The 250,033-nt window shown below is 36.7% G+C and overlaps 1 protein-coding gene and 2 long non-coding RNA genes across 8 annotated transcripts; all 3 read right to left on the bottom strand.

The window, feature by feature from the left end:
- Window positions 1–10,409: 10,409 nt before the first annotated feature.
- LOC125691322 (uncharacterized) lies at window positions 10,410–20,714 on the bottom strand. Of its 2 annotated transcripts, none has more exons than XR_007376088.1 (3): window positions 20,614–20,714; window positions 13,841–14,043; window positions 10,410–10,753 (listed from the first exon to the last, which is right to left on the bottom strand). It is a non-coding gene; the product is annotated as an uncharacterized LOC125691322 (long non-coding RNA). The 2 variants fall into 2 exon arrangements; XR_007376087.1 differs by lacking the exon at window positions 10,410–10,753 and adding an exon at window positions 11,817–12,366.
- Window positions 20,715–29,634: 8,920 nt separating this feature from the next.
- LOC125691327 (uncharacterized) lies at window positions 29,635–43,026 on the bottom strand. The gene is made up of 4 exons (XR_007376093.1): window positions 42,997–43,026; window positions 36,841–37,047; window positions 34,560–34,906; window positions 29,635–29,717 (listed from the first exon to the last, which is right to left on the bottom strand). It is a non-coding gene; the product is annotated as an uncharacterized LOC125691327 (long non-coding RNA).
- Window positions 43,027–58,864: 15,838 nt separating this feature from the next.
- ST18 (ST18 C2H2C-type zinc finger transcription factor) lies at window positions 58,865–236,240 on the bottom strand. Of its 5 annotated transcripts, none has more exons than XM_048940560.1 (23): window positions 236,054–236,240; window positions 235,636–235,771; window positions 135,099–135,202; window positions 129,063–129,117; window positions 127,137–127,167; window positions 107,871–108,058; window positions 103,363–104,160; window positions 100,405–100,539; window positions 98,958–99,048; window positions 97,422–97,526; window positions 95,818–96,023; window positions 92,442–92,653; window positions 83,528–83,770; window positions 78,405–78,520; window positions 75,518–75,580; window positions 74,687–74,755; window positions 69,975–70,037; window positions 69,802–69,882; window positions 68,695–68,916; window positions 65,910–65,998; window positions 64,381–64,484; window positions 62,155–62,298; window positions 58,865–61,349 (listed from the first exon to the last, which is right to left on the bottom strand). In XM_048940560.1, the coding sequence occupies exons 1-23, from the start codon at window positions 236,090–236,092 to the stop codon at window positions 61,209–61,211; spliced, it is 3,435 nt and encodes a 1,144-aa protein (XP_048796517.1). In that variant the 5' UTR covers window positions 236,093–236,240; the 3' UTR covers window positions 58,865–61,208. The 5 variants fall into 5 exon arrangements, with proteins under 5 accessions (XP_048796517.1, XP_048796522.1, XP_048796518.1 ...); XM_048940565.1 differs by lacking the exons at window positions 235,636–235,771; window positions 236,054–236,240 and adding exons at window positions 130,470–130,594; window positions 160,697–160,807; XM_048940561.1 differs by lacking the exons at window positions 235,636–235,771; window positions 236,054–236,240 and adding exons at window positions 153,315–153,372; window positions 155,740–155,838.
- Between the last annotated feature and the right edge of the window lie 13,793 nt (window positions 236,241–250,033).

The following is a 250,033-nucleotide window of genomic DNA, read 5'->3' as shown; positions in this document are numbered from 1 at the left end:
TAGCTATTTTGTTACTGCTGTAACTGATCGGCTCTTGCCTACTGTGCATGAAGGTTTCCTGCTTTTCATTCCTTCTCTTTTCATCATCTTCCTAGATCTCCTTGTGTATAACCGATATCTTACTTGTCAAAGTGCACTTAATATTCATTCAGGACAGAAGTTATGGTTATGTTTTGTTCATTTGATTTTAAAGATTTTTTCTGATAACTTTTTTTCTCTCAAACTATCGTGGCATGAACTGATATTGTTTTCTTTCCATTTACAGTGGGCATAAACATTGAATTAGGAAGGTCATTCTGCCCTTTCAAAGCTCAAAAAAAAAGATTCAGTATTCAAGCCTAACAATATTCTACTCGAGCACATACGATTCTACTAACTCCTGTCACCCATCTTCAAAACAGAAGTAAGGCACATATTTTCTGTTGCAGTATATAGCTTGAATCTGGATGCAAATTGTATTTATTGCCACATCATTTTCATTTTGACACATGCATAAACTGGATATCCTTTCTTTTCATTTGACTGTAAGTTAACATTCCTAAAAACATATGTCAGCTTAAGTATTATGTGACAGACTCTGCCAAAGTTCTGTGCAAATTAACTGAGTTCAAAACCCATGTAAAGCACTTCTTAATTTAAGAATATCCCTTCACCTTTATTTAAAAAACAGGTTGTTTAAGCTAACATGCCCCTCAAACTTCAATAATCATTGGAAGTGGATTGGGCTGGGTTTTTGTGTGTTTATTTGTTGTTTTTACTTTTTCAAATTCAAGCATTCCTTATTCTTTCAGAATTTGAAATTCTGTTATTTTTTTGTGATCATACAAATAAAATATGAACTAGGTGAATGAATCTAGTTTGTCTTCATTCAGTGCTGCTGGCAAAGGTTAAAGCATTTTCATGTCTAATAGAAATACATGTACTTTAGACTTCCATTTTTACAGATAAATTTGAAATTTGCCACGAGTAATCATTAAGGTTAAATACAGAAATGTAGCTGCTACTACATTGAAATGAAAATCAGATATACACAGCAATTCAGAGTCCATTCCAAATAAGGATTGCCATATGTATTGAGTAGTTATGTATACTGAATACCACATTTCCACAGGAAAAAAACTTTCTCTTTTACATGCTGGCCTTCGTAAAAATGAAAACAGCTTAAAAATAGAGTGATGCAAATAGCATCCCTTGAATGTAATGCTGTTGGCATGAAAGTAACAAATAATGTGTAGTTCACAATGCTTTTATTTTTGTGCACATTTCAAGTCATAAAAACCATTTATGTATCATTACATGTAATGTGGCTTGCCTTGAGTCAGGTTCAACTTTATGTTCCATGGTTCTGCATAATTGTTTTTAAATACTTTCATATGCCTCAGGAAGTATATAAAAATGAGTATTTTGTCTTGAAATGTTATTTTCAGGGATATTCGATAACAAAAATGGCCTATAAAGCTTGGCTTTGTAAAAATATTCAAAATATTTTTGATGTTCTGCAATACATTCAAATTTCAATAAGGTTAAAACATTATAATGTTCTGTTGCATTTCTTACGTAATATCCATACTAATTAAGGATTTCTTTTTTCCCTTGCTTAGCTATGGAAAGGCTATATAAGGAGAAGGATATTAAAAAAAAAAAAAAAAACCTATATCTAAGCTATGTTTCCGTTCATTTTTGTCACATTATTATGCATGTATGCATTTTTAGACAATGTTGAAAGCTTACAAATCATTATCATTTTGAAAGAGTGATTTTTCATTCTAGCTTTTACATTTACATTTGCTTTTAGAATCATGGAATCCTCAAAATTGGAAGGCACCTCTGAAAGCCATCTAGTGCAACTCCCCTGCAATGAACAGGAACACCACAACTAGATCTGGTTGCCCCCAGGGCCTGATCCAGCCTTGCCTTGAAAGTTTCCAGGATCAGAGGGCATCAACCACAGCACTAGGTTACCTATTCCAGTGCCTCACCACCCCCACTCCAAAAATTTATTCCTTTATCTATCCTAAATCTACTGCTTTTCTTCTAGATGAGTGAAAAAGACATAGAGTACAAAAATAGAAACAAATCCCAGAACGATTTTAATTATGGATATTTACTGTTGGAAGAAGTAATTGATTTTGGCCTTGAAAACTAAACAATTAAAATCTCTTTCTAATGAAAAGTTACTTGTGCCTGAGATTTCAACTAATACTTCATGAAGGGCATAGGCTTAAATATGAAAAGTAAAACAGGATGTAGTTACTATTGGGTTGTCATGTGTTCTGAAAAACACACATAAGAAGTATCCCCAAAAAAGTAAGAAGTGATAATAAAGTGATAAAGTAATAAGTAATGAGTGAACATAGAATATGAGTTTCATTTAAGATACTATGGATATGTAGCCAGATAACCTGTTCTATAGAGCTGTATTTCTGTTTAAAGCTTTATCCCTGGGTATCCTCTATGTATTTAGATGAACTGACTTGAGTGACATGATTTTATATTGTTTATAAACGTATTTTATAAACAATGTAATTTAAACAAAAAAAAAAGACAAAAATTGAAAGTTATTTTTAAACAAGGGAAATGTTAAGATTTTGTATTCCATCAAATAGCTTCAATTGTTAGTGGTCAATCGAGTGAAATAATTATGAAAGATTCAGCATTACCCGCTCTTGAAAATCGAATGTTTTTGTTTCTTTTGTCTTTTATCTGATTGAAAACATCCATTATGTGCTATTATATCAGTGAAGCTGGAAAAAAAAAAGTGATGGCAGGACTACCGGTTTTCACTTAATGGTAGTTGCAGTCTCTATTTCTTGTGTCATGCTAATGTAGCACACCCATTAGAAACTGAAAACGTTGCAGCTGAGGAACTCTGAACAAATAGCTTCACCAACAGCAGCAAGTAGGATAAGAAGAGTTCATTTATTTCTGACTTCACACTTAGTGGAACATTTAGATTCATTTGAAGATCAGAAGTTGCTGCTTTACTTCTAGTCCACAAAATAAAGTGTCTTTATACCATGAACTACACTGAAAGCTGTTATATTTTTTATGCTTAAATCTTTTAACTTTGTGTAACTTTATGAAGTGCAACATCCTGTTTCTTATTTGTTTTACATGTAACTAATTTTTTTCAAGTTTCCCCAACCTTGCTAGACTTCCTTCCTTCAATCTAATCTTACTCTGTTTTTTGTTTCAGCTTTAATTATCAAGCATTTTAAAACTACAGTTGCTCTCTTTTCATATGCCTTATCCTAGATAAAAGACTATGTGCACTGAGCTCTTACTTTTTCCCCTATTATTTTATTTCATTGCCTTCTTTTATTTTTGTGGATTTTCATTCTTGACAAGCCTTGATTGATCATTTTACAGTGTGGAGCACACAGAGCATGTGCTGTATAAGTAGCAATTACACTTTTCAGATATTGTCCTCTGTTCTCTATAGCATGTATTATTTCTGGGAAGAAGATACAGTGAGCACATACCTCAGACAGTATCATGTGTAGTCACTGGCATAGCCCGTTTCAGGAAGAGTGCTCTGAAATGCAGAAGACCTGTAGTGTTTTTCTCCTGTCTCAAACATTTGGTCTTCCTGTTGCCAGACAAACCTCGACCCAAACAAAACTCCTTGAAACAAATGTGGGTAGTAAGAAGCAGGCATTCTTAAATAAGGCCCCGGATGCCCAGAGAATATTTCCTTTTTAATGTGCACACCCAACAGAACAAAGGTACATTCCTTATATAAGTTTTGAGTACATTATGCCTAAGTGCTTGGAGTGAGGTCTACAGTTGTTGTGAGGTCTCTGTCCACCTCTCTCATTCATGTGTGGTTAGTTAACGATGGGGTAATCTCTCTTTTAGCAGTTTAGATAGATATGCTAATTTTTAAGGTGCTCCTAAAAGAAAAGCTTAGCTAGACTGACAGTATTCCCACATTAATATAGTGTCTCTAAACTAAAAATACTGCACTCGAGAAAATTACAAAGAGGAATTACAGAAGGAAAAGTAATGAAATCACTTCTGAAAAATAGTTCATTTTACCTTAAATGTTTGGCCTGCTCATTGTACTTTTAACATGTATCAGGTGTTAATTCTTTTCTCCTAGATATTGCAGCCTCTCTTCTGTTTTTCCGTTGCTCTCTTATATATCCCAACAACTACCATGCTGTTTCCAGTGATTTATAGTAGGTAGTGCTCCAGTTCCCAGGAAGCTTCCACAAAGTGCCAAAGCCAAGTTGAGTCTGTTCAGCTGTGTAAGCAGCACCAACCCGCTGACAGTAAGGCTATAATGGAGTTGTCTGACTGCCTAGTTGTATGTCAATATTGTAACCTCCAGTTACACACCTAGGAAAAGATCAGGTTGGCTCTGTAGGCTGTTGATGAGGTTCTCTGAAGCAGGAATGCAGCTACACTGCTTTCTTGTGTGACCTGGCTCTGGAAGTGGTTTAGTCACATTTGTAGGGTGCCACATTTACAGATGAAACTTGATAGATATTACCTGTAAGACTGATGAGATATAATTTTGCAAGCTGTAGTGTCTCTTCATCTTTGGCCTGCTGCAGTTTGGATACACAAACCCAGGATAAGTCTTAGATACAAGTGGTTGTATGTTGATCATATTTAAGATCAGAATAATGTGTCCCAAAGGTATGTATTTTTTTTTTTAACTGAAATTATCATGGCTGTAGATTCTGAAATACTCTCTTCTCAGACATAAATTGCATTAAGCTTTTGAACACTTACACATTCTGTGGATTGTGATTGTGCTCCTCTAAAGCAAATAGAATCAGTTCCAAATAAAATGTGCTGGGTCTTTAGTCACATACATTTATTTGGGATGTCTGAAATCTACCATGCATCCCAAATCTCATACTTCATGTAAGCCATCACAACTATCACCTGTCCTATTCGAGAAGGAAACATGATAGCAGAAACTTAGAAACTCTTTTTTTTTTTTCCTTTTCTTTTTTCTTTTAACAGCCCTGAGTAAGCAGGAATAGCAGTGATATTTAGCCAAAATGATACATCTGGATGGGAGAGTGCAAGATGTTTTCTTCACTTGTCATGGAGTCCTCTGCTAGGCTGGTGTTAGTATTCTCAGGTTCTGGAGCAGTCATGTTGGGAGTGCTACTGGGTGTTGGCAAAGAATGACTCATAGCCAGGGGTATGAAATAATTTCAGCTGCCAGAACATAAGTTATTCTCAGCTTATATTTTTAAACATTGAAAGCACGTGCTAGAAATACGCATAGTTTTTAACTGAAATATAAAAATGTCTGAAATGAATTGGAATCTGTTGCCATTGGCCTCAAGATATCTCTCTTACGATCTATTTACTATATGAACTTACTTCAGGTTACTTTTCCAATTTACTGCCCAGGCCTTCATCTTCTTCTGTTAGGAGCAAATTTGAGAACATCATAATGGAAGGGTTCCAGTGGCTTGGAATCTCTGATAATTATATAACCAAATTTTTTTCATAAACATAGCACATTGATACAGAGAATGGTTGACACGCTATAACATCCAGTTACACAATCGAATGTTAAAAAATAAAAGTAAAAAAAATTGTTACCAAGACTAGTGTTCGTCCTGTATCTCATCAGTAGATATTTTACAAATGGGGATCTTTTAGCCATTTAAGAAAAGAATTATGAACACCTGCTTCAATTACATTTTTTTTTTCCATGACTCTAATGGGAAAAGATGCATCTTCCTTCAGCATTCCTTTAGCATTTTGTAACTTGTCTCAGAAGTATATTAGTACAACACAATATGAATATTTCAGCAGAAAGTGTCACCTCTGTCCTATTCATGGATTGTAAACTGCAAGCCCAAGACATTCTCCAAGAAATTGTATTGATTTTAATCTAGCTGTAAGTGACAGTGAGTCAACAACAGACTTTTTTGTTATTCTTTGCTTAAATCAAGAGGGTGTTATGCTAAATTTATGATGCTATTTTTTTACAAGCAACACAACCCTTAAACTGAGAAAATTATAACTCATCATGACTAATACTTTGAAGCCAAATAGTCTATGAGCTTCACTTAAATGAGTCAGTTAGAAGGAAGTTACTATATTTTGCATCTTAACTAATAGCTGAATTTTATTCTGAAATTAACAGATGCTGGGAGCTTTCCTGTATTTTTGCCTGATTTTATTAAATGTGGAACAATACATAATTCCATGGATAATCAACCAACCTACATGCAATAATTTAAGAGTCTTTCAAGTAATACCATTCACTTAAGAGTATCCATTAGGTATCTGTTTCTTATATTCTACTTTTAAGTGGGAAAGATGAGAAAAGCTGTCTGCATATTGTTAATGTGTCAAAAAATCCACATCTCTAGTTTCATTTCTAACACTACTATAAGCAACCCAGCAATCACAAGAAAAAAGCAAAGCAAGAAGCCAGAGCCAAGGTGAAGCCAGGGAATCCAAACAGTACAGAGATGGAGGTAGTAGTGTAGAGCAACCTGAGTTTAAGTAGATCTCCTGGCACCATGGACAGAACTGGGAGTGGAGGTCCCCGATGCGGCTCATCAGGCCTGCCAAGGCCAATTGGTGCACTCAGCCCTGATATTATGCTTTTCAAAGTATCAAGCCCAAATAGAACTCTTCCACATTTTCATTTGGCAGGCAACACTTTTCAGTAAATATGTTAGTGCAGTGTATATTAACAAGATTAACATTGTACTGCTTAGTCATATTAAAGGTCCATCAAACAAAAATCTGATTGTTTCATATGATCTGCTGTGGTAACAAGTAAATTTGTGATTTTTTTTCTCATTTGTTTCATTTGGCCTAACACATGGATCTTAATGTTCAAGACAAGGTCAAGTAAGCAAACCTGTGTTTGTGCCAAGTCTTGAGTTAAGCTGTATGCAATAAGGGAAAGATGCTAGCTAGTGAAAGATCCTGTCGAAGCCAATTCATTCTTACATGTAATAACAGGAATGAACATTTTGTACTCTAGAAGGTCTGAATAAGCATGTTAAGTCTCCACCCTTTAAATCATGTTCCATCCTGATTCCTGACAGTTCTCAATTTTCTACCAAAGGAGTTAAAAACTAAATAATCAAATATTTGGGAATAAAACAATTATACGCCTTCATAAGGATTGAAGGTCCTTAAATCCCTCTTTAACTTTTCATACAATTACATGAAAAGAAAAACTTCACTGAAAAAAACACAGGTCTGAGAGAGGAAGATTTGTTTGATTGTCTTTTTGGATAATGTGAAAATTCATCTGCTAAAGGCTGGAACTTCTCATCAAATAAAACAGCAGCCTGGAATAAATGGGACTACATCTTAGACTAAGTTTATGCCTACGTAATACTTCTAATTCTGTGTGTTGAGCCTTTCAGTTGCAAGAAAGTCTTCAGTATAGCTTGAGAACAGTATAAAAGTATTCCATTAGTATTAGGCTACACATAATAGCAATTGCAGAATCTGATCCTGAAACAATTGAAATTTCAATATGCTAAAAATATAATTATACATTTTATGTGCCAAGTTAACTTCTCTATCACTTACTTCTCCACTATTGAAGCAAGAAAAAAGGCAAGGAAAAAAGGCCTCTTTTTTCTTCCCTAAGAAATGCACTTTTAAAAACTCTGTTGCTGTATTTTTTTTTGCTTTTTCTAAGATATACTCAGTCAGAATCTACATTTGTGTAAAAATATTTTATAAGGCATAGGCAACAAGAAGTTGATATTAGAGAAAACCCACTAATTATTTCTGTTGTCTCTTCCTTTTTTAAGGTCTGTATATAGCTATTTTTTGAGGTGCTTTAGTGCTTCACATATCACATATTGAAAAAACAGACCTAAAAGCATACTGTAGATTACAAAGAAATCTAGCTGTGGCAATAAACACAAAAACTTAAATTGTATCAGAATTGACTTAACTGTAGTCAATGAATGATGTTTGTCTTGATTGCCCAGAGAGGTTGTGGATGGATGCCCCGTCCCTGGAGGTGTTCAAGGCCAGAGTGGATGGGTCCCTGGGCAGCCTGGTCTAGTATTAGATATGGAGGTTAGTGGCCCTGCATGTGGCAGGGGGGTTGGAAATTCATGATCCTTGAGGTCCCTTCCAACCCAAGCCATTCTATATAGAATCATATGATTCTATGATTAAAAGTGAAACTATATGCATGTATAAAAAAACAGCTGAACAAAATTAATGAAAGAACAAAGCCAACCATTCCCCCAGAAACCCACATAACTAAGGCTATTTAATTACACGCTGCTTTGTTCAAACACATCTTCTAACATCAAAATATATTTATTTGAAGGCTACTGTCTTCATATATTTTATGATAGTCTTCTACCTTCCAAAACGTCACCAGTTTCTTTAAAGGATGATTTAAGAATACTTTTTATTACAAATAAATAAATGAAAGGACTTGAGGAATTGCAGTTATTTCCTGAACCTCAGCTGTGTAGAGGAAATGGTAGAAGTATCTTATTTTGTAGAAACAGATTTTAGTAATTCACAATGAAAGATGTATCGTAAAGATCTAAAAGCAATTCTGAACAATTTTTATGCTTTTTTTTTAATTCCAGCTTACATTTTATTCTTTTCTGTTATTGCACAGAAGCAACTTTAGAGCTCAATTCATCTTTATCCCAGATCTTTAACAATTTCTGTGAAGTTTCCTATATAGAACTTCTGGGCCCTCTAGAGCTTGACTGTCAGGGTGGCTTCAATTCCTTGCATTTTACCAGTGTGTTGCTGTTACATGATCACCTAGCTACGTGACCCCAAGGCTTTTTGTGGCTTTTCCTTTCCTACTATCTTTATTATCATTGACATTAATAAAGTCAATGCATTACCTTCTTTTATTCTGACTTTCTAGCCTGTAGCCAGGAAGAATCATCAGAGAAAATAGCAGTAGCTCTTCCTTCTCCTGGTGATTAAGATGTAAGAACAATCTAACAGAACCTCTGTTTAAATCATTTACTGATTCCCTTCAAGCATTAGAATCCATTTCTTTTATCACAGGTTAATCATTTTTTTCTGCAATAGAAACCAAGTACATGGTTGTAGTGTTTGTATGGCTTTGCTTAACTAGCTCAGCTGTTTCAGAGGAGCAAAACCATACATCTCAGAATCTAGATTTCAAAACAGAATCATACTGAGAACCCAGGCTTTAATAAGCACGTGGATTTGTGACTGAGCCGCAGGGATTGTAATGTTACATAAATGAAGCACACTCCTCATTCAACATGGAAAGGTGAAGACCCAGCAATCGAGTAATGCTAATTGCCTTCCTAGGAAGGCATACTATTTACTTTCCAAGGATGCTATGATAAAATTTGACTTATTAGCAGGTTGAAATTCAGAAATTTTAAACCAGCTTACTCAACATCACTGCATTTGAAGACATCAAAACCTATAAATATACATGAAAATGAACTCTGGTAAACATTTTTCGTTATGGCTAATATGTAATGATATTTAAAGGATTCTTCTTACACACAATTTATTTCTGTTAAAGTAGAAGCCAGTAACACCCAAAGGTGGTGATATTGCAAAGGTCAGTAACACTTCAATTCTTGAAGTCAGGGACATCATTATATATTTTTATTATTGCATCTCACCCATGTATCTCAGCTATCAGTGTTGTCTTTTAACAGATCAAATGGCTTCTGACCTTCTGATGTCTGTGGTAATCTTCATGCTGACATGTCTTCTGATTTTATGAGAATTGCTTTGAGAAACATGGTCTTTAGCATAAAGAAGGGAGGAGATATGTCACATGAGTCATAATTGTTACTAATTTTCAGTGAAATCTTGGATAGATCTTAAAATTGACTCATAATAAACAAACACAAAACTACCTTTGAAATATTTATGTCAGCACAATAGTAAGGAAAGTTTATTAAAATCTTGCAGAGAGATCTGTGTTTAGTTGGCACCCTACTGCTGTTATTCTTCCAACTGGGACATTAATGCTAGGGGAACTGATTCTTTTAGCCTATTTTTAGATGACTTCTCTTCACAGTGCAAATACCAGAGCAGCACCATAATGCTCGCAAAGACCAAAAGCTCCCAGAACTGTCTGGGAAGAATGTAAACTCAAAAGGTTATATGAATTTGGTAGAGATTCTTCCTCTATTCAACAGAAGATATGGTCTACATTTCTAAAAGGTCCTAGATCTGCCAGTCATCTCACATATGCAAACACCTACATCCATAGAGAAAATAACGGACCATGGCATTCATTACTTCTATCCACTTCTGTTACGTTTAATGCCAAAGATTCTAACAGAAGTTGAAGGATAATTTTAATACAATTAAATAAGAGAGAAGTAATGATACTTCTCATTCCCACAGCTTTTCAATGTAAAAATAATTATCTTCCCAGGTCTCTGTAGAATAGGCATGTATCATTATCCATACTTTAAAGAGAGTACGGTGAGGATTGGCAAGGTTAAACAAATTTCTCAGAATTAGACAAAATGCAGGAAACCAAGAATAGCATTCTAATTTCTTGTCACCTTGTTCAGTTCTGTTTTCACAAGATCAGCCTTCATTAAGTTGTCATCTGAAGCAGCTTTTAACTGATTATACCATGAAGAAATTAAATGACAGGCATCCAAAGTTCATTTAGGAGACAGAGTATATGAAAATCATTGCACTGAAAGTGAGTTTTGTCAGATATGACAGCCTGAACTCCCTGCTTCGTTCGATGCTGCTTCATTCGATGAAAATTGCCTGTGAACTTTCTCTGAAACTGGTGCACTCACTGAAACAAATACAAAAGTTTGTTTATATAGCAGAAATGACCAGATTGTACCATGTCTAGATCTCCTCTTAGCACAGAGTTTTCTGCTACTCTAGAGAGCCCTAAATATTGTTGATTTCCTCTAACAGTTTCTGTATCGTGAGCCTTCATTGTTACCAATGATGGTAGAGAATGATCTGTAGCTCATGACAGTAAAGAGTAAAGCCCTTAGCTTTACTCTTGACGCTCTTTTACCTGTTTCAGGGGAATTGGGCTAAACAGGCATATCTGCCATTTTTGTCCATTCTTGCCAGATTTTGGAGAAGACTTCAACTTGAAAACACTAAAACCAAAACTGTCTCCTGATAAAGTCACATGACAGCTATCCTGTTCAGGCAATTTTAAAACCTCAAACATCAATACAAACTGGGTGATGGAAGGATTGAGAGCTGCTTTGCAGAGGCAAAGGTGGAAAAAAGCTGGATACAAACCAGCAGTTTGTTTGTGCAGCCCAGAAGGCCAAATATATCCCGAGCTGCATCAGAAAAGGGGTGGCCAGCAGGGAAGGGTAATTGTCCATCCTTGCTCTGCACTTGTGAGGTGCATCTTGAACAATGCATCCAGATCAGGGTCCTCCAGCACAGAAAGGGCATTGGAGCTGTTGGAATGGGTCCAGAGTAGGGCCACAAAGATGATCAAAGGGGTGGAGCATCTCTCCAAAAAAGACAGGCTAACGGACCTGGGTTGTTTTGCTTGGAGAAGAGAAAGCTCTGAGATCTCCCTGTGGCCTTCCAGTATCTAAAGGGAGCTTGCGGAAAAGTTGAACAGAGAAGTATTGTGATAGGACAAGGGGGAATGGTTTCAAACTAAAACACAGTAGATTTAGATTATACATTAGGAAGACATTTTTTACTCAGAGGATGGTGAGGAACTGATGCAGGTTGCTGAGCGAAGCTTTGGATGTCTCATTACTGAAGGTGTTCAAAGTCAGTTTGGACGGAGCCATAAGCAACCCTATAGAATGGAAGGTGTCCCTGCCCACAACACATAGACGTTCTTTAAGATCCCTTCTAACCCAAACTATTTTATGATTCCATGAAAGGTAAAAATCAGAGGCAACAGTTAAAGTCATGTTCTTTTTCTGTGAAAAGAAGATTTAATTTACTATTTATTTTATTTATAAGTTTATTTTACTATTAAACTGTAAGGAGTGTACACTGAACACAGTGCCTGAAGTAAATAAAAAAATTATAATCCTGACATTTCTGTTTAGACTTGTCTTTAGGGGATGAGTTCAAAAACTGTTTTCATGAGTTTTTACAAATTTCATCTACAGCAAAAATTTAACTGCTTTCACTAAGCATCACTGCCAGGAAAGCGTCAGAATTCTTCTCAGTAAATCTGCTTCTACAAATTTGTCCCAGGTAGAAAAAAGAATATGTTTTGCAAAGAATATGAGTCTTCTGGCAAAAAAAAAAAAAAAAAAAAGTCAGTACATTTTCTTCTCCCATCATGACAATGATTGTGCAAAATGGGTTATTCCTTCAAGACCCTGATGAGGCATACTGCTGACATGCAGACCCCAGTCTACTCAGGTATACACGAGAGCTGCAGTGGGAACTCTAAGGAGCAGCCTGCAAAAAAACATTAGAGCAATATTGATAGGACCTGAGAATCTTACTGCAGCTCTAAGCTTTGCTTGTTTTTGTTTTTTGTCTGAGGGGCTCTATTAGGGTACTTCAATTTTAGGGCACAAAGAAGTGCTTTGCTGACAGTACTGACTCCAGATACATTACTGACAGCATACCTCATTTGCCAGAGGTCTAAACCCTCTAATGATAGTATGTCTGGTACTGTAAGGACTACTCAGTGCTTCCTCAGTAAACACACAGACCATGCTTGAAAGATTTCCAAGATGCATTCAGGGGATTCAAAGCAAATGCTACTCTCTAAATACATAAAGGAATTGCAAAACTGGGTTTCTCTCACCTTCCCCCCCACCTTTTTTTTTTTTATTAAACTCAGGTAGATGCTTATTTCAGAAAAAAGCTTTTTTTTTTTTTTTGTAGAGACATGAGAATTTTTTTTTTTTTTTTTAGAAGAAGAAGATAATAATTGCAAGCTTGTTTGTTGCTTGGAAAACATTCATTCTGTAAGAACACATTAAGACAAAAAAAAAAAGCCTGGCTTTTTTTTTTTTTAAAAAAAAAACTAATTGGTCATATCTAAATCTAATGTAACAGACCTCAGTCCAGAGCATATTGCAAAATGTCCAATGCTGAAATGGCTTCTATCCAAACCTACAAGTGTTTTTTTTTTTTTTTTTTTTTTTTTTTTCCCCTCCAAATTTATATAGTTCCCTAGTGTTTGACCATTTGCAATAAGTACAGTAGAGTAGATCAACCTTCTAAGTCTAAAGCTTCAGGCTTTTAGCTGATGTGATTCAGAGTTATTAGGTCTACTGGAATGATTTGTATTACAGATGGGAAGGAGAAATGCATAGACGTTTCTGCTCCTTTAGAAAAGGATTGTGTCTATAAAATAATGCCATTAGTTTTCCTCCTCAGATATGTTCTAAGAGAAATGTCAGGCAAAACCCTAAGGGAAGGATTTGGGTATGATTTTTTTTTTATATTTAAAGACAATGTTCAGGAGAGGAGGATCACTTGTTAGGTAGGTGTTTTATTTTGAAGTGAAAAAAAGTGGAAGGCATTCCGTAAGGGACTTGAAAACAAATTCATCACTTCACACATTAGGTTATCTAGAGATGAGATTTTCGGCACAGCTTTGAGGACAAATGCCTATGATCAAAGAAGTTTTTGCAGATTAGCTGCATATTAAACATGTAAATACACTCACCTCTAATGAGCATGTAATGGACAAAAATGATTAAAGTATCCTTTTGAATCGCTGGCTAGATTCTAGGTATATACTTTATAGTGTTAAGAATAGCACTTCCCCCTCCTCCCCCCCCCTTTTTTTTTTTTTTTTTTTAAAAAAAAAAAAAAAAACATCCTCCTCCTCTGAAAAAAAACAAAACAATTACACTGCTAAATAAAACTTATTTTGAAAGACAGAAAGAGGAACATTTTGTTGTGGAATACCAACCCTTTGGAAGCTGGAGACAATGTTGACTGTGGCGAAGCTCTCTCCATCACTCAGGAGTCTGACATCCTTGGCAACAAGCTGGCCAAACTGCACGAATCTGATGTTTGTATTGCTTACATCCCTGTGCTAGCAGCTGTTATCATGCTATTAGCCTTCTGTAGTCCTCATGTAACCTCTTGAAACTTATATAGCTCTGAGTCTACCTGCCAAATATTTAAAAAAGAATAATCATTATCTCTCACTTTCTTTTCATTTTCCACCTGGGGGTGAAAATAGCTTGATTAGTTTGGGCAATGACAGGAAGCTGGAAGTAGTCCAATCATGATTTTTCAATCTGAAGGATTTATTTCCTTTCATTTCATTTATTTCCATTCAGCTGGAGGTAATGAGGTTATGCAGGTCCGATTTCAAAGGACACAATTTTGAAATGATGGCTTTTTCCTAGGTACATTATAGCTTTAAAATGGTGATTTTGATGAAGTTGCATAAACTAGACTATAATCCACTTTCTTCCCCTAGAGACAGGGTGGCTCAGCAGTGAAGATATAGTGATGTTTTTTTTTCTCTCCACTAAAGCACACAAGAACAGATCTGCTGAGTAGGAAGTGCTATTTTTACATAATCACTTTTCAACTTAGAGCCTCACTCCAGGCATTTTGAAGAGACCAAACTGAGCATGCTGGTAGTCGCTTCTCTGGCTGCAGAACTGTGCAGTGTAAATCACTTATTAATTTAATAGCATCCTCTTTAGCCATTCTGCTCTCAACTAATTCAAGTCCTTCCCTATAATTGCTCTTAACATTTCTGGGGCTTTTCATCTACAAGTTCTCTCTGTAAGAGAATTCATAGCTATTGAAAAGAAATTTTTATATCATTACTGTCTAAAAAAAAAATAATGGAATACTGTTTGTTTTCAAAATTCTTTTTGATCTAGGATTAAACTAGGATGCATTGCTATAGTATCTGAACATCTAATTTATTCTCACAGTCAGCACGCTGAGGAAAAAAAATGCTATTATCCTTATCCTCATTAGTCATGGGAGAAGTTTTTTTACTGCAAGTTATCTAGTACCCACTTAAAGGAGCTAAAGCCAACTTTCATATCTTGATAGAGTACCTTAGGAATAGTTCAAATGTTAATAAAGTGGCAAACTTCATTAAAGGAGTTCATTCCAAGTGATGCAGAGGCAGATCTCTGCAGATCAAACTTAGAGTCCTTTCTCTTCATCTCCTAGACTCCCTCCAGCTGCTGCCATAGACTCGGCAGTTCTTTCTATTGTCAGTAGCTCTGGTATTAGTGTAGTTCTCTCTATGTGGATTATGCTCAACATTTCTTTTGTCCAGGCCTTACTATAGTCTGGGCTGGCTTCTAGCAACTCTCCTGTACCTATTGCCTATCACAAAGAAACAGAGGTGTGAAAAAAGCACTTCCCACCAAGAAAAACACTCATAAATCATAGACTTGTGAATGATGGAGTAACAATAACTACTCAAAGCTTTTGTGGAAGGTCAACCTTTGGCTACAGGGCATAGTTTTTCCACTGTGTTTCTTACCAGTTAGAATATAGATGCAAATTTATTTCATACATATTTGTTCATATGTATAATTGATGCAGAAGTTTTCACTTAAGAAGCGTGAGGCTAATTAACTTTTTTGAATGCCAATTGGGCTACAAGGTATTTGTGATATGTAGTTGACTCCCAGAAAAAAAGGAAAGAGGTGTCATAAAGGTAATCAGAGATATAAAGTATTTTTAAGGCCTCCCATCATTTCTTCCTTGCAAGACGAAGCACAAGCTTCGCTTGTTTTCAGACCTCAGTTTAAATATCCACAGAAGCTTTTACATCAAGTCAGTGTGCAACTGCAGAGGGCCCATATCTGTAGGTGGGCTTTGAGTAGAGCTCTCAGTTACTGACGGTGCATAGAAGTCACTAAACATTAGTCAGCTTAAACTCAAAGTACGTTTTCATTTGTCTCAGTGCTGAAAGTTAATATCATTTTAGGTTTAGTTGGACAAGGACTTTTCTCATTTAAATGTTTCACTGAGTTCTGAAGCAAGCAGAAGGAATGAAAAGGTAAATTATGAGCATCACCTATATGCATATATCTGGGCACTTATCTTGTTATTGGAAAGATATTTTTCATATGGTCCTTTCAACCAAAAGTAAGAAACAAAATAGTTTTAGGACTGAAATTAAATGTGAACTTCCAAATGTGAGATAGATTCCCAAGATACACTTCACAGTAAACTATTGACTTGCTATGGAATTATTCACTTAAGGAAGCAAGGCCACATTGGATGAACAGACAAGTGAAAACACCTTTCTCAATAATGGCATTTTGGAATCACCTTGAAAAATCACCTATATGAATTGCAATACCCAAGCAATAGATTTAATCACTGCACATACTGATCTTACAAACAAGCAAATAAGTATTGTGCTATGTTCATTTTGAGATTTAATGTCATGTACACATCAACAAGCTTAAAGAGCTAGAATCCTTTATGTAATAAACAGATAAATGACTGCAGTATTCTTTACATCCTTGTGTAAATAATGCAGTCCACTGAATAAGTATTTTTAGTTCTCACTGTTCAGTGACTCATCTGTATGTTAACTTCAGTAAGGCAAGAAAGAAGCTGATGAAACAGTTTTTAAGTGACAGTTGAGTATTTTCCCAGGAAGAAATGTATTATATCATGCAGTTCATTTGGCAAGCTTTAACACATTTCTGAAATATAGGTGTTCTATTTTTTTCCTGCAAAGTTGAACTGAAAATACGGTTTTACTTCATGTATGTTTTTAAAAAGAATGTTTCACATAAATTAATGTTGCATTTAAATGTATATTAGATTTGGTAATACAGAATTATGCATTAATATATTAGTGTTTGGACTCTCCTCTTGTGCTGCTTTCTCCGAGAACCTGAAAACTCTCCAGGAGAGAAATGTCAACATACTAAGAAATGCAAGATATTATTTGGCAGAAAAGCATTAGTAAGAGAACTTCTTTCCAAGTGTAAAGATGAAAAGACAAGATGACATCATTTCTTCCGCCCATGAGAATGTTGCTTTCATGTTTGAAGTGAAGGGATTATTAGAAGTGTTATTAAAAACCTTAGTAAAAAAAAAAAAAAAAAAAAAAAATTAAATTCCAAGATTGATCCAATCGCAGTCTACCTGCTAAGGTCTTAGAAATGAGTAATATTAATAGTAATAATAATATTGAAGGTTCTTGTAAGAGACTGCATACCTGTAAAACGAAAGCAAGAAATATTAATTTCTCTATGGCACTTTTTTTTCCCCCCCCCCAGTGGCAGATATTCTCCCTTTTCTGCCCAATCTTTTTGATTAATGTAGTTCAAAGGCTGCCACCTCAACTGCTGGAAATCAGTGCTGTTTCGTGCTTACAAACCAAAATCCATATAGACACAGGGAGAATATGGTTCACTAAAGGGAGTATCAGCTAAGAGTAGGAGAAATGAAAACAAAAACTGTCCAATGAATAGGTTAAAAAGAATAGCTTTTGTTCATCTGCTCAAAAATGAAAACACAATTTCAGTTCTAATAGCAGAGTTTTCCCTCATTATTTACAGACAAAAAACAATTCATTTACTGTTTTTCCCTGTGCAGGAGCTACAGAGATGAGGAAGTGCTTGTAAATATGTCAGATCCTGTGATTGGGAAGTTTCAGCTTGTATTAAGCTTCTGCTTAATTTCCTAAAATTTGCAATGCCGTAAGAAGGTCAGAAGAATTTTCCCTTCTCTCGAGACTGCTTTTGCAGCCTGCGTTTCCCCGATGCGCACAATGCCCTCTGCTGGTGAACAGCTCGCATATCAGACCGGATCGCAAGACGCACAACAGCTGGAAAATATAGGGACGTAAATTTTATTTATTTAATGTTATTAGTGCTTCGAATTCCTGGTACGTTTACATAAACAGAGATGCTATGAATCTTTCTTCATCTTTATTTGGAATGTTTGTAGAAAAAAAAAAACCAAAAAACAAACAAACAAACAACAAAAAAACAGTTGAAACATTGCATTTTATCCCAACATATAAACGCATGGGAAGATTTTGCCTAGATAGTGCTCTGGTAAAGGTTTCCACTTTCACAGAAACAAGGATTAAAAAAAAATAATTGAAAATAATTGAATGAAAAATGGAAATTGACAACTTGCCTTCCTTAATCCCATCTCCCTGATCATAGAATGGCTTGGGTTGAGAAGGACCTCAAAGATCATCTAGTTTCAATCCTTACGCCATGAGCAGGGTTACTAACCACTCAACCAGGCTGCCCAGAGCTACATCCTGCCTGGCCTTGAATGCCTTCAGGGATGGGGCATCCACAACCTCTGATTCCTTTATTTGAGAACTGGGAAGAAGGAGAGGCTCACAGAAAAGGAAAGAACGAGCATATAAAGTAGTGACTGGAAAAGAACTTCAAGCTGTAAGTAAGGATGCTGTCTGTGGCCATTTTATTCCTGTGATGTTCCAAAAGACAAGGATTTGTACTCTCATCAACAGCAACAGGACAATAGAGATATACTTGATAGATAAATTACTAAGCTTCCTTGACGCAAGTTTTTTTAAGCTCAGTATTTATGTGTAGTTTTACAACTTTTTAACATGGCCACTTTCCTATGTCAAAGGCTATCAGTCTTAAAACATACTAACCTTTATACTCAAGAGAAGGCAAAATTTTAAGCAAGACATGCGAAAAAAAGAAGTGCAAATGTCACACTTATTAATTATAAGATTCTAGGAAGAAAGAAAGAATAACAGATGCACAATGCTTCTTTAAAATTCAGACACACTATTTTGTTCTTCTTCAGCTGTATTTAAATACTACTGCTGCTGAAAGGTGTTGAGATTATCCAGTATAAACCGATTTAGACATTAAAGAATTTTCTTGCCTTCAGTCAGATTGCTAGTGACAGTGTTGTGGGTTGCAAAGGGCTGATTGTGAAATCGGGTGAAAAAACAATAATTCAGAACATTCGTTTGAACATGACAGAGCTGACTGGAGGCTCATCATAAAAACCAGCTCCATTTAAATAAACACAGGGGGAACTGATTTCAGTTAGTTTTATTCCTGGGGGAAGCAGGCACGCATAGTAAAAATTAATAAAAATAAATAACAATTCTTGCTTAAAGGTCAAATGTGCTTCTTCCCACAAACAATTTGTACTGAAAGTTACTGGAAAAAAACAAAACAAAAAACAAAAAACCCCACCCAACAACACTCCAGTTGTATCAGCTTTTACATCCCTTTGACTGAAAAGCACTCTATGTTTAAACAAACATCTTAGTTCAGGTCATGGCCGCTTTATTATTATGAAATGTTCTCATGCCTTCAAGATCTTTCAAAGAAATTTCTGTTGAAGCTCAGTTTTGGCAGTGAACAAGAGATGTGCTAATTAGATAAGAAAGCTAACTCCATTTCTATGTGCCTGCCTGTACTTAAGTCCTAAGGCAGCTCTTTTCCAGAATGATCCAGGCAGATAATTTTCCTCACAAAACACTTGTTCAGTTATGAGTATCACTTGCCTTATTTTTGTCTGTTTGGTTGTTTTCTGTGGGGAGACAAGTTCATTCTGACTACTCTGAACGTAGTCACATTGCCACGAAGGGAAGGCTGAGACAATGAACCATTTCAGAACCAGTACCAGCAAGCCCTCAGCACCCTCAAAGTGCCACACAGACCCAACACATGGCCATTGGATAGTTATTTCTCTTGTTGAAGGCTAGCACAGTAACACTGGACTACACTTTCTTCCTACTAGAAACATTTGGTGTTTATGTAAGTGTAGATATAAAGTAGGATATAATGAATGATCCATTCAGGGTGGTCTAAAAAAAAAAAAAAAAAAAAAAAAAAAAAAAAAAAAAAAAAAAAAATCAGGAACACTAATTATTTATGTGAACAAGGAAGAAGGATCTTGAACTTCCTATCTGCAAACATCAGCAGAAGCTTCCGAGAGATGTATTTGAAAGCACTCTTGCTATCTACTACACATGTGAGGCCCCAGAAATTGAAGGCATGTCCTACAGAGTGACACAGCTACCATTTGGCATAGCAAATCTTAACAGGATCTGAAAAACCAATAGGCTATTTTTGTGGAAGAGCAGAACAATGTTAACTTTATAGAAAATCCAATAGTCAATATCATTCCTAATTAATACTGATGACTTAAAGAACTGATGACTTGGGGAAAACAAATTCATGCCACACATTACAATTCTAGTGAGGAATTGCTTTCTACATGATATTTTGCGGCTTACCAACTTCTGGGGAACAGGTAGTTTATTTTTCAGAGGTGCTCCTTGCATTTATCTAAAATCTTGTCCCTGAGTAATTTTACTGACAACAGATATCATGGTTAAACCTACAGTTGCTCAGTGTTGACATTTCACTTTTTGTTGTATGCTTCTTAGAACCCAAATCACTCAAAGTGCATTTGGGAGTGAACTGGCTTTCAGAGATCAGACTGTATCTTAGAACAGGTTAAGGTCAACCAGGTTGAAAATAATCTCAAAGGATAATGGGACAAAACAGAACTATATACTATATTAAACACAGTGAACTGTTTTTCAGTCACAAAATCTGAAGCTTAGGAAAACATTGTTCCTTTCGTCAATTTAATACATTTATTACTACCTGTCCTCCCTACGAAGCAGCAAAACAGCTTCTGACAAGATCTTTATAATACCAGGCAAAGCATTTCTGAGAATACCAACAGCCATATACAGAGAAAAGGCTGACTCACCCAGCTGGTGATGAGGATCCCAAGTTGTGGAACACTCCTTCTTAGGAAGGAATCTTCATCCAAAGGACATTCTGTCTCCCCAATATAGCCCTTAAATAAGGCTAGGGGGAGTGTGGACCCAGAATCTACCCCTTCTGGTCAGATGGGAAGCATAGGTAAATTTTTTGCACCTGTGCTTCCTGGGCTATCCATACCCTTTCACCAGGTGCTCAATCATCAGTTCAGGCTATAGCTGAACAGTTTCCCTACACTACTCAAGTGTTATCCCTTGCCCAACCCCTGTTTTCTCTTCTGCAACTGACTGATAAGGGAAGTGATAGCCTATGGTTAATGGGCTCTCAGCTCACTTTGACAGATATGGAAAATACCAGTAGCTTAACTGAGAACCAGTGATTTGCAAAGGAATGTATTTTGGCTAGGGTCAAGCTTCAGGATTTTGCAGTCCCTAAAACAATTCCTCACTCACGTCACCTTAAAGTACCACAGTGAATGTGCAGTCCTTGGTCCTCAGCTTCTCCCTGGGCTGATGTTTCCTCTTCAGCCACTAATTACACTGAATCCCAACAGGTGACAGTGGAGGAGGAAGATGAATCATTTGGATTCTACTGCTGTGGACTGACTTATCTCTGAAACAACTGGTGAGTTCACCAAGAGATATAGCCTGCAGCCCCCGCTCCAGGCCTCCACTTCTTGTGAGCATCATCTTTGTCAGCACACAGCCCACTGAATCCCAAGCAGGGTACTGGTAAGATGATTGAAAATGCATTAATCACTAAAAATTTTGCCTGTTGCAGTTCATTATGTTGAAATACTTTTTTGGTCTGTTATAATAGCTTCTGAGCAGACTTACATGACAAATCACAAAAGTAGAACTGCAAAACTTATTGTTCAACTTATGTTCCTTGATGTTTCCTATCTGCATGGCTCTGTTTAAACAGCACATGCAGATGAACATATGGTTCAAGCAGGGTGAGACTGGAAGGTGGGAGAATACCCAAGAGAGTAAAGGGCTTCTTACACTAGAGGTGGCTGAGCCTTGGGAAGAGAAAAATCCTAAGTATTCACTCATTTACTGACTCCAAGAAAACCTTTTATTTCCTTTTACATCAAAACACTTGCCTTTTATTTTTATTTTTATTCTAGTTAAAAGACAAAAAATAACTTGAAATAGAGATAATATGTAATTGGCTTTTACCCAACAGCATTTTTTATCATAAATTGAGACTGGCTGGCTGCCCTGGAGATTCTCCTTTTATTAAATTGTCCATGCCCTGCACAATCTTCCCCAACATCCCCAAAATTCCAACAGTGATGTCTTGAGTTGGCTCGGGAATTATGTACAGCCATCCCTTCACATTGTTAATGCTATGGAGAAGAGAACAGTGAGCAACAATACCGAGGCTCGGGCAGAAGAAAATGTATATAGGTGTTTTCTCATGCAGAGCAGCGTGCCATAGATAATACATTTGAAGACCACTAGGTGGCAATTTAGCTGCCCTGTTTTAAATGTTTAATATATTCCATCTTTATTTATTGTGTTACACTCTAACTTGATGCACAGCAAATAGAACAAAGTTCTGGAAGATCTATACTCTCTGTTCCTGCCAAATTTATTGAAGTCTCTGCTTACTTTACTACTCCTGGATGTTCATTAAATTCAGTGAGCACCTCTGAACACATTAGTGAACATCTCTGGCCTGGTAGCAGGGCAAGGAATTTTTCATTGTCACAGAAAATAAGAGTTCTTCTAACTCGTAATGGATATTTTGTGGTGTAGGCTATATATGACTTGCAATTCTCTATCCTGTCAAGAGGCTGACTCTGTCTGCAGCCATAGCTATGTGGTTGTGAGATAGCTACCTGGTTACACTGAATGTGAATTTGTACAGCAGCACAGCTAAGGTGGCAGGGGAGCTGCTGTGGCCTTTATCTATACTTACTAGATGAGTCTATGGTGATAGCACACACCTCCTATCTTCTACTAACTGAATACACAGAAATACAGTATGAATCATTTTCCTAGAAATTCCAAACAATGCACCTTGCAAATGAACAACTATTTTACATTTGTCTGAGAGAACTGCATTGCTGCAGAAAGGCCTTCACATCTGGAAGATTTATGACTGGCATGTAAAAAGAGAAAGACAGAGGAATTGAGCCATTCAAGTACATGTGTATGCAAAAGTACAGTTTTCTACATTAAAAATGGTATATAATTTATACTAAAAATGCTCAGTCTATATAAAAAAGCATTGACAGACTGCATAGAAGAATTATGCTTTAGTTGCATAACGCTTCACCTTTGGGTTAATGCTCATCTTTAGTTCCTCACTTCAGTATATAAGATTTTTTAAATGACTGATCCCAGAACTTCTGTGAAAAGTATTTTTAGTAGTGCCCATGGTTTATGATTCAGTAAGGAGAAATACAAAATATTCTTTTTAGTGATCTCAAGTGACACACACTAAAAGCAATGAGCTTTTGATGTGCTAACATTTGTTCCCATTAAAAAAAAAAAGGGAGAAAAGTAGCATATTGTAAAATTTCACCCTTCAGATGCTAAAAATAAGAGAAAAAGGAAGACAAGAATTGCTTGAAGTCAGAAAGCAACAACACAATATGTAGTGCTTCTGTAGCTTCAAAGCAGGCTGACTCAGAAGCTAATGTTTTGGTAGAAAAGGTCAAGAAAAAAAGGCTTATGATTCTCAGTGATCTTTATATAAAGTGACTCTTTGGTCTCCAGTTACATAGCTGCTACTTGATGCAAAAAGTTCAACCAGTCTGCAAATAGAAAGCAAATACTGCAAACACACACGGCTTACAATTGCAGAGGGTGAGGAGGGGGAGAGATAAGAAATAAAATGTAAGGAAAGCAATGAAGGCTTTTGTGGAGACTGCCTCAATCCAGAAGAAAAACAGAGCAGGATAACAGAGTAAGAGAAACCAAATTTATCAATAACTAGCAGTATGAATAATAGAGAGATGGATACCACCATAGCATTTTTTTCTTCTGTGTCCTCTTTCAATTGTGTATTTCATTTTTAAAGAAAACCTGATGGGGATTCTCAATTAAGGTAAGAATAAAGTGGGTACAGGGCAAAGAGGGAAAGGTAGCTGTTTCCAAACAAGCCTGTAATAAAGGAAAATTTATTTGTTCTTTCATCTGTAGTTTGAGAACTGCACTTCTTTTTGTTCATCCTAATGAATATGAATATAAAGGTATCAGTGGGGAAAAATAAGATTTATTAGTAGTAAGAGGGTTAGAATAGATGTGAAACTGTGAGAATTTAAGATTCCCAGGTCCCAGTTTTGAACATCTCAAGATTCTCCTACTGCAAATGAAGATCAGGTTTGTGACCACCTGAAGAACCTGAACATTCGCAAGTCTACAGGTCCTGAGGAGAAACATCCTAGAGTCCTGAGGGAATTGGCTGATGTAGTTGCCAAGCCACTATCAATGATACTTGGAAAGTCTTGGCAGTCAGGCAAAATCCTTGGTGATTGGAAAAGAGGCAACATCACACCCATTTTTAGGAAGGATAAAAAAGGATGTCCCTGGGAACTACCAACCTATCAGTCTCACCTCTGTGCTGCGGAAGATGATGGAGCAGATCCTCCTGGAAGTTACGCTAAGGCACATGGAAGACAAGGAGTTGATACAAGAGAACCAGCATGGCTTCACCAGGGGCAGATCCTGCTTGACCAACTTAGTGGCCTTCTATGATGGTGTAAATACATCAAGGGACAAGGGAAGAGCCACTGATGTCATCCATCTGTCTGGACTTCAGTTAGGCTTTTGATACAGTACCCCACAAAACCCTTCTCTCTAAATTCGATAGATATGGATTTTATGGGTGATGGATGAAGAACTGATTGCAGGATCAAATCCAGAGAGTGGTGGTCAATGGCTCCATGTCTGGATGGAGATCATTGACAAGTGGTGTCCCCCAGGCATCAGCATTGGGACCAATATTCTTTAATATCTTCATCAATGACACCAAAACTGGGGTTGAGTGCATACTTAGCTAGTTTTCTGATGACACCAAGCTGTGGGGTGCGGTCCACGTGCCTGAGGGATGAGATGCCATCTGGAGAGACCTAGACAGGCTCAAGCAGTGGGCCCAGGAGTGCATCATGAGGTTCAAAAAAGCAAAATGCAAGATTTTGCACCAGGGTTATGACAACCCCCACTACCAGCACAGAAGAGAAATAGAACTGTTGGAGTGCGTCCAGAGGAGGACTACACAAATGATTCAAGGGATGGAACATCTCTCCTATGAGGACAAGCTGAGAGAGCTGGAGCTGTTCAACCTGGAGAATAGAAGGCTCCAAGATGACCTGATAATGGCCTTTCAGTCTCTAAAGGGGAGCTAAAGAAGGAAGGGGAAGCTCTAAAGAAGGAAGGGAACAGACTCTTTAGTGGGGTCTGTTGTGATAAGACAAGCGGACAATGGTTTAAACTGAAATGGGAGATTTAGGCTGGATATAAGGAGGAAATTTTTCACATTAAGGCTGGCAAGGCACTGGAACAGGTTGCCCAGGGATGCAGTGGAAGCCCTGTCTCTGGAGACGGTCAAAGTGAGGGTGGATGGGGTCCTGAGCAACCTGATCTAGCTATGGATGTCCCTGTTCATTGCAGGGGAGTTGGACTGGATGAATTTAGTGGTCTCTTCCAACTCTAAGGATTCAATATTCTAGCTTTTATTCTTCGTGCTTTGAAGCTTAGATATTCCCTATAATTTGATATTGTTAAAAATCCTTCCCTGACCCTGTGCTTTTTACAGCTAAGGAGAAAAAAATCACACAAATTACCACCCAGGGTTTTGTTGCACAGTAGGTACAGGGTACCTGAACTGAAGCCCTGCAGCTCTCTAACAAAGAAAGAGCTTCCTTGGGAGACTCTGCTTCTTCAAGTTAAGCAGTTGCAACTTGCTCATATTGACATAAAAAGTAGTTTTAGTTGTTTATTTCCCACTTGCAAGTTGTGAATCTTCATGTTCAGCTAGTAACCAGTAGAAGTAGGAATCTGTTTTCCACAAAAGATGTCTTAAAGAAAAGCCTTTATCCTAGAAGTATTTGCAAAATTAACAATTACTTTACTTTCAGGAAACAGTATTCTATATGATTGTTGGTTTTCTTTTTAATCAAATAAAAAACAAACAAACAAACAAAAAACAAAAAAAAACCAAATCACATCAGATATTTTCTTTAACAGAAGTTTGAACAGTTTTATAACATTTTAATTTTTACAAAGTGATCATTTTCCAAATAGTCTTTTGTCCCCTTAAGCCAAGTCAAGTTATTACATATGGGTATTTCAACATATATGGCTTTACAATTCTTATTTTTAACTAATCTTTAGAGCAATTGCTGTGTTACTTGTTCTTTATTATTTGCTCTATTATTTGATGCTGTATTATTTCTTTTCTTTAAGTCAAAAAGAGTTACCCAACCAATAATCTCTTCCATTCCCTATCTGAAACTCTCAACAAAAATCTCTCAATTGCACAAAAATCTAATAATGTACTTAAGACCTAAACTATGAAAAGAAATTAAAGGCTATAGAGAACTGATATTTTTGTCTTTTTTTTCCCCCCAAAATTATACCAGTTGTCTTCCTACTTTATAGCTGTCTTTTATCTTCCAGCAGTGGCACCCACCATCTGACTTATGATCTCTCTGCGGGAAGTCATTGAGTGGCACAATAGAGTTAATGAATTGGTCTTTCACCTCCAAAAACCTGATCTAAATGCTAGTCTGAGATAATGAGCATGATGGAGTTTAGTAATGTCAGCAGAGTATTAACTTCTGTTTAAAGGAAGAACGAGCACTGGCAGGAAAATGGATTTTAAGAGATATTTGGAGCAATTGCACCTGCATGCATTATGGCAACTCTAGCCTTCCTTCATTAGAGTCATATTCACATTATCTCTTTGCTGTTTGAATAGAATTTGGCAGGGGTTTATCTGCAGAGCATATCATTTAGCAGGGATCTTTCTAGATATTTAAGTTCCCTACCACTGCAACATCTAAGCAGCACATTTATGCTACCTAGCAGTTCAATCCAGGATATCTCTATCAGAATCAGAAAGGAACACTTAACCAATCAACAGTAATATTTCTTATCACATGCATACGTAACGGCAATATATTCTGGAAAAGATACTGTCATTGAGTTAACTATAGAAGCTTGCAGAACTGACAGAATGTTCCCCGTCTCAGTGCAAAAAAGCCAAATACAGTGTATTTTACTAAGAATCCTTGCCCTTGCTGAAGGTAGATTGCAGGGATGCAGCAGATGCCTTTAGCAGCTACAAGGGTCTCATGCTTTTTCAGAGAGACAAGTAAGAGGTCAGAAATACCTTTCCCACCACTTCATTAATGCAAAGGGTTTATGTATCAGTATGTCCATATGTCGTAGCTGAAGCAACTGCAGAGCACATGATCTTGTACAGCTTCTCCTATCCAAGTAGAATAAATTCTGATCAGGATCAAATAAAAATACGTCATGAATTTCCAAGTTCCATAACTAATTAAATAAATAAAATTTTTCATCACCTAAAAAAAACAAGAATATGCAATCCAAGAAGGATACTAGCTCCTAGAATCACAAACACTACAGACTGTCGAACCATCTGGACAAATTAAAAAAATATATACAAGTTTATTGGCATACTTGTATCATCTTTCCAGTTTCTCCTCTTCATTTTTTAGAGCAGATCACTCCTGCACTCTCATGGGTCATTTTTTTCAGTCAAAAATATAAATCACCTAACATTCTTTTCCCAAATTCATGTCAAGATGATAACCATGCTGGTCTGTTGGTATAGATAATCTTCTTAAGGCTACTTCAAAAAATACTGACATAAAAAGATCCCACTTACAAACTTCCACACACTTGCCAAAACAATGATGGACTAGCTGTCACTCAGTATTTCTCTGAAAAGCAGCACAATGATAGATAGCAGTGTCTGTCTGTTTTTTCTCAATCTTCTGACTTTGCTTCTAGAAACAACTTAGGAAAGAGCAGATGGCTTGAAACGAGCAACAGGGAAGGCTGCCTCTCTCTAGCTGGAGCTACATCAAGAAGTCAAACAAAATAAGAAAAAACTAAACTATAAGCCCCAGAACCCATCACCACCACCACCAAAAATAGGCTCCAGACAAGAAAATCCCTAAAGGAACAGCAAGATAAATCCCTTTCTTACTTTTATCCCTGCTGAATTTCTTTCCCTGTGTGCTTCATCTGTCTTCAGGGATGGTAACCTTCTGAATGCTTCACAAAGCTGTACAACAGACCCAGCTTGTCAGAACTGTTAGGGTGGCTGTCCTGTTGCCCTTGATCCAATTTCTTTCCATTATACAAAATTCAAGCTTTCACTTCAAAAAAATAAAAACAGAAAATCGGGTGTTTACAAACGAACCACTGAAACTTCTCAAGGCAATGAAACCTTGAATAAACTAAGGGAAACAGAATATTGAAATAGTTTGTATCATCCTGTGCACACACAAAAAAAGCCAAGTCTTCACCTCTTAACCAAAAAAGCTTTGCTTTTTTTCTGAGATGACAGTATCTGAGCAACTCCTTCCTTGAAGTCATTGATACTTTACACTCATCTACAGACTAATACTGTTGATACATTTTGTGTCTCTCTAACTTTAGTTCTATTAAAATATGTATATCAAAAAGAGCATGCAGACCGCCAACAGTTTACAGGTTGGTCTACTGTCAACTTTAACTTTTTTTGTTTTCTCTATGCTTTTCCTGCGTAGGACTGTCCTATGACATTTAGTGCTGCCTCTTAGGGCCTACCTGTACCAGGAATAGAATCATTAAGTCTGTAAAAAACCACTGAGATCACCTAGTCCAGCCGCCAGCACATCACCACTATGCCCACTAGCCATGTCCCTCAGTGCTGCATTTCCATGGCTCCTGAACACCTCCAGTGATGGTGACTATCACTTTCCTGGATATCGTGTTCCAATGTCTCACCACTCTTTCTGAGAATAAATTTTTCCTAATATCCAACCTGAATCTCCGCTGGAACAACTTAAAGCCATTAAGTCTTGTCCTAAAAGGAATGATCAGTCCAAGCCCACTTCTATACTGGGGCAGGTACATGGCTTTCTTTCCTGGATGGCTTTGCTGTAGTCAAGGCATAGATAGAAAAAATGTCCAGTCCCAAAGTTTACTTTGAAGATTTTAATGGACCTGATCCAAGTTAAATTAACCAGTTCAAACATAACTTTTATACAGATGAGATGGAGGACTGCTGTTAGTTCTTAAGACCATGTCCTAATTCTCAGAAAAGCTGAGGTGGTTTCTGACAGGTTTGAAAATTTCTTGGTTTGGGTTGAAGTTATGAGCGCTCCGTTTTGGTGTTTTGCGTCTCTGGTGTAATCCAGGACCTGCTCACAGACTTCATGAATGGAAAATCAAAATACTGAGCAGGCACCACCAAAATGCTGAATGTGGCACACACCTTGTTGTCTTCAGGGTGTGTTGCATAGGCCCTTTTGTGACCCACGTGCTTGTGAGTGGACAGCTTAAAAGACCTACAGGTCCTGGCATACGCACAGCCCAGGAATCACCTCTTTAGAGCACATGTCTGATGCTTGGGTAGGAGTTATCGTTTGCTTTTACAGCCTGCCTCACAGTGCTTATAAGTCTGCTTGTCCTCCACTACAGTTGAGAAGGAAGCTCTGATGTGTGCTAGTGTGTACTGCAACGGTACAGCTGGTCAACTACATTATGCATTAGTGTATTTCTGTATGTCAGAAGAGAAAGGAAGTCTTTTGGCCTGCCTACAGCACACCAAATTCTTTTCTTCTTGGGGATAACATCTTTGTCAGAAGCCCCAGGGCACACCCTCCTCAGAGGGAGGATATCTAAGTGAAAGAAAGGGCAGACAAAAAGGAAGACAGAACATCTGGAGCCAGCATAGGAAATATGGGTGAGGAGCAGATATTGGTGTCCGAGCAGAGCAGGTCAGAAACACAGCTGAAACTGATGACAAGGAGAAAAAAAACACCCACTCCAACAGTCTAAGGGAGGTCTGATATAAAAGTAAGTTCTTCTCATTTCTGTTCTGAGAAAAATAAGCCTGAAAAAAAAAAAAAGTTCTTAGATTCTTTGAGATTATTACCTCCAGAAAAGAAACTTATGCAGACCTACTTCAACATTACAGCTCATTCAGAGTGAGCATCCAAAGAGCTCCAAAATGCACCCTTAGACCTTAATGGCTGGTACTGCAGCACTTGACTGTATTAAAATTACTTGATTTTTTTTTTTTTTTTGCTTTTTGGTTTTTTTCTTCCAGATGAGTATTTTCTGTTCATAATTGTAATTCAAAATGTACTTACTCAGGGTGTATCATGTCTGGATGTGCTCAGAGCATAAGAAATAGAGTCACAATTTACATGGAGCTGTGGTCAGGTTAATAAACCTTGCAAGATTTCTTGTTGTTCTAGTGCAAGACTGTGCACCCCAAGCAGAATGTCATCTTAAATATCATTATGTAACTTCTGCAGCTTTGAAGATTTCTGTCCATTCAGCTGAAAATACGGAGTGACAACACTCATTTCCGTCTGTGGAATACCAAATAATTTACCCTAAAACCAGCTCTGTATTTGTGCCAAAAGTGTGTATACAGAAACTGATGATATTTCAAAGGTTTAGATTTGTTTTTTAAGGAAGTCAACAAAAAACTTTTTACGTTAAAATCAGCAATCTTTTCCAGCGTAGTACAACAGTAACATGTTAAAGTAGCCTTATGTGAATATCTTATCTTCCATACAGGGGATGAGGCTTCACGCAGAGATAAGAGATCACAAGTGCTGAAACACATAATGCCATTCAACATGCAGTTAATAGAAAATAATGGTAACATTTATTTCTTCCGCACTTGCTTCATGAATACCTGAAAAGCAATGCTTATGTGAGGCCCATGCTGCCGATCTCTGCACTTCACACCCCCAGTGCATGCCAGCTCTGCTGCCTGAGCACTTTTCCAGCTCTTCAGTGATAATGAAAACGTGTCTTGTGTACATAATCTTACTTGTACAAAAGACTAGCAGGCTTCTGTTTTTTCTGTGATCATACACATGGTGGAAAACTGACCAGATTAATACTCACCTGACAAGCTGAGATCTCAGATACACTGATAGGTGTATTAAAGTACAGTGTAAATACTGCTTTTGCTTTAATTAACAGTAAAGTGGCTCTGAGCCTGCAAAAGGGATGAAATATAGGCAGTATTTCTGTAGAATGATTAAAAAAAAAAATAAAAAAATAAGGGCAAGGCAAGCAGTACTTATAAAGCATTGCCAGAATGTTTCATATACCCAAAATGAGCCACAAAACCCTGGAAAATGTATTTTTGTTTTTGTTATTGTTACCTAATTTTAGTATTGCCATACTGCAACTACATGTACTTTGGGGATTGCACTATTTTAAGACATTCAGCATCCAGATTCCAAAATTTTTAGGCTGTTCTGTAATGTGTATTTTTAAATAGGAAGAAAACCAGTTGTATGATCAAGATGAAATCTCTGTTGGGTATGGAAATGGAAAGAAAAAAATTGTATTTTATACAATACAGTACCTTCTCCTAGAAATAAATACATCTTCAGATTATAAGCACATTGAGAAAAGATGCTAAAAACTGTAATATCTTAATTATTCTAGATGTTCTACTGGCAAGAATAATTTCAAAGGAGAGAAAGTTTTCAATTCTTTCTACTTTTGGGAAGAAATCTGAAAGTACTCATAATTCTGCAATCTAGCTTTTGATCTTTATAATCATGTAGCTTTAATTTAATTCATGTTCAGGTAACTTGGATTCCATTTTGTGGATTAAAAACAGAATACATATTACGGTTTTAAAAATGTCTTCAAAGGGAAGTTTGACTCATGCAACCATTAATGCTTGTTCTGTTGCTCAAAATGTTTGAAGTTGCTAACTAGATTAACATAAAACAATTTCTTAAAACCCAATCCTTATAGCAGCTATAAGAAACCAGAGGAAACACATATAATGAGTGAAGAAAACAAAAAACTACAGAACTTGTTTCTAGGAAAAATGGGATAGAGAGATAGATTCCACTGTTTTTACCTTAACTTCCCTCTCCTTCCCCCTGCTGCTACCCTCCCTCCCCCTTCCCCATTTTTTTTTTGAATGGAGGAATCATTGTAGTCCAAGAAAAAAATCCTGTTTGTACATCAGAATTTATAATTAATAAGGAGAAAAAAATACGGATGATTTAAGAATTTGGAGAAAATAAGGCTTATTCTTGAAAATAAACAAAAGCTGCTGGCTGTGTTGTATAAGGTAGAACTGAAAGAGACTTAGTGAACAAGAGCAATGTAGCATGATAATTGTACATTATGTTAGTACTGTTCCCTTGTTTGAGTGCTTGTGGCCCAGGGGCATCTCAGCCCAGGAAGAGACAGTGTCATTCACTGCAAAATAAATGACACTGGTAACATTCTGTTCTTGTTCTTCTATATAAAATTGTGCTTAAACCTGAATATTCAACTTCTTACTTTTTTTACATGGAAAAACATATTTCTCCAGTCACTGCATTTTATTGTTTTTTGTTGTTGTTTTCTTTTTCCCAGTACTGGCAAAAAAAAAAAAAAAAAAAAAAAAAAAAATCAAAGGCCCTGTCTTGAATGGAAATTACACTATATCATATCCTTCAGTAGTTAAAGAGAAGCAGGGATTATATTTACTTATATAATATGTGATTTAACAAAGAAAACAGCAATTTAACAAGATTCACAATGGCTGAATACACTTGATTATTTACAGCATAGAGGATAGGATTAAATAGACACACAAAGGAGGCCCTTCTGTTGAGTAATGAGGTTCAGCACTGACCCCTTTGCTATCTAAACTCCTTGAACCACAGAAGTAAGGAGCCTCAGTGGGGTTGAATTCACTTCTAGTCCCAGACTTGATCAATCATTTATGTCTGAAGGATTAGTTGCGCACAGTCAATCTAAGATATTACCTTAGCAAAGCTTAAAATGAATAGTTGTTTACTGAGGATCAGTATAGGCAAGGCAACCTGACATCAAGGTGCAAGAGCTCTCTGCACAGGTGTAACTGTGGGAGGCATCCTTACTCAAGAGGAAATCCTGTTGTGCAACCTGCTGCCATGCAAGAGTGCTCAAGGGACTCGAGCTGCTCACTATTTTTGGGGTAATGTGATTGACTCACAATCATAATATTTAGCGCATGATCAACTGTCACTGTTGAACCAGGTATCAGCTACCATTTCTTTAAATGCTCAGTTTGAAACTGTGCTGTAGTCATTATCTATCTCAGAGAAACATTGATTGTCATCAGTGGTGGTTGGACTCGATCTCTGGAGGTCCCTTCCAACCCCTACAATTCTGTGATCAGTCCTGAGCAGTCTCTGGCACCTCACTGTCCGCACGAGCAAGGCCTTGGGAATAACTGGCAGTCTGAAAGAAGATGTCGAGGCAGGAGGGGAACACAGTATCATGGACCCTGACTGAATTTAAAACTTTGCTACCTTCACAACAGGCTTCTCAATAAAAAGAACATCTTAATATCTATGTATCTTCACCCACAACATATTAGAAAAAAATTAAGAATGATGTTTCTAAGTCTGAATCTAGAAACCACATTCAGAGGTTTTTGTTCTTCGAAACAATCGGTAAGCAAAACTAGCTAAACTAAGCTAGTTTTCATAGCAAACCACAAAGACAGCTTGCTTCACATTGCTCACAGAGTAAGTAAAACTGCTGAACTGATGAGGGAAAGAAAACAGACAGGAAATAGCAGACAAACCCAAACGAGAAATAGGGCATGAGAAAGCCAATGACAGAGACCTAGACAGGCTCAAACAGTGAGCACAGGAGAACCTCAAAAGGTTCTGCAAAGCCAAGTGCAAGGTCTTGCACTGGGGTCATGACAGCCTCCACTGCCAGTACAAGATGAGAGATGTAAGGACAGAGCACAGCCCTGCTGAAAAGGACTTGGGGGATGGCAAGATGGACACGAGCAGTGGATGGAAAGCTGGACATAAGCCAGTCATATGCTCTCACAGCCCTGAAAGCAAACCATGTCCTGAGCTGCAGCAAAAGAAGCAAAGCCAGCAGGTCTGCTCTGCACTGGTGAGACCTCATCAGGTGTACTGCATCCAGATGTGGAGTCCTCAATACAGGAGAGACATGGACATGTTTGTGGGCATCCAGAGGAGGGCCACAAAATGATCCAAAGGATGGAACACTTCTCCTATGAGAACAATCTGAAAGAGCTGGGGCTGTTCAGCCTAGAGAAGAGAAGGTTCTGGGGAGAGCTGAGAGCAGCTTTTCAGTATTTAAAGGGGGTCTATAAGAAAGAAGGGGACAGAATCTTTAGCAGGGTCTGCTGTGATAGAAAAAGTAGTTTCAAACTAAAAGAAGGGAGATTTGGACTGGACATAAGAAAGAAGTTTTTTATAATAAGGGTGGCAAGGCACTGGAACAGGTTGCCCAGAGGTGGTGGATGCCTCTTCCCTGGAGAGGCTCGATGTCAGGCTGGATGGGGCTCTGAGCAACCTGATGTAGCTGCAGGTCCCTGTTCATTGCAGGGTGGTTGGACTAGATAATAAATCACAGAATAACAGAATCATGGAGTCATAGAATCACAGAATGGCAGGGGTTGAAAAGGACCTCAAAGATCATCTAGTTTCAATCCTGCCATGGACAGGGCCACCAACCACTAGACCAAGCTCTGCCCAGAGCCAGATTCAGCCTGGCCTTGAATGCTTCCAGGGACGGGGCATCCACAACCACGCTGGGTAACCTGTTCCAGTGCATCACCACGCTCTGAGTGAAAAATAAAAATAGATGACCTCTCAGGGTCCCTTCCAACTCAAACAGTTATATGATTCTATGATTCAAACAGGTTTCAGGGAGCTCTTTGTCTTACATGTATCATCTGAAGGAATCTTCGTGAGAGCACTGGCGTAGCTCACTCTGTTTGCTGATTCAGGCGGTGTTCTGTGGTCCCAGCAGGAGAGGAGCATTTCCAGCCAAAGCCTGAGTATCCAGCAGCATCTTGCTGCTGCCACAAAGCAGCTACATCGTGGCTGTCCCGTCATTTCCCAATAGAAACTTCTAAAGGATTGCAGTCCTCATCCACACTTGAACGTCACCTCCTCCTCAGGGCTGGAGGATATATGTCCCACATCTACCCATAGTGAAACTGGGCAGTGTCCATCAGTCAGTTAAGGAAGGCCCTCTTGGAGCTTTGGTTTGTTATGATGAGGAATGCTCCTGGAAATTAAGAAATTAGAAATGAGAATTCTGGAAGTGGCAAAGACTTTGTGCATAGAGTCAGAGCATGCATTTGTTTCCCTGCATGTTCCTCACCATCAGACTCTCTCATAGTGTTGGCAAGTACCTGTCTGTGCTGGGGAATGAAGTGAAACAGGCAAGGGTGCTACCTTAAATGTCTGTCACATATCAGAATGGTGACAGAGGGGAAAAAAAATAAGAGCAAGCTGAGGAGAAGTGGCTTGTTCCAGCACCATTTTATAGGTGTAGCAAAATGCTTGATTATGTGATCCAGAGGCAAGAATCCTCCAGCTGTCAGGTGCTGTATTTCATAGACACGACTAAAAACTAGCAGAGTCATTGTGATCAAATACCTAGGCAAATTAAAAAAAAAGAAAAAGAAAAAAAAGAGATGAATATTTGTACAGAGCCATACACGCATTCTATTTACTAAGCTTTCTTTTTTTCCTCTTCACGCCATATGGACATTTGAGTGCTTCCTGCTAACGGTATATATGTGCTGTCTGTGATCATTACTCTGGAACAGGAAAATTGGAACTTAGGAAGGATTTTGTTAATAAGCCTTTTCTAAACGACACTTTTACAGTCCACCTCTCAAAGGAGTACAGTGCCAACTTTGTTGTGAGGCAGATGGTAGTGAAAAAGGTGGATGTGACTCTGATCATTTAACAGGGAAATTAATTTATGTGATACTAACCAGTCTCCAAATTGGGTTTATTGGCTCATTACAGTTTCTCCAAAATGCCAAAGCTTTATGTTTTAAAGAAGTTGAAGGTTATTTTCAGGATATTTTTAAGAGAGAGAGATTGAGGATCTGTATTAAAGGTAAGAAGGCAACCTCTATACAACTTCTGTTGATGGACTTTGCAGATCAGAGCAAATTCTGCTGTCTGGTGGTATAATGTCTTTATCCATCCTTGGCTACTCAAAAAATGAATGCTTTTAGCGTATTAGCACTGTACTTCTAAAGTGAAGACACCTTTCATTGATCAAAATAAACTAAATATACCATCGCATAGAACTACAGCTTATAGATATTTCATAATTTCTTTTTATAAACATTTGAATCCCTTTATCACGGAATAATTCTGTGCCTATTTAGTTTATTAAAGACAGGAGAATCAGGAGGAAATCTGGAGAGAAAAAGGAGATTCTGATGTCTTATTCTAGATGAGTAATTCTTACATCCTACTTACAAAGTTCATTTCTGGCTACAGAGAACACTAAAAAGAACAAACAAGCTGACATCTTTGGACATAACTTAAAGCTTTAATTTTTTAAATTTCTCTTTGTGACTTCTTCCAGTGACATGTTAGCATTTATTCCCCAAGCATAAAATTACAGTTCATCGTCACAAGTTTGCATATTTTATCTCTACATGTAGTATATGGTATGCTGTTATCTTAATGATAATTAGAAGCTCTTAGTTTCTTTAGCAGGAAGCACTCATTTTTTTTTTGCCTGAGAAAATAATTGTATTCTTAGATGTGCTGCATTAAACTTCATTGCTTCGCTTCCTTCAGAGTAGTTATTTGTGCTTATAAATCATCTCAGTTGGAGACGATTTCATGTTAAGTATTATAATACACAATCTGATGAAATCTGTAAAGATTCTGTAAAATTCACTCCTGATTTATTATTAGGCAGCTGTATTCAACTGTTATCCTTAATAATTGTTAGACATTGCATGAAACATGCACACAAAAATAAAACACTACTCTGGAATTCTAGATCTCTTTCCTTATTTATACTAGTAGTGTGAAAGTTAATTCCTAGTAGTCTTTTTTTCTTCTTTTTCAAGAACACATAGTATTTTAGGCTTTCTGGTTTTTTTCCACAATATTTTTTTTCTAACTTGGTGGAGTGGAGACTTGTAAAAACAGTACCAGTTTGGATCTCCTTTGCAGGCATACCTGTGAAGAAGCACCAAGTGTGATGTGGGTAATATCACAGATTAGGCTAACATCTTCATTTCCATTGGATGGGCTTTTTGTAGATCCTATGCTGCAGTCTGGAGGTTTCAGGACATGCCTGATTGCTCTAATCACTTGAAGTAGAGGCGTTCTTATGTTTGCCTTGTTTTCATTCAGCGAGCTAATATTTATTAGCAGAAAAAAAACCTTTAGAAAAAAAAAAAGAGACAAGATGCTGACTGCCAGAAGCTGTATTTCTGTGGATTTTGAAAGTCATTGGGTGACTTCAGGTTTCTTTTAAAATAATGAGACCAAATTTATGATATAGAAAGGGGCATATTTCACAGACACTCAGATGTGACTTCTACTACATTTCAGTCCTGCACTAATACTCATTTTTTCCAAAACAGATTGTCTGTAATTAGTTGAAATAAATATCTGCTGTGGGGTTTAGGAAATCCTCCAGAAGGACTTGGTTAGAATTCAAGGTTCCCAAATCCCAAATTGATACCTAAAACAGTCCTCTCTAATCCTGGAGATATTTATGACAGATAGCTGCAAACCTGTTTGACTAGGAAGTTTTCAAGGCAAGTCCTGCTCTGCTTCTACTGCCAAGCAACACTTCTACCTGTGCAGTTCAGTGGCTGTTTCCTGTCTAGATTATTATTAAGATCCAAACAATAAGCTTGATTCCACTTCACCCTAACTAGTTTGGGTTTTTGAGAAAAAAGTCTTGCATACAAGATGTTCCCCCACAACCTACAAAAACCCAAGCAAACAGTAAAACATACCGATGTGGGAATATAGGAGGAAGCGGCAAAAGCAGTGCCAAAGCTCAGAGGTCAGAGCACGCAGGTGGTTCCACATACCTCCTTTATAAAGAACCACCGGCACTGCATGCTCAGGGCAAAACTTTTTCCTCCATTCTTGCTGCAGGTATTGTATATCAAAGTACCAGCTGAATGACATTGGGCTAATAAGAACAACAATTTCCTCCCTTTTGGTTAGACTTTTCTTTAAATTACTTCCTAATTCTCTTATAATTTATGTTGAAGACTCTAGTGGGTACAGTTGCCTGACAAAAATTAGTATTGTTATAAAAGTTTAAATGGCAATTAAAGACAGAAGAATTCTTTATGAAGCTTGTTTCAGTGAAATGGAGCAATCAATAGAAGGGCTGTTTATGGAATAGTTTTTAGTAGTGCCATTAGATTGTGGAGTACTTCCCTAAGAAGAACAGTAGTAGTCCAATTGTATGAATAATACGCTGGTGTTGTAATCAAGGGCTGCATGTGTCCATCTGGCAATATAAATTAACCTTGAAAAAGAGATGTATGAAATATTAGGGCTTAAAGAGAAGTAACACTCTCTAGCATGACCCAAGAAATGCTAGAAGTGGTAAATGGAAATATACATTGTTTATGGTTACGCTCACAGATTAATACAAAACTTTATAAGATACTCTTAAGTCTTCTCCCTTATAGTATTTGGCTATCAAACTAGAAGGTTCTAAGGCTGAATTTAAGGTATATCTATACAATTATAAGGGAAAAAGTATTTTAATAATCTAGGTTGGTGGTTCCCACATATTTTCCTTTTGTAGTCCTACCTTTGATTACTGGTCCTGTTTCCTGTCAGGCTAGCATAGGTGGTTGAGAAAGAAGTGCTGCAGTTTTCTTTAAGGTTGCATCCTCCAGATTGAGAAGAGCATGTGGTGTTACTGGCAGCTCAGTTTTCTGTGGCCTTCTATTTTATTATTTTTTTAAATCAATGCAGTAATATTTCCAGGGGTATGAGGAGAGATGTGAATGTTTTTGTTTTCAAGATAGAAATCTTATGGGCCAGTTATCTGAGACCAGAGCTATCCAAAAGTCCTATCAACACAAAACATGCTGAGTACTAACAAAACCACGTAAGTGCCATCTACACCAGCTCACCAAACAGCAACACTATTCATCTTTCCTCAGATCAAAATCTTTTGATTCTTCCTCTAGCCAAAAGCATGCAGGATGAGGCTTTAAAAAAAAAAAAAATCACTTCTTATTCCAAAATAAAAAATTACCAAAAATCAGAAAATGGAATTTTCAGTGCAGGTCAGACAACTTCTCTCTTCACAGAATCACAAAGTTGGAAATGACCTGCAAGATCATCTAGTCCAAGCACCCTCCCATTCCTATTAGTACCACAAGCACTAAACCATCTCTCGCAGCTCCTCATCCAGACACCTCTTGAACACTGCCAGGGACGGCGATTCCAACACCTCCCTGGGCAGCCATTCCAGTGCCTGACCACTCTCTGAGAGAAGAAGTTTCTCCTAATGTCCAACCTAAACCTCCTCTGGTATAACTTCTGGCCGTTTCCTCTGGTCCTACTATTTGCCTGGGAGAAGGGGCCAGACCCTTTTACACCACAACCTCCCTTCAGGAAGTTGTAGAGTGCAATGAGGTCTCCCCTGAGCCTCCTCTTCTCCAGACTAAACAATCCCAGCTCCCTCAGTCGCTCCTCATAAGGTTTGTGCTCCAGACAAGTTAAAAGGTAATGAAGGGCTGATTCTGAATGCTAGGATCCAGCACTCAAAGCATGGCAGATAATAACTTACACTAGGGTAAAAAAAAAGGGGCCTTGTTCTATGAAATCCTGCCAGCTTTCTTCTCCTCCTATCTCTATGTCCATTTTAAGTAAGCGTTCAGTGCCTAGGAAAGCTGAGTGGATCTATGATTGCATACCCAGAGATCCCATAAGAACATGCTTTAGGACAGACATTTAGTACTGACAGTGAACCCTTTCTAGAAGCCTTCAGGACTGACAAATCTGTGCCCCTTCCAGATATAATTTCTTTCCTATTCAACTGCTAATCTCCACTAGCAGTACTGTATTCTTATCTACAAAAAAAAATTATCAAGTACTTCCTTGAAAAATCCTACACACTATTTTGTGGGTCATTTCAACAGATTATATATTAGTTTAAAGGGCTATGGACTTTATGAAAGTCCAGACAACTCTTTTCAGTTACCTAGTAGCCACTGCTACCCACTTGTTTTAAGTGACTATTTAAGGCAGACTTCCATAAAAATCACAAGTTTTAATCTAAGAATTCAGATCTGTTTAAAAATTGATAGTTTTTTTGAACCCCAGAACATTTGCAGTGATGTTCCTGACACATTCATATAAAAAGCAGCACACTGACAAGGTGTTCTTACCATTTCACACATTTCACATTTAAAGACATGGTCAATCCAGGTTTACTATCTGTGTCTGCAGTAGACCTATACTGATAACTCACAGAACTAATGTTTCTCCATGTGCTTTACAGCCTAGATGATCTGGGGAAGTGAACATCCAAGGAAGACATACAGAGCCTGTTGGAGCTATAGAAAGCCACATGCAGATACCAGAGGTCACAGAGCAAGTTGTGTGAGGTGATCCAAACTGCCTAACTCCCACAAGCCTGAACAGCCTTTCATTCACATTAGCACCACAGTCCATCATGATACATGTTCTGTGAGGTCAAGTTCAGGGAAGTACATGATTGCTCCTTGTGCAGGTGCTGTGCTTCAGCAACACCTGTCAGCCTTCTTCTGCACATAAAGCACTGGCTGCTACAGGAGCCATGTGCCAAAGTGGCTCTGCAGGGCCCCTCTGATGTTCTGAACCCTGGCAGCAAGCCAGAGCTAAAGAGCCCAGCTGGCACCATGCAGCTTTTTTTTTTTGCAGAAATTCTTGGGCACCTTTACCATTCCTCCTATTCTGCTATGACAGTACTACTCTAGTAGTCTACTATTCCTAGCGCTTTTTTCCAAATCCATAATAATTCTTCTCCCTTCCCTGTTATCGATTGTGCCCTAGTCTGTAATCACCAAACTGGCAATAGTGGCTTTGAAGTTCATTTTGGTATTTAAACTCCAAGAAAGAACATTAGCCATTTTTGTTTCATTGTCAGGAGCATATACTATCAAAGACCCTAAACGTGATTTTATAATTTACCTTGGTACAGAAAACTGATAGTTTGATAATGCTGAGAAAGACAGGGAAGTCAATTTGCTCCTGATTTTTTTTTCATATGCATCCTGGCTGTGTTAAATGGGCTAAAGCCAACTGAATTCTTGACTGTCAATCATCCATTCTCTTGTTTCATTACACAACCCATTTCTTAAGGTTTGTCACAGCAGGAATTGTTTTCATTTTTGTTCTGCTAATGGAACCTGATTTGGAAAAACTCAATAGCAGTCATTTAAGGAGCCTTAGCTTCAAATGAAAAATATGAAACAATTTAGTTCCCAGTGGGGAAAAATGTGGGTTGGAGAAATAAAAAAGCAGTGAAAGAAAGAAATGCAGATAGATATAGAATCACAGCTCAGTTTAGAGTCTCAGAGCCCAAAACACTACAGGAGTAATCCATGCAATGAACCAACTGTGTGAGAAAACCACAGGGAGTTTCCAAAACATTTTCCCTCTGAAGGAGATAAAAATAATTTCCATAAGAATTATAGTCAGGGGCTTGTAACCCACACAAAGACAGCATACTAGGTTTCTAGCCAACTGTTTCTCTGCTGTGGCTACATAGAAGTTTGCAAAGCTTCCTCCTGTTCCCAGATAAAAGACTTCATTCTACAGCTCGCACAGTAGAAATGTCCTTATTTCAAGTCCTGCTGACACCTCTCTTACAGAGGTTGCTAGCTATATCTCTGGATAACTTTACACACGTATATATGCGGGTGATATAATATCACTGCACAATTTTTGTTTGGTCAGAGTTCAGTCTGGCAAAATTTTCATGGCACATTTAATATTTTAATTAATCATTTTCTCTCTTCATGAATTTCACAGAAACAAAATAGGTTTTTTTCTTGCTTTTTTTTTTTTCAAATACACTTTAGCATATGTGTAGCAACAGAATCAGAACATTCACTATTTGCAACTCACTTTCTCTAGCTCTAAACACCTTTTGGTTTTACATTCACAGATACTCAGCACCACATTCTAAAAACTTTTTACATGAACAAATTTTTACTTTCAAGAACTAATTGTCAGGAAAAGTCAGTCAATCACAGAATCACAGAATCACAAGGTTGGAAAGGACCTGCAAGATCATCTAGTTCAACCACCCTCCCATTCCTATCAGTGCCACAAGCTACTAAACCATCTCTCGTAGCTCCTCATCCAGGCGCCTCTTGAACACTACCAGGGACGGCGACTCCACCACCTCCTTGGGCAGCCATTCCAGTGCCTGATCACCCTCTGAGAGAAAAAGTTTCTCCTAATATCCAACCTAAACCTCCTCTGGTATAACTTCTTGCCATTTCCTCGGGTCCTACTATTTGCCTGGGAGAAGAGGCCAGACCCTTTTGCACCACAACCTCCCTTCAGGAAGTTGTAGAGTGCAATGAGGTCTCCCCTGAGCCTCCTCTTCTCCAGACTGAACAATCCCAGCTCCTTCAGCCTCTCCTCATAAGACTTGTGCTCCAGACTCCTCACCAGTTTCGTTGCCCTTCTCTGGACACGCTCCAGGGCCTCAATGTCTTTCTTGTAGTGAGGGGCCCAAAACTGAACACAGTACTCAAGGTGCAGCCTCACCAGTGCTGAGTACAGGGGGATGATCACCTCCCTGCTCCTGCTGGCCACACTATTTCTAATGCAGGCCAGGATGCCATTGGCCCACCAAGGAGTATATGGTACTGTGGTATTTAACTATGGTTAAATGCACCTGTTGCATTATCACCACTGGAAAGAAAGTAAAGGAAGTAGCCTACTTAGATCACCAAAAGTTTTATCCAAGTTTCTTATGAATTCTGTGAATTACTTTTTTTTTTTTAATGGTAGTAGCACTGGAAACAGCATGTAACATAGCAAAACCTCAAAGACTAAGCAGGTAGGTCAGCCAAAGCTGGTATTAAAAGAAAAGCAGTGAACATAATGATATTTGAATCCTTCTCTCAGGATGGCATTAAGAAAAAGTTTGAAGAAAACCTGAGCAGCCAAACTCTACACGCTGCTTTCTGATCAACCTATTAGAAGTTAAAGTCTTCCACATACACACACAAAAGAGAATTTCTCCATGCATAACCAATGGATATCAAGATGTTACAATCACAAAATAAACAAGAGAGTTAGGCAAAGTAGATTATGATAACAAAAGAGAATAAATGGAAGGCTTACCCTTATGTTGGGCTCACCACAAAACACCAGAAGGAGGGATCTCCAGACAAGAACTGTCCCTACTGGTAGCCAGCTCTTAAATAGGTCTAGGAGAGGTGGAGCCAGGCTCCACCCCTTCTGGCAGCACAGGTGAATTGCCTTCACCTGTGCTCCTCTGGCTGACTCAGTGCTCGCCTCAGGTGATCAATCAGAGGTTCAGGCCGTGACTCAGCAGTTCCCATACACTCCATGTCCAGCTCCACCAATGAATCAAATGGTGAACTTCCACTCATAGCTTTGGTACAAGATAACTGACTTGGGCAAGATAACTGACATGCCCTTGGATCATGTCTGTCCTGGTTTCAGCTGGGATGGAGTTGATTTTCTTCATAGTTGTTGGTATGATGCTTTGTTTTGGCTTTGGGAGAAAAATGATGTTGATAACATACCGATGTTTTGGATGTTGCTGAGAGGTGCTATACAGAGCTGAGGATGTTTCAGCTTCTTGTACTGTCTTGCCAGTGAGAGAGGCTGGAGGTGGGCACAAGGAGCTTATTATTACTATTATTGTTTTCATTTTCTTTTCCTTTTCTGTCATAGTAAATAGTTTTTCTCTCAAACCACAAGTTCTACTTCATTGTTTTTTGTTTTTTTTTTCCAGTTCTTGAGTGAACAACTGTGCGGCACTGAGCTGCCTGCGGGTGAAACCTCAACAATATCATTGCCACTAAACTCCCAACCATTACATTTCTGCACTCAGCAAAACCCACATGGATTCATATGTTGTCAACATGAAATAATTAACCTTGAAATCTATCTCCATTCTCTTACCTCGAGGTCCTATATTCCCAAGTGTAAGAAAGTATAGGCAGAAATACTGCTTACGACACATGCAAATACTGTTCATATGTAATACAACCAAGGTCATTCACTCTGGAGTACCTGCCATAACTATGGAATGGAAATGTTGCCTAAAGGTTTGAACTGAAGGGGGAAGAGTTTTGAAAACTCTGTTATAATGGTATTAATAGAGTAGAACCAGATGGTGCAGTCATCAATAATCTGAAAATATCCCTGGTGCATAGTCAAAAGTAAAGTAGCATGAAAATTAAAGTAAGAAAAATTGCACTCACCATTAAGGTCCTAAAAAACCTTTAATGGCAGCTCACCCTATTTGTGCCGAAAGGTCACACACACATATAACAAAAGCCTTTTGCAAAGGGTTGTATTCAGAAATGCAAATTTTTCATATGAGAAGTCACTGAAAGAAAATCTTACCATTACCTGTGTCATTTTAATGTTGTGTTCTCATGCAACTGAGTTAGAATAAAAAAACTTCATGTGGTAGCTATAAGTGACACCAAATTTTTATTTACGTGGCCCACTAATGAGTCAAAAATTCATCTGATAAGCCTGATTCATCATTCTCGTGTGGGTTTTGGTATTGGTCATACATTCAAAGACAAAAGGGCTAAGATTTTTTCAGGCTGTTCAGGTCCTACTTGTGCAGCTGTTTACAGTTACTATGCTACAATTGATACAATTGATAATTTTATTTATCTCTGTAGTTATATATGTATGCATTTTTATAAATCAAGGAAAGAAATTTATATACATGTATACATATATATGTGTATAACATATATACAATTGTTGCTCAAATAGTATATGCACATGCATATATATTTGCAAGCAGAGATCCATCCTGCTATCTGCACAAAAAGTAGTACTAATCCTCAGCTGCTACATTTTGCTTTATGAACCTCTCCATCTAAGTCTGCAGTTGATAGCGGAATGAAAGAGAATAAAATAAGTACCACAGCAAACTGTTATTTCAGTGTTCACCAGAACTAAGAAGATTTTTATTATTTTCATAGGCACTTATGAGTCTACACAGGCACTAGCAATTACTTAATGCAAGCTTTAAATTTAGTCCATTAACTAGAAAAAAACCCACCACACATACACATATTCATTTGTGTTTTAGAACCTTTACATGGATAGAATCTGGAGTTTTGTTTTTTTTTCCTCTGGGCTCAAGGGAGGGAACAGTATCAAAAATAAAGATTTCTCTTTGCTAATCCCTAAAGAAAAATAAAAAACAAACAAACAAACAAAAAACACCATGACACATCACACTTCTTTGTACACATAAGATATTTCTCAGTAACTCAGGCAATTTTGCAGTGCATGTCAAAAGGCAAATAGGATTTTTTTTTTTTCTCTCACAGGTATTCCCTAACAAGAAATCTGGAAGCCTTTGTTCTGTGCAAAATCAAACATCTACTTCATGCCTTCAGAAGGCGGCTCAGGCTTTGTAAAACAAAGGTTACACATAGTTTCTCAGGGCATGTCAGCTTTTATGAAACTGAGCATCTCTTTAGCAATAAGAGAAGCAAATGGAACAAAACATGGCAGGAGATTATACTTGTCAAGAGGGAAAGAGGACAACTGCCAGTAATAAAACCACCCCAGCCCCACAATTACCTGTTTATACTGAAGAGAAAACTTAGACCAATATTCTTAGAGGTGATGTACAGGGAAGAAGAAGTAAATTTTCAGACCAGGAGAATACCTAAATTTTTTTTCTATTGTTTTCTTTCTACTGGTTCACACTTCCTCCTGCTTTGTACTACCAACCTTTCCACAGATTCCCCTGACAAGAAGCAGCTCTGGTTGGCATTAATGAGACATGTGGACTACAGAGAGCATGGCTTTGGCTGTGACAGCTTTTCTAAAGCATCAAAAAGAGATATTGTCAAGGGGTATAGGCACCATAAAACTGGGAAGAGAGGTATAAGTTTGGATGGAGAGTTTGGGGCATGCTAGAGATGACAATGCACATAGGATACTCACATAGACATACAAAGAGCGAAAAATTTTAAGAAAGCACCCAGTTTTTAAGCATTTGAGAACTGCTTAGAAGAAAGGAATTCAAAGGAGGTGTATAAACATGGAAAGGTTGCTTTTGCTCAAGAGAGCAAGCAAATAAGCAATAGTAAGGCAAAGTGTTTTGCTCAGCCTCCAACCCTGCTGCAGCTGCATGTTATAAATGAAGTAACTTCAACTGCATGATACTTGACCTTTCAGGGATGTAGCCAATGCCTGAATCTAACCCAAACATATCCAATTGTGTCAATGATCTTCAACAAGTACTTCTGGAAAGGATATTCTCTTCTTTTTTAGAAAGCTATTCACTCCATCAATCATCTCAGAGTAGGAAGGATAGGAAGGAACACCCATAACAAAAATGTAAGGGCCAGAAAATTCTCATTATACATTTAGAAAATCTGTAGTTTTTATACGCTCAAAAATATTGAAAAGAACATACTACTTGTGTGTTTTTGTTTTTGTTTCTGTTTCTCTTTTTTCTTAATAAATCCAATGAAGACCTATTCATTTGAACATGATTCATGGGAAAAGCCCAAACAGAAATATGATTGTGGTCCTGGTTTTTGCCTCTTATTTATTTAGACAGATGGTAATACCCTTCTTTCTGTGAATAATTTCTATTTATGCACACTTCAGAAATAATTTCCCAAAGTTAGCAGTATTTCTTTGGAAGAAAATCCTTTTCCAGCAACCCCCTTTTTAAGAGCAAGGGGAAAATATTTCAAGGATACATCGGTGTCTTAGGATCCCACATCATTTTCAAAAGTGATTTAAGCCCCCCAAGCCTAGTCTCATTGCATCCAACAAGATTTAGGATTTGAAGGGATTTACAGGGATGGTTTTCAGCTCTGCTTGGCAGAGGATTGCAGTACAACCTGGAATTCCAGCACCAACTTGCCTGAGCACAGCTTGGGATCCCTGGACAGGAGTTTTAAGCTCATAAGAAAGAGATTTTCAGCTTTTTAAAGCAAACAGCTGAGCAGGGACCTGCCTCAATTAGCCAACAGTATGAGACTGAAGAATGGGGCTTATGTGTCCAAGCAACTGATGTTATGCCAGTTGAGGTGGCTCCCCTCACTCCAGCTCCTTGGCTGCAAGCTCTGCTGGATGCAGACACGGCAGCTAAGACAGCTCTTTAGGCAGCCCATGCCCCAGTTGTCAAAACCTCTGTCTGACTTAAAGGCCATCTCTGCTGAGCTTTTTCTTCAGCTCCCTCAGCCATCATATAGCCTGGTATTGGGCTTTCCTTCCATCCAGCAGCAATGGAATTTCTTTTCTAATTTATTTTTCTAGGAATCAGCATGCTTCAAGCATACTGAGGGCACTACTGGATAGGTAAGCCACAGATGAAAGGGATCTTTTGGTACTCAGTTCAGTACCCCAGCATCAGGGCTTGCAGGACCTTCATTTAAGGCAGGATTTAGAACCTTTACTGCGCTGTTGAAGCAGTGACTAAAAATAGTTTGAAAGCCTCAAATATCAGTATGTAGGAAAATATTGTTGCTGAATTGTACTGATGTTTTCGCTGTGATGTGGTTTTAGAACTCTCAGTGAAGCCTCTTCAGGTGCTTAATGTGGCCTTATGATCTTGCTTGAAGGAAACAAATTGTTTTTGAAAAACGGAATTTATTATCATAACCTACTCACATTGAAAATCCTAAACGTGATTAGCATCATGTCAGCATAAGCAGGTTAAAAAATAGGTTTCTAAGTATTTCCAGGAATGTGACTCTTGCAAGCTTTAGAAGACACGGGTGGTTATCTGCAGCCTCAGAATCCAAAAATTCTTTACAAACGGCCCCTAACTCCCATGAAACTTCATTTCATTTGGTTGGTATTTATTTTCTGTGAGCATCTGAACTGCAGTTCGCAGACTGAATATCGAGTAGTTATAAACACGTTCAAAAACCCTGAAAAAGAACTTGTCTTCCTTCTGAGTTAACTCTTCATCGTGGCTTATGCTGTTGAGGCAGATGCACATTGCATGTCAGGCTCTGTTGAGACGCACCATCGTATCGCTGTCTGTTTGCTTTGGAGTCCTGCCACCTATTGGTCTATGGAAGCAGTAACTGCATGGCTGTAACCCATGGGAAACCACAAAGGAAAATACATCCTACAACGCCGAAATCCTAAACAGCAAGAAAGCTAACAGTGTCACCAGAAGTTGCTTAGCCTCTTTGCAATTGCCAGATAATTTTCTGATGGTTTATTAACACCCTATCAGGACTAGACAGTAGCTAAACTTCAGTTTCTGCCCTTCAAAATCAAAACATTGCAGCTCTAATGTTACTCAAAGGATTCACAGACTTCCCTAGAAAAAATGTTCATATGTTTATTGATGAAAAATAGATTTAAATATACAGTAAGCATGCACTACATTTACTTATTTCCATTCAAGTTGCACATAAATAGCTCATTCTGCAGCTGAAAACAGATCAGTTACTTTGTCTTTATTGGCAAATGCATTATTCTTTACCACCAACACATTGCTCTGTGGAGATATTGTAGAATTCTTATTTAACTCATGTTATCCTGGTAATGTATGACTTTTAAGGGCCTGACTGCACTCTCAAAACCCATCTGCACTGTCAAGAGCATTTGGAGAATGGCAGCAGAGCACAGGCAGAAGCCCAGAGGTGTGTGTGGTGCAGAAAGAAAAGCCTAAGCAGTAATAGCAACAGTGTGGAAGCAGAATTGGATACTGCATGAAAAACTGTTAATTTCTATGACTTCTGGTACTGAAATTTTTGAAGGAACAATGAGGATTTTCCAGACATGGTCTAACCTGCTTTTAACTTTTCTTAAAAGCCTACTTTCTTCAAGAGGTGTTTCACTTTCAGATAACCATCTTTGTCACACAGATCCTGCTCCACGTACCCCAGGGCATAGCTCCCCGAGGAAAGGAGCTTTACATCCCAGGAGGGCCAGGCAGCCTTCTGCTGTCTCTGCTGTGCAACGCAGTCAGCAGCGAGAATTGCACAGAGGAAGCAGGAATCAACGTCACAGCTGTAGCATGGGGTTTGGAAAATGAGGCAGTGTTGTCAGCATAGCTTGCCCCAACAGCTCAAGTGAGTTGTGTTGTGACTGTTGATGCGAAAGGGGCTGGATGGATAAGACAAAATATTTTAAGAAAAGGGCTTGAAAAATATATCACCAACAAGAAATTTCCAATCTGTTAGTGATTCTTTGAATATTGGGAACGTGAGACTGCTTAATTCACAGGCCTTGCTGTCTTCTGTTCATTATTTTGTGTACCCAAAAGAATTCACTAAAGTGCACTCCACACGATGACAGTATGACAAGGGCCAATTTGTGAATAACTTGTCAACAGCTTGAATGAAACTCTAGAAATCCATAACAGGTGCTCGATAGCTTTAATCGAGTGACAGATGGATTAGATACATGAAACGACAACAAACTGACTGAATGGGAGAGGGAGAGAGAGTGAGGGTGAGAGTGGGGGAGGTTCATTAACTATAGAAGAGAGCAAAAATACATGAATTATTAAAGAAGTGGATGCACCAATTTGTGTGGATGCTTCCTGCTCATCTTCATTGGGCCTGGGAAGAGGAGCTGTGATGCCAGCTACTGCACAGAGCAGCAGTGCTCTTGTATCGCAACTTCAGAAAGCACCACACCAGAGCTCAGCACTGGCCTTGCTTGCAGAGGTCACAGTTGCATTTTGGTACAGGCACAGGAGCTGAGTTGGCAATGGTCTCCAGAGCAGCTCCCATAGGGTCATCAGCATGACCATGCTCGGCTCCCACCAGCACAGAAAGCTACACAATGTGCCAAATTGGAAGGAACCCACAAGGATCATCAAGTCCAAATCTTGGCTCTACATAGGACCACCCAAAATCAAACCCTATGTTTGAAAGTGTTTCCCAAGCACACTTGAACTCTGTGGCAGCTTGGGCCTAGGACCACTACTCTGAGGAACCTGTTCCAGGACCTGACCTCTCTCTGGTGCAGACCCTTTCCCTAACCTCCAGCTGCCCCTTCCCTGATGCAGCTCCATGCCGTTCCCTCTGGTCCTGTCGCCATCACAGAGAGCAGAGCTCAGCACTGCCCCTCCGCTCCCTGTAAGGAGCTGCAGCCACCATGAGGACTCTCCTCAGCTCCTTTGCTCTGTTCTGGACAAACTTCAGCTGCTTCTCATACACCTTGCCCTCCAGATCCTTCACCACCTTTGCTGGTGTTTTGCCAAGTGCTTACATAGCCTACAAGCTGGGTGTTATCAGCTGTGTTAAACCTGGACAGTGAAGTTCTGTCTGTCTCCCAGTGGAGGGAGAGGGGACAAGTATTGTCAGTGGTGCCTGCTGCTTGTGTGCCCCTGTACTGGTTATGTCAGAAATTTGTGTTTAAGTTCAGTAAGAACCAGTTCTCCAGAGTCCACACCCAGCCCATTCCCCCTATCTGTCCATTACCACTCTGCAGATCCAACTTCCCTTTCGTCCAATGAGTTTTCCTTTAAGGTACTTCTTCCTTTAAATTAAATCTGCCTTTCCCTAATTTTCCTCTGGTGCACATAGTGCCATGCCACAACCCCACATTTGCAATCATTCTATCCAAACAATGCTTTCCTACAGCTACCCTATTAAGGGAACAAGCAAAACCTTGACAGCTGGTTTGTTTCCATAGAGTGACCTATCATTTTTTTCTTTCCTGACAAATCTTGCTGTGCCTTGTATCTTCCCTAGGAGAAAAATTTGTAAAATTTTGGAATCTGTGTACATAATGAACAAGATGCAGTTACTGAATAATTCAGTTGCAAAAACAAGACCTGCAGTGGGTAAATCTCTGTTCTCTCTGCCACTAATGCCATATAAGTACACAAGCAGAACTACTGCTTAGGAAAAAAATAATATTGTTTGATGTTTTTGTTGTGTTGTAACTTCTGTACCAGAAACCCTAGTGATAACAGAGTATAGCCCTCTTAGAATAAGGGCCCACCACAGTCCAGGCTGCTGGGTTTCCCTATGGTGGGGCTGTGTTCCCTGGCTGTGTGGACAGAGTGTGGCCCCTAAAATGTCACTCCAGCCCACTCCAATTCCAAAACTAGACCTTTAAACCACAAGTCTAATGTGTCAGAATTAACACAAGGAAGACACTATTTTCACACGCAAGTGCCTTTCAGCTCCTAACAATTAAGAAGTTGAGTTCATAGATACAGAGTGTAGGGAAAAGACAGTCCTGTACAAACATGCAAGGCTAATGCATTAATTAAATACGTTATTATCTCATTTAAGCTCCACTTCACAGTCTTTCTGTTATGCATGGTTGCTTGCCTTGGGTGAGAGAAAAATGTTACTGTAAGATTTCTTTTTTCCCTGTCTGATATTTATATAAAATGTATAATTTATATAAAATGTATGATCAGGAGGCTGAAAAAGAATAATATAAGAGATCACAAGCTCTGATGAAGGGGCTCAACTCACCACTAACTCAACAGTAAGGAAAGATAATGTAATGGTTAGTGCTTCCTAGACAGCACAGGCACATGCAACAAGCAACAAAAACATATTAAAGCAAATTGCAGATCTGTATAGATCAATCATATTTCAGTCTCTGGAAGAGTTTGAACGCCTGGAGTAGCTCTTTATTGCAGCAGAAACAAAAATGAGACTGGAAAAAATGACCTTAGAAAAAGTTTCCTTCTCAGGAAGTCATTTTTCCAGTCTTGTTCAGATCTGACTAAATGTTTCTCTATTTTGGCTGAGAAACCATTTTGGATCTAGTAGGGTCGCCGTGCTCCAGAGTTTAAAAAAAAAAAAAAGGGGGGGGGGGGGGGGGGGAAGGGAAAGGCTGATTGCATGCTCTTGTGACTATGCCTCCTTTGTAATGCACACTGTAATTATCACCATGTAGAGAATTTTGCCTGTCTACTCCACAGCTGCTTGTGGGTGAAACAGCAACTATAAGTGAGTGGGTTCACAGATGTTCAGCTATTGAACTACTTCTTTGCAATCCAGGCCTGACAATAATTTGGATGTCAGGGATCTTCAAGCATCTCAACCAATGTTGGCTTTCCTATTCTGAGAAATCAAATCAAACTTTGGCCTTGTTGATTTAAAAGACTGAATCTCTATGAAAATTGTGTGGATCTGCTTTGCCTAACATTTTGGAGGAGTCATTAACACTAAGAAGGCCATTAGCACTTTGACTAGAATGAAGGTTGACAGAACAAGCCCCGGACAATAAATTTTGTTTTGCTTTGTTGCTGACAGGCCAGGCATAAAAGCCCTGTCTAAATGCCCTAACACCTTGTTAATGGTTTTGTCACCAATTTACACTTAGTATCTCACTTAGGGCATCCCAATGGCCAGTGCACATCTTGGTCAAGCTTAATGCTGACAGAAAGATGAAAGGAACACTGCTAGTCCTCTAATTTCAAAAGTGGAAGGTGAGAGGGATGAAGCACCAGCACCTTTGTAGTTGTGGATTCATGCACTTATGTGACCAAATGGTAGGCAGATGTCTGCCTATATCTTTCACTTCTTCATGAATAGGAGTGAGAATTTGCACTATTTGCACATAATAAACTGTTTGAAATGTAAATGGTGTTTAAACCGTGCAGATTTGCTTTCAGACTTCCCCCAAATCTGTAGTTTGCAGATGCTAGAGCTGCAAGAATAGTGCTTTTTCCCAGTTGTCCTGACACTATCTGTTGAAAGAGAAAGTTTTCACTTGGTTGGATACTATAAACAAGAAGCAGACATAATCCGAAATGCTTCAAACTATAACTGTAACAAAATAAAATCCACTTACATAGGTCATCAGTGATTTGCCACAAATATCCCAGATGAGCAAGGGAGGACTTAAAGAAAGCCATTACATCGGTTTAAGTAACTTATTACTTTAGTTGGTCTGACCTGCAGACACCTATTTGTCCACAGTTCAATTTAGGTTAGTGCTTTCAGCTTGAATCAATGGGTAAAAGGAATAGATATTTCCTATAGAGGTTATGCCTCCTGGATATCATAAAACCTTTCATTAAGCCATTCATTCTTCATTATTATCATGTATCACTGATGTAGGGATTCACATTTTGTAAAGACATGGTCTAGGTTCTGAATTTACTAAAGATGTTTTTGGAAGACCATGAAAACAAACATACTAAGTGTGACCAGACCTCCATTGAAATCTGAAACTGAAGGCTCTCCTTATGAAAAAATTCCACATGTAAACTGTAATTTCTATGTCAATTTGAGACCTGGAATAGCAATACTTTGCAGGATCCTGTATTTCAGAGTTAGGACTATTTCTATCACTGACATACATGAGAGTGTTTTAGGAGAGGTGATGCACAAATGTCCTGTTAATTTTCAGATTTTCTACATCTTCCTGAAATACCTTTGTAGTATACATGTAGTACCAACTACAACTTACTCTGAAGAGAACACAAAATGCAAAGGATGAAAGAACGGAATTGCACTACAAATAAAAGTATTCAGTCCACAGGGGAAAGAGAGAGATAGTATTTAAATTTTGGAGGCTACATTTGCCCCAGGCCAATGCTGTATATTCAGCAGTAGGCTTTCACATCCTAATTGCTAGGACTCCTTTGTGAATCAACATCTCCAAGAAGCCAATTCTCCACGATGCTTCTTTAATATACATCTTCTAATTTGCCCCACGTATATTTCAGTTTGCCATCTGATAATTGGAATTGTGTGGGTAGCAGCCGGTACCATCTGGCTTGTTAATAAGTAGAGGATAAAAATGTCTAATGCCTTGCTCTACATAAATACAAGAATTACCCTACAAATAAACAGCTCTCTGAAACCCCAACCGGTGAGAACAAAAGAAAATAATGTGGTTGTAGCTCATTAAAAAACACTGAAGACAGAGTGAGAGAGAAGTGGCAAAGCCTCATCACTCCTTGTCTGAAGTTTTAGTGTAACTAAAACATATGGGAAAAATAATACAAAATTAAACGTGATAATGCACTTTTCACACCAAAACATATTGGGCCACTATACAAATGATGCAATTAAAACTGCTGCCTTCAGAAGCCAAAACCCAAGCTGAATAAGTACAGTACAATTAAAGTTTTTGATTTAAAACCAGCAAAAGATTTATCATAATGAACCTTGGAACTGAGATAATATGACTTGGGGGCATCAAAGCTAAGCTATAGAAAGCCACATGTCCTACAATGTAGAGTTAGAATTGGAAGACTGATATCAGCAGATTTTAGGGCACAGAAAGGCTTACAAGTTCATTTGCATGTGAATGGCCAAGACCATGCAAAATCTTGCGTGTAAACAGTGAGGTATTGTAATCAATACTTTAATTAACAGGAAGGCAGTGCAAAGCTGCCTGCATTGGGGAAATAAACTCTGATCCCACAGGCTAGACGCGAAAGCCACGCTGTTGTGTTTGGATGCTGCTGGAGCTCATACAGAGCCTTATCTGTGAGGCCTCATATGCACTGCGACAATGTCCTCTAATCTGGGTATAGAAAGGGCATCACAAGTGCTCCCAAGATGGGGAATGGAGATTTAAGCCTCTTGCAGAGGAAGGGCTGCCTGGCCAAGGCCAAGACTAGGTCCGGGTTGGAAAGTGTGACTGCAGCCTGCTGCATGTGGGTGCTCACAGGGTGGGGAGGAGGCTCGTAGCAATTGCCTGAATTCCTCCCCACCACCAGTCCTACCAGTAACCCAACCCAGGAAGGAGATCATGCTGGCAGAGCTAGTATCACACTCCTGCTCTCTCTCTATGCTGTGACACAACAGCAAGACCAAAAATGTGTGTGTATACGTGTATATATATATATATATATACTTATATATTTTACAGAACAGGAAAAGACTCATGTATGGAAGCCAAAGTGGCTCTGTACTGAGCAGAGGTGTTGCAGCCTGGCACCCTTAGGTGTCATTGTTTTAGGAAGTTGTTGGAGTGCGTCCAGAGGAGAGCCACAAAAATTATCCAAAGGATGGAACACCTCTCCTACATGGACAGGCTGAGAGAGCTGAGGCTGTTCAGTCTAGAGAAGAGAAGGGTCCAGGGAGACCTGAGAGTGGCCTTTCAGTTTCTAAAGGGGGGTTATAAGAAAGAAGGGGACTCTTGTGATAGATAGAACAAGGTGACATTGGTTCAGCCTGAAAGAGAGGAGATTTAGACTGGATATAAGGAACAAATTTCTCACATTAAGGTTGGTGAGGCACTGGCACAGGTTGCTCAGAGGAGTGGAGGCTCCATCCCTGGAAGCATTCAAGGTCAGGGTGAATAGACATAAGGAAGAACTTTTTCTCTCAGAGAGTGGTCAGGCACTGGAATAGCCTGCCCAGAGAGGTGGTGGAGTCGCCGTCCCTGGCAGTGTTCAAGAGGTGTCTGGATGATGTGCTGTGTGATATGGTTTAGTGCTTGTGGTGGCAATGGTGATGAGGAGATGGTTGGACTGGATGATCTTGTAAGTTGTTTGCAACCTTGTGATTCTATGATTCTATGATTCTATGAATGGGACTCTGAGCAACCTGATCTAGGTGTAAGTGCCCCTGTTCACTGCAGCAGAGTTGGACTAGATGACCTTTGAGTCCCTTCTAACTCAAAGGATTCTATGATTCTATGATGTCTGTTCTGTGCCCTGTCTGTGTTTCTGTCACAATGATTGCAAAAGCAAGAATCCCTGATTGCCTGCCTAGTTCAAATATTTACATTCATGTGTAAGACTTGTAGTGCTCACATTCTTTGACACCACACCAGGCATGAGAAGTGCACCTTTCTGTCTGAGCTTGCATAGGCTGCTGCTGACAGGCTAGGCTGTGATTCATGTCCTTGCCAATCAGAGCATGGAGCAGCTGAGCTTCCCTCCGCTCCCTCTTACAGTGAATCATTTTACTCTTGTAGCAATCAGCTGATTTCATACTAAATCCATATGAGATGCATTATCTCAAATAAAAATGCTTATGCTTTTATAGTCCTTACTTTAGTTGTTTTGAAACTTGATTTCTCTATTTTGAAAATGTAGTTGCAGCCTGAACAGCAGTGCTGGCTGGAAGATATATTCAAGTATACCAATCGTAGGAATAAAATGTAGACCCTGTTAATGCCTTAGGAGAAAAAGAATAAAAAGAGAAAAACATAGATGATGCGCTGCGTGTAAATAGTGATTAACTGGAGTTTTAAATCAAATGTGGGGATTTGTTCTGAGCCTGCAGAGTACAATGCTGAGCCACTTCTGATGGGCACAGGAACTTACCTGGATGCAGTAGATTTGAATGACTTCAGTGGTACCATTCAGTGTCCTGAAAAACCACCAGATTAGTAATTTATAATGACTGCAATCAAGACATTTGATATACAGTGTGGTGTTGCAGATATCTTTCATCTAACACAGCCCATATTACTCAAAAGGCTGAGCCTGAGGGATATCTTCCCAAACTGCCGTTTCCTCATTGGACTGCTGAATGCACAGGACTTTCACTCGCAGCAGTCAGCACTGAAATCCCGCATGCAGTACTTCTGTGCAAAGAGCTGGGCTCTTCAGCCTGAGGAGACAGTGCTGTGCTTTTCTCTGAAGGAAGTTGATTTATACACATTTTTACAGTAGGTTTTCATGAGCTTTTTAAAACCTTTTTTCCTTCCTTAACATGCATAAACAGATACCAGGATGAAAAAAGCCCAAAACTTTCCCAGTTCTGGGCAATTAAGTCCTGAAGTAACTAAATTCTTCCTGCTTCTAAAGGATCACACGAATTTCATTCCAACAAATTTGAAATCAATGTAGAATCTGATCAATGTAGAATCAGATTTTGACTACTGTGTCAGAAATAATCAGGGACTGCACAGTGATTGTACATATGATTGTAATTAGAGAAGATTGCATGCCATGGACTCTAAGCCGTAGTTCCAGCTTCAGTAACAACTGACAGGGAACTGTCTGGACAGATGCTATCTTCAGTTAAATAAGGAATGAGATTTGGTCCTTCGTTTTTTCTTATTGCTTTCCTTCAGAATTTTAAAGATATTATGTACGGACACTGAAAGAGGAGCTTGGTAGGAATTAGAATTAGGATTGGTGTAACATAGAAGATGTTTTACTCTTCAATACTAGGGATGGGTACAAAAACCTGCTGAGAATTTTTGGATGCTGTGTAATCTGAATTGGCCATAAGAAGGGAATTTGGAAAAGTCCCTGCTTAGCAAAAATAGCTGAGCCTCCAGCTTCTAAAAATGTGGCCCCTTCAAAGAGATCTGAAGCTGGGCAACAAAATCACTGATCTAGTTTGAAAAAATCTCATGCAGCAATACTTTCAGAGGGAAAAAATAGCAATTTAAATAGCAAGTGTTATCCCATAGCTGAAAATTCCTGAGAAATTTTTGGACAATATCTGTGGGAACATTTGTTATGAACAAAAATGCAATTGAAGCAATTTGTACCATGAAGTCAGACAGGAAATCAGGCTAATCCTTTATGAAATTATGTGTGAGCTAGGCTGTCTAAAACTCACTAGAGCAAAAGAGAAGAAAACCAAGCCAGAATGAGATACTGAAAGGTAGTGAAACTGGGTCACTGTCCTACATTACACAGTAGCTACATGGAGCTTTATCTATCATCCCACAGCAACCCAAGCGACATGAACAAAGGACTTTGTCAGCTGCAGATCTCCGAGAAACATCCAAGAAATGCAGCTGCACAAATCATAATGCAAACTTTATGAGATAAATGCTGAGGAAGTTAGAATAAATTGCCCAAGAAGAGAGGAAGGATGTGCCTTTTGTCCTGACTCTGCATCATTGCAAGATCACAAATTCCAATCAAGGAAATCTGAAACTCATTAAAAAAAAAAAAAAAAAAAAAAAAAAAAAAAGGTACAATATGAATAGGATGAAGGATCTCTGAGTGGAAAAGCCATGAAGTAACTAGATAGATATGATAAGCCAGCAGGAAAGAAGAGGTGCTTAATTAGTAAATGGAAATATGATTGCAGTAGAAAACAGAATCTGATTTTGACACTATAGTCTCAAAAACTTTTGCTATGAGCAATTAAGAGACAGGATACAGACCTCTGGAGCTGATAGGACAAGCATATATTGACTGAACTTACTCCTCTTCCTTCTCCTGGATATTTGGAGCTTCAATTCCATTCCAATTAGTTCAACCAATGGCATTTATATATTTTTACTGAAGTAAGCACATGCCTGCGTCTTATAGGCATAGTTATAGAACAATTATTCTTGATCTGGTGTATTTGAATGCTGACCACGTCATTTTTTCTAGAGTCCATTTCAATTTATCTCGCAACATCTACTCAAATACATAATGACCAGCTACTTTATCAGCTTTAAATTTGCCATATTTTCTGAAGAAAATTATTCTCGATTTATCAGTGGAATCTGAGACAAGAAATGTTCCTGAAGCCATCAGCATGAATTCTAAATGAAAATAGCTTGTTTTCAGTACAACTAGCAGTGCAAAAAAAAGAAAGTCCATTAGATACTGGAAGTATCATCTTTCTAAAAGCAGTAGATTTTTATTTCTGTAATGTATGAACACTGCACATCTCGGGGAAAATTGCACTGGAACCGTGGGTGGTTCCAAACTGCTGGAAACTTTACAATGGCTTTTATGTTTAAACATAATTTAGCAGCTGTTAAAGGTCAGCACAAATCCTGTACTTTATCAGTGTAAATGATGTCTACAACTGCCAAGAAAAGAATGCAATAAATAATGCAGTGATTATTTTCATTTTTTTTTTTCTTTTTTTCCTTCAAAAATGAAAAGGATCTCTTAAGCAGTTTGCTTTTCTCCTTACTTGAAATTGACAAAGTAAAACACTAATTAAATTCCTGATACCAGAAATTTACTTACAGGGATGACACGTTTTGTACACAAAGCAAGTAAAACATCTGACACACTGTATAGTGCCAGGTGCAGTTAAGAATGTGTAATACAAGTCTGCATCTAGAGGCTAAAATAACCAACAAACTTGCTGCAATGTTTCATTATCAATTTTATTTCCTACCATACACCAAATGTACAGCACAGAACACAATTTCGTTGCTTTGATGTAAGAAATATTAATTGTATGAAGAAACAGTATACAAACTACTCCAAATTAAAAAATGCATACATCATTGCTCTTTACAAAAGATCTAATTTACAGTGTAGCTCATAAATGCATTTAAGCACAAAAAAAAAAAAGAAAAATGAAAAGAAAAAAAAATCAGTGCACATTACAAAACACATCAAGTACAAGGGAGGCAAATAAATACAAACATACTTCACAGAACATCCTGAGCAAACAACCAAACACAGATAAATTAACCTGAAGCCAGAGTAAATCATAATAATAAATACATAGGTAAGAGATTTTTTTTTTTACTTAAATAAAATATATAACAAATTTGTTAAAATATTTAGTAAATTAAATTTTAGTCTTTGTAATGAGTGAACTCATTTTGTATGCATTTAACAAGTATAACAAATGTTCGCTTTTTGATTTTTTTTCAGCGAGTACAGTAACTTTAATAGCAAATTTTTGTTTGGTGTCTTCCTATTTATATTAGACAGCACGTATGGTAGCTTTTGAAAAACTGATTTAAAAATAAACACAGCTCCTAAGAACATACATTTCCCCCTGTCTAAACTAGGATTGGAGAGTTGAATCAACTCTCAAACAAAAAAGCAAGCTCCACCTAATGCAGAACAGTGACCACAGTGCATGAGAGTTTACTCACTTCTGAATAGTTCTTTTGTGCAGGAACAGTAATAATATAATTGTATATGTCAAGCCTGTGAATGCCATCATATTCAATCTAAATATAAATGAGGCTAATAAAAATAAACACTTTCATTATAGCACGGAAAAATTAAACGCACGCTAGATCCATGTATACATTTACACTGAGGCACATATGCACATGAGGTGTGTGTGCATACAAAAAAGGCAGTTTAGCTGGTTGTTTATACCTTTTTCTTAAAAAAAATAAATATAAAAAAAACTTCTGAAACAATGCTTAATTACTTACAATCCCTGAAATAGACATTGCCTCGGTTATAGCAACCGCTAATTTCTGACGGATTCAGAAACTCCAAGCCCAGGCTAACCAGCGAGGGGGGCACACATGAGCTGCTCTGAACAGCTGCATGTCCCCTCCCCTGTGCCTGGACGTCCTGTAGTGCCTGGTACCCTACTGAAGGACTGGCAACCGACCCAGTATCAGACTAGTCTTGATGAATAAGGATGGGAGAAACCAATCACTGTGTTGCTACCGTTCGTTCAGTGAGAAGGGCAACACCACTGAGCTGGAGTAATATTCCCCTCCAGACTGCTGCCTTCTTCACTGCTGTTAAGTTCAAACCAGTATTGAATGCCATTTCAGGGGAGATGTGTTTGATTCATTATGTACAAATTCTTGTGTGCTTGGGATGTGTTTGCATTTTTCGGTTCCAAATCCATAGCAATACTGGTCACTTTATTAAAATCTCAACGTATCGTACTAAAAGAGTACCAGTCCTATCAAATTATCGTTCTTGTTTAGAGATAATTGTCATTTCCCTCTGTAAGCTAACTCTGAAAAAAACTGCAGTGGTAAAATAAATCTGAAGTTCTCTTGAAACATTTTAAATAATCATTCGCATAGGCTAAATCACACAGCCAAGTCAAGTGCTTTGCTGATTGCTATATTTCATTATTGCTAACGTATTCTTTAACACACTGTTTTCCAGCATACTGTGCTTTTAAGAGCCCGAGTTCCCCACTAGTGGGCACCATTTATCTTCTCAGTCCATGCATCTTCACATCTCATGTTACTGCAAACCCATTTTTGATAAAAAGCCATTATAAAAAAGCAGGATGTGAGGAAAATAAAACTAGAACCACAGTTCCGTCATTTGTTACTCATAGCTTTTTTTCTTCCTGTACAAACCCAGCAAGTTATTTAATTTACAGTATAACTTTCAGTCTATTTAAAATCCCATTGGAAAATAAATTAATAAACACATTTGTAAAAATATGGCAGGCCGCAAAAATGCTGTTAAAAGATAAAAAAAAAAAAAACAAATTCTTTGATTAGAAATAAATAAAAAATATAAAAAATAGTCACACACACTTTTTACATTCACTTTACAAAAACTGAGTGCAAAAGAAGAAAAAAAAAGAATTGTACTGAAATAAATATAATATACTAACAGAGTGCATTGCTGTTAATACAAATAGTCTGTTGTGTTTTTATTCTTTTTTATGTCAGCTGGGAAAAAATTAGTGCAATGTTGCAATTGTAAATGCAGCATGGCAACCTACACCCCTTAGCAGTACATGAACTCCTAACAGATCCATCTGGAGTTTACTGCTGTTAAGTAATTTCTGTTGCCCAGCAGCTTTCACATCCTACACATGGATGCCCTTCACTGCCTGTTTGATACTTTCCAGCAGAGCTTTGCATTCGGGGGAATAGTCCCGTTCCAGATTGCTGTACATGTCTGTGAGTGTATTTACATATGCTTCGAAATTCTGCTCACTGATTGGCCCCTAAATGAAGACAAAACAGAGTATAATTGTAGCAGATAAAATGAAGGCCAAAGGAATACAAACACCCAACTCCAAAGCATAGAAAAGCATTGACATGGCAACTGGGGAGAAGTCATAAACACAGCAGTCATCCAAGATAATAGAGGGACTGTAGAAATTGAGGGATTTTCATGTGTTGGGGCATCCAAGCACATTCGAGGCAAGAAAATGTTCTGAGATATTATCTTCAGTATAAATTGCTTTTCTATTGAGACCTTATCTATCGAGGCTCTGGGATTATGGTTGACATCCCTGTAATTGTCCTTACCTAATTTACCAGTGCCCTTCTTGAGACTGGGAAAGGAGACTGTATTTCTGCAGACCTAACTACCTAACTACCTTGGTGAATTTGGCCTGTGTTTGGATGACATATAGGACATGGAGATTTTCAGAGGCAGAGTTTTGTCGGCCTTAAAAGGATCACAGCACTGAGCTCAGTGAAAGAGGTCAATATTCTGATCTAAGAGTAAAAACAGATTCTCAGTGTGAAATTTTCACACCTTGTGCAGGGGGACACTGAGCTGGGGAGGGGTGGAGTAAAAGCTTGTGCAGGGCAGAAACACCATTGTTGGCTCAGTCCTGGAAGCAGCTGAGCCTGATATCAAGCAGAGTCCAACATCCAGCATCTCCGCGGAGTAAATTAGGCTAAGCAGAGCTCTGCTAATGCAGCTATAGTGCTCCCATCGGTCCCTGAGCAATCTCATCTGCTTCAGGTGCTGGCAATACAATCTCAAAGAAGGTGCGAAGCCACTGGCTGTGGTCTTACCATCTGTGGAAGCTGAATGTCAGCAAGGCTGGAGATGAGGGCTTGGCTTAAACCAGCTAGCTCCTTCAACAGGCTCTCATTGTTCTGCTCTATGAGTTTGTTCTCTTCTTCTATTGTTTTCAGGTTGGTCTCCATAGACGTGATCTGTAAAATACAGACATCTACAATCAAACAGAACTGTGGCAGTGCTGAGCCCAAACTGGCAGTCACATTGTCACACTGTGGGTCTGAAACTCAGGCACTTTTTAAAGGATGGATATAACCTCTCCATAGAATAATCACAGCAAGTTGTGTTCAGTCTGAATCAATGGATTTTGCTGTGGGTTCACAGAGAAACCCTGTGTCAGTGAGGCACCGGAGAGCACTTTGAGCAGGGAAATGAGGTCAGAGGGGAAAGGGGATACACTGGGATGGAGAGTGTGGCCTCAGGGATGGTGGAAGGTAGAAGAAAGGAGGCTGATGTTTGCATTGCTGACTTGCTCTTAAAGTATTCCCTGCTGATTGCCCACAATGGTCATGACACAGCTTTTAGTTGTTATGCAAACTCCCTGCCTCACTGCTTAGCGGAGGGTAGAGCTGCGAGCTGCCTGGTTAGCAAGAAAAAAAAAAATCAGTGGAATGGATGGAATGGAATGTGATGGAATCAGTGGGAGAAAAATTGAGCAGGAAGGAAATTGAGAGGCTGAGCGTGTGATTGCTGAGATCTCTGAGGAACAAAATGGAAACACCAGGTGTTTAAAAACAGCATAAAAATATTCCTGAGGTAGTGAAATGGTATAATTTCTGCATGAGAGCAGAAGGCACATACTGAGCTGTGAAAGTTCACGTCAAAAGTTGTGCTGAAAAACTGAAGGACGCAATGGCAGGGGCTGGTGCTTCACCCAATGCAGCCACTGCAAAGGCTGCCCATGGCCCTGGAAGGCACAGTGCAACGGCACAGCTGCAAGTGTTAGGCCCACTCTCTCCTTGTTAGGACGACACCTCTCTGCACTGCTTAAATCTCTCCTTGTTTTGCTCAGTTTAGTCTCCTTTGTCACACACCCAGACTGCCCTCAGGAAGAGGAGCCCTGTTTGTCTACACCCCTGATGCCTGTCCTATGGAGTGTGCTCCAGGCAGCCAAGCACCTGATCTGGGGAGATTAAAAGGGGATAGAGCAAAGCCCTGTAGCAAACACACTGCTGCAGATGTAGTTCAGGCTTTGCTAATCAGACTGTCTTCAATCTTGAGTAATTCAGAGGAGAAAGCTAGCTGCATAAATTAGGCCATCTCTGTTCAAACAGAGAGAACTGAAAGCAGCGTCCAGAAACACTGAAAAAAACCTCACTGCTATTTGGTTTGGGATGGACACAAGCACTGCAGTATGGTTGCGTTTATACTCAGTGCAGGTGGTATAAACTTTGCCTGTGTTTAGACTATACACTCTCTGGATATTATAAAAACAGCATGAATCAGCACTGAGAGCATTCTGCAAATGAGGGCTGTGGCTACACTCTGCTCTGGATCAGTTTGGACTTGCATTCTGTTACCAGATCTGTTCTTATTTAGGAATTATTCTCTAAAAATCTTATTGTTCCTAAAATAATGAGCTCTTATTTCAACCTGATTTACCTGGGTGAACACTCAGGTGCATGCAGAAGTCCCTTTGTGGAGGAACATTCTCCATAGAACCACAGTCGGCACCAGGAGGCTAATGCCATTTTGCCAGTTTACAAAAGAATGACAGTGAATGCCGTTTCCACAGATCCCCTTCAACTAATCTGCCCTACCAGTTAAAAAGAGGCATCCATTCTTTACCAGCTGCTGCCTGGGGGCAAAATTCGAACTATTTGAGTAACTGTCAGTTTTTTAAGTACAAAACAAAACTAACATGTATTAAAAGTCAGAGCAGGCTCCTGATGCCTTCCCTAGCCCGGGTTCTTACCACAGTCATGGGATTCTCTGCAGTGTGTTTAACAGAGGTTTGGTCAACAAAGGAAAACGAAAGTTTTGTTTGGTAAATATGGTTTCTCTGGTAGCCAAGATTAGCTCTAAACTGCCATCAACGTATCACTCAGTAGATCTTCATAATAATTCTCAGGAACCTGCTACTTACTTACAGAAAACAGATAAAAAACAACTTGACAAAAAGGCATTTGGGATTTTTGCAATTTTAAATGCTACAGAGTGAAGAGTATGCTTTTAACCATAGCACAAGAAAAACGAAAACTTCGGCTTTGATGTCATACCTGGGTTTGAAGTTTCATCATGTCAGCTTCAATTTTAAGATTGGATTCATTCAGTTCTTTTATTTCTTCATCCAAATGTCTGATTTCTTCATCACTCTCAATACCTGCAGATAGTTGAAAATATCAATATCAGATGTAAAGTGTTCATATCTAAATGGACGTATGAGTAACAAACAGTGCTACCTGTTGCTGAACAAGAGGGAGATAACAGGCTTTTGATCAAATTATTGATGTTTAATTTGCCTCTTACTTTGCTTTTATTGACAAAATTGTTTTCTAGTTGTAAAACTTTTATATGAGCTGAAACATCTAAGGGAAAATTATTGCTCTCTCAGTTTTTGTATTTGACAGTTCTTTTTTCCAGCTTAACATGCAACCAGAAACTAGCCAGAGAAAGGAAAAACTTGCACAAATACTTGGGAGGAGGAAAGTATATCATTAAATACGAGGGAGCATTTGCAATTTATTTATTTATTTATTTATTTATTTATTTTATTACCTGTTTCTGATCTTTCAGGAAAATATGTGGGGGCAAAATTCTATGTGGAATAATTTAGTGCATCACAGCCTTAGGTATGTGTGAAATGTGAATGATACCAAAAGCTAAAAAACATTGTAGAAAAAAAAGAAGAAAGGAGGACTTTCACATCCCACAAATTAGGCAGGGAAGAAAATTATCTTTGGACCTTCAGTAAAGTTGTGTTCTAAAAAATATTGAGCAGCTACAGCAGCTGGCAATACATATCTGTCTTTCTGCTCACTATCATTCTGAAACCAATTCCACCTTGAAAAAAGTACCAGGACTGTTTCTTTTTTAAAATCTACAGCCCTGAACTGAGTCTGCTGGGGAATCAACTTGGGAAATCTGTCAGTAGCAATTCCTCCCCCACAGATAATGTGGACAGAGATGCACATGAAAGCAAAATCATTTGCCCAATGTAACACAACTGTTTTGCTCAGCTATTGGAAGCATAAAGGCAAGTTCCTTTCATCCTGGCTCAATGCCCAGGTTTCTAAAGCATGTTTTATAAGAAAGTAATATTATATTGTATCTATTTGGTAGTTGCTCCTTTACTCTTACTATACGGATTAGCAAAATTTTCAAAGCACTGCACAGAAACATGTAGTATTAAAGTTAAGAAGAGGAGTCAAAGAGGAGTCAACTTCCACATGCAATTTATCTCCCTTCTACGTTAGCCTAACCATTAGCCAACATCAGCTAGCTATTCTGATCTGTAACTAATAATTTATTACTAATTACAATAGCAAGAGCACCTCCAAATTCATAATAATAATAATATTCTGAGATAAAAGATCATACTCCCAAATTTTGAATTATCATGCTGTAAATGAGTTGAATTTTATAATCTTTCATGCAAAGATTTTTGTTATTCAAGTTTAGTTATTGCTAGAGACAACTGAAAGGGGTGACAGTTAATGCCAGAATGGTATCAAGGAGCCTGAGTATAAATGGGAGACCAGGCCCTTCTATCTGAATAAATGTCATCGTCTTTTACAGATCTCCTTACCACCACTTGCTTTAAGCTTGATAGTCATTAACTCTTCCGAAATTTTGCCCTTTTTTATGGCTTGTGCATTCAGAGGACAACCAGATAGACTGAAACAGATAGGAAAAAAAACATTAGCACCCACTTGAAAGTGGCAACAATCCTTTCAGGCAATATTATCATGCACTTGGACAGACCTCTGTATCTAAGGTCACATCAGTATCTCCATTATAGCATAGCTTCAGGGAATGACATAACTCATAAGAGCTATTTAACTGCATATTCCAGCCTGAAAATTGGAACAGATATCTCAACCAATAAGTAAACAACATTTAAGCATATTTCAGAATAATCAAGAGAATTGGGAGCTATTGTAAAGTTACATGGAAATGCATTTACAGAATTCTTGAAGTTCCAGCACTTATAAACAAATAAAAACTCTATTGTTTCTATTGAGTGATTATGCTTCAGAGGAGAGTGGCAGATGGTCCTTTAAAATGGCAAGTTTACCATTCTTAAAAAAATAAATTGTTAATGGGTTGATTTCCACAGCACACATTTATTGCATTATTTTGTTGATATATAATAATGATCAATACAATAATAACTCTGGGTATACCCTATAGACCATAATAGCTTTTTTGAATGGTTCTATTATATAATCAGTTTGCTTTTTAACCACTGTTCACATTAAATTATATTTTGCTATTTCAGTGCTTACAATTTCATCAGCTGGTAATTATCTGAGGCAATTTTTATTGCCTACTAAAGGGCTAAGATGAATTGCACTGTCTTAAAAATAACAAAGAAGAAATACCACATGCTGAAGAACTGGCAAAAGGCTTTGTATTTAGATGTAGCCAAGTAATGAACGAAGGCAAAACTTTTCCTAGTACTATTTTTATTTATTTTTATTTTATTATTACTATTATTTGGTGGAAAAGGAATCCTATTCAACATGGTGTTTCTACAAAGGAAATGAATAAGTCAATAAATAAATAAGAAAAAGCTTTGGAAGGTTTAAGTTTGCTTCCTGCCTGCTTAGCTAAATGTGCTAGTTTTCCATTTCTGGTATCGGTCTGGAGCTCAGCCCAGAGCTGTCATTGTCTCAAAGTCATTGGGTGGTTTGTTGGGTTTCAAGTGTGTTAGGTAAGGATATAACATCATAAACCTATACTAATTATATGATCTTAAGAGTGATCCAGCCTCTAGTAGGACAGAAGTAATCTAAGAGACCAATTTTTTATTCTGTTGGTTTGAAGGTGTCATATTGCATAGTATGAGTTAATTAGCCCCAATTTTTAATAGTATTGTAATGTAAACACTTTACCATGCTCATAAATTTAGGATAACAATGGACAAATCTACTGCTTTGGAGGTTTCTTCTCTGCTACAAATAAATTTGCATATGAACAGTTCACAACTCTTTAAGGAATTTATCTCTCAGCATTCCCATCATGGTCTGATTCCACTACATCTGCCATACAGATGAGGCATTGGCATTAAAAGTTAATGCTCATGTGTAGGCTGCCTAAAATTTCAGTGAAGGATTTGTGATATACTTTTCCATCCTGGGTGGTTGTTTCTGAGGACTGGCAGTCTCCCAGTATCAAACTCTACATAATGAGAAATGGGTGCAGAGCAAACAGTTTGACTCTTGAGCCAGTGAATCCACCACAACCACAAAACTTTGCTGCAGACAGAACTGGGAATAGGTCACTCAAACAACAGGACATTGTACTAGCAGCTGAGCTAAGAGTTCTGTGTAACTGTATTACAACCAAATAAGGAAAAACAAAGTCTTGTGCTGAGTTGGGAGTGGGCTGGGGCAGAGCCACAGGCTTGAGGCTGAGATAGAGAAAAGTGTTAGGAAAAGGATTGGCTCACCAGAATGAACCTAAGGGTTGAAAGGAAAGGGAAAAGTAAGAGCAATGGAGCTTGCTGGGGAACCTTTAAACAACCACTTTCAGAGGCTGTGAAATTTGAGCACACAGTTCTGCTGAATCATACTGCACTTCCTCCGACTGAATTGGTTCAGATTATATTGGACATTCTTGTATTAGAGAACTTGATTCAGAATATTAAAAAGAAAGCAAAGTAGATGTAAAATAGACATTTAATTCCCTCTATACACAGAAAATCAAACTTTACAAAGTAGTATTTCTGATTCTGTAGACGGATTCTTTGAGTAATATTGACTGAACATGTTCAAATGATATTAATGCTTTCATCTTAATATATAAAAATCTGATATTTATTGAACACTGGCTATATGTGTGATTCCTACTTTGTAAAGATAGTTTTGTTTGTAAAATTGAAACAGCAAACTTGTGTGATCCATGAGTTCTGTGTGTTTAATTTTTTGTGCAGTTCTAGTGATTTAAATACAAAGTTTATGAAAACAAGTTTGCCACTGGTAAAAAGATTAAATAAATGCAGATATTGCTCTTGCTTAATCCCTTTTGTTGACATTTCAATGACATTTGAATTTTCTATAAAAGGTACACAGATCCAACTCCATATTTGCCTAGGACAGAACTCTTATTAAATTTTAAATCATATAGAAACTGTTAATCTGAATAAAAAGACCTTGGGAAGTCACATTGCTAGGGGAACATAAAATAAGAGTTAAAAGTTGATCCAAGCTGTCTCAAGCTTGTTCTGATCCATATTACTTCAGTTTCAATGTAAACTATCTTGTTATTTAAATAACCTCTGCACAATTTATTCAGACTGTAACCTCATTTGTTGCCAATTCAACAGGGGAACTTTAAGGAAAAAGGAAAAAGAAAACGCAAAGTTATACCTTCTGTGGGTGACAAAAACATTATTAACATGACCCAGCCCGTTGCAGCCTGGCAAAGGACAGTGTGGCAGCTCTTGTTTGTTCAGTTTCCAGGATAGTGAAGACCCATTGACGGGACTCTCCTTCTGTCTCTTGGCAGCCAAAGGACAACCAGAAGCAGTGCGATGAGAAGTGTATTTACCTGATATGTGACCTTGGCCATCACAGCCTATCACTGGGCATCTACAGAAACACAGCAAAAGAACCCTGGTTTTTATTAGAGACATCTGGTGAAAGCAGTCTCAAGGAAGTCTGAGAAAATATGTTCAGCTACTTATGTCACTTTGCATCGGTATATTAACGCTTGGTCCCCAAAGATGCACTATACCTGAGCATTCAATTCATGTCAAGCTGAGTTATGGAGGTTCACCTAATTTTAAGATTAGGCAATGTAAAGTGAAGTTGAACAGCCTAAGAAATGAAACCATTCGTTCAGACAGTATTTTACCAGAAAAGAAATTTGAAATTCTATCACAGACTATAAATCACAACCTGTAGGTATATGAAACATTAGCATTCTCTCTTCTCTGTGTTTTTGACATGAAGTGGAGGCTGGGTTCAAACATTCTGATCCATGTTACTGGAAAACTCTTGGAAACATACGCAAAGAAAGGAAGAAAGGAAGGTTTAGGATTTTTATTTTTATTTTCATTTTAGTTGCTCGGCCACTATTATGCAGTCTCTCATATATCATTAGCAAGCAGTAAGAAAATTAATGAGTGCAACTAAATCTTCATGTCTGTATTCTGGAAGTTATCGCTTACTGATTTTAATGGAATTTGCATTCAAGTAAGAAAGCAGTAAATACTCACTGAATTTTCAGTTTTCACTTCAAGTGAAATTCTATCAGTTAAATGAGTAGGAATGATACAAGAAAATACAAGTCTTCCTCGCTGTTCAAGCTCCAATGTGATGGACTCCATCAGCTTCACTAAAAACTGAAGCAGTTGGTTTGGCTTCAGCTATTGGGCTTATTGTCAGATGGGTTGGGTAATTCCTATGATGTTTCATCCCTTCAGCTCTTACTGTTTTTTCCCCCTTCACAACGACTTACACATTTGTACTCACTTAAGTTCAGGGTCTTCTTTTTCATCCTTGGAAGGAGTCACTTTGATACCACCTTTTCTGGCACGGGGACAACCAGATAAGCTGCAAGGACACAGAACAAAATCCGCCTCTTTAGGATGCTGCTTGCCAATAACCCCGAGTGCTGCAGTCTCAATTCAAGGGACAGTGCTTACCTTCTGTGTGATGCATAGTTCCCAGTCACGTGGCCAGAACCATCACAACCAGGTGTTGGGCACCTATAGAATAATATACTTACATGACTTTGAAGATAGCAGTAAATAACATGTATTTGGTGCTTCTTGTCTAGAGTGAGAGAAAGCTTCCACCACATAGCTTCTGTTGAGTAATTAAAGCTAATTCTTGTTGATTTTTTTTTTAAATGTGCAAAATACTTTTTTTTTTTTTTATAATAAAATTGGATTTTAGTAAGGAACATTAAACGTACTGCATAAGATATATGGAATTAAGCAATTCATACCACTGTTTGCACCAAACATTTTTCCTTGCACAGAGCCAAACAAACAAGCAAAAAGCCGATTGATATAGATCTATTTGTAAATTTACTGTATGTATTTGTTTGTTATCCTTCTGATATTCACAGGTACGGATGCAAATAAGCACTTTGCCAGTATTTACAAAAGGGAAAATGGAAGCAGAGATGCAGTTTTACTTTTGTACATCAATAGAGTTAGTGTGATAGGCAGAATTTGAATTTAGTAGTTTGTAAATTCCTAGCACTGTAATTATACAACAGGATATCTATCTATTTAACTCTAGATGCAACTGGATATTCAGCTTGGGAATTGGATTATGTTTACATCTCATAGTTAAGGGGTTTTGTGTGTGTGTGCGTGTGCGCAAAAAATAGAAGCCTTTCAAGAATGAATATTTAGTACTAAATCATCCATACAATGAAAATAAACAAATTTGCCTGTTAATGTATCATTGCTGGTAGTCTGGGACTAGTACTACATGAAAAGTGGGCTCCCAAAGCCTACTGCAGTCAATAGGTCTTTCCACTGACTTCTGGGGGTTTGGGAACAGGACCCTACTGACATCACTTTCTACTGGTGAAGCAGTCATTCAAACTAATTTTTTTTTGGTCATTTGTTGTCATTTTTTTCATTGAATTTGTATATGTGTGGGTTTTTTTTAGAGAAACATGCCTCAATACAGGAAGGAGCATAAGGAAAATATTTACCTTTAGAAGTAGTGCCAGCCATTTCCACATTTCTGTGCTCTACAGCACCAGGTTGTTATGTTAACCATCCCTAAAGGCCTCTTAAATACTATGATTTTTACAGAGTTTCAGAATGACAGAAGTTTTGCCAAACAATCTTGACTGAACCATTAAGGAATCTTGTATGGATCTTGGTTGTTACTGAATCTTGGCTGAGATGACAAGATGGGTGATTTGATCAGTTGTTTGTACACTGTCACAGAAAACTTCTACATGTATAACTGTAGTATCATGTCTACGTGTGCACTTGTATCTTTGAATATTTGAAAATGCTTTTCTTTTGGACATGACCAGATTTACTCAGTGATTCAAGTAGAACTCAGCAAATAATTTCAAGTGAAGAAAGTGAAAACTGTTTATTTTTGTATGTTTGTTTGTTTTAAATAACAATTTCAAAACATTTCATGATGATATTTTCTGAACAAAAGTATTTGGGCAGAATAATATGCTTCACAATGACAATAAAGGTAGAGGTGTGGGTTGCAGAGTGCCAGATATGCTTGACTGTTCAGCTAAATGCTGACCTCTCTGAGCATAGGACAAGAACTGGGCACAATGTTATGTGAAGCAGGCAGTTAGGGCAGATGTCTGGAGGGTGTGAATGCTCACCAGTAAAGCCAGAATACCTGCCAAATACTATGGGTATTAATTTGGGCTACTTGTTTTATCAGATGATCACAGATGGAAGAGTTGTCTGTATAGACTGCACCCAGATTTTAATCTACCAAGAGCTCTTTATGGAATATATTCACATCATGAGTCTGAGAGTTATGGACATAAAAGTACAGTGAGACAATTTTGAATCTCCCCATCTGCACTTGCTTCCCCAGGTAGCAGTTAGACTTTACAACTAGATTGGAATTCAAAGCATTCTTGAGAGTGTTAAAGATATGAAGGTAAGATATTAATTATATTGTGATATTTCACAGCACAAGATATACCAACAATGCATTGCCTTTCAGTCAGTAGTAATGTGGATCTTGATCAGCTTTAAACTGGCTGATGAGTTTGAACTGATGCCCCAGCTTAGGGAGTTACTGTGGAGAGCCAAGAAAATCACATTTGTGTTGGAGAGCCAGAGGTCACAGGATCTCAAGTTAAATGATGTCAGCTCTTGAATGGGTGTAGGTTACAGATTCTTTTACATTTCATCAAGTTTGTTTTCTAAGAACAAATCTCACAGTGATTTCACACAGCAATTTTTGTAACCATGCATCAAGTACCTGCCATTTTGTGCCCCTTTTCAGTGTTCTATCTTTAGGTAGACAAACTACAACTTCACATAAAATTGATACACTCAGCTGAGAATCTAGGAGCACTTCTGATACTTCTACTGATGGTAAAGCTCTAAGAAATTGTTGGATAGGAACTTTACCTAAGGCAAACCCACACAAGTCACTTAAAAAGGGTAATGATTAGAACATGTCCTGCTGTTGATGGAATATGGATAACTTATCAACTTGGTATGTGGAATCTACCTATTTCCTAATGTTTCTGAACTCTAATTAGATATTCTTGTATAGTATACTTTTAAACTTGTTTAAGGTTTGATAAGCAGCTCTTTGGTGAAATGAAAGTGAATTAAATCACAACTCTCCGTAATAGCTTAAAAATCCTTCATCAACATTAGTGTATTTTAATTCAACCATCTTAAACTGTGCAGTGCAATGAGAATTTCTCAGATATTAAATTTCCTGAATTTGACTGAAAGATTTACTTTCTGAGCAGATATTCCTTATTTCTCAACTGCAGATCACATGGAAGCCTTGTATCTTTGCTGGCTTAGAGATTCACAGTTAAAGCCAAAATCGTATCTTGATTCTGGCAAATTAAACACGAATAACATTTGGAAAAAATACACAGCTTTTTCTTCTTCACGCCTAACTACATGAGGGTACGTTGGTGGCCTGATTCTATGAGCATTATGCCCTTTACTCTCATCTCTGTGAAGTAAAACTATTGATATCACTATACTATACTAAAAGCAAAAGATTTCATTTAGTTGTTATCAAAAGCAGAATTTTGTTTAAAATTTCACCTGAATTACATTTGCAGGAAGCTAAAATAAGTTGGTACATTTGTGGAAAGTGATTTTATTTCGCCCTTTTCCCTTTTGCAAATTGTCTGTGAACAGATTTTGATTTTTGCTCTTTTCTAGCTAATTGAAATTAAATGCTAAGTGCATTATGCAACATATTTCTGTCTGTGAAACGTTCATGAACTTTGACTTTGTCTTTCACAACTCACTTATAATACATGGCGTACAATGTGCAGTTTGTCATTTAAGTCATATGCTGTTGCTCCTCTTTCCTTATGGCATGACCAAAACTCTAGAAGCTTTAGTGGAAAAATAACCATATTGGTATGCAAATTTCTTTATTCACACATGAATATGGGGGGGAGGGGCTGCATGAAGAGCAACTATTCAAAATATTTGTGTGAGTGTCTATGTATGGCAGAAAGCCAGAAAAAGCAGGGACAAATACATATGACTCAGCAAATGATTTCAAATTTGTCAGCATTTTCACAAGTCAGTTCCCTGCTTCTTGTGCTGCTCTTTTAAAAAAATACTAAAATTAAATTTTATACATTTGAGACTCAATGAAATACTGTGCCAGTATGTTAGTTTCCCTAATAAATTTCAGAACTGCTTCAAGCAATTGCCCATATAAATGGACCTTTTTTGCCATTTTGATGCATCTCTAGCAGGTTCACATCCATAGCTACCATCAGTTCATTCTTTTTTTTTAATTCATGTTATTGGACTAAAGAATGAGACCACTAGTATTTGATCTATGTAAGCTAACTTGTGACTAAGCACTGAGCCAAATCTATGTGTAATCAGTACAGCCATAAACATCATCTTATCAGCATAACTGTGCCATAGTTGGACACTATTTTCTTCTGTCTGGATTAGGGATGAATGTAAAGGACAGAAAGGACAGTCACGGGATTCTTCTCTTTTTACATGCATCCATGAGATTTCCAAGCCATCTATTACAGGATCCAATTTACAAGATGCAGAGAGAAAGCTATGAAAGAACTCTAATTATCCTTTCCTCTTCCCCATGTCCTTATTGACAAAGGCAATTCAATAACTAGATGACTGGTTGCCAGTGCCTCTCTTGACTACAGATTTTTGAAATATTCATATGTCCCTATACATCTGTCTATATAGCAGAGCCTGCACAGTCCTTTTGTAAGTGACATTTCATGGTGAAAATTATGCCAGCACAAAATCATGTGACTTGATGTCTGCTTCAATGACATTAAACACATAGTATATGGTACTGAATGATAAAAAATGATATGCAGGAGTTCTGGTCTAGTTTTTTGATTTATTCTATCTTCCCTAATCAGTGGTATGTTTTCAATATTTTTCTCTTTCTTCCTGAATGAAAAATACTGTTACTCTTAGTGTTTTCAGTATTTTTTCTTCATGTCCTGGCTAATTCATGAAAATGAAGGGACACTAAACAAGAAAGGCAAATTGAGAGAAATAAACTCTGTTTTAATAAGTGAACTTCACTGAAATATTTTATACTTCGCTGCACAGAGTAATTAAAATGAACAACTCAATTACTATAGGGAACATGTTGATCAAAGATAAATAAGAATTACATTTTTACTATTATTAATACTCACTTAAGCTCCTGAGAGTTAGCAGCCATAAGGGATTTTAATGTCTTGTCAGCTAGTGGGCACCCAGAAACACTGAAAAATACAAGGTGGAATGTTTCACTGAAACAAAATGTATATATTCTTTTCTTAAAACAATCTTTATAAAATCTGTGACTAAAAATGGGAAAAAAAACAGACCCTCAACTGTTTCCTGTTGACAAAGGAAGAACAATCTATGCCAGACTCTTGAATTACTGAAAACATATATGGTTAGGGCTAGAGCTTTCTAAGTCCCTGTAAAGCATTAAACGGCAATGTGGTGTTATGCAGAGCCCTTTCTACATAAATGGCAGGTACAGCATCTGGTCCATGTGGCTGCTTCCATCTTGTTCTCAAAAGGAAACAGAAAAAAATATTGTTTCAACCCCCAGGTAGACAGTAGGCTATTCTAATGAAATAATTTGCAGCTACAGAATGTATTGCAAGTTCTGTTAATTTCAAAGCCACTTGCAGAAAAAGTTTCTACGGAAACCTTATTTAAAATCCCATCCAATATCTCATCTGTATAGAGAGTGCTTGTTCACTTAGGGAAATGGAACCTTTACTGAATGACTTATCTACATGTCTTGGCTAAGCCATCTTGAGTAATAACCATATGCTGCCTAAATCCATCAGACTATTGAGTCCAGACCTTCTACAAAATATAAAACAGGAAAAAAGAGACCCTTTTCTGTATGGATTATTTTCTGTAAATTACTTTTGAATACTTATCCATGGTTAGTATATAAAAAAAGTTAAATGATAGCAGGTAAAAGCAGCACTATTTCCTGCTTTGGTTTTCCTGTTGTTTCTTACCTGCGGTGTGAGGCATAGTTTCCTGTTACGTGACCGCTACCATCACATCCTGGAGTTGGACAGCTATGCAAAGATGCAGTGAGAGGTTAGAGCATGCACAAGACATCACATAGCTTACCCTGCAATTAAGTACATAATGATATGTAGGACAATCATATTCATTATAACCCATCTCAATATCATCATGACACCACAAAAACTAACAGAATCTACATAACAGTTCTAGTTTTCAATTAGTACTTGAAGCACAGAAGGAAAAAAATTCCTACTTCCACCATGCAAATCAGTCAAAACCTTACTTCTTTGATCTATGCAAGTGTGAAACCACCTTGCTTTGCATAGCTTTTTCAGTTACAACTCGGATTCTTGAAAAGAAACTTCACTATTGCTACCAATATTTAACTGCAGTTCATAAATACTAGAGGTAAAGTTTCCTATCCGATCTTGTGTGTAACACAGGCCTGAGAACAATAATATCCCAAATCATTCCTTTAGCTTCTGACTAAAATAATGCACCTTTTTTTAGAAATGCATTCAGGATCTTTATTTGCTGTGAGAAATAAGTGAGAAATAGATGCTATGGTTTCTTGCAGAACAGAAAATGTATCAGCTAAAGTTCAGAATAAGTGTGTTTTCATGGGATTTTTCACAGCTGAAATGAGAAGTGGCATAAAAGTGTACATTTAGCATTTATGTAAATGTAAATGTATATTTACATTTACATGTGGTGTACATTTAGCACAGTGTATTTTTTTCCTTTATGCCAAGAGATGGAGGCATGTTTGACCGGGAGAAAATGTCATTTTTTTCCTCAACTCAACTTTAGTCATAACTCTGAGATCATTTATCAGATTGATCCCCATTGATCCTCTGCAAGAGTGCAGAAATTGCAAGAAATGCAATCTGTGGGTGGATGAGGAGGAGTGAGTTAAGTATACCCTTCTACAATACTTTAAAACCTCTAACAGCAGCCCTCCATTCACCTTATAAATGGCTGTGTTTCACTGGACGCCAGTGTTTCACTGGGCAATCAGAATCTGTACAGAAACATTTAGCTAGTGCTCCATGAGTAAACCTCAGATCCTCACCTGCCTATTTTCTCTGAAGTGGCAGAATGCTAGGAACTTTTCGAATCTGTAAAAAAGCCTTAGCAAGATATCACAGCCCACTTCAACCTGAGCAGTGTAGTTTTGGTAAAGAGAATCAGCATGGAAAAATAAGAGGCACATGCAGTAAGATGATTTTCATACGGTAGTTCACTGCAAATGAGATAATGGGGTCAATTTTTTTTTTTCTCTGCAAGTGCTTATGTCATTTTAAAAACTTCCTCATGATGGAGCCACCTGTATTGGATTGTTCTGTATGAGTTTTGAGGCTTAGTGGGATCACAGAAATGCAGTCTGACTCCTGTAATTGCACCAAGATTCTGCTGATATATTAAAGCTATTTCTTATTTAATTTTTAGAACAGTTACATCTTAGGTGCCTCTTTCTACTCGGCATGTGAAAAAAATACAGTAAAACCAATGTCAGATTATCACCGTTTTTTGTAAATACTGTGGAGAATTATTATTTAGGAGATTAGAAAAATGTTTCACAGCCATCTCAAAACAGGTCAGTATCGCAAAGGAATAAATAATACAAAGGAAAAGCCATTAGAGTCTTCAGCAAATAAACTCTGAGTATTTTTGTCCGCAGTTGTTTTAGAGGAGGCAAAACAAACATGACCTCTTTCAATTTAGGTCGTGAACTACAAGTACAGATACAATGTGGTGAGTAGGCAACATGCAGGCTGCACGGCATGAGGTGAAAGAATCACTCTTCACAGAAGCTTGCCCCAGGGATATGTTATTTCTAAAGACAGAGTCATATCTAACTGATTCAGTGCCACTGAGTCTGGGGAGCAGTACACAAGGTGATGGGATGCAACTCATTTATTTATGGAGGAGCCTGCAGTGATACATTATAGACTATCATCACTAAGTAATTCTACGTTCCACTTGTCTAGAGAGACCTACTTTGTACTGAGGACAAAAAGAAAAGTGGAATAAATGATCACTCATTCCCATATGGCAAAAAACCCACTCTATTGATAGCAATGTTGACGTGAATCCAGTAGGCTTTTGTGAAGAGCCTAACTGGGATTTTAAAAGGTGACCAGTGTTATGAGCTGGTTGTTACAATTTTACTGAAACTGTTCTGAACCAAAACAAACTGTTATGTGCAAAAAGATTAAAAAAAAAAAAAACAACCTGATTTCTTTGCAGTTTTTGACAGTAAAGTTTTGGAGTTTAAAACTAAGCAAATGAGACTCTTTTCTTGGGAAAAGAGAGCATCAGCCTATTCTCCCAGAGTATGAATTTGTGAGTCCACTGGATTTTCAGTAGGACAGAATGACAGAATGCTTTGAAGGAGGCAAATTAAGAACTTAAACCCTATTTCCTAGGGTTGGAAAACCCTGGGGCAGTTCCTCACTACCCACTATCCATTTTATCCTTTGAACTTTGTATGTTTAATGTCTGCAAAATTTGCTGCACTTCTCCACAAATTCTTGGAAGTGAAACTGTAACAAAGACTTTCCAAATAAAGTTTATTCAATTACACAAACATTAACACAGCCTACTTGTAAATGTGGCCCATTCGTTACCTACCTACATGAAGAATAAAAACTGATAGAGAGCAGAATATAAGTCTTGAATCTGTCCAGACTCTCAGACCCATCTCTGCCTTGTCTCAGCTCCATGCTGACCTACAGTGGGAACTACCTGCAGTGATCATGAAGGTCTCCCTACTTGGCTACCTCGAATGCACTTCAATTCAGCACTCAGACAAACAATTTACTCAGTCTTTAGAAGGGTAGAGGAACATGGCACTTTTTTGTGACTCACGTGATGAGTTCCTTTTTGAGATCTCTTGAATGGAGCTTGGGTTTAGGACTTGGTATGGAGACTTCTCCTGGATACTTTTTTTCTTCCATGTTTTCTGGAGAACTCACTGGGTCTTTCTGAAATATTAGATGAAAGTGTGACAAATGGTTTCTCTCATCAAGAGAATTCTACATGTTCAACAAATAACTTGAACGTCTTTTAAAACATTTTAAAAAGTACCATAAGAAAGAAGTACCATTAAGAAAGTTTAATGCGTTGTAATTCAAAGCACTGGCAGGTAGACTTTTTAAAATGTTGAACTGTATATTATGAAATTATTTCTGAAGGTAAATGCTGTTTTAGTATGTACATAGGGACAATCAGGCTTACATTTATATAGCAATGATGAAGATCACAGAAAAACACACAGAAAACTAAGGCAATTGTTGAATGTAGAGCCAAACAAGACTTCAGAAAGTATATACTTGCTTTTTCTTTGCAAGTACTTTGTTGTGTTTTATACATAGTTGAAGTGAGAACCATTGTACCATATCGTGAATTAAAAAATTATAACCATAAATTAAAAACTATTCTATGTAAAAATATGTAAATACAACACTTTCTAGGTTGGTAGAAAGCTATGATCTGATGTCTTATGCAAAGACAAGATTCTTGATAAAACAAAAATCATGAGAAGAAAAACACAGATTTCCTTAGCATCTGGCTGGTAAAGGTAATTATTGATTTCTACTACTTGTAGATTAAAATCACTGCTACAAGCCTGCTTGATAGATAGTATGCACTATGAACATTCACTCTCCTGGGGAGACAATTTGGAAATCCAGAGCTCTGGAGAATATAACATTTTCATTTTCTGAAAAAAAAAAAAAAAAAAAAGCAAACTTTGATCATTTCAGATATCTTCATTTTTACTGTTTTGAGGATTAATGTCTTCAATTATTACTATTTTTATGAAGGTTAAGTTTTTCCTTTCTGGAGTAATGCTCTGTGGATATTTCATCATTCAAGAAATCTCCAAAGCCCTTAGCATCAATTATTAAATCTCTATAAATCCTTGCTGGGAACTCACGTTGGATTTGCCTGATTCTCAAGCAGGTAGCACCCTGAGATTACTACATGTAGGAGCAGAAACTGCTGCCTGCAGTTAAGGGGAGGACCTCTCAGCTTCTGCTAAACTCTCGGGGTTGATGCTGTAGATTTCTGGGCTTGTGCAGCTGATGAATGTGCCAGGACAGAGGGGCAGGGATGTCTGCAGAACTGTTAAGCACATAGTGGAGGGCTGAGAAGAATCTGGACTGAAAATGGAGATTCTGCCTACTGGGACTTGTAAGCTCTGCGGGGGTGTTTCTTCTGATAAAGCTTCCATATGGTCGTCAATTCTGGCAGCTCATCTTTGCCTGTTTGGAGACTGGATCTTCAATATGACTTCGTTTTGCTTTCTGGTACTGGCTACCTACTGCCTACTGTAACTCGCGCTATACATATACATAGAAATTCATGTCATATTATTGATATATCAATTACTACTGATTTTTGGAGTTACATTTGTGGAGTTTGTTTGGGAATAATCTCATCTCATCTCATGCACAAAAATGCATGTCTTTTCTAAACACTCTTTCATAGTAATTGACAAGTCATATTTTAAGATATAAAAGTAAACATATATTTCAGGCTCTTGGAATTTTATTTCTAAAGGAAAATTTCACATAAAGAGTAATAGAAGAGTAATAGATCAGCATTGCTAAAACATTCATATAGAAATACTAAATATTTGAAAGTCATCCAAACATGGAAGCCAGGAAGATAAAAATTGAAAAAAGAAAAAGGAACTCCAGCTTTGTTCCAGATTCAAGCAACCTGAGAGACTGTTTTTCCAGCATTAAGTTAAATCCTGATTCTAGTCGCTTATGTGGATGTTTTTCCTCTTAAAGCTACAGGAAGAGAGTTTTATTTAATTACTATGTCTTTCCACATGTTCTGTCCTGACTTTCTTTCATACATGTAAATTAAAGCTACTGCAGGGATTATCACTATTGTAAGTCTCCATAAAATCAAAAGCCCTAAAAGAACAACAAATTGGTGATCTTCTCCTGACAGCTGCAGGGTTCAGATATCAAGATAACTTCAGAAGCCCTACATAGATTGGTTTCCATTTAACATAATGGATGTTGAAGAAGGTTGATTTATGAGTTTTGTGCGTTTTTTTTTACCAGCTAATCCAACAGGCTACATCTGTATTACTGAACTGGGAGATAGTGCTTTTTCTAAAGATTTAGTGCATATATGGGATGAATCTTAGAAATGTATAAAGACCAGGCACACATCAGCCTGCTCACACTGCAGTTTTTTAATATCTTCAGTTACAGCTTGTGTTCTTTAACTCAAATGGAAGATATCTCTTTATCAATTGTTGGACAAGAAACCTCTGTGTGAGATATTTGTCAAGTCACTGACTGACACGTATTGCACAGAGAGGACTGGTTATTAATTCTACATACTGGGACTTGACAAAATGCAGCAGCATTGAGATTGATATACACAATTTCATTCAAGTATCTACAGAATAATTAAAAAAATAAAATGGGAAGATAAAGGTTCACGTAAATATATCTATGTGCATATTTTTAATGTACAAGATATCCATATTTATTTTTTTTTCCAAAATTTAATTCTGGATTTATAGAATCAGCTTTTCCAGACTAAGATTTTTAAATCTTTAAACCAACAGCTATACATGCACAGACACGCAGAAAAACCTACAAGAACTTCATAGATGGGCTCTGTTGAAAAAAGAAAAATTCTCCCAAGGTCTAGAAGAGTACCCAAACTTTGCCTTTCTTGGCCCTAGAGTCAATACATGCAGCCCACAAGGGACCACATCTGTCTCCAGAGTTTTAGCTTTAGATGGCAAAATAAACCCTTGTGAAAAAAAACACCTTCAGTGCTTCCTACTTCTTGGTCTTTTAAATGATGATGATGACAGCTAAGTGTATGTATAATTTTTGCTTTTCTATTTGATGGGATTTATAATTAAATGCTATTAAAATTCTGAAGAATACCAGACTAAAAGGAAAACCAGACCAATCCATCCAAACACTACTTTCTGCAGAGCTTTCAACACACTATTTTCTGCAGAGCATGTGTGTATTCACGCATGCACACTCGAGAAAGCAAGCAAGCAATGAAACTCCATTAATGTACAGATGGAAGTTTATATTGATTTCAGCAAAGACCAGAACATAATGGTAACATGAATAACAGATAATAGCATCTGGCACTTTTAACATTTTTAAGCCCTGAAATCTTTGGAGAACTGACAGTTGAACTAACTGACAGCTCTAGTTATTTCTCAGTGCTTTCCTTTTGGAGTGATTTTGAGCTTTTTCCAAATTCAGATTTTTTTTTTTTTAAGGGGGCATCTGGACAGGCTATTTCACTGAGAGAGAGAGAGACAATATTTTCTGGAAATTACCACCAAAATTAAGCAACTGTTGTGCATATGAACCAGATAACAATGAATTAGAAATAGATATAATCAGTCATTTTCTTTGCATAAGGATAACTGCCAGTCTTCGATTTACAAAACAGAGTTCCTGGCCCTGAGATCACTGGACACACCGAGATGGCAAAAGCTCACAGCAGAGGTCTGGGTCCAGATCCTCAATTAGGAACAAGCCATACAGAGTCAAAGCACAGAGTGTTAGGGGCAAGAGTGCCTGAGCAGTGATCTTTGTCATTTTGTGTAGTGTACTGATGCATCCAGTTCCCTGTTCTGGTGCCGAGTGAAGCAGGCAGCCACATGTCTTGGCAATCTGAAATCCCATAAAGAGTGGGGTGCTTCTGCTACAGCTCCTTCTCTGATCCTCAGTTGCTGCAGGGAGGAGGAGCAACAGAATAGGCCCTTGCCAAGTCTGTGGCATCAACTGATCTCCTGCAGCAAGGCAGTTTTCTCAAAGCTGGGGCCCTCAGCCTACTGTGTTGTGTGAAATTCACTCCAGAACACTGATACAGGCTCTCAGAGCTTTGTGGCTGAGGCAAAGAGCACAGTCAGCCCCACAGAGGTGCTAGCAGTGTGCTCTTCAAGACAACCCTGCCTCTGATAAATGATCCACCATAGCACAAATTGTCTCATTATGGCAGATCTTTACCCAATCCTGACAGATTTTTATGTGTTCAACTGAATTATCTTCTATTTCTGGATATTTTTTGGAATTGTAAATGTGAATCCCCTAATCTCAGCTCTAAACAGCTTTACCATTCTGTATGCCTTCTTGAAGTATCAGTTTTGATATTTGAAGAAAAGATAATTTTGTAATAATTGAACTGTTCAAATATTTTAATAATGTAAAAACAACAAATAGGAAGTAAATGTATTTGAAGCCAAATAAAAAAGTTCAAATCAAAACATTCTACTTCAAAGGTTATCATTAAGGCTTGTTTATGTTAATTAGCAAGATTTTGTCTAATTAGACTTAAAATGACTTATGATTTTTTCCTTATTTAAGAAAAATTCAAGTAATCCATATTCTGATGACCAGACTCAAGAAAAAGAAAAATAACGGAACAAAAATAACTGAAAGCCAAAGCTTGTCAAATAGAAGGAGAGAAAAACAATAGAAGACTCTGCTGCCATGTTGCCAACATGGGATAAATCTCTATGACAAGTAAACAAAACCAATATTATGATCAAGTTGGGAGGGGGAGACAGGAAGAATAGCCATGAAAGGTGCAAAATTAGTAAGTAAAAGCATTTACTGAAATTTTAGTTGTCCATTTCACTTTTTTTTCTATGTTTTTAAGTTTGACTTATTACATTCCCTAGGATAGGTTGAATAGGCAAAGCATTTGTATGTACTATTACATTTTTCCCTGGTGTTTTCTTACGGAATAAAAGTCATCACTATTGATGGAAATCGCATACATACACTTTTGTGCTACTTGTAACAAAAGCCTTCAGGAATTTCAAATAATTTTTTATTTCTGATCTTATGCTCTCAGATGGGATTCTGAACCAATAGACTTACATGTGAGATCCAAGGCTCACTGGCAGAGATTTATTGAAATACCATTATCTGACCACTCGCCCATTGGAAAAAAATCACTCAGAAACTGAAAAAAAATACCTCCTTTTCTTCTTTCCTGCCATGTGTCTTGCTGTAGTTGATTGGTGTGTCCCAGCCTTCTTGCTCACAAAGAGCCTGGTAGAAGGCTGCATTTACCAAGATGCTGCTTGTTTTGAAAGGAGAAGAGGAAGGAGTGGGAAGTACTGTACTGGAAGAAGTGAGAGGCGTAACTTTGTCTTGGCTTCGGTTCTTTTTCATGCTCAAATCCAGAGTGCCATTTTCATCCACTTCTATCTCAGTTCCCTGACATGCAACAGGAAACAGAGACATGCTTAAATACGGACATGGTGAAGCTGCAACATAAACATGTGGTGCTTTTAAAGGATAAGTATAAATGCATGCTTTTATTTAAATTTATCTGAATCTAAAACCAGCTTTTCGATTTATATCAGTTAATGTCCAACTCTTAGGCAGACTTAAGGGTAGCTTCAGTAATGGTGTCCTTGCATCTCAGCTTAAACACTGTAAGTAGAATTTAAAAAAAATGCCTCTAAATCATAGCCTACACTATAAATCTAGTTTTATTTAAAAAAAGTTTAGCTTTAAATCTTCTTGATCTTTTCACTCTTACAGAAAACTATGACCCCAATTCACAGTTAATAGCATTAGTGCATTGTTTAGGTCATCACCAGCATTATTATTACATATGCTCCCTCCCCCCCACGCCTCACAAATATTAAATCTACATCACGGAGCAGAGAAGGAGGGTTAAGAAATATTCCTAAAAGAAACACAGGAGGAGAATTTTTCACATATTATTATCTTAATCATAGTCTGAGTTGGAAATAATCTTTTAAAGTTTTGCCACAAAACAAGGCCTATGTAGAGAGCAATAGACTGAGAGCCACAGAAGAATCTTTGGAAGAATCTCCTTGATGAAGACCTCCAATATGAGTAAAAAGAGCCTTTGCTACTCTGGGAAGTACAGCAAGCAGCAGCCTTTGACTGCAGAGGAGCATGCGGTTTGGCAAGAGACCCAACTTCTCTTTCCAGGCAGGGAGAATCTCTCAGGTCAGTTTCTGCTCATATGAAGAAGCAAGTGCTGCTTAGCTGTATGAGGAGAACCAAGGAAGAAAAGCTTACTGTTCTGCCTTCCACAGTAAAAACTCTTCTTGAAATGACAAAAAACTCCTGAAAGTACAGCTTAGTGATAGCTGCAACAAAAAATTTCACCTCATGCTCATGTTGTGAGGGCTAACCCCGAGCCCTTTCTGCACTGAGAAAACAGCCTTTTTGCTTCTGGACATATGCCTAAGCAGGCTTTTGCATGTCCACATCATCCTTTAAGAAGATGAAAAACTTCTTGCTTTCACTCACTGATGAGATACTGCTCCCTTGTCCTATCCTCATGGACAGATAAATAGTGACCTGATGGTGATTTTACCACTGCAAACTTCTTCGTGACCATTGCAATTCCTGTCCACAGATAATTGCTCAAGGTGTCCTTTTTATAGCTGGGATTTCTTGTACCTTTGCTCTTACTGTTTAAAATGCAGGGATATTGTCTGAAATTAATATGTATGCCTTAAACAGGGAGCAACACTGCATATTGGCATAGTGTTCAGATATGGGTAAGACTGGTCCTCACTATTGACAGCAGTTATTAAATCAAGTAGCAAAAGAGGTGAAAAAGGTGCCTTCTGAAAGAACACTTGGTAGCTTAGTTGTACGTGTTAACCTGAACAAGTTGGCAAATATACAGAGACTACAGAGATAAATGACAAGGTCATGTGAAGTAGTACTCATGTTGAATGCTATATTTAATGTGGATGAGTTCTCCTGTTGTACTATTTTCTATTTCCATCACCACAAAGCTCAGAAGCCACTTGGGAATTTGAGGCTAGATGTATTAGGTGCTGGCTAACTTCAGAGACAGTCATATTAGCCCACATCAAGCTTTCTTACTCTGAAAGAGTAAGAAAAAAAAGTAAACCTGTACCATAATAGAATCACTTAGATCCTTTGTTGAAAAGAGAAGAGACAGATAAGCCCAGGGAGCAAGTTTTTCCATTTTACTTTCATCTCTTTCTTAGGAAAAGATGAGACACTGACAGAATAAATCTCCTCTTTTTTTTCCCATTAACTATTGCTGGAGATTAGTCTGTCATTGATTGCTTAAAGATAGGGCAACCAAATTTATGCTTACTTGTGGATCTTAAAAACAGTTACAATGAAGTGGAGAATTCTTCCTCTGTACTGAAAATGTGACATGACAAAGTCAGTTGGCTGAAGGCACAAGCTTCATTCATGCAGCTTGTAGGTAGGTCTTCTACCACTGTCAGTGGTGACTCACTTAAAGGTGAAGTGCAGCTGATGAAATACTTTTGATCACAAGGAAAATTTTGGTAGAAGATGAAAATTTCAGGGCCAGTGATCTCTCCTGACTTGGGGATCCTGGTTCCATTTTGTATCCATGGGCCTGTGATAGATGCACACCTAGACTGAAGCATACCAAGCCATCTGCTTGTCCCCAGTTCAGAAACTCAGACACTTCTTACATTTGCTTCGTCTGCATGACAAACTTCACATTTTCAATCATACAGCTTAAAGAGATGTTTTATTATATTTATGGGAAGTAAATACACTTCTAATATGTTCATACTAAGACGCTTTGGTTATATCTTTCTGCCCCTTTTTAGTAAATAGTTTAATCTCCTGTGATAGTTTTAAGCCCTGAATTTGACAGTGCAGCTTATCCTGGATAATAACTTAGTATCCACCACATCTTATGCCATCTGTATAATATCAAATACATTTTTTTATACCAGCATTAATAAACCTTAGTTACAAAAATCCAAGATATTAACTATATCAGTGCCAAGTTCACACTCCAGGATCTGACAATACAGCTCTGCCATGATCGCCCCAGTGTTTTTTGGCTTCAGAGTTGATATGTAACTATAGCCATGAAACAGAGCTACAGTAATCAAGTTTAATGACCAATGTAAAGTAAAATGCTAAATATTGTAGTTGCTGACATTTTCGTAATAAAAAAACTTGGGTTAAGTCTGCACAACCAACATTCACATAAAATTCCAGACCTCTGTGACAGATGGCTTAGAAAAGGAAGCCATGTGACTGGGCTGCAGTAGTTTTATAGTGCAAAACCCATAAATAGTGCAGATTCTCTGTCACTAACAAAATATCAGCTACTCAGAAGGCAACAATGGCAACAAAAGGGACCAAAAGCATTCAAGATTCCCTGCTTGATTAAACTGTACACAGGAGAATACTGGGAAACGTATAGCCCCTGGGAAACAGCTACCATTAACCTAAACAAGAGCTTTGAGTTACAAGGAGAATATTTTACTAACACAGATAGATATCAGCACTTTCCTGAAATTCGTGCAGAAGCTGTGTTGTCCAACGCACCTAATTCTGATCAGGAAAGGCTGGGTTGTGTGTTTGTGAAGTAGAGTACAGATGGGGTTTAAGTGAGCTCACAGATGCACACAGCAATTAAATATAGTCATGGAAAAATATCCCCTTTTGCCCATCACAGGATGGATCACACGTTTACAGCACGGATTTTTATTCAGAACAGTATAAAATAGCTATCACTTTGCTACATTCACAGCAAACTCCAAATGGCAGAGAGATGATGGTCAGAACTACAGCTCCAGTTTTCATTCCTATTCTCATCCCACCCTCCTCTCAATATGTCTACTTTGCTTGTTTTACCACATTTATTTTTATATTACTTTTAAAATGGAACTAAAAAGACAAAAATGGCAAAAATGCTAAAGAATGCTGGCATGCTGACAGAAAATGGCACTTACTATGCTTATCTTAGGCTTGTACAGGTTGTGTTCTCCTCAGTGAAGGCAAGATCTGTCAACTCTAGTCTAGACAGGAACTGTCCCATATTTATCCATTTTTAATTACATATTTAATAGTACCTACAGAAAACTATGTATATTTTCTGTCTTTCCCTTAAAATTTAAGTAAAATAAAGATGCAAATGTATCTTATTATTTCCTAACATTATAGTTTGTTAGCTGAGTGAATCTTTGGTATCTGATTTTGATCTTATTTACATTTACACTGATGTAAACCAGGAAAAAATCTACTGAAGCAATGAAAAAAAAAAATCAATAAGTGTGAAAGGAGACCTACAGTAATTAAATTCAGGTTACTTCTTGTCTGTTTCCACGTCACTGACAGTGTAATCATTCCCACAGGAGGTGGAAAAAGGAGTTCAGAATGAAAAATGAGAGAAAAAAGACAAAAGTATATTTTCTGCATTCCATAATGTATGCAGAGAAAAAGATAAAGTACAGTTAGTATTCTGTGAAGAATATCCATCTAAAATGAAAACTAGCACAAATTAGATGAAGAAATGGTCTCTATCTTCTTCAAGTGCTTTATAATTTAAAGTCAGGCTTTTTCACTTCACTTCATTTTATGGCATAATTATTACGAAGTATTATCTAGTACATTATTTAATCTTGTCTTGGAACTCAAGCATATCAGCCAAGATAATAAAAGGGAGGAGGGTTTGTTTGTTTGTTTTTCATAAATTATTGCTGCATTATTTCATATGTTTTTGGTTCATTTGGTAGCTCAAAACTAATACACTGCAATTTGTCTCAAGTAATGATTACAAGTTAAGCTTTATCTCATAGATGAATCAGAAAGAGTGAATTATTGTGTCTGTATGAACTATTTCTATTTCAAACCTGTGACCTAAGGGAGATTGTGTCATTATATATAAGAGTTTTATGTACTCTTTGGTTGGCATCAGTCATAGTTCTTAATACTAAGTAAGTCCCAAGAAACAACATTATCAAAGATTTTGTCTTCCAACTAGCAGTTCAGTCTGGTCTAGAAAGCTCAAAAGGGCTTTTCAGTTCTAGCATTAGAAATAACTTTGGAACTAATATCTTTCTTGCCATGTGTGTGAATGCTATTCTTAGTTTGACTCCATCTGAAAGGCTACTTTTTTTTCTATTCACGATCAATAAGAATAAATGCATGCATACCTCAGACGTAAATTTAAACAATTGAGTTACCCTGTAGTAAGCTGAAAGACAGAGGCAAAACAGGAAAACTTGTAGCTGCCCAGTGATATTTGAGAAACAAATGAAGTCACAGTTTCAGCCCAGAGCAATTCACAAATTAAATAAAGGCAGCCAAGCACTTACTCAAGGAGCAACATGCACAGCAGTATAACAGGATGGAACCTAGTGATATTCTTGGCTGATTTTCACTCTGTATTTAGGTTTTAAGGTATTTGGAATAAAAGAATGCCTGACAAATGTGTCAAGTGACAACACTGACTACATTGTTGAAATAATTGATGTAGTTATCACCATCAATATCCAAGAATATAGAGATGACATAATTTTGTTCAAAAACAGAATTTGAACTTTAAATATTTTTAGCAAGTGTCATTTTTTTGTTTTCTTTCAAGGCATAGCATGCATATGCCATTTTGTCTAAGCAGGTGGGAAAAACACCAAAACATTCAACAAAATGTTTGGCAAGCAGTAGTGATGGGGATACAGTTAAATTGCATTGCTTGCAACTACCTCTGTGAGATGTGAATGTGGTGAGAGCTGTAAACAGTGGATGGATGCTATGATAATGTAGAGTCTTGCGCTGTGCTGAAAACTGCAGGCTAATTGTTCAAGGGAAGTCCTTCTGTTTACTTCAGTAGGAGTTGAAAGTAGTGACATGAGCTGGAAATCAAATGGAGATGAGTGTACTGGTTTGGTGTACAGACCACATGAGAATTGGCTGATCAATATAAGCAGGGGAACAGCTTACTGGTGAACCTGTGCACCTGTGAAATGGAATAACTTAGATACTGTAAAGTTAATGTGGTATTACTTATTTTAAACATGGTATAATCAAGAGTCTGATTATCTTAGTAAGTATCACACAGCTAATAGAGACTTACGGGGACAGCTTAGGATCAATTTTTATGCCCATTTTAGAATAAAGGTATTCTTTAAATAGTTTAATTTATAAATTAAGAATTTTTATATAGGAATATACGTCAGATAACTTTCTTATGTTGGTTTGTTGGTTCTCTCTTTAAAATTCTTTTTACCAACAGCAGTGCTAAAATTAATGTGTAATCAGATTTCTCTACCCTTGCTACACTTTTTTTTTTTTCCCCTTGGAGTCTCCCTTTTGAACTGATATGTGGAGAATGAGATCATTTCCTGAAAATCCACTGAATTAATAACAATTGAAACTTTGCAGTGAAAAAAAGTCTCTTTTTCATTTAAGTATTATATATCCATATTTGCAGAAAAGTAGTGAGCATTCAAGTTAAAATGTCCAGCTCTTACTAAAAAAAAAAAAAAAAAAAAAGACAAGCCCTTGGAGGTCAATAAATAAAATCTGGGACAATGCACCTTGAGAGAAAACAAGAAAATGACAATTGCTTAAAATGATTGAAGTTCTTTTAAAACGTAGAAACACGGTATTTTACAGATCTGACTATTATAGATATACTTGGAAAAGATTTCCTACCATATCCTCCATGGTCCCATTGGCCCTTTTTCTACCACTCTGACTCTCAAGTGTTGTGGCTTGCATTGGTGGGAGCCTTCATGGTGCCCATGTAATAGAAAAGACCTTTAGAAATCAGGGGCTTTGATCCACTAAAGTAAGAATGATGTTAATCAGGTTTTCTTTGGCAAGGAACAAAAGGAATGTGGCAAGATCAGGGCTCAGAGATCTGACACTGAGCTCTAAACGCAGCCACCCTTCACAACTGTTTTCAGACCTGGTGAATGTGTGTACTATCACTAACAGGAAAAATAAATCATTAAATCTGTAGTCATCAGCTCATGGTGAATTATTTGAGTTCCAAACACTGAAAAGGTCCTCATGAGATGTTTTTGATTATCTAAAAATATATGACACTCTATCATTAAAAAAATCTACCTTGGTGACCAATACTAGCCATAAATGAATTCAAGAATACTGACAAATAGATGGTGGTATCTTTTAGATATAGCCTTATACATGTTTCATATTTTAACAAAAAATATATATATCTACACTGAAGAGAGTTTTTTACAGACTTATTTCTGCTTTAGTTCTTAAAGTAATAAATAGCCAAATCCAAATAAAAACAGTTTTGTTTGGTTTTGGCCACCAAATCTGTTTGGGGCTCACTTGCCTGTGTTTTAGCCAGAAGCTAATTCTGATTCTTCTGTCAGATGTTTTGTATCAGTACGCTCTCCAGAAAGTCTGGCAAAAGTAGATGCAGGCAGATAGCAAGGTATGCAGGTGATTTTCTTTTAAGTTGGATTCCTAGCTGTGAAAAAGGAGTAAGCTATGTGCCCCAAGTGTTCTTCTGTATTGTTATTATTATATTCATTCCTATTCAAACCTTCCTCATCATTTGGCAACTGTGAAGCAGGTATGGAGGAGAAAATCTTTGGTTTATGTCTGGTCCCTTTACTGCTCTTCTCTGGCAAGAAAGTTGTATTGCTGAGGTCAGCCAAAGGCTGCGGCAGCAATGTAATCCAGCCATTGGCATCAGTTTCCATTTTCATGCTAGAAGTCTCTATAGAAGATCAGTGGAAGGACCTCTCTGCAGCAGCTGTCAGGTTTCATGAGAAAGGTTTCATGTGCAATATTTGGGATAGATAATATCTAAATTATGGAGAATGCATATAAATACACTAAAATGTATACCCTGTGGCACCTCCCAGTGCTGGTTTCAAGATTCAAGACCCCACAAACAGAAATAAAAGTTAGAAAAGTAAGAGATACTACTATGCAAAGGAGAATGGATTGTATTGCCTGACAAGGAGCCATGTTTGTAGTAAAACAAGTGGCTCCCCTCAAAGGATAACAGGTAGTCTCTTAGTAGTAGTGGACAGAGGCCCAACGAAATTTGTAAACCAACAGCTGCAGAAGCCACCTCTAGCCACCCTGAGGCTTGCAGTGTAACAATCACTGGTCATTTGGAATACATATCAAGACTTTGAGTCCCATAACAGAAACACGCTTGATAATTTGTGTCTCGATAAATACACCTCTTTTCACCCCCCAGTGATTTCTTCTCAAGTTCTTGTAAGGGCAAATCCTCATCTACACAGAGCTTTCAAAAGTTTTGTTGGTTCGTATGGGAGCACATGGAACTTTAATGCAAATAACAAACAACAGTGCTCCCACACGCACAGCCATCGGAAGAAAATCTTGTCTGTTTTCATCAGCATTATAATACCATGTAATGGCACAGAAAATAAGGCTCATAGCTCACACAGTACCATTTGTAAATCATAAAGATCTGTGAGGAAATGCAGAGCAAAACCAAAACATGAAAGCCACACAAACATCTACGAGATTAGGCAGCATTCCATTACGACAGACTTGCCCAAATTATCTATCTCCAAATACTGTGGGTCTGATTCTCCTCTCTCACCAGCAGAAACAAGCATTTTATCCAAGTCAGTTGTTATTTATCTCTCTACACCATTTCAAACTATCATATGTGCTCAGAATACAGCAGACTCAATAGATTTAGTCCTGTTTAATTGCAAGCAAAATATCACCTTGATTAATACCTTTTTTTTTAATGCACAGCCTCCAAAATGATTGTTTATGGCAGGTTTCAGAGAGAGGAAAATTCCTTCTTTAAACATATCTAACTCATTATCCAACACGAATTGTTGCTGGATTTCACATATCCATCTTTATTATTCCCACAGAATTCCCTCCTTGTATGTAGGGCTCAATTATGAAAAGAGTAACAACATAACTCCTGCTATTTATTTATTTTTATAAATAAATGGTCACTACATTACTGATTTTTTTCTTTCTCTTCAAAAGAGCATGCAAACAGAAGCCTTCTTTTTGGGGATTTAATGCAGTCACTAACATGAAAGACAGTTTATTCGCACAGTTCAGTAGCTAGCACACCCTCCAGGTTCTTGGACTACCCTACCTTGGCAGACAGACTCTGTGGTTTGTTGGAGAGGATCTCTGCTGCTTCCCTGCAGCGGGTGGAAAGGTTCAGGATAGCAGCAGCTGCTGCTATGTGGGTGTCTTCACTACATTGACCGTAGCTATAAGAGTTGGCATGGCAAGGGCTCTGTGTGTGGGCGCTAGCACTAGGCAGTCGATTAGAAAATTTCACTGGATTTGAAAAATGCTTTGCTGTTGAAGAGAGATTTGATTAGCAATTTTAAATACGCAATTTCTTTCCATAAAATAGTCTTGTTTCTCAGACTACAATTTCATATAATAAAATATTCAGAGAATACATTTAAAACAATGAATTTCTTACTGACTCTAAAGGTTTACTGTAAAAGTGGCTTCAGAAATATGAATACTTAGTTTTTTTTACCAGAAAAATAAGTATACACATCCATACACGCATCTTTTAACAAAGCATCTGAGACATTTACTCAGAATTTTCTCATTCCTTAGTCAGGCATGGAACACAATGATGTCTAAGGAAAGACTGAACAAGGATTAATGCATTATCAAATTTGATCTGATGACACTGGTAAGAAAATGAACTTGCAAATATATCCTTCTGAAGGCTTCCCCTTGGAGCTCTACTGTGTAAGAAGACAGAACTGACTTGTCCAGTCTTAGCTAAAACAACACTGCTTACCTTACTTAAATGAATAACTGTTATTTATATCGCTTTGTTTGTATGAGTAAAGAGAACAAGATCTGTCTCTTGAATAAACTGTTTTTCTGGAAACTTTCTGTAATTTGAGTCTACCCTTTAGAGAATTAAAAAAAAAAACAAAAAACAAAAAACAAACAAACAAAAAAACAACCCCAAAAATAACCCCAAACCGAAATATCCCCTTCCCTACAACAAAATAGCAAGGAAAAAAAAAAAAAAAAAAAAAAAAAGAAAACCACACAAAAAGAACAAACAATGAATATTCAGAATAAAAGTGGTCTTAGCTGATATCTTCATGCTAGCTGTCATTTGGAATAAGATTCAGTAGACACAAAGAGGTCACTTAAGAACAAAGAGTCAGCAGGTGAACAGAAAAGCACTTTCGTGGACAAAAGTGGCATTTATCATTTTTTGTTTTCTCTTCCATCACCAATACTTAATCCAAAACAGGCAGAAAGAACTGTACTCTCTTTTCTGTATTTTGGAGTTTGAGAAGTCACTAACTGTGGCTGGGAAAAGACAGCATCATGATCTCAGTTCTTAATAAACAATCGTCATCTCTGTAGCTCAGTGTCCCACAAAGTATGCAAAATCCACCTTCTCTGCCTACACCCAGATACACAAGAACATTGCTGCATGTAACAAACAGCTTGCTGCATAAAGATTTCAGCCCCAAGGCTGTGGACGTAGAGCTTTGGCTGACTGTATTTCAATGATAAGACCTACACAAGATATTCAAGACATCTTTCCTCAGTCTCAGAATGCTGTAGAAGAAATAGTTGCTTATGTGCACTGACTGTAGTTGAATGCCATGTTTGGTTTTTCTAAATACTGAGGGCATCTCAATAAAGCAAAACATAAGAGCTTCATGATCCAGCTCTCCTTTTCTCCAGTACAAATGAAACTACCCCTCTGTGAAACTACAGAACAAGAGGGTCTTTTAGCACTTACTATTGCTAATTTCATATTATTTTTAACAAGTAAAAAGGTGCTTTATCTATTAACCACCATAACAGGAAAAAAAAAAAAAAAAAAAAGCAGGCTCTGATGGATACACATTTTGTCAGCAAATCAAGTTTATAAAAGCAGAATCCACAGACTACTAATGATGTGGTTCTGGCTAGCTTCATATTTACATAGGACGTTGAACCAGACTGTAAATCACAGCTTCTTACTGCCAACTTTTATGCATCTGCTCAGCTAAAACACTCACCTGCTCTTTTACTTTCACCTTTCCATTAAAATAATAGCTGTACACTGCAATCTTTGTAAGAACAACAGGCCATAAACTTCAGTCCTGATATACATTATACAGAAATTGCATATGTATGGATTTCATTTGTATAAAAACATTTCAATCATTTTTTCCTTGAGATGAGCCTGTGAAATAGACATGCATCTGTGCAAAGAGACAGCTAATAGGGTGTATTCAATTTTACAAACAAAATTGGAAAACCTGCCACCCAAAAAATTGGCAATGCACATATTTGCTTACATCTGAACAAGCCTATTTTCCAGTCCGTATAAATATCTGCTTTCCATTTGTCATTTTAAATGAGGTATTTATATATATATACGCACACTTATATGCAAAAATGCATGTGTCTACATATACATTATATATGTACATATGTTCAGATACTTGAACAAATAAGCATATTTTATAAATATATAAAAATATTTATAATATATTCTTAGAAGTATTATGTCGTATATATGCATTTTAAACAATTCTGCTTTTATGCTCACCTTACTACAAATGTTCTCCTTCCTTTCTTTAAGTTAGATGAATTTTCCTTTTTTTGTTTTCTTTTACTACTCTTTTTGTCATGCACAATCGGTACTTTAGATCTATTTTCTTCTGCACCCATATATGGTACAATTAAACCGTTTTTTTTTCTCATTTTCCTTGTGGAAAATGAATTGTGTGTTTCTTGAAACTAAGAAGTATTTTATAATGGCCAATTATACAGCACAATCTTGCTGAAGTTTCCCATGCAGGTTGTGAAAATGTGTCTGCAATAAGCAATCACTGTTCACACTGCAGCATCTCATTTCTACAGTGTTACTTCAGCAAATCTGCAAGTGATGTAAGCACTTGATAATGATTTGATGCATTCGATATGTCTGCACTGTGAATATGGTGTAGTACAGAAATATAAGAAATCAAAATGAATTAAATTCAGTCCTGAAAGTAATGCAGCTGAAGCACATGGTCTAGGAGGAGGAGTATGTGTGTGGATGCAGGTAAAAAGTATCTCAAGTTTCTTTTAAAACCTAACTTGAAATTTTATTATGCTGTATGCAATTCATAGCATTCTGTGTTGACATTCTGTGGGACTTCTCATGGTAGCGTACTATCGCAAGAATATAAAAATTTAGCCAAGGAGGAAGCCAACAGATAAGATAAAAATCATTCATTTTTTTAACTTTCCTTCTGACAATTGCTTTTCAAAGACACATCAAAAAAGTAAACCTTATAGTGATCACATTCAGCAATCTAGCAGTCTACATTTAGCAAATAGTGAATATATTTAGCATTTTAGCCATAAGTAGCTTAAGATGTTTCCTATAAAGACTTTTTGAATTCTATAAATTTGAAAGCAGGGGGGGGGGGGGGGGGGGGGGGAAGAAAAAAAAAAAGCCCATTTCCCAAAATATAGTAGAATTTCAAACTTACATTCAAGGAACTGTGGTGTTTTTCGCCCTTGCACTGCAGGTGCTATTGTGCGTTTGCCAAAGACTTGTGCATCAAAGCTGGCATAATCAAAGGGTACTTTCCCAAACTTCTCCTTTTCTTTTGTGAGGGTGGTTCTGGAGGAAGTGACAGGTTGTGAAGTTCTGTAATTGTACTGAGCTACTTCAAGCTGCTTAGTCAAATTTGTGCTGCAGAGAAAAGGAGGAAAAGCATGAGAAAGACAAGAATAGCAAAGCAAGAATATCTTTAAATAATATTTTACTGAAAAGTAGCAGACAGTTGCAACCCAGTATCAGAAAGTGCATTGTTTTCACATGTAACATCTACTGGTAGATACGTACAAGAAAGAAATCCAATTCTGGTGGCTGACCAAGAAGTCAAAGAGTACTTTGTCTTCATATAAGTTCAAAGCTGTATGTGTAAAAATACCTAGTATTCTATAGCAATGCTGCAGGCAATTTACAAAGAGGATACCAATTTACTTCTGTACCACTGGTACCACTGTATTTCCTTTTTTTTTGGATGTAAATTTTTTCTGGATTTTTGTAAGTCACAAATGACTTGTATTCATATGGATCACTATTCTCACTTTACTGTGAATGATTACGGTATAAATTTAATACGAATGATCCAAAATAATTGCTTCTGCTATTTGGGAAGAATGATTTATAGTGTGTTATTCCATGTTATTCCATTTAGTTACCGTTCAGTAAGTACTTGTCTTTAGTAATTTCCTAAGGACTTTTCATATGTAGAGTTAAGGCACGTGCAGTTGGCAGACACATGGACATAATATTCTATAATGGCTCTGAAGGAACCATTAGAGCTGATCATGTCAATAATCCACAAATTAAAGTGTCCCCAAATAGACCTGAATATAATAGGTTGTAACGGTCGTGGTGCCAATGATGTGCAAATTATGCATGTCTGTAGGGTCCATATAACTCTGAACAAAATACAATCACAATAAAAAATGTTTTCTCTTTTTGATGCCATTGTACAAAAAATAAATTAAACTAATTAAATCAATGAACTTAAAGAAACTCATAACATGAATTAATCAACAGTGAGGAAACTGAAAAAGCTCTCAATCCTTTCACATAAGTGGATCAACAAGACAACTTCTTGGGGTCACTGAAAGATACCTCTGAAAAGAATCACAACAAAGTAGCCCCATGCTGCTAGAAGTGCAGAAAGTTCAAAAAGATCTTTAAAAATGTTTCAGTGGACAAAGCGTTGTAACAAAGGAACAGTTCCAGAAAATCATTACCAACATTTCAGCAAAGATAGCAGATTTTGTTTACAGAAGGAAGACATTTGAGAATCGTCCATTAAGATACTTGTGTTGAAGTAAGGTTTAGTAAAAGAAAATGAATTGCTTTTTGAAACATATGTCCGTTGTCTTTAGCGTCAGCCACACTCACAATGACCAGCAGAATGCCACTTGATACAGTCAAGTTATTTACCTTCACAGAGCTTCATTTTGCAAAACTGAAATACCTCTTTAGCAAAAGGGTGAAGGACCTGAGGACTGATAGAGTTTGTACGGAATACTTTGAGCAGACTAGACCATGGTAGGCTCCTACCTGTGAGTTTGATCATGGCACTGCCCTGCTTTTGGAGACTCGAGCTGGTTTTTTTCCTGGGACATTGCCAACTTTTCAGCTGCAGCAATTGGACAACCAGAAAGGCTGTTTAAAAACAAGATGAAGGAAAGAAACAAAAAGAAAGAAATCTTAAAATGAAATTTTAAGTAATAGAAATGTGCTATGGAAACCAATGGCTTCAAACTTCTCTGGGACCCTATGGCAATAGGAGCTGCCCTTTAAAGTCAGATTCGTTTGTTTTTCATCCCTTAGTGCAAAACTGTGAAATCTGCATATTAAAGATATAAATGGAAACTGAATCATGTAGGAATTTTCCAGCATTGAGCTTTAATGTTTTGTGGCTGGCAAGTCACAACAAGATTTTTATTATTTTTATTTTTTTAAATGAACTATTTCTTGGGTATAAACCTCCTAATGATTAGAATGTTAGAAAGTGGATTTGTGGAAAAAAATAGCTGTATGATACATCACATGATACATGTGATGTGCTGCTAAGAAAACCAAGGATTTAAAACAGCTAAACACTGAAAAAAATATTTAATGGTTCCTTATATATTACGTTAGACAATCTAGTGATCACTCTAATTAAGACTTCATGCTATCTTTTTACATCAGAGATAGTGACATAGTATGTTAATCCTTGAGTTTGGTGCCCTTTTACCATAGCCAATTAACCAAAATCAATCATGCAAAAAAAAAAAAAAAAAAAAAAAAAAAAAAAAAAAAAATCCCACAAAAATTCAATTCAGCCAAGATTTTTTTGACTTTTTTTGCGACAAGTTTGATCATTAGATGGACAATATATTCTTCCAGAGGAATGGCGCTCCATAAGAACTACAGTGGCATATTTTGGCTTGCTGCCTGCCAGGAGACATCAGTGCTCATAGGAGCCATGCTGACAACAGTGGCTTCAGCTCTCTGCCTCACCTGCAGCCCAGCTGTGATTCCCCAGCTGCCTGTCTGGAAGGCTTTCCTTAGTTTTACTTTCTCCCTGCAGGCAGAAAGTTAAACAGAGAAGGGTGTTCCAAGCAGGAAGATGAGATTCCTGAAACTAATTAATGGAGTTTGCTTCTACAGAGATTCTAAAGTTTTGCCTGTAAAATTTCATGTTTTGCTGAAGCAGAACATAGTTAATTCCTGCCAAGGACTACTATGTATATAGTACAAAACAAAAAGGCTTTTTTTTTCCCTGGGGGATTTCTAGCTGTAGCATTTATAATATATTTGTTCATTCCAACTTTTTTTTATATGATGGTGTTTCATCATTAGTGCTACAGTGATACCACATTTTGAAAACTCATCTGTGAGGAAGACTAGTGAAATCAACTATCTACAGTGCTGAAGCCATTTTTATATAATTAAATTAAAAACAATTGTTATAAATAATACAGACTAATCTTGCTGTTCATAGGCATTTTGCAGTAGAGTAAATAGCACCCAATTCCAAGGCATGACCACCAGTTTATTCATTAGTACATGTCAGATTTTAAGCAGGCAGCAAATGTTCTGAACTACCTTCTGTGTGTGTTGCGATTGCTGTTGACGTGTCCTCTTCCAGTGCATCCTGGAGTGGGGCACTTTAAAACATTTTCATGCATGGCAAGAACTAAGGAAGAAAAACAATTGGTAACATACATTACTGAATAATATAGATGTTAAAGAACAAGAATATTTCTTTTTTAGACTCAGAAGATTCTCAGTTCTGTCATATTGTGACCTCAAAAGAAGAGAAGCAGCAATGAAGCCAGACCAGTGTCTCTGAGACAGACCATTTGACTGCTACTTAGTTGTAGTGTGTCTATCAACACACAGAACGTTTTTTCCTAGGGACTTCAGAAGGACAAAGGTGGAATTTAGCAGGGATGTTAAGTCATGAAGCCTGTAGCTCTCTGGTTCACACCACTAACACAGTAAATGAAAAAGTGAGGCTATAGAGAACTCCTAAGAACCACAGTTGGCATACTTGTAGCTGAATCCCTTTCTGGCTCAGGAAGGCTTTCCATACCTTCCACCATGTAAAATGATCTGTTCTGAGTATGTCCTTTTGAATCCTGATATCTTCTGATTATCTGCTCTGTTCTGAATCTACTTTTGATCAATTGGTCATCCCCAAGCAGCAATTTACACTCTCAACAGGGATTACAACCTGTTGCATGCACATTTCTTATGTGCTGTGATGTCTACCATCTTTACTAAGAGCAAGACATAAGTCTGTGTCAAACAGGAGGCATCTTCATATATCTTTTCTCATATCTTCATTATCCCTTTAGGAGTACAGTGCATTCAGTCAAATGATTTGTTCTATCAGGTATCCTTTTAATTTACTGTCTTGCATGCTGCTGCAGAAAGCAATCTTACTATCTAGGATGTTTAAACAAATTTTCACATTATATTTTCTGTTATTATGCAACACTTCATTGCATCTCATTGCAGGATTACATACATACACACATACCAGTGTAACAAGATCAGTAAAATTAGAAATAAAGAGAGAAATTCAGGCTAGACTAGCCACACAAAGATTAGCATGATACAGCCTTAGGAGAGGGACTTGCTGTGGACCACTACTGGGATGCATGGACGGAAGTAATCTCATTGAGCTCAGTGGAAGGAAGGGTGCTGGAAACATCTCCGGAAAGTCATGCCCTGGACTCAAAGTTAGTATCAGTGTGAAAACAGCAGCCATGGTGGGTGGTTACAGGAAATGAAATCAAGTTAAAGCTCTGAAGTGGACAGGTAATCTCTGTGCTGTATGCCTTTTGGAAAGGCATGGACAAGCAAGATTCTCAAGATTCATTGCTACTGTATGCAAGTAGGAATGACCAAGAGCTGGATAGCAGCTCCCAGACCTTTTCTGCAATCTCACACAGAAAAAGTGGGTTTCCTTTCCAGCAAGAACACATGCTACCGACAGTAGTAGTCCAGATCCAGTTACTCTGGACTTCAGGGTGATGATACTCACTTTCTAGTGGCACTCTAACTTTGTGAGGACAGCCTGAGAGACTGCGGTGGTGGGGGTACAGCCCAGTCACATGCCCTGTGCCATCACATCCTGGGATGGGACATTTGGTTTCTCTCTTTTCAGGCCTGGGTAAGTCTGCAAAAAAGTCAGATAAGGATTTTGATTGGTTTTTGACTATCTGCACTCAGCTGAGTGCAGGATGATAAAATCTCTCTTGTACTTCAGACACAGTTCCTACACAAAGTTTTATCACAGGTTTAAGTAGTTCCAGCATCTCTTTATGTTATTACACACTATATCCTTAAAGCAGAGGCTCCTCACTCCTGGTAAGCCATTTATTTGGTAAACTATATAGCTTTAGGATTGCAGTGTCATTTATTCCATTCAGAGCTTCAAATAGGACAGAAGCCACAATCCAGTAAGCCAGAGAACTGGCAGCATCAGCCAACTGCAAGATCTATAAAGGAATAAATAAATTAAAAAACAAAAACAAAAAGCACCAAACAGAAACAATCTTTTACTCTGCTAATGTCAGACTGCAGGAAGCTGGGACAACCAAATAAAAGATGAGGTGTGAAACAAACAAACAAAAACAAAAAAGCATTTCAACCAGAAGCCATTCCTTAAATATCGCAGATCTCTAGGCTGTAGGTTCTTTGTTAGGAAACTGAATATGTGCCACTTTACATTTGAGAGGCAAGGCAAGCAGCTCCCTCTGGTACACATGGCAATGCTGCTTTGTGGAATAGCCCACAATGACAGTGAAAGCATGGAGCAGCTGATACCCTTTCAAAGAGGAGGTCTCAGCTCAGCCCCAGAGCTACCGCTCTGCAATAGCCACAGTGCAATCCCAATTTTTGTTTCAAGCACCTAGAACTGTGCAAGAAGCTCTGGTCAAAAAGCCTTTATTTGATTTCCAATGCAGGATCAGAAGTCTGGGCGAGAAAGGAATGTATTCTGGTCCAGAAAATCTCTTGTGAGAAATCTGCAGGAAGTGGCCGCATAAATTGCTGAGGATGGTTTTAGCTCAATCTGTGATTGGCTGCCAACAGCATTCAGCGCTGGGGGAGAAAACAGCTGCAGCCAGCACAGGGAGCAGCCTTCTTCAAGCTGATTTTGTTGGACCGTGAGGTAGGATGTGCTCAGCGGCAGGATTGCGAGACAGCTGAGGGTTAAACTTCCTGGCAAGACTTTAGGTAAAAGACAAAAAATTAAAAACTGGGGAGAAAAGTAAATCGAATGAGCATCAACAGGAGACCACATGCTTTTCAGAATAACTGCAAATGGAAAAAACTGCAGTAGCGGACAGAGAATAAAGAGAGACCCTAAAATATGATTTAATTTTTTCCTTCAGTAATTGGAAAGGTTTATCATTAAAAAGATGGAAAAATGTAAATGTAAGACATGTTCTTCTGATGTGGCATCCAAGAAAGAAAATTAAGAGCTGATGGATTTGATGGTGGATTTTCATCACTAGAAATAAAAACCAGTTATTTATGTGAAAAAAAAAAATAAAAATCTGTGCCTGATGATATATTGACTAAAATCATGCAGTGTTTATACAGCCTGAAGATGGTCTTATTTGTTCCTGTATGAACATAGCCCCTAAGTCCACCTGAAAACTACTAGTAATGACAATATGAGGTAAATCAGAAAGTGCAAAATTTTACCATGCTTACCAGCACTCCTCCTTTCTTTATGTTGCGAGAAACTCACATTGACTCCAATGTGAACCCAAGTGAACAAACTTGGTCTCGGGATAAAAAAAATGTACCTCCAGAATTTCTACATTTATCATAGTCATCTGGACAAATAAAGGTTAATGTAGTTTTGCAAGGAGGTAGACCAACACCTAGCACATACAGCTTATGACATGTTAATGGGAAGACAGAATGAGATGCATGACATGTATTTCCAGCCTGAAAATAATACAGAATACAGCATAGTTGCAAATAGTGAAAAAATATAAGTTATCTTATACACTGAATGTTTTAGTTAACTAAATAACTATAATATCTGCAAATGCCACAACATCATCTACACGGACTCTAAAGTGCCACTCTGAAGAGTTACCCTAAAGTAACTCCAGAAACACAAAATCCATCTGTTTAACAAAAGCAGAAAATGCAGCTATGCTAGGGTGGCTTCACCATATTTGGAAGCCAAAAAGGAAAGATCAAAGGACAGACTAATGTAGAGTTACTTACTACAGCAGAAAATGTGCTTAGAAAATGACATCTTTCAATGTTCTGTGATTACCATTAGTCAAGGATCTTCATGCCAGCCAACCCAGTATACAAATCAAACCTGAATCTTTTAAATCTCCAATTCTAGAAGCCTGATTAGATATAGAATATGGAACAATGGTCCTGCAGTTTTGTAGGATGTCATACAGCACCAGAAACAATAAAGATTTTGGAACTTACTGGTAATTCCACTGATGGTGAATGAGGCAGAAGAGCACACTTGTGCTTTCCTGGCTCAAAAATGCTGGCTATAGTAAAATGTAATGTAGATACGTGAAGTAGGCAGAGCTCAGAAAGCACATGGCTTAGGAATTAGGTGATATGTTTGGAAGAAGCCAATTTTTCACTCTAACCTATCCTTAAGCACTGTTTTAACACCTTCTTTTTGGCTGCTGAAATTCAGGAGGTATGTATTTACACTCTTTGGAGGAGGAGGCAGAGGAGGAGGAGGAGGAGAAGGAGTGTCAGTGCCAGCTACACAGCCCTTTTAGTAGCCATTACTGAACATTTCACATAGCAGTTTGGCAGGAAGCCAAGTACCCAGTGTTTAACCTGGTCAGATGTAAGGCACTAGAGTGAAGGTACATAATTAGCAAAATTACCAGCTAAATTCCAGATTCTTTACTGTTTCTATAAAACCTAGCTCAGAGTTCTCTATCAGTCACAGGATAAATACTTAAGCCAGCAAGAACAGCCAAGAATACTTCCTTACGTTTGTTGCTAAATAGCTGTCTCCCACCAACATCAATAACTTTGGTTTGTCTTCTCTCCCCCGCTAGATGCTCCAGGAGAAACCTATCCAGTTCCTTGTAGGTGCTGTGAAACACATGCCCTTGCTCTGCCTGCAGAGCTATTGCTTCTTCTAGCAAACTCAAGTTCCCTTTTGCTTTGTCCAGTTCAACTGACATTTCTGTGGTTTCTGACAGGCACTCGTTGTCATCTTCTTCACTTTCAGGGAACACATTCTGCATTCTCTTCTCAAAAGAATCTGGGTGAGACTCCTGGGGTGCTCTTAGCTCTGCTTCTGAATCACAAAGTGTTTCACAAGGCTCAAATTCTACCTCCTCCTTCTTAATTTCAGGGACTTCCAAGATGCTAGGTTGATTACACTCTGCAATATATTTCTGAGTTACATGGGGCTTTTCACTAGTTTCTTCTGAAAAATTTGAGGAGCTGTCCCACTCGTTTTCCATCATTTCAGAGTTGCTTTCATTTTCCTCAGATGAACAATATTTTGGGTCAGAAGTAACAGTCTTTTCTTTTCTTTCAGCTGAGTCAATCATGTAACATTCATCAGTGTCATCACTTTCTGTTTTTAAGGATTGAATGCCACTGTCATTTAGATTTTCTGCCACTGCTTGACTGGGTGCATCTTTTGCAATTTTTCCACTGTTCATCAAAGATTTGGCCATGGCATCTTGGTAACTGGTGTAGTTATCTTTTCTTTGACTGGAATTTTCCTGCCCACCTGAATGAAGGGTTTCCTCACATGGTTTTGCAATCTTTTCCTCTGCATAAGAAAATGGCAAGAGAAGAACATGTAAGAAAAGCTTTTTATATCATTTAGAAGAGATATGAAGATATTAAAAATTTTCATTACTTTACTCAAAAGTACCCTTAAATTATTTAATTCACCAGTGCTGTATTTGAAATGACTACTTGTAGCACCAGGACAAGACCTTCTAAAATTGTACATGTCTTATATTATTGTTTCATTATTGCTATTTTTTGCTGTTGGTAAAGAAATATACTGTCTTATAACATATACCTTCACATATATTTGCACAAGTATAATGCACTACAGATATGCACATAAATACTATATAAGCAGAATCTATATCATATACACACAAACATATACAAGCACACACACTTAAAAATTCTTCTAAAATCCATTTTCATTTTCCTTTCATCTAAGATTCCTAAATATTTTCTCAAAATAGACCCTAATTACTTTTTGAGCACCATGAAAGACCTTCAAGGAAAAAAACATCCGCACTTCACTAAGGGCAAGCTCCTGGTCACCATTACAATTGCCACATTAAGTGATAGATCAGGTCATGCAGGCAAACAGAAATGGTTGTTATGTACAGACTCATAAAGGGCTTGTTAAAGACACCACTGAAGTGCATCCTGTCTTTATAAACATCTTTCTTCAGAAGAAAAGCAGCAGGCAGATGGTAACAGAGGCTGCATGTAGGAGAGGTGGACGGTGTGGAAGACAATATGCCTTTTGTATCTCATTTAATTTTTTTATAAACATTTCCTCTGACAAGGACACTCAAAAATACATCTCCATCATCTTCCTTTCTGGTAATTATCTCTCTAAAATCAACACTGGTTTGCCAGGATCAAGTAAATATTGCCATAGTAACTAAAAGCATTTTTGGATGAAGGGAAGAATTTAGTCACAACACTAGCCCCTTCAATAATGCTGATTATAGGGTACATTCTTTTGTTGGGATCTATTCAACATAAACTGAAAAATTTAACATTTTACTTCCTAGAAAGGAAGATGAATAAACAAGCACAGACTATTTCCCAAGATGTGTCTGCTCTCTCCTGAATCAGAAGAACTCCAGGTTTAAATAATAAATTAGGTATAGTCTAAAATGCAAATGAAGTTTCTCTCCATAACACAGTGAGCTATTAAGAGAAAGTGTAAAGGGTTATGATAATTTTAAAGTATTATGAACTACAGAAAACAAATAAAAAGCATTTTCAGTGAATATGTCCAATTCATTGAACTATTCTCTCAATCCACTTAACTACCCACATGTGTACAATAATGATTTATAGACATTATACCTAATTATGCATATTTGGGCTGTGTTACAGTGCCTAACAAAAGCTCTAGAAAGCAACAATTACCTCTGTTGCTTAGCTACATAGTTTAAAATATTCCTATTAAGTGCAGATTATTGTGGAGGGGAAAAGGGGGACAAAAATGCACATGTGCACCACAATGCATTTCACTTTACTGCTGCCAAACTGTTAGCATTTTGGGTCATTTCCAGTTTACATAATTGTTTGGTTCAACTGTTTGTTATATGTTAAAAGAAAATATTGATTAATTCTTATTATTCTTCAGAAAATTGGGCTCATGCAGGGAGAGGTGGCCTTGTGCACTGTGTGTGTGAAGTTGTGTTTTAAAAAAATGTCTGTAATCCTTAGCGTAACTTTTTAGCAGCTGTTCCGGTACCCCACACATTGCAGTATTCTGAATAAAGAAGTCTGTTGTCTTCACATCTCAGCAAGTAAGAACGATCATTTGGCTCTGTTACAAACTTTAGTCAAATGCATTTTATTATTTGCTCTTCTGCCGTTTGGAAAATGAAACATTAACATCAAAATGTCATTTATAAAAGTAAGAAGTTAGTTCTACCCACTATTCAGAAATAAAAATAAAAATAAGAAGGTTTGATAATAGCAGTAGATATTTTCAATTATTATTGTTCTAGATTAAAGATGTAAAGCAATACAAGGCATTGCAACTTCGGTGATGGCTTCTGAAACCATCATGATTGATACTGAAATGAGGAATTTTACAAATGCAATGTTAAAAAATGTGTTGTTTAACTGGTTTTAATGATTCAGATGTCTCAGCTTTGCTTTTCACTCTATAGACTGAATTTCATTTTAAAATAATCAGAACTCAGCTTAGTTTGCAGTGGCCTCAGTGTATGAACTGAAGCATTAACAGGTGAAGCAACAAGAGTGAAAAGTTCACAATAAAATCAGCAATATTACTCTAAGAAATTAAAAGTAAATATCCAATCAATCTTATGTTCTAGCTGAAGTTTTTTCACAGATACTTTAACTAATAAGGTTAATTCAAAAGATATAGATTGCATTATCAATGCCAAAAACAACTGCAAGAAGTGTAATAAGAATCAAGTTACCCTTTTTGAAATCAGTTTGTTTCTCATAACTGAATGACTGTGTGCAAATAAGGTTCTACTAATTTACATCAATGGTCTGGCTCAACACTTGCCCTTTTTTTGAAAAAAAAAAAAAAGTTAAATAAGTTATGTTCATCTGAATATGGCACGTTCTACCTATTTAATCATCAAAATATTTTCCCTTCAGTGAGTTCAGAAACAAGACAGAGTTCTGCACTGATTTAAGCAGAACAAGGATTTGATTAATCTGACCGTTGTCTTCTGTTTGTATGTATATGTAGCTGTCATATGTAGAATATGTGGAAGAGTTATTTACCTCTTCGAAAATTCTATTTAGAGTGAATAAAGATCTAAATTCTTAATCTCATTTCTCTGCTTCCTTCCAAAATATTTTAAAAGTTTGTATAGGAAACTTAGTAATGGGAGCGGAAAGTAAATTACCTTTAAACATCTGTAGTAACAAACAACCAAGCAGAATACAAGTTCATTCTGTATTCTGTTTTCATAGTAGCTGTGATTACTAATTTCCCAGTGCCAGATCCCTTTCTTTTTATCTTGATGGTTGCCATCTAATGATGACTCTTCCCTTTAAAACAATGCAGCATATACTCCACTGATTTCTCACTTCCCTGATTATCAACTTGTGCAGTATTATTTAAACAGATATGCAACAGTCAATTTAGATTGATGTTAATTGTTCATCTTGAATATATATATAAATATATTAGAAAGAAACAGACAAAGAAAAACTATAGCTATATATTTCTGTATCCCCACACTCTTGTATATTTTGCAGCAGACACCTTGCAGAAGTTTCAATAAATTGTCAGACACATCTGACTTAGAAGAGTTTAAATAACAAGTATAAAAGTGCTGACTATAATAATTGTGTTAATCAGAACACACGTAGCCATCACACGCATGAAATTGCTTTGCTAAATGCTAAAGTCAACAACATTTTGCTAAGCATTTTTTTTTCCCCTAAGAGCTCTATATATTCCAATGAAAATCTGCTCTTCATAAATGTGTTTTTATCTGTGGTGGGCTTAACCTTGTTCTTTGACAGACCTAGTGGAGAAGCAGATGCTGCTCCATATCTGACCTGCTGTAGTAGTTGTCTCTCTGTGTGACCTACAAAGCATTTACTAGACCCCAGGAGGAGTTTGTACAAAATAATTGAATGGTTGAAGCTAGATAGAAATGCACTATTCCAACTCCATTACAAGCCAAAAGCGTTCTGCATCCTTTTTGAAAACAGTGTTTCATAGCTCCCCTTCTGTGGAATTCAGGTTTGAGTGGAGCCTTATTACATGATTACCTGGAATTGAATTGCTATCGAGGACACCAATATTCTCCTGTAAATCCGTCCTGTCTTCATTTTCCTCTTTGCATTCCAGGCTGGGACTGTAGTGGCGAGGCTTCATTAGCAGAGACTTCCTTTTGTTGACAGGAACACCTGAAATCTGTTCTTCAGCTTTTCTCTTAGCCATGGAGCATTTGTAGGCACTGCAATGATTAATGGGTAATGACAGGGAAAAAAAGTGAGAGAAGTGAGGGATAAACTGGTTAAAAAACTACAATCATCATTTCACGTATACGGGAGAGGACTGACACAATATCAATTCACCTGCAACGGCAACAAGTTGTGTTTAGCGGAGAACATAAGCTAAAATTAAATTTCCACGTTTTCAGGATCCTGACAAATTTACTATTTTTTTTGAGTGCTGCCAAAATCTCTTCGGGGGAAGGGGAATGAAGAGGAAGACAAAACTAAAAGACCGATAACTCAACATGCTTGATCTTAAGTAATCATATGTTAATCCAAGCTCTGCTGTAGAATAAATACACCCAGGAAAGGATGAACAAAGATGTAGGCTGGGCTGATAATCCAGAAAAAACAACTAATGGGAAAAAATATACCACCAGTTATACTACAATATACTTTAGCCCCACTGTCTTTATACTAGAAGTACATTTACTTGTGTATTTTGTGTTGTTCCCCACCATCCTTAAATTACAAAACCTACAGTCAGCAGTCCCTCTTTGTTCATACCAGTGTTAACCACAGAGGTCTTATTCATTCATTTTTTGATAACTGGTTGACATTCAAGTTTAAGATAAGCATGTTATTTTGTGACTCAATGTTCAATTTTATTATCTTTGATATTAACTAAAAATGTTCACACAGAATTCAGGTGGAAAAGTATAATAAATTTTATACTTTTAATGTCTAATTTTGTTTTTGGATTTGTACATCAGATGCAGTCATCAGACCCCATTCAGACTGGGCAATGCTTCCTTCTTAAATACAGTTCTCCATATCTTCCTGTATTAAAAGAATTGCAGAAGTGTCTTGGAATGCACCAACATGCCAATTTCTTGTTATATCCAAGTCTGTAGATTGTGTCTTCTTAGGTATATTTGTTGCTGCATTGAGCATCATTTAGAACAAACTTCCTTGTCATCTCTATAGGTAGAAACATGGCAAACCTGTTTATTATAAAGCCATGTTGGGGAAAAAAGGAGATTTTGACCCAAAAATGTATTGTGTATGACTAAAAAATATAACGCACATTAGATACAGTCATGTTTTTCATTCCTTCTTTTTGAGCCAGATCTTTCCACATACTCATATAAGCTGAAAAACTAACCACATATCTTGAATTCAATTTTAGTCATCACATGCAGTTCAACAACAGAACACACTTGAAAGACAGTGCATATTCAGAATATTTTTCAGTATTGGTCTTTCAATACTAGTTCTGAGCACTGGTTTCATTTCATTAACTTATGCCAGAAGTGCCTGGTTTAGGATCTTCTCAGGTCTTTGTAAAGACTCTGGAAAGAGGTTCCAACAGAGGGCTATTCATCCCCTTAAGAACTAGTTATTTGGCATAAATTGTGCAAACCACCCCCTGGAAAAAGCCTTGTCTAAATACTTTACTTTTGCATGACTGACTGAGAAGAAATGACTGACTTTTAATGAGGAAGATTATTAGCAGATTTGATATATTTCTTTCATCTCCTACAAGACCTGCCAGTTAATTTGCTTCTAGAGAAATTTAATAAAGCTTTGTCCACCATAAACCTGATCTGTATGGTGTGTAGGTGTTGTATTTGCAGTACCTCAATAAAGAGGCTCAAACCTTCAAATCACTCTTTAAAATAACTTTTTTCGATATTGTGCAGTTTTATTTTTCTCCTATACATAGTATTCTGAGAAATTTATGCTGTATGAATAATAGTATTCATATTATGTCTTTCAGCATTGACAAAAATAACTATATGAATCTGTGTAATCCACTCAATGATTTCTCAACCCTAGGCACCCCCAGGGTGCATTACAAATCTACAAGATGCTCTTAGGTGCTAGATTTTGCATTTGGCTCACTGACTTAGCTGCAAGATTTGCAAAAAAAAAAAAAAAAAAAATTTTTTTTTTTTTTAAATCCATGTGTGCAGAGAACTCCTATTGGTTAAACATATTACAAGCTTTACAGCATAAATCAATCCTTCCAAGGTATCTTATGTGCACTAAATTGGCTCAGGTTCTGATTGTTTTGGATGAAAGCATATGACTAACTTCAGCATTTTGTTTAAAAAATACCCATTTTTGGCTAAGCACCTTTTTGGCAACTCATCATTGCAAACATGAAGGACGTGGAAATACGATGATCTGCAGTTTGAGGGAATGTTACAATTCTACCATATGCACCTCAAACACAGCAGATATTCATGATCTTCTGAAAGCTAAACTGCTGTGGGCATTAGCATTACTGGACATTAACTACTATCTGAGGTTGAATATACTAAGACTTCTCAGTTATTTCTCTTTTTAAGACTAGAGGATAACATGAATACCATGTTAAAGGTCAGAATCACAACAGAGTTTAAGTGTCCCTTTAGAAAAGGTGGCCGTATAACAGACATCAGACATGGATGCAGTACAGATGAACATGCATAATTAGTTTCTAAAAAAGTACAATCAAATGTTTCTTAATGAATATTTGTGAATGACAGTACCATTCATGCTGGTTCAGGCAAAATGAATAAATGACAAATGTTTGAATACCCTTCACACACAATTGCTTTATTAACCAAAATCTTTGCTAAGTTTGCCTTTGAATCTCCTTCATTTATTTGTCAAGCTTCAAATTTATCTCCAGTAGCTACTGTAACAGTATTTGGGACAATATGGATTTTCAGTGTTTAATTCCCCTTTGACAAAGCTGCAGCTGTTTCTTACAGAAGTATAATTAATAGATTTTTAGAACAGAAGATCCAATCAGTTCATCTAATATACTGTCCTCTTTAACACAGGTCACAGAACTTCATATAACTCCTCAGCATTAATCCTGTAACTTGTCTGACTGTTGTGCATCTTCCAGTCAAGGTAAGGAAAAACATAATCAGAATGTAAGGTGATTGCTGTATTCTTCCTCACTACTACAGTACTTTTCTAGGAACTTAATGTCAGCTGTCAATCTATTGGTGTTTCACCATGAAAAACAGCCAAACTCAAACACTTGCAGATCACAGACGAGATGAGCCCTAGAGTGCTGCTGCCACCTGCCAATGTAGTCCTGCTTTGAAAAACAAGCACAAGGATCCCACTTGACAGTAACTATAACAGTCTAGCAGGAGCAGCAGCAGCTTGTTTAAGGTTACTCATGGGCCTCCACAGTTCCCTATGTGTTCTTTTGGATGGCAATGGAGCAAGTTTCTGAAGCAAAAGTAACTTAAAGACCTGTTTTGATCAAACTTTTTTTTCAATTTTTCTCTCACTATTTACTTCAGTAAATCAAAAATTTCTTCACCACTGTCAGAACCAAAAGCCTACAGGTCTGCCTGGAAAACAATCTGTCATATTAGCAAGTTTCCTGTTATCTTGTTCTTATCATATCTGTCTCTGTACATGAACAGCCACTCACTCAGATTTCCTCCACAGTTCCTATAAATTAAAATAAGTGACTACATAAGACAGAATCATAGAATCAAGGTTGCAAAAGATCTATGAGATCACCCAGTCCAACCATCCACATATCACCAATATTTCTCACTAAACCATGTCCCCCAACACCTCCATGGTTGATGACTCCACCACCTCCCTGGGCAGCCGATCCCAGTGCCCCTCTTTCAGAAAAATAGTATTTCCTAACATCCAGCCTGAATCTGCCCAGGTGCAGCTTGAGGCCATTCCCTCTAATCCTATCACTAGTTACACTAGAGAAGAGGCTGACCCCCAGCTCACTACAACCTCCCTTCAAATAGCTGTAGAAAGTAATAAGGTCTCCCTTGAGCCTCCTCTTCTCTATACTGAACAATCTCAGTTCCCTCAATCATGCCTCGTAAGACTTGTGCTCCAGACCCCTTACCACCTTAGTTGCTCTTCTCTGGACACACTTCAGGGCGTCACATTCTTTCCTGCAGTGAGGGGCCCAAAACAAAACATGGTACTGGAGTTATGGCCTCACCAGTGTTGAGTACAGAGGGACAATTACTTCCCTGCCCCTGCTAGCAAAACTATTTCTGATGCAAGATTCAACCTTACTTAAAATGATTTCTGATACCATTCATTCTGATTACAGGAGTGTATGGGAACTGCTGAGTCACGGCCTGAACCTCTGATTAATCACCTGAGGTGAGCCATGAGTCAGCCAGAGGAGCACAGGTGAAGGCAATTCACCTGTGCTGCCGGAAGGGGTGGAGCCTGGCTGCACCCCTCCTGGACCTATTTAAGAGCTGGCTACCAGAGGGGAAGGATCTCTTCTGGAGATCCCTCTCTTTTGGTATCTTCTAGTGAGCTCAACCCAAGGGTAAGCTCTTCCACTTACTCTCTTTTGTGATCCTTGTTTGCTTTGCCTTACTCTTTTGATTATATTGCGATTATAACATCTTGATATCTATTGATTATACACAATTATATTGTGATTATAACATCTTGGTTATACAAGGAGGATAAAAAAATAATTGTTTTTTTCTTTCCTAGGAAGTGCAAATTACTTTCCATAGACTAAGAAGAGGTTTTTGAACTCCAGAAGAACATACTCTTGCTTTTGGTGGTGACTCGTCATACTTCCATTTTAAATGGAATCTACTAGTTTGCAATAGGCAGTTTAAAGATCTACTACTTACCAGAACTTCCCTTTTCTTACATCACAATGCTTAAAAGTGAAAATGAGAATAAAACCAGGAAGACAACTTCACAAGTGGTAGCTTTTTCAATTACTTACACATGATTTGTTTATTACTTCATAATGGACACTGAATTTAACTAATTCACATAAAATAATATATTTGTGCATTTGTAATATTCATGGCATGTTTATGTTATATCTGTCTTTAAAAGTTTCCATTTCTCTCTTTTCCTTCTGTGCATTCACACATACAAACACACACATGAGAACAGATTTGTCATACCGTAGTTTTTCAAATGGTAAACCTATAATTTAGCTTCTCTATTACTCATCTCATAAATTCAACGTCTAATAGTTTTGTTGCTATTTATCAATGGCTTGCTTGTTGTCATGGAACACTGATTCAGCTGTCAAGGTTATTTGGTAATCTGAGGCTCATAAACCAGGGGAAGTTCTTTTTGTTCTTGTGCTCAAAGTCAATGCACACTTCTTCCCCAAATTAAATGTACTACTATTTTTTGAATAATAAATAATTTTAGCACTTTTATAATGAAGAGTTTTTTTAATGTTTTTTTTTTTTTTTAGTCATTGGTTGAGCTACGAAAAATAATCTTGTCAGCTACAGTATGATCCAAAAGGTTAATATCTAAGACATATTATCTACTTGCATGTAGTGAGACAGACACTGGTAATATAGACATACAGTGGTGCATTGGTTTGCATTCACAAAGCAATGCTTAAGAAGAGAGAGCACTCCTCACAGTCTATAGTTTTTCCTAATACTGAAAACTGTCTAATTGTCATGTCCATCTTTTTTTTGTAAACAGTTCATCTAAGCAGTGTGTATGCCAAACCTTTACCCTGACCTTTTGTAGCCAGCAAAGATTTTTGTCATCAGTATGTTGTCAAGATTTCCAACCTCTGGGGATGTTTTTCTTTTTTATTATTCAAAGCAGCCTGCAGGCTGGTAAAGCATGGCAACAGACATAAGAATTGCTACAGTGGATAAAACAGGGGTACATTTAGCTTGATAACTGGTGTCTACTACTGTCTATAATGGATGTCATGTAAAATAATAAGAACAGAACACACCTCTTCTCATGTACGCTCCTTAGCATAAGGACAAAAAATATCTGTCTTTGAATATCAAGGAATTTTCATGTATTGTCTAATACTATTTAAGGATTTGTATTTAAGGATTGCTCTTTGTGTATTTTGCACAAGAGTAGTTAATGGAACATTTTAGTTTGTGGAGAAAACAACTGAATTCTTAATTTGAGTTACCTTTTGACTGATAGCTATGTCACAAAGGTAAATATTAAACTATTGGATTTCAATTAAAGGATATATGCTCTTCTGATCTGTCTTTTTTTAATTTAATTTCACACAAGCAGAAAAAGGAGAAGGTTAGCCTAACTGTTCCTTAATTAGATTGTGACTAGAGATATTTTTGGCTTCTTTAGGGCTTGATCAAGTTTGTCCACAGATTTGCAGGTGTCCCATTACTCTCTATCAAATACTACTTATTTCTTAAAAGTGAGAAAAGTTGATATTCTAGGATTCAGGAACACATTACTCAAAGCTGAACCTATAGCTTACAATTTTCTGTCATAGTTGGATTTTCTTCTAAGAATTTGAAAACTGTGGAAGTACTGAAAAGGAATAGAAATCCTTAATGTCCCTACCTTAGTCCTTTTCTACATCTTCTAGCAACCTAAGAAATAGATGAGTTGGATTCTAACTGCCTAGTGGCTCCCAAGGGATTAGGCTACAGCTATATGTCACTAATCCCTCAAATTCAAACAAAAAATCCTGAGCTCCACATAAGCTGATGATAATCAGGAGAAATGACTAGTACTGGGTACAGGAAGGGGATGATCATATGTTGATTGAAATGACGTTGAGGTAATTGTTTACAGCAACTAAGAATGCTAGAGGTTCCTGAAAGGATATGAAATATTGGACTCAAAAGAAACACAACATAGGTTGTCTCATCACTGCAACTAAAAACTCAAATACTGTAAATTACAGCATCTTCAGATAGACATTAGTGGTTGAGGAGGAAGGTGGAAAGTGACTATAATCCAATTATCTTCTTTGTTTTCAGATTAAGTCAGTCAGATTTATGTTCTGTTTCCTTAAGTAATCCTCATTGTTTGCAGAGACTGCATGTAAATTTTATAGCCTAGTTGGAGTGAGTGTTAATATTCTTAGTTCAGGTTGCTCTAAAAGTGAGCAGAGGCATAAAGACAATTAAGACACTGTCTCATCATAGTCAGAAGTTGGAGTTCACAAAAAGTCTAAAAAGCCACACCATCAGTCAAGTCCGCTTAAACTATTAATTATACAAAGGCTAGGATGTTGTTCTCAGTACCATGAAATTACTGACCATTAAAGAATCCACATATTCTGACGGCATACGAAGACAAATCCTAAACTTAGGAAACTAGATAGAGCATACTTTTAAGTGACAAAAGTTACTCTCAGATTTTACAAGTAGGGAGAGAACATAATTTTCTAATGGAATAAAATAAATTGCATCAATTTTGATGGAATACAAAAGGTTTGAATCCTTGGAAAAATAATAATTAAATAGTAATTCAATTTACAGTATTCCACTCTAATATCAGTACAGGTGCCAGGTAGTTAACTAAGAAAAGGTCAATCAAATGACATTAAAAATGATTCTTCTAATTGAGTAAGAACCTCTAGATTAATCACTTATTATCATATGTTTATTTATAAGTTTACTTATTAAGGAATATACTCATTTGACATTTTTCATCAGTGAGACTGACAGCTCAAGAGTAACGAATTTGCACTATCTCAGAACTCTTCAAGCCAAATTCTTAGGAAGATCATCACAGAATCATTTTGGTTGGAAGGAACCTCAAGAATCATCAAGTTCCAACTCCTCTGCCACAGATACGATTGCATACCTTTAGAGCAAGCACTAAACGAGATGTCCCAGGGCCCCATCCAACCTGTCTTTACACAACTCTAGGGACAGGGAATCCACAACCTCTCTGGGCAGCCTGTTCCAGCACCTTACCACTTTCTGAGTCAAAAAATTCCCCTTGACATCTAACCTAAATCTCCTCTGCTTAGTTTAAAAGCATTCCTCTTTGTCTTATTACCAACCTCCTGTGTAGAAAGTTGATTTCTCTCATGTTTATAAATTCTCTTTAAATACTGGAAGCTTGAAATGATGTCTCCCTGTACCTGGTCTGTTTTATGTATTACATACATTCTCAAAATTTATACAGCATTGCATTCTGATGTTTCATGCTAAAACATACTTCCCATTTACAAATGTTATTCTACTCTGGAGGACATGATAGTAAACTTAACCGATATTTTGTGTGTCATTGAATTGCTCACTGAATAGTAGAATGTGCTGGAATACAGGTTGTATGAGAAGATCATTCTACCTACCTACAAAAATAAAAGAAATACTTGTGAATTTTGAGACATGAAAAAATCGCACATGAGCAGAAACAACTGCTTACTTTACAAGTTAGAGGTGGCAACATATTGTCTGGCTGAAGAACTTCAAGGAGTAAAAAACGTGCAAAAATGTGAAAACTGTAATCAATGGATGAACTACGAGACACAGTGTATCACCAGAAAAAAACTGCACATGAGAATTCCTGAAAAATCTTTTGGAATTCATCAGATAAGAGTAGTTTCCTTTCATCAATATTTTTAAACAAAAATAGGAAGAGATCAAACTAATAAACTAGCTTGTCATTTAGATCTGGTGAACTGATGTCACAGAAGTGATGATAAAAAGTCAGAACACGACAAAGATAACTAAAGAAAATAGAAATGTTTCTTGTTTTTCATTATAACACGACACAAAAATGCATTTCACCTCTTTCTGTCTCTAACAAAGCCATAGAAACCAAAACATTTAACCTACAAGCTGTATCTATGAAAGGTACATGGCTTGTTCCTATGCACTGAAGCAATCATTCCAGGGTTAAAAGGTATTCCACAAATAGAAAAGGTAACTACCATACATGGACAATGATCTTTTTCTCAAATGTCAGAGCTGTGAAAAGTTCAGTCCAGAGCCAGGCCAAGATGAAAGGAAAGCACATGAGGTATAGATGAGAAGAAAGATAAAAGGAGAATTGTGAACACTAATATGAGCAAAATTATCTCAGTAACTTTAAGATATTAAAGTGTGTGCCTGCATACACAAATTAAAGATTTAGCTAGGAAAAAAAAGTAACAGGACGAGACAGATAATAAAGTGGAGAAAATTTTGTATCATAAGTAAAAGCCGGGGGGAGGATGATATTGAAAGATGTATTTTATTTTGAAAAGACATATAAGAAAAGTAAAAGAGTTGCCACAGCCTTGTTGGTAAAAGAGGATTTATTAGCCCCCATGAAAAGAGACTGGGGAGAAATGGCTAATCGTGTTGAGTCATTATATACTGAGCTTGGAGATGTTTCAGACAGTAAACTAAACGTTATAGGCCACCTGACCAAAAAGAACAACTGAACTGTGAAATGACTGAGCAAATAAAATGATACATGTTAAGAGTGGAGTGATGGTAAGTCAGCAACAACATAGGAAAAAACAGGTAGTTATGGTGAAGTCTAATCATGTGATACCAGAGGCTAAAACACAAGGTTTTCAAGCTGCAATAGGTAAATTTTGATTAGAATAAGAACTTAAAATGTAATTATCATGCTGAAGAAATTGTATTTTTTTCTTTAAATCTATCTCTCTCTTTTTAAACTACAGTTTGCCATTTCAGTATGGTTCTTTCCCCAGAAAAGACAACTCAGAGGACAGCACAGATTCTAATTCTCTTTTCTGAGTTTCCTGTTCCAGTTTAAAAGCTTGTGGGCTCATAACGATATTCATGCATAGATACTGTTACTTAAATATGTCATGAAATTAGCAGCTACTTTAAAGTTTTATTCTAATGCTCATAGTTCAAGAATTCTACATAGCTAGAGACAGATTTGGATGCTTTAACAACAGATAAGTTATGTTTATTAAAAGACAGTTTGGAGAAAACCTATTTTTTATTTACTGGAACTCAGGAAATTCCTAAACTCAGTGATCTGAATGTGTGCCCAAGAGCTTGGCCAAATCAGTCTTTCTACCCCCTTTTTTAGTCAGTCACTCAGTCTGTCTCTGCTCACTAGGTCAATAATACATTCTTGGACCCAAGCCAGGAATGCAGCTTGGAACGGATTAAGTTCATAGTCAGAACTACAGATCATCCATACAATCTCTGGATGCATAAAGCCTTACATGTGACAAGCCTTACATATGGTCAGCCTGCTAGCTGCCATAAATTTGTAAATAAAAACCATGCAAATTCCTTCAGTTAGGTTAGAGAAGATGTAAGAGAGGATAAGACTTTTTTTTTTTTTCCTTTTCTTTTGACAACAGACAATGGGATCCTAAGTAATTCATTGTCAGAAACTGTTTTAACATAAAAGGATGCTGGCTTTATTCTTTACCTTCCTTTGCTGTCTTTTGCCTGCATGTAGTCTGTTTTGTCTCTGTTTTTATTGTCTGAATCCACCCTTATCATCAGTTAAACAGAGCAATGCAGCTAGTAGTAATATTTAACTCATAGAATCACTCAGGTTGGAAAAGACTTTAAGGATCATCGAGTCCAAACTCATGATTGATATATGTGAGGCAGAAATTTGTGTCTGACATTTCATTCTCTATATGGCTTGTGGTCATTCACAGAGAATGGATCTGCCATAAGAAGCAACAACCATCTGGGGCCATAATGTTCTGATACATTCTGTCACTCAACAGAAAGCACTAAGGCATACAAAACTTGAAATTCCAGCACGTGATTAGAAGGATGATATTTACTATGTGCTGATGAACATTGAAATTTTGATGGTGTAGAGAATGCCTCCAGGAATACATTAAATAACAAATTTTTTAGTTCAAAGCAAGGAACATCACAGAATCACAGAATCACAGAATCACAGAATCACAGAATCACAGAATCACAGAATCACAGAATCACAGAATCACAGAATCACAGAATCACAGAATCACAGAATCACAGAATCACAGAATCACAGAATCACAGAATCACAGAATCACAGAATCACAGAATCACAGAATCACAGAATCACAGAATCGGTTGGGTTGGAAGGTACCTTGAAGACATTAGTTCCCACAACCCTGTCTTAAGTAGGGTTGCCACCCACTGGATGAGGCTGCCCAGGACCCCATCCAGCCTGGTCACTTAACCCAGCAAAAAATTCTCAGGAAAAAAAAAAAAAAAAAAAAAAAAAGAGAAAACAAAACCAAAAAAACCCAAAAACCAGCAAATAACAACCTGCCAGCCTAGCAGCCACAGTTAAAGAGGTGCAGATTTGCCACATGTGGAAAAAGTAACAATTAAAAAAAAAAATAAAAAAAATTTAAGCTAATTACACACTGTAGCTTTTATATAAAATTGAGACTTTAAGGAGAAAAACAGTAGAACCATACCCAAATGAAAAGTCATGTTAATGCAGGAAAAGACATTGATACTACAAGTGCTGGCTAGAAATGTACGTGATAGACATTAGAAGAAAATGTGAAATGTAAATTTTAAATAAATACAGAGAAAAAGATAGAGGTCACAGTGTATAAATCAAAAGGTTTTAATAGCTGCATGACTTAGGCAAATGATCCATTGTAGTGAGCAACTCCAACTATTGGTATATCAAAGAAAATGTAAGATATAGTTCCTATTTCAGCTACGTTAATGGTTATTGAGAGCTGTTCACTAAATAGTCACGTAAAATAACTGTCAATTTTAGGATTACCTGTAAAATGTTAAAGTCATTACTTGTGCTCATTCAGAACCAAACCCTTTCATTTCTCTTCACTGAAACAAGGGTTATATTTTTTGAATGAGCATTCTATCACAACTCATAGTTTCATTTAAGAATTTCAAGAGAAAAAAAAAAAAAAATGGTGTTCATTATACACCAGCTCCAAACATTTAATGCAAGCTATAACTCTCTAATGTTCACATTTGAAAGTGAAGAAACTGAGGAATATTTGAATTTTGAATTTACTCCTATGCTAATGTTTTTGCTTTATTAATATGATTTAACAGTATTGAAAGTGCCATCTGAAGTATGAAAACATATGGGGGTTACAAAAAGGGCAAAAATCCTGAGGTCCATAAGCTCTTCAGAGCATGAAGAATGAGAGTAAAAGAGAGGGGGATTAGAGTAAGGCATAGGGGGAGGAAAAGAAGAGCAAAAAAAGCACAATTCACAATTTGATGGCTTTTTAAAGTGGGACTAGAATATGAAGAAAGAAACATGGGAGGATATTAGACATGACAGTCCCACAAAATTTTATTTATTACGATATGAACAGTTGATATGTGGGCTATAATTATAAGGACAGGTGAATTTCAGCGCTAGTATTCTATTAGGTCTGTGACCATCATGCACTTGCCTTTGCCTTACTCTAAACAGTACCACATACAGATTGTTCAGTGTTTGTTTATATTTAACTATACAATGTTTTCTATTCAACACCAATTACAAAATAATTTTTCCTTAGTAAAAAACAGATTTCCACAGATTCTTTGAGGAAAATACTGACTAGAATAGTGGCCTGAATTCCTCGATAATCTAAGAATGTTATCATAAAAGAATAAGAAATAAAAGTTATTTTGAATTGAAGAAAATACTATTGGTGACATCAGGACATCCTTGGTTATGCCAGAAGTCCTAGAATAAGAAGTCAAAGTTAAAAGTTTCAAAGACTCGTTCTCATTTAAATTTCTACAATGGGCAGGGAGGAAGTTTCTTTTCCAAACAATAGGGAAAACAGTAACTACTTCTAACTCCAGAGCCTGGGAATAGATGTTATTAATATATATATGCTTATTGTTTAACTGAAAATCAATTATCAATAAAACCAGCATGATAAAGATTTTTGTCTCAGATCAAATGCTCTGCTGATTAGATCAAGAATCATAGAGTCCTCAGAATTGGAAGGGTCCTCTGAAGACCATCTAGTCCAACTCCCTGCAATGAACAGGAACATCCACAGCTAGATCAGGTTGTCCAGTTCCTGATACAGCCTCGCCTTGAAAGTCCCCAGTGTCAGGGAATCATCCACAACACTAGGTAACCTGTTCCAGTGCCTTACCACCCTCACTGTAAAAGAGTTTTTGTTTGTATCTAACCCTAAATCTCCCCTTCCTGAGCTTGAAGCTATTTTTCCTTGTTGTGTTGCCACAGACCTTCCTTAAGAGTCTGTCTCTTTTTCAGGGGAGACCTTATTGCTCTCTATCACTGCCTGAAGAGAAGTTGTAGTGAGCTGGAGGTCAGCTTCTTCTCTTGTGTAACTAGTGATAAAACTAGAGGGAATGGCTTCAAGCTTGCCAGGGGAGATTTAGGCTGGGCATTTGGAAATACTGCTTTTCTGAAAGAGTGGTCAGGCGCTGGAATGGGCTGCCCAGGAAGGTGGTGGAGTCACTGACTCTGGAGGAGTTCAAGGAACATTTGGATTTTGTATTGAGGGATATGGTATAGTGAGAACTATTGGCAACAAGCGGATGGTTGGACTGGATGATCTTGTAGGTCTTTTCCAACCTTGGTCTTTCTGTAATTCTGTAGGTCTCGTTTAGATATTGAAAGACTGCTATCAGGTCACCTTGCAGCCTTCTTTTCTCCAGACGGAACAGCTGCAGCTCTCTCAGCCTGTCCTCATAGGAGAGGTGTTCCATTCTGTGGATATTTTTTCTGGCCGTTCTCTGGATGTACTCCAACAGCAATGTGCTTTAAGATAGCGGTTTCCAAAAATATAAGTCCACAAGCAATTTCTGTGAAACTACAAGTCAAAAACTAAGGAGAATCCCGACAGTTTTCTACATATAAGCTAGGAACAAACTGCTTTCTCTGTCAGTGTCTCAACTTTAGGCAGTCCTTTGGGATAACAGTACTGCGAAGGTGGTAGCTACATAAATCAATCACACTCGCAGTTCTTACTGAGGACAGTCTTTCAGCCTATTTGGATGATTTTATCTCGTGCCCACTTCTCCTTCCATCTAAATGGAGCTTTCATTTCTTTCTGAGGTAATCCACCAGACTTTCTTTTCATAAAAACATTTCTTCAAAACCTGCTTATTTTCTGATGCTCACAAAAAGAGTTACCAGTTGTATAATCAATGAATATCAAGATGTTACAATCACAATATAACCAAGAGTGTTAGGCAAAGTGGACAATGATAATAAAAGAGAATAAATGGAAGGCTTACCCTTAGTTGGGCTCACCACAAAACACCAGAAGGAGGGATCTCCAGACAAGATCCTTCCCCACTGGTAGCCAGCTCTTAAATAGGTCTAGGAGAGGTGGAGCCAGGCTCCATCCCTTCTGGCAGAACAGGTGAATTGCCTTCACCTGTGCTCCTCCGGCTGGCTCAGTGCTCCGCCTCAGGTGATCAATCAGAGGTTATATCTTCTATGTATCAAACTATCTACCTTCATGTCATTGCTGTCTGAAATTAAATTTCAGATATAATATGATACATATAATCTACCCGTACTTAGACAAAAACAGCGAAACATTCCAAATTGCAAAATAAATAATAAGTACATTTCCTGGTAAAATGATTTTCCTTACATGTCAATACTTTTATTTATACTGACATACTTAAATATTTTGGTTAAAGTTGACGAATACAAGTTAGCAAAAGAAACCTTTTGAAGTACTTCAGCGTTGTTGATTGCAAGGTTGCTTTCCTTGCTTTTCATGCTCCCAGTCAAAAGACAGCAGCAAAGTGTGAAGTGTCTAGTTGTTTCTTTTAACAGACATCTGAGGCAGCTCTGCTCTGTCACCTTTCTGGTAAAGTACTTTTATTCACATTGAATCTGAATATCACTTATCTGAATATCTACAATGTCCCACATGTGAAACAAGGGCTCCGAACAAAAATTAACCTTTCTTAAAGAAATAGTCCTTTTGAAGAAATGTTCTAACACTGTTGATAGTAAGGGGAAGTGTAACTGGAAGTGTAGCTACAGTGATCAGAGAGCATGTATGTTCTCCATGACTTGAAGCACAAGTGTGTGGTAGAGTCTTCTTTAAACATTAGTGACAGAAGTCAGAAAGACTTGTTCTCACCTGTATATAACCTAGAAACCAAACCCTTTCTATTCAGATATGGATCTGGCCAAACTGATCTATGCTTTTATAATCCTATGCTTCGATCAATCCAATTTGCTCATCCTTGGTCTGACCCAGATGCTACTCCATAACCTACAGATGGTTCATCATACTGTATCCCATCTGTTAAATAGAACACAATAATGAGAATACATCATACCAATATTCCTCACTTCCCCTTGGTTTCCACTCTAATCCTTAGCACAGCTGAAGATCCTGGTCCTTTCATTCGTCTGTGACTAAATAATCTAAGAGAAGACCTTTTCTTTCTGCTTCTTGTTGATGGGTTCAACAACAGAGATGTCATGACTGAAAAATGTCAGATTCAAACTTGAACGTATGAGACAGAAAACTCCTGACTTCAGAACTCATTTCTATTATGCATTATATTTTGCTCTGTTTTGTGAAGTTTAGATTGTGACAGAAACTGATCTCTTGTGTGTTGTTAAGCTACCAATGGAATGACCAAAGCACTTCATTCCTGTGTGTAGAAGTACAAACCATGTAGTTTGTAAGTAAATAATTAAGGCTGACAGGAGAAACAATTCTATATTGAAGTGTTATTAATGTTGTATTAGTTTAGCATACTGCACTTCAGCAGTATAATCTATACAATAAATACAGGAAAAAAAGTCTTATAAATCTGAACTACTGACAACATAGAATCATAGAATGGCCTGGGTTGAAAAGGACCACGATGATCATCTAGTTTCAACTTCCCTGTTATGTGCAGGGTTGCCAACCAACCATTAGACCAGACCACACAGAGTTACATCCAGGCTGGCCTTGAATGCTTCCAGGGATGGGACATCCACAACATCCTTGAGCAGCCTGTTCCAGTGTGTCACCATCCTATGAGTGAAAAATGTCCTCCTAATGTATAACCTAAATCTCCCGTCTTAGTTTCAAAAAACTTCTCATTGTCCTATCACTATCCACCCATGTAAACAGTTATTCCCCCTCCTGTTTATACACTCCCTTCAAGTATTGGAAGATCAAAATGAAGTTTCTCTGGAACCTTCTCTTCTCCAAGATAAACAAGCCTATTTCCCTCAACCTTTCTTCATAGGAGAGGTGCTCCAGCCCTCTGATCATCTTAGTGGCCTTCCTCTTGACCAGTTCCAAGAACTCTGTGTCTTTCTTGTGCTGGGGGCCCTATTATATTTGAAGAAAATCCTATGATTTTAAAATTTGAAAATTTTCAAGGCATATTATTACATGACATCAGAGCAAGTTTGTCATTTAAATAGAAATAATGTTGTATATAGGTGGTCAACAGGTGGAAGAAAGGTACTATATTATAGAAACTCAGTGCAGTGCAAGAGAAATTTAATTATTTTACTCAGCAGAATAACAGCTACTACAACAACAATACACCTGGGCACTGAAAGTGTTGTTTGTCTCAGGGTTTAATTTTTTAGCAGAATGATGGTCATATTTCTCAGGAAAAGATGGATAATAGCAAAACCATTAGCCAGATTTCTTGGTGAAGTTTTTGTTTTCCTAAAATCAATTCTTATAATTTTTTTTAGTATTGAATTCCATTTTGAATTCAAGCAAGAGTGTATCCCTTGAAATTTAGATAAGAAACATTTTCATGCATTATTGTATTTAATTGGTGATTGCAACTCTGCTTTACTTTATATTTGTTTCATTCTCTACTTTTGTGAAACAACTTGAAGAATAAGAAAAGACTAACAAATGCTCTAGAACCAATCAATGTTACAAAACTAATAATAACACAATATGAGCATGCAAGCTTATGTAGTGCCTTTCATGTAGAAGTATCCCAAGGCACTTTGTAACAGAAACTCAATAAGGAGTGTAAAAGTGCTTTGTCAGATAGGATAAGCCAGGGGAAAAGGGGAAATTAATTATGCCTGGATTTAAATTTCTCAGCCAACACAGTGTTTAGAATGTTGGTCAGAAAAGACAGTCATTCCAATACCAGTATCCAGGGAACACAATAGACTTTTTCATTCTTTAACTCTTGAGGAACATTCAATAGTTCTTCCATAATAATATAGGTGTGAGTAATATGAATATGTTCATAGGCTACATTAGGCTACATTTTCAAAAGACAGCTTTTGAAAATGAAACCTGTAGCTTCATTTTCCATGCACAAATAAATTCAAAGAAGTCAATCACTTGACTCTCATGTCAGTAGTCATTTGACTGCTGAGATACACAGTATGAAATTTTGTTTTGTAGAAATTGTTAACACCAAGTTAGCGTATAGACAATGACTTTTTGGATGATTAGTTCAGTGTTTTAAACTACTGTATTTTCTTTTCAGATGCATTTCATGCTACTGGCAGAAAAATCAATCCATGACATAGTAGTTCTTAAATAACAGGTATGTCATACAGAGAAGGAAAATTGCTTAGGAAAACCTTTATTAATTGATAATGAATGAATTAAAAGCTTCTCTGATGTTGCAGAAACTTGCACATCCTCTATTTTTCAAACATTTTTCTCTGAGGAACACATGGACCATACTCATTTTTGGATGACTGCCTCTTTGGATTAATGCATCCTTCTGGTGTGTAAATTAGGAATGAATAGAGGAGAAAGGAGAAGCACTAAATCTCAGGAAACTGAAGCTATACAGAAAAATGAGGTTCACTGTAGAGCTGAATGAGTGACTCACCATGAATAATTTATCTGAGTAGTTAACCTACAATTGCACTTGTTCAAGATGTATGAAAAGATTACAATGTCCTCTTTTTTATTATAAAACAAAACTTTTAAATATTATATGCTCTGAAAGTAATGCTTCCTATTTATTTCCATGAAATGACAAAGATACAAAGAGCACAATAACGTATTTGATAGCTCAGATTCTCTGCTACAAAGCACTACTTTTCAGCATACTCACCACCATTATTTGTTTGTTGTCTATATATAGTAAGCATCAATTAATGTCAATAGGTGTAATTTTTTTTCTGCATGGAGGAATTCAGTGACACACCTTTGCTTCATCTGTACTTCCCTGACAGATGCCATTCTGTCTGACTGCCCCTTTGCTGCCAACTGTTGCATGGCAACAAAATGTAATGGGATACTGGTGGGAAGGTTCAACCTCTACTGCTATACCACCACCTTCCTCTTGACGTCTTGGGCCAACATAATAAAATGAGAGACATTACTGTCAGACCAGCCCTTGTATTTCTAAACTGCAAAGAAAACTTTCTCTAAATATTTCATGCCCTATGTTAAGAGAGAGTGGCATTCTGACTGATCTAATAAATCATGTGAAGCTGGTTTTGTTCCCCAAATGGAAGAATCCACAGATACATACTTCAGATGCCTGCTATGCAGTTCAATTGTATGCGATAAAGAAGACTGAGTATGCGAAGTTAAATTAATTTGAGCAAATCTTTTAACAGTTTTTTGGTAAAAATGTTTTTAGTATTTATGGTGCAGTATTTGTTTTTTGGATGGATAAGTCTGGGAATTAGCACCTACTGAAAATATTTCTCTTGAGAGGAATAAAGAGTGAATTTGTATTGGTGAAAATTTGTATTTAATTCCAAGTGCTCTTTCTGTCAAGATCGAGTCCTGAAAATATAACAGTCTTTACATAATATTTTTCTAATGCTCTTGGACCAGCTATTATGAACTGATGCCCATATTAATAAGATTTAGATATTCAAACTTTACTAGGATGTTGCCTTTGTTGACTACATCTCTAACTTGCGTATTTTGTTAACTACACTAGGAAGGTCTGTATGTATATCCTTGTAGAATCTGTAGTTTTGACAGAAATGCCATTCTTTGCACAAATTTGAAAAGTACTTTCTGCTATTTCTAAAATATGTTGAAACTCAGTAAGTACTTGATGAAAAATGAACATATTTAGAATTTTTACAGAAATAGACAGAGACTATTGGTTTTATAAAAGCCATCCAATAAAAACCATATAAATGTTCATGGCTCTTGGAATGTTCAGATGCTAAAATGCTATATTTATTACAACAAAAACAAGACTGAAAACTGATCATAAGCCACAGGTTTTTTTTGTTGTGTGCCTTGACATAGGCAAATTCTGCATCATTTTTGATTATGCTTGCATAATCACTGCTAACATTTTGCTTTTATTTTTGGTGTATTTTAAAAGTGTATCTGCATCAGAACACTCTTTTGTCAGAGCAAAGCTAAGCCACTGCATATTCTGGATTTTCTATTTGATAGCAATATCCTGGATACGGATTTATTGATAAAATCAGAAAGTAAAATTGGAAAAAATAAATAATATGAGTTCTTACCTGAGCTCTTGAGCTATGGAGTCCACTTGAACTGTTAATAAAAGCAGAAGGAAAGAATGAATTAGTTTACATTTCCAGACTTGTGTTTTCTGCAATCTTGCACCTGCCTATCTGATGATTGAGAAACAATCATCAAAACACAGGTGATTATTTCATGCTAACCAGGGGATTCTAGCTACCAGTGGCAAATGTTAACTGAACATATAATTCTCAGTTATTTTAGGATGAATGAAACCTGAAACATAATCTTCAGTAGAAAACAAACAAACAAACAAACAAACAAACATGAAAAATAATAAGAAAAAAATAAACAGAAAGAATGGCATGTGTTTGTTGAAAGCATAAGAAATCTCTGCTTTTTCTGAATTTTAATTCAATTTGGGAATGACGAAAGCTGTCCACACGAGTATAATGGCATAAGCCAACATAATTGGCATATTGGCAAAGCCAACAGGTGGTTCTCATGTTGCACAGGCAACTTTTGTGGTTTTTTTTTAGCTTCTGGGAAAACACTCAAGAGCTACTGGTTCATACATGCGTTTGTATGTGTATTAAAAGTATAAAGAAAATTCATAAATTTTAAAAAGATGTAATTATCTTCTTAAGTGAAAAGAGTATGAATATAAAATCTTCTATTAAATTTGATTCACCTGTTAGCTCAGAGAGAGACTCTTTTAACAGAGAAGATATACTCTAATGTTGAGATTTGAATAACTTCCCTACTCAATATCTTTTGGATCCTGTAATATTAAGTTGTTTATTCTTATACTTCTGAAATATATGTTTTTACTTAACTTTCAGAGAACATTTTTGAGGGATGCTTCAAAGACCTAATATTTTTATCATTTTTGTACTTATCCCCTCATCTATGGGCAGTGGATAGCATTCCACCTCATATTCTCTGCCATTTTCTCAGTGGAATCTGGAATGTTACACTCCTTTGGTCATTTGAATATAGAGAATTAAGCCAAACTACATTTTAATTTTTCACTCTGACTACAGCTTCAAGCTGAAGGTATGATATTAACAACCTAGAATTTCTGCATTATGTCAGTTAATCAAACTAGTCCTTTTTTCACAATACTAATACTGCAAAATTCCCTTTAAAATCAGATTGGAAGATGGATGCTTTGTTCTTCTGAAAACAGTCACAAGCAAAAATGCTTGCAGGAAAGGCAAATCTTTGACATTTATTTTTATGTATCTCAATTTTTCAATCATTATCAAGAGTCACAAAAAGTGTTATGTATTAATATAAAAAGTTATTCTCCTGAAAGGACTGTATTGCTAGTCAATCATGTTTTCCAGATGTTGAGATCATTAAGTGCCTGTTTATCTCTCAGTATTGCATTTCCATCTGTTCCTTATAAAAAGAGAGGAATAGCTGGGAAATACAACTCTGACATAACTTTGCAGAATCAAACACAAATACCAGTTCTTTAAAAAAGCACAGGGTTCTCCTGCATTGCATACATCTGCACTTTTTGATTAAGGTAAATTTACTTCTGAAGCATTTACACGGCTAATTTACTGATAGCTAATGGCAGTAGGCAGAAAAACATTCAGTTGGCTGAGACAAAGTTTGATATGTTATTTTGAAAGAATCCATTCAATATTGTCTTGCTCTACTCCCTATGGAAAATATATGTTTGCATAATAAAACACATAACCTTTATTTCCTTTTGAAATAGCTCAAAGAAAATAGTATACAGTAGAGTTGCTTTTTATTTTTTTTTCTGCTTTTCTTTAAGCCATAGCTAATAACATCATGCCTCTTAATGTCAGCAGTCTGTGTCCTACATTGATTAAAAAAGCAACCCAAAGGAAGCTACACACTCTCTTACTGCACATTAGAGGCTATGCACAGAACTATCGTATTTCATGGTGTGCTGGGCACAGGGTCATGGAATGTGCTTGCTAACTCACCCTTGGTTCCTTTTGAGCGTGTGCGCAGCTTTTTATTTTCCCCATCTGCATCCATCTGTAATATTAACACAAAGTCTTTAATTCATTCCTTTTGCCATTGAGAAAAAAAATCTCCAATGCTTTTTTTTTTTCACATTTCCAAAGGCTAGACAGTAATAGAAAGAAGAATAATCATGCCTTATTAATCTTGTCAAAGAGATAAAAAGCCATCTGTGAATATCTAGTAAATACCTAGGAGATACCTTTAATGGCACAGATTTGTTTAATAAAGTGATGGTAATGAGTGACTCTTTAGGTTTAATGACAAGGTCTACAGGTGTTAGCTGAAGGTATAAGGTTAGAAATGGCAATGTTGTGTGAGTGCTGCTTTCAACATTCACCTCCTGGAAGAAAAGGTTCCAGAAACAGTAGTGCCTACAGGCATCCTACATAACTGTTGTAACTGAAGCATATCAGAAGAGCTGCAATGGAACCTGTGTCTGACAAGTTCATTTTAGAGCACGAAACACTCTTGCCTGAATGCTGACTACAGTCATGTCCAGTCATGTCCATGTCCAGACACTTCATCACTTAATCAAATCTCAAATCTTGTAGAACTTCTAGTGAAAGAAACCATTATAGATGTGTATAAGCCTTTGGAGGAACATAAGATCAGGTTTGTATTTTACATAAAAAAAAAAAAAAAATTAAAAGAAAAAAAGAAAAAGAAGATAAGCTGCTGCCATCAGATTTCTAACTGAAATAAGAGAGGCCTTGCAAGAATGGCTGTTCAAATGACACTTTTGGCTACAGCTAAACTAGCAGTGGAAATATGTACCTTCTGGTCTTGGATCTGGCCCAGATCCATAATTGTGGGGGCAGGTTTTCAATCCATGGATTTTATTACAAACCCCTGAAATTCAAAGGGATTAAGATTTCATGAAGAGCTGCAGTGGTATACAGCAGATTGTTTAACCATGTAATGTTGAGCATGTCCAGGGAGGTGTGTGGAAGAATCTGTCATGAGGAATTTTTGCCTAGGCAAAACAGCAGAAACTCTGTAATTCTTCTTAATATTATGGTAGCATCTTACTACCTATCTGTTTTTAATTGTAGTTTCCCTGTTTGTGAAATGGTAATGATCCAACATTCTGCAGATCAATATGCAGGAACAACTGCATGGATCAGCATCTGATTTATGTAACTCTTTCAGGCAATAGGTAACTAGATTCTGTGGGTACCAGAAGTTCTCTATGCCCAACATCTACAAATTTTTCCTGCAAAAGGTGACAAAATAAGAAGCTGTGTCTATAGACTCTTTCCATTATTTCACTCTTTTTTCTTTTTTCTTTTTTCTGTTTTTTTTTTCCTGAGGATCAGCAGTACTGATTTGCCCCACAGACGGAAGATGCAAGAAGCTGTTTATACCTTTTTCTATTCATAGAGTTTGAAGATCTGATGATGCTCTATTTTTAGTTTTACATGACTCAGACAACTGAGATGTCCTGAAGGTCTGAATCTGAATGAGCATTGCAGAATATGACAAATTTGACCTGAGAATGAAAGAATAAAGTCAGCCTTGATAGTGGTTAAAAAACATTTCTCTATTTTCCCATTTTTTTTTTTTTCCTTTTTGCTGTTGCATGTGGTTTTGCATCAGATATAACAACAGGAATCAAAATACCTATTTGTAGGAGAGAACACAAGTGTATGAAAAGGCTATTCATATACTTGAAGAAGTCTAATTCTAGAACCCAGGTTAATGATATCTGAAATAAAAGTATAAATTGATTGGAATTCATCTCAAACCCAGGTAATGTTATCTTTTCTCTGTTTAAATTTACATCTGTTGTTGATTATTAGCAGGGAAGTAACACAAGTGGCTTGTGTTTACGTAGTAATGCTGCTGGCAGCCTTTGCTTGTCACTATCCTTAAAACCTGGAGAGCGAGTTTTAGCAATGCGACTGCAATGGTAATGGGAAACATGGCTCTGTTCTCTGATGCTGAGTTGTGATTGAAGGCACTGACCTGCCATAGACTTATAATAGGGGAGCAGGTGTGGCAATGATGGACTTTAATTTCCTTTAATAAACCTTTTATGTGCCACACTTTTACTGCCATTCTATGCTCTCCAAGGTCCTGCACATAATAGGTTCATTACTTTTGATTACTATAGTCTATTGAGACAAACAACTCCAGAACACACTATATATTATGTTCAGTTAAACCAATATAGACTATTTATCCACTGTGCATTATTTCACCTGCAACTCTACAGACAAAATTAACAACAGCTCCTGTAAGCTAAAACTATTAAAACCACTGGTACTCCTTTGTCATCATTTCATAATAAATACCACACCAATCACAGTGCTGCTCTTTTAATTATGAAACAGAAAGTGTCCACTGCTTCTACTGAACAGCAGTTACTTTGGTCTAAATAGCATGTTACACTGTGATGAATATTTAAAAACTGCACAATGAGTGAAAACCAACAGTAAAATCAATGTAGGTGATTTTTCTATTGATTTTCTTTCCTTGCAATAATTTGAAATTATGAGAGATGTTTAATCAACTCAACTCTGAAATTTATTGTGCTGTTTAGCCCACTGCAAGCCACATATTAAAAGAATCATCATGAATACATTGTATAAAGACAACTTACTAAAGTCCCATGCATCATTAGCTTTAAATCTATAGAAAAGTAACTGAATACGGTATGTTTAAAAACTAAAAAAAAAAAAGAAAAAAAAGAACTAAGATTCTGCCTTATTATTTTTACCTGCATAGTGATTGTTTTACATGAAATTACAGCCACAGGCAGTCAGCAAGAAGTACTCAAACTTTTAAAACATCCTTGGAATAATGAAAGTGTTAAACTAAATAAGAAATTCTGCCTGAGTATTTTTATGAGGCAATTTCTATCAGGATTTGAATTTCAGATACGTATGTTATTACTGCTGCGTACTGGAAAGACTGGATGGACTCTAGATGATGCTTCATGCTCCCAAATTCAAGGATGGTCGGCCCTCCCTACCAGTACACACGTCGTCTTAAGACAAACAGTCATAAGAGATAGCTAGTTCTTCTCTGTATAAAATCCATACATGATGTCCTCCTGTAAATGTTTTTCTCCATCAGGATAATATCTAAATGATGGCCAGGAATTTTTTACTCTGAGCTGCATTCCCATATGTTTTAGTGGCAAGATTCACAAGTAGAAATATATCTAATAGTGATGAGTAGTAATTCTAAGCATAGTGAAACTAATTCCACTAAATCTTATAGCTAGATTTTATGATCTTATTAGCAGATTCTCTGATATGACAGGATTTAAATTCATCTAAGCACTTTCCTTTCAAATTGAGTTGAAACTGATTAATGGACTCAAAAAGAATTAGTGAGAGATAATAGTCAGAAACACAGAGACAAAAAGAGAGTTAGCAGATACACAGTCCTAAGTCATTAAGAAAGCCATCTAAGAAATAAATACCTGCCTCAGAGTTCCTTCAGTTATGCCATATTCCCATGATTTAGAAATGTACTGTAGATGTTAACGTTGAATGCTTTTCCTGAATGCATGTCCCAACAAATGTCGGTCTTTATGAATGCTTTCTGTTTGATTTTGTGAATTTCAGTGTGATACTCCCTCTCTTCTTCCTTCATTTGTGGTTGAGACAGAAAGCTAAGGCAGTATCTAGACCCTAGTAAATGGATTGGAGTCACGATATCACAAATTCTGCTCAAATTCTCTCTTACATGTAAGTAAGAGCATTTTCTAATTTCTGCTCTGCTCTCTGAACAAGCATGAATGATTTCACGTAAGCGCATTTCATGTTCCTGGAGTGGTCACTTTCCTTTTGTGTAGCTAAATCACCAGTTTATTTAGAGGTAAGATATAAAAAGTTTTCCTGGGATTTTCCAACAAAAAGTTATGTTTTCAAAATGAAACACGGGAAGCAACTTCTCAGTGACAAAACTTTGCTGATTTTGAGAGTTCTGAAAAGAAGAATAGTTTTTCTCTTCTTTTCATTGTTTGTAATCTACATGTGTTCGTATAGAGAAAACATTTACATCTGACTAATGAACTTAGTTGGAAAAAGAATCATGCCTTTTAAGGCACACAAGTCCATCCTTAATTCTGAAACACAAGCCACAGACTTCAAAATTGACGTCAGATACTGCTTTGTACTGCAAAGATCTCTATATGCTACTTGTACCCCAAGGTGACATGACATAGCATGTGTCGCTTCTGACAACACGTAATATCATTACAGCAATATTTCTCAATGCTGTTAGTAGCCACATTTTACTATTTCTTTTCAACAAGTTATTTAAGATTCTAACATACAAAAACAAAATACTGACATTAAGGTTTTTTGTTTTGTTTTGTTTTGTTTTTAAATAGTATCATAATGGAAAGGATTTCCTACATCCTACTTCCTACATCTGGAAGTACAGAGTAGCATTCGGTTGTTTGTGTATGTATGTGTGCTAAGTGTATCTTTCTGTCCCTCTAAGATAGCTTTTATTTTTTTTTAATATTAAGAATTCACTGATGACTGATAGTGAAAATTACATAGCAAGAAGAAAATGGAAAGCACAAGTATAGCAACTTTTAGGGAAAGCTACTATCTTCTGATTATTGGAAGTATAAAAAAAAAAAGTAAAAGATGTGAAGACACAATTTTCAGGAACATTATTTGCATTGTGGCTTAAAGTTGCTTATTCTTTTCTTTTAATCACAAGTTGATTTACAGGAAGGAGAAAAAAAAAGCAAGTGTTCTTTAAGACTGCTACTTAAAACAAACCTTGTTATATGATATTGATGAATCATACTTAAGTAGTCATCCCATCTTTATTTTTGAAACTTTTGCTTCAGTTTACACAATGCAATTCTTCATTTCTATCAGAGAAAGTTGAATGTCATGGAAATAACTAGTTCACATGTGTTTGTTTCTTGTGAAATAAAACGAGCAAGTACATCCATTGAGTGCAAACCATAAAGTATAACATAAATCATCAACAACTGGCTGTGGGTTGTACATAATTTTGAAATGTAGATAATGTTTTAATGTTGAAATCACCACTTGAAAATGTTCAGTGGCAAAATAAACCTTAAGTCAGGGACAAGCTTGAATAACTTTGTAACAAGGATGATTTATTTTGATTCTCACTTCTGATTTCTGAGTTGTCACTGCTGTTGTATACTTCATCCATGCAACTTTGCACAACTGGCAGTGCTGAATATAAACCAAAGCCATATGTTTATGTCCTTTTGCCAAACGACTACAGCAAATAGTTCTATTATTCCCTTAGGTAACCAATGTGTGCCAAGTATTTCTATTAGTCTGCTTTACCAAGGCTTTAGAGGGCAGAGATACAGCTTTATGAAATTAGGGGCAACTGCTAGCTTTTTAAATTTACAGAAAAATTATTAAGTACACCATGGTAAAATGCAGCTTGGCATAAGATGATCCTAGTTTCTGGGGGCTTGTTTCCTGTACTTTTATTTCCATGTACTTTAATGTCTTGTCACTATCTCCTGGGCTACTGTGTACTAAATATCATTTTTCTTCCTACTGAAGAAAGACTGTGTCAATATTCAAACAGAAAGAAAAAAAAGCGTTGCCTTGACATCTAAAGACCTTTCAGTAAATGTACAGTAACAAAAGTAAATCAATATCCATTCATTAAAAAAAAAATAAATTCACAAATAAGCTATTCTTCAGATTGAATTTAAGCAATGCATTATGAAATACATTCTTACTTTCGAAGTCATATAGATTAAAATATATTTGTGTTCTTGTTGGCATTTAATCTTAAGAAACATAGTTCAGAAATGAAAAAAAAAGAATTTCTACATATTTACAGAAGTTTCCATCTTTTTGAATAGTTCATTATTTTTATACCTGATTTTTAAGATTTCTGTTCTTAAAACAGCAGATACTATAGAAGAAATATAGTCATATTGCACAAAACACTACAAAGTAATCTAATACTTTTATGGAGATGCATTTTGATTCAGATTCATTCTTTTAAAGAAGTTATCCCACCTTTGCGTGTTTCTGGGTGACAATATGTGCAGATTCTAAAGGACCAGGTTCACTCTTCCCAAGACGTCTTGCCCGATTTAACAGATAATCCTGAAATTCATTCTCTGAAAAAGAAAATATAACCAAAAACCAGCTATACTAAAGAAAACATAGATGGAAGAGGACACTTTTTATATTAGGCAAATAATCATTTTTTTCTTTTTTTCTTTTTTTTTAATTATTATTTTTTTCATGAAAAATGTGGCATAGGCACATGACGTTTTTAAAAAGTAGAAATAATTTCTTGCGTTACTTTTAAAATATGGTTTGCCCTCTCCAATAGTTTATCACATAGACCTTAAGTTTTTCTTAAAACACATACAGAAAAGCACAGTTTTTATGTAAAAATCCAAAGTCAAGTATGATTTAGCACATGGTATGAAATAAACGATAAGCAGTCTAAAATATTTCAGTAATGATGTAAATAAAATCATTGAATTTTTTAGAATCTATGTATGTATTTTGCTTTGAATATCAATGCTCAAACTTGGTCAGACTGACCACATTCTCACTGTAACCAAATACGAGATGTCTTTGATTTTTCTCCACTCTTAATATTTATTATTTTCTGTAAGGAAACTCATGCTAAACCAACAATAATGGTGAGAGAGAATTGAAATTTTTATCTGAGTGTACAATACTGATAACCTTGCATTCAGAAATAAGGAATAACCACACCATTCAAACACCTAAAGAAAGTTGAATGCACTTGCAACTTGATCAGATCTGTCTGTGATTAGTTATTACACAGAGAATATATATATCTCTCCTGCCATCAATAATCAAATTATAAAATTTTACTTTCACTTGCAATTTTTATGGGTAGCTTTCAAACAGTATACAGTGTATTTAGTAAGACTTATCTAATTCATTCTATCTATTCTACTTAATGAGAAAGTTTGCAGATAAATTTCTGGAACTTCGAGGTGAAACTTATTATACCCAATGAAATTTTTCCAATAAAACTTGTAATTCTGCATTTCTGAAATTGGAAAGCCTCACTTTAAATGGATTCTCAGGCAGGCAACATCTTTGTGAGTAACTAAATTCAGCTTGAGTCCCAATAGATAGAATATTATTTGAATCCCATCAATAACTTTTAATTAAAATAAATAGGCTTTTACAAAGTAGCAAAACAGACAGCAGATGCAACATGATGAAGAGGGAAGAAAAAAACAGAGCAAAACAGCCTAGTACTGAGAAGATTTTTAAAGCTGTTTTTAGCCAATATGTTGCTGGAAAATGATGCTGCTTACCCTCAAAGCCTTCTTTCCCCGTTATTTTTTTTCAACATTTGCAAGAAAAATAAGAAAAAAAAAGGAACACAAAAGGAATATTAAAGCTATCACTATCTACCTGTCTTGTCTTGTTCTTATTCAAAACACACTAACCCTAAAACAAAAGATCTCTTAAGAATAGCTACAATAGTGAACAAATCACTTCCTAAGCCTAAAACTTAACAGGTTTTGGTCTAAAATCCTATCATGCTATGCATTTATTAGCAATATATTTTTCATTTATTTTCTCAAAGATTGCCAATAAAGAACTAAATCACATAAGGGAGTAGCTGTAAACCCTTTGAGTTCCCTAATGTCAAACTCATTAGCATCCGAATAACCACACAGCAGCACATCATCTGCACAATTGCAATTTTTTACTACTTTTAATAGCGTTTCTCAAAGGGCTCATTTTCAACTTTCTTCAGTGGTTTGTTGGTTCTCTGGGGAAAAGGAGCTTCCTGACGCTCACAGCTTCCACTCAACAACCAGGCCGTTTGCTGTCAGAAGCATCAGCCCTCTGCCCTAACCCCATCTGCTGTCTCTCATCCTAAGGGAGCGAGAGTTAAGACAGCACAGCTGAGATCCACTTGGAAAAGTACACAACAGGAAAATACACAGAACTTTTTGCATTTAACTTTACATAATAAAGTAATACAATGAAAGCTCTCTTTTTAAGTCTGGGATAGGTCAGGGCTTGAGAGGAGGGTTTAAAATTGTGCTGGAAAACTACATGCAAAAGTGCCATTTGCTCTTTTACTCCCATCTGCCTTGTATGTAACATCATCAGCTATCTTTGAAAAGTGAAGCATTATAGTAGGAGAAAAGCAAGACTTCATATAAAGCAAAAATTTGACCTCTCTTCTGTGTTTAACTAAAGCAGAAGTTACTGGTTAGTAAGTTTGCTATTTTCTCTTTCTTTCACATAACAGAGTGCTGGCAACCATACAGCCGATTCGTGGGTGAGTACTCAGATTTTAAGATACAGTGTTTCATAAAAATTCCAATACAATATCATACATCTGTCATGTTATAAAAGGTCGTGTTGGATTATTCTGTGTCATGGGATGTGACATACCCCAAATGGAATACAAACTGTGTGTCATCCCTGTCCACAAGCCAAGAAGCAGCATACTTTTCAAATACAATGCAGGGATCTGATGCTTCAGGTATCAAACAAATTAATTTTGGAAAAGTTGGTTCTGATTTACATCTAAATCTTATACAATATATCATTGAAAAATGCTTTTTTAAAGTATATTTTATCCATTATAAAATTGAACATGTGATGAATTTTGAGGTATAGCAAAGAATGGAGAAGAGCAATGCAGTGGGTGCAATGAGGACTGGAAAATGAAGATCTCACCCTCAAGATGTCACAGAAATCATCTATCTAGTTTACTGAAAGCTTTGATGATAGGACTGTTGATGGTTTTCATACAGAAATAATTTATGTCAATCAATGTTCTTTGGAGGGATCCTTCCCCTTAGGACTATACATATGTTGATGTAGGCCCAACCTTTTCATAGTGTGCAAGAATTCATTTACCTATTTTAATAAATAGGGAAAGAAAGAAAAATACCTGTGATTTACAGATGATAACTGTTGCCTATTCTTCAACTCTTATGCAGATTGAGAGAATGTCTCCCTCTACTTCAAGGAGCACCTCACTTCAACCAGAATGATAAACTTCATAAACCCACAAAAATCGAATCAATGAGTTCTTTGATTTGTTAATGTAATGATTCAGTGAAGTCACTTGGAATCTATGCAGTTCATTCTTTGGCTTATAGCTATTTCTAGTGCAATGTGATCAGTGTACTGATTCTGAAGTGTTAGCCTACTATGATCCGTGAGTCATACCAGGATACTGATGTGAGTCACAATTTAGGTCCTGATCCTCACTGTCACATATGTGTGAGAAATCCCTTCAACCATTCTCACTGACCCATTGTCTATGAACAAAAGTCCACATTGTGGTCAGATTACTAGAGAATTCCTGAAAATTTAATAATGAGAAAACACATATCATACAGTTAAAAATTATGTCACCAGGAGCCTAAGGATGTTTCTCTGTCAGCATTTCAGTACAAAAAAAAAAAAAAAAAAAAAGCATGCAACATCTGTAAAAGACCCTGAACAATATATTTTTTTAAATATAATGGATAAAATTTCCAACAGATGAATTTGATTTTCTCTCATTTATCACATCACTAGTTGATATATTAAAAATATGAAAATGAACATGCATAACAGTTTATGATTTGTTAAGTCAGAATGGAAGTAGTAGCTAAGGAAACAAATTAAATGGGCTCACCACTATGACCTCCGAATATTTTTTGTGTTTCTACAGGGACAGTGATTTCTCTTTCTCAATATATAATATTTAGTATTTGAGAAAATATCTAAAAACAAAAGGTGCTGTTACAAAAAGAAAAGATGCATTGAGCTCTTGACTGCAGTCAGATCTTTATGCTGTACATGCTGAAGTACATAACTTCACACATTAAGTTCTACTGAAATTTATGGGTCATCTCAGTGAGACACTTAAACACAGGTGTAATGTTCAGCACATGAGTAAACAGATGAATTTCATTCAGCCTTCTGATGTTACACTGGAGTAGACATGGGAAGCCCTGGAAATCAGAAGGGAACTACTTGGGCATATGTGGCTTTTTTTTATGGTTTGAGCTTCAGAAAGCAATTTCCTTGGGGCAGTATACTCCTTTTTACACTTGTTTTATTGAGTGTGCAGGGACGTGAAACAGGATTGCAGCTGCTTATATTATTGTATTTTCTTTCCCAACCATAAGACTAAACTTTATCTTACTTAGTTCTACCCTGAGATGCACAGGAGGTCATGTGCAATACAGCCCTATAATACTTGCATTTGTCCTTCCATTACCTGTAAAAACATACACCTTCCATCCATCTGCTGTTTTAAACATGGCAGTAATTCCAATGCCATGTGCAAGATCATATTTCACCTTGCAGAAGGGTTTAACTTTCACCTGATTTAAGCAACAAACTATCCCTCAAAGATGCCCGAGGCTTTTCTGTAATTAACATAACTGCATTTATATGCTATTCATGACTGATAATTCCAACACCTTGTGGAAAAAAAAAAAAAAAAAAAAAAAAAAAAAAAAAAAAAAAAAAAAAGAAAGAAAAAAAAAAAAGAAAAAGAAAGAAAAAGAAAGAAAAAGAAAAAAAAGGTTGCATGCTGTAAACATTATAAACATATTCAAATAAGCTTAACACAATCTGCCATGCTTATTTCTGCCTAGATCATGGACCAGCGAAATGGTTAATGCAAATGGATTTATAATTTGCTTTGGGGGGCCAGTTTCTTCTCCTTATTTATTAGCCCAGCTGATGGGGCAGATTTGATGAGGCACTTCTGGAATAATTGAGTCATCACACAAAGAAGGCTGCTAGCATTCAGAGTGGTTTTATCAGCAGCAAGCAGGCCTGATTACTGACAATTACACTCTGATCCGGTGATGGAGGAGAAAGAGCCAACGAGTGGGAAATGTCCGTGTTTCTATCCAGGAATAATTTCTACATTCATTTTACATGCTAAGTGTTTCCTATCTCTGCATAATAAACTGTAAACAGGAATAGATGGCACAATGTCCCTTAATATTTCCTGGTAATGAAGACACAAATGTACAGTGAGTGCTGATAAATATAGATGAAACATAAGCTATTCTCTGACTCTGTATTGTTACCTTTAAAATAAATGCATTTTGGTGGTAAAAGCATAATCATAGCTAATGCAAAAAAATGACAGAAGATTGAAGCTGTCCTTGTAACTACACAGAAACTTTGTAAAAGTCCTGTTAATCACTGCTGTTCTCGAGGTTTATAAGCTGAAGGTGATATACTGGAAGGAGCATCATTTTGTTTCTCAATACTCAACTACGGAGAAACTCCCTTGCTTTGACACAGCAAAGGAGAGCAACAACAGTGACCTCCATTAACACTTCAGGGATAGAGCACATCTCAATGTGAAACTGAAAAACAATGAGACTGCTCCAGGAACACATTTTCACTATGATAAATTCTCATTTTCCTCCCATCACTCTTAAGATGGTGTTTATAACAAATAATAAAGTTAGACCGTAGATTTCATGAGTTGTGGTTAGCCATTCCGGTTAGGATGTCACTTCTTAGCAATGCTAAGAATTGTTATCAGTTATTAAGAAAATGCTGAAAGCAGAACTTTGGAAACATCTCTTTCTTCTCTGACTCAGGAAAAAAATGCACGGAAACAGACATACTGAGGAGCTGAAATGTGATTTTGTGTTTGTTGATGAGCAATTACAGATTTCAACTGGAAAATGTTAATGCCTCAGTCTAGGGAGAGTTCTTTTTTAGAGTTGATCAGGCATGAAGCACTGAATAATAAACTTCTGCATGCTTGTTTATTCCTTTTCCTCTTTTTAAACTAATTCATAGCTTCAAAAGAACTAAAAGTTATTCTCTGTTCTCCTGTGGTAGCTATGGTAACTATGTTTCATTAAAGTAGCCACTTAACTTCAAGGCTTGTGTTACAATGATATGCATTATTTGGAGTAAAAACACACCATAACAACCTTATGATTTCAGAGCAATTTTAAAAGAAAGTTCAAAGAGCATGCGTCATTGATTCTGGAACACAGGGTTTATTTTACTTTAAAACATGTTTACTCTTTTACAGACTGATGACTGTTCCTGCATGGAGTCATCTCTGTTGTGAGGTACTGTGTAAGGGGAAAGCCACTGGCTCCAGTGAGGGATGACCATGCTCTGGTTGTTGAAGAGAAGCTTAGTAGCTATAGGACTGAGGCCAGAGTGAGACTCCTGAGCACACACATCAGTATAACTAAGAGCAGCAAAACTGTGTTGTTTTTAATTACTCTGTTGCAGCCTCCTCCAATACCAGGAAGATTTTGGTCCAGCTACATGCCTGCTGTTTAGGGACTATTTTTACAGTCCTTATACAATACATGGCTTCCAGCAAGCTAGTTAGGAATGAATGGGATTCTGCAGAATCTACAGAAGTGCTGGAGTTGATTAGGTTCAGACAAAGTGGTCACTTCTCAAGCACTTATGGGCTTAATCTATGTTGCTATGTTCCTTCCCTGTGATTTCTGACTGTTCTGGCCAAATTTTATGGGATTGATTTAACAACTAGAATTAAGGCATCACAATTCTTATGCTGGACAAAATACATGGCTAATTAGCTCACTGAGTGTTCTCTGACATGGAGTCAAATGAAACAATGAATCTAAAAATACAATGTATTTTTTATAAAAAGAAATGCAACTACCATCCCTCTAACCTAAACATTCATTCTCTGCTTTCTAAACAAGCTCCCTTCATTAAGCATGACAGACATGTCCCAAGAAAGGGAAAGTCACACAAAGGGAAGTGTGCCTTCCCTCGACATGCAAATCACATATGTTCATTAACTACAAGAGTGCCATGTGAAGTACAGTCTGCCACCATCTAAAAGACTTGTAATGACCCTAACTGTTAAAGATAATAGGACTTGCTTGCACTACCACATTGCCCTGAAGATCTTGGGAGCTTGCTGAGCAGCACAGAAAAAAACAAATAACAAAAAAAAAAAAAAAAAAAAAAAAAAAACAAAAAACCAAAAACAAAAAAAAACACAAAGAAAAAAAGAAAAAAGAAAAAGAAAAAAAAAGATAGAAACAACCAACAGCAAAAATACCACCTTGAAACTGAAAGAAGAAAGAACATTCAAAACAACTAGTATTTGACAGACACAAAAGTGTATCAGTAAAATGAACACTGGGACAGACTTCTGATCTGTTGGTTTCCCCCAGCAGAAGTTTGGATCAAGTCTGTAGAGCGAGGAAAAGAGTGCTCAGTTGGATCAGAGGTCAGTAGCACCAGGGATAGAAATTTAAATTCTCTTTGGGAGGCCCTTTTATGGTTCTACCTTGAGGTGAACGTTATTTCATACACTGACATCTGTCTTCTGTCACAGACATAAGACATCATGATTGTACAAATAGGAAAAAAAAAAAAAATAAATAAACACAGCAACAAAAAGAGATTCTGGAATTCTCTTTCCTTACCTCTGTCACTGATCTATTCTGTGACCTTCAGCAAGTCTCTTAACCTGTCAGCTAAATGAGGATAACGATACAGAGTACCATGATGTGCTGTTGTGCATTACTAACCACACTTTAAGGTAGTGAATATTATTTCAATCTTCATGCATTCATCAATTCAATAGCTTGCTGATGCTTCCTTCCTCTGAAACTCAACTTGATAATTCAAGTGTATGGTATTATTTGGGATTTCCAAGAAAAAAATGTTTTCTCTTTCTCTTCAAGCTTTTTACTGAAAAGAATTGAACAGATAAGGACAGTTCCAAGAATACGAACCAAGTAATGCATGATGAATGGCAATATAATTGAAAACATATTTTGGATCTTTCATCTCTTAACAAATTAGGCCACACAAAGGTAACTACTCTTGACATGCCAGGGTTTTATCTTATAGATTTGTTTCTCTTATTTTATCTTATAAAGATAAAACTAATCTAGAAGTCTTTTTTTGCTTTGAATGTTTTTGTTCTTAATGCTGAAAATATCAATAAGGAATGTATATACACATATACGTGTATATATACATATACTATGTATATATATGTATCTATATACATAGGTCACTCTGAAAGTAATATCTTCTATTTATTTCCACAGAAATTAGAGCAGGCACAAAGAGCACAATAATACTGTTTGATAACATAAATTTACAGTTATAAAATACTATTTTTCAACAGTCACCCCATTAACTGATTCACATAGATGAGCTGATATAGGCATTCCTCATTTCATGGTTTGACAGCTGTGCATGGCCATCTAGAACATGGCTTGTCCTTCACATTTCTCTACCTACTGGTTAAACATACCACCCATCACCTCACTGTGCTCACATCCACTGTTTGAGCTCCACAAACTATCAGCAAATTTTGATGAATATCAATGGTTGCAATTTTTTTTTTCTGCATGGGTCCACGTCAGATGCCATTTTATCAGACTTTCTCTCTGCTGTCATTTGTCACATCTTTTACAAAATGTGAAGGAATATTGGCGGGAAGGTACGACCTCTACTGCCATACCTACAGCTGCCTCTGACATCACAGGCCAACATAATAAAATAAGAGGCATTACTTTCAGAATGACACTGTAGAAGCATATATTTTTAATGTTATTTTACATTGGTTTAATAACAGCAATCCATTATTTACTGTAGTGAATTTGACTTGAGTAAGTTCAAAAAAGTCTTCCTGTGGAGAGATTCTTACATATTTGATTACTTTGAACACAGTTTCCCTTCAGACTCCCTGGTGTAAGCCTGGTTCCATTGAAAACAATTAGAATGTTCTCAGAGAACCTCAATAATTCACATTAGTTACAAGTAGAAGCATTCACATAGATTTTGTATTAACTGCACAAGTATAAAAAGATGCAATCCTGACCAAAGAACTTGCAAAATAAAATGAATAAAATTCTTGTGGAAACAATAGCTATAAATTGTTGGACTCAATGTTCACTCGAGGTCCCTTCCATCCCCTGCAATTATGTGAAATAATCATAGAATCATAGAATGTTTTAGGTTGGAAAGGAACCTTTAAGATCATCTAGTTCCAATCCCCCTGCCAGGGACACTCCCACTAGACCAGATTGCTCAAAGCCCCATCCAGCCCGGTCTGTATGAGGGCATAATAAACATTATGGTAAAAATTTCTATAGCATATTAATGAAATATTTTCACTTTAGTTGCTAGTTCTGTCATTTTTGATAAGTAGGTTTGTATCAGGTGTATGAATACGCACGTAACAGGCTGGCTTGTTGTTTGGATGTCACATTAAATCATGGCTTCTGTCTCTTCTGCTGGCAGTTCAAAAGCCATGTTCAGAAAATGGAGTGGGATGGGGAGCTACAAATGCACAAGTCACAATCCTTTTTTCATATGCTGTGCTCACTTCAGCCCAGGTATTATATATATATCATTTTTTTTTCAAGAGGTCTGCATCATTTTGCATCATAATTATGTCTTGATACAAGAAGTAGTAGCTATGACTTTTAAGTAATCAGGCTCACTAAGAGCTACATTATAGCAAACAATAGTGTTCTATCTTAAGTCATTTTGATGACACACTCTCTGTATTGCACATAGATTTGGAGCATTCAAAGCTGGGACAATATCCACAGTTAAGAAAACTCCAGAAGCGTCCAAACAGGTGTGCCCTTGTCTCAGAAAAAAAGCCTTTTTAGATAGAAGACCTTTTGTATGCTAGTTTTACCCTAGGCCCCTTTTAGGGGCCACACCTGAGAGAGAAAGTGAATTATCAATGACATTTTTTTAAAGAATCAGTGGTTTAACACTAATTTCTAATCAGATCCTACAGAAAGGAACAGCTCGCATGGCAGCTGTACTTTTCCCAGGGTTAATTACCTTTCACTGCTCTCTACTAATGAGTCAGCTGTTCCTGTCATCACACAACCACACTGTGTTCATCTGTAGCTCTAGCTGTGGACAAACACAGTAGCTAGAGCCCTGTTTACACATTGGTGAGGTTTGTAGTGCAAAGAATTTGCAAAGCAGTTTAAAAAAATTACCTAAAACTTTTATTTCCATGTCTCATTTCATAGAAACAACTCTACTTTTGAGGCTGACATTGTGTTTTCAATGCTACTGAATTAATCACCAAGAACTGAAATCAAAGAACCCAAAAAATAATAAAAAATTATTTAAAAAAAATACTGAATAATAGGTTATGTAAGGAAGGCTGTATCTATTCCCCTATCTACCTAGTCCTATTTAATTTTGGGGAGAGAATTTTTATTTATAACTTGCTGCTCTATGAACTGGAAACTACCATTATAAAATACTGTTTTAACCGGATAATAGTACAAAAACTAATGGGCTTAAGGAAAGTGTTTTTATTATTATTATGTATAAACCTAATGAGATAATTATTTAAGTCTTTCAGTGACCTCCTGCTAATGTTTTTACATAATTCTAGAAGGTAATTCAATATCAAGTAAATAGAATGCATCATTTTCTAGTTGGAATGAAAAGGATATATACTTTATAGCTGTGTAAGATCAAAAACAATCCTAATACATCACTTTTATACATCTTCTTTACGGACTGTGATATATAGAAAAGCTAGCTTTAAAAACAGAGAGGGGGCAGGCATCTAGATTCCTTTTATTGTCAAGGAAGTAAGGACATTGGCTTCTCCACCACAGCAGCAAGCGCCTGCAGCTAGTCACTAAAGTTATTGTCTTGCTACAAAGAGAGGCTAAGAAGTCTGTAGCAGAGCTTCCAAAGTTCAAATCCTGCTTGTGTCATCAATCAGAAATGCTTGCTTTTGATTTTCGTATAACTGAGGACAGTACTCTAAATTCGCATGATCTTTAAAACATGATTCTATCCTAAAACTGTCTTTACAGCAGTTGCCCTGATCTGAGAAGATTTTCTTGTAGTAAGATCAGTAGGTATTAGGAGAGAAAATGAATTTTCATAAGATACCAAAGGAATGTAACACAGTACAAGTTACATGAAAATTAACTCATCTGCTTGAAGTTGTACCTGCAGCAGGCCTATTCATGAAGATTCCTTCTTAGCTGTCATATAAAATGACAGTACTTGAAAAATATCACAGGAATATGATTTTCTGAATATGATGATGGAGAAAGAAAATTAATTTTTTCCAGGTCTAGGTTAACCTTGCAGGGCTGGTAGTTCAAAATACGATAAACTTGCTTTTAAAAATATCAAGGCAACAGAATCAAGGGATTCCAAGGTATCACTTGGAAAATCATCTGGAAAATGAGTAATGTAAATTTCTTTGTACGTCACTGTAAAGAAACATCCCTTTGTCCAGATTGCCTTAAGCTATTCGGGCTGTATTGGCAACCTTGGACTCTGAGCAATGAGAATATATAAGCTATGTGGATACAATCTAGAATCTTCCTCTGCACAATAAAAGATTCCTTCTTCCATTACACTATATTTTCATCCATAAGCAAGAAAACTCAGAACCAGTCATCTCTGTTTAGGGGATGAGAAAATCTAGGAGTGAGTTTCTCCCTTTCCTGAGATGCCTAATGATCTCTGTCAGTTACAGGGTTTAATGGCTCTCTATTAGAAGTAAACTTTCTTCTTTTTTTCAGCTTTACACACTAGGATTCTAGAACAGTTTCTCTAAAAAGCCTATTGTGTTAATGGCAGAGTTGCTCTAATTTACTTGTTAAATATCAGCAAAACAGCCATGTATCTTCTAACTTTAGAGGCAGAGATTGTCATGCAACTAACAAAATAAATACAAGAAATCCTAGACATAAATGGAGAAGCAAGATGTATGACCTGAAGGGTATCTGATGAATTTACCTTTTGAAGACTGTCATTTTCTGAATGAAAGCAACTTGCACCTGCAATATTACAGTATTACTCCCCGTCATCACAAAACAGTAGCAATTATTATTCACACTAAAAACAATAAAAATAATTGGTGTAATACTTTTATTGCTATAAATAATGTTGGACCTTAAAGCCTTTTATTCTCCCATGCTATTCAAAATCAGATATCTAAATGGATGCCTTTTAATCACATCCATTAAAATGTTGGCTGCAGGGAAGAAAACTCCAAAAAGAGTATATTTGTGTAAGGTAAGCTTTTCAGGACAAATGTTAAATCATTCTAGCACCGGTTGTTAAACTGGTGTCAACTTACACCGTATTGAAGTTTGTATGCCTGTAATTCTGGGCACAGTTGCCATTGATGTTGATTCTCACATATGGAAGTATTACCGAATATACAAATTTACACTTTATTTTATTTTAGTAAATCTCAACCTAATCTTGCAGTAGGTTTTATTACTCTGAGTTTCCTCCTCTCAGGAGAGTAGTACAAAAAGGCAAAAGACTTTCTGAGAACTGTGGCTCCATGCTTCAAATGCTATAGTGTATCTTAGGGAACGTTGAAGAAAGTTGCATACTATCCCATAAGATTCTGTATGGATCTACCCTGTAGTGACCATCCACTATGTAAATCTTAGCTCAGCCTGTTGAAGCTCCGTCCAGCTCTGAATTCAGACAAAGGTCTCAGTAGATTAAATTTAGAAATACAACTTAATCACTTTGCCTTCATCTGAAGAAATTGAAAATGTGTACCTAGAACTTTAAAAGTCAAAGATTTGTCTAAAGCCTTTATGCTTAAGCTATGGGTACGATATATAAATCTTTAGAAATCAAAATGTGTTTCATCAGATTTCTTCAAAAATACACAAAAAATGGAGACTGCATGCACAGCAAATAAAAATTTGAAATGAGACCTTGCTTATATTTTTTATGACAGCATGAGAAACTATGAATCATAATTACCTACAGAAACAGTGCAAAGCCATGATCTAATCTACTCTTCTATTATCTCAAGGCTTGAGAAATAATCTTGAAATTCTTCAAAAAGAGAAAACTCTGGAAATTCTTCATTGAGAAATCCAACTGGTTTAGTGTATAAACCTCTATTGTATTCTGACATGGATAGTTATTTATTGAAGTTCATTTATTTTTAAGAATTGCATTTGAAAAGAAAAGTAATTACTTCTAAAAATAAGATAGAGAGTTGGCTTGTCCCCTTTTATAAATGTGACATTTCAGAGGCAAAATTTGTTTCTCTGAAACTGCATTATGATTTTTAATTTTCTTATTCTGCTCTCCATTTGTATCTGAGTACACACTGAATTTCATTTTCGTTGATGCTGTGTTTATGCAAAAAAAAAAAAAAAGTATAACATATTACTCTAATCACTGTCTCAGAGCAGGGAGAAAGTTGGGAGAAAAATAAGTTTATGTGGAGACATCAAATCTGTCTGTATGCTGGACAGGAACAACAGGATACACTTCTCTAACTTTACATGCCTGAAATTCAGATATATATTTCTGAGGTACTGACCAATCAGTTTCCATAGTCTCTGGGTAGCCTGTAGGCAATCTGCAGGCATTTCTGTTGCTTTGTAGATGTGTGATAGATCTTATTTGTTTCAAATGTCTACTTCAGGGTGAGATTAACTGCATCCAAGAAATTCCTTTTTTTTTACTAAAGGGAGTGTGGATGACTAGCTCATGTCTAGACACTTACACTCTTCACACTGACATTTCACTAGAGGATTCCTAACCAAGGGACCTATGACAATTGCTGAGAAGCATCTTACAGCTTATATAGCACATATGCTACATGGTTCTGAGAAGTAATTTAAAACAGAGATGAACAAAAGCTAAAGAAATAAAGTAGGGAACTATCTTTTGGGAATGAAAGCAGTGCTAGTCCTTGTAGGAAAGCACTGGCAAAGGAACAAATAAAATAATGTAAAACAGAGAGAGCCATAACTTCAGTATAAGCAGTGTGGTTTCAGTGTGACAGGAACAAGACAAACCAGTGTCAAGAGCGAAAGAAAGAATAGTGGCAGCATGATATGGCAGATACTTCTTTATCTAGGTATAGAACAAAGAGTGCAATCAATCTGTAAGCACAGTAGAAAGAAACTGAACTCTAAGAGTTGATATGGACAGAAATAACATCTTTTTAATGTTTGCATTGGACAATATTTTATGAATGAATAGAAGTTCTCATAAATAAAGACACCACATTGATTGGTATCTGATAAATGGTAAGAATCTTTCAGCTTGAACTACTCTCACTTTATAGTAATACGACTTATGTCTGAGTTTGCTATTTAAGCTCACCAGTGTTTTTTATTCAGTGTATTATAAACTACTGTATACTCCATGGCACCACTGACAGCGGCTCTTTAATTATTTTTTAACCATCCATAATGTCACATGTCCTGTTCTGCTTAGTGTCTTTCCTTCAGTGCCAAGTTTTGAACCACAAAATTAAAGAAAGTAAATCCAAATTCTTTCTAGCAACTCTTGCTTGCCTTTGGGAGCCAACAACAGGAGCCAGATTTTCAAAAGTGAAAATGTTATTGCGCCTACATTGCCTGCCACAAACATGCCCTTGTTTCAGCATGTAAAGTGAGTGTTTAAGCAAAGAATTATTAACACAATCATTTGCTTAATCCATGAGTGCCAAGCGAAGCTTTTTCACATGCACTTTGTGAAACCTTAGTTAAAAAAAAAGGCTTTCTATGTTGTTTTCTATATTTTATGTATTTACTCCAAAGCAACAAAATCTTGTAAGTAAAATTCACCATATCCAAACAAAAGACTGGCAATTTAAGTAAGTATATGAACAGGGGGAAGGGAGACTTATTTCCTGAGTTTCAACAGATGTCATACTTAATTGGTTGTGAAATAAACCAGAGCTACTCTCGGCCTGTTTCCCTAGTTTCAGCTGTGAAGACACTTTCAAACATGTGCATTTCCCTCCTGCTTGTCATAATGAGGGTGTGGGGTGAGAATCAAACCTCCAAAAGGAGTAAAGCAGCACGCATGTTGTATACAGGCCTTCAGACACACTAATTAGATAGAAGTGAGAGTTGCATCTTTTGTTCCTACAGGGTACATGTCAATACAGAATTAAGCAAGACAGTTCTGTTGACAGATGATCGTCTTTCCCTTCTGCTAATATCAGGAAGTCACTGGACAATCCCATTCTGATGCAACTTTTCCCATCTTCATGTATTTTCTCTCTAAAATGCCCCTTTTCCTAATTCAGAGTGCAGACAATATCCTATAACTTGCTGAAAAGCAAAAGATGTTAATTATGATTAATACCTTTTTTTCCACTTGAGGATGTTTTCTACTAGAACAAGCAGAGTTAGCACTTCGTGTGATCAAGAAAGAGAGAAAGAGAGAGAGAGAGAGAGAGAGAGAGAGAGAGAGAGAGAGAAAGAGAGAGAGAGAGAGAGAGAGAGAGAAAGAAAGAAAGAAAGAAAGAAAGAAAGAAAGAAAGAAAGAAAGAAAGAAAGAAAGAAAGAAAGAAAGAAAGAAAGAAAGAAAGAAAGAAAGAAAGAAAGAAAGAAAGAATCAAGTATAAAGTGGATAGATTGGCCTACTCTGATGAATAACACAAGAAAATGGAGAACAAGGCTACTTCTATGCAAAAAGTCCAAATATTTATAATTGTGGCTGACAACCAGTTGATTATAGGCTTATTAAAATACATGCATAAAAAAAATGTTAGACACTCATTTTATGCCTGGTTCTATGTGTAACCCTCAAAATTGAAATTCTTTTGAACTTCATTGGAAAAGCTAACTATGTAATAGGGACATCTTTATGAAAATCAATGTGATCAAGATCAAAAAAGAGAGAGAGAGACTGTTTGTTAAAACATTTCAGATAGTGTTTGCTAAAACATTTCAGATAGAAATGCAATCAAAATGGCTTAAAAAGGAAAAATTAGGGCCAAGGTCAAATATGTTTAATTCACCTGTGACAAACAAACTGAACAATATTTGTTCTTTTAGTTTAGACTTGGAACCTAAATCTCAAGGGTGTTAGGAGAGAGCTTTAATCCCTAAAAAAAATTCAAATTCCCAAAACGCATGATGGAAACTGGTATAATCCTTCCTGAAGTCAGAAATAAAATAGAAAATACTTTCTTTGCTATTAAAACAAGAACGGTTGTCAGAATCTTTATTCTTTTAATGTTTTACAGGTCTGACTTTCGGCAGATGACCTCTCTTGTTTGTCCCTACATGTTTTCCAAAATATAAAAGTGAAATAGAGTCCCAAGGGCACTGTACTTGAAAGGTTATGAGAGTTAGAGAATTTTAACCATGCCTGCCAAATCAGCAGATGGCTTGTGATTATAATTATATGCATCAATAAAACGAATAATCTTTACAAAATTTGAATTTCTACTAAAGTAAGGGATTTAGTAAGCAGATGCAACAGAATGCATTTTCTTTAACCCTTTTTGTAGACAGCAGTCTCTCTCAAAAATAATGGGAAAGGCTATCCATAAAGAACATGACCATACACTTAAACCTCAAATATATTTGCTTCTTTTGACAAAGTGTCAATGTTATTTAGAGTGATTTATGTATTCAGTTGCACTTTGTTCATTAATGTCTAATGCTTATATATAGGTTGATTCCCACCAGACTCGTACTTCAAAATGGTGTTTAATTTTATAAAACGTTACAGATAAAATGAAAATGTTATGTCTATTCTCTCTCTTCATTTTTATTGCTATGTTAGATCTTTCTATTTATTATTTGGTGACTTTCCATATCTTGAGGTTGAGTTGACCGCATTGTTAACAAGGAAAAAAAAATTCCCAATTCTGTGAAATTCGTTTAGCATGTGGCCTTTTTCTTACTCACAAGAAATTTGATTATTTAAAAGAAAATAAAGTAATACAAAAATCACAGTTTCTGTCCTTACTTTGAAACTTACATTTGTAATAAGATTTACATTAAATGTACTGGATTGTGTTAAACTTCTCTCTGAAGTAAGAGAAAGTCAAACAGTAAAAACACTGAACAAAACAAACAAGCAAAAATCTCCCTAAGCCCAAGCTTTTTCTGGACTGCATCATAAAAATGCTACTTGATGACATGATTTTTAAGGATATTCTATACTCTTCTGATACGGCAAAGAAGAAAAGATTTGAAAACAGCCATAAGTTCATTTTCAAAAAACACTCCTTTTCGGATACCACCTACCCACTGTATTGTAACATCATTTTGTTCAATTGTTAAACGAAAAATCTTACTTGAAGAACACATGCTAGTTTTTGGTTTGTATCTTTTTTAACCACCATAGAGTATCTGATGTGAATAGTGTGTGAGATTGCAAAACAGTATTTTAGTGCTAATAAGAAGTGTACTTTTACTTCAGAAATGACAGAGCCATTACTCTGTATCATGTAAATCCTTCTTAGCATAAGGATTATTGACCTGATCGTCCATAACGGTGCCTTTGGAGCCATTACTACTTTGTTGTGCCAATCCAGTTGCTGTACAAGTGCTCTAAGTGTCAGAGGGAGTAATTAAGGTGTCAAATTGTCTGCTCTCTTAAGGAACTGACCTCACAACTCTCACTATCACCTGAAGAAACACTGTTAAGAAACTGGGATCTCCAATGCTCAAGTGAAATGATATTTTGGAAAACTTCTAAATCATTCTTTTCCTAACATTTTATACAGCAGAGATAAGAGACACATCTTAAATGAAAAACATTTCTTAATGGAGGTAAAAGTTATGTTTGAAGCCGAACCTGAAAAAATGAACTAGCAAATGCTATCTGAATCTATTAAGAAAATCAATAAGCTCCTCATGCTCAAAACACTTATACACCTGCTTTACCATATTGAAATGAGCCATCAACCTCATCTCAGTGGAATCACACATGCTTATTGTAATGTTCACCTACTCAGAAAGGTAAGCTCTATTACCAGTATAAAGTAACTTTTGCTGTTAGATTATTTCCTGTCATGAATGAGGAATCTCTCATTTAGGAATTTAAAAGTTGCTTGTATTAGTAAAAAAGTTTGATGGTCATAAATGAGAGCAATTTTCCTTCAAGAGATTTTATGTAAGTATTAAAAGAAAGTTAAGAGGAAGACAATCTTCTGTTTTAACTCATTAATTAAATAGTATTTTCATCCTGAAGTGATTCAAGATTATTAAAATTCAGAAGCACTAATTCTGCCTATGTGGTTTTTAATAATCTGCAACTATGCACACACATAAACTACAAGAAATGACCTGGTTCCAGCTATATATGCATAGTTCCAAAATTAATCCATTCAGGTAACAGACATTTTGGTCTAGACATTTCAAATAGATGTGGACGTAGCAGAATATAAAATATACTCTGTATGTTCTTTGGTACGCTTTATTTTGGAGCGAAAGAGCCAAGCCTTCGGGACAATAGTCTGTCACTGACCTTGGACACACTTGATGATCAGGAGTATCAGATACATCAGGATTCGTGTTTTGAAAAACTAAAAGCGTTCAAAAAAAAAAAAAGAATTAGAATTATTCAAATCAACTGAGTAATGTCTTAAAGTTTTTCAGATCCATATACAAAACTGACACAGGTCTTTTCTGGAATGGAACACAAAGATAAGTAAAAAGGTCTCATATCAGCTTGTAAAGTCCAAAAAAGTCTATGTCAAAAAGTAATTTTAAAAATGCAGTATAGTTCTGGGGGAGATCAGATGAACAGCATTAGTTGACATAAATCAAGTTTTCTTTTCCTCTTCTCTTAGGTGTACCAAAGAAGTGATAGGGAAGGGAAAAATTATAAAGTATGCAAAATTACAGAAACTTACTGCGGCTTAACTTGTCAGATTAAAGTAATATTATGAATTTTGTAGTAGTACTACCTGTATATTAGCCATATGAAATGACTGTACTTATAACGGGAAAAAGGACAGATGAACTTGTTCGTTATCACGATAAATACTCAAATATTAAATTCAACTTATTCTCCTTCACAGATGTGTAAAAAGCATGATGATTGTGTGATAGGGATGTGTTCATTTGCATAAGCTGTAGTGATGCACCTGAGCTAAAATATCCTTAAATTATATATGTTAAAATGAATTGAAAACTTAATAACAATTAGTAAAGTTCAAAGCAAAACTTTTCAAGCCTTTTTAACTAGTAAAATCTCCGTGGATCTAACCATTAGGTGTGAAATAAATTACTTAGTTGGGAAGGCAGGTTTGTATTCTGATGTGTCTCACTTTCTAAGATAACATAAGGAAAACATTGCTCAGAAGCACACACCTCAAATATACATATGAAAAATTAAAGCAAACACACAATTTTACTGGTCTTCATTTGCTTCCTCATTAAATTTCCTAAGTTGGAAATATCGAAAAGTACAAAAAGAAGAAATAATTATTACTTAACACATATTGAGTTTCAGTAAACTGGGAAGCCATGTAGGTGAACATAATTTTTTGCATACATCCAGTATTTATATAAAAATGCACATGTAGATTCACAAATGGATATACTTCTTTGCAAGGAATCACCTAGTGCACATTTTAAAACATTATATTTGATCTTAATTTCTATAGGCTGTAATGTTACTTCTTTTACTCATGCAGTAAAAAGGATGTCCCTGGATAAGAGACATGTTGTTGTGAACTGATTTCTGTGACCTATGAAGAGTTTTAATTAAGAGAACAGGTTATTCTGGCAAATCTATATAAACATATTTTGGCAAATCTTCTCACAAATTAATTAATACTTCAAAAATAATAAAAATTAAAATGACAATATCAAGAAACAACTGTAGCACAAGGTGATATCTTAACTTCGCTTCTTTAACTGTTGACATTTAAGAACATATTCTTAAAACATTATTATTTTGTGTTTTTCAGGTTTGGGTATTGTTTTCCTTTCTTATTTCTATAATTAATATTTATTTATTTATTTTAGTGGGATGGTGAAGAAAAAGGATTATTTAATTCAGACAAGCATACTGTAATAATATAATGTTGTTTTGAACCTAACATCCCCCTGAGCCTCCAAAGTACAAAGCAGACAGAAACATTTAACAATGCAAACAAGACTTTCTGGCAACTTCCTGTTGCCATTTTTCAGCAAAATAAATGGTCCTGAAATACTTAACTGAAACGCTTCTACAAAAGATTTTATCATTGAATACACAGACACCTACAGTTATAAGGTATCAGATGAATATTTCTCTGCTGTGCGAAGGAAATAAGTAACGATTGCATAAACACTTAACAATAGATCTTCAGTTCTTTCTTTAATATCTGCTCATGTAAAGACGACATTAAGAAATAACATACAAAAATCATAAAGAAGAATATTAATAAAAATATATAGTAATGCATTCATTTATATGCATAGTTCTAAAAACTGTACTGGGGGGAGTAGCTGGCTAGTGGACAGAAATATGTATTCTTGCATCTAACATTTTCAGCTGATTTTTACAGAGTAGTAAAAAGAAACTTTCAGTCTGCAAAGTTCATCAGATGTTAATGTACATCTGAGGTGGTGCTTATTGTGTGACAGTTCTTACAAAGAATATTTATTACATTATACTATAAGTACAATTTCCAGTTCATATACAAACTGTTTCACTTTACTTTCAGAATTCCAGAAACTTTTCTAAGCTGGCAAACAAGACAGAGAGAAAAGGAAACAAACAAACAAGAAACAAACCCAGCCTTGATTCCAGAGACATTTTTCTCCCCTTCATGAAGTGACAGGAAAAAAAAAAATCCCTTCATTATGACCTACTTGTCTAGAAACGGACTTTCAACCCCATGGTTAGGCTAAGATTTGCTCTACTTTCTCCCTAGGGCATAATTGTCAGACTGACTTACCGTGTGCCTTTTAGCCTTTGTTCTGCCTCTCACGCTGACATCAGGGAAGCAGTGATGTAGAATAAAGCAGGGGTGGGCTAGGTTAGTCCACTGTTTGTGTCGTTGTGTGGTGTGCAGGGACACTCTGTGATACTCTAGTGAGCTGCTAAGCTTTTTTTGTAGGCTTTGTGTCATTTACTTAACGACCAATCTCATTAGCTGCCAGGGTACAATGGGCTGATGCATTTTCTATGTACATACTCTACACAGTGACCCTCAAGGTTGCCGAAGGTCTATTTAATCAGTCAAAATGCTGAATATATTTGCAGTAAATCACTAAAAAAATACAGGACCACAGAGGTATCTCATGAGGGTTTACTCTTCCCTGGGAGTTATTTGCAGGTAATAAAGTGATAGGAGACGCAGGCAAAAGCAAGGGCAAAGAAGGGAAACGGGTACTCACTGAGTTTGCACTGGTCACCTTTAATTTGGGGAAACCTTGGGGGCCCTGTATATCGCTGTGTCTCTACTTGTTAATATCTCCATGCAGTTCATGCTTCAGTGTAATCATGTTATCACAATTAAACCCCTTTAAATAAGAAGAGCAGTGCTAACAAAATACACAGTCTTTCGCACATTGGGGAGGGGATATGTGTGTGGGGGGGATGATGTTTATTTATTAACTTACTACGAGCAACCTCAGGGCTGGCTTCTTTGCATTTCTAACCTCTCGTCAGTTACAAGGTAAAACCCTTTTAACTCTTCTGAAAAATGAAATGCTGAAAAGCCCTATGAATGACGACAGCTGTCCATAAGTAACAGGGAGAGTTCTATTGTCCAACTTGTCCCTGGATAAAATGAATACTTTACAGCAGAGGCTGTTCAGCTTGGCTAAAGAGTATGGGGAGAAGGGGAGGAGGTCACTGGAGATTTCGCACACTAATTTAATCTGGGAAAAGGACAGGCACTGCATCTCACTTGAACAGACTGGCGGCAATCTGGGCTCCCACAGAACTATCTCCTTTTGCCTGTGCTCTATTTATTCCTTATCTCTGTTTACCAACCGCTAGGTCCCTTTCATTCACACCACGAGGCCGTTCTCCTACTATCAGTCAGCAGCTGACACTGTGGAAGAGCCTCAAAGGCAAAAAAAAAAAGGATCAAAACTAAACCAAAGCTGTATAAACAATGCAACAGTAGAAGTAAATGCATAAATCCTAATTCTTAACCCAACCCACAGGGTGCGAACAGAACCTTTATAGTAAATCCAACAAACCCACCGCAGTGAGCTTTGGGCTACACAGGAAACAGGAAAAGCCAAATATCATTCATGAAATCATCATCTCAAGCAGAAACATTGAAAATAGGCACTGGAGGATATTTAGCTGGCTTTGGGATAACAGGTTCTTCAGTCCTGTGAATCCATTTGAGAGTAATGAGGAGCACATTTACCTGTGTGCCTGGTATAAGGTGAATAAGACTCACTAACGTCACTTGATTACTTCAAGGTTCAAAGACCTTAGATAACTTTGCACTCACTGCTTGTGATTTAGGTTAAAAGAAGTAGAGGCAAATGCTTTTTTTAAAAAAAAGTGTAGCTGGAATTTGTGTCAAGTTTGATAACTTTATATCTCACACTTAGAAAACGTTATTATTGAAGCATGCGTCCAATTAATTTTGCCTTTTAAAACCCTGCATATTTCATTACTGTTCTTTCTCAGTATTTAACATATTTTTCCTATTACTCATATATAATTTTTTAGCACTTATTGTAAATACACATACATATACGTATAACAGGTGGAGACAGGAAAGAAAATAACAGATGAAACTTGTGTCTCAAATGAAAAAGTAAAGTAATAATTTCTGCACATTTGGCATTGTGGATATGGACTTTTATTATGAATTAACTGCAAATATGCTGATTTTCTAATTACATCAGTACCTTTATTAATAACTGACAACAAAAAGAAGTTGCAAATATTCATTGAGACATAACAATATTTCTTCAGTGAAATGTTCCAGCTTTTTAAACCTACATAATCTGTAACTCCAAAAGCAGGGGCATTTCTTTTGGAAGAGGAGTTTTGTTTTCTCAAGTTTTTGATACATAAAAATGACAGCATATAGGTGATATATTGTCAACTGCGTGATCAAGATCGTTACAAAAATAACAAAGAAAATGCTACTCATTATCAAAGATGATACTGGACCTAATTTCAGTTTTGATTTCCACCTATGTGCATTATGAGCAATGAAGTCTTTACTACTTGGATCCTTTTTTCCAAATGAATTAATGAATTAAATTTATCCTTTCACCAGCTGCTAGGCAGCAGATGGAACCATTTCTGAAGCCTTGTTGAATTCAATCCATAAAACTCATTTCCTAGGATTAGCAGTCCAAAGTTTCTTTTAATGTTTATATACCGCTTGGGATTTTGAATTTCATGATGTTAAACTTCCAATTTGACTATTTTTTTCATTTCATATCAAACAAATATGATCGTTTGGATTTCTATAGCTTTGTAACCAGACATTTCAGGTCACATAAGGACAAGAATTCATTTCAAAAGCAATCAAGTAATGCAAGATTGGGGTCTGGTATTTTTTGTTTGTTTGTTTGTTTTGTTTATGTTGCAACACTACCATAGAAACTATTTGTGTTATATTCAAAGTTTAATTTAGACCTGAAAAATTGTATTGTCTGTAACTTGGAGGAAAAGATAACAAACAAACTTTAGCTTAAATAAGCAATTTTTTCAAAGTGTTTGTGTTGTTCACGGAAACTTGATGTGTTTCTGAAACAAGTTTTTGGTACACATTTTTCTTACAGTTAACTTCAGCGCCAGATTTATCTAGTTTTGAAACAAAACAAAACAAAACAAAAAAAGAAAAAATAATAATTAAAAAAACCCACCACTGTAGCAAATGAAGGCAGTTCTCTGTAATTCTACAGATTTTTTTTCCTGTACAATAACAGGATACATTTGTTAATCAGATGCAGTACCCTGGACAGTTCCTTTTCTTTCATTTTCGGTTTTCTTACCTCCACTACACATCTCTGCCACAATAACCACAGAGAAGGAGACTTTAACTGTGACTTCATTCACAAAAGACTCCATTTATAGATCTTTGGAAAAGCTAAATTATAATTTAACCAAAGTTTCTATCTATTAGAAATTGACAAAGGAAAAGTCAAAACAAAAATACGTCGTCTCCTTTAAAACTAAGAGCTTTAAAGACATATTATATTAAAAGTCTCAAGAATAAAGCCTCATGATGTAAAAGTCTTCCTGTTATTCAACAAAGTAAATAAAACTAAAAAAAAGTGATTCGTTCTTGTGTATAACAGTGATTTCCGCTAATTTGGCACAAGAAATCTATATTAATCTAATATTGCAGTAAGCCAAGAAGGCCACATAATAATAATTACCATTGAGTAATTGAATATTTAGAAGGAGGAGAAAAAAAAAGAAGTCTGGTAATCTTAGCCTGCAGGCATGAAAGTACTATAATACACAGATGATATTTACAAGTAAAAATAAAATGCTCCAAACTTGGGAGGCAAAGTCTATATTTAGAAATTCCTCATTTTGAATCTGGATTACTTGTTAGCCACCTTTTACCAGAAATATGTTATTGCCACAGTGAAAGCTTTAATCACAAATGCTGTAATTTTCCCCAAGAATTGCAAAACCGTTTCATAGCCAAACCAAAGAAGACACATCTATGCAATTAACTCAACTAATTTCATTGACAAAAGAGATAATAAATGGTCATTTCGAATCCAAAAAAAAAAGATCCTTGAGTGACAAAGTCCACCCCACACACTTTAAGGATAAAATCTTGGATTCGTGTTTTTATAATTTTTAGATGAAAAATTCACAGCATCTTGCAAAAGATTGTCTTGTTATTTACATATGAAGAAAGACAAACATCTGAACTAAGTGCTTTGTTAAAGACAAAAGAAAGTCAGAGAGAGAGAGCTATTGCTGATCAGAGTGTTAAGCAGACTTTCTCTAGCACCAAATGCTATTTCATAAAAATCATCCTGCAAAACGTTGTCCCAGAAGGTCCATTTCATTCTTCAACCTTGCCTGATATTACTGTCATTTAACTTTCAAAAGATTTTCCTGACAGAGACATTCATTCTAAAGTGTACAGCATTCGCTTTTTAAATCAGAAGCTCTCAATTCACACTCTGAATTTCAAATAATTTAAAGGACTTAAATGTCACACTTTGAAAGACCCTTTTTCATTTAGAGTAATGCTGTTAAATACAGTGATCAACAATCTTCATTTTGGAAACATTATCCATGATTTTAAAGCTTCCAAAAATGTAATAAGAAAAACCTATTTGGTTTGTCATACATATCTGCAAGTGAACCTGCATCTATCGAATAGTCCCTATGCTGGCACCACTGCCTTTCTCTCTCGTCTCGTTTTTCTCACTTCATTTTTTTTCAGTGTTAGTATTTAAGTTCAATAACTTTTCAAAATGAGAGGAAAAGTGTCCTTGTGATCATTTCCTCAAATCAAATAGCCAAAGCTGCAAATTTGCACAATTCTAAAATGTATATGAACAAAGGCTTTACTGAGGCAGTATAAATGCAATTACACCATGACATTTTGTTCAGAAAGCTTTCTCAAAGCAGTTACAAGAAGCTATTTTTTAATTGAGGCCCAAAATAGCATTTAAGATAATGACCAAGCATATATTGTGGAAGAAACAGCATTAGTGTCATTTCAACAAAAGAAAAGTTTGCAGAGAGCATTTTAAACATTGATTAAAAACCCTCAAACTTAGCACAAATCTCTCAAGCTTTCAACATTGATATATGGACAGGATATTTTTTATTTTAAATTTTTTTTTGCAAAATAAGAGCACAAACCATAGAAAAGACAGAAAGTTACTAATAGCACAAGTTGCTTAAACATCAACGGGTTCAGAATAGTGTGAAAAAGTTGTTAAACTTACTTTATTTTTGTTTCCAAAACTTATATGTTTCTCCTCCCTTGTGTGCTGAACTGTGCACTAAAGCTGTGCCTTTGAAAGGTAGTTCCCATGATATGACATCCAGTGCCTTTGACTGCCTAGAGATAAGCACCTGCGTTTGTGTCCCCTCTTTACGTCACACCTCCCTATTCAAACCTTCTCAATATGATTCACATTTGCACATCAACAGCCTCATGCGCATACACAGATTTTTTTCGGCTCTGGGCCCAAAACTTTCACTTTAATTTTCATCACATGATTGCTGTGGCATATGTCCTTCCAAACCTCCCATATATCAGTCATCATGCAAATGAGATGGAATATCACTCCTCTGCAGCAGATGGCCAGGGATGATAACAATGGCTCAACAGAGGAGATTCAATGTCCCTGACTTTATCGCCACGGCAACAACAACCTAAAATATATGTAATGGAAGTGGTGCTTATTAATTTTGCAGGCTCGAGTGTTCTGATTTTGTGAGTGAATGGGCTGAGTTAAAAAGGGGGCTGTGTCCTCCTGCCTCTAGAAGACTATCTATAAAAGCCAGGGACCTGGAAATTATTTTCAGTGACTAAGAAGGCAACAGCCTAGCAATTATTTGAGTAATTAGGTGTAATTCCTCCCTGTAGGCCTTGTACCCTCCTGCGCTTGTTTCACAGAAGCTCGCGAATTAGACAGGCACAGATACTGAAAAGAAAAGTGCCTCAAGATATATCAGGAGAGCTTGCAGGAACTAAGCTTCAGTGATATGACACTTGGCCTCCACCAGGCTTGGTAAACACAAGCCCCAAGCCATAAGTAAATAGAGGCCCCACTCCACAAACACAGACCAATTAAAATTACAAAGGCAGCCACACTTCTGGGTGGGGCTTGGGGGAGCTTTATTCTGCAGTGGTCTCAATGTGGGTTGCACACATAATGGTCTCTTAGTTCAGAGCAGCAACTACTGTGCTTCCACTGCTATCTGTCACTATCAAACGTGAGCACAAGGCTCTCTTCAGGCTGTGAATTTCTCCGCAGGGATTTATCATGCGCCTTTAAGGAAATGTTTCAAAGTGAATTTTCTGTGTGTTGTCTTCCAAATGCAAACAAGGAAGAAGAAATAAACGCAGCAATTTGCTATTTATCTTCAATAGTTAACAGAAAGGACTGAAGATCACCTTTTAACCTCTGAACAAACAAAATATTTGAAGACTCTGTATGTGCCACAACTTTCTTGTTCTTTAGTATTTTGAGTATGCGAATCACCATTTGATTATTCAGAAATAAAGTTCAGTCATGTTCAACTAAGAAACTGCATATCCAGAAACTGTATGTGTCTTTTGTTATTTTCTCTAAAGTTTCCCCAGGGAACACTTTAGAGAAATGGAAGTTCCTTTCTCTTCCTCTGCAGTAGAGGGGAGAACATTTTAGGTACAAGTGATGAAATACTCTGGAATGCATAATGTTCATTGTGTGCTGGAGGTATAGCACAGAACCAGACCAAAGAAGCTTGCTATCCATCACTTGAGAAAATGTCTCAAAATTAATGAAATTGTTGAAACTCCTCCCCTTCAAGTCCCCACACCTTGCAGAAGTGTCATGTGTAGATTTGAAGACAGAGATGAGCACTGCACCCTCTGAAATAAAATTGAGCTGGTGAGAAAACAGCTGAAGCAAGTGATAGGAAACTCCAGAGGCAGTGCCAAACTTGTGGATCCTCCTTTGTTTTGACAGGGCTCAGCACCACATTGTTTCTCGTGTTCTGTATCAGCATTTCCAATAGTTAATTTCTACAAAGGTAAAGCTTACATATATTACAATTTTATATTTTAAACTTTATATTCTAAACTTTTAGAACTTTAAATTATACGTTTGTACAGTGTACTTATCATACTGTCTGTACAGTGCACCTTTTGACCTAGTAACAGAAGATACCAGTAACTGTAATTTCAGTACTACATCATCTTTACTTTTCAACTACATAAAATAGTATATGGCTGTTTTAACTGAATGAAAAACAGAAGTGCTTATTTTCTATATTTAGTATTCCCCACTACTAGCCACCAGTAGAAGTACATAAAACACAAACAAATGTAAAGTAAAGCCTACTGTTCATCTTTATGTCATATTAGTGTGGAGTTTGTGAGACTGAATATGAGCCAGCAGTGCGCTCTGGCAGCTCAAAAGGCAAATGGGATCCTGGGCTCCATCAGGATAGGGGTGGCCAGCAGGGACAGGGAGGTGATTGTCCCTCTCTACACGGCTCTTGTGAGGCCCCATCTGGAGTACTGTGTCCAGGTGTGGAGCCCTCAGTACAAGAAAGACATAGAGATTTTGGAAAGGGTCCAGAGGAGGGCGACTAAGATGATCAAGGGGCTGGAGCACCTCCCCTATGAGGACAGGCTGAGGGAGTTGGGCTTGTTCAGCCTGGAGAAGAGAAGGCTGCGGGGTGACCTCATTGCAGCCTATCAATACCTGAAGGGAACCTACACCCAGGAGGGGAGTAAACTCTTCAAAAGGGCTGACAACAGCAGGACTAGGGGAAATGGTTTTAAGTTGAAGGAGGGAAGATTTAGGTTAGATGTTAGGGGGAAGTTCTTTACTAGGAGAGTGGTTAGGCCCTGGAACGGGCTGCCCAGGGAGGTTGTGGATGCCCCGTCCTTGGACGTGTTTAAGGCCAGGTTGGACGGGGTCCTGGGCAACCTGACCTGAATATGTATGTTGGTGGCCCTGCTAGGCAGGGGGGTTGGAACTACATGATCCTTGGGGTCCCTTCCAACCCGGGTGATTCTGTGATTCTGTGATTCTGTGATTCTGTGATTTGTGACTACATCTTCCAAATATAATGTTCCTGATGAGTTTTCTTTTACTCCTTTAAAAAGGCTGAGCTGAAATTAAAGCCTTTGGGTTCTTATTTTTATTCTTACTTTGTATGTGTGCGTGCACAGGTACAGTTTGATTCTAGAATGTATGTGTTTATGTTCTGTACTTTTCATTCTTCAATAATATGGAAATAACTCAGGAATGTAGCTGTTATAGTGAGCTGAGGACATTAAGTGTGGTACAAATCTCTGCAAAGCCCCAAGGTTCCTTGCAGTGGATCTATAATTGGAAAGCCAACACACAGAGTACTATAGGAATGATGTTTTCTTGACAGCTTGTGTTATTTATGGGTCTGGCCACTGTCTTCAGAACCAGATGGAGCTTTTTTTCCAAGGGTTTTTTTTTTTTTTTTTTTTTTTTTTTTTAATCTGCTGTGCATGGTCCTAATTGATCATTGAGTGAGACTGTCATTTAGGTCACTGTCTTTATATTTTCCACCATTAAGTATAGTTCTGTGTTGTGAAATATCTCATTCACCTTAAAGTTACAGCTTGTTTCACAAAACTATTCACATCCTCTCACATCACGAGACAAATATGGGATATATATTTACAGATTACTTTTTCCTGTTTGATTCTTATCTGTGTAATCGTAGTGACATACATATTCAAATCTGCTTGCTGAAAAAAGGCTTTGGAAGATATTTCTTAAGTTCCACCAAGACACATAAGTAAGAAAAAAAATTATCCTTGTTATTAACTCAATCTTAACCAAGTCCACATTTAATGCAACTTTGTTTTATGCACAGTCTACAGTTCAGTAAATACACATGCACTGACAAGGAGAGCATTGTTTGCATTGACTATACATTTTTAAAACAATATATGTACTGTGGATATAGTTATGTTAAATCTGAATCCACATTCTATTTTGACTCTCTAATCAACAGGAGGTTCCATGTTCACAAGAATAACAAGAAAAGGATGAAGAGTTGACTTATGTCCCAGACACATCACTTTGAAAAAAGTGAAATCTAAAAATGATGACTTGATATAGAATCATGAATGGAGTAAATATACATTGCAATATACAGTAGCTATCATTCAAACTTGCAGTTGCATGGCATCGTACAAGTCTAATAAGTATACTCAGCTACAAGACTTTATCATCTTATATTAATAAAAATTCCCTCAGAAGATCATAAACAAAATGGTAAATTAATGGTTGTAAAATACTAAACAGATCACAGGAAAGACTGAGAGACAAAATTTACTTGAAGACCACACAGAAGTTAGTTGGCTGCTATTTGAGTTCAAAGGAAATTTCAAAAAGAGAGCAAAACCTTAAATTACTATAATGAATATTGTACTACCTAGCTTTAAAAAGTCATTATTTTCCCTTGAATTTAGCTTATCTTTACAGTAATGAAGAAGTGACTGCTACAGTAAGAAAAAAAAAGTTTTAATTCCTCTGCCAAATATATATATATGTATATATATACTCTGCAGTCCTACATATCACAAAATAATATTAAAGATTCATTTTAAAAAGACAAAACTTGGTTATGATACAGCCTATTTAACAAAACAGATATTCCTAAGACAGACCTTGAGGGGAAAAATAAACAGTGAGAATACTACTATAAAAAAAACTTCAACACAACTTCAAAAAAACAAATATATTTCTATTTTTAAAAACAGCTTCTATCAGAACAGAGTCATAATTGAGCATTCAGGAAATTGAGAGGTATCAAAGAAATCAAAGAGATTAAATGAGACATACTGGATAACAAGCAATATGGGAGATAAAACCTTGATTCTTCATGAAGAGATAAGGATATGAAATTAGGAAGTATTACTTTTCAGAAAGGGTGGTCAGGCACTGGAATGGACTGCCAAGGGAGGCGGTGGAATCACCGACCCTGGGGGTGTTCAAGGAAAGACTGGATGTTGTGTTGAGGGACATGGTTTAGTGGGAGCTATTGGGAATAGGTGAACGGTTTGACTGGATGTTCTTTTAGGTCTTTTCCAACCTTGGTGATTTTATGATTCTATGATTCTATGAAATATTCTCTTCTGGTGCCAGTAAACTCATTGCACACATGGGCATCACCAAGTACCAAGTGTACAGTCATTATAGACAACAGCACTGACAAAACTGACAAAGTCATGTAGCTCTTGGTTGAATAAAAATTACAGAGTTACGTTAGCAAGCTCATGATGAAGAAAACTGCCAGATACATATGTAGTAGGAAAACTGCAAGTCATTAAGCGTTTAATTTAGAAATGACATTTGAAAAAGATATTTATGTTTGCACAATATACTACTTCAATAATTTCTATTTAGAAGAATGAAAAGGATGAAAAATAAAGTATACTTAACCAAATATTAATAACAGAATGATTTGTCTAAATAAAATGATACATTGGCTTTCAGAATTCTGGTTAAGGCTTTTAGTATGTCTTCCATGAATTACTTAATTCACTGAAGTGACGGGAGGATTATGTTTTCTTCCTGCCACCTTCACCAGAGAAAGTCAAGGAAATTCGGAGCCTCGCTTTTCTGCCAATAGATTCTATCACTGGAAACATGCATTTCAGGTGAGTTTTATTTCTTTCTTCTTTCTAGTGCAGGTGCTCACACAGTTCTCTTAGGCTTTCCATACAAACACTCAAAGGATTGTGGGCAATTGTCAATTTCAAAAATATTTAAATTTTACCCTTAATGGGTATTGGGATTGTGCCTCACTGAAAGGGTGATTAAAAAGCCATTATTTTGGGTTACAAATTTTTCAATCAAGACTGAACTAAAACTGGGAAATGAAACTATTTTTCTCTTTGTACTTTTATTTACTTTAATATATAGGTTTAATAAGTTACTGAAAACAGTTATTTAATAAACCCTCAAAATCAGTTGCAGGTGATGTCAAATATGGATTAAGCCTATCAAAGAATTCCTGCAATAAGACTAAATATTAAGATCAACATATTTTCTCAGCTCCTGCTGCTAATTAAAAATACCCTCATACACATCTTTCTCCTAATCATTGTATTATTAAATGCATAAATAACAATGCAATAATCATATTGCTGTTGTGGTAAGAAACTTTCTATTATGAAAGCTACCAGATTTTCATTTGAGGTTAGAATAGCCAATCAGCTGGAAAAATTCTTTTGAGTTACAATGTCAGATCTTGTCACAAGTTAGTAACGACTGTTTACATGGGTTTAAAGTGATAGGACAAGAAGGAATCGTTTTAAACTAAGACAGGGGAGATTTTATGTTAGATATTAGTAGGAAGCTTTTCACTCAGAGGGCTATGACATACTGAAGCAAGTTGTTGATGCCCTCTCACTGGAGGCAATCAAGACCAGGCTGGATGTGGCTCTTGATAGCCTGGTCTAGTGGTTAGTGATCCTTGCTGCCCATGGCAGGCGGTTTGAAACTAGGTGATCATTGTGGTCCTTTTCAACCCAGGCCACTCTGTGATTCTATGATTCTATGATTTTCAAGCTATTATACTGACTCAGAAAAACTGACCATGACTACGTTATGTTTACTCTAGAGAACGTTATACTATACTTCTACATCCAGTGTTATATATTTCTATCTGTACATGTAATTCCTGTCTTTCACATACCATAGCAAATGCTGTTAAAAGTAAAGGTGACACCTCTATCATTTCAAGACTTATCTGAAAACTTGAGTGTTTGTAGTACTGGTTGACGCTCTGCTGAACATGAGCAAGCAGTGTGCCCAGGTGGCCAAGAAGGCCAAAGGCATCCTAACACGTATCAGAAATAGTGCTGTCAGCAGGAGCAGGGAGGTGATCACCCCTCTGTATTCAGCACTGGTGAGGGTGCACCTTGAGTACTGTGCTCAGTTTTGGGCCTCTCACTACAGGAAAGATACTGAGGCCCTGGAGCGTGTCCAGAGAAGGGCAACAATACTGCGAGGGGACTAGAGCACAAGTCTTGTGAGGAGTGGCTGAGGGAGCTGGGATTGTTCAGTCTGGAGGAGGCCTGGGGGAAACCTTATTGCTCTCTATAATTGCCTGAAAGGAGATTGTGGTGAGGTGGGAGATGACCTCTTCTCCCATGTAACTAGCACTAGGACTAGAGGTAGTGGCCTCAAGTTGCACCAGGGGAGGTTCAGGTTGAACATTAGGAAATGCTTCTCTCTGAGACTGGACAGGTAGGCTGCCCAGGGAGGTGGTGGAGTCACCATCCCTGCAGATGTTCAACAAACGTTTCGAAGTTGTACTGAGGGACATGGTTTAGTGGAAATATTGGTAGGCGGTCTTTCCCTCAGCTCATCTTATACACTTCTTTACAGTTTATTCACTCAAGCTCACCATGATCCTGCTAGTAGGAGTATTCCAATTCTCTCAGGGAGAAAAACTTCCTTTCTCTTATCTGTACTTGTATGCAGGCATGCCCCTACTTTGCTTTGTTTTGCACACATATCATAGTTCTCCAAACTGAAGAAGTCACAGATACAGTCACACTCATCTGTTGAATGCTGGTCTTTCAAATGAAATTCTTGTCCCCAGATTTCCCCTGCCTTCCATCTGTCGTTGTTCAGAGCTTTTTAATTCTGATAGCTATATCTTAGGAAAGTACCTAAGCAACCTCTTCTGCTTCTCTCTCTGCAGCATTTACAAAGAGCTACTGTCAGCAATATCTTATGTGATCCTTGACAGTGGCTTCCATCAGGGAAATCCTGCACATTTTTTTCAGTTCTCAGGCTCACCTATATGATTTACATACCTATCTCCCTGCAGAAACAGTGAATTCAGCATTGCTTGGTTTTAAGAAATGTGAATGGCAAAGGAAAATCCAAAGGTGTATGGATGTTATCATAATGAAAAATCAGCTGGTTAAAACAGAATTTTTTAAAGATATTTTGTGTGAATACAAACACAGAAAACATTGGCATCTTTTCCATTTTTTCACTCTCAAGTTATTTGGCACAGAATAATTTTCCTGCTGCTCCTAAATTTTTAGGATTTATTTTACAGAAATATCCTACTGAAAACAATATGATTTTTTTTTTCAGAAGAACTATCTTCCCAGTACAGATCTTCTATTGCATTGTTAAAACACTGTCAGATTTTATTGATTCTTAAAATCTCTAAAGTTGTAGGTTTTTACGCTTTTGAAAGTATTCCATTTGTGTAATGTTATTATAGTACATTTGAAGAGTCACATTATACCATACATAGTGGTAGCATGTGGGCAATTTAAGCACTGCATAAAAAAAGCCAGAAGTCACATTCAACTGTGTATCCTATATTGTGTGTAGATAGTCACAATTTGTTCTAAATTTACTTTCTGATGCATCTTGTTAGCATTAAAAAATGCCATTCTAATACACCAGATAATTACATTATTTAATACTGCAACACTGTACGCAACAAACTTTGGGCTATCCAAATCATTATAAATAACAGTCTGCAAAATAATCTCAGCTTTTACATATTTTTACATAAACTCACCCACTGTATGTATATGCACATGCACACATATAAGCAGCTTTTTATACACAATACAACAAAATATTCGGGGGAGAAAAACCTTATTATTTCATATACTAAAGATATCAGTTGAATAAAATGGAAATAAACAATACTAGAAACCTTTGCTAAAAGGCTAACACAAAGAGAGAACTATATATGTGTGTGTACATGTATATTTATGTATATTTACTATGTATTTATGTATTATGTATATATTAATGTATATTTCCTCAGTAAATTAAATAGCTTTCCAAGAATGCCAGGTCTTAATCATACAGAATTTAAAATGCTTAGATCCAGAACGGGATAACAACTATCTGAAAGAGGGGGGGAAGTATGTTTCCATGGACTGTACTTGCTTTCTTTTCTTACACAGTTTGTTGAACAGCCTACATGGCCAGAGGCTATTCTGGACCTAATCCTAGGAAATGAGCCAAGCATGATAAATTAGACTGAAAGTTGGGAGTGGCTAGTGTTCACCACAGTGTCATTAGGCAGTCTCTAAACTGCAGTCAGTAGCCCTGAGTAAGCAAGTATTTATTTTCTTCTGGCCTTCCAAGAACAGTCTTTAACACTCACTCGTTCCCTCTGTGCTGGGAATTTCGACAAAGAATATTTGAAGAACTGCAGAATATAAACACTTGCCTAAAAACTCTAAGTACATCATTATGTATTTTATACTTCACTTTGAGGAGAATATATACCTCACTACAAGAAGTGAATTGCTTTTGAAAATATCCATCAGATTGTCTAATTCTGTGTCTATAGAAGTAACATGTAGACTATCTCTACTGTCATCTCCAAGAGAAAAAACAGGCCCATCATCAAGATAAAATTTAGGCCCAACACTCCTTATTGATATATACATATATATGTATAACTATAGATATATTTATATCATATGTAGCTATCATAGAATCATAGAATCACAAGATTGGAAATGACCTATAAGATCATGTAGTCCAACCTTCTCCTCATCACCATTGCCACCACAAGCTACTAAACCATATCACACAGCACATCATCCAGACACCTCTTGAACACTGCCAGGGACGGCAACTCCACCACCTCCCTGGGCAGCCATTCCAGTGCCTGACCACTCTCTGAGAGAAATGGTTCTTCCTTATGTCTAACCTAAACCTCCTCTGATACAACTTGCGGCCATTACCCCTTGTCCTGCTCGTTGCCTGGGAGAAGAGGCCAAATCCCTCTTCACCACAACCTCCCTTCAGGAAGTTGTACAGTGCAATGAGGTCTCCCCTGAGCCTCCTCTTCTCCAGACTAAACCATCCTAGCTCCCTCAGCCACTCCTCATAAGACTTGTGCTCCAGACCCCTCACCAGTTTCATTGCCCTTCTCTGGACACGTTCCAGGACCTCAACATCTTTCCTGTAGCGAGGGGCCCAAAACTGAACACAGTACTTGAGGTGCGGCAGAGTGTTTTGCTAAATAATTTGTAAATCGCTTCAACCAATAAGTGCAGGTACATTAACAACAGATACAGTAAGAGTTTTGGATCAGTTGAGTTGCTTTTTCTTAGCAACTTAAATTTTTCAACTATTAAACAAATTTCCCCCCAATTTCACAGATAAAAAGTAAAAATAAAATCCAATCCTTCCACCTTACCAAACAATCCAAAATCTTAATCTATTCTACTTTTCTTTTGGATAAAATGTGGCAATTTGTATTCCAGTTTTTCAAGTCAAAGTTACAGGGGGGATAAAATAGGGTTTTATAATGGAAGTTGGCTTTATAATGCAATCTAACTATAGATGGGGCTTTCCATAATAAAGAGCTGTGCATTTCTAAGGAGAGGAGAAGAATGCTGCTCTGCGTGATTTCTTGTAATTTTGCTTCTTTAAATTAAGGTTGTGTCTCAGGAACTTTCTCAGTCCTTTTGAGCATGAAGTTTGATATTTCAATTCATGTGGTTTTCATTTTGATCTAACACACTAACATTTGCTGTTGCCACATTCTAGAAATGAGGTAAAAATATGAAGTTTTGCACTTTGACAGAGCTGTGATCGTAATTTATTTTGCTGTGTTGTTTTTATTTTTTCTTTCTTTCTCTCTCTCTCTGTTTTTTTTGTTTTTTGTTTTTTGGTTTTTGGTTTTGTTTTGTTTTTTTAAATGAATCACATGAAAAGGCCGTACAGGATAAAGCAGGAGATTAAATATATTTGGATTTAGTTTGCTCACTTTGTATTTTTTTCTTGCTTAATGGTATAATGACTTTTGGCTGTTTAAATTTCAGTCTGGAACCAGTGCTGGCTGTTTCTCCTCTTTCTGGGCATAAAATGGGGGAGACCAGAAAGACAATGGTAGGAATGTAAACTGATCATAATTACCAGTGCCCAGGTATAAGACTATTAGCCACTGTTTCTATTGTACACGTTTAGCTAGCATAAAAAGCTTTTTACTTGGCTGAATACTTCACTAATAAAGGCTGCTGAAGGAAAATAAAATCAATAGCAAGTAAAAGTATGAGCTTATGTAAGTACAAATTTAAATTATTTTTCTAATATTTAAAAGTTACAATTTTTTCCCCCCCATGTTTCCAAAAAATTGCAAAGAAATGAGATTTTATAATATGTTCAATGATGGAGAAATATTTAAGTGCATATAAAAGCAAACATATGTCTTGGTCTCTAAAACTTTTATGTGGATTAAAATCCGTTTGTATCTTTTACTCCATTGCTACTTACATTTGTAAAACCTGATCAAGATAGCAGTTTCGTGTTCATAATTAGTACCTCACTTTAAAATGCTTTCATTATACTGATAGGCTATAGAATCCCTATCTATTTAAGAGCCTTTCATTAAGGCATTTTTTTTAAGAGATTACTGTAATTAGAAGCAAACCTACAGAACACAAAGATTTTCACATATTTAGGGATACCAAGCAAAAAGAATGGTATCTGAAGGCAGAATTTCAAAAGATTTTAACACCTAGAACACCTACTGAGTCTTGAACAAGCAGTAAGAATTGTTTTCCTCTTCAAATCTCTCTGTGAATAAAGATGTGAAAGAGCATTTATTGGCCCTAAAACATATACAGAATTTTTTTTTTCTTTTATAATATATGCGCTTTTCCAACAATTTTTCTAATGTATATGAAATATAATTTCATATACTGAGTGGAAAATCATATGATTATATATACATTTCACATTGAATTCCCATTTCTGTTAAAAAAACCCAGACTAACACAAGCTATAAGGGTAAATAGTCATTTTCCCTTTTCAAACAAAATGCACAAAGTAGATAAATGTATATCCATTCAGGCAATATTATTTAAATGGGAATGTAATATGTCTTACAGGTCGAAAAAAAAAGCATGTATAGAGTAAGACTTCAGCTGGTTGAAAATCCACATCTTCATAATTCAGTCTTATATTCAGAAAATAATTAAGTATAAATGCAATCATTTGAACCAACAGTTATCACTCATTTACTCAAATGATAGTAAAAATTAAACCATTAGGATTTATAACTAGCTATACTGGTCTATTTTCTGCAAGAACTGTTTAAAACATTACTGTTTAAGTTCTATGGACCTCTGTCTCCATAACATCCACTGATATAAAATTAGAACTGAGTAAGGCCAGAAGAAAATTGCCAGGTTGTGGATAGATCAGCCAATATTGTAAATTCTGCATAGCAGTTGCCAGTGTCAGAAAAACAAAATAAAGTCATAAACATACCTGGAATGCAGTTAAAATTGAGCATTTGATTGTTTTCCCAATCCACTTAAAGATATGACTAGTTTTATTATGTTTTAAAGCATTCCTGTGCCTTAATTTGTATGGCAGTGTATTTAGAAAGTCAGCTAAAGACAGAAATTCTAGTGGCTTAAGCACTCTCAAACACAGAGCAAGAATGAAACAGACATAAGTTTCAATACAGTGTCTTCACAAGAAGTCATCTACAAATAAATTTATGATCAGAGTGAATCCATTTAAAGTAAAAAAATCCACACATCCAGGCACATCCAGCCTTTAAGTGACAGTCATTTGCTTAATACTGAGATCTATTGAAATTATTCCACTCTTTCTATTGGAGGCTTAAAGTTTCCACATATAAACTGTACGTGCTGGAGTTAAAACACACTACTTCATTTATATAGTCCATCAGACCTTATGTCACTAAGAAAAGGCCTGTCACTGAGTCTTAACATATTTCAGTGTGGCTGATAGCATTCCAAAGCAAAACAGTGCAATTCATTGTCAAGTACTTATCAAGAACAGTACACCACTAACTTTTAATAGTTAGCTTGAGTGTTATAGCCTGTCTACAATGATGTTCCCAAAGAACAATACGGACAAAACAATCACTTTCTACTAAAAGAACAAAATAATTATGGTTTTAAGAGACAGTACCAACAGCTTAAATGTTTTTTCAAAAATCTGCTTATAAGAGAAAACAGAAAGTGCTTATTAAAGAGACTAAGTTTAATACGCTGGCTGTGAGACTAATGACTGAATAGTTTCAGATGCTTATGTTTCCATACAGAGCACACAGGGCTAGCTGACCCTACATTCAAATAGCAGTGCTAAGACAAGCGTTACCTGACAAGATCAGAATTTACTTTCATTCTTTAACTTCAGACCTGAAGCATACTATGACATTTTATGTGGCTTAAAAGTATATAAGCATCTGTTAGCAGAAGCCCTTTATTTCATGTAATAAGAGAATCCTGTTTATAATGTGTCACCAGCTGCTCAGTCAGAATGGGTTCTATTAGAACTAATTTAATTTTACATAAGTTGATCTATTTGCATTCCGAGTCTCCAGTTAAACAACTAGGTAGCATTTTGTTGACTGATCCTGTTTCAAGCCTCAGTGTATGGACAATGCTTAATCAGTGTGTACATCAGGAAATAAACATAATCAGCAAGCGCACTAATTAAGCCAGGAAAATTTTGCGACATGCATACACTGTATGGATTAACAAGGCAATTCATTAGAAATCTTAATTATGGAATATTATACTTTCCGTACATTTTATTTTATGATGCTTCAGATGAGTTTTCTCTAAATACAGAAATCATCTACACTTCTCAGACTAGACAGTGATATCCTTTTAACTCAGGCACATCTGTGTAGCCTCTAGTCTGAAAGCCTCTATGGAAAACAGGCTTTGTTATCTTCAGCCAGATAACCTGATATGCTCTCTGAAACAAGTGGTTGCTAATCAAATGTTAATATGCAGATGACTGAAAAGTAAATATAACATAAAGCATATAGATAAAAATTATGTTTGGTGACTTAGAGCTGAACACTGAAAATTGTTCTAATAAACACCTCAGGCTTGAGCCATGGCACTCAGGTTTAATGAGGAAAGCTTCCATTGAACTAAGTATGTTTCAAGCTTTTCATATAATCAGAACTCCAGTCTAAAGTAGAGATGTCAATAAATTCCACAAATGTATATTAGCAAGTATATGGATTTGTCTTCTCTGGCAAAATAATGCTGTTTAGTTGACTCCTAGCTAACAAGTGATCTCATCCTACCATACAGATTCACATAAACTTGCTAAAGGGGTTCTGCATTTAGAATAAACAAGGACTGACCTCATTGGAATTAGAGGGAAACAATTTGTAACATCATAAGCACGTCATCTGTCAGATAGAAGTAATATTATATAAATGGCTTCATCTAAAGTTCTTCCACACTGATGGAACAAGACTTGGGAGGTCAGCATATGCTTCTTCTGTGCAGTCAAGAATTAGGTTGTTTCAGACCTACACACAAGTAAGTTCATTGAATTACTTCTAAGCTTTGCATTTATGAGCAAGTCCTTTACAGCTTTCATTTAACAGAGAAGACTATGATTTTTTTAAGTAATGGTACACTGGATCCTGCAGTATGTTCTGAGGATGTAGACCAGCATTGTTTCCAACAGTGAATTGACATGTAGCTATTAGAAAATAATATATATATATATTTAAAAGAACAGAAAGCCTATGTAAATCTGCTTATCATTCATTGTGTATTCCACATCCAGGTAATCCAAGAACAGCCCCCGAAACATCTGTAAGTTTGGCTTAATATTCAAATACATGAATGGGAGAATAAAGAAAAGTTGAAAATACCCTTACACTAGTATGCTTTCTTTAAAACTTTGGTTAGCATAGTTCAGAAGGAAGTTTCTTCATCTCCTCTCCAACATGTCACAAGACATACTTGTTGCCTTTTTATGAAATCCTTGTTTGCTCCACTCAATCATCATTTCAAAATCCCTGTTCAGAGATGCAAACTACATAAGTCATAACTGCTGGGAGATATTCTTGTTACCACAACAAGGTCATGAACCTTTGCAGTTTTCACATCCAAATTTATTTCTTAGAAAATAATTGTGGTTCAATTCCAATGTTAATGAATTTATGTCCAATAGAAGAGATGGAGTATGAAATCAAGTCCAGAGATTGGATATGATGACCTTCAGAGGTCCCTTCCAACCTCAACCATTCTGTGGCTCTGTGAACAATAACAAATGAGCATGCTTACATGTTTCCCTTTCGACACAGTAGGGGACAAATTATGTTTTTGTCTATACCATGCTTTGGATGTATAGTATTTGTTTGAACTGCCAGTGCTGATCATTCCTTGTTACCTGTAGTACTAAATAGAAGAAGTCAAGGGAACCTTGAGCACTGATTCATATTAAGATGACTAAAACCTTTACTCATGGGCTTTAACTGTAAACTTCAAAAACTGACAAATAAGTTACTCTCTGGTCTACTAGCAGAAATGCCAAGCTGTGCCCATATTAGGATGGTCCCTTGGCATCTGTATGAGTCATAAACGTGTCTTTTGGCCACTGTTTCACTTACTGCCCATTGTGCTTGTTATGGACTGGTAAAGGCAGATATAAATAGAAAAATGCTTACGTAATATGATGGACAGATTTTGTTTAAGCATTTTCAACAGCCTAGCCAAAACCTAACAAAGTAGCTATTATTGGCATTTGAAAATTCCCATCCCATAAAGGATTATTCATGTATAGTTAGGCCACAATTACCACTTTATTTGTGGCAAGAACCATGACCAAAAAAAAAAAAAAAAAAAGGAGAAAGAAAAGAAATCCAGGGACTAATATATGCAGTGAAAGCACTTAGTAGATATATGAAATATTCATGTAGAGGACAAGGGCTAACAGCACAATAAAAATGCATTCCCAAAATGGAGGCCAGATTACTTAAATGAGATGGAAAAGGCTATGTGACAGCACCAAAACCTTGTCCAGAGTTCTGGCCTAAAGGCAATGAAATAAGTGAACTGACAATCTGAGTGAAGCTTTTGTTGTTGAGAGTAATAATACACATTTTCTTTGTTTGAACATGACAAAAGAAAATTACTTCTGCAACCAGTTCTTCCTTCAGTCTTATACTGAAGGCCTATGACACAGCTGAAAGGGCACTGGCATCATGATAGTCCAACAATATATAAGATAAAAGATTAAAGTTCTAAAAGTTCCCTAATCCTGCAGTAGAACCTACATTCACACAAGATATTTTACTCATTGCCTTCTTGGAATTACTAAATTACAATGCAGCCTGGATTTTGAGTTTAAAAGATTTTGAAGTTAAAAAGAACAAACAAAGTTGACTTTTAAAAAATTCTCTTGAAGTATAAATTAATTTACATTAGTGTATCTGTTACAAAGTATTTTTGCCTTTGAGCAGTAACTTTGTCACATCATCAAGTCAAGGAAAATTCGATCTGTCATAAACTGAAGGGCCAAGTTGTAGTATCTTCTGCATTACAGCATTAAATAGGAAAGATAGAGGAAATTATATTGACGGTTAGTTATTTGTCTCAGATTTCATCAGTGAGAGGACTTTTCTAGTAATGTCAGTGTAAAACAATATAATTCTATGGCATTGCTGATTTCACAAAATGTGGGCAACACCTTTAATCCTTTTGGTTCTATGATGTAAACTATGAAATTATCATAGATATATTTTAGCAAGCCTTTTTCTACAAAAAATATCTTAGGTCTGAGCCATCAGCAATGCTGAAAAACAGTATTTAACTGGATGTAAATAAAATAAATTAGCAAATTCTTAAGTCCTCAAATGCTACCAATCTCTTAAGAAATAACTGTTAACATAATTATTAAGGGGGCCAAAAAGACTTTATTAAGAACTGCGGTACCACTAATTGTATTTATATGTAATAACATATATACAAATTGATTAGCATATTTATTAATCATTCATCTAGAGAATTTTCTAATCCTAGTAAAATGATACAGCCAGGTAGAAACAGCTATCACTATAGCCATAAATTGAAGCTTGCAGAAGGTGTGCCTGGTTGAATTTTGCTTGAGTAGCTCAACAGTGCATTTTTCAAATCTACCAGTTTAACTATCTCACTCACTAAAACAGTGTGCAATCACCTACATTTGCACATATGAAGAAATATTTTGGGCATGCAAGACATAGCATTTCCAGTTGGGAAGTGTCATATTTGAAAGTATTTGAAAATGTGTACCCAAATGTCATATACTACCCCTGATTGAACCACACAGATCAAAATGACTTCAAAGAGAGTTCTGCACAAAGATTGAGGGTAAGATATGGCTGTAATAAAACGAACATTAATCAACAAACGGTGTTGTTTTCTACCATAGGGCAATTATAGATTAATCATAAACCTTTTTCATCTGTCAAATGCACTGCAGTATTCTTATGCCTATACTAATAATCTTCCATATTTACAGCAGTGTCTTTTGAACACAGTGTCAGACTACTAGCAAAATACACCAAATAAAAATGGATTCAGAAAAGCGTAGGAAACTGGCTTGAAGTTTTGTACCATGCAAATGATTTTCCTTTTAAGCTGAACAAGATATTCCAACTAATGCCATTACAAAACAGATGCTGGGAATCTACAAGTGCTGCTCTGAAAGTAAATGCCTCCTATTTTATTATGCTGGCCTATGATATCAGAGGCAGACATTTGTTCTATATCAGTAGAAGTTGAACCTACCCACAAATATTCCATTATATTTTGTTGCAACTTGGCAGATGGCAACAGATAGGTAGTCTGAAAAAATGGCATCTGATGTGTGTGTATGAAGAAAAGGTGTGTCACTGAATTCTTCCATGTAGATTGCATTCATCAATGCTTGCTGAATGTTGGATGTTAGCACAATGGATGTAAGCACAGAGTGGCAGTGAGTGGTGCATTTTAGCCATGGTAACAGAGACGTGAAAGAGACAAGCCACGTTCTGGACAGCCATACACAGCTGGCACAAGAAAAGAAGAGTGTCTGGATCAGCTCATCACAGAATCACAGAACTGTAGCGGTTGGAAGGAACCTCTAGAGATCATCAAGTCCAATACGCAGTCCATGCAAATTGGTTGATTATGACCAGGGAACTATGTATGGAGATGATTATCAGCTTCAAAATTTTGAAAACAATGTGATGTGAATTTCCCATCAAGACTTAGCACACAGTGGGCCAAGTGATATGCACAGTCTTTTGGGATTGGAAAGCAGCAATCCTTCTGGATTTCTTGGAAACCAAACCATCGATTCTGACTGATACATCACGATACTGAGTAATTTGAAGGCTCAAACTTCCAGTCAGGTAAGAGAAGAAGATAGACTTTCTCCTGCAACACAATAACACCAGGACTCATACCAGTTGAAGACCACGGAGCACACTGCCAGTCTTGGCTAGACTATTCTATAACATCTACTATATATTCCAGATTTGCTGTTTTATGACTTCCATCTATTCAGGCTGATAAAAGATGAACTGCATGGCTAAAACTTTCCTAGCAATGATGCCATCACAGCAGCTGTGAAATAGTGGACCACCTTTGCTGATGTAGATTTTTAAAAGCACAGCATAAAGACTTTTGCTCATCACTGGTGAAAATGCATAGTTAATGGGTCTGACTGTTGAAAAATGGGGTTTTGTATCTTAAAAAATGGCTTTATCAAAGTGTTACAGTGCTCTCTGTATCTGTTGTATTTTCCACAGAAATAAATAAGAAGCATTACTTTTGGAGCTACCTATGTACTTCTGGTTGTCTGTTACACTTCATACTGAATATAAGACCATATGCTAAAGTGCTGAGAATCATGGTTCAGAAGCGGCCAACCCCATACCAGCATTGTAGAAGAGAGTGCTGCAGTACTTTTCTTCCACACCAGCCCATTTGGTTCATTCTCCAATCAGATTTTATCTTACTGATATGTAAAAGATAGCACATGGTTTGAACCTACAAAAGATTCTGCTTTTAAAGAACATATCTCAGAGTAGGTTCATGGCACAAATAAATGCATTCAAGGAAATACTGAAAACAATAATATTGATTCATTTGCTGATATTAATTGAATTTAATATTATTTGATCATTTACAGAGCTGGTTAAATAATGAAAAGAATTACTCATGATTATCTTAGTATCAGTTGATGGAAAAATATGAATAGGTCACATAATTAAACATTATTTGGCTATTTGTACAACTAATTGAATAATGGAAACATTTATTCATCAATAATATATTCACATATCTATACAAGAAAGGAAACACAGTCTAAATTAGACTTAGGATCTGACGAATACCAGTAATGTCCAAAATTTTTGTCATTATTGCAAATAATATGGAAGCTTACTGAAATAATATTGTCATTTATAATGACAGAACATCAAAAGGGAAGTAATTTGACTAGAATACATTTGTATCATTAATCCACTGTATACTTAACTTGATGAATGGGATGACATTTCAAAGCACACATGGAAGAATAATCTCATGCTTTAGGTAGAGGAGCAAGAACTAGATGACCTGATTTCTACTGCTCACCCTATTATTAATTATTTTCATTGGGTTTTCACCTTCCTACTTGGAAATTACTTGTTTTTGAGCTAATTGCTTTCACCTTAGGAAAACCTATGATCTTTATTCATAGTCTTGTGAATATTAGACTACTCTCAACTACCTTTGAGTTAGAGAGACTGTAGAAACATAGGTATAATTAAATAAGCATTAGAAAAACAGAATACATGAAGAAACATGAAATTCAAGAATGAGAAATTATTTCTTATAAAGAAATCTTTCTGCTTGATTTCCTTCAGTTACCTCAGTTGGTCACATTCTCTGCTCCCAAGCAGAAGGTAGAATTATAATGTGTAAGATACCTGCTGTACCTCAACAAAAAGAGAATACTGTAGCCACTGCAGGAAATTAGAATTAAGAAAATAGCAAAAATGTTGTAAATGAATTGAAATAGAACAGTTCATTGTACCTCAGTAAAAAGGTACCTCCTTATATTCCTGTATTTTTTTCTGTCTTGTAAGAGGGTCAGATAGCTGCTTACTTTAATCATAAAAGAACAGAGTCATAGAATGGTTTGAGTTGGAAGGGGTTTTAAAGATCATCCAGTTCCAACTTCGCTGCAACTCACCAAGCTGGGCTGCCAAGGGCCCCATCCAATGTGGCCTTAAATGCTTCCAGGGATGAGGCGTCCGCAGCTTCTCAAGGCAGCCTATTCCAGTGCCACACTATCCTCTTAGTAAAAAATTTGCTCCTAACATCTAATATAAATCTCTCCTCTTTCAGTTTAAAACTATTCCTTCTTGTCCAATCACTACCTGCCTGTGTAAAAAGTTTGTCTCCCTCCTGTTTATAAGCTCCCTTTAAGTATTGGAAGGCCACAATGACTTCTACCTGAAGTACTGTCTTCTCCAGAATGCACAAGACAAGTCCAGCTCCCTCAACCTTTCTTTGTAGGAGAGGTGCTCCAGCCCTCTGATGATTTTCATGGCCCTTCTCTAGACTTGCTCCAACATCTCCACATCCCTCTTGTTCTGGGGACCCCAGGCCCCAGAACAGTACTCCAAACTGGGCCTCACAAGGGCAAAGTAGAGGAAATTAATCACATTTATCAACCTCTGAAACTATGCAGAAAAAATTTGAGATGTATAAGCATATCAGTACTCCAAATCAAAACTAACATGACCAGAATCTCAGATGCTAATTTACAAATACTTGAAATTCAGCAGCATTTTTTTTTCTATTAAAGCACAATACCAAATGCCAACAAGAAAAATCATCTTGAGGTTAATATTTTAACCATTTATGTTATTAAAAAAAAAAAAAGGAATTTCTCTCTGAACATATCTTCCCTTTAAACAGAATTAATGCAAAACTTGCCACTTTTGTGATTCTGAATGAACTGTAGATGTCTTGAGCAGCAATACTAGTCACCTGTTAGCTTATAAAGCTGTATTTAAATGAATAAGTAGAACTAGCTTTGCAAGTGCTCTCCATTCCCAGATGTAGGAAGTCAGGAAAGGAAGGCAAGAAACTGGCATGGCTGAACTGGGAACTGCTAATCAAGCTGGAGAGCAAGAAGAAAAGACAAAGGCAACAGAAACAAGGACAATTACTTTGGATGAACATAAGGATGCTACTGGGCTGTGGAGGGATGGGTCAGGAAGATCAAGGCCCAGATGGAACTGGTCTTGGCAAGGGTTGCAAAAAAGAAGGGTTCTACAGTACATTAACCAGAAAAGGGAAGTCTAAGAAGCTGTACCATTCATTATTGCATAATCCAGGCAGGCCGATTACAGCAGACAAAGAGAAAGCTGAGGTACTTAACAACTTTTTGCCTCAGTCTTCACTGTCAGCTGCTTTTCACACACTCCTGGAGTGGATGGGTCAGAAAGTAGGGTCTGGGTTAGCAATTACCCTCCCACTGAAACTGAACATCAGGTTTGTAACTACCTGAGGAACCTGAACATCTATGTGTCTTGATGATATGCGTTCCAGAGCCCTAGGGAATTGGCTGTTGCATTAGACAAGCCATTCTCAGTGATATTTGAAAAGCCATGGCAGTCAAGTGAAGTCTCTGGAAAAAAGGCAATGGTACAGAGTTTTTAAGAAGGGTTGAAAGGGTGACTCAGGAAACTATCATTCTGTCCTCCACACCTCTGTACTGGCGAAGATCATGGAACAAATCATCCTGAAAGGTATGCTAAAGCATGGAAGAGAGGGAAGTGATATGAGACAACTAGCACGGCTTCCTCAACATAAAGTCCTACATGACCAACATAATGGCCTTCTATAACAGTGTATCTGGATCGGTGGACAAGGGAATAACTACTGATGTCAACTATCTGGTCTTCAGTAAGGTTTTTTATGAGGTCCTCATAGTATCCTTCTTTCTAAATTGGAAATATACGGATTTTATGATTGCTCAATGGTTGAGAAACTGATTTTGAGATCATAACCAGAGAACAGTGGTCAATGGTTCAACGTCTGGATGAAGTTCAGAGTTGAATAGTATTCCACAGTGCTAACTACTGGGTCTGATACTCTTTATTATCCTCATCAATGACATCAATAGAGGGATCAAATGCACCCTCAGCATATTCATGGATGACACCAGGATGTGTGGTGTGGTCAACACAATTAAGGGACAGGATCAAGCAGTGAGCCCAGGAGACCATCGTGAGGTTCAACAAAGCCAAGTGAAAGGTCCTGTGCCTGGGTCTTGGTAACCCCTACTATCAGTATAAGCTCTGCTGAAAAGAAACTGGGGAGACTGGTGAATGGCAAGCTCGATGTGCACCAGCAGTGTGCCCTCATGGCCCAGAAAGCCAACTGTATCCTGGGCTGCATCAAAAGAAGCATGGCTAGCAGGTCAAGGGAGGTGATCCTCTCAACTCTGTGCTGGTGAGGCCTCGCCTGAAGTACTGCATCCAGTTGTGGTGATCTCATTATATGAGATATGTGGACCTGATGGAGAGTGTCCAGAGGAGGGCCACAAAAATGGTCAAAGGGATGGAACACCTTTCCTACAAGGACAGGCTGAGAGAGCTGGGGCTGTTTAGTCTGTAGAAGAGAAGGCTCTTGGAAGACCTGATAGTGACCTTTCAGTATCTAAAGGGGGGCTATAACAAAGAAGGGGTCAGACTCTTTATCAGAGTCTCTGTGGTAGAAAAAAGGCATATAGTTTCAAACAAAAGAGGGGAGATTTAGATTGAATATAAGAAAAAATTTTTTTACAATAAAGTTAAGGAAGCACTGTTCCAACCACCAGTTGGTGGTGGAACAAGGTGGTGGATGCCTGGAGATATTAAAGAATAGGCTGAACGGGGCTCTGAGCAATCTGATGTAGCTGTAGGTGTCCCTGTTCACTGCAGGGGAGTTGGACTATGACCTTTAAGGGTCCCTTCCAAATCAAATAATTCTACAACTCTACAAAGTAGCTCACAAAACCAAAAATAGAATTTTAAGATAGCTCTGTACTTTTTTCTGTACCTTGCTCTTCAGAGTACAGTATAATAAAATGCAGGCGATTAATATTTATTCAACCCTGATTATACTTGAGTTGCATTAGTGTACTTTAGATTTAAGCTCTGTTGTTTCTACTGCTGATTCGCAGCATGGTAATTTTTTTTACATTTTAGATCTTTTGATTTACACATAAAACTATACTTACTATAGTGTCTGTCTTATTAATCCTCTTTTCAGTTCTACTTTCTATTCATGATAGTATTGTATTCATGCAATGGGTTATTATATTTACAAACTTGCCTTATTTATATATACTATATATACTGTAAATGCAAAAATTACTGTTATTAAATGTGCATTCAGTACAAAACTTAGAAAGCTATTCACACTGAAAGTAGGCTCTTATGCTGCTCAGAATATTCAATCACCAAGAACTTGGATACATTTATTTTTATTTTTTAATAAATAGAAACATGAAGGTATTGCTATTTGCAGCAAAAAGCACTGTCTGTCCCTTAAGATTTAACAACTGGAAACTTGACCATGCAAGACCTCTAGAGGCCAAGAATGCAGCTTTATAGAGGAGGCCACTTAGATGTCATCCTTATCCTTCAAGACATTTCCATAACCAGTCCTTTCAGAATCATTTTGACTTATGTTTAATAAGATATTGATGACAGGGAAGTTTCCAAGTGTAGATACAGGTGGCTATGACAAGGTTGGAGAATGAGTTACATGGCTACTATAACATGTAATGATATTTGAACTGGTGCTACAGTGAAGGACAAGTGTGAAATCATTTTAGTCCCACTGCTGCAATTTTTTTTTTTTGTCTTTTTATTGTATAATCATATAAGCCCTCAGTGATTTTCCTCAATTTTTAAGGCATGTTAGAGAATAGTGATCAAGCATCTCTGCTAGGAATTGTCATCTACTAATCTTAGTATTATTTTGCCACTGACATAACAGTTTTGGAGAAAAGGAGAAATTCATCCATATCAATCAGATCAGTGCTGATAGAAACATAAAACACACTGGTAACTAGTAAACTGGATAAGAAGAGAATGAAGCATAAGGTCTCCACCAAAGTATACCACCTATGAATTACTTTCCATCCTTTTCATACCAGTTACCAAGTAGATGGAAGTATTTTATTCTACTACCACATCAGAAATCTTGGGAAGACAAAGAAAAACAAACAAACAAACAACAACAACAAAAAAACCCAAATCAAAACAACAACAAAATCTATGGAGTGAAAGGAGCACCCTGCCACACTGCAGAAGCTATAATCAGATTTCTTCTATTAGCATTATATGCACTTTGCTCTCCATTTCTCTTCCTTTCTCCTCACTTAGAGATGATACAAAACTACTAAGGGGTAAGGACAAGAAAGAAGTATTCAACTAATACAGACAAATATCTGTGTATACACCTTACAGCCAAAACACAAGCACGATGTCAGAACCTGATAATCCTTCAGTGCATTATGGGTTTACATGGCAAGTTTGTGAGAAGCCTGCAAGGATGGACCCTGTAAGGAGACAGCAGGAGTTGCCCCCATGTCAGACAGTCAGTTGAAACCAGCTCCAAAAGGTACCCACCTAACAGGGAACTCATCAGCAAAATAGGTGATACACCTGTGATGGTACACCAATAGCTGAGAAAAAGGTATAGGAAAAATACAAAAAACAACCCTGCAGGCACCAAGGTTAAAGAAAAAGGATGAGGGAGAGATATTCCAGGTTTCTTTCTGCACCTGAGGAGAAGACCATGACAAAGACTGTCCACCTGCAGCTCACTGAAGGCCATGTAGGAGCAGATATCCACAATGCAATCCATGGAGGACTCCATGCCAGACCTGCTGGCTATAAGATAGCTGCAGCCCAAAGAAATTATGCAGGAGCAGACTCCTGGCAGGAACAGCAGCTTAAAGAAGGAGCCCACGTTAAAGCAAGGGAGCAGTGAGAGGAAAGGAACATCCAAGTTTAAAGGCTATAAACTAACTGCTATTCCCCATTCCACTACACTGTTCTGGGTGGAGAAGTATGAATTAGGAGTCAAGGAGTGAAGCTGAATCTGGGAGGAAGGGGAAGGTTGGCAGGAAGGTGGTTTTAGTTTTGTCTTTGTTTTTCATTATCCTGCTCTATTTCTAATTGCCAATAAATTAAATTAATCTTCCCCAAATTGAGTCTGTTTTGCCCATAATGGTGATCGCCCTGTTCTTGTTTTAACCAATGAACTTTTTCATCTTATTCACTCTTCCTGTCCTGCTAAGGAGGTGGAGAAAGAAAATGGCTTGGTGGGCACATGGCTGTCAGTCAGCATTAACCCACCAGACACTACACACAGTGCACCTTTCAAGGTAAAAGAATGTCAGATACATGTCTGCTAGACTATCATTGCTAATTCAGAACATTTTCTTATGATTTTGCATCAGTCAGCATCAGGAATCACTTCTTCAGTTAAGTTACTTAATAAGATGGACTTGAGACAAAGTGAGCAAGCACCTCCATACCAAGGGACATATTTTTGAGGAGTGGGTATCAGCATTCCCTCAAGAGAGCTGTCACTTCATTCTAGTTGAGCAATATAAGAGTACAAGTCCATTATTAACAACTTAGCTTGAGCAAAAAAAAACAACAAAGTCACAAAACGTGGCTTGTAAAGAGCTTTGTAAAGATCTCAAACATCCTCAGAGATCAAGAGAAGTAGCAAATTATCATCCCCCAAGAGACAATTCCCTTCATGAGAAATAATGTAGTCACTAGCTTGATGATGTCATAACTAGGAAGGTCTTCAGAAACTCATCACAAATGAAGTGTTAATGAAGCAGTGGAGCCTAGAGACCTCAGACAGTATACAATACCAGAAAATAAATTGTTAAATATTTCGGCCAACTGCCATTTCAGTGATCATTATTTGGAAATATTTGGCTAGTAAATTCAGTATCTTTAATTTTAATCAGATTTGAGTGTTTGCAAATGATGCAGCTGTTGCTATAAAGATAATTAAATAACCAGATAGCCGACAACTTTATTTTTTTTTCTTGTGGGGGGTGGAGTTTAAGAGATTAGAGGATTAGAACTATTTGCAAACTCTTCATAACCCAAGGCTCTCAGCACTGCAAGAGGAACAATTTCAATGCATGATCTATGTAAAATGTATTTGCTAACTTAGTCCAGTTCTAAGCAAAGTGTGATAGACCTGACAAATAATCTCACAACATAAAAGGCATCTTTATTTTCAGTCTCAGCAGAGAGCCAAAAGAAACCATAGAGATGTAATTATGTACCTCTTCTCCCTACAATTGGTCCCACTGTGTGAAAAGCAAGCTGACTGCATGGACCAGAAAGAAAGAATCACAGTTCTCACTGTGTGTACTGACTTGCTTTGTTTGTTGGTTCTTCTTTTTTATTTTATTTTATTTTGTTTTGTTTTGTTTTATTTTATTTTTTGTTGCGGACAGCACATCTGACTCTCAAGTTATCCTCACCCCCCTACTTCAATTTCAGGAATTACAAAAGGGGATGGCTTTATTTTGATTAGGTGAATGCAGTGTGTCACATTCTGCTCATTGAAAATCACTATAAATTCAAAATAAATCAACTGACTCCAACAGACTTACTGCAAAGCTTTCTTGGCATAGTGATCTAGTGATCTGTGGAGCATAGCAGCTCTCCAGGCTGCTGCGGATCTTTGTCTTGTGAGGCAAATTTATATTTCATCTTTAATATTAGAAACAGCAAAAGGTTTCTGAGAATATAATACAAAGTACAACTCTCTCCTCCACTTCACTGTGTGTACACTGCAGATACTGTATCTACTCTCCAGTAGAATTGTCTTATATGCATTCATATGATTTCAATGTATGTTCATGCTCAGCCCATGGTATGGTGGCCCAGAAAAGCTCAAAATCTTTAAAGCAGTACTTTGTGTCCCTATAAAGCAGCACAAGGCACAGCATGAAATATCCTAAGTGTAGTTGTAACCTGACTCAGTGGAGATGATATTTTGATCCAAGCAAAATAGCACTTTTTAGGCAAATCTCACATTCAAAATCTTACAGAATCCCTCCCCAGTGCTGACACGAAAGTCAAAAATATGTCCTAGGTGTCACCTGCATAGCCATATTTTTTTGTTGCATTTGTATGCTAATCACACAAGAAGCAAAAATAGGCTTAGATTGGAAATCAAAGATTGGTTGTATACAGGTAATAGAGTGCTTGAATGCTTTATTTAAAGATAGAAAGCTCTTGAACCAGGCTTTATTATTGAACTAAGACTATCTATCCTTTTTGACACTTTTTAAATTAAGTTCTTCCTCTAATTTATGTTTTTGTCAGCTTTCCTCCCTTACCTGACTTTAAACTGATTTTTTTTCTCTCAAAGTAATAAACTACTCAGGAGAGAAGAGAAAAAAAATTTTAATGACCCCAGCAATTCAGATTAACAAAATGGATCATTTGTATACAGCTGCAGAATTATGAAACCTTTTGAAGTAGAGAGAGTCTGTAGCATTTTACCAGTAATACACTGCTTCTGCACATTGCCACAAAATTCTTGTTAGTGCTCCCTACATTCTCAATTCTTGGCATGTCTAAGAGGGGCAGTATCCCTTTGGTGCAAAATTAGGAGGTCAAAGTTAAGCCAAAGGGATAACAGCAAGGTAAAAAAATATCAACGTACTCTTTCTTTCCTTCCTTTTTTCCTTTCTTCCTCTCTTTCTCTCTTCCTTTCTTTCTCCCTTTCTCTCTTCCTTTCTCTCTCTCTCTCTCTCTCTCTTCCTTTCCTCCTTTCCTCATTTCTTTCTTTCTTTCTTTCTTTCTTTCTTTCTTTTTCTTTCTTTCTTTCTTTCTTTCTTTCTTTCTTTCTTTCTTTCTTTCTTTCTTTCTTTCTTTCTTTCTTTCTTTCTTTCTTTCTTTCTTTCTTTCTTTCTTTCTTTCTTTCTTTCTTTTTCTTTCTCTCTCTCTCTCTCTCTCTCTTTCTTTCTTTCTTTCTTTCTTTCCTTCTTTCTTTCCTTCCTTCTTTCCTTCCTTCTTTCCTTCTTTCCTTCTTTCCTTCTTTCCTTCTTTCTCTCTCTCTCTTACTTTCTTTCTCTCTCTCTCTTACTTTCTTTCTCTCTCTCTTACTTTCTTTCTCTCTTTCTTTCTTTCTCTCCTCTTTTTGAAAGCTCTGATGGATAAACCTTACCAGTCTTTCTACAAAAGCAGCAAACAAAAGGCTGCGTGAGCCTGTATTTGCACCACTAGTCATGTCTTTACTGGCTGCTCAACCCACCTCCTTATTATTGCTAATCCAACCTGCTTCCCAGCATGGTCTGCATGCTGTCTGACTTCAGCAGAGATATAGGGAGCTGGTTCAGAAAAACAGATCAGGGGAGCAGCTGCAGCTTGATGAGTGGTGGCAGCCAGATAATCTACTGTGATGTCTTGTTGGAGAAAATTTGGGACAATGTAATTTCCCCAATTTGACATGAACCCTTGTCAGAATAACATGAGGCTGTATGCAGAACACCCAGCCTTTGGCTGCTGTAAGCAATGTTTGTTTCACAATTACATGATCTAAGATTGTACATGCTTTCTTATAAGATGGCTTCACATTTTCAATAATTTATGCATTTAAGATATGAATACACATTGAAACATGAACTTCCTATTTAAGAGTAAAATGATGGGAAGCTGTGCATCTTCTGATTCCCTTTTATCCCTTTCTCTGTCTTCAATGTGATTTCAGTCCTTCCTGTGATTTTGCCATGCAGCAGGCATCTTTTGGAGACTCCTTTACAAGTAAGCGTATGCAAAACAACTTATAAAAAATGATTTACTGACATAAGAAGTGATCTTGTTTTCCTCCACTAAGTAGAGTCACGTTCACAAAATTGTGCAAATATCCAGTACTTGCTCTCATGTTCTAAAATGACATCATATCTTGTTACATCTTGCATGGTTCCTGATTTGGCATGAGAAAGTGAAATATAGATTGTAAGAGCTCTGCTCTTACAGAATAAGGCTTCACTAAGTCAGTTCTGTTCAGAGAAACATCCAATAATGGGTTTAATGGAAGTATTATTTCCAGCCCTGTTCCTCTGTAGACATTTTCTTTCCACATGTGAATACATTTTCAACACAGAAATTCAGTAAACTCAACTCAGCTTAAAACAGTAGTGAAACAGAATCTTAACTTGCCTTAAAAAATTCTTTTTAACTTTAAATAAAGTTTCTGAGACAGGCTGAAGTTTACCGTTCCTCCTCAGATTTTCTAGCAGAAGCTAATTCAAACAAATTTCAGATTTCTGTTGCACTGATAGCTGAATGCTGTTTTCATAGAAATTTCTTCAGCTTTTCCCTTTGAAATCTAGGTAAATGTCAAACAATACTTCAAATGAACAATATGAATGTCCTGCAAGGATCCACCATTGCACATTATACTTACATTCCATAATATGCCAAAAATTTTCTCTGTGAATACACCTAATAAGATAAAGTTCCAGTACTGGTGCTGTTTAACTTCCTTATACTGCATTCACAATTACTTACACTAACACAACATAAAACTAAACTGTTCCATATGTCCAGGTTTTCCTCCCGTAGAAACTGCACCATGAGGATGGATAGAAGAGCTAAAGCCCACTGTGATTTTACTCTGGTGTTCATAAGCAATATTGAGTTTGAGGATGTAAGTAACCTAAGTTCACCATTCTCATTTCTGTGTCCATTCTCACCAAACACAAAAACAGAGACCTGAGTATTCAAAGAATGATCCTTAATGGCAGACACACGAATAAATATTTAGTGACTTGTGGAAATAGCTTAATCAACATTAAAAAAAAAAAAAGTGCTGAAAGCATTGAACATCTGTTATAGTTACTGAAAATTTATGTGGTATAGGTATTTTGGTCTAAAATGTAAGTAGCTAACATTAGCTTTTGACAAATCTAAGATCTAAATGAGAATACACTGATGTTCTCTATTCAACTAAAGAGCAAGTAAACACTGATTGAAGAACTATCTAATTTCTTCCAGTCTGCATGCTTCAGGTATCTTTTAGCAATCTTTCAGGATTTTGGACTTGTGGTTGAGGCTTCTCAACTCATGGATGTGTATTTGCAGAGGTCGTTACAATTAATAAGGAACAGAGAAAAACGAGTAAATGCAACTTTCTTTGCTGCTAGTTACTAGTAACAAAGTTTCATTAGTTATTGTTTACACATCCTTTATCTCATTTGTTTAAATGGAATTGATTAACTTTTAACTAATTTTTTCACTAGATTATCCCTAAAGTGCTCAAGCATGAAATCAAATCAAGAGACTCTTTGACTTAAAATTTACTTCTGTTGCAGAAATGGTTATCTGTGAGAAGAAAATATTAGAACTCAATATGACTTCATCAGTTGTGATAACAATTTAGATCACTAAGTATGTACAAGGAAATGATCATGGAACATACTTATGCGTTATAGATGCTGCTCTGAATCTCCCCATGAGTGCTGACTTGTGAATGAAATTGAAGAGGCTGCTGCAACTGAAGCAATTGAATTAATACTTCTGGGGCTCAACAGACCTGTCAGGAAGAGAGACAATGCCATTGAGTGTCATTGTCTTTTCCACTTCATTATTGATTCTCTGTCAGCATACAGCGTCCCTGCCTCACTGCATGGTGCACACCAGTGTCATGTGCCATGTTTAACACCTGGGCTCATGATAACTGAAGAAATGCAGCTTGGCAGTCCTTGTCGCTGCAGTAGCTGCACCAGAAATATCATTTATTCTTTCCTTCAAAAAATAAGTGCATGTGTCTGGTGGAATGAGGGCTAACACTGGTTCTTGGTGTGTTTTGTTTTGTTTTTTTGAGTCTTTACGGTAGTTAACTGCAGATACAGTATCTCCTATGCAGACAATAAAACCCTCAGTTGAATTTTTAAAGCAGATTATGTATCGCACTCACATTCATAAACACACAGTACAAAAGTATCGTTACACAGCAGAAAAGATGACATTTTACCATTGTAGGAAAATGAAGTGTCATGCATACCAAATGCTCAGTGAGGCCAACAGAAATTACACATCTGATCATAAGCAACTAAGTGCACTATAGCCACAACATAGTCATGCTGTGTGACAGGATGTTAGTCACTAGGCATGTATGTGCTTTTGGAATAACAGAGTATCTTCAGAAATAAACTGGCATGAAGTTAGTATATGATACTAGGATCAATGTTTTAAAGTTATTAAAAAATTGTTCAAGGTAGAGGGGCAATATCCACGATACATCACTGAAAACCACATACCTTCAGATAACCACCAGTTAGGATTGTTCACAAGTACTGCTGGATGATAAAGTACATTTTGCTCAGATCATATGCAAGTCATTGCAGAGGACATTCTCCATCAGCACATGAAGGAGTCATGCTTATGTCATTGAGCTTTTGATTTGTATTCTATTCCATATGTTTTCTCAGTTCCACAGTTATGATTCATGTTCATGCTGTTGTGATGCTTGGAATGTAGAAAAGCAAGGGTCTAATTTTTCTTTCATATGGTATAATGGGAGTTAGTGATGTCAAAGTAATTATACTTCTGAGTTGCTCTGTAGATATCATTAGTATGAGTAACAGAGATACAACATGTAAATCTGCTGAAGTATTTAATACCATCTCTGTTAATGACAGTGAAACCAGTAAAATAACAATACAGTCACATTCAGTTTGTTCACACACCCAATTATTACAATGTATTGCATGTCACAGTACATTAGAGTAGTTTAGGATTTTCATTAAGGTTTCTCTTTTCACTGTGTTACAAGGTGATCTTGATCATTTGCCTTGGTCTCAAAGCAGATACATGAAATCTCAGTTCAAACGCGAATTTCATTTGTATGTTTGTCAGAATAATAAGTGAAAAAATAAAAAAAGGTAAATATTGTTCTCTTTGCTGCATTAACTAACACATATCTTTATGAGTTTTCATCCACTGTGAGACCATGTAGGTCAAGTTTGGATGTTAGGAACAAAACCAGGGAAAATGTATGCCTCAAAATTCTCCATTCAGCCAATCATGAGTGGGGAGGAAAAAGGCTAGCAACTTGAAAATGCTTGTTGCTGTATGCTTCTGATCAACTGTGCCATATGGTGAAGAATGAAGTCACAGACCTATGCACACACAGGTAAACACCTTTGGGTGAAACAAGGTGTGAGGCCAGTGGGAAAACATATGGTACAGAGTACATTATTTGTTCTTCCTCCTGTGTTTATGACACAGTCTGACATCTGCAACGTGAATCAGGAAGTTAGGAGAACTTGAGATTTCCCAAACATTTTCACTAAGTAAGCAGCCAACTTCTAAAACAATGAGACCAAAAAAGTTGGAAGGAAACACTTGCAGAGTCCACATCCACATTTTTACCATAATTTAGAAACACAGCTTGTGGGTTTTCTTGTGTGTGTTTTTCAGATTTTAAATCAGGTTGCAGGCATTAAATCTACTACCAAAGTATAATAATAGAAATGATACAGTAGTTACTTTAAGTCTACCTTGTTTACTAAAGGCAGATCCATTTGCAGAAAAATAAAACAAAAACAAGCAAAACCAAAACAAAGCAAACAAACAAAAAAAAACACCAAAACACAAAGTTGACTCAACTATATCTAAAGGAATAGTTTCATAATATTCATCTTTTCAGTAAGATTTCATCCAAGTTATTCTCCCCTTTTAAAGTGGAAATTAGATGTATTGTGACAGGTCAGAAGGAGAAAACATAGACAAGAGAAGCTCTGAAAGCAATGCCTCTTATATTATTATGTTGGCCCACAATATCAGAGGAAGATGTTATGGTATGGCAGTAGAGGCTGAACCTTCCCACTAATATTCCATTACATTTTGTTGCCATATGACAGACGGCAACAGGGGAGTAGTCTGACAAAATGGTGTCTGATGTGGAAATGCTTATGAAGCAAAGATATGTCACTGAATCCCTCCATGCAGAAAAAATTGCACCCACTGACATTAATTGATGCTTACTGAATGTTTATGGAGACCAAACAGTGGATGTGAGCACAGTGAGCTGGTGGGTGGTACATTTCAGCAATGGTGACATGGAAAGCTCTTGTATTAAGCAATGAAGACCGTCTTGATCAGCTCATGTATTTCAAACAGCTAATGGTGGTGACTATGTTGAAACTGACTCACTTGTATTTTGAAGTCTAGAATTTGTTCTATCAAACAGTGTTATTGTGCTTATTTTATCTGCTGCAGATTCCATGGAAATAAAGAGGAGGCATTACTTTTGGATTGTATGCCTTGTCCATCCACCAGTCCACGGTTTCTTAATTAGAAAAGTACAGACTAACTTCACTGAACCATCCTTTATACACGTGCTGCTTTTTGTTAGATCAATTTTAAAAATTTTGTTGTAAAATATGATATAATAATTCTTAAATAGATGGCATTCAACAGAGGGATTCAATTAAAAAATGCTCTGCATGATCACATTTTTAAGCCTATGTCTATGGATTAGATAATAAATGCTAGCTACTCATACATACTGCTAAATCTTTATCTCATCCTGTATCTGTGGCCAGGCTGAAAGTGGGGAGTTCTTGTGATATTCAATTTTTTAAAAAGTGTAAGAATGCTTGCTACACATTTTAAAAGATTTCTGTATTTCTTTTCTAGCCAATTGCAAGATATTTCATCAAGGAAAATATGTTAGAGACATGAAGAGGTATCTAATGATGTTCTGAATAATAAGAGATTACTAACTCCATGACATTATATGAATTTCCACAGCAGATATTCCTATTAAATATATAACTCACTTTTCTAGAACACTTTCACAGAAAAAAAATGCCATGACAGTTTCAAAGCAGGTTTTACTGGAATGTTTGTCCTGGTCCCAGCAAATTATTTCACCACATTCTCATTTACGTAAGAATTAATACTACCATGCTTCCATAAATTAAATTTCTGCAGGAAAAGACTAGATAAGCACAAGATAGTAATTATTTGACCCAATATTTCAGTGTAAAATTAACACAAAAAATCTCAGTAGAGAAAACCAAGTGCGACAAAGAGCTGCATACAGAGTAGAGAAAGGTGGCATTTATAACTTGAAGACAGTTGAAGGCAACAGCTAAAATGATATATGAAAGATAATTTAATGCTATTCTTATAAACAAAAAAAAAGAACTAAAGCCTAAATGAAGATTTTGTCGGTATTCATGTAAAAATCATAGAATGATTTGGTTGGAAGGGACCTGTAAGATCATCTAGCTCCAATCCCCCTGTTATAGGCAGGGACAACTCCAGCTTGACCAGGTTACTCCAAGCTCCACCCAGCCTGGCCTCGAATACCTTCAGGAAGGGGGCATCCACAGTCTCTCTGAGCATCCCGTTCCAGTGTCTCACCACCTCCACATTAAGAATTTCTTCCCGGTATCCAGGCCAAATCTACCTTTTCAGTTTAAAGGCATTTCCCCTTATCCTGTTTCTACATGCTCTTATTTTTAAAAAAAAAAAAAAAAAGGAAGAAAGATTTTAAATAAAATTCCTTACTGATCAGTAAAATGTAGCACAAAAAGAATCTTCAGCGTGTGCTTGTAAAAGAGCCCAACAGCCAAAGCACATATTTTGTCTAATGTAAAAAAGAATGAGGGGGAAGAATGGTTAGTTGGAGGAAGAATACATGCATTATCTTTGCTTAACAGGTTAGAATATTCTCCCGGCTTGAAGCTCCCTGGCATATGTGAGGGTGAATCAGGACATGTAATCCTCAGCAGTTTCACAACTTTGTGGCACGCTGCCAGAAGAGCCAGCAGGTCATTGATTGTTATTGGGGAATCCCCTGACAGTTCCAACCCTGAGGAAAAGAGGGAAAGCTGGGCAGCAAGCCAGGACTTCACTCCTGCAAAAACCCCAAATGCTGCTCTGTGACTACTTATGCAGGAACCATTCAAGTCTTAGGTACTGTTGGCACTCACGATGTTCATGATAAACCACTGAGAGAACATAAAATTTACTTAAAGGTTTAAACTGTGAGCTGATATTATGATGTACTTTTTTCTTTACTCAAGAGCTGCTCTTAATTACAGTAGCTAAAATATCACCACAAAGGGGAAAAATAGCACCTTCTAGTGCCATCTATAGCAAGACTACATACTGTTATATGTTACCTGAACCTGCAAATCAAACTACTGAATAATCTGATTATTCTTCTGTGACAATAGGACAAATGATATAGACAGAGATTGTCACTCTGATCACTTCAGTACTATGTGATATACTCACTGGGCATGTGAAATGCATTCCTCTGATGCAGATGGATGTATAGGTTACTGTACATTTTGATATTCCATCCAAATGAATGAACAATTTATCTATTGTATTGCCACTGTTGGGGCATTCCTCTATCCTCATAGCACTGAAGAGGTTAAAAATAATTTTTCATGAGAATGACTTATGTACTACAGCAATACAGCGTCATGTCCCTCCACACACACAGCTGCAAGGAGAAAAGCCAATAACTATTTTTAAACATGACTGACAGAAGAGAACACTTTCCAGCTTACACACATATACCTTGTTTGCTCAGTGAGTGCTAAAGAACAAAGAATCTCCCTGTCTAGTTGAGTCTTTCAAACTAATTTATTTGTCCTGTCTTTTTCACATACTTTTCTTAACATGTTCAGGTATGCAGAGGCACTGAGTTATCAGTACAGGACTCAGGACAATATGCTAACAATTCCCATACAGAAAATTTGAACATAAGTTTCTAGGAGTACAACTGACAGTTACAAGAAGGAAATAATCTGGCTATATGATTACCAGATCAGCATTGGGGATATATATATATTTTAAGGTCAGCATTAGCAAAGAATATGATTCATAAAACAGTCCTTTAACACTGAGAAAATGAGATGAATGTTACTTTATGAGACTGAATTGTTTGATGACAGTAAGTCACATTACGTTTCTGGAGTACTTTGGGAGAGTCAGGGTTTTCTCATGAGGTGTCAAATATTGTGAAGCGTTAGAAGTCTAAACCAATGAGTTTTTTGGGTCTTCATTTTAACTATTGAACTGCCTACTGATGACAATCTGAAAATGCTGTACTGTAGTCAGTAGAACTATTCAATCCTCAGTGAAATGTAGAAATACAAATTAAAACAGTCACAAAATGATGAAAAGTTATGGATTGCTATTGCATATTGCCATGGAGACTGGCTAATTTACAATTTCTTGCTGTTTAAAATAATACTCATCAGAAAAACATGTCCCAGCTCAACATTTGATTCCACTCAAGTCACTCAAGTCCCCATTGAAAGCAAGTAGAAAATATTTTGTTTTGGTGATGTAACTCCATTCATTTACAAGGCTAGTAACGGGCAATAGGAATTAACAGGGCAGCAGAAGCTTCTTCAGTCAGAGCCAACTAATTAAATGGAGTGTATCTAGAACACTAGGTATTCAGAAGTCCAGATTCAAAATATGACCAGTTGTTTCTGATGCAAAATAGAAAATTTCTTTAGGTACACATATTCTTTCAGGAAAAATTGGTTTCATTATTCAAAGACATATATTCTTCATATTTTTAGGGCAATGGAATCAGAAAACCTTTGAATAAACAGGTTTTGTGTTTCAGCTTTATGTAGGTTACCATTTCTTGAGTACGCTATTAGACCAGCATTCTGGCAAATCCCTCGCCTTCTACTTTACAGTATTTCATAGTGTGGGAAGAGTTACCAGTGACCAAAAATGGCTAGAAACAATTCTACTTCATAACTTTACACTGAGAATCTATTAAGTGCTTGTTATGTACATTGTAAACATTTTTTAATTCATCTTCAACATCAATACCATAGTCCGTAAGTCTAGTCCCTTCATCTCAACTGTAACTACAATTTGATTACTCCCCTTGCTTCTTAAGAAATGTTCTGCCAGAAAAAGAAATCATTGCAACACAGTTTGTGACAGCAGTATTAGAACTAAATGTCCAACCACACACACACACACACACACACACAAAAATTAAAAAAGAATAGAGAACATATGTGCTAATGCCAATGCATTTCTCCTCAGCATGGTTCCCAAGTCTCTCCCATTAAGTGGTTAGTTCTATTCTCCTCTCTTCTCTCCATCCTAAGCCCTTTGCATTGAAGTAGTACTGAAACTGCTGTCAGTATCACTCTGGAAGTTGATTTCAAGCCTGTACACTCACAGAGGAGAAGTCAGATCATGATCCCATATACAGCTGTGGACAGTGAATCAGATGCTCTCTGTAACAGTGTTTGGTTGCATCACACAATCCAGCAAGTACCAGTGAAACCAGACAATAAAGGACTTGGCCTTCTGGAGAATTTCAGGGAATCTTCTGAATTCCCTGGCAAAGTGATAAAATCAGCTTTCTTTGAGATGTAGAGTTAAGGGTAAAACCACAGTAGTGGAAATATGAAGGAGAAACCTGGGAAGAACCCATGAAGACGATAAAGTGATCTTTATAAGAAAAAAAAAAAAAAACAACAAAAAGAAACATCCTAGAGACAGCATATAATGCAGCTTGTTCTATTTATGTTGGTGTGCATGCAAAAGAAAAAAAAAAAAAAAAGCAAAAACACAACCATGTAGCCCACTTATGCAATTAAGGCTTGGCAATTTGATGAAAATATCACGGAACAGAATTGATGTGAATTCAAGCACCCTGCCAGCTCATTGGGATGGAATTGGCAGTCAGGGGAAGAGACGGGTGGTGTGATGTGCACGCATGAGCCTGCAAAGGCAAACTCTGGGCTCTAGGGCAATTGCCAAGAGTTGGTTATCCTGCAGGAAAATGAAATATAACAATAGTTAAGCTTTCAAGGGAGGTGGGTTTTTCCAAGCTTCTGATAACTTAAAAAAAAAAAGATACTGTGTGGGTAGTTGTATTACCACTAATGCTCACAATGCCGATGTAGAATTATCATCATGCAGGTGGTGGCAAATTAACTGATTTTTCTTCTAGAAGAAACTAGAATACTTGCAAAACTTCACACTCTGCACAGTAGTGGCTACATGTAGGGTGGTTAACGGCTTCTTCAGATTAACTCACTCAATACTAAATAAAAATAAAATGCAGAACACAGCACTTCCCATATTTTCTTCACTCAGTGATTTCAAATTTATGCTGGATGTTAAGGGAAACAGAAGCAATTACATCAGTTGTATGTCTAAGTATTTGTAGAAATTACTTCAATACACAAAGAATATATAATGCAAGGGACCAGTGTAATTGGGAGAGATACTGCCTTAGGATTTAAAGTTACAGCATTGTGCTTCACAAAGAATGAAGAGGCTTTCTAAATTGCAGACTAATTACTGTAATTATAATATTTTCTAACAAATCTTTTCTAAGCTAGGAAGATTTTTTTTATCCCAGAAAGAAGCAACAACTGACCATTCCTGTAGCAGATTCAGCTCATCACATAAAGACAATGAAAAGTTAATTATATACTGATGTAATAAATGTTCAGGCATCCTGAAAAACAGTCTTTTATTTCAAAAATACTCTATTTTATAAGGATTTTTTTAAACTAGTATTCATTACTTACTGTCAGACACCAAGCACTTAATGTCAGGCCTCACATTGTGCATATTACAGTATGATAGCAGAATGGCCACAGTTCAGAAAAAGCTTATAAATTGTGCCAATAACTGGACTTGCTAGTCAAACCCAATTAACTTCTAATACCAGTTTGCCTAGTAAAGCAGCCACTTGGTCAGAATTCATTTGCGATTTAAAATGATGTGTGATACATTTTTTGAAAAGTATTATGTTTTCAACACGCTATTGGAATTAAAAAATGTGTAGCAGATTACAAACTCTAAAGTTATAAATAAAATTAAGCTGAATATTTAGGGCTTGCAACATTCAAATGTGCTGTTAGTACAAAGTATTTTGAAGCATCAAGCAGTCCTCAGATTCCTGCTGTGTCCCATATAGAGTCTCCATCACTATCATCAGTCATGCATAAAATAATTGTTTTTCTGCTCTTACAATAGGACCAAGAAAACCCTGCATTCTGGTTGAAATGAAAATGAAGGCAACATGAGTAATCACATCATGATGGGTCAGCTGTTATGTACCAAACATTCTTAAAAGCAGTTCAGTAGCAGTACCTCTAACTAAATATTTATTTACATAGTTGCACAGGCAAAAAATGTCAAAACCAAACAAAAAACACCATTTTAGAAGAAATTTTGAATGAATTATTCAGAAAATCAGTAGTTAAAATAAAAGCTACTCGTCTGCAACTATAAATATCCTAACAAGATATTTACAAAAACACATATCCAAATTTCTGAGTTAGCATGAACCAAGAAATTGACAAGTAGTACCAAAGCTACCATTAACTATTTGAATTGTATTGTGAAAAAATCAAAGGAAACTGAATATTAGGTATTATTGTGATATTTTTTTTTCTTGGAAGCTTGTTTGAAACAGATGCATTTTATTTCAGTAATACCCTGTTGTTTAATCTATTACCAGAATACCAGAAGCATTTTTGTAAAATATGTAATATTTGGTCTGCTTTCATTATGACTCTGGAAATGTTGCTGTGTATCTTAATAAATCACTGTAAGTCAGCGAAGAAAAACATATTCCGGTTATCAAAAAAAAAAAAAAAGAAAGAAAGAAGAAAAAGAAAACTAGAGTAGAAATGAAAGCCATTTCCCCTTTCTCCATGAGGTAATAGTGGATTAGTGATGCAGAATACTAGTTTTAGTTTGTTACAATGGTACATGTGGGTCTCATATCCTAAGTGAAAATCAGAAAATATTTAATTAGTTAGAAAATGGTGTTTTGGCTTATTGCATATTTGAATCAAGTTGGCTCTTCAGTTTAGCTAATAACAACTTCTTGACAGGAATATTTGGCCTTGACCCTTGAAATGCTTAAGTATATGCATTGCTCTATGCACATGAATTGTCCCCTTGAACTTAAGTCAATTTAAGCCATATGACTAAGTGTTTGGAGGATAAAAGATTAACATTTTTTAAAAGCACCTCAGTGGTGTGAAGAAAAAAGCAAACACACTGTGATATATAAATACAGTGATGGAGAGTCAGCTACAAATAGGATGTCATGTTAGATTCATGAAGTCATCCTTCCACTCTACTTGGTTCTGGCTGTATCACATGGAGTATTTGGCAGGGAGATGTGGATCAATTGGAAAGAGTCCAAAGGAAAGCAACAGCAATGAATTAGGTTTTGGAAACCTGATTTAGAAATGAAGACTGAAGAAACAGAGTTTTTAAAATCTGGACAAGTGGAAAATCTCATAGAATAGACTGTCTAGTGAAGTTTTACAGGCTTTATACAAGAAAATACCCTGAGAACTTCAAGTAAGCGTGTAAGTTCACAATTTACGAAGACAAAAACCAGATCTCCAAAATCCTCCTTTACACATTTTGTGTGCATACAGTCCCCCCACAAAAATTCCACTTCCTTGTTCAAAACATGATAATTAAAATTGACAATAATTTGGGTACCTCTATTCTGTTGTAAATTTGCTTTCTCCTATATGATACAATTAAACACCCAAACAGTATTCAAATCTACATTTAAATTTGTTTGTTACAAATCACTGTTTTTCAGATGGACTGAAGAAATTAACACAAAATTATTTTTCTTTGTATCTTTCCCTTTCTGATCTTTTTTTTTCTCACTGATGGGAAAAATAAATACGAATAAGGTAACAAATTTGATCACATTACTCAACTGCCATGAGTCATTCTCACCATATTATCTATGGATTACTACAGTTTAACATTCTCACTTATAAAGAGTAGGAGGAGATAAAAAATGAACAGAATGGGAATGCTCATGCCTAATTATCTTTATTATGACAGAGGATCATTGTTTTAAGTTGCAAGGTTATAGCTTATGGAATGGTTGTGTATAAAATATTGATGCTACATCGAAACTGTATTTTGACTGTTAGCATGGTGCATGCCGTCTGTACGAAACATAAGATCTGGCAAAACAAAAATGTTTTTCTAAGTGATTTACAAAATGACAATTTTTTTTTTTTTTTTTAATTCCAGCAATCCTAAAGATGGAGTAAAATATTTTCTTGCAGTTGTATTCCAAGAGTGAATGCCTCAGCAGCAACACTAATCAGGAAAAATCTGTAATCTGTACTATTTATCATGCAATTAAAATGATAAAAAGAGTAAAATAGAAGGGAACTACCAGAAAAGAGCTACATGTACGCTGATATCCAACATATGCTCCTCCAATGGAAATTATAAAGTAAAGCTAATGCATTTAATATTTTTTTTTAATTATAAAAGCAAAAACTCTTCAAAAAGTAAATGTATGTGGAAATATCCTTAGAGTTCCAGCTATTGATTTTTCCTTTCATGGTTTCTGTAAAGTGCTTGCATGCTTTATTTGAACTATTCTAATCATCGTGTTCTAAACACAATACTACTTACTTCCTTTACTGTGTTCCCCCTTTATTTTACTAAATATATCAGCTCATACTATTATTTTGTAGCACCTCACCGTTCATGTTTTACACTGTGTGGTAGGAAAGTGCTCACGTTTAACCTAGTTTAGCTAGGTGCTTTGAACTTCAGAATTAGCCTTTCAGAGATAACCACTGGAGAATGGTCAATCTCCAAAAGGTGACTTGGAGCACTCTGGAAACCTTTTATGTTGTAATGATGTAATGTGAAGACTATTGCCTACCCAGAAAGTCAGAGATCTCTATCACATCAAACTGACATTTTGGAATTATTTTCTAAAAGGCACTGAGTGGAAAAAAATATATATTTAAAAATATATATACATTGAAAGGAGAAAGAAAGCAAGAAAATAACTTCAGGAAACCTAAATTTAGTATTTAATGCAGGTCAAAAATTTGAAAGGATGTTTTTTATAAGCAGTATCTCTTCAAGTGTCTCAATTTTTAAATATTTATACCACATTTATAACTCCAGTTAGTGGGGACTGTTAAAGGCATGGTAGATATCTCTGAAAAAGGTAGAATATTTGTACATTAATCTATGCAGAACAATTTCTGGCTTAGGAGTTTCACTATTACCACAGCACTCTATAGCTCTAGAATGAATACAACTTCCCTCATATGTTAGTAAACAGACATAGGAACTCTCATCTGTTTACATTTTTCATTTGGATATACCATAATTCCCTATTAAAGACATACTTGAAAAGCAGAATTGTCCAGGTTCCAACCTCCAATCAAAATCAGCCAGTAGGGAGGTCTAACTCTGGTCCTGTGTGCCCATGAGAGACTTCCTAACTTCTGAGATGGAGTCTGATTCCTGTTCGTTCTCTTTCATTGGAAAGTCATTGCCAGCAAAAGCACTGACACCAAACTGAGCTGTGCAGTGCGAACAATACACTGGAGGGGACTCATGAGAACCTAATGAGGTTCAACAAGGCCAAGTGCAGAGTGCTGCCCCATCCCTGGAGTCATTAAAGGCCAGGCTGGACGTGGCCCTGGGCAGCCTCGTCTAATGGTTGGTGGTCCTGCACATAGCAGGGGGGTTGAAACTAGATGATCATTGTGCTCCTTTTCAACCCAGGCCATTCTATGATTCTATGATTGTTTGAATTCTGTTCCTACTGGAGTCTTTGACTGCAACAAATCCCTGCCTTGAAGAAAATGCTTTCCTGAGAAATTCAGATGATCTCTAGGTATGGTCCAGCTCATATTCAGTGATGCTCATTGTGAGAGACTGTAGTTCATGCTAAGGCCCAGTGTAGTTTGTTGTAATTATTGTCCCAGTGTAATCAATTATAAAATTCTTTATGTTTTAAATACTTCATAATCAGACTTAAAAAGCATAATTAGTAGGGATGTCATATTGAACTGTAAGCGTATTCAACACAGACATATCTAAAATGGTTTCTTTTAAAAGTTCTGGAACTCTTTTTAAAAAGTTCCTACTAATAATTTGGCTTCTTATTTTTCTACTCTAATGCAAACAGTTTATTTGAGCGTGAACATTGAAAATCTAACTGTAGGAGACCCTATGTATCAAGGAAAAATACAGTTTCTTTATGATTATGCCACAAATTGCAAGGCAAATTACAATATAAATGCAAATACATATGTGATAAGCAAACAGAAAGCTGCCAGAATTATAGTATTTCATAAAAATAACAAGCTATTGATCTGCTGAATCTAATGAAAGAGTCTAATAATTGACTAAACATTTGGTACCTTTTTTTAATCTTTTTTTTTTTTTTTTTTCTGAGCAGGCTCCTTTAAAATATATACGTGTGCCCCATCTTAACACATATTGGGCAGTTAAATCAGAATGAACAGTTCTAGGGAGTAATGGAAAAAAAAAATACTTGTTTGCATGCTCACTTCAACTGAATGAAGTAGAAAAATGATGGGAGAAACACAGAGATGTGAGTATGTTGCCATGATTGTGACTTTTTTCTTCAGACTGAACAATAGATTTGTTTTCTAGGATTATTTTCTTTTCCTCTTAGGAGTGATAAACAGCAAAATGGTAGGTGTCACAGAATTATATACAAAATATGACCCACAGCAGATTGCTAAGGAAGTGTGTATACATGAGCAAGCATTAATTTAAATGGAAGGCAAGACTTTCTGAAGTGCACAAGACCAAAAAGGCAAGATTACTGCTCAATTGCTAATTTAAGACGTTACAATAATGAGAAAGAACAAGGTACATCAATACAATAGAGGAAAATGTTATTTTTGAATAGGTAGGTATGTTGTTAATAGTACATCTATCCACATGCTTCTAAGATAAAAGTTATTGCATAAAACTCAGACTGTTTTCAGTGAATTAAACCTCTCCATGTATTTCTGGTTTAGGGATATACAGTAGATGTGGAATTATTACATGAAGAATTAAAACAGGCTTTTTCTAAGCTGCCAAATAAAGCTTCAGGGAAGTTTGGTTTTACTATCTGATTTTACAAAGCACTCTGCCTTAAAGTAGCCCCAGATGCACAGTTCATGTTCATGCACTTCATCTCTTCTTCCCACTTTATACGAGGTGATAATATCTTTTATTCACAAAGCTGAGAAAGATGTCCTTGAAGGTACCAACATAGACATTCATATCATTAAGACTTGATTTTAAAATTCTCCCTCAAGATTGGACAGATAGGGACCAATTCAACTTATAAAAGTTTCACTATCTCTGGAAAAAGTGCCTCCAATTTAGCACCTGAAATACCTTACTTAGAGACTTTGCACTAGGTCACTACTTCTTAGCCACAAAGTATAAGGACAAATTTGATTTATCGCCTTTAGTTAGATAGATTAAAATGAGGAACATGAACTAAACTGGATAGTTATCATTTGTTTTGTGGTAGACCTCAGCTGTGAGCAGTGAAGCCTGCAAGAATATCATTTTGTGAGGCACTCTGCATGCAATGAAAAGTCAATCCCTGTCTCCAAAGGTTTGTTTTCTAAAAACCCAATGGACAACGTATTGTTTTCTGATTGAGCTCTACCCCCTACCTCTCTGAAATCGTTCTGGTCTTCCATCTAGCCACATTTCTGGGAAGGGAGCAACTACAGTAACACCTAGAGCATGACATAATATGGCAATGAGACAAGCAGATGCAGGAGCACTATTTAGCAGGGAGATTTATGACAAGTGATTAATCACTTGACCATACGTCTTTAGAAAAAAAAAAAAATGTTTATAGCAAATTACCAGTGGCACAATCCAGGTTTCCTAACCTTTTAAAATACTTATAATTTAAAATTAGCAATCTGGTTACATTCACAAAGGTCATGAAAATATTTATAGTTCAGGCCCCTTCACACTAACTACAAGACAACTTGGCACTGTTGTCAGGATCACTTTCACAGCAATGAGCTACTCTTAGGAGCTCCTTCTAGACAAGTATGGTTGCGCTAATAAACAGTCTGCAGGAGGAGCAAGAACTGCCATTTCATATAGATGATACTATAATATTTCTCCTCAAGCCAGAGAAAAAGATTTCTCATTTATTACAATAGCTATAATTATAATAGCTGTATCATCATTAATGGTTGCATAATAGCTGCACAGTTATTAATACTGAAGTACAAAATCAATTTAAATGGTCAGAACTTTTGTTATTATCCAGCAGTTATTAAGATGCCTTTTACTTACCTATTTAATTTGTCCCCTAAGACTAATGAAGAATTAAGCATGTGAATGTAGAATAGAAGATATAAAATAACTGAGGTAAACTTAAATTTTTCAGATTTTTTTTCTATAAACTTGTTAAATAACTTCAGCAAGTTGTTTTCATTCCTTTTATGTTAGAAGACCATGTTATAAAAAGATCAGCAGCCTGTCCTGCTCTAGTCATAACAAAAGGCAAATGGAAGGATGACCTGCTGTGATTGTCCTAATGGTCACACCTAGAAATCTAACTATTTCACAGTTCTCCCTTTTACCTTTGCCTTTTTTCCTTTAACGAAAGCATCATGCTCTTTTATTTCTCTAACTGGAACCTAGTGAGCAATATACAATATGAATTTCTCAATGAAACAAAACCAGACTACCATGTAGTAGTCCTAACTGGGGAGGTGCCCCGCTAGACCTGCTGTTCACAAATAGGACTGGTGGTAGATGTGGAGGTCAGGAGCTGTCTTGAACAGAGTGACCAGGAAATCCTAGAGTCCTTGATTCTCAGTGAAGTCAGGAGGGGTGGGCAGCAAAACTGCTATGCTGGACTTCCAGAGGGCTGATTTTGAACTGTTCAGGACACTGGTAGGGAGAGTCTCTTGGGATTCAGTCCTGAAAAGTAAAGGGGTCCAAAAAGGCTGGTTGCTCCTCAAGAAGGAATAGGCATAGGAGCAGGCTATCCCCTGTACCGCAAAATGAGCCAGCAAGGAAGAAGACCAGAGTGAATGACCAGGGAGGTTTTCCTGAGGCTCCAGGAGAAAAAGGGAATCTACCTCCTATGGAAGAAGGAGGCAACTCGAGGAGAGTACAAATAAGTTGTTAGGATGCATAGGGAGAAAATTAGAAAAGCAATTGCTCAGCTTGAACTCAACTTAGCTGATGGGGCAAAAGGGAACAAAATTTTTTTTCAAATATATTAATATTAAGAGGAAAGCTAAGGCTCCATCCTCTACTGGATATGGTGGGGAACATGCCCACTGAGGATAAAGAAAATGCTGAGGTTCTCAACGCCTTCTTTATGTCTTTAAAGTAAAACCAGTTATACTCGGAGTACTCTACTTCCTGACCTGAAAGTCTCAGATGGGGAGCAGAATAGACTCCTCATGATTCAGGGGGAAATAGACCTCCTACTCCACCTGGACTGCCACAAGTCCAGGGTGCACATCCAGGGCCGGATGGGATCCAACTGAGGACAATTAGGGAGATAGCAGAGGCAATAGCCAAGTCACTTTCCATCATCTATCATTGTTCCTGGTCTACTAAAGGGGTCCCAGAGGCTTTCCAATGTGAGTCCTACCTGCAGAAAAGAATGTAAGGGAGGATCCAAGCAACTACAGTCCTGTATCAGAGAGCCAGCCTGATCTCTGTGCCAGGAAAGGTTATGTAACAGGTAATCTTGAGGGAGATCACATAGCACGCGCAAGACAACCAGAGGATCAGGCCTTGCCAGAATGGGTTAATGACAGGCGGGTTCTGCTTGACCAACCTGATCTCCTTCTATCACTGAGTGACCCACATGGTTATTCACCCACGTGGATAAAGGAAAGGCTGTTCATATAGTCTACCTAAACTTCAGAAAAGCCATCAGCAGTCTTCCACAGTATTCTCCTGAAGTAGCTGTCAGCCTGTAGCTTGGACAGGCAAGGAACTTTGCTGGGTAAATAACTGGCTGGATGTCCAGAGCCAGAGAGTGCTGGTGGCTAGAGTTAATTCCAGCAGGCAACTAGTCACAAGTGCTATACCCCAATGGTCAGTATCAGGGCAATATCTTTATTGATGACCTGGACAAGTGAATTGAGTGCACTTGCAGAAAGTTTGCAGATGACACCAAACTGGAGAGGAAGTGTTGATCTACCTGGGGGTCAGAATGATCTACAGAGCAATCTGAATATGCTGGATAGCTGGGCTGAGGCCAGTGGGATGAAGACTAAGTGCTGGATCCTGCACTTCAGCCACAACTACCCCAGGCAATGCTTCAGGCTTGGGGCAGAAGACCTGGAAGACTGTGTAGAGGAAACAGACCTGGAGGCATTGGTCAACGCTTGGCTGAACATGAGTTTGCAGGGTGCCCAGGTGGCCAAGGCAGCCAATGGCATCCTGGCTTATATAACATTGCCAGCAGGAGCAGGGAAGTATCCTTCCTTCTGTACCTAGCCCTGGTGGGCCACTCCTTTGGGCCCCTCACTACAAGAAAGACATTGAGGCCCTGGAGCGCGTTCAGAGAAGGACAACAAAGCTGGTGAGGGGTCTGGAGCACAAGCCTAACGAGGAGCAGCTGACAGAGCTGGGAGAAGAAGAGGCTTAGGGGTGACCTTATCGCTCTCTACAAAGATTTGAAAGGAGGTTGTGGTGAGGTGGGGATCAGCCTCTTCTCCCATGTAACTAGCACTTTGACAAGAGGGAATGGCCAAGTTGTGGCAGGGGAGATCAGGTTGGACATTAGGAAATACTTCTCTGAGAGAGTGGTCAGACTGCCTAGGGAGGTGGTGGAGTCACCATTCCTAGAAGTATGAAGAAACATTCAGATGTTATACTGAGGGACATGGCTTAGTAGAAATAATGCTGGCTGGTGGGCAGTTGGAGTGGATGATCTTAGAGGTCTTTTCCAAAAGAAGCAAGAAATGACAGTGCAGGCCAAGTAGTAGTCATGCATGGTGTACAGGAATTTGCTATGTAGGGGGTGCTGTGCTGGCACTTTAATCTGCACTTTATTTAATTCACTGTGGTTGCCTTGCCTTTTGCCTTTTGACATCCAAGATTCAAAAGCCCATAATGACATGCATTAGTTAATTAGTTAATGTTTATAAAGCACTTTGAAAATGTAAAGCACTGTGCTGAACACTACGTATGAGAAATTGATATGAGGATACATTTAACTGTGAGAGTGGGAAACGTACTTTTCAGATATGGTAATGGGGAGAGATAAATACTTTTGCATAATTAAACTAGACTATATTCTTCTCCCTGTAAATATACAAGAGATATGTTTGTGTCATACCATGCAGCTACAGCATCATTTAGTTTATACAACCAGAAAAATGGTTCTCTTGCTCATTGGAAAGAACACAACAGATCTGTGGTTATGTGTAAATGATGCACATGTTTATAGCAGAAAATTGTTGAGACTATAGCCCATATTCTATATAGATGCTATACAGACATAATATGAGATTGCCTGCATTGTTTTGCATATTAAAGAATATTATTTATTATTCATTTTGTGGTGGGGGAAGGTTAAGCAGGTGCAAGCAGAAAAGAAAGGAAAAATTAAAAATAGATCTGTTTCCTGACTGCAATAGTCTCTAAATTTTTTTTTTTTAGGATATTAAAAAGGATGACCTGAGCCAAATAAGGTGCTCCAAACAGTGTTTAAGATGTAGGCACCTACCTGCTGGCAAATTTTACTGACTGTGCACAACAATCTAAAGACATGCATATCACACAGAACAATGATGTGCCCAAGTAAGATATGCAAACTGTAAATGAAGATATGTCTAGGAAGTAAATGAAGCAACATAATGTGCTATCAGCCTGTACACTAACCACACTAATATAGGGCAGCTCATAATCAATTCAGATTCCAAAATTAGAAAGGTTTGTCCATGCAAGATGGCAGTAGAGCATGTAACTATATTTTAAACAAGAATTAAGAGACCCACTAAACATTTATTGGTGTATCTAGTACAGAATCACACAATTATCAAAATTGTAAAAGACCACTAAGATCGTCTAGTCCAACCATCAACTCATGCCCCTAAACCATGCCCCTAAAAGCCACATTTGCATGTTTCTTAGAAACGTGCAGGGATGGTGACTCTACCACTTCTCTGGGCTGCCTGTTTCAATGCTTGACCACTGTTACTGATAAAACAAAAAATACAAAACCACAAAAACAGCAATAGTAAACCTTTGCTACTCTCCAGTGTTTTTCATCAAAGGTTTTTAGTACATGCATGCACACTACTTCTTTCAATTTTATAACTTGCTTGTCCTATATGAAACTTTTGCACACTTTTACAAAGTTACACAGGAGAACAAAGGACAACCAGAAGTCAGGTTAGTAATATGCACTATTCCTAAACAACCACTTCCACATTCTAGATTTATCAGGTGCTGATCAGATCAGGAAATTTTTAAGTTACTGCTGAAGATAGGAATAACAACTTTTAGGCAATTGGTTAATAAAAAAAAAAAAAAGATCAGTTGCAGTAGAACTGGTGTCCCCTCTGTGCATATTGCATCAACATAGGTTACCCAATATGAAGTTATACTTTCATATACCTATACGAAGAGCCATGAAAGAGGAACAAAATTGGATGGCTGCACTCAAAGAAAAGTATGTTCAGTACTGTCCATAAGTGAGACCAGTTGCTCTTAAAACATGGAATCAGATTTATCAGAAAATGTGTTGTTTCTGTTTAACTCCATACTGGAAGGAGCAAGCAAAAACTATACCTAACAAAAAAAGAGAAAGGGACAAGATCAAAGCAAATAATAATCTGAGGAATGTCAGATACGTTAAACTATTACTCTTTAATTACAATGTAAGCGATATGGCTTTGTATTTGTGAAGTGGAAACTCGTCATTTTGAAAAAATTGCAACCAAATGTCTTGGTTTAAGCAAATACATCTTGGCATACATGGCAACTGCTCTGAAAGTACTGCCTCCTATTTTATCGTGGCGGCCCACAACATCAGAGGTGGATATTGGTGGTATAGCAGTTGAGATTTAACCTTCCTACTAATATTCCATTACATTTTATCGTTGTGTGACAGATCACAGCAGAAAGGCAGCCTGGCAAAATGGAGTCTGACATATAAGTGTGCATGAAGCAAAGGTGTGTCACTCAGTTCCTCCATGTGAAAAAAATTATACCCATTGATACTCATTGGCACTTGCTGAGTGTTTATGGAGACTAAACACTGAGTGTGAACAGTGAGGTGATAGGTTGCGAGTTTCAGCTGTCATACCAACTATGAAACAGTGGGTCACCTCCTCTGGTAAAGATTTTCATAAGCATGACATGCAGGCTCTTGTTTGTCACTGGCAAAAATGTGTAGCTAATGGTGGTGACTAGATTGAAAATTAGTGTTTTGTAGCTGAGAATTTGCTCTTTGAAATAGTGTTATTGTGCACTTTTTATCCATTGTATCCTTCCACAGAAATAAATAGCAGGCATTACTTTCAGAGCTACATTTATATTAATTCCCCAGTATGCTTCAATTTAATTAGATAAATGTCTGCTGATAGAATTTGTTTGAATTTTATTCTAGGAGATCAACTCTTTAAAATTATTTTCTATTTGCAAGATGGATTTAGTATATCACATGTCCTGAACTTGTGATTAGTAAGTATAACAATACCATGTTCATTATATGCTTTTTGATCATGAGGGTTCTTCAGTGTCAAAGTGAATTTACAAACTATACTGGCTCATGCTACATTTTTCTGTTTCATTAAATATACTGACTCATTTCCACCTCTTTACACAGCTAAAGATTCATGCTTTTCTTCTGCAAAGACTGCATTAATTCCATTCTTTTTTTAAAGGCTGAAGGCAGACTCGATCTTTGATTAGTACACAAGGTCTCATTTGTACTTTTTTTCTTTTTTGTTAATGAGGAGAGTCATCAGCCAATATGTAGATTTCTATTTCCCTCAGTGGGATAAGGATTTCTGGATTTCTGCCTTTGAATGTTTGAAATTATTAATTGATATTTACATTGGTGAAAGGCAGGACCTGTTCAGACCTACTTACTTGAAAGGAATGGAGACAAGCATATTCCACTAGCTATAGATATACCCTTGCACGCAGGCCTACTCTACAATCATCAGCCTTCCAGAAAAACAGTTATCTTGCCATACTTGTATCCTTTCAGATACAAGCAAACTATTTCATAATTTTAGGAGCCTGTCTTGATGGTCTGTTCTCTTCAGGTTACTTCACAGTATTGATGTATGTAGCACATTTTATTTCCTCTTGTGCTGTTTAAGAACAAGCTATTGCCTACTACCCTTTTCTAGTAGCGATAATTGCTCAAAGCCTCACCCATTCAGCAAGCAGTTTCAGTCTTCCCTCAAGCTAAGAAGAGACAAATTAATAGAACTCTTAATACTAAAGAATAGAGAGATGGGAATTACGTTCTTGACAGAGGAATACTAGCAGAAACATTCTGAAATAGTTCCTTGGGCAAAAAGTTGGCTTGGTTTTATAAATGAATATTGTTAGATTGACAGTGTTTAGTAACAGAGGCTCTGAAACAGAATGGTGTAAATGTCATTCTTTGTGGGTAATAGATAATGATAGGACAAGGGGGAATGGTTTTAAACTGAGACAGGGGAGGTTTAGGTTGGATATTGGAGGGAGTTTTTCATCCAAAGGGTGGTGAGGCACTGGAACTGGTTGCCCAAGGAGGTTGTGGATGCCCCAGCCCTGGAGGCATTCAAGGCTATGCTGGATGCGGCTTTGGCTGCCTGGTCTGGTGGTCAGTGTGCCTGCACATAGCAGGGGGGTTGAAACTAGATGATCATTATGGTCCTTTTCAATGCAGGTCATTCTATGATTTTATGATTCCTTCCAATCATTAGCATGACAGCTAAAATATAGCAGAAGCCTACAGCTACACTGCTCACTGAATCACCCTTTTTTTTCCTTTTAAGAGCCACAAATCACCATGATGTCAGCTGGAACACAGCAACAACCACTACCCTCAGTGAAGAAAACATAGGAAAGACCTGCAGTTTTCCTCTGTATGACTAGACTTAATTTATTCCCAGAACAGAAGATCTCTCATCATCATCTTCTCCCAGTTAAACCATGACTACCTTTCTCTGCTTGCTGAGAACCACTACATACAGTCAATTTGTACAGCTATGAATAGAAGACATTAGGCTTCCAACTGTGATATATCATATTTTATCCCAAACCACTCACTTTATGGCATCTGTTACAGTTCATCCACTATTGGAGACTGTAATAAATCTGTTAGTTATCCTTGGGCAGATATCCATCATAAATATACTGCCAGATTCTGCTAAGATATTCTGTAAACATATCTGAAACAAGATTTTTTTTTTTTTTTTTTTTTTGGAGGCAATCATGTTTTCTGCTTTTTACAAAGCTACTAAAGCTGTTTTACTCCTCCTTTTTCAGAAGGTATTAGAATACAAAGCAGTCTCTAAAACATCTTTGATGCTTTTCGATGTGATGTTGGCCCAGGCTACGTACAAACAGGTCATTTCATAGTAGTGTTTTTCAGCATGTATCTGTGTAATGAAGGAGAAGGTGCTTAGTGTAATAAGCAAATTAAAAAAAAAAAAAAAAAGGTATTTTTAGATCAGCAATGCTAAGACATGGTGAAGAAAAATATGTTAGAAAAACAAAAACTAGCCAAGAAGTTTTTTGAAAAATAGCATTTTGGGATCTATACTATCATTAAGGTAGCAGTGTACAAGCAATGCACTACTAACATATCAGTGATGATGACAATCCCCTTTTACGTCGGAATCACTAAACTGTAGGGGTTGGAAGGGACCCCTGGAGATCATCTAGCCCAATTTCCTTTCCAAAGCATGTCCCCTGGAGTAGGTTGCGCCAAGAATGTTGCACCAGGAATGTTCTAAATATCTGCAGTGGAGGAGTCTCCACAACCTCTCTGAGCAGCCTATTCCAGTTCTGTCACTTGCAAAGATGTATTATGTGTCATCTACCCATCTCTCTTCTACTTAATTCCTCATGCGCTCTAGAGTTCCATTTTAATCCCCTTTTTCAGTGTAATTTCCCATGCCTATCTGAAGTCCCAGCAAATTAGATCAGTTTGCATTTGCAGTAATTTATAATTATTTTCCCCAAGATAGATAAGAGATTTCTCTGACAATCTATGAGCTCTTCCTTTTATGCCATTTATTTCCATCTCTCACACGTATTCAACATTTTCCAAATTCTTTTCTGATTGAGTCACACTAGTTAAGTAGACTAAATAATCTACTTCCTTATTTCAAATGAGTCTACTGTCTATGTTATTCTACAATTCTGTGGTATAACTTTGATTCTACCTGATCACATTCCTCCTCATTGTGATTTTTGGGAACCACGTCATGTTCTTCTCTACCTGTCTCCTATACACATACATGTTAAACTCAGTGAGCTTTGTTCCTACTCATACTTAAAGAAGCCCTGCTTTGCTCATGTGCTCAGCATTGGTTCCTTTAAATGCTACAACATGCTACTAAAATTGGTTTGAGTTTTGATTGATTATACATAACATATAAATTGAAGTGCATAGCAACCCTGTTCCTTCTTTGTCCTCTCTTATATAAAACAAATAACCTTCATTCTAAATCAGAAGCAAGATTGATTTTCACAAGTTTTGTGTTCCTCCAAACACAGGATTCTCTGTTCATTTTGACTGTGAAAAACTTCATAGCTTCATAAACGTGTACGTTCATGGGTACTTGATTCTATTTGATTTCCCTTCTAAACTGAAAGCACATGAATAACAAGCCTAAACCAAAACTGCAACATTATACATTTCTGAATAATTAACTTGAAAATTTAGGCATTTGGTGTTTAATATTTAGCATACAATAGGATATTCTATGTTGTCTTGCAGGTTTATGAGTAATTAGAATAATTGATTGTACATCTTCCTTCTATTGTATCTTTGTGCAAGAAATCCTTGATAGAATCATCTTAATGTCACTGCTAATAGTTAGGGAGCACAGGTGTGTATGCTTTCTTTTTGAATCAGAGTTAGGCACAGATATCAGAGGAAACAAAATTTTTCATTTGTAGCTTGAGCTAATAAAACACAATTACAATGCTGTCAGCATGGAGATATCTCCCATGCAGCCTGGTGAGCACACTGGGGAGTATATTTTAACTGTGGTGCACAGTAAATTAGCCACTAAGCACCCATTAATGCTAATGAGAGCGCCATGCTTAATTTCCTGAGCACTGTGCTGAAAAGGTACCTGTACGTATTGGTTTTAAGCCTGGCTACCACACTTAGACTAATAAAATATACAGTAAAAAGTGAACAGACCATCTAATTGAATAATTAAAGCTTCTTTACAGCATAATTTAAACACAGCAGGTTAGTCAATTTGCAAAATAAAATAATATCAATGCAGATTAATAGGACAAGACATCTTACAAACATGAAGAAAAGATGATGGGTGCTCCAAAAGTAATGCCTCCTATTTTATTTTATTGGCTGACAATGTCAGAAGTGGATGTTGGTGGTGTGGCAGTAGAGGCTGAATCTTCCCACTAATATTCCATTACAATTTATTACCATGTGACAGATGACAGCAGAGAGGCAGTCTGACAAAATAGCATTAGATGTGAATGTGTTAGATGTGAAGCGAAGGTACGTCACTGAATTCCTCCATGTGGAAAGAAATGCACCCACTGATATTTCTGATGATGATCAATGCTTGATGAATGTTTCTGGAAATTGAACAGTGATCATGAGTGCAGTGAAGTGATGGGTGGTCCATTTCTACAGTGACAACAGTGGGTCACCACTGGTGCATATTTTTACAAGCATGGCATTCAGGCTGTCGTTCATTATTGGTAAAAATACATAGCTAATGGTGGTAACTCTGGTGAAAAACAGTGTTTCACAGTGGAGAATTTGTTCTATCAAACAGTATTATTGTGCTCTTTGTATCTGTTTAGTTTCCATGGAAATAGATGAGGTATTACTTTTGGAGCAACCACACATTATTTGCATACAGTATGCAAATCAGGGATCCAAAAGAAAGCATAAAATATATGTTAGAACTCTGATTAAAGCTTTTATTTTCTATTCCGTTAACCATAGCAATTAGATACAATGGTAGAAATTTCTAACGCATGGCATTAAATTGTTATAAGTGAATGTGTCAGCTCCATTGAAATTGTATATTCATAATTATTTTTACTGTTAATTTGGTTTCAGTAGCATAAGTCACTTTGCTATAGTTCCTCTTCTTTTTTAAACCACTTTTTCAATGTTGATACTTCAAAATATAATGACAAAATTTAAGTGGAAAATGTGGATGTTACATTCTTAATTGTTATATTTCCAACTTACGTGTTGTAAGAGCCATCTCTGATTACACCAGCATTAGCTAAGTTGCATATAAGATGAGACAGTGCTGTTAGGCAATAGGATCAAATGTGAAGGAAATGTTTTGTGATTTCATTAAAGTGGAATATGATTTTTTTTTCTTGTGCATTGGCCAGGACATATGATACACAAGTCCCATAAATCCTTACAACTGAAACTGTTTCAGCGAAATTTAAAATTAACTACATCTTACAATATCTTACTTAGATGAATTCTTCCAATTCATCCTTGCTTCTCTTGTCTTTAAGCTCTGGATCAAAAGCCCTTAGTACTGAATGCACAAGAAAAATCTTCAAAATTGGTATTTCTTTCTATGGAAAGTTCTACTACTTTTCAACAAGCATGTTGTTTCCAACTGGCAGTTACTTCCTTAATCTGAAAAAAACATCTCAGAGAAAGAGAGAAGGAAGCTTTTCAACATTTTACTTTCATGTTGAATGTATTTCTTCTGTTATATACACTACAAACAAATTGCTTCTATTTTCCACTGGCTTACCAAGGCTACATTTTTAATTGTTACGATTCTCTTTAGTGCAAAAATCAGAAGGCACTTCTAATTTTCGTGGTTTTTTAATGGCAAAGGTAACCATTTTACCATCTGCCAGAAAAATGATAAGTATCTCACTACAAGCTTGCAGTACTTACAGGAATCTTATGAACTGGAGGGAGATTGACTTTTTACATGGACAGATAGTGATAGGACAAGTGGGATATAGTTTTAAACTAAAAGACAGGTGATTGAGGCTAGATACTAGGAGGAAATTTTTTTTTACTCAGAGGGTGACGAGGCCCTGGCACAGCTGCCCACAGAAGCTGTGGGTGCCCCATCCCCGGAGGCACTCAAGGCCAAGTTGAATGGGCCCTGGAAGCCTGATTTAGTGGGAGGTGTTGCTGTCCACAGCAGGTAGCTGGAAGCAGATGATCTTTAAGGTCCCCTCCAATCCAAGCCATTCTATGATTTTATGGTACTAGCATGTAATTCATCAATTGCACAAATTACAGGGAAATCCTTATGAAACAATGATGTTATTGTCTAACATCGCATTAATCAGAACCACTGTGTGAGTACAAACAAACTCTCTGCCCCAAAAAACATGTAACATCAGGAAAAAAATCTCTCAGTGAAGGTTTTTCATGGATACATTGTGTAGCATCACTACTGGTCTTCAGTTAGTATCTACATCATTTATTGTTCACACAAACTCTGAGTTTTACAATATGCATAAAGAAAGAGAAAATATCAATTGTCATATTTCTTCAGACATCCTTTCAAAAAATCAAGTTACAAACTAAAACCATTTTCAACATTATGACATTTAATTGTGTTTAAACACATTTAACTTCCTTAATATCATACAACTTCTCGAATAGGTACTAAGTAATGTTTTAGTAAGTTCAGTAGCATGTCAGAAATAATGATATGAAAAGAATACAAGAAATTTAGATTCCCATGTGGAGGCACCCTATTTCTGAAAACTCAGTGCACAAATCCAGAGGTGAAAGTGTTAGCTCTGGATTTTCAGTGCTATCTCCAAAAGGCTTTTTAAAAGGCTTACTGGCTAGCAGCTGTTCACAGAATGAACCCTCATGGCTTTATGCACATAAAGAATTCTTTGATTTCCCATTAATGTCACAGAATCACAGAATCACAGAATTGTAGGGGTTGGAAGGGACCTCCAGAGATCATCGAGTCCAACCCCCCTGCCAAAGCAGGTTACCTACAGCAGGTAGCACAGGTAGGCATCCAGGCAGGTCTTGAACATCTCCAGAGAAGGAGACTCCACCACCTCCCTGGGCAGCCTGTTCCAGTGCTCCGTCACCTCACTGTAAAGAAGTTCTTGTGCATGTTTGTGCGGAACTTCCTATGCTCCAGTTTCCAGCCATTTCCCCTTGTCCTGTCTCCACTCACCACTGAAAAGAGTCCGGCCTCGCCATTCTGCCCCCCACACCTTAGATATTTATAGACCTGGATCAGGTCCCCTCTCAGTCTCCTTTTCTCAAGGCTGAACAGACCCATTTCACTCAGCCTTTCCTCATAGGAGAGATGCTCCAGGCCCTTCACCATCTTCGTGGCCCTCCGCTGGACTCTTTCCAAGAGATCCCTGTCTTTTTTGTACTGGGGAGCCCAGAACTGGACGCAGTACTCCAGATGAGGTCTTACCAGGGCAGAGTAGAGGGGGAGGATCACCTCCTTTGACCTGCTGGCCATGCTCTTTTTAATGCACCCCAGTAAGCCATTGGCCTTTTTGGCCACAAGGGCACACTGCTGGCTCATGGCCAACCTGTCGTCCACCAGGACACCCAGGTCCCTTTCCGCAGAGCTCCCCTCCAGCAGGTCATCCCCCAACCTGTACTGGTGCATGCAATTATTCCTCCCCAGATGCAAGACTCTACACTTGCTTTTGTTAAACCTCATCCGGTTTCTTTCTGCCCAGCTCTCCAGCCTATCCAGGTCTTGCTGAATGGCAGCACAGCCCTCAGGCGTGTCAGCCAATCCTCCCAACTTCGTATCATTGGCAAACTTGCTGAGGGTGGCCATTATCCCCTCATCAAGGTCATTGATGAAGATGTTGAACAAGACCAGACCCAGCACAGACCCCTGAGGAACACCGCTGGTTACAGGCCTCCAACTGGACTCTGCACCACCAACAACGACCCTCTGCGCTCTGCCAGTCAGCCAGTTCTCAACCCACCTCACTGTCCACTCATCTATCCCACACTTCCTCAGCTTTGTTATAAGGACGTCATGGGGAACAGTATCAAATGCCTTGCTGAAATCAAGGTAGACTACATCCACTGCTCTCCCCCTATCCACCCAGCCAGAGACAACATCATAGAAGGCTACCAGGTTGGTCAAGCACGACCTCCCCCTTGTGAACCCGTGCTGACTACTCCTGATAACCTTCCTCTTCTTCCACTTTCAAACTCAGTCAAGCTGTCCAGTTTCTCTAATGCATGAAGTTAGGGCAGCATTCAGAACTACAGTTCTTTCTCTCTCTACTGGAATCACAGAAAACAAATTTCAGCATTCTATTTGCCTTACCAGTTCTGCCTCACTCTGCTCCTCACTACACATAGCATCTCTGCTTAATCTATTTCAATAGCAAATTGATTTTTGAAAAGTTTTGATAATTTTTAGAAAATAAAATGTTAATTTGAGATGCCTTTAATTACATTAATTACATTGCCATCTAATTGCTTACAACATTTTCAGATAGGTTCTCTTCGCTTTTTCACGTGTTCACTCTGACATGTTCTTTTGTATACAGATCTGCTCTCTGGCAAGTCAAGCACAAAATAATCATTTTTTCTTCCCTCATACATACATAGAGCAACTCCAAAATCTTTGTTTGCCTTATCCTAAAATGGCTTAAGAAACATTAGTTTCCTGAGGATTGATCAAGGCTACTGTCCTTTCCTTTAAAATACTTAAACAAGTGTTCATGAGATTTTAGCTTTCAGATCAAAGTGATACAGCACATGAAGCATTCCAGCTAGAATAATGCAAAAAAGTGCCCTCTGGGAAAGAGACTAGATTTTTCCTGTTAATGCTTATCCATCCTCTAGATTATTCTGCAAAGCAAAAATTCAGGATGTTAGTCACACTTCAGGTTTCTCACACCAGGTTAGATTTTTCATGCCTGCATGGGGTGAATGTCAATTATATACCTAATCCACAAATAAAGCAGATTCTCTAGGTTTACAAATACAAGTGTAGGTGATGAAATTGGATTTTTACAAGAGTATATTCCAAGAAAAGTCAGTATTTTGTGTCTGAAATAGTATCTATTTTTAAGGGTCTCCAGAACTTCAACTATAAAGCATAGCTATTTTGTTAATCACAGGGGAAAAAAAAAAAAAAAAAAGAAACAAAAAAGAAAAAGATGATGAAATACAAGCTTGAGAAAAAATTATGTTTCGGACCAGGGAGTAAAATGCTGATTACTCTTCCTACAGAAATTTATTTCCAATAAGCTACATCAGAGATCACTAAACAGTTTATTTTGTTCAGATGAATAAAATTAAAAGGCAAAATAAACATGTTTACTAATAGCAATTGTTCAACAGGAAACCTACACTCAGTAAAGGTTAGAGTATTTCTTAGCAGTTCATGCTATAACACTTGATAGGAAAAAAAATATCTGGCACTTAAAGCTGGCAATGTAGCTATCCACTTAAAACCCTGTATCAGATTACCAATACCATGTGATGTTTTATATAAAGCTGGATAACATTCATGATCAGTTTGTATCCAGTACAAAGCTTCTCATAAATAAATAGGGCTAGAGGCATGTTTTGATGGCAGAGGGCAGCGTACTGCTCTGTTCTTATTGAAAGATGGCCCTGGTTTAGTAAAGATATGTTTTGTTGGCAAAAACTCTGCTATCATCTGGTTAAGTGGAAGGATGTTCAGACATGAAGCATCAAGCAAACATTTTAGCTTAATCTTGAAGGCAACTGATTTACTATGTAGCATTTCAAGGCTATTTATTTTACAGTAGCAGCTTGTTTGCCTGGAATCTGTGATTCACAAAATCTTGTTAAAAAGGAATATTAGGAGGAGGAAACAGAAAAATAAAATAAGGAAGAATCAGAGAAAGAGCTATGAGAAGTTAGAAATTTAAGTAGAAGAGATAAAGAGTTAAATGAGAGGAATGTTAGAGAATAGGAATATGCCAACTAAATATAAATTTATCATTCATTTGAACTCTTTAATAGAGACCCACCTACACTGGTCAGCAGTTTCTCTTTCAAATAGTTTCTTAGGCATCAGTGGGATTATTTCTGAGAGTTAATACACAATTTTTTGTGACAGACAATACAGTCTGAGAATATAATTGATAGAAACAACTACAAAATAGTCAGTGCCAAGGGAACATATATTCTATAAAGTTAAATATCAGAGTAGCTAGTTTTATCCACTGGGAACATAGAGTTAATCAGACTTTTAATGCATGTGCATTTATTTCACATTCATACACACACACACAAATCTTATTTTATTCCTTTCTAAGTCTTAAACCTTCCCTTCCATCCTGTTCACGTTGTGTATACATTTTTTCCCCCACCGCTGAAGAGGAAATTATAAAGCAGACACCATTTTTATTGGAAAAACAAATTCAGCTGAAAAATATTTCTTAACAAAACCACGAGCAATCTATACTGCAAATCTTACAGTCATCCTTTGAGTTGCTCTTTACTACAGAATTTCAATCAAATACATTTTCTTATGTCACATAAATACATCTTTATCTACAAGTTAAGCCTATCACTTTGTTTACACTTTTACAGAACTACATAGTTCCTCAGCAGATTTGCCTGTGTTGTTAAAAAGTTAATTTTTATATTAACCCCAGTTAAGGAAACATTAGAGTCTAAACTATCCTCAGATCTCTGGCAATATAGCAATGACCACCATAAAATCTCATCTGAATATATGTTTTATTTCATATTTCTATATATTACATTTTGCAAGACACTTTAGGTATGTACAAAACACCTCTTTAGACTCCCACAGTTTCTGGCTTATCTTGTCTTATAGGATAATTTCGCTGTGTAACTGGCTTGTAGTTATAGCACAGTGAATCAATGATAGGGTACATGACAGCTAAGAATCTTTTTCCATTTTCAGCAACCAGTGAAAGTGACGCTACCCTTAAAAAGAGCTCCTTTGAGGTAGAAGTTAAAGATGTCTCATTCACTGCAAGTCAATGGCCAACAGCCATCATTTCTTTGTCATTTTTATGTAGGTGTGACAATCTCCATCTGTCTCTGTTGCCACTTAACCAACAACCACAGGATTTAGGGAAAACATGTAGGTAGACGGAAGGCAGACATAAGACCTGTACAAAGAATGGATTATTCTCTCATCCTCACTGATCACAGTATTAACTGGTGGAATGAAAACACAACCAAGAAACAGAAGAAAAGGATTCAGCACAGTGAGGGGGATGTATGAAATAATCCCACAGAGCCCATCACTGGCCAAACAAATCACAGGCACATGCTGAAGTTGTGCTGTGAGGTTCACGTGTGAGTAACATATGAGAAATTATTTTTTCTACCACTGAAGATGACCAAAGGGACAGATTTAAAAATGAACTGACTGCTTATTAGGTTTGGCTAAAGAGTGTACTTAAGTTCTGTCTATACTGGTTCTTATACTGGGAGACAACTGATTCCAACTACTTCACAGTCCCCCCTTTCACATTACCCGGTGCTAAAGCTATACATTTCCATAGAGTTCAGTACTCAGAAGGCACCTAAACAGCACAAAACTTCATTTGTAATATCCCCTATCAGCCTGGTCTAGTATTAAATGGGGAGGTTGGTGGCCCTGCATGTGGCAGGGGGATTGGAGATTCATGATCCTTGAGGTCCCTTCCAATCCTGGCCATTCTGTGATTAACTTAGGATTTCAACCCTGACAAAAGAGTTACAATTAGCAGTTAAACTTCAATTCTCTTTTTCTTGTGACAGTGAAGTCAGTGATGTCTTTACCATTTTACTCAAGCAGCAGCTTGAACTACCACCATTAATTAAGTAGTAAAGTGAACACTGGATGGTTGTATATGTACAGTTTTACTGTAGCCAGTATCTAACAAAATAAAAAGTAGGACCAGTGAAAACTGGAAGTCTTTAAACAAAAAGATCTTTAATCATAACAAATGAATATTGTAGAAAATTAAAAAAAAAAATCTTCCTACAAACACACTCATTGTCCTCCTGTAACATCTGTTATTCCAGTATCTGTAGTTTTCTAGTATTTGCTGTTTGTATTTTATGAATAACTGCATTATTATAACAATAGGTTTTATAATATTTCCATATTATTATATGGAATAGATAAGTCCATGTGAAAAGGAAATAAAGATCTTTTAAGGAAACAAGATACTTTATATCTAAAATGTAAAAAAAAAAAAAAAAAAAAGGGGGGGGGGGGCGCACACAAATGAGATTGTCTTATACTATTTATTCCTAAATTATATGCAATATTTTTTCTGTTAGTTTCAACTAGAAGCAATTATCTCAGACGTGACTCTTCAAGCTCTAATTCTGATATTTGCTGTTCAACCCTGAAGAAATTCCTTGGTTCTACAAAGTGTAGTATGATGACTGATTGAACTGCAATACAGATTAAACCGAGTTGCTTCTAACTTCTGTGTGTGAAGCAGAGTTGGATTACTAAAAATAATTTCTAAAGACAAATGTAATTCTAAAGACAGAACAATGTAATTGCATTAAATAATATGTGCAGTCACATTAGGAAATAAAATTGATGGAAAACAAAGTTACAAATCTTCAGTCAGACACTGAAAATCTGAAATACTCTCAAAGATGCCAGGTGTGCTTCACAGTAACCTGCAGCTTCTTTTGCTGTAGGACTGTCAGAAGTCACAGGTGATCTAGCCCAACAAATGCTGTTCAGCAAACAAAAGAAACAGCTGGTTAGATTAATGGTTCCTCAGATGAATGATATTATTGGAATCCCACAGCAGACTAGGGGCAGTGTGATTGTATCATTCTAAAGATCAGAATAATCCTATAGACATTAAAAATTAGCAGTTAAATCTGCTGGCTGGACTCTGGAAAGCTACTGGTAGGGCAAGTAACTTTATTTGCTTCCAGTATGAAAATCTTACCTAGAAAAGAAAATGCTAAGCACACCACCCTATTTTTCTGCAAAAATAAATGATCAGAAAACTAAATAGAAGAAGATCAGAAAAACTAAATAGATCAAGGTCTTAGATGTCATGGACTTTGAACAGTTATTTTCAAGAGCCTTCTGTGGATTTCTGTTCTACCAGAGATCTGATAGATATTCCCGTGGTCTAGACAAGGAAAGAGACTGCAGCTCTTAAAAAATTATACTAGTAAGAAAAAGTAGTAAGCCTTGCACAAGGAGTTCCACAGTATCAGAGAACTAACATGACAGAATGGTGTTAGTGACAGAAGATTATTTCAGCTAAGCTATGCACAAATACAGTAATATCTAGATGGAGAGGTCCTGAATCAGACATGCAGAGTCAGGACACTGAAGGACAGAAGCAGCTATTCCTGCTAGCTATCACAGTATCTTATGTCCTCAACATTTAATTAGTCACTGACCAGTTTGGATGTTATGCAAATCTCTTAAGTTTGTCTGAGAGAAGTCATGACCAGATGAGACTGACTCAGCCACGTTCTAAGACACACATGATCTTGGGTGGAAAAACACAGATTTGCTTGTAGACATCCCAGAGGCAACCCTGCAGATGCCAGAGTACATGATGGTATGTATATAAATGTATGGTACACTGGCATGACTAACAATCAGGTGATATCTATAGAAGAGATATGCATCTTGTACTTTTCACTACCGTGCCTCAAGGTTGGCAATTTTAGTTTGCATATTCTTGACAGCCATAACCTCGCTCTTCTATGTTTTCATAAGATCATCAGCCAGGTTCCTCAGCAAGTAAGTGAGTAATTCCATTTGGAAGACACGATACTCTGCAGTTTAAGGGCAGTGCATACAACCACTGAAGTTACAATAATCACAGCTGAATGGTCAAGTAGCTTGTGTACACTATGACACAATCCCTGAAAATCATTATTTGCAGACAGTTTTAATCAAGAACTCAAGCATTACAATCATTTTAAACTCAATCTTATCATGTAACAAACAGACTTTTGTGGCAGATTAGTCCTTTGTCATGGCAAACTTGGATGATCTCTCTATTGCTCTCTTGTATGGTGGCTATGGACACTCTAATGCAAAAGAAAGCACCACCATCAAAAAAAAAAAAAAAAAGCAACAACAAAATACCTAACAACATTGTCTTCTATAGTATATCCTGTTTTGAACTCTGCTCTCACCTTAAAGCTTACAAATGGCTTTTACATAAAAGAAATTTTAAAGCTTTTATGGTTACTTTAAAAAGATAATTCATCATCACGTTGACTGGCGGCAGAGAAAAGCAACTTACAAAACTGCTTTTTCAGTGAGTAGGTAGGCAATAATCTATCAGGAAAGATGTGATAATGCCACAGCAAATGCAGAAAAAAAAAAAAAAAAAAATCAGAACCATCACACAGTTGATTCATATTGAAGGGTATTAAACAGGATTTGCCCACAACTAGCTTGCACATTTTCTACACTGCATTCTGAAACAGATTTCTTCAATATGTATAAAACTGGTGAAACTATTTCAGCTATCATTAAAGGAACAGTAAAAAAAAATAAAGTACAGAGAGCATGAAAGAGGATTACTAAATATAATCACCATGAGATTTTCAAATTTCAATAACAAATTCTAGAATCATCTCCAGAGTTTAAAAGAGTCCTTCACCTATATTTAGGTTCACCATCACAGTTTGAGTATCTGATCTTCTAAACTGCTAATTTTTCAACAGCACTGAAAGTGAATGAAGTGCACAAACTACATGAGTATTTGTAAACGGATTTTAAATTCCTTCACAAGTCCTTACTGAGTCATACACTGTATGGAAATTCTAGAGTTGAGGCTTTTACTCAAAAACAGATATGCCAAATTTAAAACAGCTACAAACAACAAAAAGAGTTTTTGTGTTTCTGTTATAGGTACAAGAAAATACTATATCACATGAAATCGTGACATCTATATGAACAAGATGCAATACTAAAATATCCTCTGAGATTACAGGTATAGCATTTCTGTCCTGTCTTCTACTTGTTTCACAGATCTAACACCTAATATTTCAAGTATCTAAGCATTGCACAATTTTCAATTTCCTTGCCATTAGTTTTGCTGTTCTTCTGATACAGAGGGCAACATTTCTTGTGCCTCAGCAGCCCATTTCCACACACATCGCACATGAAGTCAGCAGGAGTGGAGCAAGCTGCACAGCTCCAGGCTGCCAGCCATGGGCCAGCAGCTCCTGCAGGCCGGGCTGCATTCATTGCACCTTGTTTTATGAGGGCCATTGCTCTGCCAGGAACAATTTCTGCTTTCCATATAGTGGGTGCTCAGGTAGCATGAGACACAGCCAATTCAGCAAAAGCAGTCTTTTTTTAATCAAGCATCTTGATACTAGCAAACAAAGCTAACAAGTACGCACCAAAAAGAAGATCTCAGGCTGAGAGGAGAAGAAGAGCATTTACAATATGGAATTGATCCATTTTAAGCATTCTAGTTGGCAAATGCACTGGAGTACTTAAAAAAATAAAAGACAAAAATGACTAGAGTCTGCAGCAGATAATCTGGCATGAATACGAAACAATATTTTGTAGGTGGGCCCAGTACAAAGCAAGGTCCATTAGGCTCAAAGGACACTGCAACCGAACAATGGAAACAGATAGGAAGTCTGCACTAATAAATATGCCCATTGGGCCAGTGCCATTGCCTACCATGGCATAGATACATACAGAAGGATTATACACTAAATGGTGCAAACACAGTCTAGTCCATCTGTCATAAACATTAAGTCCAAAGGCCACAGGTGCAGATTGCACTAAAAAGTAAAAATTACACACAGACAGAGACCACTTCATGTAATATGGAGAAGAAAAAAATATCAAAACTAAATAAAAAAACTAATTTGTTTCCAATCAATAAATGTTCTCAGCACAGCCTTGTCTGCCTTTGGCAATCTCTGCTTCTTCCTTTCCCTCTGTCAGCGTACATGCATAACATATATTTTACAAAAGTGCTTCAAGCACTTTTTTAGAGATACATACTTTAATGTGACACTAGTACAGGTTTAAATATGATTAAATAACTCTTTGCAAGAGATAACAATAAGCAGCATTAACCACATTTCCCCAAAGTCAGAAGTAAAAGCATTAAAAAAAAATATTCAAGCAAATAAATCCAGAACTGTAAATACTGATTTCAAAGCATTATTTCTCTACCTAATACCAGGGAATATTGTATTCCATGCCTTAGAGCTCTTGAGGGGTACAGTTTTGTATAGCCCAAGAACATTCCCATTTTGATTAGCTGTAAACTAGCTGAAGTCTCCATTATCTTGTTCTTCTAGCATTTAGCGCTAGGTACTTTTGCAGCATCAAGTTTGCAAGTTTCATCTCCTGCCCAGTTACTGCATTGATAACTGTGATTTCATCTGCTTCTATTTCCTTTGCTTTTCTCTGTCCTAAGTGACAAGAAACAATCAGAATAAAGCTTCTTCTCTCATTGACTAGGTCTGTTTCTTCAAATGCAAGCAGATAAGGCTTTGTAGTGTCATATTACAACACATCCAACTCTCATACATCCACCACAAGAATGAGTAACTAAAACAGCAAGCCTGGTCTTGCAAGGCTTACTTATCGCTGTCATTGCTGTGACATCTGCTCACCCATTTCCTGTTAGCCTGGAGTTCAAGTAGGGTTTGATTACATTTCTGTTCATGCCCTGTAGCTCCCAAGTGGGCCTTCCCTGAAAGACTGGTTCCTGTGTCAGAACATACGGGTGCAAACTAAAGAGGTTCCAGTCACTCATCAGTAGTTTTCACCGTCCACATCCCTATGTCCTTTTCCCTTCATCATAATGCTGGCAACACACATGCTCCTGACTGCACTGTTGCTCCGAGCTCTTCCAAGGAGAGAAAGAGACCAAATAGGGCGTAAGCAGTATTAAATCAAATAAAAGGCATTGTTTGGAATCCATAGGCCATGCAAGGACTCCTTTGCTGGTGAGATCATTCCTGCAGGCACAAGAGGATCAGAGACCTGCACAAGCCATCAGCTTATACTTGGAATGATTATTTTGATATTTTTTCATTATTACCTATATCAAAATGGTATTTTATCTTTATTAAATAGTGCAGCATTATGCCAGCTGCAAATCTACAAGGCAATGTCTTACAACATTTAGAGATTCATTAGATGTCGTTAGCAAATCTAGTTCAACTGATGCATGGGAATGGGTGAGCTCATTTAGGAGACAGGAGGCACTATTCACATACGAGGAAAACGTTATTTCAAAAGCAGTAACACCAATATTTCTTCAGTATTTTCTGCCTAAGCATGACTTTTAAAATATTTTTTTATTCCTATTATCATTCTGAATGCTTCTGTTCTTCAGATCAAACTGCTTTCTCAGACTCTCTTCACAGAACTTTTTCTGTGTCAATGGTGCCACCTCAGTAGCTGTCCACTGAGCTTATTCCAGTTGATGGAAGTCTTGTATCACCCAGGACTGGATGCAATATTCTAGATGTGGACTAATTAGAACCAACTTAAAGGAGATTGCTTCAATCTACTAGCTATTATTTTGTTAATATTGCACAGTGTTTTGTTAGCTTTTATCATTGTCAGCATACAGTATGTAGACTGCTATATACCAGGACATATATAAAATAAGACAGATTCCAGGATAGATCTCCGAGTAACTCAACATACCACAGATATCAAAGCAGCGTATGACCCATTAGCTACTACCCTTTCAGTTTCATACTCCATCTATTTCTTAATAAAACAGCTTTAATATGAAAATGTGGGAGATTCAATTTAGTAAGTGTTTTTTTTTTTTTTTTTTTTTTTTTTTTTTTTTTTTTTTTTTTTTTAACACATAGCAGATAACATCTCCTGCTCTTCTCAACAACAAATACAGTTGTCTCATCATGTAAGGTGCTTGAGCTGGTCAAAAATTAAAACCCATACTAGTTCCAAACACTTTTTTCTCTCAATTTGCTCAGGAATGTCTTCCAACTCTTACTAGTCTTTAGTTCCCTGTTTCATCATTTGGCCTTTTTTAAAGATAGGTAGAATCTTTCTCTAAATACTGGCAACCTTCTGCAGTTTCCACAACCTTGCAATCATATAGTTCTCTTAATACTCCACACATATCAAGAACTTGTATGGGTAAAGTTCTTGCAAATAATCCCTAATTCAATCCTTATTTCCTGCTGGTAGTTTCCCCTCTTCCTTGAACCCTGCCTCTAGACAAACACTTTTTTGACAACAACCAGACTGCTGAAGTCACTAAGTACTTCAACATTATTCACATCTGCTTTCATTAAATTGCTTGTCCCATTCTTCAGCAAGCACATATTTTGCTTCACCAGCTTATTCCTGTGTAGCGACAGATGATCTTCCTGTTGCACTTGATTTGCCTTTGTAGTGCCAGTTCCTGATAAGCTTTGGTTTACTTAATACCATACCTGCATGTTAGGTTAATGTTTCTATGTTTTTCTTGTGTAGCCTGTCCATATCTCCATATTCTGTATCCTTCCTCTTCGTTCTAGAGATTCATCGTTAATTCCTTGTTTAGACAAGCTGATCTTGTGGTACATCTACTTTCATCCTACCAGACACAGGTTACTCTCAGCCACCTTTTGCGTCAAGGAAAAACAGAAAAGCTAAAAATAGAAAGGATATTACAGAACTGATCCTATACCTCTTCTCTACATCAGGCCGCTTTTACATAGTATACAAAGATTTTATTTCTGATATTCTCTGACTCAGAGTATTAAGAATTTTGCTACCTTTCTCCTAAATTGCAAAGAAATGCCAGATTTACTCTTTGTTCAGTAAGATACTAGGAAGTCTGATGTGCTCAGATCTGAGGACCACCCCAAGACCAAATGATGTTTCCAGAAAGATCATAAACTTGTTGTACTCTGGCTACTAAATATTGCCTGTCTATGAAGAAAATGTGACCCTGCAAAATGATTCTTCCCACAGCTGCAATCCAAACATGATCTTGCTGAACTGAAGGCTATAAACCCAGAGTGCATCATCTTGTCAATGTAGAACTACAGGGAATGGCTTCAAGTCGCACTAGGGGAGATTCAGGTTGTGTGTTAGGATGTTAAAAAGAAATTTCTTTGAAGGAGTGGTCAGGTACTGGAATAGGCTGCCCAAGGCTAAGTCACTGTCTCCAGAGGCATTCAAGAAATCTTTAGATGTTGAGATGGGACAGAATTTAGTGGAGAAATACTGGCAGTGGGTGGACAGTTGGACCAGATAATCTTGGAGGTCTCTTCCTATCTCGGCGATTATATGATTCTATGAATACAAACCACTGAAAACATTGTCTGTAGATTGATACCAAAGACCTGCTATTCTATTTCGTCACATGCTACTTCTAAGTATTCACATTTTCTGTGGTCATCTTTACCACCAGCAATAAGACACAAGAAAATCTTTACTCATATCTTCTTTGAAGTAGTGTAAATCTGTAAGCAAAGTGGAATATTTTTGACACACGGTCATGTGATTAACACTTCTATTGGAACACTATTAATAGAGTTATTTTCATGGGAAATAAATGCAATATTTCTATGAATCAGGTTCAGGGAAGTGACATGTGGCTCTGCTTTATGCCATTTAAAGCAGCTAGCACTTTTTTTTTTTTTTTTTTTTAAGATCTTTATCTATATTCCATTCAAATTTAAATATATTTTTTTTAAATTTAAATATCTTAATTTCTCAAAAACAGTAAATGTCAATTTGAACTTGTTAATACCACAAAAAAATATTAGTGAGCTGGCAAGAAAAATTGTCCTGAATAAATTTCATAGTATTTTCCATATGCATTCATGTATGTATGCGCTCTGATACCAATCATAAGTATTTTGATTAAAAAATCAGTATATATAAATACGCATATAAAAAGTCTGCAAAAACACGTATTTTTTTCTGGACCAACAAAAAAACTCTGCATTTTTACAGTATAGGGAAAAGCTTGTGGATATAAGTGAAACTGGGTTTTGTCCTTAAAGTACAAAAGGAAAATGTAAAACTATGTACTTATTAAATATTGCAAAGCATGTTCTTAAATGCTGCTGGCTGCATATTGAGCAAACATATCTATAATCTGTGTGAGTTCCTCTGGCATATTAAAATTCTGTTATAAAAGAGTTATTCTATAGTAAGGACAAATCCTAAGATCCTCTTTCAGAGGAGACATTAAAAATATAAAGGTCTTTAGAAACAACTTTGCTTATAGCCAAATAATGACCATGTACTAGAAGAACTGAAAGCATACTTGTTACACTTATGATTACTCTTAGAGATACAAAGTCGTGAGAGAAACAAATGAGAAATTGTCTATGAAAAGGAAATCATTTTCAGAGTTTCTAGAAAGCCTCAAATCCACTTTAGCCTCAATTTTAATATTGACATGATAAAGGTGAGAGGTCTGCAGCCTCATATCACCAATAAGTTGTTTTTCTGGTACTGAGATATGTAAGACAGTAATTCTTGGGTTTACTGTCCTATTGATTCCAATAAAAGGTAAGGAATTTAAGAAGGGTCTGGAGTCTAAATCTGACTCTTGATGCAAAAGAAAGCAAGTAAAGGAAAAACAAAAAACTAATATTGACTTGAGCTATACAGTGAAAAGAACAGGTAAGAGATTCACAATAGACATGCAGGACAAAGTGAAAAAAAAAAAAAAAAATCATCTATACTGCCAGGACTAATGTGGAAGGGAATAAACAGAATTTTTTACTTAAGTAGCTTCAAAACAAAATTTCCTCTACCTATATGTATTACTAAAATGGTTGAGCCATCAAAAATGAAATTATTATACTGACATTTTCTTGTAATATAGAATACATTTTCCAGAATTATAGCACCCCTTCAGATTGTTCCTTTATTCCTGATATTGGTGAATAATATATCTTCTTTTTCTCCCTGTGGAATGTTAAACTTCAAATTTATTTGAGTATGTTTGTCATTTGAATTTATTGGCTCTAATTTATTTTAGGTTATTTTGCAGCCTGCAGATTGATAATGTAATTACAGGTAAGGAACCTTAATTAACTCAATTTCTGGTGCAAATGTCACAGTTTTCTTGTTTATAAGCAGAGATTTTTCACTAGTGTAGCTATCTCAATTACTGATCACCACAGACTGAATTAGTGCTGTTCCCATCTGGACACAAGCCCACAATTTTTTAAATATGTGCTTAAACAGAACACACAGCTTTACAGTTCAGTGGCAGTTTACTTCATACTAGGTAATGCAAAAACATACACTCAAAAGAAGATTGAGAAATTATTACTTGGTAATGAATGTTAATAATAAAACTTAGCTATGTAGAAGTAGAATAATTGCACAGCTCTCATACAAAGAAGAATTTTAAAAAAGTAAAAAAAAAAAAAAAAAAGACATCAGAAAAGAGGGAAAAAATAAGAATATAATGGTATCATGCCTGTACAAATGGATGAGAGTAATACCACAATCAAGACAATACTAAATGTTTATCTATTAAGACACTGAGAACTACAATGACTAAGATAGGCCTTCTGTTTCTTAATCACAGCTAGCTCTGCTGTTATCTTCTATAATTTGTATGGATTTAGATAAGAGTGGCAAACTTCTAACATAACATTATACTTGACTGAAGTACATGTTTCCAGCAGCATTATTTTTGTTCCTGATTTGGGGGAGGTTTATATCCCATATGTTACAGAAAAAGGCAGACCAGATGTTCATAAAATTTAACACGTAAACAAACTTAATTGAAGCAATACAAATACTTGGACATTTGGACTTCAACACTGACTGGCTAAAACCAGACCATTTAGTTTCAACCTTTCTACCATTTTTCAAGAAAAGTGATGGGGAAAGCTTCCTTCCACAACTGTTGAAAATATCAACTACAGCAAACAAGCACTTCTGCTGTGCCTCAGCAAGATACAGTTTCTCACACCTCTTACATCCAGCAGATGTGAAAAAGTGTACAGGAAAATATTGTGTACCAAAATGTTATTCACATCATAAATTTATCCGAAGAAAGAAGGAGCTTTGACTTCTGCATTCAGTCAGTAGTTCCTCTTGTTTCTCTGCTCTCCTTTAAATTCAGAAAAATTCTACTGAATTGCATCCAAGCCTTCAGTAGTACTTGTAAGATCTAAGTGGAAATTGTCATTTAATAACTCATCATTCATATGCTTCCTGTTAGATAGGATCCTGTGTTAGAAAATAGGCAAAGCTATTTCCAAGTTTCCCTTGTTTCAAGAAAAAAGAAATAAGCTTGTAGATCTCTTGGCCTCATTGTTGATTCATGAAGACTTTCTTTAACTTTGCCAAAGCCATGATTTTATATTACACTATACTACTACTATACTATAAAGGGAGATGTATAAATCTCATGAGAAATTCAACAGGATTGAGAAACCTGTATGTCATGTTATAAGGACAAAAGCGTGATCGGATATGTAAGAATTGTTTATGACATCTCCAGTACCTTCCAACCTTGGTTTGTACTGCTGACAACTGTTAAAATTAGCAGGGAATCTCTTCCCTGCAATAATCCATTCTTTAAGCACTCCAAACTGAGTTCACACAACAGAGCAGCCTATAAGAAAGCGTTGCTCGATCTCTGTCTTATACCTGTCACCATTAAGTGCAAGAAAAAGCACAGAAAAAGAAAACAAGGTTTTCAGATATGCTGGATACCTTTTAATGCCTCTGTTATCAATTTAAAGAAGAGCATGGAAGACAAACAGAACAAGAGAAGAGGATTTTCAAAAATGTTCACCATTTCCATGATCTTCTTTCTAAAGTTATTGGGATAATTTTCCCTAAGCTTATAGACAGCAGACATAAGTCAATATTGAAATCAAAATAGATTATAGTATCTTTATCTAGTGATAAAGTTCTTAGGACTTCCTGAATATTCAACTATTACAATTTAAAAGCAAGTGAGTTTTCAAGGTTAAATAAAAGTTAAAATGCAAGGAAACATAATAGGAACATACAGGTTGTTCTTTTTAGATCCACAGAAAGCATACTGAACAGAAGCTTTTCAGAGATGAGCTTTTGCAGCTAATACATGTTGAAGGATCTTTTCATGCACAGACTGTACGCGCTGATTCTTTTCCTTGCTCTATATCACAAAAGGAAACCACGAGCAAACAACGGCTTTAAAAGTGAAACAAAAGATAATTCAATTTATTACACAGTCTGTCTGCATGTGTGTGTGTGTGTGTGCGCGCGTGTGTGTGTATGTACACACACACACAAGGGAAGATAAGGACTTGAAAAGCAAGACTTGATTTTAATTAGCCAAGTTTGTTACCTAAATAGAGAAAAAAAAAAATCCTGTTTTAAATTCAAGTAACTGAAAACTTGATCCCTAGAAGTTACCCTTTCTCCTAATTTGCTACATAACCGTCCACTGGGTGCATTTGTCACTACAACATATATAATAAATATTACACATTTGCTTTTATAACGATTAGGCAAAATAAGCAACTCTGCACAAGATACTACATGCTGCAACATGAACATTACTGCTTAAAGAAGCCTGTTTAAGCAGTTTGTAATTACCACCTTATCTGACGTATTTTTAATGCATCTCTTCAAAGACGGCAACTGTAAACCACAGTAAGCCTTTACCCTATTTTAAATGAAAACTTAAAATTGTAAGTACAAATACACAAGCCTTTTTTTACATGACTTTGTACTTCCATTTCAGCACTCTGTACTGACCTCTACTGGTTTATATATTTTCAGAAATACTGATCAGCCTACTCCTATTCAACTTTTGTATGACCACACTCGAATTCAGGGAGAAACTAAATTTCTACTAAATTTCCTCATTCCCCACAACATCTTCCTGACAGAAAGACTAAAAGAGAACAAGCTTCCAAGTATTTGTGGCAGTTTACCTGGAGGAGATGAGATACTATAAAAAAGTCATCACCTAACACTACTAACATGTACTGTCAAAGAAAGATATCAAAAAAAGAAAACTCCATGTTAACACCTTGGTTGCAATTTGAATAATTCATCATGTTGGTTTTATTTACTGTCCCATGTCTATATCATTTGCTGTTCAGCATATAAAACCTGTTTCTAATTGTACATTGTCCAGCATCTGTCCCATGAGTAGGCTGGAAGTATTACTACTACGCAAATAACAAAGTTGTAACAATACATTTATCACCTTCAATCGCCCTCATGATTATACAAGGATAATATGCTTGTTTCTAGAAGCCTCTTCAGAGGAAATATTTGCTTTAATTAGGACAGCATTGGCAGCTTATCTACCACACACCAGTGGATCAAAGTACAGTAGCAAGTTTGACATAAAAGTGTCACTGCAAATGCCTTGTCAAAACAAAGACTACCTGCTTCACTAGGAGTAGCAACATGTTGTATTGTCTTTTACAGTACTTGGTGAAGTCTGAAAATTCATTTTCTAACTTCTCATAACAAAAATGCTCTCATTTCTTATGTGCTTCAGAGTAAAATGCAGTTCAAGCTAGTTATGATTTAATTAGTAAACCTTTCCATGGTTGTTTACCAGAAAGCAGTTTGTCAGCTGGACTCACGTTGCAAAACTTTCCAAATTGAATAACAAAGAAATCTAAAAGTACGTTTTTCAAGTTCAGGTATGAATAACAGCTTTATACACTCTGAAAACTTCATTTCCTTCCACTACTCTACCAGTGATCACCCCTTTTATTTATTTATTTTTTTTTCCCCACTTTTTTTTAAGTCACCTGCACTGTTTGGAAAAAAAAAAAAACACCACGATTGTTCTCTGCAAAAACAATGAAGCTTTGTTGTTCAGTTGGTGCACATAATAAAACACATCACGTACTGTTAATTCAATTTCAGAACAGCGAGATACCTGTTATTCATAAGGCTATTTTGTGTAATAATGCACTTTTCTTTCATTTTTCATGAAACCCCTTTAGATCCTGAATATAAGCAAACCACTCAGATTGTTGAGCCTGAGCCAACAATACTTTTATCTCATGTATACATACAAACATCTTAAACCACATGTTTTTTAAAAAAAATCTTCTAGAAAACTCAAACACTCCATTTCAAATCCCCTTCTAACCATACGCTGCTACACTCTAATGCTTCCATCCTTGTGAAGGGCCCAAAAGGAACAGGCTGAAGAAACCCCAAAATGCATCTGACAGCAGTGCCCTCTTCCTCCTGCCCACCACACTCCAGCCAGCAGAGGGAGGAGTGGGGGGCACCGCACAGCCACTGACCCCCTGCCTGCAGCAGGAGTGAAACTACCAACCACGGTCACACATCTGTGATGAAAACATGTGTGGTCTTAGCCAGAAAATGCACTGATATCAATTTTGCCTTACCTTTACCAGGTGAGTCTGCGCAGGGGTCCAGAGGGCCACTGTCTGCTGGTCTCACTGGGTTTGCCACCACCCCAGTTCTTGTGCTGCTGCTTTGAGGACTTGGATGAAGAACTGGACTCGATCTACTTATTGTATTCTGTTTTAGAAAGAAAACGTGATGTTCTATCACTTTTGCTTGATACATTAGAGAAAGTATATAATAGTGCTGAGACTTTCAAATGAGTGTCTTTATCCACAAGTATGAAATAAAAAAAAGAGAACCTACTATACCTTACAAAGACTCTGATTTTCACTGAAAAAAAATCATTGGCCAGACAACAGTGAAACCTTCTTCTTTCCAAAAGTCATTTTAAAGCAGCATTTTCAGTCAGTTCTAAGCAAAATATTCCAAAACAGCCCCAATGACTTTTTTCCTTACCTCTGATATCCCAGTGAGGTCACATTCTGTTAAAAACATCCTGTCAAGCTTGGTACAAAAGGGCTCCAAAGAATCAGAATGCAGAAGCTATGCAACTTGCTGACTAACTTTGCTCTGTGTTATTTACCAACCACACAAAGAAAATGCTGTCTATTCAAAACACAGTTCAAAACTCTCTTCACAGAAAGTGAGTGAACAAACAGTCCCATGTCCGATGCTGCAGTCACATCTCCCATGAGGCCCGGTGATAGCTCTGGGGCATGGGACGGAGTGACACCACCAGCAGTCACTACAAGGCACTTTTGTAAACAACTTATGTGTGTGTGCAGAGAAGGAGAAGGGTGCTACTTTTTCTCTGTCTTTATATTGCACTGCATTTACTTTATCATCTCTAAACCACCTTTTCTTGTCTCGCTTTTTCTGCTAAATGTATTTGCTCTAGGTCTTTCATGATCTTTTCCTCAAAGAATAATCTGAAAAGAGTATCTTGAATTACCTTAGTGCATAGATTTGGGTCCCTGGAAACAGGTTAAGCAACAACAACTAACCTAAAGCCTTCCAAACCCTTTACATCTTACTTCACATCTAGCAAAATTCAAGACACCTGTTGCAAATCTCCGCTTTCCTTCATTAAAGAAACAGGACATTCACAAAAGCTATATCCAAATTTCACATGTTCAGTATTAACAAAACTCAAGGATTCTGATCCAATATTCTGCCTCACTATGCAAATTAATACTTAAGTCAGTTCTAAAAAACATTTTGCATTCCAGTTTGCTAATTTCAAGTGTTCTTAAAATCAGAAATCCCTTCCAACTCATTTTAGTATTTTAAACCCCTCTGTTCTCTAGATACTGCTAGCTGCAAAGTTATACTTTGACAAACAGCAGAATTATCTTTTTTTTTTTTTTTTTTTTTTAAATTTTCTATAGAAAGAGAAGAAAGGAATGAAGACACAGTACTTCCCAGATGTGAAAAGATGAAAAATTGTTCTCATTGTTTTTTATAATTTCCTTCTTGAATAGTCCAATCAGCATCGGAATCCTCTTTGTAGCACCCAATCCAAATCATCCATCTTTCTTGTCTGGAAGGCAGCCATTGCAATATTTGGGTTGGTTTTATATATATATATGTTTTTACAACTTCCTAGTAAATTTTTTTTCTTATGCTTTCAAAGGGTTTAAAAACCAGAGATTATAAAACACCTGCCATGTATGTTTGTGAAAGGACAATATGATTGCCAGTGACGTTATGTTGTAAAATAAACAGTAGTCTGCATTTCCTTTTGTGAGGTTTGATTCTGCAGTATAAATATGTATTTTTAACCTCATCCCATCAGGTTATGGGAACTAAAGTGAAATAACTTTATATAGTTTTACATATTTGTGATACAGTTTCTCCAAAATCTTTATAGCAGTAATAAAGGATCATTACACATAAGTCTTAAAGAATATTCAATTGCTCATACACTTTAACAACTGAATGATTCGTGAACTTTAGTTGATGATGAAAGTATAACTTTTATCAGATGCAAAAGTTTTCCAGAAATACAAAAAAAATTGCAAATTACCAAACCGGTTTTGTTTTTTTTTTAATCAGTACTTGAAAATAATGCTTTTAAAATATGAATGACAACTGTTATTGCAAGTAGAATTCTCTATTTCTTCGGATTTTTTAAACATATGTGAATGTTTCTCTCTGTTCAACACATACCCAATCTTTGATCACAGTATACATTTGTGCTTTGTCAAGTAGTACCACATTCCACAAGTAAACTTGTACAGATCAAGTGAACCTTCATTTCTCCACAACTGCTGAACATATTACAATTGCTACTTTTGCTTTCTTTTTTCCATGTGGACTTTAAAAACATAAGTTGTCCTCTGAGCCGTTTTTGTTTTTTTTTTTTAAACCTTTTCTCCAAGTTTACATTTTAAGCTCTTTTCATCTTTTCATCTGACTAAAATTTCTAATATATTGTACTATAGTATATATGTATTCTCTCTCTTTCCCAGTCACTATTCCACTTATTTATCTGTATTTCAGGAACATATACCCTTTCTACATAAATACTGCAGTATGGTTTGGGTGGTTATTTTCAGAGCATCACCTAAAATCAGAAAGCTTTTAATCCCTGTTTTATGGACTAGGAATGAAGCACAGAGAAACCTGTCCTGCACAAACAGGAAATCCATGGCAAAGCAGAACCAGCAGAAAGTTGACAGTGACGGTGTCTCTACATAGCTTCTACAAACATGACAACAGTATTAGGACCTGCTGTGTAGTCGTTATTCCACTTCAATATGCTTATGGCTCAGCTCTCCATAATGTCGTTGAAAATTTTTACACTTCCATGGCATTGGATTCCAAATCCAATGTGCACAAACACAAAAGAGAAAATGTTCAACTTTCCAATGTTTCTGTGCTCCTCTCTGGTTGCCATCCTCTCTCAATGTCTGTCATTGGTTTCCAGGAATAATTCATTGTGATTTTCCTTGCCAGGCCTGGTTCAAGAATGTGCTTCAGCTCAGTCAGATGTTCCTCTTAGTCCTTTCTTGAGCTCTAGTACCTATTTTTGAATTGGTCAGAGCCAACATGCAGAAGAATGTATATGAGAGCAAGGCCTACAGAACATTAGGCCTCCTGCATTTAAATACCTGATTGATTTTCTCTTCTGCATTACTGATCTTGTAACTCAACTTTAAAAGGTACACATTGTTTTTAAAGGGAAATCTAGCAAATTATTTGTTAAAAGGAGTCTAACAGTTTAGAACTCTGTTCAGATCAAATTCATCCTCACTATTACAAGAGAAATAGACAATCTTGTTTTCTGATTCAAATCAGTAAAACTACTAAAAAAAAAAAAAAAAGTGGAAATTAAGCTCTTTTTTTTTTAAACTGCTGACTGCAGTTTAGTTTTCTGCATGATGTTCCACTGGAGCTTTGATGCATCTGAGGTTAGCTCTTTTTGTCACGTGCAACCTGATGTTCCACGTCCCACACTTACAGTGGCAGTCATTAAAGGGCTCCAAATAGCACTGCGATTTCTTTGGAGTCTGATTTGAGATACCTCTCCTTTGATATCCTGACTGTCATTGGCTTCACTTAATTTCACAAGGAGTATCAGATTGGTTTATTTAAGTCTCTAAACTGAAACAGCAAAGTCAAGCTTGGATTCTCAGAGGTTCCTCCTAATTGCCTCCTGCCACATATTACTTCTTTAACACAACAAAACAAAGGTGTATATGTAAGCTTTTCAAAAATTATCATACACCCAGTTTCATGGAGAAGGAGATGGAAAGTTTAAGATTTGATGTTAATTCAATAAATGCAGATCACATGGGAGGTAAGACGTGAACCTAATGGTAAAAACACTTCTCTCTCTCCCCAGCAGTGTCAGTAGGGAAAACAGACCAAGCAAGTTGTTTTCAAGTATGCATACAGAGGAGCCCTCACTAGAATTGCCAGTATGCTGCAGAATTCTCTGTGGATGACAGGCTGAGCTGGCAAACAAAAATGGAGATAGAGTACTTTTGCTGGCTATTTATAAAATACAGTCAGCACCTAAAATAGTAATAATAATAAATATAACTGCACACACACAAAGAAAAAAAACCCACTTCTGGCAGAGTATGCAAAAGCCTTCTAGATAGGTTTGTAATACTTTCAGGAACAATGTTGGATATCAGTCAATCACATGCTCCCATCAGTTAGTTAGAATAAATAAATAAATAAATAAATAAATATAAAAGAAGGATTAAAAAAATCCCATGCTTCCTCATTTTCCCAGAAATTGCCATGAGTTACAGTTGGGGGTGATGCCAGAAAGACATGGGAGTAGTGAAGTGAATTTGAGACAGATAGAAGCTGGGTAAACCACTCCAGCTGCCAGGCTCATGTGGAAGTATTTAACCAGAACCAGGTCTGCTCATGCTTTTGTTGCGTTCCTTCACTGGAGCCTATTCTGGCCTTCTGATGTGCCTTCTATAGGTGGTCTCTGCCAGGCAACTGTGCATCTGCTCACAGCTCCAACTGCTAGAACTGCAGTTATTAATTTATTTTCAACCCAAACAAACTCTTGGTGTCTTCACATAAAACATTTGGATTTATTTTTTATTTTTGAAACGCCCTGAATAATAATAAAAAGCCAGCAGCACAATAGGCCATAAGGGAATGAAAGACATGATTGTTCAAAGCCCTGTTAAAATGTCTGTAGCTCTATTCATATATATATTTTAACAGGGCAATCTCAAAGCATTTTAGAGAAGACTCCTCCTCCTCTTTGCCTGCTGAGACAGTACTTAGCTGGGGGAAGGAGTGGCTGCTCTTTAAAGATGATGGTATCTATTAGAGAGAAAGGGAAAGAGCGAAATACAAAAAATGTTTCCCAAAAACAGTGGTCTAGAACGGCCAGTGAAAAGAAACCAAAGATAAGAGAGAAGGAATAAGCAGAAATAAGGTAGAAGTATTAGAATAGAGAGTGCTGAGCGAAAGAGATTTTGAAAGCAAACATGGCTCTGTTAAAGTCCTTTTAGTCATGCTGTTTTATTAACCATGCTTCATATATAGGCATCTGCCAAGTAGTCACTGTTGTTTCAAAAAATTAACTGCGACTGCCCTCTTTCGTAAGGTAGGCAAGGGTCAGAGACCCAGGCATGTGAAACAGAGATCTGGCTGTACAGCTTGTTCTACAGAACAGGAGACTCTGACAGCTACAAAGCAAATGGCTATTCCTGCTGTTTCACTGCACATATAAAGGAACAGGGCTGAGTGGAAGAAGTGTTGCATATGGTTGAAATATCTAGAGTTAAAACTGAGGTCTGTGTTCACTCTCGTTTCCTCTTCTGGGTGCAAGAAATCTGTGCACTTACGCAGGAGTGCAAAGAGCTTTTATTCTCTGGTAGATTACAGTCAGTTACACCTGCTTAAGCTGACAGCTGTTAGACTAAGGGCAGCATCAAGGTGACACAGAAGCTTTTAATGCATCTGTTGTGAAAAGCAAGGAGGAAACTTGTGCAAGAGGATGTTTTCCTTGTAACTTGGCTGCAACAACTGTCCTGAGGCCAGCTGAATAAGAATCACCTCTAATTCAGAGCAGAAATTTAATTCTGTGAAACTTCCATTGGCATTCGTGTTTCTGGTATGACAAAAACTTTTAGTGGAATGCTCAAAATAAACTCTCCTGAAAACATTTCAAGAACACCTTAATTCTCAAATTACCTTAGAATAAATGTTCTGGATGAGACTTGTCCAAAGTGCAGCTCATGGGATGCATGTGGCACCTAGACAGCTCGTAAAGTGGCCCCACAAGACTGTAAACTTCTAAGATTAGTACTTAATTTGTAGCAATAATTTTCATGAGTTGATTGCATGTAGCTTGTGCATAGACTATGTAAGCAAGAATGGAATGCTGTGGAGAGGAGGGTGCTATGCAGTGCTAACTCCACCTCTTGCACCCGCAACAACATTTCAACCTACCTACATGCCTTTGTGCTTGTAGTACCCTGGTGATTGTTGGTAAAAAGAGGGACTTATAAAATTAGTAGATGATGCAATTCTAACCGGCAGCTCACATATGATGAAATATCACTGCGTCACACATGAAGAAAATTTATATACAACAGCTTTAAAAACTGATAATGTCATGCACATTGTCACCAAAGCTGTGTATTTCATGAAGTACAAGGGTCTGAATCATCACAATTCTAGGAGTTCCATAAAAGTATGGATGCTGGTTAGGGGAACATTGTTTGCATTTCTGAAGTAAGCTGGATAAGTCACTTCAAAATGCTGAAACGATCATATAATTTGCAAAATGAAATCAAATAATTTACAGAATCAAAAGGAAAACAGGATGATGAAATATGGCTTACAGATTTAGAAATTTTATGGATTTGACTGCTCAACTAAATGAATTAAGCATGTCTCTTCAAGGTGAAAGTCAACTTATCTGTACAAACCATGTTTCAAACCATAACAGCGTTCAAAATGAGAGTTAAAACTATGGCAAGCTCAAGCTACAGCAAATAATTTTATGCATTGTCTAAACACAGTCTTGTGAATAGCAAAAAAGTATGCATCTATGCTTTCAGATTTGATAAGGGAATTTAAAAATAGGTTTCAAGAGTTCCAAAAAAATCATAATTTTTTTTGTATATTTGTTGATTCTATTTTCAGGTGACATAAATACATTACCTGCAAATTTTCAAATGGAATGTACAGAGTTGCAATCAGACATTCAACTGAAAGAAAAATTTGATCATGTTTCTTTACTAGACTTTTATAAGGCTTATTTTGGCGGACAGAAATATCCCTTGCTTTACAATCAGACATTATTCATGTCATTGCTTTTTGGCAGTGCGTGCATTTGTGAACAACTATTTCCAAGGATGAAGTGCACAAAGAGTAAAATTAGGTGAAAAATCTCTAACACATACCTTGAGATCTCACTAATTGCACCCACTGCTATTGAACCAGACATTGATACATTAGTTTCACAAGAATGAGGTTGAATACTCTACTAGTTTTATGCTTTTTTACTTAAAAATATTAACTATATATATTTTACATGCAGCACAAGAGAATTCCTCTTCACTGAATGCAGCCCAGGCAAACTAAAAGGTTGGACACCCAGGCTCTAGATTAAGGTGTAGATAAATCTTGGGTTATCCTTTTCCCTACTAGTTTATTTTTCCCCTAATTTTGAATCTCTCAGGCATTGAGTTGAAGTGTTGATAATGGAAAAGACTCTCTGTACAAAGAGTACAGAAAGACTCTGGGGACCTAAAGGAAATTTACTCTTTCTGAAGCGTAATCAGAATGCTGCAACTTCTCTTTACTGTCCTGAAAGGACCCTGGCATCCTTAACACCTAAGGCAGTTGTGATCTTTGTTCTATTGGAAGGAAGGAATTCCAGCAATGCATTCCTCAGTAACAGTTACACCAGGTAGAGCAGGAAAATGGTCTTTGTGATGCTTGGATTGGATTCAAGCAGTGACCTGCATGCAAGTTTACAGCCAAACAGACACCTGTAATGATTGCAACCACAAATATGAATTCACTAAGAGTGTTTTAAAAGTCATATCCCTCTGTAGCCTCGCTACCCCCGAGCAGATTGACACTTCCAGGCAACTTGGTGTCATCTGCAAACTTACTGAGGGTGCACTCAATGCCCTCATCCAGTCATCAGTAAAGATATTCAAGAGGACAGGCCCCAGAACCAATCCCTGGGGAACACCACTCATGACAGGTTGCCAGCTGGATTTAGTTCCATTCACTACCACTCTCTGGGCCCGGCCTTCCAGCCAGTTCCTTATCCAGCCAAGAGCGTACCCATCCAAGCCACGGGCTGTCAGCTTCTGCAGGAGAATACTGTGGGAGACAGTGTCAAAGGCCTTGCTGAAGTCTAGGTAGACTACATCAACAGCCTTTCCCTTGTCTACTCACTGAACTAATCACAATCTAATTGAAACAGCATGGTGACTGTGTTTTGAAGTGGAAGAGAGATAATATTCCTAGAGGTAATCAGAAGGTCCATAAGGAGACAACAACTGATTCACTGGATGTACAGAAAAGTCTCATGAGTTTTACAAAGTGTGCAGATGTGAGGGTGATGCTAGTTTTTCAGCATCACTTCAGGCTTGAGGAGAGGTTTGCCTGCCACCCAGTGGATGCAGTGCCAGTTTTGGACAGATTTCTGCAGCTTATCAGCCACAGTAACAAAGCCCACTGTATAGCTCTCCAAGCAATAGCAGATAAAAGGTGTGCTTTAACGTTGCTGTTGCTTCTTATACATAAGTTACTCTGGATCAACATAGTCCATCTATAATACATCTTTTTTAAAAAGTAATCCAGGATTTTAGAGTCAGATTGAACCTCTATCTTGCATATCTAACTTAATAGATTTCAGAGGCGTGAAATAAATTGATCACTGAATATACTTCTTGGACAAATGTTGTCAATATACTTGCTGTATTTTTAACCTGTTGCAATGCTTTTCTTCTATGTTTTCTTATGCAATCTTGATGATATGTATGATCCAACACATTTACACAGATGGTGTCAGTCACAATTTAATTTTGCTAGCAAAAAATGCAGTGCCTTATGGAAGTTTTCAACAAGAACATAAAACATGTAGATCAAAGTTGAAGTACTGCCAGGACAGAGGAGAAAGAAATTATAATGTGACAAGACAGATAATCCCCATGTATAGATAATTAGACACAGATCAACATCTATATTGATACACATAGGTGTTATATAATGATCTTTTTACTATTTCTCTGTAGTATCACAGAATTGTAGGGGTTGGAAGGGACCTTTAGATATCATCTAGTGAGACCCCAAAAGTATCCTCCATTCTGCCATTTTACCCTGCTCCAATAATTACCATAAGCCCACTTCCTAGATGTTCTTGTTTTTAGGTGTCTTTTACTGCATTTCAAGTAATATTCTTGTGTACGAGAAACAGAAAAAGGAATTTACCAGGAAAAAAAAATAAAAGAACTAATTAATACCAAGTTGTGAAAAATGGAGAGGAGAGGGGAATGGCAGTACATATATATATAGAATCATGGAATTTCTCAGGTTGGAAAAGACTTTAAAGATCATCATGTCCAACCACAACCTAACCATACTACCCTAATTAACTACTCTCTGCTAAATCATGTCCCTGAGCACCACATTCAAGCAGCTTTTAAACACATACATGGGTGGTGATTCAACCACATCCCTGGGGAACCTATTCCAATGTTTAACAACCCTTTCTGTAAAGAAGTTTTTCCTGATATCCAACCTAAACCTCCCCTGGTGCAATGAGGCCTTTCACCTGCCATCAGCGAGAAGAGACCAACCCTGCTCTCACTGCATTCACCTTTCAGGAATTTGAAGAGAGCAATAAGGTCTCCCCTCAGCCTCCTCTTTCCCAGACTAAACAGCCCCAGTTCCTTCAGTCGCTCTTCGTAGAGCATATTCTCCAAGCCCTTCACCAGCTTTGTTGCCCTTCTTCGGACCTGCTCCAGCACCCCAGTGTCCTTTCTGTACTGAGGTGCCCAAAACTGAATGCAATACTCGAGGTGAGGCCTCACCAGTGTCGAGCACAGGGACAGGATTATTTCCCTAGTCCTGCTCACCACATCATTCCTGATACAAGCCAGGATGCCATTGGCCTTCTTGGGCACGTGGGCACATTGCAGGCTCACATTCAGCCAACTGCTAATCAGTACACCACGGTCCCTTTCCATCAGGCAGCTTTCCAGACTCTCCTCCCCAAGCCTGTAGGGTTGCCTGGGGTTGTTGTGACCAAAACTCAGGACCCGACACTTGGCCCATTGACCCAGTCTATCCAGGTCCCTCTGTAGTGGCTTTCTCCCCTCTGGAAGATTAACACTCCCTTCCAACTTGGTGCCACCTGCATAAAAAAGCTTTTAGCACATTACATAGTTTTGTCTTCTCATGATTCAAAAGTTTTGCTAGGAAAGGAAAGAAGGTTTCTGAAATGGCATTATCTATCAGACTGATTCCTGCACTTACTAATTAGCACTTTCTTCTGTTGAAAGTTATTTTACTTTGGATAATTATTTACCAGACAAGACATTTGTCCACCAGTTTTATCATTAAGGTATTGCTATGGGACACTGAAACCTGTGACTTGTACCTTCTCTCAGAATACAGGAGGGTATTTTGAAATGCATCTCCCATCCTTTCAGAGGATGCCACTTATCTCATGTAGATAAAAAAACCACAGAGTCAGAACAGGTTGCCAGGAGTATTCCTTCTGGATAAGTTTGTGCCTTTTCTTGGGACACAATAGAACAGATGAGTCTTTAGGACTGCAGATAGAGAACCAGAAATAGAAAAACTCTGCCCCAAAGTCAAAAGTCATTTTCCCTTGCTTTATATTTTGTTTCTAAAGCCCAGAACAAAATAGCACCCTAATGACTTTGTTATTGTGAAGCTTATAAATAAATCTCAGAGTCTGTGCTACTGACTCTGAATATGTAGTTATTGTGTCCTGATCACTCACCTTTAAGCAAATGTCTCACTTTTTATTTTTCATGAGGAAAGCCAGATGTTTTCTAGGGGACTAAGGGTTTGATATTTGTCATTTCTACATTTTGATTGGCCGCACGTATTAAAGACAAGTCTGTGGTTTCACTTCCTTCTGAGCTGTACTTCCTGGTTACACAACAGCTTCAATAGTGTTTGCACTTTTTTTTTTTTTTTTAAAACCTTTGGGACCTACTTATATTCAGTTACATAGCAGCAATTTCTTCAGTCTTGCTTTTTTAATCCACAGGCAGTTTATGCTTATAGGAACACACTCTGAACACAGACATCTATATTACATTTTACATTTGCTGTGCTTTGTGTTCTTATATCTTGGGAGATGTAATACGAGTTTGGTAACTTTCAGTCTGCTTACTTGAAAAACAACTATGTTTAGGTAACTACGTTCAATAGTGTGGTCTACCAAACTCTGCTAGAATTTATTGTTTGAATGGTCAGTTTGCACAAGACAATTTATGTGCATACAACCAAAAGCATTCAGCATCCTGTATAATATGGAATTTAACAAAAATGATTGACTTATTAATAAAAAAATCTATTTGTTACTTCCTTAGGTAGTTTTTTTTATCATCATAGACCTTCATTAAAAGTTTTATATATCACAATATTCTGAGACAGACTCCTCATTTTTCCTAAGAATACCTTAAACTCTGAGATGATCCTCGCTTTTACTGAGATAAACTGTAATTCTCCACTTACAGGCAAGTTACTTTGGAGTGTGCACTGTGTAAAACAATCAGTAGAGTATCCAGCCTAAACTGATGGTTCTTGATGAGTCAATAGACTATTCAGTCTCCAGGATAGGAAGGCAAAATTAAAATAATAATAATAAAATTATAAAAACTAAGAACAAAACAAAAACAGATTTTGAAAAGTTTTCATTAGCCCTCTGGGCTGGCTTGGTTGTTTGAAACTGAAGCACATCTCTACTGCACATGTATTAGTATTCGTTATGTTGATCTTGGAAACGGAAGTGCTGGGATGGACACTGTGAAGACATTAAACTGCATACAAACCAGCTGGTCCAGAAACAGGACAGCAGCATTTGACAGGTATGATACAGAGCTTTTAAACTTTTCTTTCTGTGAGAAAACTGAGGTCTTCATATTAACTGGACCTTAGGAACTGGGATTTAACACAGTACAAGAAATTCAAATTTTACTGTTGCTAAGCTAAATAAAAGCTCTGAATTATTTCTGAGGGACTATACAAGTCCATGGAGATTCTTTCTGCCCAAAAATTTACCTTGAGGCTTTCACTGCACTTGCAGGAGAACACCTAACGATTCAATTAAAACATTATAGATTCTGAGCATTAAAAGTAAGTAGTAACTGTTTGTTTGGTTTCTTTTTGCCACTAGAGGGTGACACAGGCACATAATTTCCTTATTAAAAATGAAGGAAAATATTTTGCACCTTTCCATAATTAACTTCCCTGCTAAATGTTGTCATCTAGCCACTCTCCATAGCAGTTCTAGAACAGCTTCAGTTTTGGATCTGAATCTATCCAGTTCTGGATAGTGTAGAGGAGTTCCTGCTCCTCATCAGCAATTAGAGAAAACAGCATTTAAATCAGGGAAATTAGACCTTCACTGAGGTAAAGAATTGAATTGTGCAAGAAAATTGTAAGTAATATTGCCTTTACAGTAATGCAAAAGCTTGAAATTTAAGCTTTTCTATAAGAAGCACAGTTTCTCCCAGGAATTCAGCTATGGAAAAGACGAGTTAATTCCCACTAAGATGATGTTATTGTGTTATTGTTTAATGAATGAGATTAGCTATGAGACCAAAATTTTGTGATAAAAATGCTTCTAGAACTGCAATAAAAGGAAAAAAAAAAATAAAAAAAAAGCTCAGCTACACTGATGATGCTATTTTACCGTAGTGTAAGTCCCAAATTTCATAACTAGTTATTTGTGCATAAAGTTCTGCTCATGAAACAGCCCACAGTGTTCAAGAATACAGAATCATTCAGCATGTGGCTATTTCTAAAGATAATTTACTTCAAGGCAATGGCTTGAAATTCATTTATCTACCACTTTGTTAGCTGGTTTTCTCTGTGAGGTGCCATTCAAATGTAATTTAGCTTTACCTGTTTCCAAGCATTGCATTACCCATTGTTGTTTTGTTTACTTGTTTGTTTGCTAGTTTACAAAACACTAAGAGATGCACTTCATGCCTTGAAGCATTTGCAAGTCAGTACTAACAGCAATATAAATTTAAGGAAATCCTAGCGTATTGGACAGCTATGTTAATAAAAATGCATTAATTCTAAGAATGAATTCAGTACTAGTACTTGCGGATGAAAAAGAGAACTTACTAGTTCTAATATTTTTTTGTACTCAACTCTGTGTAAATTCTAAAATCCAAACAGAATGAAGAAGAAGCCAGGAAAGAGTAAAACAAGGCAGAATGTAGAAAAGGTAAAAGGCAAAAGAAGTGCTGTTAATGGATATATAGAATTGTGAGCTATTCAGAAACGAAGGCACTTTCTTCCCTGCAGCCGTCAAAGTGAGCTTAATAATTGTGAAATTATTTTATATTCCCCTCTTCTTCAACAGAGAGATACTCCATAAATATCTGAACACAGTTAAAATTGAACATTGATCAACATTTTTATGCTTGAACACGTAACAGAGTAATTTGTCTTATATATTATTTAAGTACAGAAAACCTACTTCATTTTATAGGTCAAGTGCAAGAGATCTATGTTTCCATTAAAAGGGATGTAAATTCTGGAATTGTCCAACTTGTTTCTAAAAAGCCCTTAAAATAATAATTCCTTTTGCCATTGCAAGAGCATTTTTTAATAGTGAAATAAATTAGTGTCTTGAAATAAATCCTTGCAGATTTTTGATATATTTCCACATCACGATTTGCAGTAATATTGCAAAGAATTTCTTAGAGGCTAATACTTACTGAAAGCCAAAATTAATTTGATCAGAGGACTGAACAAAAATAAAAAAGAAAATGTTTCTGTCTAGACAGAACATATAAGGGGGAGGAGAGAAAGTCAAATTATGCAGTTCCATGGGGACCAACTCTTGAAGACTGTGCTAGAGGGTTTATCACAGCTTTCATCAAGTCAGTTGGTGTCCAACTTTACCTGTATTTTATACCCAAGATTCCAGGCTTCAGCTATAGCTGCCATTTGCTTCCTTCCTCTTCCATTGGGCTTGAAGAAACTCCCAGGGCCTCTTCAAAAATCCTCTATCTAAAATCTGTATCTGAGTGAACAAAAAACATGAGTGAATATTTATAATTCTTGCTTTCATCTCAGACCGATGATATCTCAATAGTCATACTTCCCAGACAGAGATATATCATGGATATTACAGATGCTGTGTCCAGCTGGAGGGTAGGAATCAAAATGATGAAAAAATGTTAACAATTGAGTTCCAATCACAACTAACTTGATCATTAGCCTAAACTTTTCTCTTTAGCCTGAAGAAGAGATGGCTCTAGGTAGATCTTATTAGCAACCTTCCACTACCTAAAGGGAACCTATAGGAAAAATGATGAGGAACTAGTGATTAGACAAGGGGTAATGGGTATAAACTAAATGGTATTTAGATTAGATATTAGGAAGAAAATCTTCATTACGAGGGTTTTAAGTACTGGAGCATGTTGCCCAGAGTAGTTGAGGATGACCCCAAATGTAAGTGGAAACATCTTCAGGCAGATCATGAAAGAGCTCAGAGGAAAAAAAAAAAAAAAAAAAAGAAAAGAAAAAAAATCCAAACATCACGGTTCTATTCAGAAGATTACATAGATATTTATCCTTTGCTGAAATAAACTACGAAGATATACATTCCACATGATTCTATTTACTTCTCCTGCCCTGATTATCTCACTTATTTGTCTTGAAGGAAGAACAAAGGTGGTGGCACTTTCAAGAAGTAGCTCTCAGGAA

Source organism: Lagopus muta, chromosome 3 (genome assembly GCF_023343835.1).
Source record: "Lagopus muta isolate bLagMut1 chromosome 3, bLagMut1 primary, whole genome shotgun sequence".
Taxonomy (NCBI): Eukaryota; Metazoa; Chordata; class Aves; order Galliformes; family Phasianidae; genus Lagopus; species Lagopus muta.
The sequence above is the reverse complement of the archived record's forward strand: the minus strand, read 5'-3'. Positions and strand labels throughout refer to the sequence as shown.

Coding starts and splice junctions, on each gene's coding strand:
- ST18 (XM_048940560.1), bottom strand. CDS start 236,092: ATGTTTTTAACAGAATGTGACCTCACTGGGATATCAGAG. Junction 78,521..83,527: donor GCAGGAAAGAAGAAAAGGAG/GTATTTTTTTTC, acceptor CTAATATTTCAG/AAAGACCCAGTGAGTTCTCC. Junction 68,917..69,801: donor AAAGAAGACCCTGAACTTAA/GTGAGTACAAAT, acceptor GTGTTTCTGTAG/ATGCCCAGTGATAGGCTGTG.